Source organism: Desmodus rotundus, chromosome 8, assembly GCF_022682495.2.
Source record: "Desmodus rotundus isolate HL8 chromosome 8, HLdesRot8A.1, whole genome shotgun sequence".
NCBI lineage: Eukaryota > Metazoa > Chordata > Mammalia > Chiroptera > Phyllostomidae > Desmodus > Desmodus rotundus.
The window spans coordinates 123,096,846-123,346,998 of record NC_071394.1 but is presented as its reverse complement, the minus strand read 5'-3'; the positions used below and the strand labels follow the sequence as shown (position 1 = coordinate 123,346,998).

General features: G+C 42.3%; 1 protein-coding gene and 1 pseudogene across 1 annotated transcript; one reads left to right on the top strand and one right to left on the bottom strand.

Moving 5' to 3' along the window:
* Positions 1 to 73,210: 73,210 nt before the first annotated feature.
* STAC (SH3 and cysteine rich domain) lies at positions 73,211 to 195,245 on the bottom strand. The gene is made up of 11 exons (XM_024566002.4): positions 194,660 to 195,245; positions 150,862 to 151,138; positions 127,836 to 127,936; positions 126,180 to 126,261; positions 124,937 to 125,052; positions 115,356 to 115,434; positions 105,712 to 105,776; positions 104,156 to 104,244; positions 89,141 to 89,192; positions 88,906 to 89,043; positions 73,211 to 78,114 (listed from the first exon to the last, which is right to left on the bottom strand). The coding sequence occupies exons 1-11, from the start codon at positions 194,768 to 194,770 to the stop codon at positions 78,016 to 78,018; spliced, it is 1,209 nt and encodes a 402-aa protein (XP_024421770.1). The 5' UTR covers positions 194,771 to 195,245; the 3' UTR covers positions 73,211 to 78,015.
* On the top strand, positions 106,893 to 108,735 carry LOC112309658 (transmembrane protein 183A-like; annotated as a pseudogene).
* Positions 195,246 to 250,153: the final 54,908 nt, after the last annotated feature.

Here is a 250,153-nt window from a genome sequence, read left to right as displayed (position 1 = left end):
CCCCACCCCACCCCACCCTGGAACTTGGAACTGCTGGAAGGGATACCAGCTGGTGCTTTAACCTTCTAGCTGGGGCTGGAAAGAGGGGCCTGTAGAGCTGGAACCCAGCAGGCAGTGCAATGGTGCTTATTCTGAACATGCAGAAAGAGGCTGGAAGCCGGAATTGCTACTGGACCACCTTTTGGTAAAGCCACCAAAGGCTGAAATCCAAAAGGGCATCTGCAGTCTTCACATTAGCATCATTCGATCCTTTCACCACTGCCTTTTTGAAGCATTTCTCCTGTTGACTTCTGGGATGCCACGTTTTTTTTCTGCTTTTCTTCCTGCATCCCTGTGCACCCCTTTGGGTCTCCTGTACAGATTTCGCCTTCTTCCACTGGCTAAAAGTTGCAGTTCCATCATTAGTCACTAGGGAAAGGCAAATCAAAACCACAACGAAATAGCACCATTCACCTATTAGAACGGCTAAGATGAAATGGCTGTGATGAAAACTATGACCACACCAAGTACTGGCGAGGATTAGGAGCAACTGGAACTCTTGCACCCGGCTGCTGGGGACCTAAAATGGTCTTCCCCCTTTGGAGAACGATTGGGCAGTTCCTGTAAAAGTTAAACATCTACCTACCCCATTATCTAGCCATTGTACCAGACATTTCCAAGAGAAATTAAAGCACATGGCCTTAAAAATACTTGGATGCAAATATTCACAATCGTAAATGTCCATAAATTGGTGAGTGTGTAAACAATGAATACTATTTGGAATAAAAAGGAGTGAACTCTTGACACAGGCGACAACATGGACAAAACTCAAAATTAATTAGGCTGAATATAAGGTGCCAGAGCAAGAAGTCTCTGTTCTGTATGATTCCATTTATATACGATTCTAGGAAGTGAACACCAAGTATAGTGACAGAAAGCAGGTCAGGGTTTGCCTGAAGTGAGGCAGGTGGGAAGGGTTACAAAGCAACACCAGGTAACTTTGGAAGTGACAGACGTCCTCATTGCCTTGAACGTACCAATGGATCTGTGGGTGTGTCTGTGTAAACCTATCAGAGTGGCCCTTTCAATGTGTGCAGTCTATTGCGTGTTGATTACACCTCAGTAAAGCTGTTAAAAATACTACACTTGTAGCACCGTCAGGGCCAGTGCTCGCCTTCCAGACCAGTCTTCCTCTGTCACTCAAGAGAGTGACAGAGAGCTTCACTCTCTCTTTCGGCAGTTTCTCTGCACTCACGGTCTAATTGCAGATGATTCTCTTCCTCCGGCCTTTCCCCTCCACCATTTACGTCTCCAGTCCAGCCTTCTCCTTTGCTCAGACCATCTGTCCGACTGGCCTTGTGACACATCTACGCGACACATCCACATGTAGCAACCGAATTTCCTCCAGGGCAGAGCTTGCGATTGTCACCCAAACCCAGTCCTCCTCCCCGGCTCCCCAGCTCAGGGGATGGCTCTGCTGAGTAAACCTAAGACACGGGCATCATCCTTGATAGCTCCGTCCCCCACCCCGAGTCCAGTCCACCTCCATTGGTTTTCCTTCCTCACTGGTTGCCTGACTCTATGCACTTAGCGTCCTAGGTTTCCACCTGATGGGCATGTAGGTTGTTTCTCACTAATTCTCCATTGTTACAAGCACACTGCACTTGCCATCAGATGCCCTCCTCCTTGTGCACAGGTGGGGGACTTTTCTCTTCCTAGACCTAGAAAAGCTTGGATTTGACCAGATACACCAACTTGATTTTGTACTAATTTACCTTCTCACAAAAAAACAATGAAAATGTCCTCTTTTCCCTCCCTGTTTCCCATGTATTCTTTTTTTTTTTTTTCTGTTTCCTCCGTGGCAAACAGTAAATGCTGAGTTGCTGTGTTTGAATCTTCATAGCTGTTTTTTTTTTTTTGTAATACCTGGATATAATTGAGAAGTAATAACACAGAAGCTGCTTCTTAAACTTTGACACTTGCGTGACACATTATAGGTCTTGGAGTGAATTCCTGTGTCTCATTTCTACCTTAAAACCATGGGATCGGGAGGTAGGATTCACAGCCCCACTTAACAGTTAGGGAGACTGAGCTCCAGGAAGTGACCTGACTCAGAAAAGTGACCTGTCTTGCCCATTGTCACGTGGATTATCAAAGACACCAGCTGCCAGTCGTGAGCCCTCCAAATACGATGAGGGCTGTGGCCGTCAGGAAGCACCCAGGCGGGGAAATAGCTCTGCAGCTGATTACCGAATGCACTGTAGTTGCCGGAATGAAGGCGCTGTGCACAGAGGTTCGTGTATGTTATAGTTAATAGTGGCCATTTCGGAGCACACGCGAGGGCCGGGCACTGTGCCAGCTCCTGGAGATTTTCTCAGCGAATCCCCAGACAACCTCAGGGTCTAGGCATTATTATCTCATGCCAGCATCTCTCGTGTGAAAGACCATAGCCAGGGTGAATTTTTAAAACAAAATGTCATCACGTCCGCCCCCTCAGTTTAACATGACTTCCCATGACATTAGAACATAACCCAAGTGCATACAGCTGCTGCGCCACCCGGCCCTCCCCACCTCCGGGATTCCATCCCCGCCCCTCTCGCGTCTGCTGCCTCTGCTGTTGTCTCGAGAGTACCCTTCTGCAACATCTCAAGCACGTCAACTCCTCCTTTGCGCGCCTTTGTACTGGCTGTTTCCTGCCTCTGGGATAATTTTCTTCAAGTTCTTGGAGGTCTGAGCTCAAATGCTGCCTCTTTGGAGAAGCTGCCTCCCTGAGATGCTGTCCCCTCCCCCTGTCCCATTTCTGTCCTTGCACTTCTCTCTGGAATGATCTTATTCCTTCGGTCCATGCCCAGCCTGTCCCTCTGCTGGAGGGCAGGGACCTTCTCTGCCTTGTTCCCTTAGGTGGTATCAGTGTCTAGGGCTGCACCTGGAAAGTTTTAGACTCATAATGAAAGTTTGTTGCAGGAATGAAGACAATATGGTTTACTGATGAGAAAACTGAGGTCGTGGATGTAGCCACCACGGAATTGAGATCTGAGCCCTGGGTAATGAAAAGCCGTGGCTCCGCCCTCCACGTGACCTTACCCCGGGGAATGGAAAAACACACCGCTCCCCTTTTCTGCGTCTCAATCCCACGTTTTATGGTCTTGCCCTTCGGCCCAGGGTGGGATCACTGTGGCCATTCCTCCGTGGCAAACAGTAAACGCTGAGTTGCTGTGTTTGAGTCTTCGTAGATGGTTTTTTTTGTTTTTTGTTTTTTTTTTAAAATTCATTTGCAGCATTTCTTCAATTGGAGTGCATTTTACAATTGACAAGTACTTAATAGAGTTTCCTTTTCCCCTTGAAAGCTCTTATTAAACCTGAGGTGTCTCTTACAGGAATGGTGCCCTAGAATCTGGAAATAAATTACAGTGAAAACTCTGTAATTATTTTCCAGAAAGCAATAGTACTTGGAATAAATAGTGGAAATTTCTCTTTTTCCCCTGGGTTGTATTCTTTCTGTTTTATACAGATACTGTACAGAGAAGCTTCACATATGTATTTTATTGTTAATGGTATATTGCTTTTCTCCTTGTCCATTTTCCTGATAGGATTTGGGAATTGAATAATACGAGAATATAAAGGTGTATCGAGATTTGTTCTGACAAGTTTCATATCACTGACTATACCGGCAGAAGAAAATTTGACCTTAAGAGAAATTACACCGGGAAATGCAGCTGCTATTATAAATACTGTGCAGCACAGAGAAAATGATGCTGCATCTAGTGAGATACCTGTGTAATTTATGTCAACAGAACGCCAATAACTTCATCATGGCCTGAAAGGAAATTTTACCTGAGAGATCTCGGTCTCTTTCCTGATCTGACAGCAGGAAGCATGCTGTGTAAATTCTCAGCTCCAACTTCCCAAAAGAACTTGGTGGGAGGTGGGGCTGGGGGACCACCTACGGCTCTGTGATGGCTCTCCACTAGTGCCTCTCCTCGGTCTCGTCAGTCTTCATCCCGGGCTCCTGGGCATTTGACAGAGAGAGAGATTTATGCAGGAGCATCACAGAGATAACTCAGGTAACGGAAAAATGTGATTTTAATGAGCATTCTTCCCAAGACCCAGGATGTGATTAGAAATTGACATGTGGAAACTGATACATTTTCCCATCACATGTAGATTTATCCAGTCTTCTTCTTTAAAAAAAAAAAATCAATCATAATGCAAGTTGCCTAATTAACCTTTGGCTTCGGTTTCTGTACCTGGATATGGCAGGTATTTTTATTTGTCTGAAATCACAGGTGTGCAACCATTATTGCATAATTTTATTTTCTGTCAAATGAATTATATTTTGACGGTATACTCTCAGTGCCACTGTCTTGTGAAATGCCACATCTGGGGGGCAACCCTTGGTGATCCATTCCCACGGGGTTACTGTTGATACCTCCACAGTCCCCGCCCACTTCTCTCCTGCTTCCTCGCCACCCCAGAGCCTGGAGTCATGTGTACAACTGCCCATGTCTTGTCTTCGTGGTCACACTGATGTTCTTCTTTGAGGTTCTGAGCCCTCACTGGGTCTCCACTTGGATCTCGTGGCTCCCAGAGCCTACAGAATTCTGTCTCTCTTCCCTCAAGCACAGAAGAAGCTCTCTGTATGGTTGAGGGGAGAACTCTTTCTTCCTCTATTTCTCTCTGTAAACTTCTTTCCCCTCCTTACATCCTCCATAGGCCCTCCAAATTCACCTCTGGGCAGGGCTGGGATTATGGGGTGGTGAATGAGGAATTCCCCCTTAGACACCTTAAAAATCGTGGATTTTTTAATTATTATTTTTTTAAACTGTTGCATCAAAATATTATTTAATCTTGATTGCTGAGGGGTTATTATTATTTTTTGGTGGCCCCTTAAATTTTGTGGCCAAGGATCGTGATACACCTTAATCCCAGGCATGGTTTTAGAAGAACGAACCAGAAGATTCTATGTGCCCTGAAACCAGCTTGAATTAAGAGAAAAAAGGGGTAATGCAGGGAGGACAAACCCTTAGTTATATTCCAGGACATATGTAGCCACTGGAAGTGGAGGGCTGGGCTCTCAGGTCTGTGCTTCTGAGACCTGGAGAGGAGGAGACTGCGGGTGACGGATAAAAGGACCAAAGGAAGGTGTCTGCTCCCACATCCACCTTTGCATCAGCAGCGATTAAAATGACTTTTCAGCTCAGATTCTGGCTGTGGCGACGTGGCTGATGGACAAAGCCGCACAATCTGGGAAAATCGAAGCAGAAATTATGGTGGCCTGTGACTTGCTGGGCGTCTCTTAGTTTCATCTTATTTCTTTGAGGTGTAAGCACCCACTTTCTGGATGTGGCCCTGGGCTGCTCTGCACATTTGCACTCATTAAAAAACAAAAGCCTAAACATTTTTTTCAGAAAGAGTCTCCATTCTCCAAAATGGGATCAGCAAAGTTTGATTCTGTTTTTATAAAAGACCCAATGTTTGCCCAGTGGCACCAACAGAAGACTCTTATTAAGGAAGGGGAGCTGAGCCTTCCATTTGGAGGGTGATTGCATTTCGTTTTCCAAACTTGCCCTCAGGGGTAAATCTCCAGCTGGGGAAACAATGTAAGGTCATAAAAAGTCTGCAGGGCTGGTCCCCTGCTTGGAACAGAGGGGCTGGGCCTTTGTACCCAGAGGCAGCTGCTTTCCTGCTGCCTGGGGTACCTTTTTCAGCCCCTTTGAAACTCCTGCAAGGGCTGAACGACACTGTTTTCTCCACTCCTCTGACTCTCTTGGTGTGAATAAGCCAGTCAGACAAAGACAAATGCCATACGATTTCACTTATATGTGGAATCTCGTGAACAAAATAGACAAACAAAATAGAAACAGACTCACAGATACCGAGAACAGACTGACAGCTGCCAGACAGGAGGGTGGTTGAGGGGCTGGGTGAAAAACGTGAAGGGATTAGGGAACAAAACAAAACAAAACAAAACAAAAAAACCAACTCATGGACACAGATGACAGTGTGGTGGTTACCAGAGGGGAAGGGGGTGGGGGAGGTAGAAGAGAGTAAAGCGGGGATAAATGGGGATGGAAGGAGGGAGACGTGACTTCGGGTAGTGAACACACAATACAACATACGGATGATGTACTGTAGAATTGTACACCCGAAACCTATATAATTTTATTAACCAATGTCACTACAATACATTCAATAAAAATTAAAAAAAAGAAAAAGAAAATGACAGAAGCGCCCCAGGACATTTACCCCACCTTTGCTGCTTCTGCGCTGTGCTCGCAGGCTCCCCCCCTGCACGTTGTTTTCCCAGGTTGTGCCTCCCTCGCTCCCTGACATCAGTCTCAAGCAGAAAGAGCAGCAGTGGCTCCTCCTACACACACGGCCCCTCCCCTCCGCTTTGCTCCTTCCTTCTTAAGGCACTTTCCGGGACACGTGTATACAAATAAGCTGTGTCTTGACAAAGAATATGAGCTGCCTAAACTATGCAGGTAGTGAGGGGACTTATTGCAAGGCCATGGCGGGGGTGGGGGGTGGGGGGGGGCGTCTCCTGGAGAAGCCCACCTGCGCTGATTCTCCAGGCTCGCCATCCCTCTGGGGCCCACTGGGCTCTCAGCGAGGTCTTGAACCGGGTTCCTTTTCTTTTCGCCCCCTGCCCATAAGCTTGCTTCACATCAGCTTCTTGGGTCTTGTTCCCTCACATTTACGGGTGTCCTGATGCGCAGTCCGGATCCTCAGAGCTAACTGGCTCTCCCAGGGATGTATTTCCAGATTCCTGGGAAAGATACTCTGATTGGCTCAGCTTGGGTCATGTGTCCACCTCTAGCCCAATCAGCTGTGTCTGATTGTCTGGTGTTGGGGGAGGTCCTGTGGCACGTGGGCTGCCCCTTTCGGAGGACAGTGAATTGGGGTAGATTTTCTCAGATGGGGAGGGCGGGGCTGAGCAGGAGACCTCTGGCATCTGTAGAGCACCGGTAAGTGCCGCTTTCTGTTTGCTATCCATGGCTCTGGGGACACAATCCTTCCAGGAAACCTGGTCCTCTTCCGATGGTCTGACTCTTTGGGCTTCGCTGCCTTGGGTTCTGATGTCAACATATTGCGTAGAGAGGCCTTCCCCATACCGAGATTAAATATTAACTACTTTCCTTTGTATATCTATCTTAAAGATTTAAACATCAACTATTTCATGCATGCAGAATTTATTTTGGTGCAAGGCGTTAGTTAGGGAATTCAGTTTTATTTTCCCCTGCTGCTTTTTTAAAATAAAGACTTTATTTATTCATTTTTAGACAGAGGGAAAGGGAGGGAGAAAGAGAGGGAGAGAAACATTTATCCGTTGCCTCTTGTATCCCGACTGGGCAACCCCGGCATGTGCCCAGACCAGGAATCAAACCAGAGACCTTTAGGTTTGCAGGACGGTGCCCAGCCAACTGAGCCACACCAGTCAGGACGAGGCTGCTTCTTTAAAGCTGCGGAGTCATTCTGCACATCCTGTGATTATTCTGACTGCTCTTCCCTATAGACCAGACTGGCCACGTTTGTATAATATTGGCCCCTGGGGCAGGTCCCGTGAGAGTCAGTGGAGGTCTTCCCGTCCGTAGAGGGAGGCACCTTACCCTGGGGGCCTCCTTGTGTTGGGCGTTTTCCCCTGCATGTCTACTTCAGTAGACCAAAGCTTCCAGGAGACCAAGGTCCCCTCCCCAACCAGCCCAGCCACCCACAGCCGGGGGCACTCTCAGCAGGGCCCAGGTGCCACGCAGCTCACTACCCACATGCACGGTGCACGGGTGGGCTCTGAGGAGAAGTGAGGTCACCCTGCTGAGGACCCCATTCCATCGGGCCTTGGTGGCAGCTTAAGGGCCATTCCTGTAGGATTTTGCTGTTGGCTGGCTGCAACACCCCCACCCCCACCTCCAGCCACTTTGGTTTAGAGCTGAGGGGATCCTGGAATCTGATTACTTACTTTCCAGTTGGGCCCTTCTTAGGAGTTCAGCCCACAGTGAAAAGGCGGGCACTTCTTCCAGGGTGCCCTTTGTTTGCCGTTTCAATTTGAAAACTTCGGGGCGTATGGTCTCTACCCTCTCTGGTTTCCTATTATGACTTAGAATTTGTGACCCCAGGGTCATTTAGCTATTTTGGTGGAGATTTCAGAAATAAGAGACGAGAGTAAAATGTAGACTCAATTACCCCGTGGATTGGAGGTTCTTTATTTTTTAAGGGAGTAATAGGACTATAAAGGACCCCTTTCCTTAAAGGCAGTGTTTCTAATGTGTGGTCTATAACAGATCGTATGATTTGTCCACAACTCCACCTTCTCTCCTTGCCCATGTTCTGGCTGCAGGCAACCTCCATGAGAGGACTGTACTTCCTTACTCCGTTGATGTTGACCATGTGACTGGCTTTGGCCAATAGAACGTGAGCAAATACGATGGGCGCAGTGGTTTTAATGTGTTTGCCTGTTTGGCTGGGCATCTTGCACTCTACCACCTGCCACATAAAGAGCACGCATGCCCTGGCTCGGAGATGAGGGGCCACGTGGAGCACACCGGACCCTGGCCTGCAGGTGGAGTCAGAACAACCCTAACTGACCTATGCACCTGCAGGTGAGAAGAACTTGTGGCTGTAAGCCATTGACATTTTGGGGTTGTTTTTTGTACACAGCCCACCACGACTGAAGCCAACACCTGACTGTTACTGAGTTTTAAATATAGGACCCCTTCTAGAGGAAGAAAATTCTAGCAAATCCTCTGTGTTGAAATAAGTTATTCATCTATTCCACAAATTAACACTAGGTGTGTATGGGGTGGGATAGAAATAGGGAGACAGGTTAAAAGAAGTTAGAAGTAAATTATGTTATGATGTGATTTAAGTATTTCAAACCATGCTAGGTATATATCTCTTATCCTTATAATTCATACTGAACCATTAAATAAAACAAAATGGCAAATGAATTCAAAAAAAGCTGCATCAATAATCTATACCAGCTCCATGGAGGGACGATGTTTTGCCTCTACTACAGGGTCTTTGCAGTGAACATATGCTCCCTATAGTTCGGTCTTCGATGTCACTGTGTTTGGTGTGCTGATGCCACGGGTGAGCTCTGTGATTACTAAATTCTCTACACTTTTCTGCAATCACTGTGGAACTCATCACTGAGTCCTTTGGCTCCGACACAGCATAAAGGCTTCCCCGATAACTTAGTTCACCCCTGCTGTTTCAGTAGCACGCCACCATTCAAATCGCAGCCCCTGACTCCACCTCCTAGTCATATCCTAACAAACGCAAAATTAAAGGCAGGCCCGGAACCTAGTTTGAGGGATGTCCTTCCCTTCATCATCCGGATGATCTGGCATCTGTTAGTATTAAGTTTGTTAGGTTATCATAAAAATGAAAACACATGCAAAGAGCTCAAGTCTTGGAGAGCACTTCGGATCCTCAGCAGGCTCACCTGGTGTGAGACCCACCAGATTAAAGCACTGTGTGTTGATGGTGTTGAAGAGAAGGAAACGAGCCAGACTTTTCATGGTCTGGGCAGCAGGTGGTGCTGTTGGCACTTGGAATCACAATGGGTCCCGGCCGTAAGTACTAGGCGCGGCGGTCAGCTTGGGATATTATTTGCTGGTGTTGCATTGCGGTGTGTTTACTGTTTTTTTAAATCCTTTAAGAACATCCCCCTCTGCAACGACCTTATCTGGGTCGAGTCAGCCAAGTTTAGCCCAATGCAGCACAGGCAGGTGACTGGGCTGAGGTTTTAATCCCTGGGCCACATCCTGGTTTTTTTTTTCCCCTTGGGCTGTGAAAGCGTTTGTGGCCGCAGCCTAGCAGCTGATGGTTTGCTGGGAGATGTTCATACCCGCCTCCGAGGTGCAGGCCGTTGGCTTTTCCAAGCTGGTGTACTCCAGAGCTCACACCTGCTGGCTGGAGGGTTAATTCTCGAGCTACGACAGGGGTGTGAGACCTTCGTGCTCTGGTCCTAGATCAGTCATTCTAAGGAGTCTCCAAAAGTGCAAGTGTGGTGATTTTACCCTTAGTAACAGGGACACCGAGCATGCATCTCTCTTCAGTGGTGTGGAGGTTCTAAGGCAGTTCGTGTTCGTTTTGCTGAGTGGTCTTGGTTGTCTATCTAGCAACTCGGAATAGCAGCATCTTCCTATGGATGCCTCGCTTCTGTGAGTTACAGTCACCTGAGCACTCTGGGATAGCGAAACTACAGAATGAATCACAACAGTTCAGATATAGATCTTGTATATCGTCCTCCTCTTACAGTGGAACACCTACTGCCCAGGGAGGGCGCCAAACTTGCCTCAGGAAGCACGGTGGGTGGTAATAAAGCTTAGATCTTTTCTTTCCCAATCTGGTTTAAAAGAAAAAAAAACATAAAGAAAATTTCCCCCACCACCGAGCCAATTCTGTTTGCTGCCATTCTAGCCCCGTGTTGGGGGCTGCCCACCTGGGTCCGTCTCATCCAGGTAACTCCTCGTGGTGGTAATGTTTGAGCCCACACTCCGTAGAATGGGAATATTATACTGTATGTTCGGTCTTCATGAACCTAACCCAAATCTGGGGTGTCCCACAGTGTGGAAATAACACTTTTTACAAATCGAAGATGTCTTGGATGACATGTATATTTGCCTTTGTTTTCAGATTTTATGAACACCTATACAAGTATTGCTTTTTTTTTTTTTTTAAGTTGAGGGCTGCTTAGCATACAATCAAATGCACTGCTCTTAAGTGTTCAGCTTGATGAGTTTTGACAATCAAGTAATTGCTTTTTGAGAGCTGACCTGACTACAGATTTGAGTCTTAAGGGGGATGGAGTAACATAATTTGTATCCGAAGGAAAGAGAATCACCCTGTTGAGGCCTGTCTGGAGAGGGAGAGAAACGGGCATCTCAGAGGCCTGGTCAGTTCTGGGAGGGGTTGCTGCTCTCCCTGGTTTCCTGTGATGGTCTCCCACAGAGGGGGAAGCCCTGACTGTGCCTCCCCGGGAATTGGGGGCTTCCTGCAGCTTCTGGGAGAGGATGCTCAGGTGACTCTTACTGAGATCTTAAGTGGCCAGGAGACTGACCACTCAAGAGCTGTAGTTGTGAGTCACAGGCTCTGATTTGTGCTTCCAGGGCATCCTCACTAAGGATCTGGGAGTCACATTTCACCAACGTGGTCAGACACCCGGCCGTCTACAGAGACTGTGTGCGGCGCCAGGCTTTAAATGGTTGGGATTTCACTCCGTAATTCTGGCTCTTTGTCTTCACTCTCCATTTTGTAATTCCTCCTGGGTCCCTCCAATTCTAGTGTCACGTGTCTGCAAAGCCTGCAGATCTGGCTGCTTGGCTGTCCAATGCCCCCCTGCAAAGGAGTAAATTGCTTTATTCCAAATTGACCTGAAGTTTGGCGAATTTCTCCTCATCATGCTCATTTTGGGGGGGGGACCAGAAAAATCTTTACCATGAAACAAGAGTGAGCAGTTGGAAGAAAGAATTAAAGGCAAAGAGAAACTGTAACTTTTCTGAACCCTTTTGGTTGAGATTTTACTGGTGCCTTTCAGCTCCACAGGCTGGCACATCCTCAAGGAGCCACCAGATGGCGCAGTTAGCAACGTACTCAGCAGCCTCTCGGGCGAGACAGAGACTTTCAGGGAATCTGTCCTTGTTTCCAGGGCGTTGTGGCCGGGCCTGCAGGGGGCTTAGCTTTCTGATGAGGGAGTGACCTGAGTTTCACAAGGCCTGGCTCCTGCTTCCTTATCCTGTACCCGAGGGATGCGAGTTGTACTGGCTTCTGATAAAAAGCTTTCCTTGACAATCTGGGTTTGGAATCTTTCTCATTTTCTGCCCTGCTAGGTTCAGTCTCTCAAAATGGGATATTGCTGTCTGACAAGATAAGGATTGTGTCACTGCAACAGGATGTTCTTGCTCATGGCAATGAGAGCTCCATGGACAAGCTCTAGAGAGGGCAGCCCTGCCCCCCGGGCCTCACCAGTTTCCCCGACGTAGCTACACCCCATCCCCGAGGTCAGGGTGAGGCCCAGCGATGGGCTGGATCTTGGACCAAGGATGGGGACAGGGATGAGCTGAGCTGAGGCTGTTAAGTGGTCAGAGGATGGGTTGTTGTGGGAAAAAGCTCAGATGCCAAGTGATGCTAAAAGATAGGGTGAGGCTGTGGGAGGAGCTTGTGCACATCCTTCATAAAAAGATTTTATTTATTTTTAGAGAGATGGGAAGGGAGTGAGACAGAGAGACAAAGAAACACTGGTGTTAGAGAGAAACATTAATCAGTTGCCTCTTGCATGCACCCTAACCGAGGACTGAACCTGCAACCCAGGAATGTGTCCTGACTGGGAACCTCTTTGCAGGATGATGCCCAACCAACTGAGCCACGCCAGTCAGGGCCACACTTTTATGATGGCTAAAAGGGGTGCTTTTACACTTTGATAAGATCCATGTTGCTGTCGATGCTCTAAAAGACTGGAGAAAATGCCCTAAAGATTAGAAGCGCCGTATCGCTGCTTGAAGCATCCTGATTCATCAGATGGGTGGCTCCAGCAGGGGGAGCATGTCTTCAGGGTAAACCAGGACACAGGCTGGGCAGCATTGGCTGGACCCCAATCTCTGAGGGATGGTGGGCTGGGGCATGGGGCCAGGTGTGGGCACAGGTAAGGCTGCCAAGCAGTCTGAGTCCATTTCTGCCTGAATTTTGGTCTGTGAGAAAGAGAACATTTGTTAGAATTTGAATATCAGTTTTGGGGACAACTAACTGTCTCTCTTTCAACGGCTACCAGCCCTAATTCCTGGCTCAGGGAAGCAATAAACGTTTAGAGCTTGCTTAGCCCAAGCTTGCTGGGACCAGCCGTCACAAAGAGGAGATAAGATCTTGGACTGAAATGTTCAAATGGCACAATTTTTTTTCTAATAACAGAGTCGCTGACAGTTGTGAGCTCTGTACCATGGTAACCTTTTAACATTGTTAAGGGTCAGCCAACATTTTAAAATCAGAGAACTAAGTGGCATTGCACACGCCCAAGCCACAGTGGTTATGGCTTCAGAAATGTAAGTTTTTATATGTTGAAGGTCAATTTGTTTTACAAAGCAGTCCTCTTTCTAGGATGAGAATGTGTTTTTATCTCTTCACAATGCAACATCTTAAAATATTTAGCTTTGGAGGTTTGTGTGTGTGTGTGTGTGTGAGAGAGAGAGAGAGAGTCTAAAGTTTTGGGACTTTTAATGTCTCCTTTTCTAAAGTAGTTTGCTTGCCAACTCCACGGGATTGGCTAAAAGTTTCCCAGGACCCTCTAGAATATCCTTTACTTCTAGGGAAAAGTATTGTTTCTCCTGGAAGGTTAGGAAGACATACACAGGAGGAATGAGTGCGTATTATCTTATCCAGAACCCTGCCTTTTCTGTAGTTGTTTCCAGTACTGTCCTGCCCTTTGTTCCATGAGAGGAAGAGAGAAATACTCTCTAGCTTTAGCTTCACAGGTAGCCTGGATTGCCCGTGAATTGATTAGCTTCCTTGTCAAAATTCCCTGATTTTTTTTTTTGAGAGAAATATGATGAGTGTATTAGTCAGCTATTGCTATGTAACAAGTAAGCACACAAAAAATCTCGGTGGCACACAACAGAAAGCGTTCATTTAGCTCATGCATCTGCAGGTCAGCTATATGCATCTGTTGACCTCAGGGGGACTGTTCATGCATAGGAGTTGGCAGGAGGTGGACCACTCTAAGTAGCGTCTGGTTGAGTGGTTCTGCTTTGACCGCGATGTCTGGGACACTCCACTTCTCACTGAGAGTCTGGGCCTCTCTCAAGCACTGTGTCTTGTCTTTCCTGGACCAGTCTCCTCCCCAGGGTACGTCTGTGTTTAGACAATGGGAGAGGGCCGAGAGGCAGTCCCCACTGCAAATGCTGGCTTCATGCCACATCTGCTAAGATCCCGTTGGCTAACACAAGTTTTATAGCTGATCCTGAAGTCAAAGGATGGGAATTATATGGGGGAACTGCAAAATCACATGGGAAAGGGTAGAGTAAAAAACCGTCCCCCTCAAATGTAATCCGCCACAATGTGTATGGACACATTCTGCCTTGTTCAGAAAGCATCAGTGGCTCCCAAGTCTAGCACTCAAGTCTAAGGGACTCTTTCCTTCACCTTCCTCTGTAACTTCTTATAGCCATCCCCTACCCACTCCCCACACCCACTCCTCCCAGTCAAACCCATCTTAAACATGTCCTCTTTGCCTGAGTAGTCCTCTGAGTTTTCATTTGCCTAAGCCCCACTCTGCTTCATGGTGGAATGTACACTCAGCTTCCTCTGAGCAGCCCCCCCCCCAGGCAGACCTCTCCCTCTGAACTTAGATGGTCCCCCACCTTTCTTGGATGCTGGGCATGGAGCCCTTGGAGGTCTGTCGGATCTACTGCACCTCTGAAGCTCCACGTCCAGTCTGCACGATGCCCAGCATGCAGTGGGTGTGCTCAGTAAATTTTTTTTTGTGGGGGCCTGGAGCTGGGAGCGAAAAAGGAAGAAGGAAAGTTAAATTTTCCAAAATCTGTCTGGAGAGAGAGCTTCTGCTGATTCTGCTGTCTGGGTTCCCCCTCCCCTTTATTCCCACCTTGGAATCAGGACATGGCAGAGACAGAGCAAGTCCCTGGTGGGTTTCTAGTCTTCATCACCCCCGACACCTCAGATGGATCAGCCCTCTATTTCAATACCTGATCGTCAGTCTAACCATCTTTATTAGTTCACTCAGGGTTGATTAGGTGATGAGACAATCATATTAACGGGATAATAAAACACATTTTATGAGTTGCAAAACCATTTCCTCATAGTGTTGGTCCCATCCTGGAGGACTTAGAAGGTTTGTTCCTGTTGCTGGAATGGCTTTGCCTCCCTGAGAAGTCAAGGTCAAATCCAGCTGGACCTCTTCCCAAGGCCTTTCTTCAGGTCAGAGAGCTCTGGGAACTCCTGGCTCCAGCCCTCTTTGGGTAAATACTTCATTACTTTGACATGTAGATTCTTCACCTGTAAAATGAATCAGCTTTTTAAAAGGTTTACCATGATAATGTGCCAAGTGTTGAAGATGGGTGTGACCCATAATGTGCTTAAAAACCTAGCGCTGCCCTTCTCTAACGGGACACTTTACACATAGGACATTTCAGAGGAGAAGTGCACTTCCAGGTACCCAGACCCAGGTTTAAATTAGCAATGTTTTGCCAACTTGTTTCATCTGTCCTCCCACTTTGCTTCTGTCAGAGAAATTGAAAGCAAATCCCAGATGACGCATCATTTCACCCTTTAATACACATAGCAGCTTGGTGATGGGTTCCCCTGTCCTTTATCTTTTCTTTCCATCTTTCTCCCCTCCCCACCCCTCCCCTTCTTCCTTCCTTCCTTCCTTCCTTTTCTTTCTCCATCACCCTTCCTTCCTTCCTTCCTTCCTCCCTTCCTTCCTTCCTCCCCCTTTTCCATCCTCCATGGATCTCTGGGCTCCTAAAACCCTCTCGTTTCTGTTCTGTATAGTGACACCCAATCACAGAGCTCCGCATGCTGGCTTTCTTTTTTGTTCCCAAGGGAGACTGCAAACAAGAGCTAGGGGATTTGGTTTTGCCTTGTCTCTCTGTTTAGCTGTATAACTATTGTGATGATAGTTGTGGGGCATGAGATACGAGGTTTCAACACCTGAATAATAAAGGAGGGTGGGTGCCACAGCGGGCCATCAAGGCATGGTGAGGATCAGCCAGTTGACTTTGTACTTGGAGAATGAATGAGGTCAGTTGTGAATGATGTCAGCAGGGTTGGCTGTTTAGCAGCCCACTTAGCCCTCAGCCGTTGGCTGGTAAATGGGGTAGCCCTGTCATATAAGAGAGAAGCCGGAATCTCAGGGCCAAGGCACGTGACATGAATAACTCTGCATAGCAAGTCGATGGAGGCCAGGTTGGTGCAGGCACTCAAGTCTCTAGCATTCTATCTTTCATTTGGATTTACTCCTGTGCTCTTTAGAGTTTGGGCACTCATGGAGAAGCCTCAGAAGCCGACTGAGGCCATAAAGTTTGTCCCAAGTAGGGGAGGCTCTGAGCCTCTGCTCCAGGTTCTCCATCAGATCTCATAAGAAGGACGAGTTCCACAACTAGGAGTTTGCAAACCACTGCTCCCCAGGATCCCACACATTCCTCCCGATGGTCTGTAGGTGCGGATAATCTCCAAGCCCTATTTTGCCATTTGATACAATGAGCAATAGAACTTGATAAATTTTCTTTTGTTTATGAGATCATAGAAATACATCCAGAAAACGATGTAAACACTGTTGTTTTTTAACATTGAGAAAATGGCTATGTGACCCCAGTTCAGCCTTTCTAACCTCTTTGAGTCTCCGTTCCTGCCTCTGTAAGAAGAGGATTGTCTTGAGTAGCACAGTGTGCGATGCACCGCCCCCCTTGGACCACCTGGTGCCCACATGTCTCTGGTGGACAGTTCCACATACTTCCCCAGAGCCCCGCAATGAGCACAGTGGGGAGCACAACCCCAGGTGTCTCTCTCTGCTGTCCCTGAGATCCCGCTGAAGCTGTGGAAGGTTGGTCGCCCTCGTCCATGTGCAGTCCAACAATGTGGAGGACTTCATGCCCAAGGCGTGATTGTTGAGTTTGGAGGAATGGGGCTCCACTGGTAGTTCTCTAGTCTCCATCCTCTGGTGGTATAGTTCTGAGATGCATGCTCTGCCGTTCCGTGGTGTCCACAGTGGGACTGAGTCCCCGTCACCTGCCATGCTAATGAACTCATGGGTACACCTCTGATTGGTGTCAATTCCATCAGCCAAGGCCCACAGCACCTTACCTGAAGTCAAACAAAATGAGGTCGATTTGTTCGCTGCAACAGGACAACACAACCGTGGGCTCTTTTAGCTTGTGCTGCGTGATTTTTAAAGGACTGTAGGAAGTCTTTTTTTTATTCTTCCCCACCCTGAATTGGGTGCTGAATTGAAGGCAATTTGATGACTGGGTATTTTAATAATTTCTATCTAAATGGACTCACTGTGTCAGAAAGAAATGGATGTCAGGCTATTTTTGTGTTCTTACAATGTCTTTATCTTTGTGTTCAGTCGTGACTATGCAGTGGCCCAGCTTTTGTCTTGTTCACCCGTAGGTGGCCTTGTCCCATTACTTTTGATATTTTGCAGAGAGTTTTGGTTGTCATCTGCCAGTTGCCAGCTCTCAAGCCCTTTTATACAAGTCCTTTTATTCTGACTAAGTTGTTCTTTTCCTCCCTGGCCTGCCTCTCCTCACCCCCTCACTTCTGCCTCCTGGGGTCGCCCCTCTAATAAACTCCCTGCGCCTGAGCCTCTGTCTCCTGAGAACCCAAGGTAACCCAACACCCTTGAGTAACCCGACTTCTCGGGTTTCTGGAATATCTTACAAAACCCAGAGGCAGTTCCGGCTGTCAGAATCGTAAGGTTTTTTCCTACTACGACAATAATTGTTATATTATGGGAGTGTGGATGCACTTATCTGCTCCCTACCTCAGACACATCGCTCGTGAATGCAGCTCCTATAAATTAAACAACAAAACCGAACGTGACCACAGGCGCATCTCATAGCTCTTCCTGATTTCTGTCACCTGCTACGAGTATTACCAGGAAGCATCTCCTGCCACTGTGACCTTCATCCTTTATTCTCGGATGATTAACCAGGTTTCCTTCCCTCTTTTCCTGCTGAGCTCTTAGTGTCCTGGGACACCTAGTTGCAGCTGGACACTTAGCCCTGGGCCATCTCCTATGACCAGCATATGCAGACCAGCCTAATAGTCCCAGTTTCAAAACTGCCTATACAGTCACCCCTCGGTATCTGCAAGGGATCGGGTCCAGGTACCATGCGATTCCAAAACCCGAGGATGCTCAGGTCTCTTAGGCAGCCCTCCATGTCCTCAGGTTCCTCATTCTCGGATTCGACCGACTATGGATTGATTGATTGATTGGTTGAATCTGCAGATAAGGAACCGGTAGATACAAAGGGCCAGCTGTACCCCCATTGTGAAAAAGATGCACTCTAAAGCAAGAGGAAGGGGAGGTGCTCAGTGAGTGAGACTATTATTATAATTTTTAATAATTAATAGGCTTTACTTTTTTAGTACAGTTCTAGATTTATAGAATAATTGAGAAGATTATTCTCTCTATATAGAAGTTCTATATACCCATTCGTCAACACCCCATCCTCACTGCAAACACAGTTTCCCTATTATTATCTTGCATTCATATGGTACATTTGTTACAACCAATGACTCCATATCGGTCCATTACTATTAACTATAATCAGTGATTTACATTACATTTTACTCCTTGTGTTGCTGTATGGGTTTTGACAAATGCATAAAGGCGTACACCCAACTTCATGGTTTCCTACAGAATAGTTTCACCCCATTCAGCATCTGCGTTTCACCTGTTTATGCCTCCACCCCAACCCCCACCAACTCCCCTTCCTCTGCTTTTTTTTCCCCTTTGCTCTGTTTTGATAAATGGGTTACAAAAGGCAGAATAATATTCTATGATCCTGGACTATTAATTAGAGTGGCTTTGTCTCTTGACTTGTTTCCTCGGGAAGGTTCCCTCCACCTATAGCCGACCTGCAGGGTTATGTGGAAGTCATCCCAAATGAAACAAAGTGTGCAAAGTGCCCAGCACATGGCAGGAGGCTCCGCACGGGTCATGGGTCTTCCCTTCCTCCAGTGCAGTTTAGCCGACGAGGCTTGGCTGTTGGAGAAAAGGGGGAGGCAGTCCTGGATACCCAGGTCATTGTATTTTCTCAAGATCACTCTTTTCCCAGCCTGCATCCTGAGGGATAAACAACAAGCTCCTCTGGTCCCAGTCAGAGCAGAGATCTGGTAGAAAATTTAATTTTCTTTGTGAGTTTAAGGAAGTCAGAGGCCAAGACTTTTCATTAATCACCATGCGAATCCTCTGCTGCCCCATTGCTTGTGTGCATCACCCGTCCTGAACCATATTTTCTTGGGGTCGGCCATTCAGAACAACCCAAATTAACCCCTCACAATTGCTTCTGACCCCCTGACGCCACGTGCTGAAGGCTGGCTGCCTCCAGCAAGGCTGCCTCCCATGTCTGCCACCTTGTTCTTCTTCCCTGATGCAGGCTCAGTCCTCTGTGGCAGGATTTCACAACACAGACATTTCTCTTTAGCACAAGCTTTCACGATGCTGGTTGGAGGTGATGGGATAGATTAATTAGGAAGCTCCATTTGCCATGTGGAGACATGTTGGTTCTAGCATGCTGCTCGTTCCATGAACGTAGGAAAAAAGTTGCTGCTTACAACTCAAAATCTTTGCTGGGGTGGCTCAGTGCTCTGCATATGCTAACAGTGGAAGATCGGTCAGGGTCTTGTAGCAAATGGACGGTGTGTGCAGATGTAGTTTCAGAGACCTTAATGAGGATTGGTGGGGCACTGTGGCACCCAAATCAGCAGGAAGCCACTGCCTCTCACGATGGGCAAGGGTTGGGAATGGGAACTTGGCAGGGGTTGTCGCTGTCACGGAGGGGCTGTCTGAAAGGAGCTGTGCGCTTGGGTAGGAAACACGGACACTGTCAAAGTGTTGTGTAGCAGGGAGGGAGCCAGAGAGTAAACATGTAGCTTCTCGCCCCTCCCCTTCAGTTGCTTAATGGTACCTCTATTGGCCAAACCCAACAAAAAGCCAGAGGGCCTAAGAGGCTGGGTGATGCATTCCACCAAGGTCAGCCTTCTGGGGTTCAGGGTGGGGCAGGGAAGTGTGGACAAGTGCTGGGGAATGGCAAGTGGAGAGTACCCATATGGATTACAAACGGGACAAAGGTGACAAGAAAGTGGGAAGCAACCAGGGCTAATAAATGTGCTGGCGGTGAAAGGGAGACATGGTATTAGGGCTGCACACCAGCCACGTGAAGTAAAATCCTACATGTGCTCAATGACTGATTGTGCAACGACTGGATAAATGCTACAGAAAACCTCTTAGTAAAATGCCTACAGGAAACAGAACCCATGAATCTATAATTCTTAAAGCCCTACTGCTTTTCCACCTCCGTGCTTATTCCCACCAACATAGTCGTTACTTTTTGTGCTAAAAATCAGTAACACAGAGTTACCCACGTCACAGTTTTAAGTGTGCACGACAGTAATGCTAACTATTTGCACATCGTTGTACTACACATCTTTAGTTATTTCCCTCTTGTGTGACTGGAACTCTATGCGCATCGAACTGCAACTCCCCATTCCACCCCTCCCCTGACTCTTGCCAACCGCCAGTCTGCTTTTTCTCTCTGTGAGTTTGACTATTCTAGATGTCTCATGTAGGTGAAATCATTAATATGTGTCTGTCTCTGTGTGATTGGCTTAGATCCCTTAGCATAATGTCCTTGAGGTTCATCCCTGATACAGGATATTTTTTCTAAGAACAGAGATTCTATTCTTCTATTCCAGTTTGGAATTCCAGTTTGGGTGCCTTTTACTTCTTTTTCTTACTGAATTGCTCTTGCTAGGGTTTCCAGTATTAGGTGGAGTAAAACGGGCAAGAGTAGGCATCCTTGTTTTGTTCCTGATCTTAGAGGAAAAACTTTCAATTTTTCATCATCAAGTATGATGTTAACTATGGGCTTTTCATATATGCCCTTTGTTATGTTGAGGTAATTTTCTTCTATTCCTAGTTTGTTGAGTGTTTTGATCATGAAAAGGTGTTGAATTTTGGCAAATACTTTTTTTTCCTGCATAATTGAGAAAACCAAGTGATTTTTGTCCTTTGTCTTGTTGATGTAGTATATTTCACTTACTGACTTGCATATGTCGAACCATCCTTGCCTTCCAGGGATAAATCTCCCTGGGTCATGGTGAATGATCCTTTTACTGTGCTGTTGAATTCAGTTTGCTATTATTTTTGAGGATTTTTCCACAAATAGTCATCAGGGATATTGGGATGTGTTTTTCTTGTATCTTTGGATTTGGTATCAGGGTAATGCTAGTCTTATAAAATGAGTTTGGAAGTGTTCTCTCTTTTTCAATTTTTTAAAAGAGAGTTTGAGAAGAATTGATGTCAATTCTTCTTTAAATGTTTGATAGAAATCTCCAGTGAAGTCATCTGGTCCTCAACTTTTCATTGTTGGGAGATTTTTGATTACTGATTTGATCTCCTTACTACTTACAGATCTGTTCAGATATTCCAGTTCTTTTTGATCCAGTCTTGGTAGGTTGTATCTTTCTAAGAATTTATCCAGTTCTTCTAGGTTGTCTACTTTTTTTGGCTTATACTTGTCCATAGCAGTTTCTTATAATCCTTTTTATTTCTGTGGTATCAGTTGTAACGTCTCCTCTCTCATCTGAGTCTTCTCTGTTTGACTAGTTGGTCTAGGTAAGGGCTTGTCAGTTTTGTTATTCCTTATCAGAAAAACACAACTCTTGTTTTATTGGTATTTTTCTACTGTTTTTTGTAGTCTCTATTTTTTTAAATTTATGCTTTAATTTTTATTATTTGCCTCTTTATGATAACTTTGGTTTCAGTTTGTTCTCCTTTGTTTCTACTTCTGTGAGGTATGAAGTTAGGTTGGGTTGAGATCTTTCTTCCTTGTCAGTATAGATATTTACCAGCATAAATTTCCCTCCTGGACCCACTTTTGCTGTATGTATCTTTGTTTTCATTTCTCAGATATTTTCTCATTTCTGTGTGATTTCTTTTTTGACCCATTGGTTGTTCAGGAATGCATTGTTAACATGTATGAATTTCTAGTTATAAAAATAGTCAGGGGGATGTAAAGGATAGCATAGGAAACATAGTCAGTAATATTATAATAACAACATATGGTGTCAGATGAATATTAGACTTATTGAGGTGATCACTTTGTAAGTTATTGAAATGTCTAACCGTGATGTTGTACACCTGAAACTGATGTAATATTAAATGCTAACTGTAATTGGAAAAATAAATTTTTAAAAGAATGTGTTGTTTAATTTCCACATATTTGTGAAATTAACCAGTTGTCCTACAGCTATTGATTTCTAGTTTCTTTCCATTGTGGTTGAAAAGATATTTGGTATGATTTTTTGTTTTGTTAATATAATTTTTTTATTGTTGTTCAAGTACCATTGTCTCCATTTTCCCCACCCCGCCCACTCCCACCCTCCACCCTATCCTACCCCCCTTTGGCTCTGTTCATGAACCTTCTTCAATTTCTCAAGTCTTGTTTTGTGACCTGACATGTGATCTACCTGCAGCCTGTTCTGTGTACGCTTGAGAGTATTCTGCTAACCAGTGAGAAGATCCAGGGCGTCTGGGCAGAGCACCGACAGCAATGTCCCCTTAGGGTCGTGCAGTGAGAGTGTTTGGTGGTCAGACGCAGGAATAGCAGGATTCAACATTGTGCTGGTTCTGTCCATTTTCATTTCTCTGACCTGATCTGAGGCTGTGCCCATAGTCCCTCTCCTCACCATACTCAATATAGGGAAGACACATTTACTTCATAATGCTTTGCATGTTTCCTCCGGCAAGAGACCATCAGTCTACTCCTCCCTTTTATTTACAAGGCCACAGGGCTGCTCATTTCACCTCTCACTGTGTTAGAGCCCAAGCTTGTAGCCAATGAACATGTTTCTTATTTCAAGAAATATATTTTTACTGGAACTAGACACAAAATATATTTACAAATAATATCTTTTTACCAGAAGGTGATGAATTAATTTTTTGATCATCCATGCAGTTTGATACCATTTTACTTTTAGTTATCACATCTATCAGGGGACTGGGAGGTAAAAACAGAGAAGCGAAAACTCAAATGGACTGAAAATTCAATGACCTTGGTTTGTAAGGGGCCCCTTATTATTAAATGTCAATCCCTTCTGCATGGTGTTTACCTTATGTGACTCATTTAAATAGGATACATTTTCCTAGAAGTAGTCATAATTTGCAGTGATGTCATTGCTAAGTTTCTTATTGATTTCGGGTGATGAGATCAAAGGCATATTATCAATCCATTCTGGAAGCTAAATTTAGTAGCTGAAGTCAGTGGACACGTGGCTTCTGTCTGGAGTGAGGTAAGGAGGAGGCAGGGCCTCAGGTGTTCTACCATTCTTACCTTCCTTCTGCTCGTCCTGCATGTAGGCAGGACATTGACAGGGCAGCTGGGCTGGTCCATCCATCCCACGCTCCCCTCCTGCTCAGCATGGTTCACGTCAGCGGTGGGTTTGCGGCAGCTGCCTTTGTGGTGTTACGGCTTACGGGTCCCAGCATTCCGAATGTTTCAGGCGTCCTGTGGCAGCTGAAGCAAACATACATGGACATTTCTGTATGTTATCCTTGCGTAATTATAATGCAAAGAATGATTGTTTTTCTTAAGTGGAAAGGACTTGTCCAGGACAATATGGGTCAGTTTCAGAGTTTTATTTATTTAATAAATAAATACTTTAAGAAATCAGACAGACCTCATGCCAAAATTCTGCCTGTAAGCAATTCTCAAAAGGCAGCTTAATGAGTGTCTGTTGAGAACTGCTAAGCTTCTGTGTTCCCTTGAAGATAAGGTTTGCTGTGCTCCGTTATTGTAATCTGTATTAAATGGCTATCTAATCCAATTAAAATGTTCTGTTTCACATTTACTACTATACTTATAATGAATGATTGGAAACTGATACAGAGATAGCATTCATACAGAACTGAGGGGTTTCCTGAGACATCAGCCTTTCAGTGCTAAAACCCAGAAAACTCCCAGACAAATTGGGACTGGTTGGTCAAGCTGGACCACTCAACGTATTGACCCGCAATGCAAGCTGGGCACCAATCCTAATCCTCAAATGTGGGTTTCTGAGTTCACTCTGACTCTGCTGCTGTGGGCCATTGGATGACTCAATTCTTCTTCCACTGTGTCTGTTCAAACTACTGTATGAGAGGGTTCCAAATTGACTCACACAATGTTCAGGAGTGGAAATCAAAGTCACCTTCTTTATTTCTCTTATTACAGTTTCAGCTTGGCTCCAGAGCCTTCTCACCTGCTAAGTGTGGGTCTTCCAGAGCCGCCAGGGTGGGTTTCCTTCTCTCTTGTGGGGCACGGATGCCCCTCCATTTTATCCTTCTATCGGCAGAAACAGCATCTTCCCTGCTCTCTTTCCAGGCCAAATAGACTGGGTGCAGGCAGAGGAAACAGCTTCCTGATAAGGGGACATGAATCGGGAAATATTTAGAAAAGTTTAACTCATTATATTGATTCAATGTGCCATGAAATATTTATCATATTCATTCAATGGACCGCGATAAATTTTTGCTCATTACTTGCACCAAATTCAAATATAACAATGTGGTATAAAAACATAGATTGCTTGTATTTTATAACTGGGCAGCTCTCGTAGAAGCAGGTTAAGACCAAGGAGGATTAGAATGAAGGTTTTGGAAGATTCTTTAATCTCACAGTTGCAGCTGTCTGCCTATTGTCGCCACGTTTCTGGATCTGGGAAGCCGGCATGGGGTCCTTCTTTGCAGCGTCTGTTGTGAACGCATCTTGACCCTAGCAGCATATCTGTTATCATTGATAAAGAACCTCCGTCTGTCATTATCTGTGAACTGGTAATGTATGAGTGGTTTTAAATTCTCCTCTGATGGAATGAGTGTATGAAGTCTCGCATTTCCCAGAGGATAATTTCACAAAGCCGTTTCTGTAAGAGGCACATTTTTACAGTTAGTTGAACTTATCATCCCAGCAGTGACAGTTAAAAATAGTTTTCAGGATGGTCAGCTGGTGTTCTTTTAAACTGTTCTTTGGAGAAATAGAATCAAAATATTCTAGCCTACCGTTGCATCCCAAATTGAGATGGGAGTCATAGGTGCTCTATTACCATGCTTATTTGAATTGAAAAATAATGTTAGATTCTTTGGATAGAAAGGAGTCTGATTTGGTGATTGCTTTGATATTAAGCCTGGCATTGTCATTAGCCTAGATGCAAATAGTTACCATAATTTATTTGCTACTCTAAGTTTAATTACAAATGAAAAGGGTTGCCCCCTCTCCCACTGAAAATATTGCCTTAGCACAGTTGAGTTAAAATTTACGATATTATATTTTCCCATCCTTTCCTCAAAGTTCCCTAATGGGTACTGCTGAAGGGCACTTTGTAATCAAACTAAGAACCACAAAAGGGTCCGTCCGGTGGTAACTCTGGTTTAGAAAGGAGATGTCCGTAGGAAGCCCACTGGCGCCCAGGTGAGTGCCCCCAGGCACTTCTAGCAGGTAGCGTCCCTCTGCACAGACTAAGACCAGCACAGAAGAGACAGGCGTTGCACTACGTCCTTGCCACTGCTAGGACGTCACTAGGCAACAGGAGTTTTCCAACTCCATTATGATCTTACTGGATACTGTGGTATATGCCGTCCGTCTCTGACAGAAACATTGCCAGGGGGCGCGTGCCTGTGTATATAAAAGTACAATTATCTATATCTTTGCCCCATGATCGATGAACAGTAATATAAAGACAACGATTCTTACGAAATCTGGCAAGAATACAGGGGAAGGCTTAGTTTATTGGACCTAAGGAAGGAGGCATTTAGAATATTCTGTAACTGCAGACTATGTGCAATCTTATCAATTTCCCCATTCTTGAGATGAAATGAGACTGGCTCCATTCAGAAAACTCTCTAAGGCTGAGGATCTTAACCTGGGATGTGTGGCCCCCTGGGGTTTTGTGTGGGTGGCCACAGCCTACTTGGCATCCAGAATCACTCTGGGGGTTCCACTTCCTGGAATATCAATTTCACTTGATCCGAAGCTTCTTAAATACTAAAGTCAAGTCTGGTTATATTGTGGAACGGGATGTAAGATGTATAATATAAGTTTAAAGATACCACACAAGGCTTCCAGGAAATTTTGGTACGATAGGATCCAACAGCCATACCTTCAGAAACGCTGGGTATTGAGCTCGCCATTCTCTGCTCTCAGGGAGTCTTTAATAAAGTGTTTGAGAAATGTGCTCTAAAGGCCCCACCTGCTTAAGGCGGCCCTTGTCGTCACGGGGAGGGAAAGGACCCCAGGCATCATCAATGCCTCCATTTCACACTGTGCAGATGTGGCCCTGCTGGCGTGGTCACGCCCCTGGCCCGTTTGCCGAGGCCGTTCCTGATTTGGTGTTGAGAGGGCTTTTCAGAGTCTGCAGAAGTTCTGGAGGGTTTTCCTCTTGGCTGACATTCAACAGGGAACTTTTTTTGCTTGGGTTACAAGGAGGTCGATATCTCATTAACAGTGATGACAGATTGTAGGGGCTCGAAGACAGCCTCATGCCCAATGTGGAATAACCAATATGTTTATGAAATCATTTACTCCATAATCGCAACACATAATGAAAGGGGCTGGTCGCTTGGTGTGGGCATTTACAAGGTTGACACCATGATATGTTTCTGTAAAATACAGATTCAATGAACTGTGTAATTTATGAGACATGCGGGGAAAAAGATCCATCCAGGGAGGTTTTTGAAGCTTGTTGAGGCAGGTAACGTCTTTAATCAACCCGAATATAAAAATCACACTTACTTGAGTTATTTTGCTGTTCTGTGTGATATTGTGTTCCCCTGGTCCTTAGCATTTTATGAGGGGTTTGGGAAGCAGAGTGGGTAACACTCTGTTCGGTTTCACTGATTGTAGATTTTTTATTTTTCCAAAGATGCTATAGATGTGCTACAATTATTTTCTGTTGCCATTCAGGGGCAACAGAGCTGTGACTTTCCGTGTGCTTCTTGTATTGACCTTGACAAATTACTTGAGTTACCTTTCATCAGATAAACTGAGAGCCATAATTTGGCCCTAAACAAGGCTTCCGACAGAGCATCTGTGAGATTTCTGTGGACTCTGGGGTTTCTCATCATTTTCCATAGTGGAATGCAACCCCTCTCTGAACTCTGGCTGCACCGATCTCTATTTCAACGGGTCATTAACTGTGTTCACAGCCATTTATTCCTTTATGACGCTCTTAGAAAGGCCACATATATCAGCCTCCGCAATCGTATAGCGGTGTTGTGGTTGGGACTGCAGATCATACTGCATATATATTCAACAAATCCATGCCTAACATGACCTTTCGTGTCTTTATCTGGAATTGATGCTAATACTATTCGTTTTTAAGGCGGTCATGAGGATGAAGTGGTTAGCAAGCATCAAGCACCAGCTCACTGGTGTTAATTGTCAGTCAATGCCCCCCCCCCCCCGCCCCGCCCCCAAATATACACATACAGCAGGTTGTCCCAGGTGGGGAAAGGGTACTGCGGTGTTAACTATATAATCTCAGTCTCTCAGTTTTTATGAATGTGGGGTGATGCCCAGAGCTAATTAAACGAAGGGTGTAAACTTATAGTATGAGCCTCAAAAGAAGCAGACGAGTGGCGGCTGCGTATCCTTGTTGTGTGGGTTACATACTCGTTTTCTCCTGCTGTTCATATTCTTTACAACCCACATTTCGAGGAAGAAAGGTATACGTTTGTCTGTTAAATTTCAGTAGCTCTCCTGGCCCTCAAGTTCATTGCTGTCTGCAGTAGCATTTATCTGTACAATCCTGTGGGGTGTTAGTGTTAAAGGTAAGATATGTGTCCTGCAACGCTTTCTGCGAGGAGCTACAATTCTCAGGGATAATAGGCTTAGTAGAATCCAGTTCTTGGTCTTACTAAGTCTGCCTCCTCTCACTTTTGTGATTTGTTATATTTAGGATGTTTGAGTGACTTGGGCTGTGGTCAGATGTGGCCAGGGGACCTTGAAGGTGACACTTTGCACACCTTACTATGACCTTGGTATTCACAGATACCCCTCTTTCTGCCACCAGAGGATTGTGTCCTACCCGTGACCTAGTCCCGGGGTTTATAAAAATAGAAATGTTAGGCCAATGTATACATTTTTTAGAAAGAGATGCCTCTCCTGTTATCTCTAGAGAAATAATTAATGATGTATATGCACATCCAATGAGAGCGCTCATTGCAGCTCAGTTTATAATAGCAAATGAATGAAAAGGGAAATTATCCATAATGAGCACTGAAATATCAATTTCTTTGTAACTCCCACAAAAACAAGTCCACTTCAGATGTCAATGCAGAAGAAAAGTCTCTGAAGCCACATCAGTCCTGCTAGCTTTTCTCAAGCACAACACCTGGAATGGCCTCATGTGAGTGGTCAGTGGTGGGGCCACAGGGAGAATGGCCACCTCTGTAAAACAGGAAGTGTACTCCCGCCAACAGGAGTCACCTGAAATAGTGGGAAATAATGGGAAGCAATCACAGAGCCAGGTCTCGCCCATGCCTGGAATCATGCTAGGATTTTCCATCTGTATTTCAAAATGACCTAGAAGTCTTGGGTTTTATTTTTAAAAGCTACTCACATTCTATATTTTACTCCCAAAGAATCTACCCTTTGTTTGAATATTTAAGAAATTTTAAGTTATTGCTACTATGTAAAATTGATGTTGCAAGAAACTTCGAGGAGCCACAGCTTTCTGCCAAGGGCCAGTTACCCCAGTGTAAAGCCTGAAGTTGGGTGCAAACTCTCATTATTAGACATGTTCTCTGACACCCTAGCTTAGAAATAGCTGTGCTGATGGTTCCCGAGGCAGTGGTATCTCTTAGTGAGGTGGTAACACCAGCTGCGCAGAAAGTCAGGAGCAAAGGGGAGTCCCTGAGGGCCGATGAAGAGGGTGCATGGTGGGGTGTTCTCAGGAGAAGTGTGGAAACAATGTGGCACCCAGAAGTGACTGGGGTCCTGGAGAGGGTCAGCCTACTCAGCTTTGTCTCAGCAAGGTCATGGTCAATCTCCTTATAGTCAGGCCTAGACAGAGGAAGAGAGTCTGACTCTGGGGGTGGAGACAGGTGACGGCACAGATAAAACGTGAGGATCAGGTAGTCATTCAGCTGTCATCGTCATGGGAATGAGGAGAAATAGGGCCTGGTCCATGCACTGGGCCGTCTTGAAGAAAGTGAGAAGGCAGGGCTGCCTGTCAGTCACTTGGGGCCAGAGTAGAATTTCCTTCTTCGTTCCAGACATCTTGATGGGACAGAGAAAACTCAGGTCATCAAGAGATGCTTGCAAAGGGGGCAGATGGGGATTCCATTCAGCCTTTGCCTAAAGTCAAGGGCTTTCTGATTTTCAACAATGAGCTTCAAAAGATGGTCTTCTCCCAACTCCCTTGGCGACCCCTGGACTTGTCTGGTTTTAGGAGAAGTCATCAAGAACGGCAGTAGGATTGAGACGACAGACAAATTCCAAGTGCAGGGGCTAGGAAGGGCCAGCGGAAAGGGGACAATGGGGAGTGAAGAATGCATTCTTAATGCAAGAGCATAGTCCCAAAGGCAGAGGAGTTTGAGACTAATCACTAGCCAAGGAGTGATAAAAGGATTACGCAGAAGTGACTACATCGCTGGCAGTGTGTTGTCAGAGGAAAGCGAGAGGTTGGCTGAACTTTCAGTGTAGTTTCAGCCTGGAGATAATGAGGCAGCATTTGGTTAAGAATCAAAAGGTTCAGGCATAGATTTACTGTGAATGAGTCACACGTGGATGATCAGCTTGAGGTTGAAAAGGGCTTCGGGATGTCTCAGAGCTTCATAATTCATTAGAATGACTTGGTCTCCCAGGGAGATAGATAATTCCATTTTTTTTTTTTTAACGGGGAGAACAATATGTGTTTGTTTTTGTATAAGAGGCCTGGTTCCCTTCTCTTGTATTTCTTTTAATATAAAACATAATTAGGTGACTAATGGTCAGAAAAAAATGGGATGCACGAGATAGATAAATGGAGGCTGAGGAATTTATGACTTTATGGAATTTCTTTGACGTTGCATTGCTGTATGTTAATTTTACATGATAATACTGACTCTACAAAACAACTCTTTTTGGATGTAAAATATAGTCAAAAATTACGCATAATGGTATGTGAAAAGGACTATGTTCTGCTCCTAAAAAATGGGACATTTTTGAGACACATATAAAAAATATTTGTATGTAACTAGGTTCCTTAATTGCTCACTCACTGAATGTCTAAGTGACTAATTCATTATTGTTTTTCATTCACTGGAAATCTGGCAGCCGATTCCAGGATGAACGCTGTGGCCTTTATGGGGCCTGGGAGCGGCAAGATTTGATAGTCCTGAAGCAGAGCTTGCGCTCTACACTCTGTAAGAGATGTCTGTTGGCGATACAGACCTTCCACCTCAGCTCTTTCTGGGATGGCTGAAGTTTGGGGAAAAAGAAGCACTCTTCCTGAAGCAAGTCCCTATTGTAGAGTTTCCCATGTTTGCTTTCTGCAGGAAGCTGGTTAAAGAATTTATTATGCTCTGCCATTGTGGAAGGAGATGTTTTTGTCGTCGTCGTCATCATCATCATCACTGCCAACTGTCATAATTTTGAAGACCTGACAGATTTGTTCACTCGTGTATTTCTATATTGACACAGCACTCTGTGAGACTTTGGACAGCCGTGGAATCAGCTGTAAGTAGCTGCCATCCCTGTGGGAAGAGGAAAGTGTTAAGTAGAAAGCAGAGTATACAGTAGTTGGCCCAAGGCACGTGCCTTGAGCCAGCTCGAGTGCTTTCTAAACATAAGCTGATATTATTAAAAAAAAAAAAAAAAAAAAGAGGACAACTGCCTGGCTGGTGTGGCTCAGTGGACTGAGCGCCAGCTGGCTAAAGTAAAGGTCCCTGGGTTGATTCCCAGTCAGGGCACATGCCTGGGTTGTAGACCAGGTCCCCAGCTGGGGATGTGCAAGAGGCAACTAATCGATGTTTCTCTCACCCTGATGTTTCTCTCCCTCTCTTTCTCCTTTCCTTCTCTTCTCTCTAAAACTAAATAAAAATAAAATTAAAAAAATTATAGTAGCAAAAGATGTACAAACATTCTGGAGGTTTTAAGGTAGAAAAGATTACAGGGTTATGATGTTATCTGGGAGGAAAATCAACTCTTAAAGCTTGGGCTAAGTGATGATTGATATCAGATTTTAGAAACCCAAGGGAGAATTCTGCCTGAGATTGTTACTTGTATTGTCATTATGTCAACATTGTGCTATTTTTATGCTCAAAGAAAAACAATTTTGCAATAAACCCGGGATATTTCTCACGCTTTAATCTCCTTTATATTTGCCCTGTTATATATAAAGTTGTGACCTGATTCTAGAAGTAGAGCTGATTAAGGACCATAGCCAGTGCTAAAGATGAGTGCACCAGAGTATCACCAGCAGTGAGTTTGAGCTGGAATTGAGCTTTAGCTGAATCATTTGCTGGGTAAATTTGCACAAGTTAAACTTTATAAGAGTCAGTTTCTTCCCCTGTATAATGCCGGTTTGATGTATAAGCTTTATTATATGGGTCAAATGAAATAATAAATGTAAGTGCATTCAGAAAGTTGTCAGTGTTCACATATGAATTGGTGTGATTATGTCTTGTCTATTCTTTCAGTTTCATAGATATCATTAACATCTTTCATTTTTCTACTTTAAACATAATGTTCTTGAATATTCTCCAGATTTACTTTGAATTATTTGGTAAAGTTTTCAAAAAAATTTGTTGCTGTTTTAGTTTTGATAGTATTAAATTTATACAGGGGTTGGCAAAAGTAGGTTTACAGTTATAACACAAGTAAACAATACAATAATAAATAATAATAAAAGAATAAACTCTGTGATTCATGTACTCACAACTGTAAGCCTACTTTTACCCACCCCTGTACATTAATTTAGGAAGAATTGGCATCTTGACCACAATAAGTATTTTCTTAGAAAAATTTTTTTTATTAAATCATTTTTAAAATTGTTATTTTATTACAGTTGTCCCAATTTTTCTCCCTTTGCCCTCCTCTGCCTGGCCCACCCCCACTCCCACAGTCAATCCCCACACTGTTGTCCCTGTCCGTGGGTCATTCATACATGTTCTTTGTCTAGTCCGTTCCCCTTCTTTCCACCATTATCCCTCTTCCCCCTGGTCACTTTCAGTCTGTTCCATGTTTCCGTGCCTCTGGTTCTATTTTGTTCATTAGTTTATTTTCTTCATTAGATTCCTCTTACAGGTGAGATCATATGGTATTTGTCTTTCACTGACTAGCTTATTTCACTTAGCATAATAGTCTTATAGGTGGAAGTTCCATGGATAGAAGTAAACCGTTTCCATCCATGCTGTTGCAAAAGGTAGGAGCTCCTTTCTTTCTGCTGCTTAGTATTGCATTGTGTAAAATGTACCACAGTTTTTTGATCCACTCATTGATTGCTGGGCACTTAGGCTGTTTTCAGCTCTTGGCTATTGTAAATAGAACTGCTATGAACATTGGGGTACATAAGTTCTTTTGAATTGGTGATTTGGGGTTCTTAGGGTATATTCCCAGAGGCAGAATCACTAGGTCGAAAGGCAGTTCCATTTTTAGTTTTTTGAGGAAATCCCATACTGTTTTCCACCAATCTGCATTCCCACCAGCAGTGCACTAGGGTTCCTTTTTTCTGCATCTTCGTCAGCACTTGTTGTTTGTGGATTTATTAGTGATGGCCATTCTGACACATGTGAGGTGATATCTCTTTGTGGTTTTAATTTGTATCTCTCTGATGACTGGTGATGTTGAACATCTTTTCATATATCTATGGGCCATCTGTATGTCCTCCTTGGAGAAGTGTCTGTTTAGATCCTTTGCCCATCTTTTAATTGGATTGTTTATCTTCCTGGTATTGAGTTCTATGAGTTCATTTTTGCTGATATATCTCCTAGAGCAAGAGAAATAATGGAAAAAATAAACAAATGGGACACCATCAAACTAAAAAGCTTCTGCATGGCTAAAGAAACCATTACCAAAATGAAAAGGGGACCAACTGTATGGGAGAACATATTTGCCAATAATACAGTGGACAAGGGTTTGATCTCCAAAATATATGAAGAACTCATACAATAGGTGGTTTAATTTCATAACATGATATGCTGATCCCTTTAACAAATCTTGGTTTCGTATCCCATGGTGAAATTTTACTATTTATGTATTTTGGTCTTCAGTTTGATAATCTTTATTTTTGACCTGGAAATTTAATCTATTTATATTTAATATAAATACAAATGTATATGAGTTTAAAGGCAACATTTTATTTTGTGCTTTTTTCTGTTATATTCTATAATCCTTTCTTCCACTTTATTTTTTATTTAAGTATTTTTAAAATTTAATTTTCCCTTATTTGTCACTTATAGTTAATGGTTATATTCTTTTAGTGGTTACCCTAGAAATTAGAAATCAAAGTCTAAAGAATGCCTTTATCTCTTTCCAGAAAAGACAAGCACCTAAAAACACTTTAACTCTGTCTACATATTGAACATTTCTGATCTTCCATCTCGCATTTTCCTAACCCTCTCACCTCTTGTCTGCATGAACCCGCTCAGCACTCGTGCATCCATAGCCTGGAAGTGCAACTAGGATGATGGCCAAATGGGGACAGAAGCTAGTGAATAAGTACTCCTCTCTTTTGCCCTTCAGGTGGAAAATTTTACTTGGCTTCTCAAGAGGCCCTGGTGAGATTGAGCTCCAGCTGTGCACAGAAGAGACTTGCTCAGTAATAAAGCCTCTTGATTGTCTTTTTCTCATTTCCTGTTTTGCTGTTCCAATTCTTCCTGGGGTTGTGCCTGCTTTGTCCCAGGATCTGCTATCTAGGGAATCATAGGCTAAGATGCTGTCTTTTAGTTATATAGCTTAACCTCGTATATTTATGTCTTTGTTCGTTCTTCATTTCTTTCTGTACACCTAACATTTCACACGAAATAATTTTCATTCTGCTCAAAGTAGCTTCTTCAAACCTAGTATGAAGCTCTTGGCAATACAGTCCCTGAGCTTTGCCTGAAAATACCTTTATTTTACATTCATTCTTAAAGAATTTTTTTTCTTGGGTATGAAATTCTGGGTTGAGACTTATTTTCTCTAAACACATTGACGGTATCATTCTATTTCTGTTTTTTGTTGTTGCTGGTAAGTCATCTGCCAATGAGTGTCAGGTCTTTTTTTCCTTTCTCTGTTTGCTGTTATATAACTTCTTTTTTCGTCTATGTTTTTCTGCAGTGTTGCTGTAACGTGCCCATGTATGAGCGTCTTTTTAATTTATTCTGTTTGGGATTCATTCAGCTTCTTGAAATCTGTGGTTGATATTTTTAGTCAGGTCTAGAATATTCTTAGCCATTTCTTTCATATATTGTTTCTGTTCTGCACCTTCTCTCTCTTGCTTTTCCTCCTTGGTTTCTAAGTAGATGTATAGTCAACTTTCTTACTGTACCTTGTATGTATTGTGCTCACTTCTGTTATTTTTCCATCTTGTTGTCTCCATGTGCTGTATTTTATGTATCTTCCCTATAAACTAAATTTCTATTCCCTGTTTGGTAAAGTCAAATCTGCCATAATAATGTTTGTTTTTTGCATTTTTTAAATTCTTAATTTATATTGGGTTCTTTAAAACCCTTCTTTGTCACTTTTCATAGTTTTTTGTTATTTTTCAAAACTTAAACTTGGCTTTTATGTCTTTGAAAAATTAAGCTAGTAGCTTGGTCTGATAATAACAATACTATAACATCTTTGCGAATCTGTGGGTTTTCTTTCTGCTAGTTTTTGGTCATAATCACTGTTTCCGGCGTGCCTCGTTTGCTTGGGTTGTGTGGTACATTGCATCTTGATTTTTCAAGGAATAATTTGCTGCCTAGTATGCCAGCTCTCTTCCTCGCAGGGGGTTTTCTTTTTTTTCTTCTTGTTTTTGGTTTGATAATTCCTGTTTTCTTAAAAAATGTTTTACCTGGAGTTTTAGACAGCTGTAGCAGTAGAGTTGCTCTAAATCACTCACACTTGCATTACAGGAAGTGGAAATCCCATTCAAGATTTTTAGTCAGGGGCTGATATAATTTGGTATCAAATTTAAAAAGATCAGATTGGCTGCTCTGTGGTTGTTGCAAACAGGGCGCAAGTGGTGGCCGGGCGACCAGTAGGAGGTCTTGCAGTTGACCAGGTGACAGATAAAGATGATATGGACTAGGATGGATGAAATGGGGGGAGGTAGACAGATTTATTTCTGAGCTAAAAGTGATAGGACTTTATATTAGACTATAAATGAGTAATAAGGAAAAGAGCAGATTCAAGGAAGAATTCTATACCTTGGCTCTAGTAATGTAGTTGGAATTGTGCCATTTACCAGGAAAGGAGAGAGTAGTCACTTCCTGTTTGCCCACATATCCTTTTCCCATCCTATCCATGTTATGCTTTATGTCATAAGACCCCTAATTTTCCCAGCCTCATGCTCAACTAACTGGCTTTTCGTAGGTTTGGTCCATGGAGGCAACAGCAGAAGACTGATTAGCAGGAGGAAGGGAGAAGCCAGGGTTGTCTCTCTCTCTCTCTCATTCTGGAACAGGTATCTCTAGCAGAGGTCTTGTCTTTTCCATGACTCTAGCTTCTGTCAGCCTTTCTGGTCCTAACTCTCCCTGGGTGGCACTGGGTTTTAATGTCTGATGACACCTCACCTCTCTTTCTTTCCAGCCCTTCCGGCGATGGTGTCTTTCAGCTGTGGCTAATGTATGGGTTGCTCTACCATCTCTTGTTTCCATCGCCTGTGTTACCAATTCCTGATGTTAATTAAATCCTCTCTGTTGGAAAGAGCTAGAGTGATTTCCTGACTGGACTTTGACACACTCAGGTTAGGACTAAGTTGGCTAGAAGGAGAGGCGCAAATAAAGCTTTTCCTGACATCTGAGGTATATCTTTTAGATATCCAATGTGGAGACATCAGAAGGTGGCTTGACACGAACCCAGAATTCCAGGAAGAGGTGAAGAGATACAAACTTGGGATTCATTAGCATAGAGATGACACTTAAAGCTAGGGATGGATTTTGTGACCCAGGAAGAAAACATGGAGAAGAAATGAGGAAGCATCTAGCACTGCCCTGGGGAATTTTCACATTCAAAATTCAGGTGGGAGAAGAGGAATCTACAAAAGGAAGTTTGAAAGAATTGTCCAGGAAGGAAAAAAGGAAAACTAACGAAGTGTGGAGTGCTGAAAAGAAGAGGGGAGTATAACAAGAAGGAGAGGATGAGAGGTCAAGTAATATGAGAAGAGAAAAATACCCACTGGATTGTTCAGCATAGAGCTCTCTGATGACCATGGCAACAGCAGCTTTATGGGAGGGCTGTGGATTGGAGTGGGTTGAAATATAATGAAAACAACTCTTGTGAATGTTTGCTGCAAAGGACACGGAGGATTTACTTCTCTGGTTGCCAGTTACTTGTCTGGCTTGGTACTCGATGTCCTTGGACTTGATACAAGAGAACCTGGGGGTGCTTCTCTTTGGCTCTGAGATATCTGCAATGCTCAAAATTGGGGCAATACATGAGCTTCTCAGTTCAAAAAATGAAGTCCTTGGCTTTATTTTTAATCACTACAATGACTGCATGGGGCTGTCCTGGCGGGGCTGGGGCAGTGACGGTTACAGCTCTGTGATAATGGGTGTGCCTGAGTCTGGGGGAAAGCCTTTCACCTTGGCCATGAAGAGGAAGCCTGGAAACACTGGACTCCTCACACATGAAGCCATTTCCCCCACTGGCTTAGCTGTTGTTTAGCATAGTGTTTCTCTGATTCTTTACTGTCCCGTAAAGAGCCTATTTAGGCATTTTTTTCCTACTTGCTCCTCCCTTATGAGATTTCTCCAAGCACAGCTATGCTGTGTGTCTGTTTATGTACTATCCATATATCTTTGTTTATACATAAAATGAATCATTTTTATTGTGATATCACTCCTGTGAGCATGCATGGTCTTAGCATAATAATTTTTTATCATCTATAGTGGTGCTTGGCCATTTTTTTCTATAAAGGGCTAGATAATAAATATTCTAGGCTTTGCAGGCCTCACATGGTGTCTGGTCTTTGTCACCTGTTCTTTTCTTTCTTTTTTAAAAAATGACTCTTTAAAAATATAAAAATTATTCCTAGCTTGCTGGCTGTGCAAAAACAGGCTGTGGGCCGGATTTGACTCACACGTCAGTTTGCCAACTCCCTGATTTGTAACAATAAAAAAGCTTAAATTTCAGAGTTTAAATAAGATTTTTTTTTTTTTGCTGGTTTATGGCATGGTGGTTTGAAATGCATGATTGTGTTATAGATTTAAAAGTCTACACAGAATTCATTCATTTATATACCAAATAATGATTGACAACTCTTGTGTACAAAAGGTAAGAATAATTTTTATATTACGGTGTAACAACCAAGTGAGTAAGTATTGCAATGAGTCAAAGCAAGCAGCCGTGCGCAGAACATGCTGTGGGTGAAATTGGGGGAAGCCTAGAGTGGTATAGAGGGACTTGCTCCGAGACTAGGATCAGACAGACGTGGGTTTGTATCTGCACTGATCTTGGCCTCGCTGCATGACCTCGGACAAGTCACTTAACCTCTTAGTGTCTCAGTGTCTCTAAGTGACAATGTAGGTGATAGAGAGCCACCATTACAGGGTTTTTGGGAGGAGTAACCTCAAGAAGAATACAAGGTGCCTGATCCCCGATAGCAGCTCTGGAGGGATAACTTCATGTTTTCCCCTTTGCTCTTAACATGACTCAACTGAAGAAGTTCCTATGAGCATTGTTATGAATTATGTCAGAAGAGTAAATATGTACCCATTTCAGAGACAAAGACGATGGTGGCAAGCTGTTTCTATAACTAGGATGCTAATGGACTTTAGTAAATATGTACAGAGCACCTTAAGGAAAATGACCACCTGAGCAGTCTGGATTGGGAGTTCTCAGGGGCACCTGTTCATGTTTAGAGCATCCAGGTGATTCTGACGTAGGTGGTACATGAGCGGCACTTCAAGAGACCCGGCTCTGTTGTTAAACAGAAAGGCTTGGTTGAGTTTCCAAGACCCCCCAAATATGTAGTTTTTCTACCAGGTTTCCTGAGACTACAGAAGCAGCAAAAGGGAGAAAATGCCAGGGCCCAGGACTTGGCTATGTAACTGGACTCTCTGCTTGGATGACCAGTTTAAACAGGCTCCAAACAGGCTCCAAAATGAAACAAAGTCTAGCGTGATCTGGACCAGGTCGACATCCTAGGTGCCTGGTCAGGTGAGTGGGCCCAGCAGAGAGAGGGCCCCCAGTGGGATTCTGGGTATTCTGTCTGGTTTGGGCCAGGGCATTGGACAGCTGGGGATTCAGGAAATGGGATCAAGGTCAGGAAGAAGGCGATAACAGGAGCTAGATGGGGTTCCCAGTCCCCAGCCCTAAGTCTAATTTTGAATGTTGGGGGTAAGACAACCAGTCTTACTGTTCACAAGCTGTATGATAACTTTTCAGGTCTTCATTTTCCAAATATGTAAAATGAGATAATAATTCCTACGTTAGAGTGATGCTGTGAGGACGACAGGATATAAGCTATTTAAAGGACCCAGTACGGCATCTACATACTGTAGGCCCTTAACATGCAGGCATTATGGGATGGAGTTCTTGTTCCAGCTGAACCTTGAAGAGCTCACCAGGAAATCAGGCTCAGGGGTATCTGGCAAGAGCTGGGGGAAGGGTCGGCTCCCGAGCTGTGTAGGCAGCCAGGTAGATTCCAAACGTCCCTAATAGGAGTGTGTGGCATTGTGCAATGGCCCCCACCACCTTGGACAGGAGAGACCCAGGGTCCAGGCAGCTGAGCTTGTAGGTGGACGGGCTTACTGGGGCATGGCAGAGCAGCTGTCCAGAGCTGGGCTTTGGGATCCAGGCCAGCAGGGGTGGCCTGCCTCACTTGAGACTGAAATTTTTCTCTCTGTTATAGCCAGAACCACCCATTTTTTGGGAGAGTCACCCTCAGACACTCTGATGTTCCTGGGGAACTAACTTCCACCTCTGGTTTCCTCCCACTGTCTTGGGAGGTAGGAAGAGAGATGAATGAAGCAGGGTTCTCGCATTCTTGTGTTTGACTATTTGGCGGTACACTCTGAGGGATCATAGGAATCAGTCTGGCACAAGCAAGCCAACAACCACTCCAGCATAATCCCCACTTTAAAGGACCTGTCACCCCACTAGTCCTGGTTGGCTTCTCATGCTGCTGTTTGAGCTCAACTGTTCCTACTCTGACCACAACCTCGAATATACCCAGGGGGAAACTTCTCACATTTCTCCTTTACTTACTCTTTGGCTTTTTGCTGTGTCTCTTACCTCTTACTCTCAGCAAATTTTGTTCCCCTCTATGTCGCTGTCCAGTGTAGCACAGAATGTTAGCTGATGGACCCGAATATATCCCCTGTTGTAGGAAGACTGGGTTTTCCACAGGGATCAACAGTTGCAGGCATACTTGTGTGGCAACCATTTTCTGCCACAGAGATTGAGAGCCATTGGCATAAAGTGAGGGGGAAGAGAGAGACATTCAGAGTCCAAAGTCGGAGCTGAACCAGACAGAGACAAATAGGGCATCATTCAGTGCCTATTTCCATGAAAGCCTTTTTCACAAGGCTCAGTGGTTGCAAACAATTTCCAAACCATGTTGAGGTCTACACTTCTTGCTTCCCTTACATCATATGGGGAAGGAGGATATGTCCCATGTATGGACTGACTCCACACACCCATTGGTTAACTAGGTTGTCACAGCAATGCTGGAGCTTTCTGCCAGTGTGTCTGGCTTCAGTAGTTAGGACATGAATTGAAACGAGCCTCTAGAACCCACTTCTGTCTTGCCTTTGGAGTACCAGAGTTTGTCGCTGTGATTTCTGTCTCTTATGTTTGCTGGTGAAGGCCCCATGTGCTCGTGTACATAGGCTTTGTCTGGCTGAGACTATTTTCTGCTGTCATTGTGAATGTCAAATGATAATTACTATTTATAAGAATTTCAAACAAAAACATACTCCTTACAAAAGAATGCAAAGGTAATGTTGCATGAAGATGGCATAATTTTAAAACTGAAGACCCGGATGTCTGCCAGGTAGTTCTTTTACAATCTGCATGGCGTTGGAGGCATTAAGCAGTTAAATGCATTGCCCCAAATGTGCTAATTTGTCACGGGCCTTTGAGTGAATCTCTGGGGTTGAAGGAGGCTGTGCCCATTTGCCTTGAGTTTTTGCAGAATGAAGTCCCGACTTTCCAGGTCCTCCAGGTCAGTGTTGTTCGAAGTGTGTTCTGAGGACCGTGGTAGTCAGCCACCTGTGTGTGCCTGGCCCACGAGGAGGTTAGTATGGAGGGGTGTATTTAGAATTTTGATAGCAATTTGACCTTGCTGCCACATCCAAGCAACAATCAAGTCCTTTGTTTTTGAATTGAAATACAGACCAGCTCTGGTGGTAAACTTCCAGGTAAGTCACATGTGACATGAGCTGCAAAGGAGTCATGCCTGGTACGGCCATGCTAAAAGTTAGGAAAGGGGGTATCCTGAGCTTGCTGAAATAGCTTTAAACTCTCTTCTTCCATTTTTGTCAGCATACTATCTACAATGAGTCTGTGAGTGTTATGGAAAGAAAACGCAGAAATCATTTAGATATTATATCTGGTTATTCCCTGGGAGTAGCACTGTTAATCCAATTCAGCGTACCAATTGTGTTTGTTTCAGTAAAGCCTTTACATGCTGATATACATGGTGTTCGCTCCAGATGTGCTCATAGGTCTTAATGGGGGGGGGCTTGCTACCTCATAATTTTTAGTTTAGTTATGAGTGTGAAATATCAAAAAGTTATGACTATAATCATAATGTTTATTGTCTCTAGGAACACTTTCAATGACTAATGTGCACAGATTGATTTTGTTCTTTGCCTGTAGCGTATTTGTTCAGATTATATTTATTGATGAATTGATGTATTTATTGATATGTAATTTTTTTAGACCTGCTGAATCTAATAATGAAAAACTTGGATTTATATTTGTATTTAAGTTTTTGATTTTATTTCATTTTTTATAGTAACTCATTTTTGTTATGCTTATAAAACTATAAGTCTGTGAGGGATTAGAACTTGAAAAAGTGGTTCTTCACCGCACATATGGAGAGAAGCAATTGTATGGTCGTATTTCTCAAAATGAGAAATGAGAGGTCTATGGAAACACGTGCATCCAAATAACTTTGGGGGGATTTATGCAGACTCCCTGAAGCAGAATCTGTGGGGTCAGGCTTGAAACTCAGCATTTAAACAGGCTCCCCAGGATGTTCTGAGTCTTACCTAAGTTTCAGAGAGACCTGACTATAACACCAGTATCTACTATGTGATAAGCACTGCACTAGGTACTTTTGCATTTTAGGATTCTTGGAAGGTTGGAGTAGAGAGCACAGTAGAAATACCTTGTAAGCACCACATCCATCTCTAATTGCTTTATTCAGAACTCATCATAACATCATTTTCAAACTCCAGAAAAGAACAGAATCCTGGTACCCTGCAAAAGGACATTGAACCGAACCATAATCTTTCAGTTTTATTTTTGTGACTGTGGACAATTCTCCATGCCCATCACAATGATCTGTTGTCAGGCTAATTGACAAGTAATAGATAAGAATGCACATGCTAATGTCATGTGATTATTAGCACGATTTGCTCTTTGCCTTGACAATCCCAATGACTGAATCAAATCCATATCATGGGTCTCTTGGGGCTTTTTTTTTTTTTTGACAGTTGAGAAATAAGGAAATACATCTGAAACTGAATTTAATCCTACCCCCTTCCCACCCCAAACTGGGTCATCTCAATCCTCTCATTTTTATATTGAAAAATCGTTATGCCATCCTTAGGTCAGTGCAGCGGCCTCCTGTTTCACTAGTTTTCAGGATTTTATTTTCGGAGTGAACCTCAAACTATGTTTAACCCAAGAGTGGCTTAATGTCCCGTGTGTATGTCCTAGTGGGAATCAGGTGGGTAAATTGTACTCTACTGGGAAAATACACAGTTTACCCAGTTTTTCGTAGTCTTGAGTAAGGCAGTCTAGTGTAAACCTTTACATTTTCTCTCTTTTTAAAAGTTATTTACCCTTAACTTTTTCATAGATTTTTATCTGTGAAAACATTTTTTTATAATAAAGCTTTAAAAAAGGGTTTTAAATTATTTTTTAGAAAAGATTTCTCTCTTGAGGGTACAAGAGCAGTATGTATCAGTAAGGTCTTCTATTGCTCTGTTTGCCTTAGGTCCAGCAGATTTCTGGTGGGTGATATGAATATAGAAGGACCAGAGCAGGGTCTTCTATAGCTTATGTATGGCCTAGATTCCATTCCACTCTTGCCTGGGTCTAGGACACCTCTATTATTGTATACACATCAGGAGAGTCAGTAATAAAAAGATGGACAATACCAAGTATGAGTGAGAAAGAAGGCTTCCACTACTCTTAAACACTGCTGGTAGTAAGTGGTAAATTAATATACATATTTTGGAAAATTGTTTGGTGGCATTTGCTAAAGTCCATAACAGAAAGTCTACTCTAGGTATATACCCAACAGAAATGTACACATACATACACCAAAAATCAGTGCAAAAATATCTACAACAGCTTTGTTCATAGTAACTCCGAGCTGCAAACAACTCAAAAGTCCATCAGCGTCAGAATGGACACATGAATTATGGTGTATTCATTTGTCCAATAGAATACTATGCAGAAATGAGAATAAATCATTTATACGCAACAATAGAGATAAATCTCACAAACAAAAATTGTTGAGCTAAAGAGGCCAGATGCAAAAGAATATGTTTGGTGTAATTCCATTTATATAAAATTCAAACACAGGCAAACTAATGTCTAGGGACAGAAATCACGACTTCTGTTGGTTCTTTTGAGGAGGAAAAGAGGGGTTTCTGAGGTGTATTCTTTTGTGATGAGCCATCAACCTGTACATGTATGATTTTCAACTTTTATATACATTATAGTTCAATTGAAAAGATTATTAAGAAAATAATTGGCAGTCATATCTGTTGGGTTTTCCCTCACCTGGGATAATTAGGGTTCTTTGTCAACTTCTCTGACTCTTACCCTTCTGTGTTTTCTTGCTTAAAGAACTAGGAGAGGGAGGGGCCTGTGTCCATACCTCAGGAGAGTTGAACATGGATGCCGCAGTCACATATAAAGTAAACTGCCATGTCTCTCCTTCTGGTAGGTCTAGAAGGACCACATAACCCAGGCAGAGAGGGTCGGGTTGTGATCAGTGGCCTCTTTGAAAACTGGGTGGACCTACAGAGCAAATGCAAGACTTTGTCCCGGGAAGACCAACAAGTTTAAATGGGAGTGGCTGAAGGTCTAGTCTAGGAGGTGAGGGCTAATCTGGAATGGGAGATAAGCCAGAAGTTTGGAGCTAGGCTGAGCAGATTTAGAGCTGGGCAGGGCGGAGGTGAAGCCTAAGGGTGAAGCATACACTGCCTCCTTGAAGGTGTCTGGTTCATTAATGGAGAAGAGCTGGCAATAGGGAGCATGGGACCAGATCCTGATCCAGTGATACCTGCCGTATTTTAATCCTGCAAATGGATTCAGCAGTGTTTGTTCCCAGCTCAGGCTTGATGGATAAAAACAATGGATAAAAACAAGTACTTAAGCATTGCAGCCTGCAAGTTACCCATTGAATGGAACACCTGGAGCCATTGAATGGTACACCTGGGGGTTAGCTGTCTTTAAGGAATGAAAATAAAGGTTTTCTGGCAAGGTCCTTATATCAACTGCTACCTGTGGTGTAGTAAGAGCTTAAAATAGCACAAGACACTGTAGGGTGCGGGAGAGGGTGCTGTATTGAAGTTTATTTATCTTTGAATTATTGTTAAAGCCACAATAAAACACAAGGAGGGAATGTTTTGCAGAAACCAGAAAGTTATAAAGCATTTTTATTTCAGAACAATTCAGTTGCGCTAAATGTCAATTAAATCAGCAGATGGTTAGCTATTCTTCTTTACAAGTTCGATGATGTAATTTCAGAATTAAAAAGACTGCCATATCCTACATACATTTATTCTATTTCTTTACTTAAGGATATAAGGTCAATTTTATAAATGTTTTTCTACTGTCCCCCCACCCCCCACTCCCAAGCCTGGCAATGAAATAGCCAAGGGGTCTTGGGTACTGGCACGACTTCCTCTACTTTCTTTTGGTTCATCTGGATTATTTAAGCTTTTCAAACTCATGGATGGTGTATTTTTTAAATAGCTTTGAAAGTGAAAGTTAAGAGAACAGTAACCCTGCCTACATTCTCTCAGGTAGGTATTGGCTGAGCTAGAGCCGGGACCCAGGCATTCTTGTGGTAGCCGCCGAAAGCTAATTCACTGGGTGGGATCGGCAGCGTCCCACTCAGATATACTTGCTTAGCGCTTAAGCCATCAAATCATAGAAAATCATTTAACAGTCACTAGGCAAGTCAGATAATGACAGGACACACTGACAGAGCCAGTGTGACTTCTTTATTGGTGTTCAGACCTCATCTGGAGACAGCAGGGAAGCAATAGGATCCCTTATCTCTAAGACAGAGGCAGGGCAGGGTGGGCCAACACATTATGATAAAGATAGAAACAACCAGGGGCCCTGGTCTGTCTGGTTCTCTTTTTATTTATTCTTGACAAATGTGATTTATGAATCCTGGTTCTTGTGTCCCATTATACAACGAAGCTATCGGCTTTGTGCCCTGACACAATAATTTTGTTCTAAGCTGTTCTATTTGTATGCATTTCCTGGCCACATTTGTGCACCTGCTTGTCAGTTCCATAAATCATTATAGAGAAGCAAATCCTTCTCTTAACCTTTCGGAAAGATAACAAACAAGACCAATATTTTCTGAGCATAGTTTTGCCAGGCTTGCTGTGGGGAGATAAATGTGGCCTGCCTTTGCTGGTGCATCACTGAACAATAGCCTGATTTATGAGGGGGAGTGGGTCTTGTTTGTGGTAGTTTACCCAAAAGGACTTTTCAGATGTCTTCTTCTTGGAAGAGCCTTGATGAGTTGTGAGAAGACATAGTAAAGGTTTTTGAAAAAACCCGATTTCTGCAGCAATGTCTACACACCAAGGTGAAGCACAATGTGCCAGTTTTAATACAGTCACTTGAATTATCTAGACATTCTTTTTGAAGGTTGTGAACTTCATTTACATTTTTTCTTTTTTTAAAGATTTTATTTATAAGAGAGAGGGGAAGGGAGGGAGAAGGAGAGGGAGAAAGGCATCAATGTGCGAGAGAAACATTGATCGGTTGCTTCTCACATGCCCTCAACGGGGGACCTGGCCCCACAACCCAGACATGTACCCCATCTGGGAATTGAACTGGTGACCTTTTGGTCCACAGGCTGGCACTCAATCCGCTGAGCCACACCAGCCAGGGCACATTTTTTTCTGTATGTTTACATAGAATCCACCAACAAAGTCTCAACCAAGGAGCCTCCATTCAGCTTCCAAAGAAACTCTAGAATGAAGGGAATTAAAAAAACCCCTCACCCAAAGATATATTTATTGATTTTAGAGAGAGAGGAAGGGGGAGAGAAAGAGAGAGAGAAAGGGAGAAAAACATCGACTGGTTGCCCTGGGCATGCACCCAGACTGAGGATCGAACCCACATCCTAGATCTGTGCCCACCAGGAATCGAACCCACAACCTTTTGGTGTATGGGATGATGCTCTAATCAACTGAGCCAGGGCTAGAATGAAGGGAACTGAAAGTACAGAGAAGAAATGGAATGCATATGACATGTGGGAAAAGCCCTTTACTGTAGCATAACCAGGATACTGCGCATCTAAAGAAAGGACCTATCAGTAGAAAATCACGTCCCACGTGAAGGTCAAGGGAGATTGTGTTGTGGTTGAGTTAGCCTGTGGAGTTAAGCAGGGGTGGGTTTTAATCCCTGTTTGTCAATGAAGTGAACTTGGGCACTATTGGGAACCTATCTTAGGTCCAGCTGTTTGGCTGCCTTGTACAATGAGGACTATGTGTGCCTTGGAGAGCTGTGAGGATTAAAAGAGACATTATCCTGGTCTTCAATGACGCTCTTTGTTTCCTCTTTCATATGGAGAATTGGAATGATCTTACCCGCTCCTCAGTGTATAGAACATGATTATCCATACTTCCTGCATAGTCTCTCTTTTATTACTTCACCTATTGTCCCTTTTACTTCCCCATCCCAACCCTGTTTCCTGCTCCCAACCTGCTCCCACTGCAGGGGGAAATCTGAGGGGTCTGTCTCATGGTGTTCAAATCACCCGACCCACTGCCTGTGAGCTGGGAAGCTGAGCTTCAGCTCCCAGGGCTGTCTTTGTAATTTAGTTCAGTCTCTAGAATCTGCAGAATGCCTGTATTATATCCTTTTCCTTTTCTGGGGACATTCTGGGATTTTGTTTTTGTTCCTGGGAAGCATTCATTTACTCCGTTTATGTAGACCTGTAGTATTTTTTTTAATAGTGCCTTTTTTTTTTTCTGTTGAAATAAGGGGAGCCCTCTTCCCTGACAAACATAGCCTGCTTCTGTGTAAGTCCAAGTAAGCCAAGGTCTCTAGGAGCACTGGAGGGGAGTCTGGAGACTGTAACTGTCGTGGGCGCACTGCAGCCTCACAGAAGTCACCTGGGTCACCTGGGACTGAACCAACAGGAGAACTCCCCAGCCAGCCCCCAACCCAACAAGATACACTGGGAAGGGTGAGCATTGGTGGGCACCCTGCTTGCTTTAGCTTCTCTTTCTGTAAAGGGAGAAAGATGGTGTGTTTGCAGAGTCCTTTTCTTCCTTGGTGCGGACTGCTCTTTCTCATCCCAACTAAAAACACAGTTGGGATGTGAAGTGCAAGACTCCTTTACCTTAAAGCCCAGAACACCCCAGTGTTTGTTCTGGAATCTCTTCCTTTGAACAACTGGAGTGATGTCTGGGAGGTCCCAGCACTTCTCATTGGGATTAGACTTATTTTGTTGAAAACAAAGTGAACACAGCACCCAGGTTGGCTGGAAGAAGCTGCTCATGGAGGTGAAAAAGTCTCTTACACTCCTGGGATGACTTGTCAGAAACCTGGTGCCTGGTTATCCCCTGTGGGGTCCCAGGTCTGCCTGAGGGTCCTTCTCCCAGCCCTGAGGACCGATCAGCTTTGCTCTGGCCTCTGTATTCTTCCTTCAGATTTAGCTTCACCCCATGGAAGAATTTAGGTGGCTCTTAAAGTTTTGGGTCAAGACCATATTTGAACTGGAAGACTTGGCTCTAAACCACTTCAACTCCAACCTGTTCTATCTGGACCTATCTCTTCAAGCTGCTGAACATCAGCCATCAAATGGCTCATGGTAAATCCTTCCTGTCTAGACAGAGGACCTCTCTGCTTCCTGTCTCTGTGTGTGGTCATCCCGGCCCCACCTTTTCTTGCCAGGAATTCTTTCCTGGGCACTAACATTAGCAATAGAAACAAACCAACCTCATTCTTTTGTGTGTATGATTACATCATACTGTTTTCCTACTGTAGATGGGGTCAGATCCTAATTGGTGACCAGGGGAGCCGACAGTTACAAACATGGCGATATGCAGGGGAATCATGGATAGAGTGGTGGGTGAGGGGAGAGAGAGTTCGATGAAGAAGGAGGGGGGTGATCCTTGGTATGTCATCTCCCATTGGTATTATAGTGGGAATACTTAGGTACTCAGTACAGTTGCTAGCTAGGTATTAGTCAGCTTTTGCTGTAGTAACAATCAACCCAATTCTCAACAGAATAAAACCAAACATGTATTTCTTTCTGACATTACCAAACACACATTTCTTTCTGACATTAAATGAAGGCTGAGATTGGCTGTGGTTCTGGAGGGCTTTCCTGGGTTCAAGGCATCTCATTCCAGGACTCAGGCTGAAGAAGTAGCTTCTATTCTCCATATTGTTCTCCTGGAGGAAGGCAAGAAAGCATGAGGCCAAAATGAAGGGAGTGAGCACATTTAAAGTTTCTGCTCACATGCGGAAAATATGTTTGTCTACATTCTACTGACCCACTTCAGTCATGTGGCTAGCAGGTCAGTGGGGTAGCCTGGGAAACACTCAAAGTCACATGGCAAAGACTGGTGATGAGTGACTCTCATCATTTATTGTGGGGGAGGGAGCAAGGAAGTGAGAAAGAATGGGAGTGAGGGTAGGACCACATATGCGGACTTTTCTTTCAAGGAACTTGGCATTTAAGGAAATGGAGGTGTGATAAATTATGAGAGCCAGTGGTAGATTGTTTTTCCTTCTTCTTGTTTGTCTCCTTCTCCTCCTTGCCCTGCTCTTCCTCCTTCCTCTCTTCTCCTTCCTCTTCCCCCTTCTCTTCCTCCTCCACTTTCTCTTTCTCTTCCCCCTCCCTCTACTCCTCTTCCTCTTCCGTCTTCTAAATGAAGGAGACTTTTCTGCATTGAAGCCAGAAAGAAAATAAAGGAGAATATGATAAAATAATTAACACTTTTAGCTTACATTTTTTGAGAGATTATTCTGTGTGGCCACTTTACATTTGTCATTTTATCAGTCTTCAATAGTTTCTGAGTCATGTACTAGTAATTATGTTTGTGTTAGCAATGAGGGCAGTGAGGCTGATGTTATATAATTTGCATAGTCTCAGAGCAGACAGAGTTGGTACTTCAGCAAGGTAGATGGGCTATAAAGTCCTGACTGTTTCTCATTTAATAAATGGAGAGAAAAGAAATGTGTCCATCTCCACTGCTCTCCCCCAACCATCCAAGTAACCCAATATGCTTGTAGGTGGTTCTTTGCATGTCCTGGAGCAGATGGCAAATGTCTGAGGTCACTGAGAGGCACAGGGTGAGATCATCCTGCTCACAGGGACACATCACCCTCCTAACTGATTCCAGGTGTGCTGTAAGCATCGGGCAGCTTTGCGATGAAAACACTAAGCCTTTGGTAAGGCTTTCTGCCTCTGCTAGATGAGGCCCAAGCAGACAGAACTCTTGCATGCAGATGTTGCCTTTAGCTGGAAAACAAGCAGAGTCTACCTCAGCCTCCCTCCAGATCCAACAGAAGATGTTTTGGGTTTAGTGTACTTTTTGGTGGATTTGCTGACATACTTCTTTTAACTTAGGGCCAAATGTTAGGAAAGCAGAGCCTGCATTATATTTGACAAACATGCATAAACACAAACAAAGCTCATGTTTGCAAGCCCCAAATAAGGGCTTCTTATGCCTTAAGTGCCTTTTGGAAACCATCCAGTGCCCCAGTATTCAAGTTTTCTGAACAATTCTCTGAAGTTACGTACGGAAAGGATGTATATTCACAATTGTGTGAATGTCTTTAATTGCCTTTGATTACATGGCACACTCTGTTCTACCCTCTTGAAATGAGGGTTCTTTACATACCAATGGCTTTCTAAATTTAATATATTTTCCTGTGGAGTGGAATTTTGTAACCATGAAATTTTCTAAGCAGAGCTGGGGTTAAAGGAGAGGGAGGAGAAATGGAAGGGGACACCAAATTCTGAACAAATAAAAGAAAAATCCAAGTGCAAATTCTTACATCCCACTGCTCTTTTCCCAAACAACTCTGTGGGCAGAATAGCATTAGCACCTTTGCCAAGTTCCTGCTGGGTTGTGGACAGCCTTTCACAGCTGCTGGTGCTTCTTAGAGTCTTGTTAGGTAAATGTAGAGTTCAAAAGGGCCGACCGTAGGCAAGACAGGAGAACAGGTGGGGGAATGTATTTTATATTTTCCACTCATGCCTACCTGGTCTCCAATATTCATCCTCACCATCCATACTGGGGATGGGGGTGAACAAGACTTGTGAGGGACCCTGGTCCTCAGGCGGTGGTTGTCCATATGGGATTATTTGGAGGGAGGCTTTCCAGGATCAGACATGTGTTATTCCACACTATGTGACAAGGAGATGGGTTGGCTGCTGGCAATTTGTGATCCTTATCAGAAGATAATGCGAAGGACAATAACTTAGCACCATCTTGGTTTACTCAAAACGTCATTCAATGCTGATATTAAAAGGCTGAGCTGATTCAACCTCAGACTCTGGTATGCAAATTCTATATTTTAATTTCTCTATTCCATTAAGGTTGTCCCTCTTCCCCCTTTCCCCAATGCTGAGTGTCTTTTATTTTCTTATCTTAATCTTTAATTTTTCAAGTGCAGTTTACATTAGTTTCAGGTGTACAACCCAGTGATTAGGCACTTATATAACTTACAAAATAGTCACCCCGATAAATCTAATACCCATCAGACACTATACATAGTTATTACAATATTATTGACTATATCCCCTATGATGTACTTGACATCCCTATGGTTATTCTGTAACTACCAACTTGTACTTCTTAATCCCTTCACCTTTTTCACCCATCACCCCAACTCCCCTCCCAGGTAGTAACCATAAAAATCTTGTTTGTATCTATGAGTCTGTTTCTGTTCTGTTTTAGATTCTACATATATGTGGAATGGTGTGGGACCAGGCTGTTCCACCTCTCTGCCCCTCCTACCAATTTTGATGTGGCTCCTTATTTATAACCTTCATTATAGGACTTCTATTCAGCTAGATTTCAGGCAGTTCTGAAGGATGGTTGTTCTAGTTTAGTTGTAATTTTGATGTTGTGGGAGGTTCCAAGTACCATGTTTACCTATGCTACCACCTTGACCAGAAGCCCTTGTTTTTTTTTAATATTATCTTTCAGACAAAGAAATTTTCTGTGCAAGAACACAACTCTACTTTTATGATCTGTGCTCTGGCCCATGACTTTTTTAAGGGTACTGTTGGACTGTTTTGGTTTTTTGTGTGGGTTCTTCAGTGGATACATTTAATCCAGATGTTTGGACTTGGGGAATGACGTTCAGTGGTTGGGAATGGAGGGCACAGACACGTGCCATTTTTTGAGATATGCGCACAGTGAGCCAAATACTGCATTTGGGGTTTTCTAAAACATTTTCTCCTCCAACAGGTTTATGCAAGGCACCTAGTGTTATTCCACTTTACCCAGTGGAGAGACTAGGGATCTGGGGGTACCAGTAACTTCCAGACCTCAGAATGCAATGGGCTATGTGCGACTCAAAAGATGCGATTTTTCTGATTACAGCCTGACTCCTTCTGGAATTGCCAGGGTCTGCCTTCCGGTCCCATTTCTTCTTAGATCCCCTTTCCCTGATCCTCTAGCATATCAAAGGCTGATATAAAAGCAAAAATGTTTATTGCGGCTATTGTTTCTCCTTCTGAATACATTTCAGAAATGGGGTTTTGAAGGTTAGTTCCATGGGAGGCTAGATTCCTAAAGGGCCTTACTGAAGCCTGAAGGTGCTGGAATAAGGTTTTCTGGTATTGCTGCTTAAAGAGTTTTTCTACACAAAAAGGAGGCCCAGTAAGATAACACTCTATAAAGGGTCTGTGGCACCTCTCCAAGGTCCTCTGTCTTGGGCTGGTGCACCCATGCTTCCAGCTTCTGTGAATGTCAGCTGCTATCGCTTCACAGATGAAAAACTCTCTGGAGCTGAGGGAAGCTGCCTGGCCTGAAGAACTATGGAAGTGTCTAATATGGGAGTATAAGCTCTTTTACTCCTCTGGGGTGTGGGTTTTACTCCGTAGCCCTGCTGTAGCTCAGGACGAGGCCAGACTATATCTGAGAGCATATCCTTGCTAGTCTTCTCCCCTTGCCCCACCTTGCTAGCCTTCTTCCTTCACAGAGTTTTCCTCAGAGTGCTTTTCCAGGAAAATGTGCACCCAAATCCTTGGCTCTGCTTCTAGGGTCATTGATCTAAATAGGTTGCTTACCTGTTTGGTCCACCCTGAGCACGGAATCTTGACTGCAATAGCCCAGCAAGGCTTATCTTAGTCGACCAGGCATTCCTAATAGTATTAGAAGGAGTTATTTAGTGGATTTTAGACCAGGAAGACAAACAATCTAATTAAAAAAATAAGCAAGGGATCTGAATACATAATTCTCTAAGGAGGACATACAGATGGCCCATAGACATGTGAAAAGGTGTTCAGCATCACTAGCCATTGGTGAGATGCAAATTAAAACCACAGTGAGCTATCACTTTACATCTGCCAGAATGGCCATCATTAATAAATCAACAAACAAGTGCTGGCAAGGATGCAGAGAAAAGGGAACCCTAGTGCTCTGGTGCATTGTTGGTGGGAATGCAGACTGTTACAGCCACTGTGGAAAACAGTATGGAATTTCCTTAAAAAACTAAAAATGGAACTGCTTTTTGACTCAGTGATTCCACTGCTGGGATTATACACTAAGAATCCTAAATCACCAATTCAAAAGAACTTACACACCTCTATGTTCATAGCGGTGCTATTTACAATAGCCAAGTGCTGGAAACAGCCTAAGTGCCCATCAGTAAATGCGTGGATCAAAAAACCTTGGTACATTTACACAATGGAATACTACACAGCAGAAAGAAAGAAGGAACTCCTACCTTTTGCAACAGCATGGATGGAACTGGAGAGTATTATGCTAAGTGAAATAAACCAGTCAGTGAATGACAAATACCATATGATCTCACCTATAAGAGGAATCTAATGAACAAAATAAACTAATGAACAAAATAGAACCAGAGACATGGAAACATGGAACAGGCTGAAAGTGACCAGAGAGGAGGAGGAGGGGGGTAATCATGGAAAGAAGGGAGAGTGACTAGACAAGAACATCTATGAATGACCCGTGGACATGGACAACAGTGTGGGAATGGACTGTGGAAGCTGGGGGTGGGCCAGGCAGAGGAGGGCAAAGGGGAGAAAAATGGGACAACTCTAATAGAATAACAATAAAAATGATTTAATATAAAAATAAATAAAAAAGATAAAAAAGAAAATATTATAAAGACTATTTGAGAACAATCGAAACTACATATAGAATAACAACCATATAGACTTCTCAAAGAAGTTAATTTATACATAAGTACATGCAACAACTGCGGATGCTTTGCAAAGGGGCTCATATACTAATTTCTATTTTCACTTAAATTTTGGTTAGAATCCTTGACTAGGTAGATTTTCTCAAAGACAAATACTGTATGATTTCATTTAAATGTGGAATCTTAAAAAAAAAACAAACCCCAAAGCAAAAGGGCATATTCTCTCCTATTGTCCAGTCTGCACTTTTTTTTTCATTCTTGGTCCATGTTCTGCTGAGTGTTAATTGCTCCTCTTGGCCCACAGCATCTTTGCTTTTGCAGGTAGGGGGAGCAGGGTTTTCATACCAGAATGCTGAGTCTCAGTTTCTTTTTATATACTTGTTTGAAATTGATTTTAAATATTTGTTAAACAATCGGAAACATGCTTAGTGCCAAATCCTCATTGTTGGGAGAAGTTTTTCTCTGCCTTGGGGGCTTTGCCAGTTTGTTCTGCATTATACTTGCCTTTTATTCTAAAATAATCCTAACTGGAGTCTGACCTGAAAACTGATCCCTTTTGGGGTTGAATCAGGGCACCAGGACAATTCCCGTATAACATCACTAAACATCATTCTCGTTGCCGATTAGAGGGTCCAACTGTTGAATTCCTTTATGTCTGATATACTGAAATGATTTCATCTGGTATATACTGAAGTTTTCAGGTTTCTGAGAATGTTGTCCTTTTATGTTTTAAGTTACTTGTCCTTCTGGATGTGTCTTTTCAATTCTTAAAATCCTTGAAGGAGGAGAAGACAGGAGGATAGGAAATTAATAGCCATATGTATATTTTCTATTCACTTTCCTGTTATAGGAAAGCAATCACTGAGCTAGGCAATGGGCTGGTAAAGTTGTTCCGCTTATTTGCAAGGTCTCTTCATTATCCCAAACCCATTTTTGCAGACATGCCTTTGCTCTCGCCAGTCCCTCTGCTTGAGTGCTTTAAGCTCTACCTTCCACTAAACTGCATCTCATTCATTTTTCAAACTCACATCTCACTCTCCTCAAGAAAGTTTCTCTAATTGTTCCATTCTTATATCATTTCATCCTGTTTTGAACTCCTAGAGCATCATCTATATAAAAATAGCAAACAGATGTCATTGCATACACACACACTGACTGATTGGTGTGGCTCCCATGTCTACTGTGTTGAGAAGATGTTGAAATGAGGCTTCCTCCAGGCTCACGGGGCATAGGAGTATATTAACAACACCAGCCATGGATATTAGTGACGGGATGGGTCCTTTGTTTTCCATACTCATTCTATACCATTATATGAAAATGTTATACTTCCTGCTTTGTTTTTTAGTTCTCTTTCAGAAACATTATCTCTCCTTCCAGCAAGATTTTATACTCACAGAGGAAGAGGACTGCATACTTGCTGTAGCCATGGAGTTTGGTTTCTGGCACATGGAAGGTTTCAATCATAATGAACCATTAGTGGTCTGTGCTAGATAAATAATATCTATAGACTCCTAAGTCTTCACTGTTCCCCAGATAGATGAGAGCTACTCTTGGAGGTTCTCTTGACTATTTAACCCGCAAGCAGGCAGGAAATTTCAATTCAAGAAGTACAGGCATGAAACACGGTCTTACAAAGTTGAGAGAAGAAAGGTGAGACTCCATTTGACCCAGAAACATTAGACATGTACTCATTTGCCAGTGGCAATGTGAAAAAAACTTTTTCCACTGCAAACAATGATTTGCAAAAGGAAATGGTTAATTGAAGTGAACATTAAACTCAAACTGGATCCCTTCATGGAAAACCAATTACATCTTTATTAAATACATGTCCACAAACACTTACCAGATGAGAAACATATTTCCCCCATTAAATGTAAATCCTAGGAGAGTTTGCATCATTGTTTCAGAGGAAAGACAAAGAATATGTTCAAAATCCAAACTTATTAAATAACATAGGATAAAGGTCAATAGATGAATGAACAATTTCCTTACTTAATATTTTAATTCCTGAAGTTTATGATGTAACATATGGGTGGCTGTTTCTTTGGGGGTGAAAAAGTAGAGCAGATCATTACCACCAAGGCTCGGGCATTAAAACTTGGTTTGATCATCTAGTGGAAAGTATAGAAATTACCTGAGGATAATTTTCAAATTCAGCAGTCAAGAAGCTCAAGAAATCATAAAGATAAAAACGATACTCTCCAGGGAAGGAACTAACACTAGAGTTTGGTATAGTCTAAAACACACGCACATTAGGTGTCTAATGCCAGACACTGCATACCTTACAACAGTGGGTCCCTGCGAAGTAATTAGAAAGAGGATGCGTTTCACACTTACATAATTATGCTGCGTGGCTGTCACTGTAACTAACTGCAGGAGCCTGAGGAGGTCGCTGACCTTTTCTGAGCTTCAGCATCGTCGTCTAGTGACCCTGACTTCAAGTGCTGTTGTGTGACCGAGGTGAGATGAGATGACATAGACCTTAAGAGAGCTGGGGAGAAAGAGAAGCTGCTTGAACAAGCCTTGGATGGGAGGCTGTTCAGTGTGGGAAGCTAAAGGACTGCAGGATGCGGTATGGCTATCCATGGGTAGGCTTCCTGATGTTAGTCAGGTATCTTTAGGGAAAACAAGCCAAAAGGAGATCTATGTACCTATCTACCTACCTACCTACCTACCTACCAACCTATCGTCTTTCTGTCTCACACCCATATGCCAGCATGTACATACATACATACATACATACATATATTCTTACATACACACATCCATACGACCTTAGTAAACTTTATCTATGGATAGTTTGTTAAGGGTAGGATTGAAAAGAGGACTTGATCTGTCTTCCCTTTCTTCCTAGTAATCTTCTTCTTCTCCAACAAACCAGATTGTTCTCCCTTCTGGCTTGAATATTCCGTCATCTTAGCTCAAAGTTGAAACAAATTAAAAAATGTGCTATATTTCTGTTTGTAGTAATATGGGAAAAGAAGTAACTTCTGTTTCAGGAGCTCCAACTGAAGGCAAATACATACAAATAAGAATGATTGGTCATCTATGGACACAGCCATTTTTAAAGGCAGGAGAAGAGAAATCACCAGTTATGGTGTAGAAAATGTTCTTACATTGTACATAATAGCTTTTAGGAAAGAAATTAAAAAATGTGATCTGTTTACTGGATCTTAGTTTCTACAGAGCTGTAAACTTCTTTGGGAAAATAAACTTCCAAAAGCCAATGGCAGGGAAAACATTCCTGGGCACTTACTACCTAGGTTATTATATGATTATACCTTTTGGAACAAACAGACTGTGTTATAAATGTGGGTAACTTTTACCTGACTTGCTGAAAATTGTCATAAAAATACCCAGTTTACCTTTTCTGAATACACATAATGTTGTCAGGTGGGTATTTTTACTGTCCACTTCACAGGTGAGGACATCAAGGTTCAGAGGACTTAAGTCACCGCCCAGGATCACACTTTTGTTAGGGGTAGAGCTGAGAGTTGACATCAGGCCTGTTAATCTCCAAAGTCTGAGCTCTTCACACAGCGAAGAGCACTTCTGGTAGTCTTGGTACTTACTCTGAGTTTTCATTGTAAAGTAATTATCCTAGTGTCTTTCTCAGTTGCTGGTGAGGTTGATTAGCCTGAGTAAGTCCAGGAGAGGCTGATCAACTTGGGACCAGGACACGGCTCTCTGGTCTAGACAGGTGACCAACCTATGCACCTGCTCCAGCCTCCATCTTTACCAGAAGAAACCCCAGCTCTGCCATCTCTCTGCAGCTCCAGCATCACACACCTGCAGAGGGGAAGAGTGGCAGACAAGGAAGAACATCACCGTGGGAGAGTGTTTGTCATTCCCCTAGAGCAAGTATCAAGAGATTTAGGGGAAGTTTTGTCTGGAAAAACATGTTCTTTGTCCTCAAATCTACAAAAACTCCAAGTTCATGGTGAAACTATTTCCTTTTAGAGATTTGACAATCTACATCACAAAGAATATTTTGCATGTGTGTGTATGTGTGTAATGTGATGCATGTCCTTGAGTGAGGTTCCTGATGTCTAGGCTCTCTGTATTCCATATGTATAAATACAATACAAGCGGTTTATTTTGAGTGGATAGAGCCCTGGCCAAAAGTGCTGGATTGTCAGGCTTCAGGTTCCAAAATACCCTGCGTGGGAGTTTGAATGGCATCTCCTCTGTCTGGGGTACATGGCTTCTGTTCTTACAGTAGGACTCCCTGGGAGTGTGGGCATCCTATCCTGCCTTGCACTTGACCAAGTATGGTGCCCTTGATGGTGAATAATCAGCCTAGCCAGTGGCTTTGTCTGAGGCTGAATTACTTTTTTTTTCACTGGGCAATATTTGGCACACAGAGGGCACCCAGTAAATACTGCTTGAAAGAATGTAAGAACCAGATGTTTCATAGAAAGTGGGGGAGAACGAATAATGTAAGAAATGAAAATAAAACAATTATGTGGCTCAAGAAAGGCACAAGTTTCAGACTGTAATTTTCTACCTGGTGCTAAGGAAGATAAATTTAATGTAGTCAGAGTCTGGTAAAATTTTAAACCTGTAAGGGGAAAGAGAAAAATCCTAAAACCTTTGAGAGAGAGAAAAAATAAATACTTCAAAAGGAAGTAAAAAAATTAGACAGGCCAGGCTTTGAACTTAGAACAGTAAGTGCTAAAAGGCAAATTGCTATAAAAGTCATTATTGGGACAAACAGGGAAATTTATGTAAGATCTGGTGTTAGATAATGGAATTATGTCAATGTTAAATTTCTCAGTCTTCATAATTGTACAGTGGTTATGTTAAAACATGGTCTTGTTTTCAGGAAATTTACATTGAAATATTTAGCAGTGAGGGAATGTCCTGTCTATAATGTATTCTCAAATGGATAAAAATAGGGACAAAATAAATAAACAAGGGTAGCAAAATATGAATTAGTGAATACGCATGAAGGCCATATAGGAGTTCTTTGTACCATCACTACAAATTTTGGGGAGTTTGAAATATTGTCAAAATTATTCTTTATTGACAGTGAGCAGAGGGGAGGGGAGAGGGGGATAACAGGGGAAAGAAGGGGAAGGGTCAAGTCAAGGAACATGTGTAAAGGACCCATGGACAAAGATAATAGGGGGGAGGATTGAAAGTGGAAGGTGGGGGGTGGGTAGGGCAGGAGAGAGTAATGGGCAGGGGAATGGGGACAACTGTAATTGAACAATAAAAAATATTGTCAAAATTAAAAGTCAAAAAATTATGATGAATGAAAGTAATTTAAATTCAAAATTTTGCACTATCATCAGAAACTAATGTTAATTAACTGTGAGAAAAAAATTAAGGTGTAGTTGCCTGTCCAAAAAGAAATAATAACATTTGCCATCCTCTGTGAAATACATAGTGATATTAGGTCAATGAAATGAAAAAGATATCCAAGATACAGGCTTGAAAACTCCACAACGCTGGTGAAAGAAGTCAAAGATGATCCGAATGAATGGAGACATCTTGTGTTCATGGACTGGCAGAATCAACATAGTAAACACGTTAATTCTCTTGACACTGATATATAGGTTTAATGAAATTCTTATCAAAATATCAGAAAGACTTTTTTTTGTATATATAAGCAAGATTTCCTAAAATTTATATGGGTAAAAACTAGAATAGTTAAGCAATTTTGAAAAAGCCAAATAAAGTAAGAGGGATTAGTCTACCCAATTCCATGTTCACTAAATAGCGACATTATTCAAGACAGTGTAGTATTAGCTGAGGGGGAGACATATAAATCAATGGAGCAGAATAAAGAAGTCAGAAGTGGAACCACAGGAGTATGCCCAACTGTTTGGTGTTTTTTTTTTTTTTTTTGACAAAGGTACAAAAGAAATTCAATGGAGGTAAGATAGTCTTTCCAACTAACAAAACTGGAGCTTCCATAAATGTGTATGCAAAACAACAGAACCTCGACTTTTCTTACATCTTATATAAACATTAACTGAAAATGGAATGTGTAAAATTATAAAACTGTTTAAAAATCATAAAACAAAATGACTTAGACCTTTTCAGGGTGTAAGGCTGGGCAAAGAGTTCTTAGACTTGATACATCAAAAGCAAGATCCAGAGAAAGAAAAATTGGTAAATTGGATGCCATCAAAATTTTTTAAAACCTTTGCTTGTGAAAAAGACTATGTTAAAAGGATGAAAAGACAATATACAGACTAGGAGAAAACATTTGCAAATCACATATCCAATAAAGGACAATTATCCAAAATTTATAAGAACTCTCAAGGCTCAAAAGTAAAAAATAGCAAGCGATTCAATTCGACTATGGGCAAAAGACATGAAGACACATTCCATCAAAGAGGACATACAGATGGCATATAAACCCAAGAAGATGTTCAATAGCATTATCTATTAGGGGGCTGACAATAAAAACCACCATGGAAATATCACTGACACCCATCAGAATGACTAAATTAAAGGTAGTGACCACACCAAATGCTGACAAGGATGCAGAGAAACTCTGACACTCATATGTTGTGAATGGGACTCTAAAATGACACAGCCACTCTGGAAAAACAAGCTGACAGTTTCTTAAAAAACTAAAATCGCAGCTACCATTTGACCCAGAGCTTGCACTTATGGCATTTACCTGAGAGAAATAAAAACTTACAGTCACGCAAAAGCCTATATGTGGATGTTTATAGCAGCGTTATTCACAACAGCCAAAAGGTGGAAACAGTCCAGATGTCTTTCAATGAATGAATAGTAAACAACCTGAGGTGCACCCTTCTCATAGAACACTACTCGGCAGTAAAAAGGAGCTACGGGTACACATAACAAATGGAACGAATCTCCAGAACACTGTGCCTATTGAAAAACACCCGTCCTAAAAGGTTACGTACTCTAGGATTCCATTTACATGATAGTATCTAGATGACAAATGATAGAAATGGACAACAGATTGGTCTTTGCTAGGGGTTAAGGTGGACATGGGGGCTGGAGGGAAGTGAGTGTGGGCCATGTGCGGGATCCTTGTCAGGACCGATGTTTGGGTATTTTCTATCTTGACTCTGTCAGCATCCTGGTTGTGACATTGTGCTATGTTTTTTGCAAGAGGTACCACCGGGGAAACTGAGTTAAGAATACATGGGAGTTTTCTGTATTATTTCTTATAACTGTTTGGGAATCTAATCTCAAAGTAAGAAAGTTTAATGGAAAAAACCCTCTAAAAAGTAATACTGGAAATTTTAGCAAGGCTAGTCTACATTGAAAGGATGTAAGCTCAAGGTAATGACTCAGAGAGGACAGAAGGTAATTTCTCATTCATGTAACGGTCCCCAGTGGGTTCTTCCCCACTGGGGAAGTTCAGGAACTTGGTTCTTTCTGTTTTGTGGCTCCACAATCCACGCAGGTCTTGTTATAAATAATTAAGGCTGGGTTGCCATACCCGGGTTAATGGTGGTGGAAGGTGAAAAAATGTGCGGCAGTGGCCCGCCATCTCTGAAAGGCCTTGACCTGGAAATAGTTCACGTATCTGCTAATATACTGTGGCAGACGTGACCGCACTTAGCTCCACGGAGGACTGGGCAATGTAGTTGTTTGTGGAGAAAGCTGCTTCTGAGATACAATGATAGATGATATGAACAAATTTTGTGGGACAGGTTTCTGCTTGAAATCTAAAATTATTCAGGCAATTTGAAGTGTACAAAAGAAGAAAATGAATGCCCTGGCATTGTTGTTCTATTCTTCTTATCCCCAGAGGTCACGATGTTAATGGTCTGTAATATTCCTTTCCAGACTTTTCCTAGGGATAGGTAATCATAGGTAAATACACCCTCACAGAGAGACTCACCAAAATGAATGCATGTCCTCCCTAACATCGTGTAACTCTCTTTCCACTTACCAGTATTTCTCTCTGTTGTTCTCTATCTCTGTCTCTCTTCCCACCCCTTTACACACACACATATACACTCTTTACATTTTTTAACACATGCATTATATTTCACTGTAGCAATGTGCTGTGTTGTTTTTTTTTATTTTTTATTGTCCTTGAACCAATCCCCTTTGCCCATGTATAGACTGTTTCCAATTTTATGCTATTATAAGTAATACTTAGTTAAACAAGTTTGGGGAAAAGCTGTTTCTCCATTTAGTATTTTTCCATTTATAAGATTCAGAAATAGAGTTTCTAGGTCTAAGATCATTGGGTTTAAGGCCTGCAAGTTTCCTTTTTGCACTTTTGCCTCTTTTTCGGATGCCTTTGTAAGTTTCTTGTCAGCTAAGTTTTCCTTTGCAAAGGTTTACCAAATACGCTGAGGCCAAAAAGTCAAGTTTTATTTCTGTATCTGGTTTGAATTTCATTGTTTACTTCCTGGTGTTTCTGATTGCCGTATTGGCATGTATGTGGAAAAAAAGGCCCAAGACCCTGTGTCACTCTTGGAAAATTGCAGGTTCCCGTTTCCAGGGGAACATGGGGTGGAGGGGGAGATTTTTCAGTAAAAGGCAGATTCCTGGACGCATCACCCCTGACTGTGTTCTCAGGAGTTATTGAGTTCATTCATACATGCAGCTCATGCTTCTTGACTTAGCCAAGTTTCAAAGAACTTAGCAATTCCTTCCAGGGTGACCACTTCCTTTGAGTTCGCAGGTCCAGACACTATATCTGCCCCTTGAGTTTCTGGCTCTGCCCAGCTCCAGATGCTGGTTTCAGGATGAGTAATGTCTCCTCTCTTAGTCCTGTCTCTGTTATTAGTTTCATATTAAAACTTCTTATTGCTCAATCCACTCCATGGACAACCCAGCTGTGGTCTTTCTGGCTCCTCTTTGGGAAATCTGTATTTTTTTCTCCCTTGTCTCCATGGTGTATGACCTGGCTCTTTCTTTATAAAAGTATCCTGGTCTTATGTTTTTTTCCCTGTGGGAGTTTATTTGTCTTAGAAGATTTCTTTGGGTTCTGCCGGTACCTTTTCTTTGGCTGATTTTCTCAGTTTCCTCTTTTCTCTTCCCCATCCCGTCTCTTTCTCATCTGGTCTCTGTCCTCCTGTGTACTTGAGGTTTGATTGCTTTTGTTACTACTAGAGGTAGCAGGAGGAGGGTTTCCGGCAGCCCCCAATGGGAGGTGGCAGAGGTCTGGGCTAGCAAAAGGAGCTGATGGGACCCTGTTGGGCAGATGGTCGGAGGAGATGGGCATGCAATTTGGAGGCAGAGTGGTAAGGTCACACCTGTTGTGGGTGCGTGTGTATATGTGCATATGTATGTGTGTGTGGTAGACAACAGCAGAGTTACTAAAGGAAACATAAGAGAAAACTTGGGATAAAGCACAGAAATAAAGAAAAGTATCACGGTCTTTAGAAAGGTCCAGAAAAAGAAGGATGGAGGAAAGTTTTCTAAAGATATTTTAAAAGTGTTGAGAACACTCTCTTTTCTTCAAAAAAAAAGTCGTGAGGACAGAAGCCAAACCGTATGGAATTAAAGGTGAAATAAGAAATGAGTTGAAACTCAGGCTCTGAAATCTGATGGTCTCTGTTCAAATCCAAGCATCGCCGTACACCAGCTAAGTGACAAAGGGCCATCTTCTTGTTTGTCAAATTCTTTACCTGTGAAACAGGGACAATAATAGTGTAGTGAAGTCTTCTAGGACTTCAGTGAGGATTAAATGAGACAGTACATGTGTATCACTCAGGATCTCATCAGAAGCAGAAGTACTCTCAGTCATACAAAAACAATATTATAAGGATTCGATTCTGCAATTGTAGAAACTGGTGGAGAAATCAATGCTGCTGTTGTCTCTTCATGTGCTGTTGAGTGTAAAGCCACGTGAGGTTGACCATGTTGGTAGTTGGATGAGAAAGCTGGGTATGGTGGGGAGCAAAGGTAAAGTGGAACCTTTGAGGGTGAACTGGAAACCACATTTGTCTTTCCCCACTCACAAACTCAGTCCATGGCTGACACACTGGAGAAGCTGGTGACCTTCACCAAGAGGCCATATATGCTCAAGACCGGGTGTGTAATAAGTGATAATAGATGTTAGCTAATGGTGTAGCTGAATTAAGGGGGCACTGGAGGTGCACGTTTGAAGTGCAGGTAATTACTCGTCAAGGTCTGCTTCCTCCTGTCATAGTCGTGGGCACCGTCTCAAGCTGGCTCTCACAGATGCGGAGCAGAGCACTTGCACTCTCCCTGTGCATGAAGTCTTCCCTTCTTAGCTCCTCTTGAGAAATTTTTTCCCTCTGAGAAAGGGCTCGCTATAACCACAGGCACCTCGCTTAAAATAGGAACTTTGTGTTTTTCACGACAGGTGCCATGACCACGCACCTCTGGAGTGCTAGCTTCTCTGCTTGTGCTGAATCACTGACTCTTTATCCAGTTAGGGCAGCCCCGCCCTTGGCAGTCTCCCCCACCAGGTCCCATAGCCCTCCCAGCCGTGTTAGCGGAATGGTAGGCTGTTTTTTCCAAGGAGCTGCAGCCACGCTGTCTCCGTGCATTCCCACGAAATGCTGGTCTTCATACATAAAATGAAAGTGTATTTAAGAAGTTAAGCATCTGTAACGAGATTTCTGATTTATCCTCTTCATGCCTCAGTTTATTTGTATGAAAGATAACGTTGTCAGCCACCTTCCTCAAAAGGACAGCCTGAGGTTTTGCATTGGAGACTTGACATTTATTAACCAGGATCTTATGAAAGCCCTGATTTAATCTCCGGAAAAATGCTTTGAGTGTTTCAGACATAAGGACCATATAAGCCTGAAGAATTTCGCCCATAGCTCTCGAAGGGAGGCAGCAGCCAGTCAATAGGGGTGTGGGCCAATCCTTGGTGTGTTCTGTTTACAGTTGTATCCGGACAAGTTTAAGTGGAGAATCAGAGGGGAACAGTATATACTAGTTTGGTTTATTAACTATTAACTATTCACCTATTGCACACAGGTATTCTGAAAATATTGATCAGATAATAGAATAAACTTTATGTCAACAGGTTATATAATAAGGCACCAGCCCCTCAATAGGATAATACCACTTTTGGAGGACGACAGCAAGATTTTACAGCCTTCTATGTGCCAATCACTTACATATATATATGTGTGTGTGTGTATATATATCTCCTTTGATTCTCTCAACAAGTTGTCCTGCAGGTATTAATATCTCTGAGGTTAAGCAATTTGTTGAAGGTGTAATCTACTGAGAAACTAAATCAGGGTTTCCAACCTAGGCTGTTTGTATTTAAAAAAATCCATGTTCTTCTCATTATATTATGAAAAAATAACTAGTAGTTGCCTTCTAGGTCAATAATTATATTATTAAGTATTTCCTATTTATGCTCTTTTTGTGGTGAGGCGGTAATATGAATAAAGGTAGGACAATTTTTCGCAGACTACAGCTGTTACATTTTAGAGTACACAGTTAGATTAGTGGCGCACTTAGATCTATAAGAGGACAAATAATGTCACTATTCTGCATTTGTGAAGCAGATTATGCTCCTTGCAGGAAGGATTGTGTAAGTGGGGCCAATCACAGCTAAAGTCTTGTGAAGGGAAGGGAAATACAAACAGTTCTGAAGGAAGTTTTCAGAACTGAAGAATGCAAATGTAGAGAAACCGGTATTGTTGTTATTATTATTATTATTATTATTATTATTATTATTTAAAAAACCCACTTGTGCAGTAAAATCATGGTGTTCCAGGCCATTGCATTTCTGCTATTTGGTTGGGGGCATAATTTCTATTTCTCCAACAGTGAACTATCACCAAGAATCCCTCATTGTTACTTGTGTGTGGTATGCCTGCCGGAGGGGTGACTTTCCAAACCTAGCTCTCTGCTGTAATTATCCAGACCTTAAGTCAGAAACCCCATAAAAGTCACTTTGTGTTTGGCATGAAAGGAAGATGTTCATAAACAAATGAGCATGCATTTCACTCACATCAACATTCAGCTGAGGAGCTGAAATAGTGAAGCTTCCAGAAGTAAGTGTTCAAATGATGGCATGAATACAGTGAAGAGAAATTCCAGTTGGCCTGGCCATGTAGCACAACTGAGAGTGTTTGAAGAAGTGCCCTTCTGAGGTGCTGAAGATGGAGGTTTTTCCTCTAGAAAGGTACCAGGGCCAGGGGCCTGGGGGAGAAACACTTAGAGCTACTCCAATGTATACTTCTACATGGAGGCTTTCCTTGGTAACGAAAGATGGTCTTTAAAAAAATATGTTATTGATTATGCTATTACAGTTGTCCCAATTTTCCCCCTTTGCCCCCCTCTTGCTGGTCCTCCCATTCCTTCCAGTAATCCCCTCCATTAGTTCATGTCCATGGGTCATGCATATAAGTTCTTTGTCTATTCCACTTCCTATACTATTCTTACCATCCCCTGTCGATTTTGTATCTACCAATTTGTACTTCTTAATTCCTGTATCTTTTCCCCCATTCTCTCCCTTCCCCCTCCCAGCTGATAACCCTCCAAATGATCTCCATATCTATTCTGTTCTGCTTGTTTGTTTAGTTTGTTTTCTAAATTCAGTTGTGAATTTGTTGACATTTTAATGTTCATAATTTTGGTCTTCTTTTTCTCATATAGTTTCCTTTAACATTTCATATAATAATGGCTTGGTGATGATGAACAATAGGTCTCCTTTAGTTTTACCTTGTCTGAGAAACACTTTATGTGCCCTTCAATTGTAAATGAAAGTTTTGCCGGACAGAGTAATCTAGGTTGTAGGTCCTTGCTTTTCATCACTTTGAATACTTCTTGCCAATGCCTTCTAACCTGCAAAGTATCTTTTGAGAAATCAGCTAATAGTCTTATGGGAACTCCTTTGTAGGTAACTCTCTGTCTTTCTCTTGCTGCTTATAAGATTCTCTCTTTATCTTTAATATTTGACATTTTAATGATGATGTGTCTTGGTGTGGTCCTCTTTGGGTCCAACTTGTTTGGGACTCTCTACTTCCTGGACTTGTATGTCTATTTGCTTCACCAGATTAGGGAAATTGTCTTTCATTGTTTTTTCAAATAAGTTTTCAATTTTTTGCTCTTCCTGTTCTCCTTCTGGCACCCCTATATTTCAGATATTGGTATGTTTGGAGATGTCCCAGAGGCTCTTTATTCTATCTTTATTTTTTTTTGAATTGTTTTTTCTTCTTGCTGTTCTAATTGAATGCTTTTTTCTTCCTTATATTCCAAATTATTGATTTGATTCTTGGCTTTATCCCCTCCACTGTTGGTTCCCAGTAGGTTTTTCTTTATTTTATTTAATTCAACATTCATTTCTGCTTGGATCTTTTTTCTGCTGTTGCTGTACCCAATGATTTCTTTGAGTATCCTGATAATCAGTGTTTTGAACTCTACATCTTATAGGTTGCTCATCCCCATTTCATTTAGTTCTTTTCCTGGAGTTTTGTTCTTTCGCCTGGGCCATATTTCTTTGTCTCCTCAATTTGGCAGCCTCCCATGTTTGTTTCTGTGTATTAGGTACAGCTGCTTTGTCTCCCTGTCTCAGTAGTGTGGCCCATTTGGATGAGTGTGGCTTTTTAAATCCTTGGTTGGTGGAGTTCCATACAGCTCAATTTTCTGATGAATCTGGGTGATACTTGTTTTGTAATCTAGTTGTAATTTTTGCTGTGGTTGTACATGGAGGTGAAGCGTGTTTACTTACACCTCCATCTTGACCAGAAGTCCAAGAAGGTACTTTTTATTTATAATTTTAATTGTCATCCAAATCCTTTACAGCCAGTAGATCTTATCAGAAGGAGGACCTCTTGCCCTGTTGAGCATTTTGGTATATTTAAACGTGAAAAGTGAATGAAGTAGCTGGAGAGAAATTGTTTGCTCTCTAGGCAAGTTTGAAGCTTCTGGGGCAAGGTGGGAGAAAACAGAGAGGAAGCAGGGAAGGGATTGGGGTGGACAGTGCATTGATGGAGACCCATATGCTAGGACTCCTCCTGGACTATTACTGACGTCATCAGGGCAGGTCTGCCAAACTCAGCACATGATTTATGGAAGTGAATTTCTTATAAACAATGGAGAGAAGACTGAATTTTGCAACCAGCTTGAAACAGGGAAAAAAAAAGAAACAGTTTTTAAGGCAATAGGAACAGGGAGGCAAAAGGGATCCATGGGAACACAAATCATTGGGAATTTCTAGAAATTGTGATAGAGACTTAATTAATTAATTAGTTAGAGATTAAATTTAAGTAGCTAAGATGATTAAAACATATAATAGCCAGGACTGAGAACATAATTTAAAAAAATTATTTTTCATCCTCAAAAAACTAAAAATAGAACTGTGTTTTGACACAGCAATTTCACTGGTGGGAATACACCATAAGAATCCTGAAACACCAGTTCAAAAGAACCTGTGCACCCCTATGTTCATAGCAGCACAATTGACAATAATCAAGTGCTGGAAACAGCCCAAGTGCCCATCAGTACACAAGTTATCAAAAAACTGTGGTACATTCACACAATGGGATACTACACAGCAGAGAGAAAGAAGGAGCTCCTATCTTTTGTGACAGCATGGATAGAACTGGAGAATATTATGCTAAGTGAAATAAACCAGGTGGTGAAAGACAAATGTGATCTCACCTATAAGTGGAACCCTATCAACAAAACAAACAAGCAAGCAAAATAAAACCAGAGACACTGAAATAAATAACAAACTGACAGTAACCAGAGAGGCGGGGAGAAAGGGATAATGGGGGAAAATAGGGGAAGGTTTGTCAAAGGAACATGTATAAACGACACATGGACAAAGCCAAAGTGGGTAGGATCGACGGTGGAAGGCAGGGAGGGATGGGGCAAGGGGGAGTGGTGGGATGGAATGGAGACAGCTGTACTTGAACAACAATTAAAAAACCATGTTAAAATGTGAATCACAGCAGAGAGGATAAAAATAATGTTTTATATATCATATAAAACTGATTATCTCATTTTTATTAAAAAAAAGAAAATAGATTCAGCAGAACAATCCACCAATATGTGTTGCTGAAACTATGTAAAAGATCAGCTCCTTCTTTAAGTTGCTTAAAATTAAGTAAGAGAGAGATAGACAAGCAAGCACCTAGCTTAAAAAGCAGAAGGAGTCCTGGATGGGCAGAGTCAGAGAACAGTCAGTTATAATGGACAGTAGGTTCAGGAAGTTATTCTCACCACAGGCAATGATGTATAATTATAGATATGTTTTTTTTTAAAGGAATTTATTTATTTGTTTATTTATTTATTTTAGAGTAAGGGGAAGGGAGGAAGCATTGATTGGTTGCCTCTCACACGCCCCCAAATGGGGACCTGGACTGCAACACAGGCATGTGAGCTGACTAGGACTCAAACTGACAGCCTTTTGGTTTGCCGGCTGATGCCCAACCCACTGAGCCACACTGGTCAAGTCTGTAGATACGTTTTATTGAGTAGTTACTATGTACCATAACTACACTAAGAATTTTCTATTCAATTCTCTAAACAATCCCATGAGTTGGGCATTAGTTGACTTTTAAAAATTTTCTAAAATAATTATTTATTGTTATTTATATTTTATTCTTTTATTTTTCAAGTACAGTTGACATTCAATATTAGTTTCAGGTGTACAGCATAGTGGTTATGCATTTGCATAACTTATGAAATGATATCCCGAGAAGTTTAGTACCCACCCTGATACCATACATAATTATTACAATATTCCCTATGCTGTAGTTTACATCCCTGTGATTGTTTTGTAACTGCCAATTTCTACTTCTTAATCCCTTCACCTTTTTCATCTGGCCTCCCAAACCCCCTCCCATCTTGCAGCATTATTTACAATAGCCAAGATATGGAGGTGACCCGTGTCCCTCAGCAGATGATTGGATAAAGAAGATGTGGTGCATATATACAATGTAATACTACTCAACCATAAAAAAGGATGAAACCTTACCAACTGCAACAACATGGGTGGACTGAGAGGGTATTATGCTACATGAACTAAGTCAAGACAGAAGAAGATGAATATCATATGATTTCACCTATATGTGGAATTTAAAAAACAAAATAAATGAGCAAACAGAGATAAACTCAGATAAAGAGAGCGAATTTATATTGGTATTTATTTTAAGGCTGAGGAAATGGGCTATAAGTTCACACAGTGACTGATCGGTGAGCCAGATGGGCACCCAGCTAGTGTGAATGCAGAGCTCACACCTGTCACTATGTTGCATGGGGACTGGAACAATTTGTCAGAATATCTGAGCAAAAGGCTCACAGTCCCTTCTTCTGGATGCTAAGGCAAGTCTTCCAGTTAATCTAAGACACAGGCTTACTCAATACACTTTACTTTTAACATCATTCATAGCTTGAGACTTAGAATCATAAAATGCAAACAATTTCTATTGTACTCCCCCACCCACTCCTGACCCGAGCTGTCTCTAACAGCAATCGAGAGGGAGCGGGGTAGATGCACAAAGGGGCCTTGTGGAGGCAGCCCTGCCATCAGACGCCCTTTAGGTTGTTTTTGGAGGTGGTGATGGATCTGTAACATCACACCCTCACCTTGTGACTGGAGCTGGGGCTGTATCTCTGCCAAGAACACAACAAAACCCAATCTCTAGTCCAGGTCTTGACCTTGGTTGCTATCTTGGTGGGCTTTGCTGATCAATTTAACCTGCTATAGGCAGAGGTCATGGTCATCTAGTGCCACAATCTGGACATGCAAGAGGTGGGAGAATGTGTTTGTCATGACCAACAGGGCTGGGGAGTTTTCCAGCGATGTCAATACTCCATGGCAATCTGAATTCATCACAAAAGATGGTGATATCCTTCTTCAAGGCAATCCAGCCTTGCATTGTGGCCTCAAGAGATTTAGAGGCTATTCACTGAAATAAATTTAAAAAATTACTTCCACTCAAACACAAAGTGGTAGAGTGGTTCTGGTCAGGACTGAGCCGTTTTCGAGAAGTTGAACTTGGCCTGGGCCATTGGAAAAGATCCCACTGCAGGAGCTGGGCTGGGTTCTTTAAATCTGGGGAACCACTGAAGGTTTTGAGCAGAGAGCCAACAGGAGCAAAGTGATGCTTTAGAAAGATGATTCTGGCTTTGAGATGCTCCCAAGAGCCACCACCAAAAAAGGCTTTGCAGTGGTGGAGGAGCTGTGAGCACACAGTGTGAAGGAGCAGGCTGCCAAGCAGGCTGGCTGACCTTGCTGGGTCCCTTGTTGTTGCCCTATATGGCTGTAGACTCTGCCACTCAGGCGTGGGCCTCCCGGGTTTCCAGCCTGCTCCCTCTCGTGTTCCTAAGAGTGTCTTCCCTTCAGTGTTGACTGTCCCAATACTAAGTCTGTCTCCACCCCAACCTCTATAGAATACTGAGTTTACCCAGATTCCATACCATCCCATAAGCCTCTTCTTGGGTTTTTTTCATCTCCCTGAATCGCCTGAGGCGTGTTACATTCTCTTTATTTCCCATAATCCTCTCTTGACTAGACATCTCTTTCATGCTTTGTAAATTACTTATTGTTGTGTAACAATTGACCTGTCTTGAGACACAGAGTGTATTTGAAGGTTGCGTCTGGTGGTGCAAATGCCCATCATCTAACCACCTCCTTGTCCTTTTGAACCAGAGCTCATCTTTGTCTCTGTTTCTTTACTACACAAAAACAGAAGCCACTGAGACCAAAATTCCCCCCTCCCCTCTAGGAGAAACAGAAATGGGGAGGAGGGAAAATTATTTACATGCATCTCTCGAGGCTATGAAGTTGACGAGATACAGGAGAAGCATTGTTTCCTTAAGGAGGCTGGATTATTGCTGTAGGAACTGAGTTGTACTCTTGGGTGATGGTGGCGGTGAGAGCATCGGTGGAGGAGGAAAAGGTTAAAGACAGAGGCAAGAAGAGAGAGTTCTATGGAGACCCCTTCCAGAGGCCAAGGCAAGGAGACTTTTGTGTAAAAAGCAAGAAAGGAATAGCTTTGAAATCAAAGACCAGAAAAACTGTGTAAATCTTTGTCAGGGCCCAGTGTAAATAAACTCCACCTGAGAACACGTGTGTACATACGTGTATGTGCACTTTGTACAGTCCCGCTGGCCAGACTGAGCCGCCTCTCCTCACTCCTCTCCTCCCCAGAGGCCAGCTCGGTCTATTACTTCCCAAGGAAGGAACAATACTTTCCACACTGGCTACATATCACTACCATGCTATTGGATTTTTTCCTATTCTCTTTGTGTGGCTTTTTTCTGAGTTTTGGGAGCTGTTTCTTTGGTCCTGATTCTGAGTTTTCAGGCTTTCATCCTCCCTGACACTATCCTTAAGGCACAACCAGGAGGTTTAGGTCGATTTCTCCCATCATCTCTCCACCTTCCCAGGTGACAGTGTGATGGTGTGTTTCCTGTTGGTGCTGTAACAAATGACTGCAGACTAAGTGACTTGGAGCAGTATGAGTTTATTATCTTAGTCACAGAGGCCAGAGTCCTAAGTGGATCTCGTTGGACTAGGGCCCAAGAGTTCTCTTCTAGGGTTCAAGGAGACTCAGGGAGGGTCCCAGTTGCAGCCTCTATCAACAAAACTGTAACTCTGCAGGTAACAGGACCTTCCTTTCCCAAATGTCAGGTTAGCATCAATGTCAACATGTTGTTACTTCAGCTGGTCCCGTGAGGGTCTCACATTCCAAACCAAGGGCTCCAAAGTGTTTTAGTTTTCAGTAGACACCTCCACAAGGGTTCTGAGAAATACAGCCTGCCCAGTCATGCTGCTGTGCCAGTGATTCCTTTTACCAGGTGCTGCTCCATCCCCAACCCAAGACTGCCGGGAATCTCATCTAGTCCAGGTCCACTTCCTGCTACTGCCATCCTGGCCGAGTTCTTGCACCCTCACTGTCGTCCCCTGCACCCCAGCCCCCGCTGCAAGATTGCATGCATGTGCTTCTGAGATGGCTGATCTTGTGAGTACAAGTAGCATTTCTTAGCCCCAAAGCCCACAGAGTTCTTTATTTGCAGCACCGGCTCAAGATTTGCTATATACTGCTGCATTTTATGGTCGTCATATCACATGTCTGCAAGGGTATGGATTCTACAAAACTGATTTCTGAATATTGAAGATTTGAACTTTTTTTCTCTATGGTTAAGAACAGGGAGAGCAACCTTTGCGGCTCTCGGGGTAGGCAGTTTCGTGTTTCTGACCTTTTTAGAGCAGAAAGGCTCTTGTGAGGTTAGTCATGAGTGTGACGGGAATCTGACCCAAATCACAGGATGTCTGTGGCTTTTTAAAACACTTGTTGTCCCTGTTGTGAAGAAGTCTGTATATTTGTTTACATTCTGTGGATGTTTTCACCTTTACTGATCTATGAATTATTTTTTTGGGGGGGAATCCTAAATGTCAGGATTGATGTGGGATGAATGAGGTCTCACCTGGGTGGCTCACTCTCCTTGGCTATTGCTCTGGAACTGAGCTATGAACCTAAATCTTTTCTGAAATGAAATAGAGCATAGAGAAGTAAGGAACATCCTCCTTCTACCCCCATGTTCTCACCCAACCCCATCCCCTTCTCATTTTCTCCTCTGTTCCCCACCCTGTCATCCACTCACTCTGCTGACATTGCTCAAATGCTCAGCACTGCAGCAGGGAGGGAGCACACTGTTGGAAACGCTCTATGAAAAAGTGAAAAGAATTGCTTTACCTCCACAAAATCTAACTCCACATCATCTCCACACAATAGCCTTCCTCACAAGCCATACATTCTAGTGAAACTAAAGCGCTTCAAGTGTTAAGTAACTTACAAGAGACAGAGAGAGCTGGAAAGCTTTCTGACTATTTCCAGCCTGAAATTGCCTTTTTGGAAAGTGAGAACATTTTTGGCAAGAGAGCTTTAAACTTTTTAGATCCCATTCCGAATGAGACCAGCCTAGTTCCAGCATATTCTTGTGGTTCACTGTTCTTTCTCTATTGTAGCACTAATTATACATTTTTTAGTGTTACTTGTTTGATTAGCCTTTCCCTGTAAGCTCCAACAAATATTGGTTGATTTTACTGCAAAAATAATAACCATCGTAATGACCAAAGGAAAATCCATGGCTTAAAACCAGCGACTTGTGATATACCATGTTCAGATTTAGGCCCTTAAGTGTGAATACATTTCATCAATTCATTATGGGACTTTTCTCGTTTACCATTAGAGCTGTAACGTGGTCCCCATCCACCAGTGAATGCTGATTTCATTGTATATTTTCTCTGTCACAGCTCCCTGACCCAATATTGAAGGTTTCCAAGAATATTTTTGGAATCTCCTCACTTAAACGTGGTTTCTTTACAGTTTACTCCAGGTAATTAAAGAGAGTGTGTTTACTTAGGAAATAATCTTAGCGATTCATCCTAAATGTGGAAGGGGAAGCTGCGGTGGAGGGCACTGGCTGGCATTTCCTTCCTGCAAGAGCTGGCACTAAAGAAGCGATTGCAGGTCCCTGTACGGCGTCTCTCATTTCAGTCCCACTGTGCCTTGGTCTTGCCATCCTTGTCTTTGAGAGAGCACATTGGCAAAAACAAGTGAGAACACAGGTGACCAGGACACGTTAAGCATTTATTTAGTAAATATTGAACTTTTTTTTCCATACTGAACTTTATACACAGCCAACATGACTTTTCTATCAGCATCCACTGGACATTTATAAAGATTACTCATATTAGAGCACAAAATAAAATGGCAATTAATGCTTCAAAGCAGAAACCAATATGAACCATATTTTCTGCCTGCACCATGTAATGATTTTAAATACACATACACTAAAATATCTAAGAGAAAATTCAAAACTGTAATTACAGAGTATTTAGAAATGAATGAAAATGGGAACACTTTAAGTGGTCAAAGCTGAACTCACAGGAAAAGCCATAACGTTGGATGATTCTTTTTCTACCTTAACAAAGAATGAAGGTAAATGAACTTAACACGTAATCTTCAAAAAGCTGGTTGGAAAGGAGAAGACAAAGAAAACTATTGCCGTGCACAGAAAGAATGGGAGGAGGGGAGTAACCAGAGAACTTGAGTAAATGAGGCCAGTGGAGGAAATCTGAAGATGATCTACCATTTTTCTTGGAAATAGGTAAAATAGGTATTATATTTTTCCAGGGCATATTTTCAGGACTTCAGCATATCCTGACTTCCAGGAAGGCATAGAGATATTCAATATCTGCTTAAACTTGACGACACCATGATAATATAAACCTGCCACTTTTTCATTTATTAAAAGGGAACTATAAAAGAAATTGGTATTATCTTGTTAAAATTTCAGAGTACAGTTAAAAGTTCCTACTATCCACAGAAAGATGGAAAACTATTCAAAACTCCTAATAAGGAAGCTGAGAAAAAAAATATATTCTAAGGGTCAAAAACACCAGGTGTGGGGGGGGAAATGGAGACAACTGTACTTGAACAACAATGAAAGAGAAACACCAGATGGTGTACAAAACACACAACAGAATCTAAGCGATCCTCCAGGATGTCATTAAACTAATTTCAATTCTTTGTCTGTGTTGTTTGTAAGGGTTTTGTTTTGTGGTGAGTCTGTGGAACACACCTACACACTCAGTTTCCTGAGGATGCTATTTTGGTCAATGCCGAATTTTCTTTTATTCTCAGATTTACACCGGCCTCTGTCTTGCTGGTCAGTATTTGCTAAAACTGTCAGAGCGTGGTAAAGCTACTGGCCTTCTGTGTTTTCCCCCCTTGGGGACACAGATCTCACTTTCCCCTGCTCCCTAGAGACTCAGATTCCAGGGTAGGTTGTCTTTTAGTCTTCATTTTTCACTGTGACTATATACTTTTGTCCTTTTCAATATTTCACAGGTAACTTGTGAGCTGTAGGAAGAGAAGGCTATTAGCGAGCACTGGAGCTCCCAGGCAGATGCAATATTATATGAGAATTCTCGGCTGTAGCATTTCCCAAACTGTATTCCTTGGAATGTTCTAGCCGATGTCGTTAGGTGTTCCATGATTCGAAATCCCCTTTTATAGGCTCTGAGAAGTCCTGAGGGGAGAAGCCTGGTTCACTTCACTTGAATCTAAGCTTCTATGTGAGCACACAGCACTCTTCCACAGCTGCCTGAGTCTAGCTCTAGGTTGGGGTCGGCCAGTAGGGTTCTTTCCTGGCTCTGTTCTCCTTGGAGCAACCAGTGACCTGGACCCACTTTTGGCCTTTCATGGTGTTTCTTTTTTCTTTTAGGAGGACTTGGCACAAGACTCTTTACATATCTTGTAATCTTTTCATGGATTTTATTTTCCTCTCTTTAATAGCAAACAGGACTAACTCTAATAAGCTCCTAGTATGTACCCCACCCCACCCCCACTTGCTGCTTTAAATATGGAACCCGGATGCTGGACTCTTCCTCTTGATGGAAGTGCATGGGCGTGCATGGGTTTGGTGTGTAGAGTTGGGGAGTTACAGTGATTTGTGCAATCGACCCTACTGGTAACCAGCTGGACACCCACCTGTGGATTCTCTTTGTAGCTTCACTGCCCACACTAAAGGGAACTCTGTCTGCTAGTGATGGGGGTGAAAGAAATTCTATTCTTCTCCTTCTAGAGCCCTGAGGAAGGATCAATCAGCTCTTTATTTCAAATTCACCGTGACCGAATCCACGTCTACACTGTTGGTACAGTGTTGCACATGGCTCCCCTGGGTTGGGTACGGTGTGCCCACTCTTTAGCTGGAGGCAGAGGCGGGAGGTGATGGGGTTCAAGCCCGTTCCCTCACATTGTGGACAATAACCCCCCTCCCGGCCCTTTGTTCTTCTTTGTATTAGCACTTCCCTCTCCTCCCCTGTCTCCTCACCAGAGTCTTTCTCCTGAGGCCTTCATCTCATCCCCCTTCTGAAGCTGTGGCCCTTCTTCTTTTCTTAGGCCATGGAAAACTTCCGGACTTTGGTCGGTCATAGCTGTCCTTGTTCTCGCTATTTCTGCAGACAGGCAGGAGAGAAAAATGCTCTGGCTCCCAGAATCGCTGTGTGTGTGTGCAACCATCTGTGGCAATCTGTGCTGTGAGGAACACCTGTCTTTTCCTCTGATACCTGGATGGCCAGATTGCTAAGGCACACTGGGTGTCTTGCATTGGGAGGGTCACTTGACGTTGGCAAAAATTTTTGGCCTCATTGTGCAGAAAGCGTATGTTTCCTCCTTCCCAACATTGGCTCAAATTACAAAGTCCCTCTTCCAGTTATCTATTTCTGTATTTAAAAACTCACTCTAAAACTTAGTGACTTAAAAAAACCTAACCATATTTATCTTGCTCATCAACCCATAACCTGGGCAAGGCTCAGCAGGGCCGACTGCTGCCCCGTGATGTTAACTGCAGACACGTGTGGTCTCTCCACTGGACCTCTCCTGCATGGTGGCCTCAGAGGGGACAAATTTACGTGATGGCTTAGGGAGCCCAAGGTGAGTGTTCCACGAAATCAAGGCAGAAACTGCAATGACTTTTTGACCTAGCCTCAGATGTCATGCAATGTCACTTCTGCTCTATTCTACTGGTCACATAAGCCCAGCCCTGATTCTGTGTGGCAGGGGCTCCACAAAGGCGAGAATATCCGGAGACAGAGATCATGGGGGGACCACTTTGGAAGCTGGCTGTCACAACCTTCTATTCAACTTCAAAAGACAAACTGATTTTTTGGTGCAAATTCAGTTTGCATAGGATGTGACACCACCTTACCAAAGAGTTTCAGCGGACATCCCACTGGAAAGAAGAGATCAGGACACACGTTGTCTATGCTCCTTCCAGCCACTGTGTTAGTTTTATTAAATGGAATATTGCATTTGAGGCAAAGAACGTTGGTACTCCAGCATTCCATGTTACAGAATGGCAGCCACATTACCCACCCTGGCTCTCAAAGAATCCATCTGTCTCTGTACACGCAGTTTTGCATGTTGTATCAGAGAATGAGGACATTCTGGAGGCTGGCTTTAAAATGAGAGTAAGGCATCCAAACGACCGCGAAACCATCAGCCTTCTGACTTCAGCTCCCATCTTCATGCTGAGCAGTAACCAAAGAACTAAATGGAGACGAGCGATGCTTTGGTTTCCCAATGATGCGTACATGCACAGGATGCAACCATTTAAGTCTTTTAAAAACCAATTGTTCTAATGGTTTTATTGCTCTGCAACAAAATAAATCAAACTGACATTGATTCCAAGGTCACTGTGAATTGAAGTTTAACCATATTGAAGAGGAACGGGATGCAGGTTTGAAGGAGAAAGGCATCACAGTATGTTGCATTCTTGTAAACATTAGTACAAGTACAGAGTAGCAAGACTCCTCTAGTTGATGCTAAATGGGCCCCACGTTTCTCTGCTCTCTGAGGCTGAATCATTAAGGATTCTTTTTCCATTTTACATCTGCTAGGGTATAACATACTGCCCTAAAGTAGAATGGGTTCCAATTTGGCTACTTTTCTCCTAAGTTGCTCTTGGAGCTTCTCCATATTTCTGGCCCTTTGTAAGGTGGACTCAGCCTCCAAGCGGGAGCCTTAGCAAATGGCATGATGGGAAAATGTTCCCCTAACACAGACGATATAAGATGAAAGTGAAGCTCATTTTTCAGGCTTTTTTCCACATTCTCTTCCCCAGCTCCATCTCCTCGGGGAAAGAACTTCATGACTGAAAGGGCTACATAATCTTCAATAAATAAGGGCCCTTTGCCCTACCTTATCCCTACTTTGCCCTTTGTATCTATGCCTCCTGTCCTTCTCTGTCACCTGTCGGTCACTAAAGCAGCTGAGGGGGCTGCGTGTCAGCCATCTTTGGGCAGATCAGGTCTTTGAAGTTGGTCCACATCAGCTGAGCTCTCACATGTAACGCACACCCGTAGGGCTTACTCGGAGGACAGAAGACACAGCACAATCACAAAGTGTGGCAAAGTGAGGGGGCAGCCCGGGGAGCCCTAGAATGCTGGGGGCTAGGAAGCAGGACTTCCTGATGCTCTGCAGAGGGACTGCCTGGGGTCTCAAATGTGATGATGCTCATTGGTTGGTATTGAGGACACAGGTCTGGAACCAGAATCACACTTGGCTACATGGATCTGAACCTCGCACTGGGGCCACACCGCAGACTGGAATACATTCCAGCGGGTTAACGCAGACCACGTGGACAGGGCGGGAGTTGAGTCCTGAGGAACAGCTGTGGTTGCTGCCCTACTTCTGTCACTAGGTGGGGTCCTCAGCTCTGCCAGTGACTCTCTCAGCCTCATCCCTACCTCAGGCAGCTTGGATTTGCTGTGCGATGGACCCCTGTCTTGTGGCTGTCACTCCACAGTCTCAGATCCTTGAGTCTTGTCTCACTGTTTCCTGGGTGGCAGGTCAGTGTGACAGCTCCTCGGGGTTGACACAGTGTGAGATGAGGCATCGCAGCAGGACTTGCCTACTGCAAAAGGAGGAGGGGCCAGCAATCAGACATTTTCTAGGACATCCAGGGGGACTAGGCCTCTCTTCTTTCCACTGAGGACTCTGATAAAGCCGTCTTGTTCTTCTTCAGAAGTCAGGCAGATCTGAATGCCAAGGAAATAAAAAACCAAGTGTCAACAAAAAAAGAAGCTAAATCTGCAGAAGCTAGAATCGCTGCTGATTGAGATCAGCGGGGCATCAAATTAGAAAAGGGAGAGCAGTGTCAGGGTGGGAAGTTGTGGCTCTGTGAGAAAAAGCTTGATAAAAAAGTAGGCAGAGCCCTGGGTTTGGAACTAGGTCCCGGCATTGAGTGTTTTCTGAGTTTCAGCGTGATGAATGAGGATCAAGAACAGCTTGAGAACCTACCATTTTAGGAAGCAGTGGCAGAGCTGGAAATAATTCCTTTCTTTTAGAGGTGGGATGGAAAGACCAGCTCAGAAGAGTAATTACAAGTAGAAGAGGGTAGGAGCTGAGGAAGAACCGGAGGAAGTTCTTTGGGATGAAAAGTCACGAGTAGGGTGACCAACTTGTTTAAGTTTGCCTGGGACTTTCTCGATTTTAGCACTGGAAGTTCCATGTCCTAGAAAATTCCTCAGTTTCAGATGAATTGGATGGTTTATTATCCTAGCAAATATTTAACTCATCAGGCCAAGTCAAGACACCTCAGTTGTCTAAGCACCCTTAATTCCCTGCTTTCTTCATTTATTCAAAACGTTTTTATTTGGTGTCTACTGTGCACTAGATACCATTCCAGAGGGTGAGAAACTAGTGAGAACAGATGGATTTCTGCTCTTATATTGCTTATTGAGCAGAATTGGGAAGAAAGACATTTCACTGAGTACTTTCATGTATGCTGAGGGCAAGGGCCTCGCCTGGTTTAATCACTGATCATCCAGTGAACAGCACTTAGTAAACTGACTGGCAATGTGGACATTTAATATTTTAAGTAATTAATATTTTCTGGATGAATTAATGAGTAAAGAAAAAGGTTCCAAAGTGAATACATGGCAATCTGATCTAGCCTCGCAGGTAACTTTGTGGCACTTTGGAATGACTAGCTAGAACAATGTGAATAGAGATGGAGGTGGGGAACGGTGAGAAGAAAGGCTGCCAGGGACAAGAACGGGGGGACAGGCAAGCCCTGCTGAGTCCCTTAGCTGACCTTCTGACCTATCTCAATGACTGGAAGTGGGTCACAAGCCAACACTAAAATACCACCAGGAAGGAGAATAGGACCCGTTCCATCAATTCAGTGAGCATTTACCTCAGTCATGGAAGAGACAGCTGGACAAGAGAACAAAAATCAGGACTCTGCAGTACGGGAAAAGGGCAAAAATGAATGTTGCCATCAGTCAACAGCTGGGTGTTTAAGGATTTTAAGTGGAGGAAGGGGAGGGTCAGATTTACTTAAAGTAGTTCTTTCCTCCTCCTCTCCTCTTCTTCCCTCTCTTTCTTTGTTACATGCTGTCATCCTTCTCTCTTTCCTTCTTCCTTCTCTCCCTTATTTTCTATCTCCCTTCCCCTCTCTTTACCACCAAAAGGCCTCCAAAGGCTGAACCAACTTTCTTCCCACTGCCGACCAATAGGCCTGTACACCCAGCTCACTGACAGTGGTGTGAACCTGACTTTGACACATCATGTATGTGGTGGTGATGAGCTGGGCCTTTCAGTACCAAGGTGGGTGCGGCATATCCAGAGCAGAGCTACCCTACAGGCTCAGCACACCCCGTCCAACCAACCCAGTGTTTACCAAACTATCAAACCCAGCTACAGCCGGCCTCTTAGTATCATTCAGAGACTTTGTATTCTTAATATGACACACTTAACAATTTATGGTTTTCCATCTTCAAAGAATTACCCCATTTCTTCCCCATTTCATGCCCAAAGTCTGAACTCTGCGGGGTTGCAAGTTCAGCTTGGTAGTTAAACTTTAAAATAGCGTTCAACCTTTGGGTCTCTTAGTCTATTGTATTATCGTTATTACTACTACTACTTTAATACCACTCATCCATGTTTCAGCTCCAGTTTCTGCATTTGTACCTCTACCACCCTCCTGCTCTCACTCCCCTAGTTTTTATGGACTGGATCTTACACACTCTGTCTCTATTTAATATCTGCTTATTGGCCCACACCATGGCCTTCTGCCTCTTCTCCTGTGTTGCTCCAAATTCTGCTGCCTAACAGTCAAGTGCCCCTATTGGTTCAGTCCCATTTAGTCCTACCTGACTAAAGTTCTAATAACCCATTTCTGGGAGCACACATACTAATATCATGTAAGTTGTCCCCTGCATAACCTCTATACTCATTAATATTCAAATGTGCTACCAGTGATATTAGATGAGCAATGATTTTATTAAAAAAATTTTTTTTTTGCCTAGCACTCTTGGACTGAGTCTTCCCCTCAAAATATCTATGAAAAACACAGGGTTGGACATAATGGAGAACTGTCATAACACTAAATAGCAAGGCTATTTGCCGTTTTAGAAGTTGAATGGAATTTCTATAAGACTTTTAGTGCTGAACTCAGGTAATGACTGAAGGAAGCTGTGATGCCGTATCAAGGATGAATCTACCAGCCTAAGAGAGATTTTCTCCTCCAAGGTCTGTCCCAGCCTCAGAGATGCAGCAGCTGCCCAGAGCTGAAAACTGGGTGGCCATTTCTCTGTTACTATGGGCTTTGCCTTCTGATGTAGCTAAAATATACTTTTTCCTTCCCACATGACCCTCCTCCCAACCAACACCTTTCTTTCTGCATTTATTAGAATGTGTGGTCTTCCTAGAAGAGGAACTGACAGGAGGTAGGGAAAATGAGAGGTGGCACAAGTGTCTCCTGGGGATCGAGGTCCCAACTAGTAAGACACAGTGGGCGGGAATGGAGCCAGAAAGACTATGGGGTCTGACAAAAAGTAGGAAGTAGTTTTTCATGTACTCCAAAAGTTTAGAATGTTAGGGGGTGAGGAAAGCAATTGTGAAAGAAGCAAATCCTAACACAACCCAGCAGACCAACATCGGATAAATGCCTCTTAGGTACCAGAAGTTAGTAAGACTCATGCATAATTACCTGCTCCTCTGACTGAGTAGACCTGAATACACCCTGAGCTGGACCCACACTGAGCTAGACCTGAATGGACACTGAGCTGAGCCCACACTGATCCACTCATCTTTTCATCTGGGAAACCTCAGATTTTTTGTCCCTCCAACATTCCAAACTCCCGGAGTACATGAAAAACTACTTTTGAGGTTGACTCAACTTGAGTTTTGTAACTCGAGATGCGTATTTGCTAATGTTGTTGTTATAAATTACCACAAACTTAGTGGTTTTAAACAACACAAGTGATCACATCAGTTTTGTAGGTCTGATGTGTGGTCATCTTGGCTAGTTTTCTCTGCTCTGGGTTTCACAAGACCAAAATCAAGAAGTCAGTGGGGCTCCATTCTTTTCTTTTCTTTCTATTTCTCTGGGAGAGCATTGAATTCCAGGCTCATTTAGGTTGTTGCCAAATTCACTTCTTTGTTGTTGTAGGACTGAGGTGCCTGTTTCCTTGCTGGCTATCAGCCAGGGGTCATTCTCTACTTCAAATGCCACCTGCATTCCCTGACTTGTGGCTCCTTCCCACATCTTCAAACCCAGCAAGGGTGGGTTAAATGCTTCTCACACTTAATCTCTGATCTCAGGTGTCTTCTTCCCTCTTCTCTGAAATCTCTCTGACTCCAGCCAGATACAGTCACTGCTATTAGGTGCACAAGTGATTAGATCTGGCCAAAAACAATCTAAGATGTCTCCCATCATGGGGTTCGTGATCTTAATCTATCGCAGATACCCTTTGCATTTGTTTCCTATGGCTGCTGTAAAAAATCACCACAAATTTGGTGGTTTGAGACAACACAAATTCATCTTCTTGCAATTCTGGAGATCAGAAGTCCTAAAATCGAGCTGTTGATAGGGCTGCATTCCTTCTGGAGGCTGTAAGAAAGAATCTATTTCCTTGCCTTTAGCTTTCAGAGGCCCATATTCCTTGGCTCCTGGCCCCTTCCTCCATCCACAAGGCCAGCAGCATAACTTCTTCAAATTTTGCTCTCCGACTTCTGCTCCCAACGCCACACCTACTTATCTGACTGACTCTTATAAGGATTCCTGTGATTACACTGGACTCTCCTGGATAATCCAGGATAATCTCCCATCTCAAGGTGCTAAAGTTAACCACATCTGCAGAGTCCTTCTTGTGTTAAGGTAACATATTCAAAGTTTTTGGGATTGAGACATGAGGCTGTTATTCTGCCTACCACAAGATAAAGGGGTCAAGGTTGTTACTATAAAACATTAAGGAACATTGCAGAAAATATGCACATATGTCAGAAAGGACACATTCTTTCATTCAATACGTTCATTTATGTTGAATGCGGTAGGCTGAAGGAAGACTTGGCCTGTATGTTTTAAGCAGAGAATCTCTTCAGGTTAAGAGTGATGTAATGAGGTGTAAAGAGAACATGTTGCAGAGGGGAGGGGGCTAACTGAGAAGAAGACACTGCAAGGAAACAATCACTAAATTAAAATCCATATGAGAAGCAATGAAGGACTGAATTGAAACTTCAGAAAATTGAAGTGGAGTGGGTGTCTTGAAATGTTCTCTTAGGAAGAAGTGGAGAGCAACAAAGTGGAAGGCAATAAAGAGGTTAACACTCTGAGGAAAATAAGATAAAACGGAGAGGGTTCAATCAAAGAATTACTACATTTCTGAAGGGAAAATCATTAAGATTAAAAGCCAAAGGTAACTGGGAAAATGCTGGCCACAGGTGGTAGACCAGTTGTAAACATTATTCAAAGATAGAAAACTAATTCAATAGTGTAAGGACATAGGCAAAGTACTCAAATAGATTATTATATAAAAGAAATATAATGCCTAATACATGCGTGATGAGATTTCAACATCTCTAACCATCCTGGTAATGCAGATTAACAGGAAATATTATTCATCTACCCAGTATATAGACAATGTGGTGGCCCAAATGTTCTCATAGAGAGTTGATGTGGGCATAAATCAGCCCGACCTTTTTAGAGGCAGTTTTGTCATATATTATCAAGAATTATAAAAGTCTTTTACCTGTTTTCCTATAAACTCTAAAGGATAGACTAAGGAAGCAATCAGAGTTATGGAAAAAAGATTTAGGTTTAAAAATAGTCATTGCAGTTATCAATAATAGGTAAAGAAATAAAAACTCTGAATATCCAACAATAGGGGAATGCTTATATACATTCTTGTTCTTCTAGATAAGGGGTTGGCAAACTTTTTCCGTAAAAGACCAAATAGTAAATATTTTAGGCTTTCACGTCATATTATCTCTGTGGCAATAACACAACTCAGCCAAAGCAGTGTGAGAACAGCCACAGGCTATATGTATGTATGAGTCTGTGTTCTATGTTCTCATAAACTTTGTTCTAATAAAGTTTATTTAAAAATCAGGCCAGATTTGATCCATGGGTCATAGTTTGTCAACCTGTGATTTATATGACATGTTTGTTATACAGCTGTTAAAAACCGTTTTCATCACCATTTAGTGACTATGCTAAAAAATAAATTGGGAAAGTAAATAGAATATGATATCAAAATATGAATTAGAAGAAACGTTTGGTAGGAAATATATCAAAGTGTTTATGTTAATAATAGGTTGACGGTTGAATTACCTGTGATCTTTTTCTTCCTTATCCTTTTTTAGGGGGGTCTTTTCCAAATTTTGTCTATAATAAATGCAGGTTAGTTTTATAATCCAGAATAGTATTTTTTTCTTTAAAACTTGATAGGATACAAAGAATCAGTGAAAACAGTTCTATAGGGATGACAGAACTATGGAATGAATATGGAAACAATACTTTTATGGTGTTTAAAGTTGATTTAATAAGGATATTTTTAAAATTTCAGAGTAAAACGTAGTCATGTCAATGAAGACTCTAGTTGTGTTCACAACGAAAGCGTAACTTAATTCTATTTGGAAACAGGGGCTCTCTGAAAAAATCATATAACAACCCCAGAGGCAGAAATATGATTTAATTAGAGATGCATTGGATTTATTTTCAGAATCAGATTTCTTCTTTTTCCCCTGCTAATGACCATTTGTCTCTTTATATTTTTAGGGTTATAAATATCATGCTGGCTATTTTCTGATGCTTAGTAGGTAATTTTAGATGGCACTGGCCACTGCAGATGAACTCCCCATTTAGGCTGAACTCTGAATACGATGGTGGCAAGGAAATAACCTCCCATCACGGCCAGACACTGTGCCGGGGCTTCACACGGGGCATAACATCTAACCCTCACCTCCAAGTCACGAGGGAGAGGCTACTATACCGATTTTGCAGATGAGAATGTTGACGTTCCCAGGTGGCTTTGCCAAACCACATAGGACATGCACCCATTCCCGTGTGGCACCGGAACCCATGTTCTTGTTACCACGTTATACTCCCCCTTACTTAACAAGCATGCTTTGAAATTTTATACCTAAAATAATTCAGGATACTAAAGTAGAGACACATTAAAGTTTTTCTCAGTAACGGGTTGTTAAAATGTAAATTTCTTTCAAGTGGCCGCCACTGAAATTGGTTGCCGCATTGACAAAGATGGAGAACAGAAAGTTTGTGTAGCGGTAAAGAGACCTCAGTGGTTTCTGCTGACCGATATGTACTTGCAAATAAAAATGCCTTCAGTTCTCACAGAACAACTGGAGGACTCAAAGTGAGGTGATGAAAATGAAGGTCTTTCTCAACCCCTAACATTGGTCACAACGCCTGGGGAGACTGCAAAAGAGACTGATTCTCTGCCTTTTACCCTGAAAGGTTGTTTCATCAGGTCTAGAGTGGAGTCAGGAATCTGCATATTCAGCAAGCTCCCAGGTGGTCCTGAGTCAGATGGTCCGAAGACCACACAATTCAGGAACACCGGGCTGGACAAATATCAGGGGTTATGTCACCTTCCTAAATAATGATGGGCAGGTCTATGAGTTCCAGGTTCAGGCCGAAATCCTATGTTGTGCCTTAAACACAGCTAAGTGAAGAGACATGACTGCGGGTTTGGCCATGAGAGTGGAGAATGCAGGTGTGAGCCCACTCCCAGAAAATATTCACAGGTGGGGGGTGGGGGTGGGAGGATTGGGCCAAGGAATTTGTCCAAGTCATTGAGCAGAGGTTCTGCTTCTGGAAATCGATCAATTTGAGCAAATTTTACTTTGTCTTCTGGTTTTACCGATTTGTATATTAATAACATGAAAACAATGTTTAATCTCAAGTGGGGAAGCATAAGATTATTCTGAGAAGAAAATCAAACATGCTGGCAGAATGATTTCATAGTACTTTGCTAACCAAGATGAACATCATTCCTGAATTTATTTCATTCAAAAGAATTTCCAAATTTTTGGAACAGGAAGGATACCGCTGGGTAAACTTGGAGAAGTTTGAAGTGTTGGCATGGAATCCAGTGGGGGAATGTGCTTGTTTTGTTGGTGGGATGTGTGTAGCATGAAGGTTCCAGGCTGATGAGGACAATTCCATTGCCTGGAATCAAGAATGACTCGGTAGGGTGTTTGAATGAGCAAGAATTTGTCTTCAAGGAGTCTTTATGACACTTGCCTTCCCTGAGAACGAAACTAAGTGAATAGTGCCTCACTGTTCAGTTTGTTCCACATTGTCCAGGGTGCGTGGCTCCGTGGAAGGCATTGACTTGGAGCTTGGAGACGAGGTTTAAGTTCCAGCCTGGCTACTTACCAGGTTTTTGTGCCCTTGAGCAAGACAGGTGGCCTCTCTGAGCCTTTGTTTCTTCATTTACAAAATATAAATAGTGAATAATTACTCTGTAAAATTCACAGGGCATGTGTGGAACCTCAAACAAAATGTTGTAGGTATATTTAAGCTTTAAAATGCCATATGCAACAGTAAAAATGACAGCAAACTCACAGTTATTAACAACCACACCTAAAACCAAAACAAAAGAAAACTAAGCAAACAGCTAAAACAGAAACAGAACCACAGAAATGGAGATCACATGGAGGGTTATCAATAGGGGATTGGGAGGGGGAGAGAGGGGGGAAAGGTACAGAGAATAAATAGCATAAATGATAGGTGGAAAATAGACAGGGGGAGGGTAAGAATAGTGTAGGAAATGTAGAAGCCAAAGAACTTATAAGTATGACCCATGGACATGAACTATAGGGTGGGAATGTGGGAGGGAGGGGGTGGGCAGGATGGAGTTGAGTGAAGGGGCGGAAATGGGACAACTGTAATAGCATAATCAATAAATATATAAAAAAATGCCATATGCGTGGCATTTTAAAATAATGACTAATAATAGTGATGATACTTATAACAATTGTTATTGTGACTATGTCTAGGAGAGCATTAGTTTGTTCTTGCCTTCTCTGTGAACCAGAGACTGGAGATAAAAGGTTCTCTCTCATGAAATAGGCCTCAAGACAGGTTATCATAATCCAAAAAGAAATGCCCCAAGCATTGTGTATATATTTTATGGGAGGCAGAGTGGTTAATGCAGTTGGCCAGGGGTGGGGGAGGTGGTGGGGTTGCCCAGGGGTGCTGTTGTAAAGGGGAATCTGTCAGAAGCCACTGGTCTTACAGGCAGATGATGCCTTCTGCTACTTCTAGGGAGCACGTGGGCTAGCAATGGGTTTGGTAGACACCATCTTCAGGGAGAATGAGCAAGTTTGGGCAGAAAATGAAGGCAGAAGATTTTAAGTGAGGTGCATTTCATGCTGGCACATTGATGGCTTTTGATCTCTTTAAATATATATTATATATTTTACAAGGGACCAGGTAAAGGAGAGGTTGTGTGACTTACCAAATGCAGTCTGTCCCAAAGTGGGCATACCTTATAGGCAATTTTTATAAGTGGGATGAATGCCAATTTTAAGTAAAACCATATAGCCCTGTGACCCAGTTTCCTAAGGACATTAGAAATCTTAATAATCAAAAACCACCTGATGGAGGCGCTTGCATTTCTACAAACAATGGCAATTAGATGCAGTAAATGTGCAAGACTGAGGCCCAGGAAAATCACAGCGACCCTGTGTATTTTCTATTAGTAGATCCAAATGATAAGATCGAGTATTTTTAACCTCGATTTTTTAAAATTTTAGCTCAAAAAAATTTACACCATGATCCCTGGCTAGTGTGGCTCAATGGACTGAGCACCAGCCTGTGAACTGAGACATCACAAGTTTGATTCCCAGCCAGGGCACATGCCTGGGTTGCAGGCCAGGTCTCCAGTTGGGGGTGAGCGCGAGGCAACAGATCCATGTACCTCTCCCACATCAATGTTTCTCTTCCTCTCTTTCTCACTCCCTTCCCTCTCTTTAAAAGTAAATAAATAATATTTTAAAATAATATGTACCATGAAAGTAATTTAAATGGAAAGAGAAAAGCCCTTAAACAAACTTTCCTATTTTTCTCTTTTCCCCTATGTTTGTACAATCTTTCACTACCATTGTACCATTAATACTTAACTTATCCCTTCACTGTTTATAAAACCATCATTTAAGATGGTGACAGAATATAGGAAGATTTCTGTCCTCTCTCTTAAGTCTGTCCTCACTCTGCAAAGGGAGGAGGTCTGGTTGGAAATGTCCCAGGGGTTTATCATCATCTGTGAAGGCTTCTCCTTTCTGGCTCCTCCTGGGAGGTCACCAGGCCATCTTATCTCCTGTGCCAGTTCTATCACATGTCCTCCTGACCCACTGTTCTCCTATGGGCCACCTGGAGCTGTAGGACCCTGAGATTTAGACAGGCCTGTGTGGCAGTGTTCTGGGGCAGAGCTGAGGAGGACCTTCAGTCCCGAGGCCCCAGCTGGTTCACTCTGTTTCCAATAATGAAAACACAGCATCAGGCCCCATTTTCTCCTCTCCCTTTGTGTTCACCTTGGGGGAGTGGTGAGCGGGATCTGGGGCTGGATTCCAAGGAGACTTTGTTCAGAGAGAAAACAGATATCCAATGTCTAGTTTCCAAAAGGATCCCCAGATATATCAAGGGCAGACTTGGAGGTCTGAGAATCCTGTTTTAGCCTATAGTGAGGATACAGGACATGACACGAAGGGAATTGCAGTCAGAGAAGAAGGGGCAGGAGGAAAACCTGTCTCCACTGGACGAAGAGCTAAGTTATGTGTGTGTGTCTTGTCTCTTTGTCTCTGTCAACATTCCAGGAGTGAGATGGGGGAGCATGAAGCAAGGATGATGAAGACATATAGGTACAGGGGATTCATGCCTCACATCCCAGGAAATCAACGTCACCATAGTGAATGCCACATTCAATATGGTGCTGGAGCAAGATGGCGCCAGACACCTCTGGATTAGCTGTGGAGAGCTATCCAGGGCATGGGCCTGGGGTAGTTCCTGGTTGTGGAGTGTCATGGTTTCCAGAGAGCAGGCAGAAGCTTGGAATCTGAACAGGGAGATGGAAGAGGGGACTTTGTGGCTGAAAGCAAATGCAGTGAACTATGGAATCCAGCAGCAGCAGGTAACAACAAAATATTCCCAAGAGACAAAGAAAAATGAACCACACATTAGTGGAGACCAGTATGGAGCCCAAAGTGGAGCATCTGCCCACATCAGAGACTGGTGACCCTCAGAGAAAAGCATGGAGACCAGATGTCCTCACCTTGCTGCTATGACATCATGGACATTTCCTCTTGTGGACAGATACCACCAAGTGAGCTCCCGAGCAGTCTGGTTCTGCATGTTTAGATCCTACTACACTAATATTATTGGGGTAAGTGTATCTTTTCTCAGAGTGAATGCTTGCACGTGTCCCTACTCATTCAGATTTGTAGATATTGCTGTGCTTGTTAAAATGATCATTACTCTGTTTTGGTGATATTGATATATGTTTGAGTGCTTTACTCACCTGATTCTCTTTCAGGGTTATCTGCCCCTGTTCCTTACACCCGATGAAGGTTCTAACGCATCTAAAAATCTTCTCATTTTGTTGTACTCTCTGAACAAAGTTGGCTGGGAAGAAGCCAATCCTGTCTTGAATTTTCCCCTGAAAGGAAAAAGCAGACATGAACCCATAATTCATTGAATTATAGCATTCATTATAATTATAGTAATCAAATGATTGTTTTTATAGAAAGACTTACTTTCCACCAGTCTTCATTGGAGTCTTCTAGAAGAGTAATCATGTCTCCTGGCCTAAAATGGAGAGTGAACGAGTTGAGGAAGCAGAGGGGGATAAAACAACAAAACAATTGACACTTAAACGTTGGAAGTAACAGTTATTCATTCATAGAAAGAACCCTAAAATAAATAGAAAGAAAATACACATGATTTTTACCAGTTCTACCCACCCATGAAACAGTTTTGTTAAATACTGAAAGCAAGTATAATATCTATGCTATATTAATAAATAATCCTTAGCTTTATTTTTATACAGGGTTTGGCACAAATAACACTCCTTTTTATTACAAAATCTTTTATTAAAAAATCACAAGCATGTCATTCTGTAACATAACAGTATCACACTGAAATACACCATATGTCATGTTAGGTGAAACGTTCAAATTAAAACAAAAATTACTACACTGATATTATTACCCTACCAACCACACTCAAGCAGGCCTTACTTCTGCTGGGCCCTGTACATAGACGATCATATTTACATTATTGAAAAACTCCAAAATTTGGACGTTGCTAAGTTTCAAGGACAGGTTGCCCTTCACATTCTGCCCCACGATCCTCCTCTCATGGCCCAGAGGGGGCCACTGTCAGTGGCTTCCTGTGTTCCCTCCATCCACTTACGTTTATATGCAGATGTGTTTATGTATTTTGATTTTTCTTTAGTTTCCTATTGCATCTAAAATTACTCATTATCTTTAACATTATCTATATTTTCTCAGTACCTTCTTAAAACCTATTATACTTGTTTGCTTAGCTCTACTTTCCTGGCCTGCCACCTTTTATCTTGGTATAATTTGGAATTTTCTTCTAGACTTGCACGTGTGTTACATCATTCATCAGGAATTCCTTCAGTTTAACTGAAGACTTACATGTTTTTGTTGATGTGCTGGTGATCTGCCACTTTTTTGTTTGATTTTCACATCTGCATGTGTGCTTGAGTGTGTGGCTATGTGTTTTAGTACCTTCTCCCCATTGTCATTTCTGCCTCATTTTATTGGGCAATGCAAGTCACGAAGCCAGTACAGACTCAAGGGATGGGGTAACAGGCATCACCTCTGTGGTGAGAATTGCAGTCTTCTGGCAAAGAGCATGAATACAGGTTGGGGTGAAGAATTTGGGCCATTAACACAATCAAACCATCAGAGAACCTCATGGCCTTTGGTGAATTTTCTGTGAGTTCAGTGTCTCTTTGTGCTCCTACACCTAAAGTTGTTTTTTCCCGAGCATTCTTTGGTGTCTGGTCATCTTCATTGTTCTCGACTCAATTCTATTCCAGGTTGCCCAGAAACTCCCAAGATTTTGGGGTCTCTGATAGCAGTATTTCTCATTTTCTAGTACTGTTATGGATGTATTCTTTAAAAAAAATATTTTTTCTGACATTTTAAAGGATTATAGAAAGAGGGGAAGTAGATTTGTGTGCTCATTTTGCTCTTCTGATTCAATCTCTTCTGTCATTTTCAATTCTCAGTTAATATCTATCTTCGTACGGGATTCCAAATATAACAGACTTGTTGCACCTGAAACATTAAACACATCTGGCATTTTGGTATTTCAGCAGTCACAGTTTCATGCTGATGCCACGGAAAGAAAGCAAGGTGGCTGAAAATTGCTCTTTTCCCAGGTGAGGGATTTAATTAAGCAGCAAGAATGAAAGTCGACGTAGAAAAATCTTTCTAGCTCTAGCAGATTTTATTTAACCTAATAACCTGAGAAACCATGTGTTAGTATCAACTACAAAGACTTTGCTGATGGCTTGATAGAAATTTTACATAGAAAATAAAACTGGAGATTGAGGGAGGCACCTTTTCCTAAAGGTGTAAGAAGATGCTGCCTAAATCCAACCTCTATTTTTCTTGTCTAGGTGCAGGGGACTCACTCTTTGCTGTGCCCAGAGGTGAAGTGTTCCTGTGTGCATGACCCCTGTTAACTAAGCCACACATTAGAATAAGACACTCCCTGGAATACAAGCTACGATTCTATGGAAAATGCCAGACATACTCCTGATGTTGTGATGGGGATTCTGTCTTTTCCTGAAAATAGAGCTCCACCAGAATCAGAAGAATGGGTTGGTGAGTGAGGAAAGTTCCATTCATCCAGTTATTCTTTGGGTGTGTTTTTTATCCTCACCCGAGGACATGCTTATTTATTTTAGTGAGAGGGGAAGAGAGGGAGGAAGAGATGGAGAGAAACATTGATGTGAGAGAGAAACATTGATTGGTTGCCTCCCATATGCACCCTGACCAAGGACAGAACCCGCAACCTAGGTATGTGCTCTGACCGGGGATTGAGCCTACAGTCTTTTGGTTGTTGGACGATGCTCAACCAACTGAGCCACTCTGGCCAGGGCTATTCTCTCTCTCTCTCTCTCTTTTTTTTTAATTCACCCCCTCAGTTAACAAATATTCTAGAATGCTGACTCTGAAAGAGCCAGTTTAGTAGACCCTGGTTATACTCTGGTGAATAAAGTCCCTACTGGAGCTAATATTCGAATGAGAAGATGGATAATAAGCAAATAGATAGTGAAACACTTCATAAACATATAAATAATAAGTATATAATGTGTATATATAATTGCAAATTATCTTAAGGGCAACGAAGGAAATAAAGAGGATGCTGTCATAAAGACCGAGAGTATACTCCTGATATTAGTCTGTGCTTCAGCCATCTGGTGGAGGCAGCCAATGCCTCTTTTTCCCTCTAGGGAGGATCTTGCTCTAGGGCAGCCCTTGAATCCAAGACGCAGCTCTCTAACATCGGGGTCAGGTGTGGGAATTGTGCTGCCCCATATACCTCTGCCTGGCATCACCCATCTGTCTCAGCCTGCTCCCTGCTGAGCCTGCGTCAGAATCCCTTTCAACACTGGGTTCTAGGCGGTGGACCTGAGTAGGCATGCAAATAAAACCACTCTGTGCAGCATAGTGTTTTTAGTTTTTTTTTTTTTAAATGTGTCTTGACTCAGTTTTGAAACTCTGGGTAGAGACTGGAGAGTTTCCTTTAAGGAGTTGATTAAGTCAACACCCCAACTATCTCTCTGGGCTCTCAAACTCTAGCCAGGGTGCACCGCCCCAGCCCTAATTGCGCAGGATAGGGGGGTGCAGACACTAGACAAGTAGGGACAGCCCTTCTGCCTTGGAACCTGTGAAATTATTCAAATTAGCAAATTCACAGGGATCCTGGCAAACCTAGCTAACCCCAGCGGCTGGCCGTACCTAAGCTGCCCCGACAGCTCCAGCTTGCTGTTTACCTGACTCTCAGGTGCAGGCCCGTGTGGCCCTGGTGGCAGCCCTGTACTCCCAGCTGGGAGTTCTCTTCTCAAACCAGTTCTCAACTTAGTTCTCTTCTCCTTCCTGTGGTGTTGGGGTGCTCTGCCCTCCCATCAAAGAGCTCAATCCAAACACTCTGCCCACCTGCTCTACATAAGGAGAGCCTTCCTGTTGTTTCCAGAAGAGTGGAGGTCTCATGCCTAAAATTCTCCCTGCCCTGGTCGGTCCTAGGAGGGACACTGGCCAGCGCATGACTCTCTGTCCCCACTTGTTTCATGCTTCTGTGGTGGACCAGGCCCTATTCCATGGAACAATTCTTCTTTATTTCAGGTTATCATATTCCAAGCATGTTCGAAGAAAATCCAGCTCAGGTCTAACAACCATTCTCTTTCTTTCAGGTGACTTGATGTTCCTGATCTATTCTTATAGGTAGATTTTAACCCTGTTTCTATTTCTAAATCCTTGGGGACAAATTTGTCAGGCCCCCAATTACTTAAAGAGGTTACTTTTACTTAATTTAATCAGAACATCCTAAATTTATGTACAGATTCTGCTTGTACTATAAGCCAGAAGTGAGTGTGTATTTATGTGTGTGTGTGTGTATGGCAAGATACAAGTATAACACAATTCATAAACAACGAAAGCATCCGTTTCCTACTTCACGCACATAGATCAGAGCACCATAGCTGGCCTCTTCTTTTTGTTTGCTCAGGAAAATTTGGCTTAGGCCCAGGGGAAGAGTTTCGGGTTGGTTATGTCATGATTTATAGGAGGCCTTAAAATGATGAGGGAACTGTGAACTGTCAACAAGAGCAGGAATGAGAGAAGAAAATCTAACTATAGCATTATGGTTTAATGGCAAAAACACAGAGTTTCTTTGTGAGTGTATCTGTGTGTTCACGTGTATTTGCATGTGAGCTTGATGGTTGCTTATCTGGGTTCATTCTCACAGCCCTTGCTGAGCCCAGCCAGCTAGAGGGAACTCTTCTGCAGGGTGTTGTGAAGATGCTGTGGTCTTCTATGGGTGGGAGTGGCTGGAGGGTGGAGTGTAAGATGTCCCGTGACCCTCCTGTGCAGCCTCTCTCCATCCCTCATGTAGAGCACAGATTCCTAGGAGTGGAGATGCTGACACCCCCATGTTGAGGACACTGATTCTGAGAGCCACCGTCCGCTGTCTGGGACAACCTAAGCCCTCACACTGGCCCTCCTTTGGAAGCACGTGGACCAGGCAGGCTGCTCTGGGCCTTCTCTGCTTTCATAATGTTTTGGATATACTGGATATTGTGGACACAAAGGACATATGTCTGTCTTTATCCTGCCATCTCTGCCTATTGAGCTGGAGGAAATTATATGACACGAATTTCTTGAATGACAGGTTAGATTTTGGGCATGCACAGAGTGCACGGAGATGAAAAGATTTTTCTTAGCATCAGTGTTTTTTATTTAATCTGTCAGGTGAAGATAATAATAGAACCCATCTCATCAATATGTTTGAGGACGAAGTGAGATAATACTTGTAAAGCCCATTTAGACAAGCCCACAGTAGATGGTGGCTATTATTGTTATTAAGACACAGCCATTGCTCTTAAGATGTTCGTGATCTTAAAGGGGAAAGATCTGGAAACCGGTAATTTATAGTCAGTGTGATCGCTGAATGAGAAACATGCTGGGGGCACAGACAAGTGTGAAATTGACCCCATATAAAACCCCAAACGTATGTGCCTTTTTAAGACTCGGCTACCTCCGTCATATTCATGTAGTTACATACTATGCACAACAAATAGATAATGACTCTTTTTACTTTGCAAAGTTGCCGTGTGGATTAAATAAGAATGTGTAAGTGGAAGTCTTTAACACTGTGACTGATATACACTAAGGATTTACAAATTCTAATTTCCTCATAATTTCTCACTTGGAAATTAGAAGATCTAATGATTATTACTTTTTAATGGAGCATTCTTTTAGGTTTTGGGCAGAGATCGTTGGTTAATGAAATAGCCTTTGAACTCTTGGCTTAAGTGGCTTCAGATGCTAATCTTTGGTGTGATTCAGAGCTTTGGAAAAGTTTTTCCTTCCCTTACATTCTCTATACCTCTTGTCCCTCCACGTCAGGTAGTGACCACAAAGGTTGGCAAGGCTGGGGAGCTGGAGGTAGTATTCCGCCACCCAGGGGCTGATTGCAATAAAGAGGCTGAAAATTTTGAAGAGGACAGCCAAGTTGCAGAGGGGACAGCAATGTTCACTGAGTTAAGTGAAAATGACATGTATTTTCACATGAGAAAGAAGGTTCAGAGAGACTTCACCACTAATAGACAGGGTTTGAATCCATTACTAAAACCGCTAGATCAAGCTGCTTCTTGTACCACCCAAGCTTTGTGAGAACCCATCAGAACCACCCATTTTTCTCTGCAAGTACTTTGAGATATCTTTAATATTTCTCACCCTTTCCCATTCATTATGTAAAAAGAATTCCAAATGAAGCTTACAGCAACCACAGTCACTCAGCCAAAACAGATGTCCAGGAAAATCAGCCTAGGGGGAACAGAAAAAAGGAGGCTGCCAAACTCCTCCATTAATCTTAGATCTACAGCTTATTTTTTCCCGAGACCCAGTTCTCGATTTCCATAATCCTGGTCCAGAGCCTTTTACAATCTGAGAACTTGGGTAGGTAACAAGGAACTCTGGAATGGTGCAATTTGATTTTGCCTTAAGCCTGGTATCCAGAAGATTGCCTGCACGTTCCCAAGTTCAGAGACCAGCTCAGAGAAAAGGCATTTGGCTAAAGGGCTGGTTGGATGGGACTGGGTGAATGTTCCTGAACTGTCATGGATCACGCTCTCCAGAACCTAATTGAAAGAGGCGTTTGAGTGAGATGGAGGATGCTAAACACATTAGTGACATTTGGGAAGATCTGGGTTTCTTGACACAGAGCAGCATCCCAACATAATATGCATCAGAGACTTGCCTCAAATAGCCTTAATTGCATTTTGATGTCCTGGTGACTGTGAAGATTATTTTTAAATCAAATTGGTGCATTAGAATTACATTTAGTTTTAATTAACTTGATGCATTTGCCAAGCAGTAATGTACTTAGAGAATGGAAACGAGACACCAAGGGAGTCTTATTGTCTTATTCTGTCTCAAGGGCTCTCCTCACATTATGGCAGGTGTATAAAGCATTACAGAGTGCAGGGCGTCATCACAAAGTTACAGGCCAAAAATCCAATGAAGACCAGTGTACTGAGCCTCAGGACTGAGAATCAGGAAACCTGCCTTCTGGGTTTGAGTCTGCCACTGGCCCATTATGTATTTTTTGATAAGTCACAGTTGTTCTCAAATCTGGAAGATAACCAGAATCTAGGGAAACATCCAACATACATATTTCCGAATGGGATTTGACTCTCTAGGCTTGTGTGGAGTCCAGGAATCTCTATTTAAATTTTCTCCAGGAGATTCTTTGGCTTATTAACAAGCACGAACCATCCTAGCCACAGTTTTCTCCTCTGTAAAATACTACTTGCTTGGGTAGCCCAGCAGATTTGCTAAAAGAACACAAAAGAATGTCAGGGAAAACTGTGAAAGACTTTGAAATGGGCAAAAAAGACTCCTGATCTGGGTATCTGTAGCCCACCCTCCCAGGACATGCCCCCTTTCAATGTCTTTGAGCTTTTATTTTTCATATCCACAAGTTGTAGAAAATTGATGATAACACAAATGATTCTTGTGCATAGAAATGCAAGTGAATCATGTCTTGTGAAATGTGATCAATTATTACCTTGTGAATATTGACCAGTTTTGCATGTATTTGTGAATTCACATCAACACCTCGGATTGCCTACATATGTGTCATGCTTGAATTCTCCTTCGAACCAGATGTGACACGTTACTGGTTCTCTCATTAATTAATGAGTCTAATAAAAATTTTGACAGGATGTGTTCATTTGATATTTGTATGGGAGTCATGATTTTATCTTAATTAAAAAAAATTATCCCTGAAGAGGAGTGACTTTTCATGAACACATTCCATAGCGCATAAGCATCCTGGTCTTATATATGAGCTTCACAATCCTAACAGACTTGTAAGAAGTGATGTGAATGATTGCAACATAGGATAAATTAATGCACTGTTTGAATCTGCTGATTTAAATGTAATTGTCAACCTTATCAGAGAGGATAACTACCACAGTCAATGTAGGATGGAAAGCTTGGGGTAAGAGAAAGACAAGTGGACTCGGAGCCTGTCTCCCTGGTTTGTAGCCTCGATCTCTACTTCCTACCTGTGAGTTCAGGGTCCTGGTAGAACCCAGATAGAACTCCCACCTTATCCCCCGAAATGTAAAGAACCACAAGTCATCTCATTTGAATATGAACTAAACAGCTGATTGCCCATTCGCCACACTTTACCGAATTTTAAGGCAGTCTTTTCAGGATGAAGACTGGAATGAATGTAGTTATGTACACATGCCCCTGCTCCTGCAATGGGTATGCACCACCTCTTTTTGTAATGGAGTTTGCTCTGCCCTCCCCTTCCCATTTGGGACCTCTTAATGTAATCCTCTTGTTCTGCTATTTGACCCGTTCTTCTCTCATCCTTTCCTCACTGTAAAGAGAGAATGACTGCTCACTAACAGGTGGCACAGGCCCTGTGTCCTCTTTCCTGTAAGTCCTGGTGTGGCTATAATGCTGCCTCCTTGCAAAGCCTTCCTTGATTTGACAAGGCTGCTGGGATGCTGCCCCCTGGAGGTGCTGTGGCAGCATCCTGGACTGCCTCCCCACCCCGAGTCCTCATGCTGAAGTGTACCATCTTGTTTAGACTTCAGACCCCCCACCTCCACACCCCCAGCCCTATGTCCACATGAGCTTTTCGAGGATGGGGCCTGGTTAGGGAGCAGGCATTCACTCACGACGTGATGGACAGATGAAACAAATCCTGGAAACAGCCATGCGAGGGTTAAAATCGGTTTTAACTCGATCAAATGGTGCTTTGAAAGAGATCAGAATGAGATGAACTCAGGCCGTCCCATCTTTAGAGGTTCTTAACGAACATTAGCTAATGAGACAAAGAGTTGCCCGGTTTCATTCAGACTTCGCCCATGGGAAAATCTGAGGCTCCCTGTTTCGAGGGAAGAGTCTAGTGATTCAAGAATTTAAATCCTCATTCAGGGTTACAAAATAGAATAGATATTTCTTTGAAACCCTCCAAATTTAGGTGACACATATTGAAGTAGCAATTAATTTGTGTCTTTCTTAGAATTTAATAATATTGACAAAGCAGTTCCTGCTTTCACTCTCTTGACTCATAAACTTTTTTTCCTCCTTTTATTTTTTCCCCCTTTATGAAACATGGCCATTATCATATAAATCTTTTTTTGGGAAAACTAATAAAAATGAAAATGAGTTAGATGTGGGAAGCCAAAATGGATTCTTTGGAATAGGCATTATATGGTGCCTTTGAACCGTTGAGTCTTTTATTTACTCTGGGTCTTTTATTTCAGAGTTCTTAAGATGTTTAAGGGTTTGTATTTACTTGGAGTTATTTACATCTGCTGGTTACTTATGTGATAATATCAACTTGGCAAAGTCAAAATAGTAATTCTTATTGAATTTGAAAAGATATGTTGGTGTGAATAGTAAGCAATGGCTCTAAGACTCTGTTTGCAGACCTCTGAATCCAAAAGCAGTGAGGATAACGGGGCTGGTTACATTGTACCTATGGAGGGCAGGCTTTACTTTCTTTAGAAAGCTAACTATCAACAACTGAACCTAAAAAACAAAAACAAACTAAGCAAACAACTAGAACAGGAACGGAATCACAGAAATGGAGATCACAGGGAAGGCTATCAGCAGGGAGGGAGGGGGGAGAGTAGGGGAAAAGGTACAGGGAATAAGAAGCATAAATGGTAGGTAAAAAATAGACAGGGGGAGGTTAAGAATAGTATAGGAAATGGAGAAGCCAAAGAATTTATAGATACGACCATGGACATGAACTAAGGGGAGGGAATGCGGTTGGGAGAGGTGGTACAGGGCAGAGGGGGAGAAAGGGGAGAAAAAAATGGAACAACTGTAATAGCATAATCAATAAAATGTACTAAAAATAAAGAAAAGCTAAGCTTGTATTATCAAGCTCACGCTAATGATACGTGTGTATGAGTGTGTGCGAATGAATGTGTATCTGAGTTTGCATGAGTGTGTGAATGTGTGCACATGAATGTGTGTGACTGTGTTCGTGCAGCTCTGACTGTGTATATGTGGGAATGTGTGTGCACATTGTGCACATGTAAGTATATCACACACACATGCTCACCCACTTAGCCAAGAGGATGATTTGACACACGGCCGATGGGGCTGTAGGAGGCAGTATATCAATACTGATTATAATGGTGTTCTCCTGTTTGTCTTTCAAGTAGCATTTTAGAGAATTTTGCTCATGAATTAAGCTGGCAGCCCATAAAGAGTAATTTTCTGAGCTCTTTAAAAAAATTTAATAATAAGGGTTATTGGTGGAAATTGTTAAGACCCTTCATTACAGAAGGTCATCTGTATGAGCTCATTCCACTCAGAGGAACCTGGGTGGCTCCTTAATGTTCTGAGACCACCAATCATCAGCAATGAACTAGAGATCTCACACGTGAGGGCATCCTACCTCTCACGTCAGTAGTGAAATACCATACCTGTGGCATGTCATTTCAGCAACTGGAAAACCTACTCAGAATATGAGGGGTAGGATATCACAGCCTCCTTGTCGCTGGGCCAATTAGACAAAGTCTCATCGGATGTACTCAATGGCCAGAGACAGGCACTGACTGTGGGTTTTTTTGGTTTTTGTACTATATATCCTCAGGGTTGTGTTGATGAGCTTGTTTAGAAGACTAGGAAATAAAACATATTGTGGAAAGATGCAAATCATGAACAGAAGGTATCTAAAATATATTATGCACCTTGCTTTGTATTTGGAATGGAATCCTAGCTTTTATTTTAAATAGCTCATTAAATACTCAGTTGTCCTAGGAAGGGGAGAACTGAGGCTCCCAGAGAACAAACAGTGTCCTCAAATTGCTGCGGCTAGTGAGGATCAGAGCTGGACGGTAGATGAGGTCAATGTGACTCCCAGGTATTGCTCTTTGCTGCCCTCTCACCAGTTTTCTCCGACTCCCTGCCCATGATGGTGGGAAGGTAGAGCATCATCAGGGTATGTGAGCTCTGGGGATTTGGGAAGGTAATGGTAAATGAATTTAGGAAGGAAGTTTATGCTGCACTGAAACTGTAGCAAAGCAGATTGTGTGAAGCCTGTCTTCAGACAGCCCTTAGAGACTAATGATGGGGCCACAATACTTCTGAGAGGAGTACTCACTGCCCTAAGAATAAGGGGTCAGCACCTGGCTTCTCTTCTCTGTGGATGCTCAGTAAAGGGCTTCTTCCAAACGGTCTTTAATCCTTTGCTCCTTGTGAACATGACCATGGGCTCCTTTTGGTTTTGCTTTCTATAGTTTCTCCTTGACAAACAGCATTCATCATGGGGTCAAGGCCCATCTCCTCCAAGAAACAGGTTCGGGCTAGCCTCTCTGAGCTTGGCTTGTTTCATCCTTCATATTTTCCATTATATTATCATGTACTCGTTGTGCCCGCTAATTGTAGATGCCAGGTACAACATTAGTTCATTTAATTTCCACAGTACTCATTCATTTATTCATCAAATATTTGCTAAGCATCTACTGTATTTCAAGGACTGTATGGTGCTACAGGGATAGAAAAGACCACAGTTACGTGTTTGTTCTCATAGAGTTTATAAGGGCCATAGAGGTTAACCACATAGTACTGGAAATATTTAAATCCAAGTGTTGAGATAAGTGCTTTAAAGGGAAGTGTGGTGTCATAAAAATACATAAAAGAGGAAACTCACACAGATGGGGGATATCAGGAAAATCTGCGCCAAGAAAGCACAGTCTGAACTGCGATCTAGTGGGTGCATGGTTGTCAACTGGAATAGTGTGTGTGCATGCATACATGTGTGTGTGCATACGTGTGTGTGGTGTGATGGTGGTGGGAGGTGGATAGGAGGATGGGTGGGGGGGTGACAGATTGCAGGAAGATAAATCCCTTGGCAGGTGGTCGCATGGACCTTCTAGGAAGTGAAAAAAGGCCATTGTGGGTGGAGCAGAGAAGTGAGGGGAACGCAAAGCAGAGATGTCACCAGGGATGAGATGTCGCCAGGTTCTGGATGTCCCTGTAAGTATTCTGGTTTTTACACAAGGGAAATAGGAGGACACTGGATAGTTTTACACAAAGATATATGTGTCGTGAGCAGATCTGAGGCAGGTATCTGGGGTGACACAGTTAGGGAGCGGCTTCGCTGGGACTTAACCCATGTCAAGTACATGCCCACACATTTCATTCTTAAACATTCAGGAAATCCATGTTGAGATACTCCTTCTCTTTCTCTCATGTCTTAAGTCTGAAAGAAAGCATCTACTTTTAGGGTATGAATAGAACTGATTATCTAACATTATTAAGCTCCCACTCTGTACCAGATACTGCCTTATTCAATCACAGCCATCCTATAAGGGCAGCTTTGTGTCCCTATTTTCAAGATGAGAAAAACAGAGGTTCAGAAAGGTAGGTAAAATGATCTATTGTAAGAGTAGCTGGGATTTGAACCCATTCTCTCTGACTCCAAATTCAGACAACCTCCATCCAAAACACAGCACTGTCCCCTTTGGGTACTGTCCTCCCAAAATGGATGGGAAGGTAGGAGTGGGAGGCAAGCCTAGAAACCCAGAGACCAGGTAGGGCCTGCTACACCAATCCAGGAGAGAGGTGAAGGTGGGGATGGAGACAGTAGACTTTAGACAAAGAGAACCAGTAGAATTTGAATATTAAATACATTTTGGGCACAGGGTAAAGGGACGTCTCTGGTGGCTGGCTTGAAGTCGGGGCAGATGGTGACACTGTTCACCCTAAGGAGCAGGTGTGTGGGAGGGAGGGTGGAGCTGCCTGTGCTATCCGTTCCTAGGATAGGCGGGCCTAGATGTGCCAGCGGAAGTCAGTGGACAGATCTGTACTGTTTGTTGGGTGCTGGCAGAAAAAGCTTTCCTTATTCTTGTGCAGACATATAATAAATGTCTGCCGAAGTGAATTTTCATCTGCTCTGATCTATGACCACTGGCTTTGCCAGTCAGGCCTTCTTTGCCTCCAAGCTCACACTCCTAACATTCCCCGGATCCTCACCTCTTTTGTTCTCTTGCCTGAGGACGATACCCAGTATGCTCCCCTCTGACAGAACACAGGTGGGTAAGAGTAGTCTTTTGTTAAAAGGGATTTTCCTCCCTACTTTATGGTTTAAGGAGAAAATGATAATTCACTAAGCCCCAGTTCATTCACGGAATTATACCAACTCCCCAAGCATTGCCTTACACATTCTAAATCAAGCAGCTGGCTTTTAAAATGGGAACCTAGAATGTCTTGGCAAAAGAAAAAAAATGTAAGTATGATTTATTGTTCCAATCTTGCAGCCTGTGTAATGCAGACATTTCACTCCAGGGAATGAACTGTATGCCTCGAAGCAGACTGTAAATGTTGGATTTGTGAGCAGACAATTTGAGTTTTAATGGCCTGCGGCCGACTAAATAAGCACCAAATGTTATGACCACCACCAGGCAGCTAGACATCATTCCTCAGTAACATTCTGTATTTATCAGGAATTGTTTTTATCTGATGACTTCAGATAATTTTCTAATATAAAATGGTAGAACACACACAATAGGAAGTTGGTAAATTTTAAATTTTAGATACCCCGATGACAATCTCAAGGAGAAGAAAATACACTGTACCTATTGACAAGTAAACACGTGTCATCCTTGTCTTCATCAGCACAAAGGTCATTGTGGACTGTTGGCTGAAGGGCAGGCGCCACCCCAGTGATGAATCCTAGGCAGGCTCTAACCTTCAGGGCTTGGTCTATCTCTGATAGAATAGGGCTTCACTTGACAAATGCCATCTTCCTTCTCCTGCACCAATGCCGGACTGTTCCGGTGGTGTTTACAACTCCAGCCAGGGACTTCAGCATGGCCCCTCTTACTCAGTGATGGAGAAAACTCAGACATACGAGAGCCTAGAGGTCTGCAGAAATCTAAGGAGCTGGGACCCAGGCCCGGCACTCTGCTCCGCAAAGTCCCAAGAATCACTTGGAAGCAGACCACAGGAGTTCTGAAACGAAGCTGACCTCGCGTGAGAGCCAGGAGGAGTTACCAGACTCTGCAGCACACACATATTGTGGAGTTGAGCTAATACTGCGCTTTGAGGCCCAGCAGAAGTTGACCCAATGGCACATGGAGCCAGCAAGTAGGGTCTAACTGGAGTCTTTTGGGCAGCTCTCTCCTTTTAAGGGGCTTTGGGGAAAGTGGAAAAGAAGAGGCAGATTTCACTGAGGTGGGAAACTGTATTCAGGCAAGTGCCAGAGGGACTCCGTCTGGGAAATGGCATGAGTTTGAGGATGTGGAGAAGCCCGCACGGCCCTAGGGCGGGGAGACAGGCCCCTCTGGGAGCCATTGGCAGGGGATGACTGTCAGTGGCTCTAACTTGGACTGTGTGGCATTCACACAAGGGGAGTCCACCCCCAAAATGGAGGCTGTTTCACCGATGCTCTGGCATTCCAGTAGTTTTCAGTGTTAATTTCTCCATTCTCTTTAGACTTGGAAAGAACCAATCTCCAAGGGCCCATTTGACTAGAAAAGCAGCCCTTACTATCCTGCTGGGGGCCTGGAAAACACCAAAGCCTTCTCCCCAGATGACTTAGGTTTTAGGGTCAGGAATGGAGGAGAGGGAGTAAAGCCTTTTCTTGGAGACAGGCCAGTGAACACACCTTATTATAAAAGTTGTAACTACCAGTTACTGAGTGTTTATGATGGCTAGGCACTGGGCTATATGCTTTACAAACATGACATATTTCATCCTCACAAATACCTTTGGGAAGAGGTCATTCTTATTCTTTTACACAGGAGGAAGCCAGAGCAATCAGAGGTTTATAAGTTGCTTAAGGTCACACAATAAGGAAAATGTGAACACAGGATTGACCCCAGCTTAGCTACCCCTGAAATACAAGGACCGCAAACTGTGGTCAGGAGAAAGCTTCAGATTTCATGAGGGTCCCCAAACCTCACCTTCCCGTCCCCGTGGGTCAGTGACCATAAGTGGGATGGATCCTGAAACTAAAGCCTATCGCAGGGTGCGAGCCAGGGGAAGATGCCGGATGCCAGCAGGAGAAACAAGTTGTTTTAGCTTAATTCTTTAATCAATGTTAATTTGGGGATCAAATACATTTTTTTTTGATTCCCTACTAGTCCCCGTAGGATGCCAAGGGCATCTGATGGTCAATGTTCATGAAAACTCCCATTAGCAGCTCTGTTGCCAATGTGCTAAAACCGTGCTTCTGCCAAGTGTGGTCCTGGATCAACAGCATCGGCACTGCCTGCAGACCAGTTAGAAATACAGCTCCTCCAGCCCAGCCCTGGACCCACGGAATCAGAAACTGCAGGGAGTGGCCCAGCCATCTGTGTGGGAACGAGCCCCTCCGCTCATTACATGCACAGTAAAATTTGAGAATTGTTCTAAATTTCCCGGAGGTGGCACAAATTCAATGATTTTTTTTTTTTGCATAGAATTACTTTTTTTTTTTCTTTCACTCTTGCTTTTTTCTTTCCCTTTAAAACATGTTTTTACCTCATTTCCAAATCTTCATTCTCCTGTGGTACAAATTTGTACAAGGCAACATAGGTGTTCATCTGTAATGGGTCTTTGGAAAGAGGTCCCTGAAAGGGAAAATATAGGAAGAATTAGAGAAGGAAGGAGTAAGAAATGGAGAGAAAAAAAAATTGGTGAAGTTAACGAAATGTAATCAAGTATATGGAGCTTAAGTAATAAAATGTCTAACCATTATTAAAGACCATTGGTTTATTTTTTATTTTTTGTTTCAACCATTGGTTTTATTTTTTCTTTTTAATTTCTTAGATGAGATTGATTTTACTGCAAACCATTTGAAAACAGTTATGTGGAGGTCTTTGTCAGAAATGCTACAATTTTCTTCAAATAATATTTTGTATTTAGTCATTCATGAAAGGTGATACAGGCTTGGCCCTAGGAACGAGAATATTCTCCCTGTAGGAAGAGGGACATGTGACTAGGAATAAACAGTTCCTCAAATTGACTTTTTAAAAAACTTTTTATTTTTCAATTACAGTTGACATTCAATATTATATTAGTTTCAGGTGTGCAGCATAGTGGTTAGACATTTATATAATTTACAAAGTGATCCATAAAATTGACTTTTTAAAAAAATATTTTATTTATTTTTAGAGAGAAGGGAAGGGAGGGAGAAAGAGAGGGAGAGAAACATCAATGTGTGGTTGCCTCTTGTGTGCCCCTTACTGGGGACCTGGCCCACAACCCAGGCATGTGCCCTGACTGGGAATTGAACTGGTGACCCTTTGCTTCACAGTCCGGTGCTCAATCCACTGAGCCACACCAGCCAGGGCTAAAATTGACTTTTTATCACTTGAAAAAAGCATAGATTTTGACATCAGACATATTTAGTTTATGTTATGGAATCACCATCTACCGGCTATGAAACCTTGCAATAATGATAATAAAAACTACTATTTTGATAGCTCATTGTGTGTCAGGCAGCCTGTTTCATTTATTAGCGTACTGGAAACTCACAGCAGCCCTGTGAGGGAGATTTTATTGTTATCCCCAATTTGTAGACTAAAAAGAGAACTATAAGTGTTATATAAATATTAGTTACTATTATTAACCAATTAAATGTAAATGCTAAACATGTTTACACTTTAAATTACTTCTAATAAATTAAAATTACATAATATATAACAATTGTATAAGTCTACATACATATATATTATATAAGTTGTAATAATATATAATTATGTGCTATATTTAAATACATAATAATGTAATAAATATGTGCTGTACATAAGACAAAAAGAATACACAACTGTATCCTTTTTATTAGATTTATTAGGCTATCCAAAGCTAAAGTATGTTTTATTTTATTCTCTTGATTCTATCAATTTATTCTATCCTACGGACTCTATTCTAATGATATATCAATGAACATAAAAATGTAAATATATACTTATATACTATAAAATATATTCAATATATTATGCCACTATATAATTTGCACACTATAGAGAATGTATTTACGGGCATGTAACCTACACATGGAAACGAAAACTGCCTTCAGTGGCATCCATTAATACCTGGTGGTTTATGTTCTTTGCTTGGTCTCGGACATCGTCAGTGCCATTTTCTGCATACGAAAACACTGAAGGAGACAGAGAAAGCAGGAGCGTTATGAATCCAGTCACCAACCATGCTTTGGAAACATGCTTAAAAGGTGTGGCTTTATTACTCCCCATCCCATAGACTGCACTGTGCTCTGGTCCACGGCCGTTTCCTTGCTCTTAGTGACCCAGCTTTCATGCCATCGTCCATGAGACGATTCCCTGACTCCCCATGCTACTGCCGTCTCTGCATGCTCACGCCCTGTATATGCCTCTGGCTGGCACTCGTCCTCTTGATTGCCCGGCAGTTGTGTGTTTACAACGGCCTCATTTGACAGTGCTATTCTCATGAACAGAAAGCATGTCATTTATCTTTCTGAAACATATCAAATCGTTGGTTATGGAGTGGAGGGTGATGTATAGCCGTATCGGATGATATTTGAATTAACTTTTCTAAATACTGGATTCTCTTATCTATATCAGTATCTTGATTCTAGTTTCTTAATGGTGTCTGTATTCTATTTTGCAGATTAAAGCTTTAGCTTTAAATTTCATAATAGTTCCTTGATCTCTTATCGTCAACGCATTGAGGCAATTATTTGGATTAAAAAATAAAATCATGGTTTCTCATTTAGTTTGTTCTTGGGCTGTATAATGTTCTCGCTTTTGCATTTAAGCAGCCACTTTGTGGCCTTGGATAAAGAACAAGGCTCCTCAAAATGGGCTGGAGGCTTCCTGTCCATTACACAGCTGCGGGGGGTTCCTGATGGGTGTGAAGGCCCTGCCTTGGCGAGTTCCATCAGCCAACTGTGCCCTGGTGACCAAAGTCATGGCCTTATTCCCACTGCATGTCCCCTCCTTAAACACAAATGTGGCAAATGTCTCCAAGCTTATACAATACAGTTATGGTGTCTAAATTAACCTACCATTTAGATGACTTGATATTTAAAAATCACACTTTGCTGTTTATTCTTCCCTTTGGCCACCCTTCTGATTATCGAGGAAATATCAGTAGAGGAAGAGAGAGCTCTACCCACCACAAGAAGCTCCATCACCAATTTCAGTAGTGCATTGACAACCTCCACTGTCCTTAAAATGGGCTCAATGACTGTAGGCAGAAAACACGCTTCAGAACAAGAGCCCCTGTAAATGTGCCCATGTGTGGTAAACAGCTGTTCTCCAGTTTGCAGTGCCGGAGCCTGTGGACGCAATCCCATTACCCCCAGGGGGCCAATTTGCAGTCGTTGGAAAAGCTTGGGTTTGGAGGTGAGTGGAAAATGAAGGTCCCATACCATGGCCCTCCTCTGCCTCAATATTTGTCCACTCAACTTAGTTTAAAATCAGGAGAAGCCAGCAATACTTTTTGCTGGTATAATGTGATTACCTAAAATCCTGGTGGAAATACTTGATTCCGTAAGCAGAAAAGTGGATACTTCTAAAAGAATATTCAATATTTGAATGAAAACCCACGAAGAGAATCTTCCTAGAAAACTGCTGATTGGCGCTAAAAGGGGAACTGCATAAGGAGCATACGCCATGAGTGGTTTGGACTGGGTTTACAATTTTGTAATTTCACCTCAGGTTAGCTTTATAGTGAGTATCCATTAAACATCTGGTATCATTTTTGTGAACTACACTAAACGTCATTTGAAGTGACCCCAAATGTGTTTTCAACTATGTGGTTGCAAGCAGAAGTGAACGGTGCCAAAATGCTTTTTAAAGCCCATTCCCTCCAGAAAAAAGTCTAAGACTTGGATTTCAGGGAAAAGGAATAAGAAAGGTAACTATTTTACCAAGATATATATCATACACCTTTTATATTTGGTTCTTTAAATGTATTTTATTAAAAATAATTTGAGGAGCATGATGACCACTCAGCTCCTGGAGCTGGCTCTGGGGCCCAGGACATGGTCTGGGGTCCTGGCCCACGAGCTGGTCCCGCCCTCACACCGCTGCCACACCCAAGCAAGGGAAGTGACTCAAGTTCTGAGCCCACGATGTCTGCTCTGGACAAGTGACTGTGGTGGGCTATTCCAACTTGGACCTGGCTGTTGTGAGGTCTGTCCGGGTCAAGAAAGCCATCGCCAACACCAACGCCATTCAGCAAGAAGTAAAATCTCTTGGTGGCTTGGAAGGCTCTCAGGTTCCTGCAGTGGAAGCTCTTTCTGGGGCTGTGGGAGCCCTGTGATGACATCAACAGCAGTAATGAGGATGCCCAGGAGGGAGAGAACCATCTCCAGAAAAAAGAAAACCAGGAGGCACAGAGACCTGGACGCTGCTGGAGGAGGAGATACCTCATGGACATTTGGCTGCTGCTGGCCTCCTACAATCCATCCTGAGGACATTGTGAATTTCTCCCTGATTCGTACGAGTGCCTGGACTGCCTCTTGCACTGCGGCGTTTTGGACCAGGTTATGCGGAACGCACTCATTACACGGTGGGCGCCTCTCTCTCTGCCTTTGAGCCTGCGACCAGAGTCCAAGGAGAAGCTGCACTGCCTCTGGGCACGTGTGACCCGATCTCTGTACCATAGACAAGAGCCCTTTGCTGCTCAATTCTCCAAAATCCCCGCTGTTCCGGACAGCGTGCCCAGCACATTAAAGAATTCCAAAACAGATTGTTGGGAACAGACAGGAGCCAATGTGGAACTTCGACTTCGAGTTCAAAACCAGTTCCCTAGATTAAAGAGCAAGTGCATTGGGGCGCTGCAGCCTCCTGTTCAGTACAAACCTGTTCACACCAGCGCCGACCAGGACTGCTGCGCCTGCACGTCACCACCTCAGTTTCATCTTTATTCCTTTGTGCGAGTGATAGTCACGCTCTTTACGAGCAGCACAGAAATGCGGCATCATCGATGAGACTGGTGTTCCAAGTCTCTCCCGTCCTCAATGGTGGGAAACTGCCCAGTGAGCAGGGTGCCCAAGTCATCTTGGTCCTGGTGCACAACATCTGACTCTTGACTGGTGGCATCCTCAGTACCTGTTCTCCCTGAAAGCATAGGCACTGCGTCCTGTCCCCACGGGCAGGCTGAGCTAGGCCAGCCCCTCTGATCATCAGAGTCCCGTGTGGTACCGGCAGCTGGATTGTATATCTGGTTAACGACGCACATGCTTGTGTTGGGGGGACATGGGGGGGCTTGAACCCCACATTCTCTGAACGTAAGAGGAAAAACAACTATGACTTCTAAACACGTTTTAGTGTAAAAACTTCATGTGAAAGGAGAAACCAGGCCGTATTTTCTGTGTTAAACCCCATGTGGTGCTATTGAGTTTGTTGTTCTTTTATCCAATGATCTTGCTCCGGGGAAAAGTTAGACTCTTGAATCTCCAGTCAAGGAAGTTTGAGCATTCCCTATGGATCAGAAGAAACTTAGGGGCATAGAATTGTTGCTTCTGTTGCTTCCAGTTCAGCTGCCCCCTCAAATCCAAGTGAATACTTTCTCCCTTTCTCCTTCTCCAGAAATAAAGCAGGTGACAGGGTTTTCAGAATCTTATTAAAAAATAACTTGTTTGTGAATTTCATCCATGGCAAGTATTCAAAGAATATGTCCCTTATTCAGGCATATTTTCTTTTTTAAATTAAATTTATCGAGGTAGCCTTGGTGAATAAGATTATATAAGTTTCAAATGTACAATTCTATATTTCATCTGTATATTGCATTGCGTGCTCACCACCCAAAGCCTAGTCTCCTTCCACCAGTATGTATTCGACCCCCTGTAACTTCTTCATCCTCCCGCCTCCCTTCTCTAGTAACCACCCTACTGTTGTCTGCGACTGTGAGTTTGTTTGTTCATCTGCTGCTTTCTGTTTCATATCCCACATGTGGGTGAAATCATATGGCTCTTATCTTTTTCCATATGATTTATTTCATTCAGCAATATTTTCTGTTATAGACTCAAAATGAATCCTTAGTTTTTACCACATCCCCACAGGACTTTTGTCTTCCTTTTTTGTATTCTTTCTTTTTTGCTTTGTAGTCCCGTGAGGCCCATGTCCACCACTGTTTTCTAATGAGATGATTATTATTACTTTTTTATCTGTATCCTGGTAGTGCAGCCAGTTACATATTTGGCTTATCTGACATTGACCCAGATATGCATCCCTGAAATGTCCAACTTGGTAATTACGCATTGCCTTTTACAAATATATTATCAGATTCAGTTTACTAAGCTCTTGTTTCAGATTTCTGTTTCCATGTTCAAGTGGGAGGCCTGTGATTTTCCTTTCTCACACTGTCTTTGTTTGGTTTTGAGGTCAGTATTATACTAGCCGAATAAACTAAGTTAGATGATGCTACTGTTTATCCGCTTTGCCACTTTTTGTTGTCCAGGAAGACCTTAAGTAATATTGAACCTGTCTGTTCCTTAAATGTTCGGTAGCATTTACTTAGGAAGTTGACTGGACTTTGTATTTTCATTGTGCAGAAAATGAAAGTATTGACTCCATTTCTATCACTATTAGAGGCCAAGTCAAGTTTTCTATTTCTATTACTTCTTGAGTCCGACTTTGGTCATTGATATTTTTCTTGGTATCTGCCCATTTAAAAAAGTTTTAAGATTTATTGATTTCTGTTATATTCATTCTTTTTATTATTGCTTTTAGTTTGGGATCTCTATTTTATTCTTAAAATTGCCAAATGTTATAAATTTAATTTTTGAAGAACTCTTAGGGTTTATGACCTGTCTTTGTAATTTAATCATTTCTGTTCTTATCTTTATTTACCTGGCTACTGCTTTACCTGGCTTTATTCTATTTATTTTTTCTGACTTCTTAAATATGATGCTTAGATGATTACTTTTCAGCATTTCTTACTTTTTAAATAAAATAGTTTTAAACCTAAATACTCTAGTCACAACTTTAGCTGCATTCCACAAGTTTTGATGTGTAGGGTTTTCCCTATTACTTAGTCTTAAATATATTCCAATTTTCATCATGAATTCTTTTTTTAACACACAAGCTTTTTAAAAGTGTATTCTAATTTCCCAAATTATGGGTGTTCCTACTTATCCTTTAACTATTGATTTCTATGGTAGTCTGAAAGATGTGTTCTATATAATGTTAATTTATGAAGCTTACTTGTGCCCTAGCAGGTGATCAATTTTTATAATTGTTCCAAGAGGTCTTAAAAAGAATGCAAATTATCCATTTGTTAGAGGGAGTATCCTTTTTAAGTCAATTAGAATTTTCAAATGGGTCCTTAGTTCCTCTGTGTTTGTATTGAGTCTTTTTGTCTATCCAACTTGCCAGTGACTGAAAGCCGTGTTAAAATCCCTCACTAGGAAGGGGGATGTCAATTTTCCTAATAGTTCTATCAATTCCTCTTTGAGTTTCTGTTATTTAAAGGCTACCTATTAGGTGGGTGGCAGTTTAGAATTTATATCTTCTGGTAAAGTGAATGTGGCTATGTAATGATGGTATTCTCTAGTAATGCTTTTTTTTTTTTTGGTCTTCAAGTCCGTTTTTCCCATACGTTAACATAGCTATATAATTTTTCTTTTGCTTAACATTTGCCTATAGTAACTTAAAGTTTTGTTACGTTATTTTCAATTACAGTTGATATACAATATTATGTTAGTTTCAGGTGTAAAACACAGGGATTAGACATTGATGTAACTTTCGAAGTGATCACCCAGTAAGTCTAGCACCCATCTGACTCCATACACAGTTATTGCAGTATTATTGGCTATATCCCCTGTGCTCTGCTCTATAGTCCTGTGACTGCTTTTATAACTACCAATTGGTACATCTCAATGCCTTCACCCGGGCAACCACCAATTTGTTCTCTATAACTATGAGTTTGTTTCCATTTTGTTTGTTTTAGATTCCACATATAAGTATACTCAGATGGTATTTGTCTTTCTCTGTCTGACTTATTTCACTGATTCTAATACTCTCTGGGCCCATCCATGTTGTTGTAAATGGTCTAGATTCTAATTCTGTGTTGTAAAAACACACCATAATATTTGAATCTGTAATTTGGGAATTGTCCACTGGAGGGGGACCAGACCCAGGAGCATCTGCCAAGAGAGCCATTAAAATATTTGCTCCCTTTTTTTTTTGGTGACAACTCAAAATTTGAGATATAGAACCAGCGCATGCTAAAGGCAAGAATAAATTTTACAAATATGTGCTTGCCATTTTTCTTTCTGGGCAAAATTCCTTGGCTTTAGTGCAACCTAAGATTCTATTGGGCTGTGTAATATTCTCAAGCGAATGTGAATAACCCAGTCCTTTTAAAAGACTATTTCTAGGAATCTGTCTTGCTTATGTACTTTTCCCTGTACTTTTCTTCCAGGAAAGTTAGATCACATACAATCAGACTGAAATACAATTATTGAAGGCAGCCAGTGACATCATTATTTGGCATTTTGAGCCTAAATAGGCAGCCTCAATTTTTCTTCTCCCTTTGTTCATCACCTTGCTTCCAGTGCAGTGTCTGGAAGTTAAAGCAAAGGTGAGGACCAGCACCTCTCCCCATCTATATTTCTGATGCATCCAGGAATGGTATTGAAAACAGCAACCAAACACTCAGACCTGCCCAAGAGCTTCTAGAAAGAGAAAGCAGAGACTGCGCTCTTAACAGTAAAGACATGAGCATGAATTGTACCCTCTTCTAAGGTGGCTTTGGAACTATTCCTCCAGGACGACATACCACCTGGCGGGCGGAAATAATACCTGTGTGTACTGTGCCTGCTTCAGAACATAAAGGAACCATGTAGTGCAGAACTGTTTGAGCCTGGAAACCAAGTGCTGCTTCTGAAAAGCCAGCACCATCCTTGCCATGATGCTGAGAAGACTAGTGGGAACTGGGGCTCCAGAGCAGGGTGTTCTCCCTATGCTGTTTCTTAAACTGCATGGACAGGGGATTGAATCTAATCAAAGAAAATGTTTTGAAACAAACTGCTGTATTATTATTCTCTTTTGCTTCCAAGGGTGCGTTATAAAGAAAGCAACTGCTGATCAAAGGAATAGCTAATAGATCTGCAAAGCTTGTTGGAGATTTATTGCTTACTAGGTTCTTTTAACAGATTTCTTTGAATAAGTGTGTAAAAATGTCCTTAACATAAAAGAGATGGTGAATAATCAACTTTGAGTCTTGAGTGTATTACTAAGTGCCTTAGTTTCCTTATCTAACAGTATGTGGTACGTGTATATCTGTGTGTGTATGGATTGGAAAGGAGGAGTTTGGCTCCGTGACTTCTGATCCTGCTTCTCCAGCTGTACCAGGATTCCTATCACAGATTCATATATGAATTCTGATTCTAGAATTCAGGTGTTCTAGAACAGCCTGAGATTCTACATGTCTAACAGGCTCTGAAGTGGTGGCCAGGCTGCTGGTCGATGGACCACCCTTGGAGTAGTGAGGCTCTATGCGGCATCTCTGACACTTTATGTCTTTATGATGACTTAATTAACAGCAACTGTGCTTCATATTGATGATTCCTATAGGGATGATGATTCCTTCACAGTATAAAGTCCTATGAAGACCCCTCTTTGAGAAAAGAAACCCCCAGGGCCAATAAAGACCTTAACCACTAAGGGGATGGTGGGTGAACAATGGCATCAGTAGAGCTGGACCAGGATGGCTGAAGCAAGTGGAAGGCACAGGCTGGGCAAGGTTTTGAAGAGCAGCAGATAAGATCTGTTGACAGATTACATGTGAGGCGTGAGAAGAAGGGAGAGTCAAGGCTGATGCCACAATTTTTGGCCTGATCAACTAGCAGAATGGAGTTCTTATTTACTGAGCAGGGACAAGGTGGGAAGAGCTGGTGTGGGTAGGTAGGTGGGTGAAGTAATCAGGAATCCAGTGTTAACTTAAAGATGCCCATTCCACATTCAGGTGGCCATATCCCGGAGGATGTATGTGTCTGGAGGCAACAGAGAAGCCTGGTCCTGGAAATGGGGTTTCAGTCATTATTGTATTCATGGTACTTACATTCATTATCTCATTTAAAGATCACAACGTCCTATAGATTTGGTGATACAATTATCCTCATTTTACAGATGAGTCAACAGAAGCAGAGAGAGGCTAAGTCACTGCTCCAGAGCCACATGATCACCAAGTGCAGTCCAGCAGTCTGCCTCCAGAGGCCGGAGGGGCCAAGGACCAAAGATGTCCAGCGTGGTCAGTGATGAGGAGGCCCTCATATTGGTGAGAAGGGTCAGGTGAGGAGTGCAAGCAGAAGTCAGACTCAGGGGCAGAGCAGCTGACCAGACCCAGAAGCATTACATCGCAGGCATGTTTGGTTTAGGTACCAGCCTCTTGTGAGCTTGCTCTTCAGATGCTGAAGAACTTCGAGGTTGCTGACCAAATTCAGCTGTTGGACCTGCAGTGCTGGAGAGACATGGGCTGGGACGGTCCTGCCGTGTTACTGCTTGTTGCGAGCGTCCCCTGACCACCGGTACTCTTTAGTTTGTCTCCCTGATGGCACTGCTAAGTGCTCAGTGCGTGCTTGCATTGACTCAGAGTGCAGTTTCCCCATGTGATGCAAAGACTCCAACCTCTCGCAGCATGTTTTAGCAGATGTGTGCCGCTTGGCAAGGGGGGTTGTGCAAACACTGATGCTTGTTTAGCAAGAAGCGTCATGGGGGAAGCTAAGCGCGTAGTGCCTTGTGGGACTCATAGCGGCACAGTCTTAACTAGAGAAGAGACGAACATGGGTTCCTGGAACTGAGGAAGCGAAAGGGATGCTCTGTAAGATAGTTGCTGACAAAGCAGCTATGGGCTATTGCTTCCAGTCTGGAAAAGGCAGGGCAAACTGCCAAGTGGAAAACCTACCCAAGGGGTACATTCCCACGCTTCCCACGCAGGCATGAGGGTTGGGAGGAGCAACCTCTGCCTTGAGGACAGAAGTCAGGACATGCAGCCTCACTAGGTTATGCACGGCCTGTGGACAGTGTCTGTGACCCAGGTACCTTTGCTGGGGATAGTAAATGCTTCATAAATGTCTTCTGAATAAATGCACGGAGATCAAGTAGTTGTTCATGTTATAGAGGCTCAGCAGGATGCATTTATAAGAGGCTGGTTATGTTTCTTTAAGCTCTGGTTTAAGAGGTGGTTCTTTCTTAATGTTAGCAAGCAATTGTATGTAGTTACCATTTAACAACTATTTTAGAAATTATTGTAGCAGGGTTTAAGCTGTTAGAAAATTAAATGATATGAATAAGGAATGTTGGGCTAGATTGCACATATCAGAGACTTAGTTATCCCTGCTGGGAGGGAGCCATGTGTGAGGCTGCTACTACCCTCCCTGGCCTGCCAGCCCCCTGGGCCGAGGTCCTTCCGGTGGAGCATGGAGTAGCTTCTCTGTGGCTTTGCTGATCTTAGGTAGGTTAGTGGGGGAAATGACACATTAACAAAAAGGTCTGGAAGTGACTCCTAAACCCCATTATAGTTAAGTCCGTAAGGCATGAGAACCCAGGGATCATTGTACTCAAATCACTGAAATCCACCAGTAATGATGGCCAGTTGCTTTCCAGAATGTTGAGCACTTGCCCAGACTGAATTCCTGAGCTAGCAGAGGGAGTGAGGGGACTGGAAATCCACTTTCCTGACTGCTGACTTGGACTAATGTGATTTGCATTTGTGCTGGGGCCCCGTTCCCCATTCCCTCACTCACCGCTGTTGCTGCGTTTCCGTAGGTCGTACCCGTCTCCCGGCCCATCAGCTTCCTCAGGAACCTCCACAAGATCTGATGTCTTGGAGAAAAGAGGGGACAGCATGGAATGAGCAATGTCCTATCAGTGGGTCGACTGAACAGAGATTTCCATGTCAGTAGGACAACTGAGGTAGAATTTGCATGACACCATCCTAAGAATCCAATCACTGCTTTCTTGTCCATTTGACTAACTTCAGAGAGGCTGTGTTTTCCCTCATGGGCACTGTCCCATTTTTCAGGTGTTTGTGGCAGGCTCAGGGGTTTGGCACATGGTAGGTGTTCAGTGCGTGTTGGACAAGATGCCTAATAGGTCACAGTTAGGCCTCTTCCCAGGAAAAGACAACAGAGAGAAATCAGAATTCCTGCCCATATCCTGTCAATGAAAACTTTCGATAGAACTATAGCTCTCTCTATAGGTGAGTTTTAAATATTAATTACAGAGAAGGAGATGCAGTACTGAGGGATGCATTACTTGGGTATGAGTTAAAAACTCTTTCCATTGCTGCAAAAATCTATTGTTTTTGCAATACTTACTTTGCCCTTTTTTTTTTTTAAATAAGAGAAGTCATAGTAATTCTTCCATTTAGGATATAGAACAACAACAATAGCAATAATAATAGTGCTCTAAGTAGTAATGGTTTTTGATCATTTATCCTATAAGTTCTTTATATTTATCATCTCATTTTTTCTTCACAATAATCCTAGATAGACCTATTTTTCAGATAGGTACCTGAAGCCCAGCAAGAATTAGTAACTCTGCCTGATGTCCCACAGATGATAAGGTGGATCTGGGGTTCAAGCCCCAGGGGTTGTCTCCAGAGCTTGAGCTCGTGAGCACAGCACTCTATTCCTGGCTGTGCTGGAGCAATGCACGTGGGCTGGGGAGAGCCGTCAGAGTCCTCACTGCTGGTTGCTTAAACTTGATTGTGGGAGGAGTATTTACACCATGGAAACTGGCAGGTGCTATGCATTTAGGGTCCAGCCTCAGCTGGTGGTTAAACACTTACTAGCACATCTCTGATTTCAGATTGCCTCCTTCAAAGGGTCAGATGCCCCCACTTCGATCTGCCTGGCTCCATAAAAGAAGAATTTAGGGGGCCTCAAAGGAGAGTCACATTTTTAAAACATTTTATTTATATTCTCTTATCAGAGAAGAACAAGTTTCCCTTCCTACCTCTCCTAGTTAGCTCTAGAGCACTTTAGCAGAACTCTTCAAGACTAATTTATATTACAAAAAATTTAACTGTAAGATTTTTTTCAGCCATTCTTATTTTCAAGATATATCAGAGATAAGAAGAACAATAAATGTCACCAGGCCTCTAAGTCACTTGCATTCTGTTCCTTTGAAGCTCACTATTGCTGAACAAAAGTTGCCATTATATTAATTTAACCTTATGACATTGAGGATAATTCATAAACTAGTCAACCAACTCCCAGAAAGTTTTCGAATTTGGTTTCGGCAGGCTGTCTCAAAGCCATAAAGCCTTTCACGTTCTAGAGCATTTGAAAGACCATTAAAGGAAACATAACAATTTAGAAACAGCCAGGCGGTGATTTCCCGACAACGTAAAGCAAATGCCTCTCCGGCCCTGGAAGAAAATCAACCCACGGGACCGAGCTTTGCTATGTGGGAATATGTTAGCTTTAGGACATAGTATTGCAAGAATGGCAAGAGACTGGTTTTCATTATCATTCGCCCCTGTGGGAAGGAAGCGAAATCATTTTAAAGTACCAATCAATTGTTTCTGTGTTTTTCCATTGAGGCAAGTTGGACTCCGGGGAAGGAGTGAAGTGACAGATATTTCAGCACAATTTGATTTGTCCTCGTCTCCCTGCAGGTCTCAGAACAATGCTGTCACAGAGCAAAATTCCAGGAAACCTTTACTGATGGAACCAGTGCCAGGAAGCCTAAGTGGACTGTGACAAATGGACACCTTCATGACATTCAGAAAACTATGCTTTTTGCCCATAAAATCGGCCTGTAGGGTCTAGAGAGTGCTAGAAATGAAGTTATTTTAGACATGAAAGCAAACTGGACAAATTGTCTCTCTGACAGTCTTGCTGCTTCTCAGCAGGAGCCAAAAACGTGGAGGCTAAAAGGGTCATTGGCTGCTGTGAGTGTTTCTGAGGCTGTCTCCCCCCCCCCCGCCCAGCAGTTCTGCAGAGCTCTTACAGGAGTGGCCACCTGAGGCCAATGTGGACAGGTCACGCCAACCCTGGAGAAGCCTCCTGTCTGCTCTTGCCTGCCTGACCAGCTTTGCGTCTGCCTTCCACCAATGCCTGCCTCAGGGGAGCCTGGCGGACGCTCGGGCTGCGCGAGGGATGAGCGTATACTGGCTCACACGAGACAGGCGTTCAGGATGCAGGTCAGAGTGCACAGAGGTCTCCCCGCTCTGGCCAGTGCTGTTTGTGCTTATCTTTTGGATTGTTGAGTAGTATCTACAAAAAGTCTTGACTTGCAAAGAAGGGGTGGCTGCAGGCCAAGAGCCAGCTCCACGTGGCTTTGGGGGAAATGACTTGCTCGTCCTCCTCACTCTCCTGAGGAAGGATGCAACATGGTCCGTGGTGTTAGGGACATGATTGGCATTTTGGAACCTCCAGAGCTCAGATCCAGCATGAATGTGTGATTCAAGAGCTGGTCACACAGAGAGGGAGTAAGAACAAGTGGGAACAAGAATGAGGGAATATGAAGAAGAAAGAGGAGGGGCTGGCAGGGCTGGTTTCTTGGAAATAAACTTACATCCTTTATTTAATTCAATGATTCTCTAACGTTAATGTGCATCAGAGTCACCTGGAGTGTTTGTTAAAACACAGATTATTGGGCCCCACCCTCAGATTTTCTGATTCTGTAGGTCTGAGAGGAAAATGCATGTTTGCCTTTGTAACAAGTTCCCAGGCAATGCTGCTGCTGATCCAGATACCACACATTGAGAACCACTGTTTGAACTCACTGCTGGTTTTAGGTTCATCTTAGAAGTTTAGAGAGTTTGATTTAGGGCGGTATTCATTCATTCATTAACTCATTCGTTCATCCACCACATACTTAGGCTATACAAAGACTGGGACTGTACAGGTCAGAGGCTGTCAAACTTTGGAGGATATCAGAATCACCTATCACCTGAAGAGCTAATAATACACACAGAGGTCCAGGCTTGTTGAAGTAGAACATCGCCTTGGCCTTCATATTTTTACAAAGCTCTTCAGTGAATTCTGATACCCACAGAAGTTTGAGTTTCACTGGCATAAAGCAATGGGAGTAAGTGAATAAGAGTCCTTATATTGAAGCAGCTTAGTCTAGTTGAGGAAGGCACTGCAGAAGAAAGAGAAAAATAAACCAAAACATGAAAATTTCCAAGCAATATGCAAAACATTATGAATAAATTGGTTGCTATGGGAACCCAGGGAAGGGATGCCCAACTCATACCAGGAAGAGAGCTGCTATCTGCACAGAGGCAGAGACAGGGTGTAGGCAAGGCTCAACGGCTGGAGAGGCTCTGCTATCCAGAGAGTGGCAAACTGTGCCTGGTGCTGAGGGCATGAGAAGGAGGTGCAGTGTGAATCCCTGAGGGCTCTGTGTCAGTCTTCAAGGATTTCTTGTTAATTCTTCCTTGTTCATCAAGCATTTCTCCTGTGCCCACTAAGTGCCCGGTGCTGGTGTAATGAAATGAATAAGGAATGGGGCCCTGATGTGTAGAGATTCAGCGTTTAGTTCAGAAAAGAGATGCAAAAGCAGAGAATTACAGTGCAGTGCTCTAGATGCTGTAAGAAAGAAAGTTTTGAAGGCTTGTGGGAGGCACAATTCACCATGCTTGGGGAGTCTGAGAGCTCTTCACAGTTTGTGTAAAAACCAACCTGGGTCTTAAAGAATTCCAAGTGGGGGGACCAGCATGCTCTAAGGTGTGCAGATGCTAAAAAGCTTGGTGAGTTCAGGTGAAGGAGGACCTTTAGGGTAGTGTCAGGCCTTGTTTGTCTTGCTAAAGAGTTGGGGCATAAGGGAGTCCATAGAGTGTTTTAATTGCACCAAGGCTTTCTTTGAAAGATGATACATCTGGAGGTATTGCTAAGAGTAGACTCAAAAGGAAGAGGACCTTTGTAATAATCTTCATGAGAGATGATGGGGTTCAAACCTGGGGCATAGAGAGAAGGGATCCTGAGTTCTGAATTACAGGAGCTACTCACCAGTGGAGGGTGAGTGTTGTGTGGACATGCTGATTTTGAGAGATCTGTAGGATGGGTCTGGCACTTGGAAAAGATGTCAGGACAGGAAATACCTAAGGGAGGCATCAGCTTAGAGACAGATGATGGTTGGGCAAGAGGAATGTTAAAAAAGTTCACTGGAAGAGCACATAGAACACAAAGCCCAAGCCAAAGCGGACCCCTGGGGACACTCCAACACAGGAGTGGCTGGAGGACACGTCAGAAGTACAGGCTGAGCAGAACAGAGTGGAACCCTGGAGTGATTGATACAGGGGTTTCCTGCAGAGCTAAGAATAGACCTTGTTAAAGGTAGCTCTGGGAAACGCTCTTCTCAGAACATATTGACCTTTTGAGTAGATTACAACCTTGTTTCACTTAATCAGTCCAGTTTGGAGAAAACCCAGCTGGCCTAGATGCTTAATGAAAAAAACAGCAACTTCTACTTACTTACTGAGTGCCAATTATGCCAGGCCCTGTGCTAGGAACTCTACTTACACTATTACTACTATCCAACCTACTCAGCCATAATGTGTTTGTATATAATATATATCCTATCCATATGCTACTTTGTATATTTCCGTTGCATGGAGCACTGTTTCTATCCTCCTTTCAGTAAGTGAATTAACATTATCATTGGGACTACTGATTTGATTTATAGCCCCCCAGGGAGTTCATCAGGATCAGGCATCTTAAAATGTTACAAATTATACCCTCACTGTTTTGAGGCAATGCCTACTGAAGCTAAACATTTTCCATCTTTACTATGAAATCTTTAGCACTTAACATGACATAGTTATTATAATGCTTAACACATACACAATATGTTCTTCTTCTGCATAAAGATAGGATAAGACATATAAAGATGCTAAATAAACTACTATTATCAGCTTTCTTCTCTCAGTTTGTTCTTCAGAAATAAGTTGTGATTTCTAAGGCTAAAGAGTCATGCCCTCGACTTCTTCTTTTTTGTCTGATTCCTTCCTTTTGTTTATTGTTTATTTCTTGATTACAGTTGACATATCAAATTATATTAGTTTCAGGTATACAACCAGTGATTAGAAATTTATATAATTTACTAAGTGATCATTTCAGTAAATCTCTCGCCCATCTGACACCGTACATAGTTATTACAGTGTTATTGACTGTATTCCTCATGTTGTATTTTGCATCCCTATGACTATTTTGTAACTACCAATTTATACTTCTTAATCCCTTCAACTTTTTCACCCACCTCCCCAAGCCCCTCCCCTCTGGCAAGTGTCAAAAAGTTCTCTGTAACTACGAATATCTTTCCTCTTTGCTTGTTCATTTTTGTTTTTGTTTTTTTTGGATTCCACACATAAGTGAAATCTTATGGCATTTGTCTTTCTCTGTCTGATTTATTTCACTCAGCACAATAGCCTCTAGGTCCATCAGGCTGTTGCAGATGGCAAGATTTCATTTTTTTAAATAGCCAAATCATATTCCATTTTATATACGCACCACCCTTTATTATTTCATCTGTCGATGCGCACTTAGGTTGTTTCCGTATCTTGGCTATTCTAAACAATGCTGCAGTGAACATAGGGATATATAAGTCTTTTTGACTTAGTGTTTTGGGTTTCTTTGGATAAATAACCAGAAGTGGAATTGCTGGACCCTTCTTTGTCTCTTGTTACAAAGCCTTTGTTTTAAAGTCTGTTTTGTCTGGTGTAAGTATTGCTATCCCAGATTTTTTTGTTTGCTTGCTTGTTTCCATTTTAATGAAATATTTCTTTCATCCCTTTACTTCCAGTCTGCATGTGTCTTTCAATCTGAAATGAGTCTCTTGTAGACAGCATATGTAAGGGTCTTGTTTTGTTATCCATTCATCCTCCATATGTCTTTTGATTGGAGCATTTAAACCATTTGCATTTAATGGTATTGTTGGTAGGTATATATTTATTGCAATTTTATTATTCATAGTTTTGATCCTCTCATTTCTTTTCTTCTTTTTCTTAAAGAAGACCCTTTAACACTTCTTGTAATGTTGGTTTGGTGGTGATAAACTCCTTTAGCTTTTTCTTATCTGAGAGGCTCTTTATCTGTCCTTCAATTCTAGAGTAATCTTGGTTGTAGGTCCTTGTTCTGCATCACTTTGAATACTTCTTGCCAGTCCCTTCTGGACAGAAATGTTTCTGTTTGGAAATCACTTGACAGTCTCATGGGAGCTCCCTTGTAAGTAACTAACTGCTTTATTCTTGCTGCTTTTAAGATTCTCTGTCTTTAATCATTGGCATTTTAATTATGATGTGTCTTGAAGTGGGCCTCTTTGGGTTCATCTTGTTTGGTACTCTTTGCACTTCCTGGATTTATATGCCTATTTCCTTCACCAAAGTAGAAAAATAAATTTTTTTTACATAGGTTTTCAATTCCTTGCCCCCTCTTCTTCTTCTGGTAAACCCATGATGCGAATGTTGGTATGTTGAAGCTGTTCCAGACACTTATACTATCATCATTTTTTTTAATTCTTTTTTTTTTTTTGCTGTTCTGATCGGATGTTTTCTGCTTCCTTATCTTCCAAATCTCTGATTTGATCCTGTTTTATCTACTATAATGTATTCTTCATTTCTGACTGGTTCTTTTTTATGCTTTCTATTTCTTTGTTGAGGTCCTCACTAAGTTCACCTACTTTCCTCCTAAATTCAAAGAGCATCCTTATTACCAGTGTTTTGAACTCTGCATTTGGTTGATTGCATGTCTCCATTTAGTTCTTTTTCTGGAGTTTTGTTCTATTTTTACATTTGGGACATGTTTTTTTTTTTTTCTCCTTATTTTGGCAGCCTCTCTATGTTTGGTTCTACATCTCTTGAGCTTGGTAGAGTGGTCTTATGTAGTAGGTGTCCCATGAGGCTCAGCAGCACAGCCTCCCTAATCACCCAAGCTGGGCACTCCAGATGCACCCTGCCCCTGACTCCCATTGTGTGGGCTGTGTGTACCTCCTGTTGTAGTTGAGCTTTGATTGTTGCTGGCACATCAGTGGGAGGGACTTACCCTCAGGCCAATCAACTGTGAGGACTGGCTGTCACTACTGTGAAGAATCAGCTATGCAGGGGCCCACCCCACAGAGCAGGACTTAACTTTTGTGGGGCTCTGGTGCCTGATGAGTCTGACCCTTGAGTGTGTTGCTTGTGAACCCTTGAGGGTGGTGCTTCAGTATGGCCTGAAGCTGTCCACTGGGTGTGCTGGCTCTGGGGCTTCCTAGGAGGTACAGGCCAAGGTCAGCTACCACCTGAGTCCTGCCCATCCTGCATGAGCTACAAGGTGATTTGCAGATGGCCAGTACTTGTGTTGGGCTTGGAGGTGCCTAGGAGATGCAAAGCAATGAACCAAGTCCAGCTGCTGCTAATGCTGGGCATGGGTCCACTCAGTGAGAGATACAGGGCATACCAAGACCAGATGCTGCTTGTTTGAGAGATTGTAGGATGGTTTGAAGCCTAAGCCAATCAGGCCATTTGTATAGAAAAACCACTGCAAATGACTTGGGTTGGCCCATAATTGAGTGGGGTGGGGTTTCAGGCAATCACTAGGATGGGACAAACTGTGTTAGCCAGGTTGATGGACACTCAGATATGACACCCACCTGCTGGCTCTGTGGGGGGAGGGCTCAGCAAAGGAGCAGTGGCACAGCCAATACTTCTGTCTTGGAGAAAGCTGTCCCATTCAGCCCTCATCCTTATGCCAGATAATTCATTTCCTCCGTGGGTGTCCCTGGTGCCTTTTCAGCTGTTGCCCCAGTGCTGGAGCTTAAAGCAAGTGAGTTCAGGTAAGTCCATGTGTAGGCCCTTTAAGAGGAATGCCTGGGACTTCTGCAGCCCTCTGTCTCATTCAGCCATAATCCTGCTGGTTTTCATAACCATAAGTTATGGACACTTCTCTTCCCAGGCCTGGCACCCTGGGCTGGGGGCCCTGGTGTGTGGCGGGACCTCTGGCTTCTCAGGTGGGCCCTCTGCATCTGAGATATCCCTCCTTATTTTTAACAGTCCTACGTGGGTATGGAACCAGCTCTTTCAACCTCTTTGCTCCTCCTACCAGTTTCAACGTGGCTTCTTCTTTATATCCTTAGTTATAGGACTTCTGTTCAGCTATATTTCAGGTGGTTCTGAAAGATGGTTGTTCTGTAGTTCAGATGTAATTTTAATATGGTTGTGGGACATTCCAGTACTGCATTTACCTACACTGCCAACTTGACTGGAACCTTCCATTTGTCCTTCATTTCTTTTTTTGTCCCCTACATTGCTGGTAATTATAAGCACTTAATTCATCTTCACTGAGTAGTAAAAGAAAGAACTAATTAATATCAATTATATGTTCAGCAAGGAAAAAGAGTAAGAATCATTTTCATTTCCTCTTTGAAGTAAGTGGGATATATGAAGAACAGGGCTTTCTGTAAGTTTAAAGATGGCTTCTAGGATACCCATGTGGCATTGGTCAGGAGACGTACAAACCTACCTACTTACCCATTAGACTTGCATACCTACTACAGAGGTAAGATAATCTGTTATCTTTCTGATTGACCCACACCTAGTGAAGGAGATGCTTCAACTCAGCTCCTGAGAACCCCTCTCAGGGGTTGGCCTGCCCTCCTCCCACAACCCATCCTAATCGCTGCATGTTGAGAGGGCCCTGGGGGGCCAACCATTTGAAGGCTTCCCTCTGTCTTTCCTGGAATTCCCCCGTTCAGCAGAGGCTGCAACAACGAAACTGATCATTGTGTGCAAGCTATCCTAATTGGAAATGTGAATGGGAAATTCCATGTCTCTTTGCAGAAGAGATGGTGGCCTTGAGCTGTAGAGTTGTATGGCACTTGGAGCATTTTTAGAAATTCTGGCTGGGGCACCCAGAGGCAGGATGATGATAGCAGGTCATAGAGATGCATGGGGCACTCCCTTTAGGTCAGGTAAAACACTGGAGAGGTGCTTGGGAGGGGTAAGTGTCTCATGGAGAGAAGCCTCACTAAGTCGCAGGTCAAGCACCTCTGGGGAGGGCAGTTTTTGTGTGAAACCAAGGGTATACCTTGCCTTAGAGAGAAAGGACTGAGCAGATGTGAGAAATGGCTGTATTGCTGAACTGGGATGTAGGTGGAGGGAGAACTGGGCACAGCTGGGACTCCCTGCTTCTGCCATTGTCTGAGTAAGCTTTCTGTGCTGACTGACATGTTATCTAACACTGGTGAGAGGGTGATGGAGAGTGTTTCCTTTTGGAGGCTGCCTGACTCCCAACAGACCTGCCCTCATGACCCATTTAGGTGGAACCCCTCTGCAGTGCCTGAGCCCCACCCTGCCCAAGAAGACCATGGTGGACCAAGGGAGGAAGAGGGCAATTACAGAGGTTCTGTGAGGTGAGTCAGAGCCACTGCCAGAGCTGCTCTTCTTTGTCCTCTGAGCCAGGGAAGTGCCGAAGCGGAGGGTCTCGTAGACGGGGTCCACCTTATTGCCACAGGCTGCAATGGAAGAGAAAGCTCATCTGAGAGAAAGGTTTCCTCACCTCACTGTCAGGAATGCATCCAATCACCTATCACATATCCTGGGTTGCATCATGCATCACCTTTCAAATGCACTGAAAAGCAGGGTCTGAGAGGCAGACCCACTAAGCCCTGGGAAAATGGGCCTTTTGTGGTCAAACTTTCCTCCCATATGTGACCCCCATGATGTAGGCCCATTTGCCAGGTCCCTCCACTGCACCCAGCACCCTCTGCTCCCAAACACTTCCTGATGGATTGATTTTTCCTGTTATTATCTGTCCCCGGGACTCTAATCTCAAGGTTCTCCCCAGAGACCAGCTTTACTTCCTCTAGTGCAAGGCTCAGCTCTCCCAGGTATGAAGCCTTGAGACAAAAAGTTTGCCGTAGGAAGCAACTGTTTTTGAAAGAATTTGACACTCCCAGGTTTCATGAATTCTAATGCCAAACTTTTTAGTTTATAAATTTTTAGTTTAAAACTTGCCCTCTTACTCCCGCCAAGAGGCAAACATCAGTGTAGAGAATTTGAGAGAGAAAAAAACATAGAAGTACACTGAACGATATCGTTAAAGAATAAATTCAAACCAGAAACATCTATATGTGTAAGGCATTGTTTGTTCTCATTAAAGAATAACTGATATGCACTGAGTGCCCTCCCAGCATTGGTCTATAATTTAAATTTATTTTTTACAACAATTGTGAAAAGCAGCCATTACTGTTCTCATTTGATAGGGGTTGACGGGTTGGGTAGCTTGTTCAGACACACATTGGTCAGTGGGGAAGCTGGGCTTTGAACCAGGTCTGTGGGGTGCCACACCCCATGCTCTCTCCACTCCAACATGCTGCCTATGGGTGGGATAGCACATCAGCAGCCTTAGGGACTTGGGTGTAGTTCAAGATTCATCAGGGAGAAGATGAACATTCCTGAAGAATTTGGTCTACCTTACATCTCCCTTTCAGCAAAATACACAGGCAATCATAACCCCATCAGTCACCAAAACAAATGCACAAACACACCTCACGTTTTTCACAGGCCTGGGAGATCAGCAGCCATTAACTCTGACATCGCTGCTCCAAACCCAGCTCAGCCCACCAATGTCCCAACTCACCAATAGGCATAACTTCTTTAATGCATCCAAACTGTTCATGAATGAGCAAGGGGGAGCTGTAGTAACGCCGAAACCCCTTGGGCTGGAGAGAGAATGAGAAAGAGAAGGGCTTAATGCCTCTGATGAGATGGAGAAAATCACATAAGAACTCTAAAAATTAAACCAGTTGGTTTTTCTAGGGGCACCTGCTTTTCTGCCTTTAAGATGCTGACTTGTCCTAAGCCACACTCCATCCAGAAAGCAAGCCCTAGCCCTGCCCTTCCCTGTCCTGCTTCTCCCCTCTCTGCAGCCCACGGCAGCCTCCCTTGTGTCTGGGATCCTCATTATCTCCCAGAATACAAATGGATCATGATGCCTCATTTCAGCACAGCTTATTATTGTGGTTTGTTAAAATCATAAAAGGCCTGGGAATGGGAAAGCAGATCAGAGGTCAGCCTAAAGATCTTTGCCTGTCTGATGAGCTCTACCCAGAACCATTTGCTTTGTGTTCTAGATTATATTCTGTTTTTCTGACCTCTCACTCACGGTCTTTGCCTTGGCATGCAGGAATCACCATTGGAGGAGGAGGAGGGGAACAGGTAGGTCGGGTTTTAGAGAAGAGGACATTGTCAATCAGAGTAAGATGATGAACTCTTTAAGAGCCTTGACTTACTATATCCCACAATTGAAAGAAAACTTAGTGGCCCAGGTTCTGTTGGAATCCCACAATCCTCTCCAATAGTCCTGGCATTGCTGTTCTCCTTTGTTTGCACATTGCCAGTGATGGAGGGTGGGTGGGTGGGTGGGGGAGCTCGCACTAACCTTGGAGGTAGGTCTTTGTTGACTTTATCTCTGATTATTAAGACTTGGTACCTACTAGGTCCTTTCTCCTGGAGCCACAGAGGACAATACTTCTTTTGTGTAACAGGTATTATTATTATTATTATTATTATTATTATTATTACTGAAGACAGCTATCATGCTGTAAGTATCTCTAGGGTAGAAATTCTTGGTTCCTTCTACAATTCTTTGGCTATCCTAGTTTTGAAATATCCTCCGGGTTGCTTTTTAACTATGTGTGGCTCCAGTAATGAATGAAGACCATACTCCTGAGATGATAAGATCAGTCCAGACAGGGCCAGGGTTACCCAACCTCCCTTGGTTTGGCCACCATGATTCTATTACTGTGCTGCAGATTTTTATTACTCTCTCCACTTTGGGGAGGGTCGCTGATCTCTGCCCCATTCATGATACCCATTGAGCAGTCAGCCAATCGAGTACTAGAATAACCAACCACCCTAGTTTGCCTGGGTCTAAGGCAATGTTCCTGGGGTGCTTAGGTTTCACTTTTATAACCTAGACAGTCCAGGATGTGGGACTTCCAATGCTAAAACTGAGAAAGTCCCAATCTGGGACAAGTTGGTCATCCTATTAAGGATACCAAGTCCATTTTCCACGTGGAGTATTCATCTCTTATGCTGACGAAGCTCCTCCTCTGCTCTATCATTTTGCCAACTAGGAAGCCAAGTCAGCAGGCCAGGGATTCCGGGGCTGCCTTCCAGGTGTCAGTTCTCAGGGGGTGCTGCAGGGAAGGAGTTTGAATGGAGTGATCTCATAGGGGCAGGCAAGTGCCTGTGCAAGGCGTTCTTGGGGCTCTCTCCTGGCACGAGCCCTTACCAGCTTGCCCATGCACCGCTGGGGTGCCAGGCCGTCCAAGCACTTGTGGTGGATGCTCATCTTACAGGCTTTGCAGCGCAGTCCGTGCTTAGCATTTGTTCCTGTCAGACACACGGTGAGCTTTGGTTAGGATACACCCTACCCTTTGCTGGTGACTAGTATGAACTCACTGGAAAGGCGATCACTTCCACAACCCAGGGAATTCTTCTCTTCTGCGACTTGTGCATGAACCTTTCAAAGGGGGCAAAATATTATGGTAGAGTCTCTTACCTTCTCCCACACTTCCTACCTAAGGTGTCAGGTTTGGTTCTTCCCACTCCATTTCTATCCATTACCCCAGAAAATCTTAGCTGCCTTCACTTTCATTGTTCTCTCAATTCCAGCTGGCAAATTCCACTTTCTTTCTCTTTATATAGGTCACCTGTTTCTGCTCTTCTGCATGTACTGCTGAGTACTGGGAGTCCAGAAATTTTGTGCATCTTTACCTGAATTCTTATCACTGACTCTGAGTTATTGGGTAACTCTCAGAAAAGTGACCAATACTGGTGGAACAGATATCCCACTGTGTATCACAGCTGACTACAGATGCAAAAGGAGGATATGTACAATTCACCTTCTCCTCCACCATAGCTTCCTCCTCTCCAAACCACCATTAGCCCTTATCTGAACTAATTCTCCATTGACCTGGCTTTATCTGTTTTTGCCTTCCTCCAATCTGAGTAGTGACCAGAGTAGTCTTTTAAAAAGATACTTGAATCAAGCCCTTTTCTTGTTTAACCATCTTTCAGTAGGTTCTCCCTGTCTTTCTGGTGTTATATAAAATGCTCCTCATGGTGGTGAGGCTTTATATGATTTGATGGGAACCCCCTTCGAACTTTGTCACAGGCCAACCCCTCTTGTTCACTATGCTCTAACCACATGATCTTCTTCAAGTTCCTTGAATGCCCAAATCTTTAATGCCTCGGGATCTTTGCACATGCTGCCCTATATGCCTAGAATGCTGTTTCTATCATTTTTCACTTGTCTTACTATTCCTCATCCTTTGAATCACTTGTCATTTCTTCAATGAAGCTTTCTTGGAAACCTTCCCCTCCCACTGTCTAAATTATGTTTTTCCTGTTATTCCTTGTCAAAAATACTCTCTCAAGGTATTTTTTTTAATCATAATTATTTATTGGAGAGTTTGATTATGTCTGCCTTTTCCTCTGGACTATGAACGCAATGACGCTAAGTTCATTTGTCATTGTATAACCAGCTCTGAGTATGACGGCCGATGTATGAAATAAATTAATAAAGAAAGTCTTTCATAGTCACACAGGTATTGAAACAGTGGTGGCTGATTTAGATAATAAATTGAAGCCATGATTCACTGATGGTTTAGAAACGACATTCCAGAGCTGAAAGAGGACTTGGAGATCATTTATCTGTATGATCTCCTTCTACAGATAAGCAGCCTGGGGGTCTAAGCAGCAGAATGATTTGCCCCAGGTCAGAGAAGGGCCTGCCTAGGGTCACTCTTACTGCTTGACCTAAACATTTCCTCCCTTTCCTTGGGTTGCTTAACCTACAGGAAAATGTACTTGGGTATAATAAGATGGTAAAATAATGGATGCAAAAACCTGACATTCAGCTGAAACAAAACAAAACAAAACAAAAAAACCCCAAAGCCCCAAAACAACTGGAAAACTTTTGCCTTGACAAGGGCCTGGAAACCCTTTGGGAGGTAGTACCTGAAAACCCCTTCAGGAAGGATTCATTTAACACAAAGCATGTCCGCTGCTATAACCACAGAAAATCATAGTGATCTGTAAACACACCATAAATTACTGGGTTTGTCTGCATGTTCACCAATACCAGCTGGAAAGTCTTTTTTCACTTTTGAGAGGAACAACTTAGCTGAAAGACTGCAATGCCTTCAAAAGACAGGACTTTGAAAGGAACCACTTATTTTTTTTGTTTTTTGGATTACAGAAGGCTCTTTGTGCCCTTTGTGAAAATGTAAGTAAAAGCTTCAAAGAATAAAGTTATTTTATTGTGTGCTGGACTCTGAAAGGGCACCGTTATATATTAAAGGCTGTTTTCCTTCCTTCAGACCTGAACACCATAATTTTAGTTTTCTTTGTCTGTTCTAATATAATCTACTGTTTTGTATGAGTCATCAACAATTATTTGGTTTTAGGTGTTCCAATTTCTGCTCTGGAGTAATAAGAATGATTGAAGAGTAAAACTTGTATGCTGTGGTTCAGAGGATAGTTCGAAGGAATAACTCATATCAAGCAGTGGTATTAGTTTACTGCAGCAAGACAGGGGAAAGCTGTGGATTGACATGTGTTATTAATACAGCGACCTCGATCACAAAGACATCACTGCACGTGACCCTGATGCTTCAAGGAGAGTGAGAAACACATGAATTTAAATTCACATCTGTCTCATGCTAGCTATTTAAACTTAAGAAGACTATTAACATTCTTAGAGCCTCAGCTGTTTCTTTATCAAATAGGAATAGTACTAGCTACTCTCAGGGTGTCTAATAGTTACAGTGTCAAAACATATGCAAAGTGGATTGTATGGGCTGAAACATAAAGGGTTACATTGTATATACTTGGAAACATAAAGATGTCACTGGACTTTGAGTAAACATGATAGACTGGCTACATGATTTCCCTTACTCATACAAAAACCCCAATGAAATTACAGTCCAAGAATTAACAAATTGTATAAATCTCAACAAGGTTACTGGGAAGAGCAGTGAGACTAGAAGAGAGTTCAACATATATTTGGAATATAGAGAGCAACTGGAGGAATGGTAATAAATTGAGTAGAAAAGAGGAAGACTGAATTTCCCAATAGCAACTTGGAAACGAGAAGACCATGGACCTTCAAAATATGTGGAATTTCAAAATTCTGGGAGACAATAATTTTTGACCTAGAATCTTATATCCAGTCAAATTACCAACAGGTATGAAGACAGAATAAACACCTCTTCAGATCTTCAGGGGTTCAAAATATTAACTTTACCCATACCCTTTCTTAGAAAACTAATGAAGGATGTGCGCTAGAAAGATGAGGGAACAAATCAAGGAAGAGGAAATGGGCAGATCCAGCGCACAGCAGAACTGATACAGCGTTTTCCGTATGAAAACTCTGCAATAGCCCTAGACAGGTGCTGCAAGATGGAAATGGAACTTTAAAGTTTGCTGACGTTTTTGAGGTTTGGATATCATAATAGATGTGACATTTGACACATACATGGAGCATTTGAAAAAAAGCAATTTTATGTGCATGAAAGTCAAGAAAATGAAAAGGGTAATTTCTAATTTGAGGAAATATAAAACCTGTATAAGGAAAGAAATATAATCACAGGAAAATGCTTGAATCAGAAGTGTGCAATAGTCACAACAGTGTGTAAATGGGCTATTTGTTCACACAAAATTGTGATAAAACTACTTGGGAAGATGAAAGCAAGGGAGCGAAGATGGTGATGTGACTCTTTTTGGGCCGGTGAGAGTGAGAAGGAAACACGCAGGAGAGCGTTGGAGGGCTGAGAGCTGAATTCTCATCTCCTATTGCAGAAAGCCAATAAATGTTTGATTAATCAATAAATAGTAGTAGAAGCACAGCAATATAGAAATATTGAAATAAATCCCAGAAAATACAAAGAGGTTGAAAGCAGTTGCTGTTTTGGAAGTTAGTCTGGGTTATGCAATGAGGCAGTTTTCATCGTAGAGTTTGCAGTGCCACCAGTAACATGTTTAAACTCATCTCATGTGCTACTGTGACAAAAAGTAAATAAGTGAAGTTGCTGGGATCTGAGTCAAGTCACCCCCTCGGGATAATGTGGTCCTCAGTATATGAAGATGTAGGGTTACAGGCTCCAGTGCTCTAGAGCCCAGCACAGGCCCTTGTGAACATGCGGGAGGAAAGTGCAGGAAATAGAGAGTTCTTCCCACAGCAGACTTCATTGCCAAGCCCTCTAAGCTGGTGATTACTCACACGCTCAGTAATGCATTAGGAGTCAAGGCCACAAATGCACATGCTGATAAAAGGGTACACTGCTGTTTCTAGTTTTGATATGCACTAATTCAGGGACTTATTTTTTGTTTTGAAAATGGCATCAATGTCATAAATGCCCTTAATAAAAACAATGTTCTCATCTTGGTTGATTCTCTTAAAAGGAGGAGTGGACCCAGAGACGTGCAAATGGAAGAATATAAAAGTACAAAAGCAGGGCCGCTGTTTTACAGCTTATTAAAACGTCCAGGCCGAAATCGTATTGTATTAGTATGTTCATACTTACATATGTGTGTGTACTTGCATATATGATATATAAAGATGTCGTGGCGGGGTGGAAGAAGTCAGGCCTCAGGCATCAAAAGGTTTTGATATTAGTCCTCAGCTCTGAGATGTTGGACAAGGTACTCAATCTCTGAGCCTCATTCTTCCCATCTGAGAAAGGGGTCATGGGCACAGAATGGGAAAATCAAGGGTCCTACCGTCTTTGGTAAGCATAACTCACCTTGCAAAGGTGAGCACAGCTGGAAGGCGTGTCATAGGCATTTCTGAATGGTGACTTTCCATGAGGGCACAATTTCCAGATTCCTTAAGGCTTACCTGGATGTTTGAAACTCAGGACTGGATCAGGCACGACCTGGAGAGAGCTCCATCCTACCTGGCTGTGTGCCTCACATCCAAATCCCTCCTTACGACTCAATTTACAAATAAGTAAATTGATCCTTATTGTGTAAAATGTTCCTTCAAATACCTTTGGAACTCAAATATGGCATAATATGTTAAAGAAATATTTCATTTATGTAATGGAATAATTCACTCCATCGTTCTTTCATAAATAAGATTGATATTAATCTACTATATTATTATGCAAATACTATTTAAATATATATGATAATGTACAATAACTATATTTTATTTATGTACTAATGTGAGAAGTTGACGGTTTAAGGGCCTTTAACAACCTGAGGTGGACCGAAATGCCACGTTTTCAGAGCCATGGCTAAACGAAGAGAGAACTATCGAGCACCGGTGCTACGTTAAAGCCCCAGTGAGCTGTCAGTGTGCCCAGCGCTGGCCCCCCGGCTCTCCAGGCACGTGGATGTCTACAGTGCATGGTCCGGCCTTTGGCTGGAGAGATCCTCCAGGGAGCTGTATCAAAAAGCTACCCTGGGGCAGGTTTGAGAATGAGAAGAAAAGACTTTTTTTAAAAAAAGCAGGACAAAAATGAATGGGTGCAAACTCTCATTTGCGCTGTAGAAAAACACAGCTGAAACATCAAAATTTAGGTTTCAGATCAGACTAGGATTTGGGAAGCTCGGGCAAGGGTTGTGGAGAAGCTGTCAGAACTGAGAATGCCACATCTGCTGACATTGGTGGACCCACCCCCCTCCCCACCCTTGCCCTCATTTACCATTTTGATTCTAAGAAAATGGGGGAGAAAGAAGAGGCTGAGGGCTAGAGGGGGCAGTGCAGGTTAGCCTTCTCTGCAGCTCCTCCCACCCCCAGAGGGAGAGGGGATGGAATTACTCTCCTGCCTCTCTGGTACTCATCTCTCCCGCACTGAGCGCACCACCAGTGTGACATTCACCACAGCATTAGAAATACTTTCTCACTGTCTAGTACAGTCTTTTCAAAATGCAGTTTGCAGGATAATCAAGTGAAGACATAGTTACCAGGAGAAAAACAGATACCTCCTGATTTTTTCTTTGAAAACCACCTACATTCCAAGAATGTAGAGATTTTGGCAGCAGAATGAAGGATCTCTCCAGAAGAAAACCTTTCAACAATGCCAAGCTTGGACCCAAATTTAGGAGGTGTTTTTGTTTGTTTGTCTGTTTGTTTTTTCCTTCTGAGGAGTTAGCTTAGAAGCCAGAAAAATTTCTCTGTAAAGGGCAAGAAAGTAAATATTTTAGGTTTTGCAGGCCACATGGTTTCTATTGCATCTATTTAACTCTGCTGTTGTGGCACGAAAACAGACCTAACTACAGGAATCCAAAGAGGATTTTCACTTTTACAAAGAAGTCTGCCACCATACAAACGTAGGACTTTCTGGCACAAAGCAAACTTTTGGAAAGCATGAGATGCTCTGCTTTATGCCATTTCGGCTTAACAAAAGGTTTCATGGGATCGAAACTACTCAGCCTACAATTTCCCCATCTCAGTTGATGGCAAATGATTCTTCCAGTTACCAGGGCCAGAAACCTCAGAAGCATCCCTGTTTCCTATTTTCCCCAGGCAGCCCACATGCAGAAAATCCTGCTGGGTACTTCCTCCAAAATATATCATGAATCTGGACCATTCTCAATTCTTCCTGCTCTACCTTGATCTATTACCTGAATTACTGCAGTAGTAGTCTCCTGTCTTCTCTGCTTCAATCCTTGTCCTCGTCCCAGCAAACTCTGTTCTTCCTATAGCAGCCAGAGCGACACTTTCAAGTACAATTCAAGTGCTGTAGTTACTTTACAGAGTAAAAGCCAGAGTCCTCACCATGGCCAGCAGAGTTGCACCAGATCCCTGCCCTCCTTTCCTCTTTGCTCTTCATTAATTCTGCTGCACCCCACGCTGGCTACCTGGCCGGTGCTTAAACACAGCATGTTCCTGCTTTGCTCTAGTTGTTTCCTTCACTTGGATGCTCCTTCCTCAGAGTTTTCTCACCTTCGAGTCTTGCTCAGATCTGATCGACTCTGACCATCTCATGCGGTACAGCAACCTTCCCCTTGCCCCGGGACTTCCGATCTTTCTCACCCTGCTTAACATTGTTCTTTCCACCACATTACCTATCACCTTAGAAAACTCCATCCATCCATCTCTCCATCCATCGTCTCTTCAAATACAATGTCAGCTCTACAAAGGCAAAGATATTTGCCTGGTTCGTTCACTGATGCAAACTAAGTGCTCGGAGCAAAACCTGGCACAGAGGAGATACCCCACAAGCATTTTTTGAATGAATTCCTATTTAAGTTGGAAAGAAGACAAAGATGCCTGATGTTACTAATACTCAGCGTGCTATTATTAAATAAGAAAAAAGAAATGCATTGAAGGGATGCCAATTTTCTCCAAATAGTTCTGCAAATATACCAGACTTCTAGCTGAAATCTCAATGGGATTTGGGTGGAAGCCTTCACAAAATGATTCTAAAATTAATGTTGAAGAATAAATGCTTGAGAACAGCAAAATATTTTTGAAAAAGAGCTATTGTAAACCACAATAATAATTAAACCAGAGCACTACTGGTGCTGAACACAAGATATACTTAAACATCTTTAAGAATTTAATGTTTGAAAAAAATGACTTTCAAGTCAGCAGTGAAAAGAGGAATTATTTAACAGATGTTGAGTCGCCTGGTAAATTATTTTGGGGAAACACTAGATACTTAGTTCATAGCATATTCTGAACAAAAGTTTGGATGGGTTAAGAAATTAAGTAAAAGTTGAAACAATTATATTAATTGAAGAAAATATAAATACCAGCATATTTATTCTTGATTTAGGAAGATCTTTCTAAGTAAGATTTTCATGAGAGAAAACAATATACGAAAAGGTTGGTAAATTTGATTACATAAAAATATACCCACTAGTACAAAACTGAAGGGCAGATAAATTGGGAACATGTTTGCCTTATAAAATTGAGGGTACGATTAAGGGGTTACAAAAGATTTATGAGCATTTCTTACAAATTAAAAGGAAAAGATGAATAAACCAAAAATATATGGTCCAAGACATAAACTGACAGCTTATAAAAGAAATGAAATTGAAAGTTAAGCCATTTAATGAATGGCAGATTGAATTAGTGATCAAAGAACTAGAAATAAAAATAGCAAGATATGCATTTTTTCTATCAAATGTGCAAAGATGAAAAATAATAAAAAGATAACCACAAGTAGGCAACCCTCTCATTTTACAGGTAAAAAAAACTAAGGCTCAAAGAAGCAAAGTGCTTGGACAAGCACTATACTGTTCCTTCACGGCACAGCTGATACTAGAAAACTATGTCCAGCCTTTTGGGCTAATAATGGTCTTCTCATTGCCCCATGCTGGGAAGTTAAGCAGACATAGCTCAAACAAGGGCTTACAATGACCCGTTTCTCACGATCCCAAAAGGAGTCCTAGATTACTTGTCACTGCCCTCTTAGTGGTGTACTACAAAGAGCTGGAGCTTTGGAATCAGAGCAATACCCCTTAAACTGCTCCCAAACTTTAGACATCACTTAATAGTTAGAAAATTTCCTTCTAAAGGGGAAAAGGGGGGGACATGTTTTATATCACACTTGAACTCTAGTCATAAGACCTTGATTAAAAATAGCCCAGCCTATGTCTTTCCCACTATGAGTTCAATTGAACAAGAGGGTTTCTAAGTTTTCCAAGAAAGTCAGTGACATAGTAATTCACCAGTGACTTGAAATGCCATCAAGCAAGCAGAAAAGACCATTAAAAATTGTGCAGACCCCCGGGCCATCTTTCTCTGCATACATTCCCCACTCCTTGCTACACTACAACTTTTCCAACCCCCTTCTTAGCTTGAAAAAATTAATGGCATTCATTGTTTATAAATGCCTCTGTTGATCTTTCCTATTTCGGTTCCTGACTACTAGTGGAAAAACTCTCCCTACTTCCCCCGCCCCTTACCCGCACTGAACTTTAAAAATAGCAACAGGAGTTGGGTTGGCTCAGAGCTTTGAGCTTGGAGTCCATAGCCTTTACCCCCTGGGTCATCACTTCACATTGTAATATCATGGCCACCAAGCTTTCCTTCTGTCATGGGTGTTTGGCTTAAAATTCTGAGAGGAGATGTCCTCCAGGATGATCACTTTCTCATGACCATCTGGGAGATATCTGGACTTGACACCCCTGACCCCGGTATTAATAATCTCTGCTGTTCCTTCTCCTCTTCTCCGAGGTCTGCAGTGTTCACAGTCTCATTTGCTTTCCTCACAATTATTCTTCTAGCTTCGGGCTCAAGCATTTGTATTTATCCTGAGACCTCCCAAGAATGGATTAGCCAGTCTATGCACTACCCCTTCTTGCCATCCCCAAAATGCTTTCCTAGGAAGTTGGCAGACTACCAACATCAACCTTTCATACAGAAAGGTAGCTTTACTAATAGTGAACCATTGTTAAGTGTTATAGTTCACAAAGAACATTATTTATGTCACGTTGTCAGAAATTCCATGAATTAGGTATTATTTTCGATGTCATTTGAAAGACACTGGGATTGAGAGGAGGTAAATTAAGTTGTCCAAGGTCAGTTGATCTATGAAGTGCAGAGTCAGAATGCAAGTACCCACCTATGACCCCCCTGCGCCGCTCTGCCTCTCTCCCGGCTCCCTCTTGCAGCTCTGTATTTTGAGTTTGTAACGATGATCTGCTCATAGATGCTCACCAGTGCTATTGATGACGGATGTCCAGAGTAGTGAACGAAGCTTCACCTTCTACAAATGAGATGGGACAAAGCCCTTCTTCACCTTTGTCAGCGACTAGAGGTTTTAGAATAAGCATCAAGCAGATCTTTAGGCAATGGGGTAGTACAACCATTCCTGAGGAGAGCAGTAATTCAGTGTCTGCTTGCTCTCAAAAGCGGTTTGGCAGCATGTGTAAAGTGAATGAGGACGTAGAGATGGACAAAAAGAACATCATTTCAAAAGTTCTTAAAACAGCTCATGTGAGATGTGTTGAAGCCTGGACTGGGATGGGAGCAGTGGAGAAGGGAGGAGTAGCCTGGCTGCAGGGAACTCACAGAAGGAGAATTGACAGTGTGCTTGTGGGTGGGATTTTTGGACAGGGCAGGAAGGGAGGAGTCCAAGGTGGCCTTGAGTCCTGGCCAGGTAGCTGAGAGCACGCAGGTGCCATCTGCCCCAACGGGAAAGGACATCAGGGAAGGGGCAGGTTGTATGAGAGAAGAAGATGCTTTGTTCCACTGTGGGCACATTTAAGTATTTTGGCATTGACAAGACATCTGGGAAGCAAGGTTCTGGTAGCTGAAGTGAGAAGCTAGACCCTGGAAAGGAGGGCAGGCCAGCAGCAGCACAGCAAGACAGGGAGAAGCCAAGAGCCCTGTTACCACTACCTGTAAACCACTGCTTTTGGCTACAGTCTCATGTGATCTTCATACCACCTCTATCAAATAGGTGTTTTTCATTTCTCTTTCTAAAACCAGAAAACAGATTCTCTGAAAATGTTCCCCGAAATCTCCTTTTATCAACAGGGACATCAGGCTGATCTCATGCAAAGTGATAGAGTCCTTCTGGGCCAAACCGAGTCAGGCTGGTTCATTGTCCCTCTTTGTGACCTCTCTTTATGATATTATGAACAGGATGAAGATGGTGCTTGGATTTTAGATCGTAAGGGCTCAGGCACAGGCTGAAGTGGGTGTGAATTCTTTAAACCATGATCCTGCTATGCCAATGGAAACACACGTTTCCTGTGTCAATTCTCCTGTGTAGTGGAAGGTGGGGGTGTGAGAGTGTGTGTATGGTGTGTATGGACTGCACACACCTGTAAGCATCTGCACTCATGAACTTGTTTCTTGTCTTGTTGTTGGGGTGGGGAGTGCAGGGCAGCTGTAGGCTTTTATATTTTCCTCTCAGGTAGGCTTAGCATGTGAAAAAAATAATCTGTGCTTTGTTTTCTGGTTGTACAACCAGCCAGTATTGATAAGCTACAAAGAAAGTGCTTCGGTAGGAAATAACCATGTATTTCCCTTGCCCCCATCCTCTTTCTTTAATGGCTGGGTCATAGTGTGCAGGTGTCTCCCCTAGAAACACAGACACATGCAGACACACACACCTGCCTGATGCTTTGAGTCTCAGATACACAGGGAGGATGTCCCACTTTTGACGATGGGCCCAGTTCTGTCATTTCATGATGTGGCATCCACGGTGGCTGCACAACCAAGACGACCAGTCTAAAGTCAGTCAGTGGAGCCTTCCTTGTCACGGCAGCTGAAGGGAAGCTCAGGGTACCCATTTCCCAACAGGCCCTTATCTCCCTGTGTTTACAGCAGTAGATGGCCTAGTCCCCTAGATCCCTAGCTTCCACACACACAGAACTGCTCATGGGTCCAAGGGCAGGAAGCCTGTCTACATTTGTCTGTCATGGTTTGGTCTGACACCCAGCAGGAAGACGAGAGCCAGCAACAGCACAGGCACAAAAAGGCTTTGCAGCTTCAGGTTTAGAAAACTCTCAAAGTGTATCCAGCATTCACAGTACTGTCTACTTCTGTCCACCCAAGCCCAGCTTTGATTGATTCCTCCTGCTTTCCTTCTGCCCTGGCACCATTTTTATTTCTTGGTGGATAGGACAAGGGGAGAATATATGAAGCACAGTAGGTCAGAAGAACATGGAAATATATATAATCAGTGTATATTTGCTATGATATTACTAAATAGCATCTAGCTGGTGACAGATAGGGAATGACTAAAAATTTAACAAAAGATCACCTTAACTGTCATTCTCTCCACTCTGGTTGGTTATATACGCAGTGAAGATACTTTCTAGTATTATCATTTCTTTCTGCTAAGGTTTGGTGTTAAAAGGTCCTAAAATACAAAGCTCAGGAAATCACCAAAGCACTTGCAAGCGTCATCATCTCTCACTGAAGAGGGCCCATCTCTTTCCTTTGGCTGACTTTTTAAAAATGGTGTTTTCCCCCAAACTTGACCATTTAAGTCTTTCTTCAATCACTAGTAAAATAAACAATTCACAGGAATGAAGTTCCGCATTTTCTTTCCTACATTGATAAGATAACGGCAGTGTCTGCCAGCTTGGGAAATTTTTATTTTTTGGGAAGTTGGACACAGATAAAGATTCTCTTTTCACCACGTGGTCCCTTTCTTATTCTCAATAGTCATGAGGTGTTGTAAATGAAGGGGTGGAGGAGAGAGGCAGTGTCCCTGTCTTCCTAATATTAGCGCATGTGTACATTGAGAAAAACAGAATCAGGAACATATGTAGAAATATGACCAACGTCATCGAGATTAACTAGACTAACAGTTCTTTATGCTTCCTGACTCTCCCAAACTGGTCCCCAAGTGTGGTTCAGAGATCCTCCCATCGGTAACCTGGCTTCAGGATGTCCTAGCCTGATCACCTACCTGAGTGGGGGTGGGGATCGGATAGCTCTGGAAGAAGACCAGTGAGAGCAGCACGAGGCTGGTTAAACCCACCTTGTTCTCTGAACACTGCAGAGTCTGTCGTGAGGGGAGGCCCAACAGGTCTCAGCTTAAAGTGACCGCAGCCCCCTGTCGCTTCTTGGTTTCTAGATTACTTCTATTCCCCTTTCCTTTGTGACCTCTTGGCCTCCTCACTTGAATTTATGAAGATGGCAGGTACAGCACAGGGCCAGGCACAGAGCTGGTGCCAGTGTTTGATGGATAATTGGTTATCGAGGTTATCTAGAGTTCTACCTTCTTAATTCTGAGTATGTTGCTTTGTGTTTAACAAAAATAATCATAATCATAATTCTGACAATAGTTCTCATTGGTCGAGCAGTCATTTATCTACTCATTCACTTAGTTAAAAATTCATACTGAACAACAGTTACAGAATTGTGCCAGGCTTAGCACTACGGCTACTACAGAGAACACAGCGCGACACACCACCGCCTCCGCCCTCTGGAGTTGATGCTGTCACCCTCGCCATTTGCCTAGCCTGTGTGACTGCATGACATACCCACCTCCCTTGCTCCTGTCAGCAATGCCATAAGAGAAGACATATCTTGTGTCATTATGTTAAACAAAAGACACTTATATACAGCATCTAGTTTTTGTTGACAAAAAAAATACAAGAGAACTGGATATTACAATAAAGGAGTCAAAGGAAGAGATTAAAAAGAAAAGACCTGAAATAGTGTGTGGGGACTGTAAGGAAGCAAAAAATAAAATTTTATAATCAAAATCCTTATTAGACGTATGAAGGCAGGCAGTGACCCTACAGGTGATTTAAATACTGTCGTAAAGCCACACGTCCCAGATCTTTGGATTTCGTGGACTAATTTTGAAAAGGAGAATGGGCTACTAGCTTCAGTAAAGGCGGAGTGGGCAGGAACAGGAAGCCATAGAATATGGCCAAGGGACATTGAGAAGAGACTGCAAGAAGATCCAGGTTGAACTCATCACCAATCAGCCCCGATCTGCAAGAGAGGCACGAGCCAAGCAAGTGGGGGCCATGGCAATTTACTCACTCATGCCTTCGGTGCTCAGGAACAACTGGGAAACAAAACAAAGGGAAGAGCTTAAGATTGGAGATGTTATGTCATTAGAGAACTGGTGGTAAATGTCGAAATCAGTTAAAACTAGAAATGTTTAAAGAGATGTACAAGTCCTGTTATAAAATGTCCATGTACCTTGAGATTTATTCTCAAAGGCCTGACCTGCAAAACACTGGAATAACAATACAAATCTGGGTTGATAAGAATGCTGTACTCAGTGTGCAAAAGCAAGACGGAGAAATGCTACTGCTGGTGGGATGGAAGTTGGGATTAAAAGTTTGGTGAGCGCATCTCAAATAACTGAGGAATCAAAATACCATCTTCACTTTTACTTTTAATAACTTGAGAAATGGAGAATAAAGATTGTATTTTGGAAATCTTAGAGGTAATCATTAGGAGAAACATATATGTCTTTCAAAACATGAAAGGTCATGAAAAGAAAACACATAAACCACACACAGCTAACGCACAAGTGCACACACAATGGAAGGACATGGGAAATACAAAAAAGAGTAACAGACAGAAGAAAGGCCAAATATGTAGGTCATAACAATGAATGCAAATCGACAAACCTCTTCTGTTTAAGAATAAAAATTCAGGCTGAGGAGAAAACATAATCTAAAATCCAATTAAGTATATTTTCAAAAGAAGCAATTAGATAACACACTGAAAAGGTTTGAAGTTAAAGGGTAGATAAAGGCATAGCAGGCAATTAGAAAAAAAAGTACGGTGGAAGGGTTACTGCAACAGTGGAATTTTTGGCAAAAGAATTAAACAAGATAGGACATCATTTTATTTGGATATGGCCATAGTTCACAATGGAGGTATTTCTGTAATGGCCCTCTGTGCGCCGAGGAACTTGGCGTGAAAATAGGCAAAGGAGAAATAAAGAGAAAGATGACAGATGAGAAAATAGGACTTCCGTGTCCAGCTTCCTTGTGGGCAGGCTGGAGTCTTGATGTACCTGACTGGGTTTCAGAAAGGTCAGAGATTTTCCCATGTTTTTCTTCTGTGTTGTTTTAAATTCGCTTTGATTTGTGTCAGTGAGTATTTGAAGGCAGACGATTTTTCCCCCACTCACTAATTACTCTTTTATAAAATATTGAGTGCCAGGTATGTGCTGCTGTGGGAATAGGCACATACATTAGACCTGGCCACGTCTTCAAGGAGCTTACCAAAGTCAAGTTTGTCTGGAAAACGACATGCAAATTCAGAGAAAATAAGTGGTCAGCCAAGACCTGGTGTCCAGAACATTTTCATTGGGTCTTGATTGATTTGAAATGAGGGTACAGGGAGAGATGGAGTAGAAAGGAGTGATGATGAGAAATATGGTACCATGGGAAGTCCTCTCCACCTCCCCTCATCCTGTCTTCGCTTTTGGTGGCAGGTCGAGGATTTTTACATTTTCAAAGCAATGACCTGCATGTCCCATTGGTGCCCCAGAGGATAACACTAGCCCCTAACAGCTGTTGCTTCCATTTCTGTGTGAGACTCTAAGATACCTCCTTCCTTACAGCCAGCTAAAAGCCACTTCTGCTCCATCTTTGCTGCAAGGAATGTGGTTTACTTTTTCATTTAGGTAATTTGCAGTGAGAGATTTCTTAAAACAAACAGCGCTTGGCAGCAGGCATAAAATTTCAGGAAACTAATAGAAGAGGCTGGCTTAAAAGTATTTTGTGCCCCTTTAGTTGAACGGGGCCGGGTACGATGTTTTCTGAGAACACTGGGCCGGGATTGAAGTCTCAATAACTTGTTAATGAATTTGCTTTTACAGGCATTGGAAGGGCTCTCTGAATTGTGCACATTAACGAGATAGACGCCAAGAAGGGTTGAACAGCAGTCAAGAAGAATTAGAGAAAAGTGGATATTAGGAGGGAGACTCTTCAGTTACAATCCATTTGCTCCACTCCCTCTGTTCTCCATCCATAAAGCTAGGCCGTTCTCAGGATAGAAGGACTCGGCAATGCTAAAGAGTGCTGTGAAGGGCTAAAGGGAGGATAGCATACAGCATTTCTAAACATATCGTATATTTTACTGTGGAAGGTCTCCTCTCCCCAACTTTATGGTGTCTATTTCTAAAATTACCTTTAGAAGCTCTTCCTTTTTGTGTTGAACTCTGCCTCACTGTATCATCCATCACTGTGTGCTTGGGACCCTGGGTGAGTCTCATCTCTCTTCCAAATGAGATCTCTTCAGCTCTCTGGAGACAGTGATCAGGTTTCCCCATGTCTTCTCCTGGCCAGACAGGGCCAGCTCCTGCAAACCTGGTCGGGTCACCATCTCCTTAGCCTGACTGGGCTCCTGTTTTTCTTACTCTCACTTAAAATTCAGGCTCCAGACTCAGCATGATTCTCTCAAGGGGACCACATGAGCAAAGAATACAAAGAGATCACTTCGGTTGGACGGGGCATCACACGGCATTTTTGCCCCTTAGTAAAAAGAGTAGCAGTGAAAACACGAGGTTAACAATCCCATTGGCCAAACCACTGAGGTCTGGCCACTGCGTTTTAAGATGGACACATACTGTGGCTGAAAGGAAAGTATCTATTTGAAATCAAAGGAAATGGTTCTAGAGGGTGTCGGTATTTTCTTATTTAAGCTGTACAGCTCCTAAAACGACTGTCCAGTTCAATGATTGATGGCACCTCAGGGTTTTAATTCCATTCTGAGAATACACGGATTTGACCTTTGCTTTTTAATATTCCCCTTGATTTCTGTTTGGCCTTTCCTGCTAAGAGATAACTTAATTGGTGACTGAACACTGCTTTGTCTTTCTAGTTGTGTGTGTGTGTATGTGTGTGTGTGTGTGTTTTCCATTCAGGGTTTGGTCGATCTGGCTTTTTGGAGCAATCGGACGAGGTCAGAATAGGTCAGGAAATAATTAAACTAATGACCAAACAAGGGCAGAGCAGAAAGGTCCTGGACTCAGTGTGATGTAATATTTCCTCATGTTATATTATTTATTATAATGGTGACACAATGTTAATGGTACACAATGCCAAGGGTCCATCTGCATTTTAAATTCATTCCTAGTGGAGGGTGTTTTTACATTGCATCTTGTGGCACTAGAGGATGTTTACAGTGGCGACGCTGTTGGTGCCTTGTTCGGATCTTATTTATCATGCTGACGCATTGAGTGTTGGCTGCTAATGGCTCACGGGTGCCTTTTTCTCAGAGGATTGCTCTCATCCAAACAAGGTCCTCCTTGCTTGGGGATGTCATGTCCCCACTGCCTCCTGGGGGCAGGCATGGCCAATGACTGAGTGACAGAAATATACAAAGGCCATCCCCTTTGGCACCACTGGGTGATAGAGTCTGTGTTCCAGCGCTCCCCATGGGTGGGACCAGCCTGAAGCCAAGTCCCTCTGAGACCACATCCTTGCTTAGCTCCTTCACCTGACCCTCCAGCTGCTCTGATTCCCCTTCTCCTGCGGGCACATCCCACAACAAACCACGTTCACAAGAACCTCTATGTCAGGCCCTGCTTTAGGGATTTTTACCTAGGACAAAGCCATTATTATTTTCTCCAGTGGTTGCTACGTGGACAGTTTGAAAGTGAATGATTTGCGGAGTCTGCATTGAGTGTATAAGGAAACTTAAAATTTTAGGCAATGAAATCTAGTCACTTTGCTAAATATTTGTATAGAAAACATGAACTCCTTTAATATGCTATGACTTCTAATTGAACACCAACAAAAAATATTTAGTTAATTTAAAAATAGTTTTGGAAACAAGGTATCTGTTGGTAAATAGAAGAAGGGAGTTCCTTGGAAAAACCTCCTTAATTTATGGAGTAGACTCATGCATTGAGTTAGTTATGTTAATAGTGCACGTTGACTTGTTCAAGTCTTGAAATTTCAATGAGATGCAGATTACCACAAGGATATCCCTATACTCTCTTGAAATGAGTAATCGTAGGTAGTTAATTCAATGTAAAGACAGAGTGTCATAGATGGGATACATTTAGTTGATGCCCAATGAAGATGAGCCCCCCACCCCCAACTCCCATTGCCATGGCCTAAGGATGGCACGAGTGAATGTGTTGGGTGGAGAAAGTATGTTCATCTAACCAAGTACAAGAGGAATCTCCTAGTCTAAGACTGAGCCTTGAGTCCTGTGGACTCAGAGACCTGGACATCCAGCACTGGGGCAGACAAGTACATCTGACTGCCTATTTCTCTCAAGTCTCCCAGAAAGCTTGGGTTGATCACCTTTGGCTTGCATACGTGACCAACTTTTATGATAAGGGATAGTCTAAGGAGGATCATAAAGGGCAGCAATGTCCTGGAGGCAAGATTCAATTAGTAGGTGTGCATGCCGCAGTGTCTGCTTAGTCCAAGAGGCACGGGAGCCAGGTCAGTCGGGGAGGAACAGTCTGAAGTGTCAAGTCCGAGGACAAGGGCAAAGCTGGCCATAGGGAATGAGTTACAGAGTGAAGGAGCTAAGGACATTCTAAACAGATGGGCAGGGACTGAGGCTGGGGTCCAGGTCTACTTTTATTGGTCACTTGCTTATGGCAAATGTGTAGCCTTTCCAGCTTCAAGGCACAGGCAGTCAGGCAAGGCCCAATGGGAGGCTTTGCAGACCCAACGCTGAGTGTCCATTCCAGCTTAGAAGTCCTAGATGGTGAGAATGCCAGGTCGGTCGATCTATCTATCTATCTATCTATCTATCTATCTATATCTATCTATCACCCAAGGATTTTTTTTTTCCATTGCTTTTAGAGAGAGGAAGGGAGAGAGAAAAGCATAGATGTGAGAGAGAAACATCAGTTGGCCACCTCCCACCTGTGCCTGGGCTGGGGTTCCACCCTGACACTTAGGCACGTGCCCTGACTGGGAATCAAACCCTCAACCTTTCAGCCACAGGATGACATTCCAACCAACTGAGCCACACTGGCCAGGGCCAGACGCCTTTTATTTTTAAACAAATATCCATCATCCAGAAACTGCAGAAATGAGATTTGATTGTTCTTGGCCATGATTATATAACCTTTGGTTTTCACTGAGAGGAAAGAGAGGATCTGTTTTAACACAGTTTCCAAAATGTCATGCTAAGAGGATAACAGCAGGTGGTCCTTCCTTAGAACATAGAATATGAAAATGAACCTGTGGCTTGAAAAAACCAATCTTTGGGTGATACATGGAGAGACAAGAGGCCAGGTTTGAGGAGTGAAGAAAGAAAAGGGGCAGAACCACTGTGCTCCATTGTCCCAGATTACGAAGCCTAGGCACAGTCTCAGGGAGCTAAAACCCTTATCAGCCTCAACTACACCTCACTTCTTTTCCTCTCTGTACCTCCTTCCTCCTGCCTTTTCTCACTCCCCCTTCCCTCCTGCCTCTCTCATCCCCTTTCTTCTTTCCTACAAAGAGCCTACTATTTGGTTTACTTTGTTTTTGTCTTTGAAAAGAGCAGCATGCCTTGTGGACTATTCTTTTCCTCTTTCTTTCTTAGGATAAAAAGCCAGCTACAATATAAATTCAATTCTGATAAGAAAAAAGTATAGCACAATTGTCTTTGGCACAGGGCATGTTTTTTTTTGTGATTTTTCAAAATAAAGTCTTGCAGAGTTGTTGCTGTACTTGAGGTGTACCTGGAATCCTCTGTAGGGTAATGACTGTGACATTCCTTGGAGGTGAACTCACTTCCCTTGTGCATTTTAGAAACATGTGTTCTGGTTGTCATTTCACACTGGTCACATTGAAATTTAAAATAGTGATGCATAGTCACCTACTTAAGAGTTATGAATACTGCTGCTTTGAAAAGGCCTGGTGGAAAGGTGTACGGAAATTGAAAGTGATGCATCAGACTCAGAAGCTAGGGAGGCAGACACAAAAAACTAAGTTGGAGGCCACACTGCCTAAGTATTCTGAGAATGGACCATGTGAGACCCCCCCCCTCCCTGACATGCTCACAGTCAGGTGCCAGGCATCACTTCCAGATGGAGAAGTGAATTTGAAGGGTGGTATGGCTCCAAGACTTTGCAGAATCTGCCAAACAAAATTAGTAAGCCAGAGGCCATCCTCAGCACCATGGCAGGTTGAATTATTAACCCCATCCTTCATACCTGTGCCCTTTGCCAGGTGGCTTTGAAATCCCTGCACTTGAGACAGAGTGCACTTCTCCATCCTTTGACTTGGGCTTGGCTCCCATTCCGGTGGAATGCCAGTGGAAGGGACAGTGTCACTTCTAATCCACAGCCTTAAGAAGCTTTGTATGCTTCCACATGTCCTTGCCACGAGAAGAACATGATATGGCTAGCGCACTGACCCATGGAAAGAGTGAGAAATAAGGACTAGAGAGAAGATAAGTAACCGAGTTTAGTCTGGATTGGTCAAGTCCCAGTTGGTCTGAAGATGCCTGAGTGAGCACAAAAGAAAGCTACTTAAAAAGCACTGGAGCTTGAGAGTATCTGCTATACAGCATTACTGTGGAAATCCTTGACTGACACAAACACCAATCCAAACTGTGGCCTGTTTGAAGGAAGCACATGAATAATAGTGATGGGAAAATAAGAATGTGGGTAAATAATGGTTTTCTGAAGATGAGGATAGCCCTGTGTCTACGGTCACAAGGAGGGGCTGACATTGCTCCCATTTTGAACATCCTACCCCTTAACTGCGTCTTGGTCAAGGCTGAAGGGAGTTGCAGAACTCTGCCTTCTTGGTCATATTGGACACCATAAGTTCAAGTTCAGTGATGACAGACCTTGTCCTCTTTGGGAGGCAACAAACAGTCCAAGTCTCATTTCAAAGAAAATCAGTTATTTAAGTAAGAGAAGGCCTTTGAGATGACCCTATGAGTGACAGAAGTTAAACCATATGCTACTCACAAGGCAAGCCATTCAATGACAGGTCAAGTGCATCAGTTAAAAGGTTAGATTCTTACTGACTGAAATTCGTCTTTTAACTTTACCCTTTGTTCTCAACCCTTCCATCTAAAGCCACATAGAATGAGCCTCTTCACTCTTCAAACCTGTTATTGTGAAACACAGCTATACATCTTAAGTTTTTTCTGCACCAAACTCCCAGGGTTTCCTCACAATTTTATGTTGACACACTGCTCACCCTTCTGATCACTTGTCTAGACACCCACTTGCTTGTCCCTACCCTCAGAAAATACGCAATGGAGAATTGGAGATAATCCTTAAGGTGTATGTGAAACATTGCTATGCAGATGAGAGACTAATTACTTGTTATCTGGACATTATATTCTCAATTATTTATGCCTATTAAGTTAAAAAAAATTTTTTTCTGTGAAACTAATTTGTTTTACCCTCCAAATATCTTTCTTTGATCCAAGGAGAGTCATGACAAAATCCAAGCCATCTGATTCCATGACTGTGGCCTTTCTACCACCCCCACTCCTCCTCTCATTTTGTCTGGGAAGGGAAAGGACTCATTATGTCATCAGAATAGCCAGGAGCAAACCATGAGTCATTGTTCTCCCATTCTGTGCACCAAACAGAAAGGTACCTCTATGCCCACTTTGAATGAAAATGGCCCCTTATTATGTGACATTACAAAGCCATCAACTGGAATACAACAGTCTCATGATTGGCATCAGAGCCAGGAAGGAAAGGAATCAACAGAGGCCAGTCCTGAGATCAGCCAAGGTTTTCTCCTATTGTCGTGGCGAATACTGCCCGTGCCCTGCCCAGACACCCTTTCCTGGGTGGGCACAGGCAGAGAATGCCCTCCCACAGATGTTCACATCCTAACCCCAGACCTGGTGAACTTGCTATGTTACACGGCAAGGGACAGTCACGGTTGCAGGTGAATCAGGTGACCTTATCCTGGTTTATCCAGGTGGTTCTACTACAATCACAAGGGTCCTTGTGAGAGAGGGCAGTGTGAGAGATGTGACCTGCCGTTGCTGACTTTGAATGTGGCAAGGGGCCACAAGCCAAGGTGTGGCTGCCTCTAGAAGCTGGAAAAGGCAAGAACACGGATTCTCCTCTGGAGTCTCCAGAAAGGAAGTCAGCCCTCCTGACACCTTGATTTTAGACCCAGCAAGGACGTTCGGCCACCAGAACTGTAAGGTAATACATTTGTGCTGTTTTAAGCCACTAAGCGTATGGTCATTTGTTACCATAGCAAAAACCCACTAATACACTGGCGGGAAATGGATGTGCTTGTTGCTACCCCTTTCTTCTGGAAATTTCCTTCAGCAGAACATGAGCCACCTCCAGAGCCCCCTGACACTTGGTGCAATTCCCAGGCCAGAGCTCCCTGCAGATCGAAAGTGAGACTCCAGCTGAGACCACCTCCTTGTGTAGCTCCTTCCCCACCCCACCACTTCCCTCCCTCTCCCTTCTCCTGACAGCACCCCCTCAATAACTTGGGTGCACTTGAATCCCGTCTCAGGCTCTGCTTCTAGGGAATCAGACCTGAGACAACTGTCATCCTCGGAAGAGATGCCAGGGCCACAGGAAAAGAGTATGAGGGGAAATGCGGGGCTGGGAGGAGGGCTGTGTGTCAGTATGGAGAAGCTAGATGGTGAGAAGGAATGATATATGTGTTAACTTTTTGCCCAGGGTCATGCCAAGCCCTGGCCCCCAGCTGGACCATCTAGGCTCTTGGTCTAAGTGTTTCTCCCTAAAGCATCCTTGCCAAGCCCCTGGCTGCAGTGTCCAGGCTGTAAGTGAGCAGGAGCAATAGTGCGGGCCTGGCATGGGGACCACAGCGGGGGCAAGGCCTGTCTCCCACACCCACCTTCCTCTCGGTATTCTCTCGGGTACTCTGGGGATTTGAATGGTTACATGACTGGAATATCAGTGCCATCTCATTTTCTTCTCCTGCCTCTGCCCTTCAACTTCTCCTAATAAGGAGCTACTGGGGGTGGGGGAGGTGCTTCACCACACCCCCAAGAGCAGACATGCACCTGTCTCCTTTTCCCTTTTCTTTTGTTCAGTTTCCAGGATATACTGCTGTTCTTGAAACCACTGGTTTAAATTCACTGAGTCCCACCCACCTTTCCTTTGTTTGCCTCCGTCTGTTTGGTCTCCGGGTTTCTGACCCCAGGGAGGCAGAAGTGCGGAATCCCTGCACCCATGGCCCTGAATGGCACACGTTTTTCTTCCAGCTGGGGCATTGTAGACGTCATTCTCGTCATCTGTGTACAACCCCTAAGACTCTCAGGCCACCACCATTTCTCTGAGTGATCACAAGTGAGTTCTCTCTGGGTCCAGAGTTGTCATGTAATGGTGGCTGAACCATATTTGCTGCCTGGTTCAGTACCTCCCCAAGGTCCCCTATTCCAGAATGGTCCCTCACACACTTCCCTGTCTGGGTCATTCACCTGTAAGTCACCATGAAATAGCCCCTTCTGCAGGCTGCCCCAGACAGACATCCCACGCACACTGTAGGAGATGCTGGGATGCTCACTTAGGTGCTCCTGCCAAAGTGCAGCATCCTCAAATATTATTTTGGTTGCCTCCTACTAATTCCCCCTCTGCTAATTGCCCTTGGCTAAGAAGAGCTACTTTGCTCACAGTTATGTCCCCCGCAGGGGTACAAAGTCCCAGGCCTCCAGCCTCAATGGAAGTTGGACTCTAAAGGGCTAGAGGTCCCCGGAGGATCAGCCAAAGGCGTTGTTACAACTATATCACAGCCTGACTTCTCCACAGCCTGGTCCTGCTTCCCGTACCTTTCCACAAATACTGTCCCCCAAAATGCTCCCAAACAATCCTCCTGTGTGCACACTTCTGAGGTCCAGAGTCTGTCTGCGGGGACCTGGACCCCTGCTACACCACTCTTCCTGGGCTTTGCAGTGGGGACCGACCGGGAGGGAGGGGCAGCAAAGGCCTTACCCACGATCATGTGGTTGCAGACGTCACAGAAAGTGGGCTTCTTGAAGATGTGTTCCTGAAAGGCATGGGCCTTGCCGCTGCCTGGGTGCAGGCCAGCCCTGGTGGGTGTGGACGTCAGGCTGGCTGGGGCAGGGAGCGGGCTGGAGCTGGGGCTGACCTCAGCCAGCACGTCCCCTTGCAGCTTCACGTCACTGTTGGTTTGCTGGAAGAAGTTGTCGGCACTTTTGCTCCGTAGACTCTTGGTCTTGAAAGAAAGTGATCGTTTTAGTTTCTGGAGCTGCAATGCAATGACAGAACAGACTCTCTTACGATCAATGGTGCAGACGCGTGCGGTGGGGGTGGTGTCTGCTCCATGCACTGCGCTGTTCCCGTGGACGCCCTCACCCCCCAGGAGGCTCTTAGATGCCCTTCTGTGGGTGGGGGGGGTGCCTAGAGGGAGTTCGACCGCCCACCCCCCTGCCAACCCAGACGACAAAAGAGGTTCCATGTTGCCTTAGCTTCTGCCCCCTCTCCACCTCCCTTCCCTGCCTTCTTGAGGTCCCACCAATGTGCTGTGAAAATATCCCATAACACTGGGTTTGGACACCACTTGCGTTTTGAATTGGAATTGCAGAAATATTACATGTACAAACTCTTGGGCTCAAAGGCTGGTTCTATAATGCTGAGGCCTCTGCTGGCCTTTGTTGCTCATGGTCACTTAGCAGCTATTTGTCTCTTTACACAGCAAAGCAGGGGAGGCTGTTGCCCAACTCAGAATCAATCTGGCTAAAGTATCCAGAGAACACAAACTCAAGCCTGCCTGGATCTGAAGAATATGGATAAGTAATCTTTGTGCATGCGTGTGTGTGTTTGGGGGGGCACAATGTGGAATTGCCTACTTGACATTCTCTGCTCTCCCCATGCTTCTTGTCCTGCTGCTTGTTTTTGTCCATTTGGCAAACTGGACCATCTCTCCTTTGCCTTTGGGACTCATGAAGAAGCTTGGAAAAGTTCTAACTTCCAAAAGTGTTGGTTTGGGCCAGTTTGAACCTCCAATCCAGGCCTCACATTGGAGCTAGAAGAATCTTTTGGAAACACAGATGTCAGCATGTGCTAAGAATCCTTCATGAAGTTTCCTTTGTTCTTAAATTTAAAAAAAAGTACAGCATCATGGGCTCCAGTGACTGGCAAATCCTGGATCCCAATGACCGCTTACACCCCATTCGCCTTGCTCTGTCCCTCCCAGCCACAGTGGCCTTTTACAAGTTTCTGGTTTTTACTATGCACTTTTATCACCAGCCCTTACTACACAGCTTTCCCTCTGCCTGGATAAAAGAAATAAACCACGTAGTAGCTGCCTGACCTGCAGTTAGTCACTTTGCCTTTAAGATAGTTCCTTTTGTAATTGAATACCATGGGGACTTGGCCTATTGCCTGGAATAAATGTCCCTGGCCTAAACTGGCAGAGAAAAAGAAGCTAAGCACATTACTCTAATGAAGGCCTGTGTTGAGTGTGATCAAGCCCCCAACAGGACACATAAGGTGGTTGATCTGGCCCTGCCGAGCCTAGCCACCTCTGCATCACCGCCACCAACTCCTCCCTGAGAAGATCGGAAAGATGTGATATCCATTAGTACTGGGGCATAGACTCCAATCATGCCATGATTTTCTGCCTTTCCCCTTTCCCACTCCCCTTTACAATGTGCCTTTACAGCTCCTCCTACCAAAGGTGGAGCGTATTTCCCCACTCCTTGAATCTTGTTGGTTTGGGGAATTGGATCAATAGAAAGTGGCAGAAGAGACTTTAAGCCAGTCCCAAGCCCAGACCTCAAGATGCCTCACTTGCTTCTGTCCTCCCTCCTGGAACTGTGCCAAACTGCCATATGAACAAAACCTACTTAGCCTGAAGGATGATGGGAGACACATGGTCCAGTCACTTCCCATCACTCAAGTGAGACCCCAGAAGCAGAGCCACCTGCTTCCCTGCAAGGAATGAAGGTGTCTAGATGAGACCAGCTGAGTCCTGTTCAAATGGTCAACACACAGAACCATCAACTAAAGAGATGGCTAGTCCTTTAAACCAGTAAGTTGGGAATCTATTGTGTATATATAACACAGTGCTGTTCTCCCCAATTTCCTGGCATGTGGTGGGACTGTACTTTGTAGTTCATTTGAAGTTGACTCTGGCCATGTGAGGCCGACTCTCTCCTTCAGGTAGCTGTACAGAGGGGAAGCCCTGCAGGACCCTCTGGAGAAGCCCCACTGGGTCCAGCAATAGGGCATCATCAGCCAGGGAAGCAGCAACATCACACATAGAAAGGTCAGAAACAGTGGGCCAGCCAAGACTTTTCTCTTGTCCCTTTCCTTCTGCTCTTCAGCCCAAACCTGCCAGAGGAGTTGGGGCTGTTGCAGAAGCAGGAAGAAGGAGGTGCTCCTGAGTTATTTTGCAGTTTGTTACTGGGCCATAAAATAGCAAGCATATCCTGACAGATATAGGAGAATGGAGTCATGGGCCCCAGGGAGCTCAGCACTTATTGGGAAGTGGACCCTCCACCTGCAGCAAAGGTAAGTGAGAGGGAGGTATAAGACCCTCACTCTTTGAGACTGAGCCACGCCAAGGCGAGGACCTGGAAGCAGCAAAGTCGCAGAACAGACCTTCTACACTTCAGGTCCTTCCAGCTACATGCTGGCCTGGTGCTGGAGAAAGGGGGACTTAAATAGGAGGTGAGATTGGAGTTTTATTTTAGAGAGATTTGAATAAATTAAAGTAACCAGGAAGTTAAGGAATCTGCCAAAATTTTGTCATGGACTGTGAAAACCAAGGAGAGGGAGGTTTATCAAAGCAAATGTCACAGCAAAATAAAGTCATTTTCTATTTTTCCCCCATGCAGTTCAAATGGTTCAATACATTGGCTACCCTTGTCTCAGAAATAGAACATAACAACTATCCTAATTATATCGGTGCACAGTTGTGAAGGTAGCAGAGGAGAGCCTATGAGAAAGCTGGAGACTCTTTTTTTTTTTTTAATGCTTACTTTGATTTCATTTTTCAGTTATAGTTTACATTAAATATTATTTTGTATTAGCTTCAGGTGTCCATCGTAGTGGTTACACATCATATATTTCACAAAGTATTTCCACCTATTTTTCCAGTACCCACTTGTTACCAGATGTGGTCATTACAGAATTATCGACTCTCTTCCCTGTGCTGTACTTTACATCCCCATGACTATTCATAACTTCCAATCTGTACTTCTCAGTCCCTTCACCTTTCTCACCCAGCCCCCTGAGCTGCCTCCCCTCTGGCCACCATCAGTCTGTACTCTGTTTCTATGAGTCTGTTTCTGTGTTGTTTATTTTGCTCTTAGGTTCCACATATAAGTGAAATCACATGGTGTTTGTCTTTGAGAGAGCTGAGAGTTCTACACGATACAAATGGAAGGAGGGGGGTGGGCAGAGCAGGGGAGGGTGGAGCCAGGAGCATGGGACTAGCCTAAGTGCCTCAGGTGATGCCTCTTCATCTTCTCAACCACTCAGTGAAGACTTTCTTATTTTCCCCTACAGAAATGGAGGCTGAGAGAGGTTAAGAAACTTGTCCAAGGTCACACAGCTTAGGTAAGTAAAGACCTAAATCTGTCTTCCTCTAAATCCCATGCTGGTGACTTAACCAAGGGTAGATGGGGGTGTGGAGGAGAAACACCTCTCATCGCCAGGGGGATGGAAGTACTGGTGGTCCGTGAGTGTGGGAAGGGATGTGGAGTGGGAAAGCAAATCTGCTTTTTGGGAGCTCCTTCCTTTATTTTATATATTTCAAGTTTCTTAAAAATAATAAAGGGACATGCATTGTTGATCAAAGCAGAGCAACAGACATGCCTGTGTGGTCTTCTGCTGCCGATACAAGGGCGGCGGTGGGGTAACACCTACCTATGTGCAGTCTGGTCTCCCTCCTGTGCTCATGTGCTTCCTTTCTCCATTCAAACCCTTCCGTCCCTGTGGCATTCTGTGTTCCCTGGAAGTTTAGGATGATGCCAAGAAACCTGTAGCATTTTCCTTGCCCCGAGAGATGTGGCTGAAAATTCGGTCAGACCTTCGGAGCCTGTCTGCCTCTAGAGCTGGAGAATTTGCTTTGGGGGCCCATGTGACATTTTTTATTCAAGTGGACAGCTTAAGAGAAATGCCTACAAGCTAAACAAAGTCTGAGCAGCAAGCTCAAAGGAACACGCTTTCTCCAATTATCCCTACCAAGAGCAGGGGCCAGATGGGAACATATGAGATGCAGAAATAGAAGCAAACTCTGATAATAGCAGATGTCACAAAATGATTAGCTTCTATACACCATTGCCACAGCCCATCCATTCTATTTATAATAATCATGGTAAAAGGAACAGATAGTCTTGAGTACTTTACCATGTGCTAGAAACTGCTCTAAATATACTTTATTTCATGTAACCATCCCAGAAACCCTGTGACTAAGAGGATCATTCATTCACTCACTCATTCATTCATTTATTAAAATAATTCACTGAATAAATACTCATTGGGCTACTACTATGAGTCAGACATTGCCTGTGACTTTGGGGATATACCTAGTGGGTAAAGATAGAAAATAAGCAAATATTCAAAGATATATAATAATATAAATTTGGGTAGGTATAGAGGCCAGAGCCAGGCTTTAGAAGGTGACAAGCAGGTCTTGTCAAAATTGGACAGGTGACATTGGAGCAGAGACATGAAGGAAGTGAATGTAGGAACTACTTTGGAGAAGAGCATTCTGGGTAGCAGGGAAACCAAAGGCAAAAGCCCCTAGAAGAGAGCAAGATGGGTGTGTCTGAGGAACTCTAAGAGGTCAATGTGTCTGGAACACAGCAATGAGGGAGAGAAAGTGCAGAGAGGTCAAGGGCCAGCTTCATGCCAGGAATTTGCAGGTCACGGCAAAGGCTTTGGAGTTTATCCTAAGGGTGATGGCTTGGAACAGAGAAGTGACAGGCCTGACCCTTATTTTAAAAAAGTTCCTCTGGCTGCTGTGTGGAAAACTGACCAGAGGAGGCCGTGGTGGGAGGTGGGAGACCATTGGGAGACTCTTGCAGGCATCCTTGTGAGAAGTACTTGTGGCTTGTCCTTATACAGTCATAGTGAGACGTGGTTGAATTAAGGGCACAATTTGAAGGCAGAACCAATGAGGTCTGTTGAGAAACTGGATGTGGAATATGAGGAAAAGAGAGGAGTCAATAATAATTTCAAGAGATTTGGCTTGAGCAACTGGGTGAATGGGGGACCACTTGCGGAAGGAAGGACCCTGGAGAAGAAGCAAGTTGGTGTAGGGTGTGGGGTTGGGATCAGAGACGAGTTTGAGTAAGTTAAGTTTGAAATGCTTGCTTTGGATTCAAGTGTTGCCGCCAAGTAGGCAGTTAAATATATGGCTCTGGGGTTCAGAGGACAGGGCCCAACTGCAGTAAAACACAGGGGAGTCACGAGCGTAGAGATGGCATTTGCAGCCACAAGACTGGGTGAGGCCACTACCTAGGGCGTGCAGACACTGAGGAGAAGTGATGTGAGGACAGAGCCCAGGACACAGAGAAGATTAACAACAAACAATTTCAACGTCAAGAGGATTAAGGGCAAAGGAAGAAACCTGAGAAGGAGGGGCTGGTGAGGAAGGAGAAGGATGAAAGAGAGGGATGTTTTAGACTCTAAGGGAAGAAAATGATTCAAGGAGGAGAGAACACCCAGCAGCATCAAATGGAGCTCGGATGTCAAGTTGTACGAGGTGTGAGAGCTGGCAGTTATGCTTGGCAAAGGGAATGTCTCTAGGAGACCTTGGTAGTAGCCTGTTAACAGGACCTTAATGCATTCAGCGAAGTGGTGGTGGTGGGGGGTCCTGAGGGGGGGTGATGACAACCTAACTGGAAAGATTTCAAGAAAGAATGGCTGGAGGGGAAGTGTGTGGGAGTGGGGCAGGGGCAGTTTTGCTATAAAGGGGGTTAGTAAAAAGCAGTCATGGAGGGGGGTGTAGCATCAGGAGAAATTTCCTGTTTTGTACTGTTTAAAGATGGAAGATTATTTCGGCATGTTTTTAAGGACTCAGGAGAGCAGGGGAGAAACGCTGGAGTGATGTCCTTGAGTAGATGGGCCGTGACGAGGTGCAGCGGGATGGGAGGAAGGGTTGACTTTATGGATTGCGGCAGAGCATCCGTCAGGAGAGAGATGCATAAGCAGACAGTGGGTGTTGGTTGGATCTTCTCTTCTGACTGCATCTGTTTCTATCAATGAAAACAGAAAGCAGTCTATTTCCTGAGTGAGCACAAGGGGGAAGAGGAGGGAGGAGATGTTAGAAGTTGGGAGAGAAGATACAGAAGAGCTGTTTCAGAGAGCAGAGAGAGAACAGACTAGAGCATCGCCCAGTAGAAGGCTGGGGGCAGGGGTGGCACAGAGGGTCCGTTTCAGGTTATCACCTCATTTTACAGATGAGTTAACCGCAACCCAGTTAAATGGCTAGTAATTTGCAGAATGAGTCCCACATACAGATCTCTTGAGGGTTCTCAAGCCCCCTAAGCCAAACTGACTATCAAGAGAAGGTTCTCCACCCTGACCTCTTCTTCGTAAAATTCCTCCACTTAGTGTGCTTCAGAGCCAGCTAGAATTGTAGCAATAATCCATGTGGTTGCCATGTTGAGAAGCACTTCTACGGCAATTAATTGGGGGAGAGCAGAAATCAGGCATCATTAGAGCAATGGAACACAGAATACTGCCTGCAGGTGACTGTAGTGGTGTGCCTATTGATCTACCAGTCAGTTCTGCAGTGGCCCATAAAGTTAATTAACCAGCACGTGTTAGATCTCTACAGCCAGCATCTAAAGTCTGTACTATGTGGGGGAGGGGAGAAGTCCGGGAGCAAATGAGCCTCTGCCCACCCACACAGGCATAACTCAGGAGGCACAGTCACCAAGTCACTTCAGTCTCCTGCCTGTTGACATTTAACCATGAAGTCACCCCTAAGGACGTTTCCTTTGCTATTGAAAGAGCACACGAGTAATGCGCTGGCTTGCTTCTGAATTGAAATGAGGTCATCAGAGAACATTCGATGAGCAAATGTCGAAATGTCTCATCCTGGAGGCCCGTATGTGATCTACATCTTTGATTTTAGTGTGAACATTTTGTTTTTTTCACATTTAAAATTTTCTAAAATAGGGTGATGCCGTCTATGGAAATGCTCATCCTTTTCTTTGTTTTTCCCAACAAGTTATTATTAAATCCATTGATGGCAAGGAAAGAGGTTATCTGTCATGCTGCAGCAAGCAGAACAGTCCCTGCGACGAGAGTCTGAAGCCCAGCCCCCTTCATACCCCATCGGCCACGCAGATTCCCCTATTCCATTCCAAGTCAGGCTCTGGTTTGTCGGGGCTCTTCCCACACTCTCCCCGAATATTTTACCCCTGACTCTGTAGGCAAAGGGTGAGTGCTGGGGTCTTCAGAAACAGAATGCCTGTGATGAGGACTAATTTTCTTACCAACATTTTTACCCATCCACAGACTCATTTCTTTTAAGGCAAGTACAATCTCTTCCAGGTCCTGATTTGATTCAGTTTGGATGGAGACTTCAAGTTGGAAATTGTCTTACTGCATCTACCTGGCTCTGTCATAACCAGCTGTAAAAACCAGCTGTTAATGAGTATGTCAGTAAAGCAATAGTTAGTGAATATGGCCAATCGCCTGCTCTGCCACCAAGGAGCTGTGTGGCTCGGACAGGTCCCTCAAGCTCCTTGGCTTGGGTTTCATCAGTGAATAGGAAGGATGAGCTCAGGGGCTGCTAAGTTTCCTTCCAGCTCTGGCAATTCAGCACAGTGAGGGAATACAAAAACTTTCAACTGTCTCTACTTACAGGAAGTTGAAGATCTAATTCAGGAGACAAGAAGCAATGCTGAAAACTATGCAAAGGTGACAAAAGACCCTATATTTGTATTATCAAGTGATAGGGGAGTGTTCTGATTGCTGTCTGATCTAAGATGTCAGAACAGAGAGCTGTCAATGTGGGCTGGAACAGTCAGAGACCTCCTCTCAAACCCTGAAGGAAGACTCAACTTTAAAACATGTAATTCAACTCTTCAAGTGCTTTGATAGCCCCCTCACTTCTAGTTATATCCAGGCTCCTTACTGAGGGGGATATAAAACCCTTCCTGATGGGTGGGGGACCCACCTGCCCACCATTATGTCTAGTCACCCCTCCTTTACCCCCAGGCACAGGGACACACTAAGAGCAGCCCCCCGGATTCTCAATTCTTTTCAAAGGCCTTCAGTGTCTCTGTTCTGTCTGGGAGTGAATCTACCTGGAAAGTGCTTGATTCCAATGCAGGTTCTCAGCCCAAGGGTTAGTTAGGCTTGACCTGGGGTGTGTGTGGATCAAGGCAAGGAGGAAGTTGATGGTGGGGAGAGGAGAATGGCAGTGAATTTACTCTCAGGCTGACAGTTTGCTTCAGATGAACTGAAGTTTTAATACCTGAAAACGATGTTCTTATGATCCATAACGAAAGCTATGGCATATGCCCGAATTCGTGTTCAGAGGTGATGAACAGAATGCTAACTGGACATGTTAGAAGAGTGTGAGAGGAGAAAAATAAGGCGGATAGCTGAGTTCAGGCCCTTAATAAACTGGTTTCCTTATCTCTATTTGAGGATTATTTTCATGTACATTAGATAATTAATGGCAGGAGCAGAACTTGGACCCAAGTTTCCGAGTTCACATCTGGAGACCTTTCCCATAGCCTGGTTCTGAGATTTTGTATTGTAGTAACTCATAATATTTGTGTCTTGAAAAAAAGTGGCTAGTAAAGTCAATTTATATGATGAATCCTTTGTGTATCTCCTACCCTGCCTATGGTCCTTGACTTTTTGTTTTCACTGCACTGCAGAACCCTCTAAATCTCAGATTTACAGGAACCTAGTAAAAGGTTTTCCATTAGACAGCTTGCAGCTTTAAAGGCCAGTTTGGAGAATCAGAGCAGCAAGTGGAATCCCAGCTCTGTTTAGAGCCTCATCATTGGGCCTTGCACTGGTTTTAACTATCTATCTAGCTAAAGATAAGATACGGGCAGTTTTCTTTGCTAAAGGAATGACAAAAACTCTGCTTCTTCTAGATAGTCAAGAAAGCAAGCCCAGGGCTTCTTGAATACCAAATGAAGGGGGGGAAAAACCTACAGATTTTAAACATTAGCTATTAGGTGTTGCAGAGTTATTCTGAACTTTCAATTTAGTAGGCTCTGGATTGTTTATCTATGAAAGAGCAACCCAGTGATACATCGCACCATTTATTTCCTTTTTTCCCAAATTTTCATTTTAATATAAAGTTACACAGAAAAGTTGTCAAATGCCTTCCGCCTTCTTTTCCCTGATGCTGACATCTTACATAACCATAGTAAATTAGTTGCAACCAGGACATTAACACTGATATGAAACTATTAACTAATCTATAGGCTTGATCAGAATTTTGCCAGTTGTCCCATAATGTCTTTTTTTTTCTGGTCCAGGATCCAGTCCAGGATTCCATATTGCATTTAGTTATGTTTCAATCTGTAACAGGTCCTCAGTCTTTGTCTTTCATAACCTTGACCCTTTGGGAGACTACTAGTATTTTTTCTTTTGATTGCATAGATTTTTATTTTTAAATTTTTAAATTGTAGTTGATGTACAATATTTTACTAGTTTCAGGTGTACAACCCAGTGATTCGTCATTTATGTAACTTCAAAAGTGATCGCCCTGATAAGTTGAGTAGCCAATCTGGCGCCATACATAGTTATCACAGTGTTACTGACCGTATTCCCTGTCCTGTACTTCACACCCCCGTGACTGTTCTATAACCACCAATCTGTACTTCTTTATCCCTTCACCTTTTTCACTCTTCCTCCCTCAACACTCTCCCATCTGGCAGCCATCAAAATCTTCTCTGTATCTATGAGTCTGTTTCTGTTCTGCTTGCTTGTTTATTGACTTATTTTTTTTAGATTCCACATTTAAGTGAAATCATCTGACATTTGCCTTTCTCTGTCTGACTTAGTGCACTTGGCACAATACCTTCTAAGTTGCTGAAGATGGCAGGGTTTTGTTCTTTTTATGGCTGAATCATACTGCATTGTATATATTCACTGCTTCTTTATCCTTTCATTTACTGATGGACACTTAGGGCGTTTCCATATCTTGGCTATTGTAAGTAATGCTGCAATGAATATATAGGTGTGTATGTTTTTTAGATTTAGCATTTTGGGTTTCTTCAGGTAAGTACCAGAGGTGGAATTGCTGGATCTTTCTTTGTTGTTATAGCCTTTATTTTCAAGTTTATTTTGTCTGGTATAAGTATAATTACTCTAGTTTTGTTGTGTTTTTTTTTTTTTGTTTCCATTTTAATAAAATATTTTATTCTATCCCTGTACTTTCATTCTGTATGTGTCTTTCAATCTGAAGTGAGTCTCTTGTAGACAGCATATGTAAGGGTCTTGTTCTGTTACTTATTCAGCCACCAGATGTCTTAACTGGAGCATTTAATCTGGGCTGGGACCACTTACAAGATGTAGGGGAATGTGGAGGCCAGATGCAGCTTATTTAACATTTGTGAACCTTTGAGCGATTATGGAAATTAGGAAGCATGAAACCAAGATGGGCCATTTGTATGGAAAAGCCACTAGAAAGAGCATGGGTTTGGCCCACAAGCTGGGTGGGGCAGGGTCTCAGGTAATCTCTAGGGTGGGGCAAACAGTGTTAGCCTGGTTGATGGAGACTCAGATAAAGTGCCTGCCTGCTGGTTCTGTGTGGGGAGAGCTCAGCAAAGAAACAATGCCCTCTGCTAGCACTTCTGCCTAGAAAAAGCTGCCCCTTCAGCCCTCATCCTGATGCCAGATGATTCAGCTCCTTCCAGGATGTCCCTGGTGCCGTTCCAGCTGCTGAACCAGTACTAGAGGTCAGAGGGAGTGAGTTCAGGTAAGTCCATGCATGGGCGCTTTAAGAGAAATGCCTGGGACTCTAGAAGCCCTCTGTCTAACTCAGCCACCATCCTGAAGGTTTTCACAGTCGTAAACTATGTGGACTTCTCTTCCTCGCCCTAGAACCATGGGCTGGGACCTCTGGCTCTTCAAGGAGGAACCTTCACAGCTGAGATCTCTCTCCCAATGTTTATTTGCCACACGTGGGTGTGGGACCAGTCTGTTCTGCTTGTCTCTCCTGCCAGTGTATATGTGGCTTCTTTATATCCTTAGTTGTAGGATTTCTGTTCAACTAGATTGCAGGTGGTTCTAAATGATAGTTGTTCTGTAACGTAGTTGTAATTCTGATATGGTTTTGGGAGGCTCTGAGTACTACGTTTACCTGTGCTGCCATCTTGACTAGAAGCTCTACTAGCCAGTATTTTGCAGAATGTTCTAAAATTTGGGTTTGTCTGATGTTTTCCCACTATTAAATTGAAGTTAAATATTTTTGATAAGAATAGGACAAAAGTGATGCATTCTTCTCAGTGCAGCCTATTAGGACTTACCTGATGTCAATGTGTCCCATTACAGGTAATATTAACTTTGGTCCCTGGGTTTAGGCGATATTTTGCCAGGTTGTCCCACTGTAAAATTAATAGTTTTCTCTTTGTAATGAACAAGTTTTATGTAGTGGAAATACTTTGAGGCTATGCTAATATCCTGTTTGTCATCAAACATTTGCCTTCTAGTTTCAACATACATTGACAATTCTTGCCTGAAAACCTTATTACTTGGTGTTTGCCTAATGGTGATGTCCTATTTCCATTAGTGTTTCCATTAGTCTAGTCTACATTTATTTGTTTATTTATTTTTTTTGTTTCCCTTGCCTTCAGAGTCAAATCCACAAAAACATCTCTAAGACCAGAATCTAGAAGCTTGGCACCGAAGTTTTCATCTGTGCGTTATTTGGTTTCAGTCTTGTATTCAAATCTTTAGTCCATTTTGAGTTACTTTTTGTGTGTGGTGTAAGGTAGTGGCCTAGTTTCATTCTTTTGCATGTGGCTGTCCAGTTTTCCCAACACTGTTAATTGAAGAAACTTTCCTTTCTCTTTGGCTCCTTTGTCATAAATTAGTTTTCCATATATATATATGCTTTTAAGTCTGTTCCATTGGTCTGTGTGTCTGGTTTTTTTGGTTATTTATTTATTTATTTATTTTGCCAGCACAATACTATTTTGAAGACTGTAGCTTTGTAGTATAGTTTGAAACTGGGGAGTGTTATACCTCTGGTGAAAGAAAGAATAAAATACATAGGAATAAATCTAACAAAGGAAGGGAAAGACCTACATACTGAAAACTACAAGACATTGTTGACATCAGTTAAAGAAGATACAAAAAATGGAAAGATACACTGTGCTCATAGATTGAAAAGATTAATATTGTTAAAATGCCTATATCACTTGAAAAAACTATAGATTCAGTACAAATCCCTATCAAAATCCCAATGGCTTTTTTCACTGAAATAGGACAAAAAAATCCTTAAATTTCTTTGGGATCCTAAAAGACCCTGAATAGCCAAAGTAATCCTGAGAAAAAAAGAACAAAGCCAGAGGTATTCTTCTATATTTTAATTAGCATCCTACCACAGACTTTTCCATTTAATTATTCAATCATTCAGTTATTCATTTCTATTAGCATGTCCTGATGGCTATTTGCTTTATTCTATAATTTACAATGTACTAGTATCATTATTTATATTGTTCAAATTATCCAAAGTTTGGTCATTAGCATCTCCTTTAGGTTAGTATACGTGTCCTTTTGGACGTATTGCAAATATTTTTGAACACTGTCTTACCTTCTAACAGTACAGGATTCTCCAGGCTTATCTTGTATTTCCCCTGTTCCCACCTTACAGCCAGCCGTTTCCCCAAGGAGCCCTCATTAGTTTCCCTGGAGAACGGTACCTGCAAACTGAGGTGTGAGCACTCGACATGCTCATGGCCACTCAGGTGTCATTGACTTTAGGCTCTCTCAGGAGGCAGCAATAGAAGACCTATGAATGTGTACTCCTACACGCCTACACACATACCTATATTTATTGTTGTGTCAATCTATATGCATAACATTGAAAACCATGAGTTCATACCAATATACTCCCTAATGTGTTAAAACATGTTTCATTGTTTGCTGGTCGACATGTATGTAGCTGGACTCTGAAGCTCGTATCATTTAAATGACACCAGAGGAAGAGGGGACAGAAATTAGTTGGTAGCAAATACACAGGAAGAAACAGAGAAACTGGAAAAAAATATAAGGAGTGAAGAAGCTACTTAAGAGAGGCAGGATGCAGTCACTTAATAAATGTTGTTTAAATTACGTAGGTGGGAGGACCAATAAATATTCAACAAATATTTATTGACTACCTGTCATGTGTCATCCACTCTGCTAGGGATGAGGAGGGGCAACAACCTGCCCCTTGTCCTTAGGTCTTCATCTCACTCGGGGAAAATATGGATAGATCTATGATGTTAATTTTATGGCACTGAACTCATTCTGCAAGCTCCACCCTCTCACCCCAAAGAGAAAGAAAGAAAGGGAGAAAGAGAGAAAGAGAGACAAAGAGAGAAAGAGAGAGAAAAAGAGAAAGAAAGAAAGAGAAAGAAAGAAAGAGAGAAAGAAAGAAAGAAAAATACTGGGTGGCAAGGTTTTTGGAGGAGTATTTGAGGTGAATAGACTATTTATAAGCAAAGGAAGGAAAATGAGGAACAGTACAGGTAGGGAGCTTCAAGTTCAAGGCACAAGAGGGTAGACAGGAACCTAAGAGGAAGGGTGCTTGGGAAACGTGTGAATAAGCTTTGACACTATCTACAGAAACAGATTATTGCTGAAGAGTATTAAGCAAGGAAGTACTTATTCATATTTATATATTCACATTTTGCAATATTAGTCATGGTACATATGTATATATATGGTTAATATAATACAAAAAGAGAACTTATGGAAAAGTAAGTTTTCTTCTCACATCAGACCCCTAGTTCAACTTGGATTTAGACCGCAACTAGTAGCTTCTTCCAGAAATGCTCTGGGCATATAAGTGCACCTAAGTGGATAGAATATCTTCTTTATAAAAATACAAATGTATGTTAGGCATATTTTTCTGTATCTTTCCTTTTCATTTTATAATCCATTGGGATCTTTCTATTATCTGGATCTAACAGAATGGAAGATTTAACTCATTCTTTAATTGAGGTCCAATATTCCACCAAATATAGGTAACACATTAACTAATTGTTCCTCTTTCGATGGACATTTGATTGTTTCTGGTGTTTCCTGAGGCAGAGTCATGCAGTTGTACACCAAAATCCATCATCATTTTCTTCCTGGGTATATGGTCAGATTACATTTCCCGAAGCTTCTGGCACATAAATGCAGAAATGAGACTGCATAGTTGCTAATGGAATATAATCAAGCAAAATGTACCACTTCTGAAACCAGGCCAAAGGCTGCGTGCTGCTTGCTCCATTCTCCCTTCCCTTCCACACCAGCTGCAATGGATGTGGGGTGGGTCCCCTTCAACCACACAATTACGACAATGCCCTTGGGGATGGCAGGATAATAGCTTAGAAGGAAATGGGCCCACAGAGAGTACGGCTGCCCCACTCACCCAAACAGTTCACCTGGAAACCCGTGTGAGAGAAAAGAAAATGTCCGTGTTTTTGATCCACTGAATATTTGTTCGGTTTCTTTTTTATAGCAGTATATCTTTTTTTCCTTACTAATATGTATTCTCTTACAAACAATACTAGCACAAACATTTTGTCCATACATCTTTGCGTACACATGCAAAGATACTGAAAATCTATAGTGCTGGATGTGAAGTTTCTTGGCCAAATAAGTATTTTTAAATTCAGTTCCATTGGTGTGTATAATGGAATGCCTTTTTCTCTTCACCTTGGGCAATATTTGTTACACAGGGTGGGGCAAAGGCAGGTTTACAGGTGTGAGTAGGCGAAACACAGAGTTTAGTTTTGTATTTTTATTTATGAATGATTGTATTATTTTCCATCTGAACAACTGTAAATCTACTTTTGCTCCACCCTGTCATTAATTTTAAGCAATAGGTAAAAAAAAATGGTTTATAAATTTTTAAAACTTTCAATATCTTATTTATCAATAGGGTCAAATTTATGTGGCTGATGGGAAGAACCTAAAGAGTCTATACTTAATCAGTATATCTAGTAAATTATAGATTTTTTATTGATATATAAATGTTTATAGATTATAAAAACTCTGCCGTTTGTGTGACAAAATTTTCTTCTCAGTTTGGATTCATCTCTGACTTTATCCACTGACTATGTTTACAGTGGATGGCTTTAAATTTTTATTGAGTCGAATTTATCAACGATGCTGCTGCTGCTAATCAGGGCCAACATTTATTGAGGATTTATTATTTGCTTATTTTATGTGTTTGCTGAGGTTACTGTATCACTCCGCTCTTATAAACGTACTCTGATCTCCCGTCTAGCTTTAGAGGTAGTACAAGAACCCCAACAGCATCCACATGAATACTAAAATGATCACAGGAGACTTTCCTCACTATATTCAGGCACAAATTCCAGACCTGGAAACCCTCTTTTCATTTAGAAATGACGGGACATCAAACACACACCAGTAACACAGGGCCTGTGAAAACTTCCACAACATAAAATGAGGGAAGATCGGAACACTCCGGTAGTAAAGGAAGAACATGGTTATAAAAATATTGCCTATTGGAATAAAAAGTAAATTTTATATGCTCACCACTTTGTGTTTTCAATAAATCTGAAGAAATATGATTTTATTATAAAAAGTATAAAGTAAGATAAGAAAGCTGAGATAGTCAAAGTAGGTTAGAAAGGGAGGGATTGGGAAAGGAAGACTTTGGAGCATGTAATAAGGGGGATAAATGGTAATGGAAAAAAATACAGTAACAAATAAACTGTTAAAATAAATGAAGTTTCTACAAAGTTAAAAAAAACAATAGGGAGAGGTAAAAGCAAGAAAAACTAGTTCTGCAGAACGGCTGTTATTCAGCGACGTGGAGGGAGTGTTGGAGAAGCTCTCACGGAATACCAAAAATACAGGAAGTTGAAAATCACTAGAGAAGATGTAAAAAGAGAATTGGATCCTGAAGAGACATTCAAAGATAAGAGAGTTCTTTGGCTAAATGAGGAAAGAAGACCCATCTGTCAAGGAGGGAATCACCATGTGTCAGCTCAGTCTGGTGAAAAGAAACATCTCTTTTCCTGCCAGCACGCTCATGTACCCGTCAGAAACGTCAAGTGTCCACCGTGCAGAAAGACAGCCAAGCGCACAGGCCAGAAAATGGGTCATCCGCAGAGAAAGAAACAGACGCATTTCAGAGTTCTCTTCTGTACTACGAAACAATGGAACACAGAGTTATGACCCAAGTGTTCTTCACCCAGACAAATTCCCATTCGTGAGCAGAGAAAACAAAAGGTTGGAAACTATGGAAAACATGAAGCATACAAGGACTTGTGCTTGAAATTATTTAAACATGGTTAAATTAAAAATGACTGCTATAAACAGTTCATGACGAAAATTCACCTGTTATAAATACTTAATGAAACAGATGACACATAATTTAGAAGTGTTTTAACAGTAATAAAAATACCACAACTCGTAGTAACAAGACACAAGCAGTGGAATAGGGGGTGGGGGGTGAGACAGGGTGGGGGGTGGGAGTTAAGAGGGATGGGGGTGGGGGGATGGAGGAAGAGGGGGAGGAGGAGGTCAGGATGTGCTAATTTCCACATTTTATATGGAGGCCAAGTGACAAGGACAACGACAATGTTAGTTATAACTGACATTTGAGTCCTTTAGATGGGTGACATACAGTTTAGAACTTTAAATGCGTCATCTCTTAACCCGCCAATCCACCCTATCAAGCAGGTCCTATTACCACTACCCTCATTTTAAGATATAAGAGGGGACAGATGTGCTATTACATTCTCAATATTAATAACTAGAAGCACATAGTTGCAATAAGTGTTAGTAAAATTTTGTAAGTAGCCAGTTGTATATTAACAAAATTGGATTGTCTTCAACTTGTTAAAAAAAAAAAGTTCAGATATCAAAGAATAGTTTTAAAAAGAAAAAGAAAAAAGTAAGGAGGATAAAAACCTCCAGAAACAGAAATAAAATGACAGAGATAAAATCAAACACACGACAATAAATGTTAATGATTATGTTCCTCATTAAATACATTTAAAACATAGTTTAGAAGATCTGCACTAAAATCAAAATAACTCATAGAGATTAAATAAGAGAATGAGCAAAAAGTGACACATGCTGGCAAAGGAGAAGGGTTTGCAATATTACTATTATACAGAATTGAATTTAAGTTAAAAGAAGTTAGTGGGGCAGAGTGGGAAGTTAGTCAATGGTGAAAGGTGCAATAATGAAGTTTCAACAGTGGTGAACTGTTATGCACCAAATAACAGGACACTAATAATTTATGAGATAAAACTTTTAAACTGTAAAAATGAAAAAGAAAGAAATGAATCAGTAATGAAATAACTTGAACTGGTTACCTTCCATCCATGATCACTTTAACATCGTAAAAGAAAGTATAAAATATCTGAACAGTTGAATTTACAATGCATTTTTAATCATGAGTATCAAGCTCTTTACACTTCAGGAAATACATATTCTTTTCAAGAGCCTAGGAGACACCCACCCAAAACTACTTTATAAGCAACCATGAAGGAATCCGCAATGAGTTCCACAAAACAGACGATTAGACAGGCTGTATACAATGAGCACAGAACTATAAAACAAGAATTTAATAACCAAAAAGCAAATAACATAAAAACACCTAAGCAATTGGAAATTAGCCCCTGCCTTCTCGTTAGCTACACACACACACACCCCTGCTTCTGTTCTGGAATACTCAGAAATAATGATGGGAATAGTAATAAAATTTGAGAGATATATAATCACAGTTGTATTCAGGATTACAAAGCCATAAAAGCTTTCATTGTTACAAGTAACAGGGTGAAAGTTGGTGAACTGAGAATGTAACTTAAAAAAATTATAAAAAGAACAACAAAGCAAGTACAAGGAAATCAGGAGGCAGCACTTAATAAATAAAAGCAGAAATTAAAGAAGATCTAAGAATAGGAAAATCCAAGAACTAATTTATTGAAAAAATATTAAAATGAAAAAAATTAGTGTAATTGAGAAGATGAAAAATATCCCCACTAACTACACAAAGTTTTGAATGAAAAAGGAGGTATAACCACAAATGCAAGTGATTTGAGATCATGCACTGATACACTTGAAAATTTGGCTTAAAAGGATAATTTTCAAGAAAATTAATTTGTTAAGATTAATTTAGAAATAGTAGGAGAGTTGCTTAGCTCAATTACAATAAAGATGAGAAATTATTTAAAAATAATTATCTGCAAAAAGGTGGCTGGACCCAATGTTTAGGAGGCAAATTCCCCCCAAATTTTAAGGAACACATAAATTCTATGCTTTATGAGATGTTGCACAGCATCGATACATTAGCTGATGTTCCAAATTCATGCTTTTGTTCAATCTGAAACAGACACCAATGCTAGAAGTCAATAAAGAGAATGTGCCCCAAAGTATACAAATATCCACATTCTACAACCCATTTCATTTTTGAACGTGGAGAAAGACATTCTAAATACAATACTAGGTAATCAAATAAATCTATGTATTGAATATTTATGTTCCTTGGCCAAGGGGGTTTATTCTAGGAACAAACACTGTTATTTACATGGTTCTTTCTTTCCCCATGGCAGGCTGTTCACTGTGTACCTAACTTCCAGCCCCCGCTTCTCTTCTTCTTACAAAACCTCCATTTCGTTTGGAATAGCCCTGTGTCCAACTTTCCCTACAGCTGAAACTGACTGCATGCCACAGTTCTGGCCAGTGAAATGTACATGCAATGTAGATATCTCCGGGGAGTGGATTTCTTGATCAAAGCGAGAAGACTTAGTTGGTCCTGCCTTTCCCTTTGTCCTTCTTTTCTCGAACATACACAGAGTGTCTAAAACTACTCTTGCCAACTCAAGACAATAAACAGGAGGACGTAACCCAGCAGGCCAAGGAGCCCAAGAAGAGAAAAGAAATATTCAAATGGCTTTGCTGACTAGTGAGCCAAAGCCAAGAACTTCCTACCTCCAGACCTCCTGCTACCTGAGAACAACAAACCCATGCTTGTTTAAATTACTGTAAGTTGGCTTTTCGGTTACTTTTAGCCAAAATTATCTTTTAACTCATACAGCTGATGTCTTTAACTGGGACAGCACATATATCCTACACTCCCATGGGTATATGCAGATTTTTGACAAAGCCAAAATATTATTGCAGGAAAGTAAGTTGCTGTAAAATTTTGAAACCTGAAGAGACTGAGACTCGGAGAGGCTGTTTGTGCACGGTCATGCTAATAGTAAGTGGCCAAGTCAGGAGTCAAATCCAGGTCTTTCAAGATTCCATAATTCATGCTTGGGCCCTATTCTTGGGGCCGCATCACAGGGTACACATGCTGACCGCTGTCACATCCCTTGGCCTGGTGGGGATTTGGGGATCTCTCACCACTGCCCTTCAGGGAGCACTTTCTCCTGGACTGGGTTGCCATGGTCTCACTTCCTATCAAAGTTGCACCCCCATGAACTTTGTTGGCAAAATATTGCCTGTCTTACTTGGAGGCTTCTATAAGAGCCACTTTGTAACATCTCCTATCAGCACTCTTCAATCCTGGTCATTCTCCCAACCAGAGATGGGACTGTGTTCTGTGTGTTTGAGGAGCGTGGCTGTTCAATGATTGGAACACACTGAGAGAAGAGGAAGCAAAGGAGAAAGATAAGGTTACACATGCAGAAGCTGGGTCCTGTAGGACCTCTGAGGCCTTGGTAAGGACATGGGATTCGTTCCTAGTGTGTTGTAAAGTCATTGCCCAATTTTGAGTGAGCTGTTTATTAATGAAGGATTGTGCTGGCTTATGTGTGGAGGAAGGGCGAGCACTCTGTAGATGGATGATGGCTTGAGCCAGGCCATGGCAATGCAAATGGTAAGAAGAGGCATGTTTTGAACGTGCTATGAAGTAGAGTCAACAAGATTTCTTAGTGGGTTGGATGTTGGGTGTGAGAAGAGAGTAACCAAGGATGAGTCCAAGGCTTTTGGTCTGAGCAGTAGGCACTGGAGAAGTGGCCATTTACTGAGATGGTGGGCAGTGGGGAAGAAGTGGGTTTGATGGAAGGAGGGGATGAATATTGGGTAACTGTTTTTGAGGGGTTACCATCGTGTTGACTTTATATATCCATGTGGAGATGTGGTGTAGAGGCTTGAAATCTCCTAAATATACAGCCCTGAGCACCACATCGAACTGTAAGCCAGAGGCCAGATGGCAAGGCACAGAATGAACTGTATGAATAGGGTTGAAGATGAAGACAAAATCAATCAGGAATTAAAAACACCCTGAAATTCTAGCTTTTCAATCTCAGTTTACTGGTGTTCCCAATGAATTTACTGATGTTACTTCTTGGTAGCATATTGCTGTTACTTAGCAATATGTTACCAAGAAGATGAGTATGTTTATTTGTTTGGTTAATTGTCTTAGCCTGAAATATGTATTGATTCTATTTTAATGCAGACAATAGACAGAACTGCTCCCCTTCAAGATTTTCTCCAAAACAAACAAAAAATACAGAAATACATATAAACAATGTTGTTATGCAGCATGGTAATGTAACCAGTGGCAAAGGGCTCTGGGGAGCTCACTGCCCCAGCTGGTCACGCTGCCTGGGCTTGAATCCTGGTTTTGATTCCTAATAGCTCTTTTAACCTCTTCATGAATGGAAAACATCGGCTGTTGAGATAATTCAAGCAGCCAATCTCTACAGAGCTCTAGCACAGAGTCTTGGACATAGTTTCCATCTAATACGTATTAGCTGTTATTTCTTAAATCCACAAAAGCATGCAATACAGACACGTATAACCCACTGACCCTGTATCCTTACACCCATACACTGATACACAGAGAATATAATAGTAAATCTACGCCTATGGTCCATGCACACATACGCTACAGCAAATGCCTTAAATTTTCTCATTCCCTCACTGCCTGTCTTGCCTACCTTTGACTTCATAACATTCCTTTTCAATGCTTTTCAAGAATGGAAAGATTATTTTCTTTTTCTTCCAAGAGCTGGCTGTTACTACAGATGCCTGCCATGGTTCACAGCTGGCTGTCCTCCTGAATGAGTGACAAATACTCTTAGTAAATCACTTTCTCTAAAAATAGACCACCCTGATGATCTTTAATTCTCATTTCCATACACCTTAAAAGAAAATAAAAATTCCATTCCTTTTAGAGACTTACTGCTAATCTATCCCAAGCAACGTGATTCGGTGGGATGAAAAAATCTCTCCCATTTTGCAAAATGCCCTAGTTTTGCTCATCTGTTTGTTGGATTTGTATAAAATAGAAATGTAAGGCTGACAGATTTCTCCTGATTCTGCCAGTTGAATGTTCATTCTGTTTGGCTTTAGGGAGCCTTTTACATGGAGTATTTTACCTTGATAATTTTAGTGTGTGACTTGCCTTCTTGATTTCTTCCTCCAGATGCATGTGAATGAATTGAATGGGTACAAGATACCTCCCAAGTCATAGTCACCGTGTAGAAGCAGGTGAATTGCTCTCAATACTGTAAGCCAACTAAACTTTTTTTTTTAATTCTCACCTGAGGATACATTTATTGATTTTATTTTTATGAGAGAGAGAGAGAGAGAGAGAGAGAGAGAGAGAGACAAACATTGATGTGAAGGAGAAACGTTGATCAGTTGCCTTCCATAAGCTCCCTGACTGGGTATCGAACCCTCAACCCTTAGATATGTGCACTGACTGAGGATTGAACCCGTGATCGTTTGGTGTATGGGATGAAGCTCCAACCAACTCAGCTACCCAGCCAGGGCTATAAGCTAACTAAACTTTTGATGGACACTATTCCCCAAGAGTGCACTTGACTTTCTGGGTCAAGATCCCCTCAGGTCACATCATTTATACTGCTGCAATGCATGGTTGTGGCAATAAGTAAATACTAAATAAAATAAAAAATAAAAACACAACGCTTGGAATGCACTGTATATTGGAAAAATTGACACTGTTGGCCCAATGCTAATGGAGCCTGAGCAAGAATTCTATTTATCTCCTTACAACCTTAATATCCATAAACCAACTAAATTCTGATTTGGACCACCCTGCTTCCACGATTTGGATTGAAAAGAAGCAGCCAATCAAGATCTTAATGCCAAATTGTTAACAGCTCCTCTAAAGTTTGTCTTGGCGCACTTACTCTGGATCTTCCCACAGGGGAGCCCTGAATCTGGAAGACTACAGGAAATATGTCAAATCTATATTTATATCCTGGATGCCATTCAGTAAAATCAGGGGCAATGAATTTTACAAATCTCTTACTGGTGATTTTGGTATCACTCCCTGGACAGAGGTAGTTCCTCTCTACATTAGTGTTGTCATTGTCTTTATTGTCATCATCATCATCATCATTATTATTATTTCCAACCATAGTGTGCAAAGTAAGGAAATCACAATATTTTGCACTGATACACACACACACACACACAATCACTTGGGCACCTACAATTACAAGTATTGGAAAACCCAGAGTCACCCTGGCTGAAACAATAAGGATATCACTTGATATAACAAGAGGTGTAGTGCAGGGAGACACTAGAGATGGATAATTCAGCAGCAGAATGGCATCACAAGAGTCAAGTTCTTTCTATCAATTTACTTGGTCTTCCTCACCCCAGCCTTAGAGCTGGCTTCCCTCACGCTCTACAATGGCCACCTGTTTGCAAATATCCAGCAGCAGAAGGCTGATGGCACCTTCCAGTGTGTCTGTTCTTATCAGCCTGAAAACCTTTCCCAGACTTCTCATCAGACATCCCTTCTCTCATTGGCCAAAACTGTAACACATGTTCTTCCGCAACCAATCACTGGTGAGAAAAATGAAGCCAGTATATTTAGCTTAAACCACCCAGGATTTACCTCTTTGGTACATCTGTTGAGAAATTGTCTCCTGAAGAGCATGACTATAAAGAGAAGGGTGGAGACCCCAGAGCAGTATCAGCATTTTATAAGAAAGAAGAAAGGAGTAATTGGCTCTGGGAATGGCAAGCAACAGTGTCTCCTAAACATACAGAGACCTTGGTGGAGAACAACTGGATGAATGGAGGTGAAGAGGCATTGGAAGAGGGAGAAGGGAAGACAACGTGAAAGAAGACAGGAAGGATGTAGGAAGCAAGAGTACGTGATTGCCTCCCCTAGAGCAGGGGGCAGAGCCTGTGACTATGGTGGGGTGGTCACTCCCCCAGTTAGGTTATATTGCATGAGAAGGTGAGGGAAAATCACTCCGGGGATTACCATGTTATATAAAACTCCATCTTAGCAGACCGAAGCGAGACCGTCCTACTGGCCTTCAAGATGTAAGCTTCCATGTTATGAGTGGAGGCTGGCCACGTGGTGAGGACTTGAGATGGCCTCTAGTTACTGAGTGCATCCATGGCAGTTAGCAAGACAGTGGGGACCTTAGCTACACAGCTGCAAAGAACTGAATTTTTCCAACAACCAGTGAGCTTGGAAGAGGACCCGAGCCTCCAATGAGATTGCAGGGTTGGCTGATACCTTAATTTCCTTCTGATAAAATCCTAAGTAAAGGGGCCCTCTGGCTTGTACCTAGACTCCTGACCCACAGAAACTATGGGATAATAAATATATGTTGTGTTAAGTTAGTGGCATTTTGTTATGCAGCCATAGAAACTAATACACCCACTATAGACTATTGGATGTGGGAAATAAACTTATTCTTTGTGTCAAGAGGTTTAACTTCGGTGGTTCAGAGCAGCTAGCGCTACCTTAACTAAATACAATAGCATTAACGAGGTGGCTCATCTAAAGGCAGTAAATGCCCCATCAAATGTGCAGGGACTGTAGCCTCTGGAGATCCTGTCCTAGACATGGTCTGGCATTGGCCCACAGCACAGTGACACCTGCTAATGAAATGGCATTCTGAACAGCAATGACATATCAGTTGTCACCTCCTAATTACAACGCTTTTCATTTATGGGATCTGGCTTGCTCCAATTCATTAGAATCTGGACCAGATACATAAAGCACGATACCTCTGAGACCATCAAGACTGTCTGTCACATCTATGCAGCACAAAAGGCCATACATTCCTGGCAGGACCTAAGAATTTTCTTCCTTCTTTCCTTCCTTTCTCTCTCTCTTTTTTTTTAACCAAAACAAACACACTAACATTCACTCTACTCAAATAGGGAAGTAGGATTCCAGTCTTTTTCAGCCTTAAATGTCATATAACTTTTTGAATAAAGCCACTGGCTCTCACATAAGTGAAAATATAGACAATTCCAGGTACTGTGAGTGTATATGCTTTCTCTTTTAATGTTTACTATACCCTGAAAAGAAGGTGTGAACAAAAAGGGGACTGGGTACAAGTTCAATGACCCATAACCACCAAGGGAACACATGATCTTGTTAACTACCCTGTAATCCAATCATAGAGATTTCCCCCACCTTGCCTTCTCCCACCTTCGAGGGTTCCCTCCCAAATTCCAAATGTATGAGAAGAAACTGCAAAACTGTCATTCTGCAGAGCATTTGAGATCTTGCTTCTCAACATGTCATCAATTTGGCTCAAATATACTCATAATTCTCTGCAGGTTTTGACATTCGTACATCGACCAAAGTAATATGTATCTCTCTTTATTGATGAGGAACTTGAGGCTTTTTAGTTTTTCAAAAATTCATTCCTATGCATTGATCGGCTCTTCTTCTTCAAAAAAATAGAAACCTGTTTTTGATATGATCAGTATACTTCTTGGATCATTCTGAAGATACCAATTCGAAAGTTTTAAAATTTACTCATAATCCTTGTGTAATCTCTCATTTCTCTGGGTTTGTTTATTTGGTTTGTGAACACTGGTCCTTTCTATTTATGCTTTAGTTGTCTGTTCATATTAAGGTGTGAAGAATTAGCTTGGTTCTATAGATGCTGGGGTGAGTCTTCTTTGCAGGCACAGCTCTGAGTCCAGCATTCCCTGAACCCATCTGAGTTAGAAGGCTGATGCGGGCAGGAGACAGAGAGGAAGGAGGTTCCCAGGTGCCTGTAGGCAGCACCTGGAATAATCAGCTGCCTGTGGCTGCAGCTCTCCTGAGTCATTTCTACCCGAGTTCTTGATGCAGCCAGTGCAGGCAACCCTTCCTTGGGTTTCCTGCAGCCGGTCTAACTGTAGCTCTAATGTGACACACTGGCTATTCTTCCCTCCAGGTCCTTCCAGGTAGCTCTCTGCAAAGTTCTGAAAGGGATGCAACTGATTGCCTTTTTGTTAATGACTTTCAAAGGAATGAGCCTTTTTTGAGCATAAGAAAATCTCTAGGAATATGCCGGAAAAGGCAGGCTCATTCTGTGCATGAACCAGCATGTGTCCTCAAATATGAAATCCCAAGGAAATGCATAGATAGGAGAGTCACTTGCCCCCATCATGGACTTCCATTGGCCATCTGCCCCTTTCTTTCTAGAGGAGACAGACTGGTTTTCACAAGCCAGTGTGGCTCTAATGGGCAGGCACAGCAACCTTTCCAGAGGCTTGACTTTAGCTGTTTCAAAGTGACCACTATAGAAGACCATTCTGGGTGGTGTAGGCCCAGCTCCCACTTGGAGAGGCCAGTGGAAAGTGAGGTCCGGTACACAGGATCCACGCCCACGGATAGGTTCGCCTGTGGGGAATCAGGCCTGCTTTGTACCTAGGCCGCTTTGAGACTTGCTTTTTGCCAAAACTCCCTCACTCTGAATTGAGGCAGCAAACTTTACTGCCTATCTTTAAAGTAACATCCTAAAATCTATGCTAAACCTTCCAAGGACAAGTGTAACCAGTTCAACCACTTTTCCCTTTACATTTGCAAATATCCTTCCTTTTCGACGTAATTAACAACATCTTCTCCTTTGTTTTCTGTAAAAACTAACCACCTAAAGCGGACCTCTGCATAGTAAATGAGGACCATCTTCAATGTAATGTGCCCAGAAAGGCAATAAATCCTGTCAAGGCAAGGGTCAGGGCGCTCTTCTCTTGAGAGAGTGGCAGTGATGTCCCTTTCCCTCCACAGGACTCGGTAGTCCGGTGAATTTGTCTTGTCTCAGCCACAATGCTGCGAACACTGCAAGCTGTGTCCACATCAGAACACAAAAGAGTGTTTGGCAGTTTGAGCAAGGTAATCTGAGCGGTGGGATGCCAATCTCCTTTGCCTTTTTTTATGCAAATCCACACCGGACAGGGGATTCGGGAAGGGGAGAGAGGCTGGACCAACCCAGCATGGTCCTGGCACATTCCTCCTTGCGGGCTGAATTCATTCTGGCCATCTGTGGGTTCATAGAGGCTACGGCCAGAGCCCTAACATACATGCAGACCACCCTGAGTCAAGAGAACACCTGTAAGTAATTATAGTTAATGCCATAAATTAAGAAGGTGGGTGCCGCATGCATGCAGAGTAGTAGCTACCTCAACGGCAGGGGTTCTCAGAGTGGTCTTAGTGCCCACAGTATCAGCATCATCTGAGCCTTTTTAGAACCACAAAATCTCATGCACCCCTGACCTACGAGGTCAGAAACTCATGGGGCAGGGCCCAGTAATCTGTGTAACACCCAGATTACAGGTTACACCCAGTAACAGGCCCCCTAGGTGATTCCGATGCACTCTCAAGTTTGCAGCCAGTTGCTCTATGGTAGTCTTTGAAGGTCATCGGGAGGCTTCCTAGCCCAACATAAATGCCCAAATGGTCCATCCTGCAGCTTAGAGTTGTAGTGCTCGTTGTGTAGTTGAGAGAACTTAAACTCTGGCCCTCAGTTTCTTCAACCCTAATGTCACTGGATTGTCTGTGATGATATCAAGTGTTCCTTTCACACTATATTTTGTATGCACTGGGATATTTTTTATTTATTTATTTTTTGGAGAGAGAGGAAGGGAGGGAAAAAGAGAGGGGAAAGCAACATTGATGTGCAAGAGAAACATTGATCAGTTGCCTCTCGCATGCCCCCAAACAGGGACCTGGCCCCTAACCCAGGTGCGTGCCCTGACTGGGAATCGAACCTGTGACGTTTCAGTTTGCAGGATGACACCCAACCCACTGAGCCACACCAGTCAGGGGAAATGTATATTTTACATGCACTCTCAAATAGTTACATAACATAGGAACAAATGAGCATTGGACAGCAGGTGAAAAGCTAGTACAATGTATCAACTTATATATCTCTGTTAAGCTATCTATCATCTGTCTGAATCTGCAGTAGGGTAGCTCAGGACTTGGAGTGAGATGACCTGAATATGACACTTACCTGCTACTTCACATCTGTCAAATTGGGAAAGTGCCTCCTTTGCAAGGGGTGATACAATGAAAGTCAAGTGTTCGGTGCTGAGTCTGGAACACAGAAGCTCCCAAAGGGCAGTCACTATCTGTTGCTTTCCTCCTTTGGACCGGAACATTATCCTCACCCTCTTTTTAAGTGCATTAACCCCTTCCCTTTCCCTGTCCATTCTCCCCAGTGTTCATCAAAGTGTTTGAGCATGAGTGCCCACATTTTGTGTGGGGCTGTGTAAGGCACAGAATTGTCTGTGGCTAGTCCAAAGCCAGGACACCTAGAGGCGTAATCCTGGCTGATTGACCCAGGCGCTGATTTCAGGTCTGGGCTTTGGCTTGTCCGTGATGTGGGTTCAATACACGGCTCCTCCACCACCTGCGACAAGGGCTGGCCAGGGGGCTCCTGGCCAGAAGGAATGTGCATTGTTTTGGGAATGGATTGTAACTCCCTTCGTATCTCCTTTTGGGAGTGGCTTCTTGTCCTGTGGCTGCTTCTTGTCCTTTTCCTTCCACAGGTGCACACTGAGGTAATGTAGCTCTGGGTGACATGTAGGTTTGTGCAACCTGGACCCGTGCTGCCTTTGTCTGGGACCCCTTATGCCGAGCCTGAGACTGGAGAAGGCAGTCTCTCTTCTCTTGCACTGACCCGCCGCCATTGGTGCACTCCCCTGTCACGTGAGTAATAAACGGCATGTCCACATCTGCTGGTCTTCCGGGTGTTTTTTTTTTTAATTTTTTTATGGAACACGTTATCATGAACACTTAAGCAGCTCCCTGGTTTGGGGCTCCTGTGCTACACATGACCTCAAAGTCTGTTGGGGGAACTTTTGTAAACACTCGTGAATGCATATGAGTCAGTTTAGCTAAAATCTTTCCGAGGGTCCTGAGTTAGTCACCCCACAGCAGCAGGTTACTCAGGGGTCTTTATCCTAAGGTTAAAGAGTGGCCGTATTAGAGGACAAGGTCAGTAACATTGTCCTTGAAGGAGCAAGGCAGTTGGACCACGTGTCCTCCTGCTGTTTCTGCAAGTTAAATTGGCCAACCGAAACCCTACCAAGCGCTGTCCTTCTCCTTAAGTGTTGTGGTTTCTTTCGGTGGGGGTGGGAGAGTGGGTAGAAGAGGCCACTCCCTTCACCAGGATCCCTAGGTGGCTCTCCATCTGTTGCATGATGCAATGGTACATCAGGGGGTTCACAGCCAGTTCCCGTGGCCAACAACTCATATGTTTTCATCAGATGTCTATCACACTTTTTGCAAATGTAACTGTCTTGTTGACAAAAATTTTTAGCAAACTTCCTAACTGTAGAGCATGGAAGAGGGAGGCAACTGCTGTGGCTGAAGCAGGGTAGGTAGAAACCGAGGTGGTGGGTGCTGTGGGGTTCCTGGCACCCGTTGCCCAGATGCTTTGGTCTGCAGATCACTCTTTCTTCTAAGAATTGCCCTCAGCTAATGGGAACTACCTCCCCTGGGAGACTATGCAATCCACCCCTGCCCTTGCAAATAAAAATAACAACTTGGGTCCAAAGATCGATGCTGGGTGACACAGTCCTGCCATATTGCCTTGAGGCAGGGAGAGCCTCTGCAGTTGGAGGATGGGGCCGGGGACTTGACCTGAGGCCACTTTCTTGTTCAGCCCCATCTCCTGTCCTATCACCCTTCCCTTCCTCACTGTAGGTTTCTCCTGAGAGCACAGCCTCAGTGAGTTACATGCTCTGAACCTAAGGCCCTGTTTCTAGAGACCCCAACTTTTGGTGAAGGATAAAGGAATGATAATAAAAATGAACTCAGTACCTTTTGTAGCTACAGCAACTTTGTACGTGGGAAGAAGAATTTCTCAAAGTTGGACCTATGTGTTTTGATGAACATGACCCTGTTTCTCTCTCTTCCTACTTTCTTTTCTCTTTTTCATCTTCCTTCCTTCCTTCCTTCCTTCCTGACATATTTTCATAGATATTACTAGAATAGTCTTATTACAAAGCTTAAACTGTCAGGTGGTGTTTTAATCTGAACACTGGGAATGAGATCAACACTGATACTCCCTTCACAAGCCTCTGCCTGTCTCCCAGCTGCTGTCCAGAGCCTGGGAAGCAGGTACCTGGGCTCCAAGTGCTGGATGCAGGGTCTCTGTGCAGCCATCCAACCAGGCTGTGGACAAACTTACAAGTCAATTCCAATTAAGAACCGGAAATGGTCCTGCCACGAAGCTAGATGGCTTGGCATTTTGCTCTTGGCTCCTGAAGTACAAGTTTAAAATATCTCCCATCTTCAACCCCATGATATATTACAAATTAAGACTATCAGGTTTTTGACTTCCTGCTGTCTGCAAAAATCCTCTTATGGGCAGTCTATGATAGGAACTTGGCCAAAATAATTCTACCCACAAGAACAAACAAGCCAAGAACAGATGAAACAATGTGTATTGCTTTCTGAGACAAGTTCATAAAATCCCTAAAGTTTTAACTGGAATTAATAGAAGGAGGTTGAAGATCTTCCTTCTGGAAGAAAGTCCATCAGCAGGGATTAAGGATCTGCACATTTGGGAGGCTGCAGAGGGCTGAGTTATGGTTTGACACAAAGCTGCCTTCCTTTACATCATGTTCTTTCTTGTATTCATCAGAAGAACCATAAACTGCGTGTTTTACCGTATTTTGCTGTATATAATGCGCACCCACATTTTTGTGTGCTTTATACAAGGGATTATTATGCCCGTGGTATGTAATCATTATAGCTGTGTGTAATGTATACCCTTATTTTTCCCTAAAAAATTTGGGCAAAAAAAGTGTGCCCTATACATGGCAAAATATAGTAATTTTGTAAGCTGGATGTTTGTTTCCTTTTGCACACCCCCACACCCCTTATTGCATCGTCCAACTTATTTGTGGACATGTCACGTACAGGCTACACACTATCCACCTAGAAGAGATAGAAAAAAATTCACTCCATAAAAATGTTATTTGGAAAGTTATCTCCATTGGGGATGATCACCAGCAAGCTGATCAACATATTAAGCATCCAGTAAAAATGCATTAATGAAACAAATGAAATCAGCAACTTCAGCTTAATCAATTTGCCTTTTAAATAAGAATTAAGGAATAGCAAACCTATCAGGAAAACTCAGCAACTACCTTATAAAAAATGCAGCCAAGAACTAGGAAATGTAAACAAAAAGTCTTGTAAATCACTAGCGGACAAATCACTATGTAAAATCAAAACAAAAACAAAACAAAAAACACTAAGAAAACAAATATCTTCTATTTACTTCCCTGATATTAGATTCAGTTTCTATTTCATTTTAAGGAACATGAAACTCCAACTAGTTTGATGATAGTTTTTCTAATACAAAAGCAAATTACAAATAGTAAATTAGAAGTCTCGAAGTACCTGCAGAGAGGGAGGGTCTTCGTGTAGGGTGGGTTAGAAACATTTTGGCATCATCTAGCAGTATGAAGTCAACAGTACAAGGGAAAAAAACTACAACATGCAAGAAGTTCAACAACTGGTGTTTAAAACGGTGATCCTGGGTAATCAGAAAAAGAAAATTACAAAACAATGTAATTGCTTTGAAATTTACAAAGCATTTGCAGTTCTGTTATATATGAATGAAATTCCACGTGGCATATTCTGCGTTTGAAAGCAGGGAAATATAAACCAGATTATGGGAAAATTTGCAAGCATAATTCCCAACAGGGAAATAAATGCTTGGAACATAAAAAGACATTGTTCTCGTTATCAGAAGAGCTTGACTCCCCAGGCTGACTCCTTTCTTGGGCATCCTCGTCTGACAAGGTTTCCCTGGACTTTTTTTTGTGATGAAAAGAACTCATTTCCCCGAAAATATGGAACTCCAAGGAAGTATTTCTGGAAGAAAAGTAGCGACTAACTTTGCATAGTAATAATAATGTATTATCAGAAAATTATTTTAGCACTTTTCAATCATGAATCTCATTTAAAAGATTCATTACATTTGTACCATGTGATTTTTGCCATTTTTGCCAAGAAACTTCATTTCAAATTTCTGATTGAAACTCAGTAGGAAAATATTGTTCAATGAACAGAGATCCAAGTTATAACTGACTATTTTATATGTACATCCAAGTCATATATACCCACTTAATGAAACTTTGGTTCACTGTCTGCTGAAAAGATATAGTTAATCAGTTTAAAAATCTCATTAAGCTTATTAAACTCCAGGGTGGGGACTCTCACTGTACTTTTAGAAAAAAATCAGGGGAGGAGGAAATAGATCTCTGCCAGAACTATGAGCAGAGAGCTTTTTCTATTATAGAAATAATAACTATCGTTTACCAGAAAGACTCCCTGACTGAAGGAAATTATTCCAGTCCAAGGTCTTTCTCCTTGACCCTCACCTGGTTTCAAATTTGGGGGAGAGATGGCTTATGCTAATGAAAGCCAAAAACCAAAGTATCCTCTTGATGGATGAGTCTGGTCCTTGTTGCCATGTCCTTGCCCCCTAAGGAGATCCGAATGTACACTACCGGGACTCATGACCAATCCTGCTCACTACGGGTTGCTTATCCGACAAGCTGCATGGGCCAAACAACACAGCAGAGAACAGCTTCAGTAAAGCCTGATGGTCACAGTCTGAATTCGTGATGACTTGGTTTCTGCCTCACTCCATCCTGCTTCTTATTTTCTTTACTGCTAACATTGGCTCTTATGTGCTCTTGCCTTCTTCCCCCACCCTTTGAGAACGCCCTGTCTCCTTGTTTCTCTCATCTTCCTATTCAATTATTCTGGCCATTGACTCTAACTTTATGGGTCTCTGGCCAGGTAAGGGCCCTCGTAGTTGAACCCAGCATCCGCCCCTATGCAATCTCTGAGAAGCAGGCTCTCTGAGGAAGAACCGGGCACTCCTACACGTCTTTGAAAGTCCTCTCATGCACACTTTTCTTCTCTTCCTTCCCATTTCCCCTCTGTCATTTTCTTATGGCTGATTTGTTCCCCTCCCCCGCTTTAGGCTCTCTCTATAACAATCCATTCTTCACTTAACGATGACAGTGTTAATGGCTCCTCCTACCCTCACCCTCCAAAGTGGAAATGTCAAGCACTGCTGTTTAACTCTCCTGATTGCGAATCCAAATCTAAGGAACTAATGTTATGTAAACACAGAGAACTACATGCAGGGTGTTTGCAGGGTGGAAGCACCCAGGATGCCCAGCAGTGAGAGCGATGGTGAGATGAGGTGGGAGGAATGTCCCAGGGCTGTCCTTCAATCGCTCATCCAGAGAAGTTACAAAGATGTAAATGAAAGGGATAATTTTCTGGCAAAATACAAGTTAACCAACCTGATTTCAGCAAACTTATACATAATAGAATAAAAAAGTGGAAAATTTTCAAAAATTTATTTTAAACTAGGTGCTAGGATTAGTTACTATTGACATTTTTTAAACATTCCAAGAAGAGATATGGGTTTTATAAACTGTTCCATGAAAAAAAAAAAAGCATCCATGGAATATTCCCAAATCATTTTTTAAAACTGGCATATCCTTAAAAATAAAATCTGACCAAGGACACAAAGTTACAGTGATAGAACAATCTCCTTATGTATATAGATGTAAAAATAATAAAGTATTGGCAATCAAAACCCAGCAGTTTATTAAAAGAAAATCCCCATGGCCAAGTAGGACCTGTTCCAGGAATGTAAGAAGAGTTTAATATTAGGCTATCTATTAATATAATCCATCACATCAAGAGGCCAAAGCACACCCCCCAAATCACATGATTGCCTTAATCCTTGCCAAAAAGTCATTTGAAACAATTCCATACCCATTCCTGATGGAAGTTCTTAGTAAGCTAAGAACATTACCCATCTTTCACACAAGAAGGACGGTCTCAATTTAATTGTAGCATGAGTGGGAAGTCTGGATTTTGTGTGAGAGGGGGACTTAATGAATGATTTCACTGGAAATGGATTTGTCTTGAAGTTAAATTTTCAAAGCACCACCTTGTCTCTCGGGCTGAATGTCTAAATCTGCAGAGTGGCTTGAAACGTAGCGGAGCCGAGGCCACTCCTTAGCACCGGCAGTGTAACACGAGCGCTCACCGCGAAACATCGGTGGCGTTTAAACTGAGTCAGGCGCCAGCTCAAGGCCTCCGCTAATACTTGACCATATTTTGGAAATTCTAATATAATATACCTTTGTCCCTACCTACCCTGTGCTTCCCCTGACCCCCCTAAAGGGGAGAGAATGAGAGAAGCAAAATTATGATTGTGGATTGTATGATAATTTAGTCTAATAGCTAACATCTACTTGTTGTGTACCAGGCGCTATGGTAAGCACTTAGCGCACGTTAATGAACTTAACCCTAATGACAATGCTTCAGAAGGCATTCTTGTGCTCACGTTCCTGAATGAGCAGGGATGCCCAGGCAAGTAAAGGACAGAGGACTTGTTCAGCGGCAGCCCAAAGTGGGGTTTAGGTACGGCTTTGTCAGACTCCAGAGCCACTGCTCTGAACCAGAAGGCAACACTGTATTTCTTTACTAATGAACAAGAAATGTCATCTAACATATCTTAGATTACAAAATTAATATAGAGCAAATTTCCTATGTCAGCTACAACCAGCTAGAAAATATAAGAGATAGTTCTTAGGAGTAGTAACCCAGAATATAAAACACCCTGGAAGGAGCTAACAGAGACTTGGGCAGGAGTTATTTGAAGAAAATTCTGAAGCATTTATGAATGGCACAAGAGACATTTCAGGAACTAACTAAAGATATGTACTATGGTCTTGGATGGGAAATCTCATTATTTGTAAAGAGCTCACTAAAATTATCTTAAAAGTTTGATGCAATTTCTTTCAAAATATTATTTTTATAACTTGATGGAGAAACAAAAAGATGAGTGCAGCTAGATAAATAAATAATAAAGCTCCCAGGAGGGTACTTGTATTATGAATTATGTCTATTATAAAGTTATAATAATTAAACCATTATAATAGTAATGCAAAGGTACAATGCAGTAATAAAGGTAAAATCATTAGAAAGTAACAGATGACTCTAAAAGAGAACCTAGTACATATTATCATTTATTACATGATAAATGTCACATTTCAAGTAAGTGAAAAAAGAATAAAGTATTCAACAAATGATTTTAGAAATATTATTTCAAAAAAAGTAGATTTTTTCATACCACATATCAACATAAATTCCAGATGGATTAAAGTGATAAAAGTAAAAAATATATATTACAGATCTAAAAAAAACATATTGGTTAATATTTAATCTGCTCCTAGGGTGGGGAAGCCCTTTCTAAATATAAATCGAAAGAAGTCATAGCTGAATACATGTGACATTTAACAATATAAAAAAGAAACCTTTTATGTTGAAAATGTAATAAAATTGAAAACAATTTGGGGAAATGTTAGCAACATATGTGAAAGATCATGGTTTTAATATTTATAAAGAATTCTTAAAAAATCAGTAGGAAACAGATGAATGCTCTATTAAAATGTACAAGGACATGAATAGATAATTCACAAAAGAAAAAGGACAAATAATTTGAAAAATATGACAAACAATTCTCTTTAGTGAATAAATATAATTAAAACAATAAGAAAATTCAATACATCTTTGTCCTTCAAATTTGCTGACTGAAATGGCTATCATATTTCCACTCAATAAAAAACAAAACAAAACAAAATAAAAAAACAATTAAAAATGGGCAAAGGCCTTGGATGGACATGTCTCCAAAGAAGACACACAAATGGCCGATAAACACGTGGAAGGATGCTCAACATCACTAATCATTAGGGGAATGCAACTCAAATCTAAGTGAGATGTCATATCATGCTCATCAGGATGTAAAAACGAGAAAACAGTAAATGTCGGTGAGGAGGCAGAGAAACTGGAAGACTTTTGAAAGGCTGGTGGGAACCTACAATGGGGCCACCACTGTGAAAACCAGGATGATGAGTCCTGAAAAAATTCAACATCGACTTACCATAGAGCCCAGTAATCCCACTTCCTGCGATATATCTCCCCCCCCCAAATGAAAGCAGAGACTTGAACAGATACTTGTACACCCAAGTTCACAGCAGTATTATTCGCAATAGCCAAAAGGTGGAAGCGACCCAAGTGTCCACTGACAGGTGAATGGACAAACTAAAGGTGGTATGTGTCAATACATACAGTCAAGTATTATTCAGCCTTAAGAGAGAAGGAAATCTGAACACATCACACCACATGGATGGACCTGGGAGATGTATGCTAAGTGAAATAGGCCAGGGGCAAAGGGTCAAAGGTGACGCGATTCCTCTCATGCGAGGCAGTGAGAGCAGTCAGATTCACAGAGATGGAAAGTGCAATGGCGGGGACCCGGGGCTGGAGGGAGAGGAGGGTAGAGGGCTACCTTTTAATGGGGACAGAGTTCCAGTCTGGGAAGGAGCTCTGGAGACGGACGGTGGTGACGACTGCATACAGTGTGAACTTCAAAATGGTTAAAATGGCGTGTCTCAGGTTACCACAAATAAAAATAAACGTAGGGGGATTGGAATTGGATGCCTGCATGGACTGGAGATCTGAAAAAGAGTGAACTAGAAAAAATTTCTCACCAACTCGGGCAGGTAATAAAGAAATCTTAGCGTAGGAAGAAAATAAATAAATAAAAATAAATAAATAAATTCCCTGGGAATTCACAATCACAGACCTGCTTTCTCATAGATTTGGGGCTCAATTTTGATATGGGAAGCCCCCCATATGCAAAAGTAAGAAAATTAGGTTCTCAGCTAAGAGAGACACTTGGCAGAAGAAAACACTCTGGAGTGGAACATATTATTGGACGAACTTACAGTATAAACATGTCCATTCGCTCCAAATGGGTTTATAGATTTATTGCAACACCAATCAAAATCCTAGCGGGTATTTTTGTGGAAATGGATTAGCTGATTCTAAAATACACATAGAAATGCCAAGGGTACAATATAACCAAAACAGTTTTGAAAAAGCAGAGCAAAACTGGAAGACTTAATCTGCCAGCTATCAAAAAGACTTTTTCATAAAGCCTTTGCATTTAACACCGTGGTACAGGGACAGACAAACAGACCAGTGGGGCCTTATAGAAACCACCACATAAGTCGGGTATCTAGTCTCCTGATTTATGGCAAAGTTGGTGGTGCGGTGCAATATGAATCTTGACCCCTACCTAACACCATACCAAGAGAGCAATTCCCAGTGGATTATAGAACTGTGTGTGAAAGGCAAAACAAAAACATTTCTAAGGAATAATATAGGAGAACACCTTCATGTCTTTGGGGTAGGCAAATATTTCATAAGCAGAACACACAAGCATGGATGACTCTAAGGGAGGGCGTTACGAAACTGACTCTGTTAAATTAAAATTTAGGTTGGGAAGAGAGAGGTCAGCCACAGAGTAGAAGACATTTGCCATACATTTATCTGTCACAGTAGCTGTATTCAGAATACGTAAAGAATTCTTACAAATTAAAAAGAAAAACAGATCACATAATAGAAAAATAGACAAAAGACCTAAACAACTACTTCACAAAAGAGGATGTTAAAGTGATAATAAACACTAAAACTGCTAAGCTCATTAGTCATCGGCGAACTACAAATTAAAAGCCCAGTGTCCTACAACTAATCACCCGTGAGACTGGCTAAAATGAGAAAGACAGACAATGCCAAATGTTGGTAGGATGGAGAGAAGATGGAACTCTTATACATTGCTGGTGGCCCTATGAGTTGGTAGAGCTATTTCAGAAAGTGGACAGTGTCTACTAAGGCTGAGTATATGTATGCCTTATAACCCAGCAATGTTGCTCCGGGGTTTACACTCAAATGAAGTGCTTTACATGTGCCACAAAAATGTATGTACAAGGATGTTCACAGCAGTACTCTGTATAGCAGCCAAGACCAAGAAAAAGTCCAACTAACATCACTATAGTAGATAAATCAATTCTGGTCTATTCATACAGTGGAATACTATGTAGCAATGAAAATGAAGACTATTGGTACATGCAATATCATAGATGAATCTCACAACATAACACTAAGTGAAAGAAGCCAGGCATAAAAGTATACATGCTGTAGGATTCCATTTCTATAAAGTTGAAAAATAAGCAAAATTAACTGATATTGTTAGAATTCAGGATGTTGTTACCTTTGGAAGGTAGTGACAGAAGGGGATATAACGGAGATTTGGGAGCATTGGTAACATTCTATTTCTTTTAATTAAATCTTATTTTTGTTGCTATTCTATTACAGTTGTCTCAATTTTTCCCCCTTTGCCCTCCTCCGCACCCCCCCCCAGTCAATCCCCACACTGTTGTCCATGTCCGTGGGTCATTCATGCATGCTCTTTGTCTAGTCCCTTCCCCTTCTTTCTGCCACTATCCCTCTCCCCCCTCCCCTCTGGTCACTTTCAGCCTGTTCCATGTTTCCATGTCTGTGATTCTATTTTGTTCATTAGTTTATTTTGTTCATTAGATTCCTCTTATAGGTGAGATCATTGGGTATTTCTTGATTTATGTGTTGGTTATACATAGCAGGAGTTTTTTTTTTTTTTTAAACTCATTAAGCTCTAATATATAATGTATGGAACTTCTGCAATGATGTCATACTTCCATAAAAGGTTTATTGAGGAAAAAAAAACTATGGTAAATTTTTCTTGAGGGCACTGTGTGAATGAGAATGAAAGACCTTACAGGTCTTTCTTAGTATAAACACTTAGAGGTTTATATCTAAACCTAGTAATTCTACTTCCCATGAAAGTAAGCATAAAAATGTTGAATGTACATTTTAATATTTTTCAGTGCATGAAAGCTGAGAAAGAACCTAAATATGCAATCAAAGAGATTGATGAAATAGATGTCGTGTAACAATGAAATCGCCTATTATGTCATCTTTAATATTCATGTTACTGAGTATTAAGAGTACAGGAAAATGGTTTATGTGTAACACGAGGTGAAAAAAGCACATTGCACATTTGTGTATACACTACTCTAATTCTGTTACAAGTGTGTGTGCGGGTAAAAGTAGAAATGTATACAAAGGAAATCCGGCAAAAACTTTAACACTATTATGTTTGGTGGTTATGTGATAAATAATTTTTTCTTTACATTTTAATGTGCTTTCCAGTTTTCTACATTGAGCACTTATTACTTTTATAATCATGAAGATATCTTGGTAACACACAGTCATCCTTGTAAATGCAACTGCATCTGAATAACACCTAAGATTCTTTGGCAATGTGGACGGCAACAGCAGGTCACGCTTACCAGAGCCATTTCTTTGGATTGAGGTATAAATGGAAAATAAAGAAGAGACAGTAAGTACAAATGATTCCTACAAGTACCTAGGTCGGAGGGGAAAGGATCTTGCTTTCTTTGACATTCTACAATCTTCATAGTCTAGACTAGTGTTTCTCAAACTTGGCTACACAATGAAATCACTAAGGAAGTTTTAAAAAAATACTGATGCCTGAGACTCTCATTCAGCAATTTCAATTTAGCAGGTCAGGCCTATGGCCTGGACTCCCCAGGTGATGTGAATGCAAAGCCAAGGTTACATTTTATTTCACCTTCTTTCCTGAGTAGAAGTTAAATTTCTTATAAATAGTGTGTGTATATATATACACATACATATATACATGTAGGTGTATGTATGTATGTGTGTGTATGTATATATATATATATATTTTATTATTTTTTACTTTTTATTTTTTGCACTGGACACAAAATAGACAAATAGTTTGATGTCACAGAAACCTTTCTGGGAGATGCAGGGGATGCCTTCATGCTTAGGGATTTCTTCTCGCTAGCTTGAACAGTGGTCCAGGTTCAGAGAAGACCATCCTGGAATGAGGGGGCACCTTGGTCCATGGCTCCAATGGGGCATTGGATGGCTTCTATCACCCTTTCAAAATTGAAGTCACATGTTGGTGAGTCTATGGCTCATCTTCTTGGGCATGCAAAATAGCTAAGGCAAACTCTCACTGCAATCAACGGCATAACTAAAACTCCAAAGGGAGGTAAACTCAGTATATTATTGAAATACCAGTTTTGATTACTGAAATTCTTCCAATGATGACATTTGGGGTTGGCTAGTGACAGAAGTTATTTAATTAGAAGCAGGAAGAGAATGTAAACAACGTTTTAAGTTTACACATGCTGGTAACACATTAGCTGCTTTACATAAGCTCAGGCTTTGCAAAAAAAAATCATGCCAATTTAGCATTAGCATCCCCATTCTAGAGATTAGGAAGCTGAGGCTCAGCAAGGTTAGGCAACTTGCCCATGGCCACAAAGGTGCCAACTGATGAGCAGAGATTTGAATTCTTGTCTGTTTGACCTCAAAACCTATAATCCCTTCATATTACCACAATGTGACCTTGGGTCATATAAGCATGGGCAAAATGCTTATATGACCCAAGTTTTGCTGTGACTTGAGTAAGTCACAGCAAAACTTCATATTAGACACTGGTGAGATTTCTATGTTGTCAATAAATCAGTAGGAGAAAAGACATTTATTGAATTAAGGGATGCTGAAATAGGAATTTTTCCTTAGTGTTCAATATTCTCTGTGAAGCCCTTAGAAGATAAATTAGGCTGTGGTTTTTCTGGAATAGTTAGTGGAAAGACAGAGGGCTGAGGCGCATCAATAGCTTTCAAACTCTTTCAACTCAACTGATTTTATGACAAAGAAAATCATATAAACTACATTACCACTTGTGTTTACAGGAATTTGCTCTGCGGAAATTGTACTGGGGTATCCAAAGTTCAAGACAGGGTTCGTAGGCAGGGAATTGCCAGAAAGTAGCTGTGTAACCCTAGGCAAGCCACCGCCTCCCTCTGGGCCTGGATTTATGCGAGAAAGAATAATGGGGAATGTTTAAATAAGCTTTGAAGGCTGTAGAACTTTTTCTGACATAAGCTAATGCTCCATCCCCCAGATGATGCACATATGCATGTACCTGCACAATTTGGAATGTTTTGGTTGTTCGTGGATCTTCCAAGGGCCATTCACGAACCCCCAAAGAATATACTAACCCTTGATTTGAACGCCTGGAATATGTGATAATGGGATTGTACTCCTGTTTACAAAATGATCCCCTACCTCTTAGAGATGAGACCTGAACTAGTTATGGGTGAAATAATTTGATGTCTGGAATTTGCTTTAAAATGATCCAGTGTGAGTGGGGAGGGGTGATGGATGAAGCACGATGGTCTGTGAATTGATCATTGATGAGCCCAGGTGAGTAGGTACAGGATGCTTCTCCCTACTGTGTTCTCTACTTTCGTTTATGTTGGAATTCTTCACCGTAAAATAAATTTACACAGTAAAAATGACCTATAACTTAAAAGTACCTGGAATAGGTGATCTTTACCATTTCCAATTATGATATTCCATGATTTAGCATTCCAAAGAATTTGCAAATAAAGGTACTTTTGGAGACATTTGATGCACTCAGGGCATTAAATCAGTGTCGTTTTTCTTTGAATGAACCCTCTGGACTAAAGGTTTTGTGTGGCCCGTTTTCCAAATGATTCTGTGATATTCCATTCAATTGCTTCCATAAATATATTTTCGGGGAAAGGGCAGCAAAACCCAAAGCAAAGAAGTTGGACAAGAATTGGTCTTTAATTATTTCATATGATAATGTGGCTCAGTTCATTTTCAAATATTTCCTAAGAAGAGAAGACCAAACTAACTGTTGTAAATACCTTCTGGTGCACATAAAATACTTGGTTAGAATGTTGGGTGAAACAGGGCATGTAAAACAATTACAGGAGCCAAGGAGAGACAGTTGTGCTGTGGTTGAGAACTCACACTCCAGAACAACACCATCTGCGTCCCTGTCCTCACTGTGCCACTCAAGTAACTCTGTGCTCTTGGGAAAGTCACCTAACCTTTCTGAGCTCCACTTCCCAACCCATAAAATGGAACGCACCAGCACCATGGCCCTCAGAAGGTAATTGTGAAGAGTCAAGATGTGCCTGCTAGTAGCCAGCATTGAGCAGATGCTAACCATTGTTCTCACAGTTGTAAAAAGAGAAAACAGACAGAAAAAAGACCTAAGACATAAGTCAAAGATTGTCAGTGGTTGCCTGTGGATTGTGACCGATGGGCGATTTTCTTCTCTTCTTTATTGTTGTTTGGACTTTTCAAATTTTCACAAAAAGTGTTCGCTACTCTTCTAATCAGAGAAAAAAGGTATTATTAAGAAGGTATTTTTAAAGTGTTTCTTGAGAAAGTTTAGTGCCTGTGCTTGTCGCACTCGGTATTGGGACAAAGGGGCCACTCCAGAGGAGTAAGGTGGGGTGATCATGAATGTCTTGCTCACACGTTCCTCACCAGGCTCTCCTCTGGAGAAGGACTCTCATCAATGCCAATGAGCCTGCAAATGTGGCATTCATGGTGTAGAACGAACACAGCCTTCCTCTGCCCCCCTTTCTTGCCATCCTGCCTCCTTATTACACGTTCCTCCACACCAGAAGTTAGCCTGTGGGAGGGGCATGGACCCCCTGGAGAACATCACAAATGCTACGCCAAGAAAAATTCATTCAGGCACACTATTTTGTATTCAATTTCCTGGGGTTCATGTCATTCCCATCGCCCTCGCCCCTGACCTAATGCATAGCCCATCACTACTGATTAAGAGCACCTAAGCCATAACAGCAAATTTAGGAATGTATAAACACACTTCAGGCGTGTTTGAGAAAAATTGACGTGTGCAAATCTGAAACCATAAGCTAGATAAATTGGTGGGTAATTACGGGCATTACATAGGTAGTTTTTGCTTTGCCAAATAATTTACATTAGAATACCTATAAATAGCAAACCCATGCGGTGTGCTTGAATCATGCCGCTGTACAGCCAAATGCTAAACCTTTTCCAGAACACACCGACTGCAGAGCAACAGGCCCAGTTCAAAAAGTTTAATGCCAGCTTCCCTCTTGAGTTTGGCTACATTCATTTCTATAATAGCATTCTAGATGACCTTGGAAATGGCCGCTGACTCATGTCACTCAGGTGACTGACGGGGAAGGATGGACAGTGAGACACCCAGAAACTTCTGGTAGGAGGAAAGGTGGTCGGTGTGTGCAGGCTGTGAGGCTGCTTTGCAGCGGAACACTTGTGGTGAGACAGATGCCGACTCCTTTCTCGGGTAGGAAAAGGAGAAACACGGGTTCCTGAGACTATACCAGGGTGGGTCTTAGGCCACCTCACCCATTCCTCGCGAGGACTCAAAGTGAGGCTTTGGCCTCTGTTTCCAACTGAGTTTTAGCAAAGTTGACACACATGCCCTAGGTCAAACATTTATCAGAAAAAATTAAATTAAAATTAAAATAATGCAAAGCTCTCTGCCTTGGATAACCGTCTAACTTCTGGAGGCTGCTGAGTTTCTAGTGTCACTGAAACTGCAGGGCCCTTCGCTTCGATTTGGCTCCTGCTGATGTGTCAGTGGCTTCCGGGGTGTGTGGGGAGGGAGGGGACTTTTCTTTGCCCCATCTGACCTGCTTCCAAACTGGCACCCCTCTTTCCTTCACTCTTATGCAAGGACTCCCCCCCTCACCCCCCACCCAAAAGATGCTGGGGGTACTTACTGGCAGATCTGTATAAAGAGCCAGGAACCTAGTACTTTTTAAAAAAGCCATAAAACTACAAACTCCACCTTACAATTTTCACTCCAAATGGCATCCCACTGCCAGCAGCGGCATTTTACTTGATCCTCTTCCAAGCTTTCCAAGCATGTGCCTGGCACCCGCAAGAGTTTCAGAGTAACGGTGACAGGCGAGGTGCTGCGGGATCGGCTTTGTGTATGTAGGTTAGTGCAACTCTCATTTAAGCAAATGAAAGTTCTTGGAGCATGAACTTCCACCAGAGGGGCATCCACTTCCCCGCGATCGCGGCATTCCCCATCGCCTAGTTTTTCTAAAACAAGCAGTATCTCAAGTTAGGGGTGACCCTGCTAAGCAAAGGGTGTGTGAGACCCTTGGGGCACAGACCACTCTTTTCCGGCCCGTAAATGCCCCATACGCGTCCGGGCACTAACAGGCAAAGAGCAACCAAGCTACCACCACCCAAGGAATCGATCGATCTCTGAATCCAGAGTCCAGGTGAATTGCGTGTGCTCGCGGGGTGGAAGCCCAGCGCAGCCTTGGGTGTGTGGGGGCGAGAAGGCTGGGTCCCTTCACAGGGATGTGGTCCAGCACCGTTAGCAGAGAGTCCAGCCGGACATTCAAGTCCCAAGGGAGGAACGGTTCTTGAACCCTGGGCCACTTAGGGGCACGTCTCAGCCTCCCGCGCCAGCGCCAGGTCAGAGGAAACAAAGGTGGACAGAGAGAGAGAGAGAGAGAGAGAGAGAGTTTTGTGTTCTCCTGGGGCAAGTGTGCGCGGTACCTTGGATTCCTGGCTGCTGGTGGACGCAGGAGAGGGTGGCTGCTCGGCGCTCGCTGCCTCTTTGGGCAGCCCGTCCACGCCGTCCTCGCGGGCGCAGCTTGGAGGGATCATCGTGGCGGCGCGGGAACGGTGTTGGGCTCCCAGAGGAACAGCCAGGCTCGCCTTCCCCTGGCGCTCCCTCTCCGCCGTACGCTGGGTCTCTCAGCTGCTGGTCCCGGGGACTCCCATCCCAGCCGAGGAACCTTCCGCAGCCTTTACCCCCCGCCCTGGCCCTGCCCGCCGCCCGAACTCAGGCGGGTAAAGGAGAGCGCGCCCCGCCCCGCCGCGCACGCCGCCACCTCGCTGGCAACCAAACAGTCGTGACTGCCACCCGGCAGGGGGTGAGCGGGCTCAGGCTCCGGCTCGTACCCGGAGAAGCGGGAGGCGGGGTGGCAGCTCCGGGCGGGGCTGCGCGGCCAATGCCAGGGTGGCGAGGGCAGGCAGAGGCCGCGCGGGAGAGAGCCAATGCTGGGGGCTGGGCGCACACTGCACCGCACCAGGTCGGGGTGAATCTTTACAAGGAGTAGTGAAAATTCAGCCCCAACCCCAGGTGAATAGAAAACCCGTGCATGATTCAGCCAGGAGCAACCACCTGCAACAACTCCCTCCTTCCACACCCTAAGCAACAGCGGCTCCACGGGAGGCAGTGACTTAGCTAAGTTATTTATAGGGTTCAGTGACGAAGATCAGGAATCAGAGCTGGGGTTCCCCCTATTCATCTTTGGACTGAAACAGAGAGACAATGCGATGCGCTGTGTCCTTACTTTGCTGTGCATTTCCGTGCTAACCCCCTTAACGTGTTTCATCTTACTGAGTCCTCAGGACCACACACTCCTGGACTAGGTGCTATTCCGTTTTATCAGAGACAACTGAGGCTTTAGGGAAGCTAAGTAATTTGCTTCAAGTCACTGAACTGTAAATGGTGGGGCTGGAATCGGAACCCATTTTGGCTTTAAAATCCATGCTTTTAGGACCGTGGGGCTTCCAATCTAGGCGGGATCTTCAGAGTTGTGGAGCAACTGGGTGTTGCTGCACAGGTGTGAGTCCAGGACTGTTCGCAGAGAGACAAGCCGTTCTGCCTCAATAGCTCTTTTGGAAACATAGACATTGTCCCATTGCATAAAGGGCAGGAGGTCCAGTATTTTTTAAAATACAACCTCTACCTAAAGAAAGGATATACACCTGGATATTTAAGAGACTTAAAAAAAAATTAAATCTCTCTCCTTAACTTTCTAACGGATAATTGTAAACTTAAGTTCATATTTTCTTATTAGCTGTAAATGTTTGCAAGACCAGCCTCATGGGTTTGCGACCTGTGACATGATGCACTTGGCTTAATGCTCTTCTTTTGCTGTCTTGAAATTTTAAATAATTTTTCCACAAGGGCCCCTGCATTTTTATTTTGCACTGGGCCCTGTGAATTATGTATCTGGTCCTGTGTGTTTGCTGTAGGTCATGTCCTTTGGAAAGAGCCTATTACCTTTTCCACCCTGGACATCAATTGAAAACTCCTGTTGTGATTGACAGCCTCTTTCTTCCTGGACAGTTGGTTCTCAGAGTGCTCTGAATACCATAGCGACCTGGAGCCTCCCATTGGACCAGGCTGGAATGGCTAACTCAATGGCCATGGCTTTTCCTCCTCAAAACCCAATTCCTTATTGTTCAACAGAGACCACATTCTAACACCCAAAGTCACAACAGTAGTGAACAGACCACACAATGATAGGAGCAGCAATCTCAACTCATGGTTAGCAAGCATCTCTCCTGTACCAGGCATTGTGCTAGAAACTAATGATACAACAGAGAGAAAACGTAGATTAAACCATTCTCCTGGAACCTTAGAGCCTAGGGAGAGAGACAATGATTAATTAAATGACACAGGCACAGGCACACACACACAGGCGTTTCTCATGAACTGGGACAGGGAAATGTACAGGCCTCTAAGGAGTGTGTACAGATATGAAACCTAATCTAATGTGAGGTCAGAGAAGGGTTTTCTGAGGAAGTGAAACCCCCAGGGACTACGGGCAATTCCAGTCTTGGTGGGCAAGCTCCTCGTGAAATTTTTCATCCTTGGATTTGGTTTTCTTTAAGAACTCCAGAGTAGCTATACGGTGCCACCCTTCATTTTAGTAAATGCTTAGCTCTGATAAACAGTAGCCAATAAATTTAAATGTTGTCCCCCTGAAGGAAATTTTACAGAAGCTAGTATGTCTTTTCTCCTCACATCTCCCCCGCCCCCCGCCCCATAACAGAAATTCTTGGCCTGGTAAAGAATAGCTACCTGTCTTAGGAAACTGTGGAATTACCTACAGTTTCCAAAACTGATCCAGACTTCGCTCACGTGTTTCTTTCTCATAAATCCCTTTCCATCACATTTCTTTTTTGTTATCTAGCTAACATGTCTTATTCTTCAAAACAGATCTCCAAACAATTATTATGCTTGAAATCTCCTTCCCTAACCCCCTTAGTCTGATTTAAATTCCCAAATCATGTTCTCATGGCAACCTCTCCTCAGTGATCAATGACGAAGCTGCACGGCCTGCTGCTGGACTATGAGCTGCCCTGAGGTAGGGACCATGTCGTGTTCGTCTCGTTCCCTTGGCCCCTGGCGCGATGTTTGCTCCCTCGGTGGTGAAAAGGGACTGCCCTTGTAGCCCCCCTGAGCATTGAAGTAGTCTTGGCATTAGTCACTCCCAGTGCCCGCCGTCCACGGACTAGAGAAAGACACTGGGTATTTCTAGAAAGCAGTGGGATTTCAAATTACACATGGATTTTGTCTTTGTGAACTGAGAGGACCTGAAACTGAGAGTCATGGCCGTCTGTGCACGTGGCCTTCACTGGTTTGCATGAAGGTGAAAAGTCGGTGGTAAGGACACGAGGTTTGCAGCTCCTCTCTGGGAATAGGAGTGGAAACGGACAGGGTGCCGCTTTGTCTGAGTCTGTGGGGGAAGGGCTGCTGGCAGAGGTGGGTGGCACTACGTTACAGTGGTATGCCTTGAGGCTTGGGTCACACGCACCGCTGTTTTGGGACTAGATGACCGTGCTGATTCTAAGCTCTAGAGGGATGAGAGTCCTCTCGCATTGTCCTGAAAGCCAGCCCTGACCTGGCACTAAAGGACTATTGATATATCAATAGTGGTGCCCAGAGGACTGATGTTCTTCATGTACTGGAGGTCGGTGGATGGTAGAACAGCAACGCGATTCCCAGGGGGCTTGTGATAAAGCATGGACATCCCTGAGAAGAAGTGTACTTTGTCCATGGCCCCGTGTAGGGTATCCCCTCAGGGCTCCCAGTTAAACTGTGGGTGAGACCTCACAGAAGACTGGAGGTCCTGCATTAGCAGCTGCGGTAATATTTTAGCTATGGCGGTCAAGGTGACTTCATTTCTACTGGGGGCTGGTGAAACCTGCGGAAAATTCAAGTTGCAAATAATTATCCTAAGTCTCGAGTTTGCATCAGGACCCTGTGACTTTCGTAACTTCCTTTTGCGGTCTGTGTCACTCTGGTTGCTGGTTAAATATCAAGGCAGCAGAAGGGTGAGGGGTGCAACATGTTGTCTTTCTAGTCTTGAACTGGAAGCTCCCACTCCTGGTTCATTTACTCATTCACTGATCTGTAAGAAGGGCAAAGCCCTTCTCCTGATCCCATACGACTGCCCTTTGCTGTAATGCTGCCCAGCGGAAGAGTGTATAATGCTTTCATCGCCCTCTCATCACTTCCTTCCAAATCCAGATAACAGACTGGACTCTTATCCTGTGGACTTTCCGCTTCTTCTAGAGCCATTTGGTAAAAAAGATAGCAAGATTACTTCACTAAAATGGCCACACTTATGGAGGATGCAAAAAGACCACCAAGGAAAGGGAAGACAAAAAATCATGAGAATGTCCAGGGGAGGGAGAATTGGCAAGGCTAAAGGAGAGAGGGTCTCGGTAGAGGAATGGTCCTCAAAGTCAGGTGCATCAGAGTCGTCCTGGTAATGGAGCATGAGAAGGTCATAGGGTTTGGCAATGAAATTGTTGATAATAATGATAGCTTACATGTATTGGGCTTCTCCTGTGCTATAGTATATTTTTAATATACTATTTACTTTAATCTCTGCAAAATCTTAACAAGATTAAATTATCGGAGCCTCCACAGTGAGCATGGAAACAAGGATTTGAACCCAGATATATTCTGTTTCGGGATCAAGTTTTAGCCACTCTGCTCTGCTGCCTGCATCCCCCCGCCCCACCCGCCCCTTCGCCGCCACTCGCCCCCTGGACAATGGCAGAACCCAGAGCTGGTAAGGAGGTGGCAGACCTTAAAGGGAAGAGCTAGAGCCCTCATAGAAGATACAGAGAGAGTCCTCAAAGAATGTAGGGGTGGCTGATCCATCCTTTCATTTAAGAGTAAATCTAACTTTGAAGGTTATTGCCAAGAAGTCAAGACAAACTAAGCAGGAGGCGCCAGCCAATGCCATCCAGCCTGTAAAAAACGGTAGGTGGGGGAAAGTGGGGTGGAGGGGGTGCATTCCAGCCTTAGTTGTCACCCTCTGGCAACCTTGCCTCGTAGACCTGCTTTCAGACCCTGACAAACTGAGTGCTTTGCCCACAATCTTGAGCTAACAACAACTATGACACAGTAACGACAACAAAACAACAGCCTCTATTTTGACCAACCCTTAATACCAGACTGCAGTCCTCACAGCAACTCAGGACTGGCCTCTCCTCAGCCCCAAAGCTAACAATTTAATTCGGGGACTGATATTGTCAGGATGTGAGATCCCGCTTAAGCATCCTTAACTTGTTTTTCTAAGTACCAATCAATAGTAATAACGGCAAGAATAATAGAAAAGCATATTTGAGCAGCACTGTTTCACTGCATGGAATTACCTCCCACTGGAAATGCCTAGAAAAGGGCAGCAGGACCCAAACCTCAAGTAGCTGCTTTGTGGGTAAGATCTGGCTCTTTCCTCTAAAGGAAAAGTGCATGGACTTGCTCCAGTTGCAAGATAGAGGGGACTTGATCTTTAATCTGAATTTAGTGAAAAGGCTGTGAACCTAAACCCTAAATCCCAGCTCTTCATTTAAAAGCAACAAGATTTTAGACAATTGATTTATTTTTAGTTTTTTTAAAAGATTTTATTTTTATTTATTTTTAGAGAGAGGGGAAGGGAAGAAGAAAGAGAGGGAGAGAAACATCAATGTGTGGATGGCTCTCACGTGGCCCCCACTGGGGACCTGGCCTACAACCCAGGCATGTGCCCTGACTGGGAATCGAACTGGCAACCCTTTGGTTCAGAGGCAGGCCCTCAATCTACTGAGCCACACCAGCCAGGGCTAGACAATTGATTTGCTCTCTCTCAGCCTCGGTTTCAAGTCCAAAATAGGATAATAATTCCTACTTCATAGAATTTCTATAAGGATTAGAGGATGAAATGCCCAGGCCTGATATTATTATTGCTATCATCATTAATCATATGATTTTGGTCAAACATATTTGGTTTAAATTGGATTTTCTGATCATTATAGCCAAATTCCTATATAATATCTACATTTCCAAAACTGTTAATAGCTCCTATCTGGAGAGTTCAGAAGCAGCAAATACCAAATTTCTCATAAAGTTTGGACCTTTGACTAGTAATTAGCATTTAACTTTATATACCCTCCTCTATGAGTTCAAGGGGCACCAGAGCAGCCCACTCTGGCACTTTTGCTCCTCAAAAATGCCTGGTCTGTTCCCTCTCCCAGCTTTGGTACTCGCAGCTGGTGTCTGCATCTGAGCATCCCACCATTATCCCCCATGGCCAGCTCTCCTCCAGTTTTGGATCTCAGTGCCTAGCCTCTGAAAATGTCCTGTTTCTTTCTTTTCTTATTTGGTGTCTTTCAAAGTACAAGCTCCACAAGGTTGAGGGCCTTCTCTTTCCTCTTCATCATCTACCTTGGATGCTTAAGTGCTCATATAATTGGTGTCCTCAGTGAATATTTGTTAAATGAATGAAAGATAAAATGTCAGTGCTGGAGAGGAACTTACAGGTCTAATATAAAACTACTTTGTAGAGGTAAAATTGAAACTGATACAGGTTTGCAATTGGGATTGCAAAGTCAATTGATAAATGGCACAATGAACCATGTTTATTCACTCGCTCAGCAATCCCATAGGTCATTGCTTTATTCCATAGCTTCGGAATACATGGCTAACTTACCAGCTGCACAAGTTTCTTTTCTGAGCTTTCAAATTTATTATGATATTATGCATAGTATTTCTAGATACTCTTTTCCAAAACAATCGCTTTCTCATTATTCAAGCAGTATTCAAAAAGAATGCTAAGAAATTGAAAACCTCCCAAAATTCCATAACCTCTAGGCAATAGCTACTAGCTTTTTGGTGAGCTGTCTTTTAGAAGCACATGCATATATGAGTATATTTTAAATTATATATATTGACATAAAAATGATCTCAGGATACTAGGTGTTTTGTAACTTCCTTTCCCTTCAATAGTATGTCATAGAGGTAGTTCTGTATCAGTAAATGTAAGTGTTGCCAGGTGGCTCAGTTGGCTGAGTGTCATCCCATACACCAAACTGCAGTAGGTTCAATTCCTGGTCAAACATGTACCTAGTTGCAGGTTCGATCCCCGGTCGGGGCAACACGGGAGTCAACTGATCGATGTTTCTCTCTCACATTGATGTTTCTGTCTCTCCCTTCCTCTCTTTGACATCAAAAAACATATCCTCAGGCAAGGATTAAATAAATAAATAAAGTATACATGATCTTTTTTTGAGTGTGTTTTCCGCCATATAGATGCTCCATAATTTATTTATGTATTATTGTTTATGCTTTTTGCTAGGAACTGTTAGAGAACAAATAAGAACTCATTATCTCTTTTATTCCTAAACATCAACCTGGCAAGGTATCATCCTATTAGACCCATTTTGTAGATGAGGTCACCGGAAGCTTGAGAAGTGTTATGGCCTCCCTAGTGGGATATGGTAAGTGCGGAGTGGAGGGTCCAGCCCACACTCTCAGGCTCTATACCTCAAGCTCCTCACAGTGGAAGCAGACAGTGAAACTCTGGTCACTGCTGTATCAGAAGCCTGCACAGCAGGGTCTGAGAGCAGGGGAAGGATGAGGTCCACCAAGTAGAGAGGATGTTGGAGGAGGTATCAGTGGCCTTGGAAAGGGGAGTACAGCTGTCTCTGGAAGGAATCTTGAGCAGAATATATGGTGTCAATACAGACATAGACATGTGCTCATGCAGGAGATGTTCAGGTTTGGTTCTTACAGCACCACGGTCTCTTTTCTTTACTGACGCATGGACAATGCTTACAAAAAAAGGGAAAGGCTGGAGCTGGAGAAATCCTCTGAGTGGTAGTTTTAAGTACTTTTACAAGTGATCGTTCAGAAAAGCTGGATCTCTGTCAGCCTGGGAGGGACAGTTTTAGTTAGTAACAGAGGGAAGAATAAAAAGCATCATACAGATTTCTGCATATTTAAATGAGTCACAGATTAAGAAAGGACCAGCGTGCAGAGTTCTGACAGACACACAGAATCTTCACACCTGGCAGGCAGACACAGAGCGCTCCCATTCCCTGAGGGGCAGGACCCCATTCTGCATTGAGGGTCCTAAAAATCAAACACACACGTGTCGCTTGCACATTTAAAATCCCTAAAAGGTTATGAACATTTAACTTGTTCATCAGTATGTATCTTAAGTGACATCCCTAGAAGTGAGTAGTAGGACTGACTTTCAAAACAGAGAACAGGAACTCGAGCCAACACGGGTTAAGAGTTTCTGCTCTCTATCTGTAAATCTTTGCACTTACTTTGAAATAAATGTGCTCCAGAACCTTGTAGATTTATGCTGGGGGCAAACGCATCTCAAGACTTCTCTGTACAGTGTTTTCCAGGGAGGGGTTATGTCATTGCTTTATCCTTCTGCCTTCTGTAGTCCTCTGTGTTGCTCCAATAACTTACTTGGCAGTGCGGAGCCATCCGTCAGGCACTTGACAAGTGGCCTGGAAAAGATGACTCAGGCCTTAAGCCTCAAATGCCATTGTCTTCCCTCCACAGCTGAGAAAAACTTACCCATAAATCATGGACTTAGGAAACATACAGGGTATAGTGGGAGACAGTGTCCATGGGGTTGCGATGAAGACAGACCAGAGGTGGCTGTCCGCTGCATCTCCGCCCCATTAGCTCCCGGAAATGGAAGCTGCCACAGCGCGCAAGTCTACCAAGCAACGGTCTAATGCTTTAAGGAAGCCATCTACTGAGTCTCCATGGCTTGTTGCTTCTACCCCTTGTGTGGTGGTGGTGGGGAGGAGTTATTATTCAGCTTAAGATATTTGAGGACATTATAAAATAAGGTAGAGATGTCTGACTAAACAAAGTCCTTATTTTATTTGCTGATTTACCTATTGACAGTTGCTGACACCTGCTGCGTACCAGACACTTTATTAGTTCTAGGCATGTAGAGACCTATATGCAGAGTCTCTGAACCAAAGGAAAATTCAACTTAGCAAGGAAGGCAGAACTGGGGACAAAATAATGACCATAAGTTTGAAGAGAGGGCTGTAGTAACCAGGGGAGGAAAGAGCTCATTTTACCCAGGAGTTAGGGGAAGATTCACCAAAGGAAAAGATTTAATATTGACAGGTAAGTAGCAGTTTTCCAGGAGAAGAAAAAGGCCATTCTCTGCATCTTAAGATGAATATATGTCTCTGCCTTTATTATCTGTGTTTATTTATTTTATTGTTGTTTGGTGTAGTAAAGGGACCTAGATATGTCATCATTATTTCTTTTGATTCCCCTTGATCATTTTAATTCATTTTACTAATTGCCCCAAATATAACCTGATTCTCCCTCAAAATTTCCTTTCTTCAATGACACCCACTATAGTGTCTTAAATATCTTAGATATGTATGGATATTTGTATGGATATATGGAAAGCATGTGGAGTACATTTGTGTGCATAAGTGTTTTAAATTGCATGAAACATTGTGCTGTAGCATATTTCCTCTTTCTCACTTATTTTAGGAAAACGGTTTGATTTTTTAAAACTACATTAAAAGTAAAATATGCAAAGGTCATTTAAAGTGGATGAAGACCCATGCTGTTGAATGAATTACCTTTCATTGCCGCACAGAATTTGACTGCATGAATCTGCCGGAGTTTGTTGAATCTGTTGTATGTGGATGGACTGTGAGGTTGTTCTCATTTTTTGCGTACAAGGACCAGTGCTGCATTGACTCTTCTTGGGCGTGACTGTGGGTGCTAATGCCGAAGCAGGAGTTAGGCTGCCACTCGTTTTCTCCATCGTGGATACTCCATTATTTCTAACTTTGTCCCTCTGCCTTTATTTGCATTTCCCTGATGACTCACAAAGTTGAGCACCTTCAGGCGATTTAACTCCTAGTAGAAAAAAAAAAAGAAATCTGATTTTTCAGATAATCTGACTGGGTAACCTATTTCTAAGTACATGAAGAACTTCCACTACATTTGCTTTCTTGTGATACAGAAAACTTCCAGATTCCTGTATCTTTCCTAAAAATCCTTAGGAACCTGGAGAAGCCATTCTTCTGTTTGCATAATCTTTTTTCTATTTTCCACTGTTTCTTCTTTCTTCTTGGGACTTACTTTGCCCCGGTTCCATATCACATAGTCCCAAAGGTTTGGGGTTAGAAGTGATCGCAGAAAGGTAATCAGTCCATGAGAAAACTGGGTGGGTGATTCATGTCTCTCCAAGGTCATCCAACCCTCTAATCCCAGTTATTCCACTAAGTGACAATCCTGCCTTTTTAAAAAAACATTCTCTTCGTAGTAGCCAGCCTTGAACTCCTCAACCACATAGCGTTCTTCTTTTTTAAACATTGCTTTTCTTTTTCTTAAAGATTTTATTTATTTATTTTTTCAGGGAGGGGAAGGGAGAGATAGAGGGAGAGAAACATCAATATGTGGTTGCCTCTTGTGCACCCCCTACTGGGGACCTGTCCCAAAACCCAGGCACGTGCCCTGATTGGAAATTGGATCAGCGACCCTTTGGTTCGCAGGCTGGCACTCAATCCACTGAGCCACACCAGCCAGGGCCCGCCTTGGCTTCTATTATAGGAAACAAAGGAAAGAAGGACCATGAACCTAAGCACTTGTTTAGAAATGGAAAATTAAGAATTAAGAAAGACTGTTTCTTTGGTTTTTGGAGAACATTTTTTTTAAACTACATATGCTATTTGCTTCATAAGATTCCCACTTAAAGGCTACATTGTTATTTTTTTGCATGTTGACCACACACATTCTTCATGGGATGTCCTCTTGGGAGTGCTCAGCCACTCACATTACATTTGGGGGGAGATGTAAATGACTGGCTGGATCATTCTTAATTGTTATGATATGTAACAAAGGAATTAAAAGAGAAATTAGTATACAGAAACAAACTTTTAAAGGAAAATTTAAAATTAAAGTTATTTTTGTTGAGCATCCTTTTAATGTGGACCAAGTCACAATCCCCAGATTCGGGAAATCAGGCTAATTATAAAATGATCACTGACCATGGACCACGACAAACCTGGAAAATCAAAGTTGATTTCATCACAGCATCTAAGGGAAGGACACTAAAACCTCCTGCACTTCCTTCCTCAGCACGCACTGCCAGGAAGGTTGCCTAGGGGTGTTGTGACTGGGAGAGTCAAGTGGCCACTCCTCTTTTCTAGGAAGAAAACCCTTAGAAAGAGGATCATTGTGAAAAGTCAATGAGAGAAAAGCACTCTCACACAAAGAACATAACAGTTGTGGAAAATGATGGGCAATGTGAAAAAAGCATTTTATATGTGAGGAATGTTTGACTAAAGCCACAGATGTGACTACCTAAAGAAAAAGCAGGTGCCTCAGAAAAGAGGGGTAATTTATAAACCTCACTCATTGGAAATTATAATAGGTTAGTAGCATGAAATGAACACACACTAAGAGATGCCTCCATTGTTTAAACATCCACGTGGCCATTAACCACAATAGCAGCGACTTGCTATAGTTTTTCCAGAATGTTCTAACGTAATTCCTTAATGCCTTTCTTTCCTTTTTTATATTACTCTGTCTGATGAATGGCTTCCACTCAATATAATCCCACCTTTTATATGCATTTTTCTAAGTTATTTTTTCCTCCAAAAGTATTAGTTTTCCCCTATTAGAAACACATGTCTAATATTACTTAACCCTTTCAACAGAACACTGATAGAGTAACAATGTCTCATATTACAATTCCCCATCCTAAACCACACAAAATATGGATTAGCCAAGCCTTATTTTCTATCAGTGACCATCTCGAAACAGCACCTAATTGCCGACAATGGATGCACTATATTTTGACCTATTCCTTGGTTCCATTCATCTAAGTGTTTTTACAACCTCCCCACGACTTCCTAATATGGATTTAAAAGTGCTGAGGCATTTGTTCTAATTTAAAATTGTATTGAATCTTAACCTATGTAGGGGTTGAATGGCTTATTTCCTTATTTCCATTTTATTTCAGTGTGCTCTGGACTGTAATGAGTAAACTCTGACTAGGATCATTACAAACAGTCCAGACTGCTAGGTAGGAACAGAAACAACCAGTGATTTAGACAGTCTGTGACTCACTGGTTTCTCTACTCATAGTGTCATCTTGTTCCCGCTGTAGGCACTACCACACTCTAATTCCCACATTTGCAATGCTCCTTCCATCACCCGTCACTCTTACTTTTCATTGGTTATCAGATCTGGGGTTGACCCATGCAAAGAACATCACTCTAGGTAGATGATGCTTGCATGTTGCATTCTGCAGGTGTGTCCAGGCATATGAATCAATCACATTTCTCTGGTAATTGTACTCAAATCCAGGATGCATCTCAACTTAGCTCCTCTTTTCTTTTGGGGACGGTTCTTTTTATTTTCCCTGATTCCACATCACACAGTCCCAGACTATATGTAATATCATATAATAAAATTTGGTTCTATACAAGTTGACAGGAGATCCCTCAGACTGTCAACCTCTGTCTTAGATGAGGGTCCTACTACCCTGCCTATCGTGGCCTGTCCATGAAGAGTGGTCTGAGCCATACCATCTCAATCACAGGACACAGTCATCCAGGGTCAAATGCACCACCCAACTTCAACAAGCATGTACTGAGTGCTGATTATGCTCCAGCCACCGCTTTAAGTAGTTTCGTGTGCATTATCTCTCCTAAGTCTGGGAGGTAATACTATACTTTGCAGATGAGGAACCTGTGGCCCAGAGAGGTGACACATCTCACTCAAGAGCACAGAGGTATTAAGTGAAGGCATTCTGATTACAGAATCATACTCCTATATGTTATGCTGTCACCAAATTGAGCACCCTACTAGGATTCCAAATGCAAGTGGGCGACTCAGAAGTCCTCTTGTGACTGAAGTACCTTATCTTTTATTTACAGGCACATATAATTAGAACCTATGGTATAAATCAGGTTGGGCAAATGGAGGAACAGATGCTCTGAACATAAGCAATGCTCTTACTGAAATCTCCCTCATTGTCTCTGTGGCTGGACGTCTGGTTGTGTAGCCCTTCTGAGCATTCTTACACACATCCATGTTTAGGTTCAGATGGAACTTAAACTAAGGGTATAGTACTGCTGTTGCCTACCAGGAAACTGTTATTTGTAAATGCATTACTGAAGTTTCCTTTGATAATTCTATCTGAAGGATAAATGTGTTATCTTGGGCAAGGTTTTGCATTTCAGGATTACTACAATTGAGGGTCAGGTGGAGCCCAGTTCAAAGGTATGAAATATTAGCTTGTAACTAATTTTAAAAAATGCAAAATATAAGTATTACTAATTTGCAGCTACTTTAAATTTACATCAATTTCTAACTTCAGTTAGAACATAAACATTCATGTCTATTAGATGTTACTTGAAGTTACTTAAAAGAAATTAAATCTACATTATTGAAAAGGGAGCGTTCACATAGTTTCCTAATTGTGTTCCATTAGGACAGAATTTTAATTTTTAGCAAATTAATTCTGTTAGCTTTGACGTTTAAGACAGAGAAGTGGAAAGAATCGAAACACTTAGCATTTAATTTTTTCAGAAGACCATTAGCAAACCCACATTCCTTCCTGTGATGTAGTCAAGTATTATTTTCCTCCCCATGCTTCCCATGGGAGATGAATCAGGAAGACATTATGTTCCACCGAAGTCACAGAAAACAGAAAATTCAGCTGCTCTGACTTTGCTGTGCAGAGGCAATGGTTAAAAAAAAAAGAGAAAAAGTTTAATTTAGGAAAAAGAAAACCCACAAAAACATAGCACTTCACCAAATAGCAGTTTAATACCCAGTAACTAGTATATGAAACATCCAAAAAATCCCCATTGTTTACTTTTATAACGTGTCCCAGGAACTTAATGGCTCATATAGTTATAGAGTAGACAGCATCCCATAGGGCCACTCCTGAATCTCTGGAAAAATTAAATTCTGGGCATAAGCCTTCAGTTATGCTTTTAGTCACTATCTAGTGCTAGGCACTATAAGTATCTTCCATGCATTATCTTATTTGATACTCTCAGCAACCCAGGAAACAATTACTATCATTATTTGCACATAATAGACGAGGAGACCCAAGTTTAAAGAGGTGAAGTAAATTATCCAGAGCCACTGAGTGTACCAGTTACATTTTGTTCTATAACAAACCACACCCAACCAGGGCTCAGGAGAGTGATTGCTCTTCCTCTTTGAAGTCGGTAGGTAAGCAGTCGGGGTGAGCTTGGCTGGATAGCGTTTGCTCGCCTCATTGACGTGATCGAGGTCACCTGCCAGCTCTTGTAGACCCTTATCCAACACAGGCTATTGGGCTGTGTGCATTGTGGTCACCATGTTCCCAGCACCCAAAGAGAGGACAAGGCACAATGTTCCAGTGCTTGACAAGCTCTACTTGTGTCACAAAGCAAGTCACATGGTAAAGCCAGGTGCAGTGGATAAGCTTGATTGGAGAAGCAGCAATTCACATGGTGAAGGGCAGTAGAAAGATCTGGGTTGCTTTTTGAAGACCAGAGAGAGTAACAGGCCAGAGCCAGGCTTGGAACACTGATTTCAGAGCCCTTGTCCCCAATACTGACCCTACAGTTCCTCGCAAAAATGGATCCCTATAGTTTTCAACAATACTGTCCCTTTTTTTTTTTGGAGGGATCTTTGCCTTCTCCTTATTTTATAAGCTCCTGCTGTCCTTCAGCTCCGAACAAAAATTAGTTCTTTCTGTGCATTCCTGTTGTGTGAATTCATCTGCCAAAACATTTATCCCATTATAATGAAGTATTTATCATAATACAGTGTTCACTCTCTAGACTAGGCAGGGATTATTATCTATAGCCCCGATGACTGGCCATCTTTGGTACACGGTTTACGCTCAAAAACGACTTGCCAAAGAAAGTCATGATAATTTACCCACTTGTAATAAACTGTTCCAGTCATATGGACAATGCCATTGAATAGTTAGTGATGCTTACTATCACCTTCAGTTAAACATCATCAAATCTTTTGCAAAAAGCAACAATAAACATTTTATTTTTGATTCCCAAATTCTAGAAAAGTACTCTATTTTTTTTTGTTATTTTAGGTAGGTCCTATAATATCAGCAACATTAATAAAAAAATTAAATTAGATGCACAGAGTAAGTAAGGGCTTTAGAACCACCTTCACATCCAGTTTTGCAACATCAAGGATGGGGTGCAGCTAGGTTCCCCAGACTGTTTATACTTTTGAAGGAGGGAACTTCCCCCCCCACCCCCACCCCAGAGAAACAGGTTCTTGGAAGCAGCAGCCTCCTCCCTCCTTCCTGGACAAGCAGCAGTGTTCTGTGAATCCTGCCTGGTGGGTCCTATGTCTGAATTTGGAACCATTGCTTTACCTGAGTTCTTCTTTGGTAGCTGATGTAGGCTCCTGGATACCTCCATGGTCATTTTGGTTCTTTGCTCCCCCTAAATGTGGTGAACTCCTCCACATCTCTCTGGGCATTACTTCTCATCTGTAGGCTACTGTTTGAATCACCCTTGCACACACTACATGCACGCACGGGCAACTGGGTGAGGATCCCGGCAAGCATGAAGGGATGGGAAGTTGGTGCCATTCACACAGGGCAAGAGTGAATGAAACCTAAGTAAACATATTCATAGATCATAGACTTAACTTTTTCTTTAATGTTCCCACTACCACCAAAAAACTGGCGTGATGCCCACCCATCTATTTTTCCCAGATTAAATGGAACGATATCTACACTGGATGGTTACACGCAAAGCACTTGTATAATTCTGCACTCACCAGCCAGGAGACCTGGTTTCTTCATTTGTACCTTATTGTGGGGAAGATTAGCCAGCTCTGTGTATGTAAAGTACTCAGCACAGTGCCTAACCCGCAGCAAGAGCTCAATAAAATGAACTGCTGTTACTACCATTATTAGTCTTATACAGGGCACCAATAGTCCCTGATGGAAATCCCAATGCTTAGCTTAACATTCTGTACCTTATGATTTTAAATTAAAGCTATTTTAATATGAAAAGCAGATTAAAACCATAGAAATAAAAAAGAATAACCCCTATTTCTACTACCACTAGCAAATACAATTATGTTCATTTTTCCATGTTCCCTTCCAGTCCTTATCCATATACACAGGTAGTTTCTTTCCTAGTTGCAATCATTGTCAAGAAAACTAATTTCATGTATATTTTTAAAATTTTTACTTAGTGTTATGTCTTGAAAAATATTTCAGTCATCTGAATTTTATTTATTTAAAAAATTTTAATTATTTTTTTCCATGACCATTTAAGTCCCTTATGCCCTCCTCCCCCCTGCAATCACCACACTGTTGTCCATGTCTGTGAGTCCTTTTTCCTTTTTGCTTGATCCCTCCACCCCCTGCTCTCCCCCTGCCTCCAATAGCTGTCATCCTGAACTTTCAAGTTTCAAGTAACAAGAGTAAGGGAGGATACCGGTGTTGTCATCTGCAGTGAGTTACACAGTTCCTTATATTTGCATAATGGTTTACAATTTTTCATACATGCATTTTTGATTAACACAGTAATCTTGGAAGATTATAATGATGAAATACGAATTATTATAAATAACACTTCTGAGTTCTTACTACGTTGTCAAGCTTGTTCCCACCATTATTTTCTCTATTTGACTCTCGTGGAAACCGAGTGTCTTACTCAATCTCACAAATCCAGTAAAATGCTGACATAAGTCTAAAACTCCAGATCTTCCAGCTGTTGCTCCAGTCTCTTTTCCACTTTATTACTCCCTCCCAGCAAACCACGACTGGGTTCCGGTCCCTTTGGGGCATACATTTTCACTGGGCGCATGTGTGCTGCCATGTAGTTTTCTGATCCATTGACTCATGTGCATGCTCTAAAGCTTGCTTTGGCCACTTGTCTTGGGCACAACCTGTCATGTTGTGCAGGATCAGCTGGTATAACCTGTTGGCATTTATTGTCTTGAATCTTCCATGTAAGCTTGACTCGGGCGATTAAACCAAGAGCAGGAAAAACAAGCATGTCAGCAGGAAATCCAAGAGGAACCTTCTACCCTTAACTTTATAGATGAATGCTTTTTATATGAGTGCCATTTAAGTACATATTTCTTTTTCCTAGAGCACACGGAGTCCAAGTATTGGGAGGTTAAATGTTTGTTTTTCACATGCAGTCGTTTCCTCTGGCATTATTAAAACCTCACAAATCAGAGCATTTGTCATTCTTGATTAAAAGGTTCTAGATAGGGAGTAGAGTTGAGCTGACCATTCCCCCAAAGCCAAAGATAATTGGCACGGCATGGTAAATGTTACGTGGCAAATCTTTCTACTGCCGTAGGTCTGTTTCCTTTTTGGTCAAATCAGGAACTTCAGCTGAGATGTTCTTTACTATTCTACCTATATCCTTTCTCTGCTCTGATTCTTTTCTGTTTCCCAATGTATCCACCCACCTATACCTACCTACTTTGTTAATTGTGTAGTTGAAATTTTAAAAATTCCGTAAGTATCATTATGAAGATATTTCCATGTGAACATCCTATGTATCCATTTTCTTATTAATATAACTACATTAAAGTACTATTGGAATTTTTAAAACTTTCTGTGTGGGTGCCTGAATTCTGTTAATTATTCACTGAACACATAAATATTAGCATTGCTAAAATTATAAACACGAGGACTAATGCCTAGAGGAAGATATATAAAATAGTATAAATGCAAAAAGTAGACAAAGCTTCTAAAACTGAAATGAAAATGCTGACAAGCATTGGCCTTGTAATTCCTGGTTTATGATCCTTGGAGACTGGCAATTTTAGAATTTACCTTTTATTTGTATGATCAGGAGATCAAGAGTGATTGTACTGTTAAATTCATCAGACTTTTTAAGTTTATGAATTAAAAAAAATACATGTGGTATGACACATTTTTAGGTAAGAATGCTCTTAATATTGTTAATAAACAATTATTTTATGTTTCAAAACTGTGTTAGTTTTTATATATTCCTTGTCTCTAAACTCACCAAAAATTCTGCAATCCAGGTACTAGGAATTCCATTCTAAAGTTTAGAAAGTTGAGATTTAGTGAGTGACTGAAACATCATTCTCAGAGTCGATATCAAAGAGTATTTGTTTTTCCACCACTAATTAGTATACAAAAAACAACCACTTGCTTAATTAACTGATTGTATTTTATTTTCTTGGGTATATTTTTCATGTTTTCCTCTCTCCCTCCCTCCTCCGCTACCTCCCTCTCTCCTTGTTTCCCTCCTTCCATCTGTCCTTCTTGTTTGCATAAATACAAATAAGACATATACCAAATTGATATCATAAATAAACATTAATTACAAACACATATATACAAATGTTTCCGTTAAAAATAGAACACCATCAACACATTCACTGTCTTCCCCTTAACGCACAGTTATGGTTTCACCAGGAGTTTGCTAGGACCAATTAACGGAGAAGAAAAATGATGGTGTCTTATTCTATTTGGGATGCTATAAAAATACCTCAGACTGAGTCACTTTAAAACAACAGAAATTTACTTCGCACGGTTCTGGAGGTGGTTTCAGAGAGGACCCTGACCTAACTGACATTACTCAGTGATGATGGAACAGCTCTTGTGATCTCATGTGGTCCCCATGTTGGGATTTCGAACTCTTCTAGATAAGAGAAAATACCGTGTGTGTTGGGGCAAAGAGGAGAGCTAATGTTTGTGTCAGGCTGTTTTGCATTTGCCTCTCGACCTCCACTGCCCATCTCTCTTTTGGACTTTCCATCTGCTTAGGGAGGCTGACCTGCACAGAATCCACCAACGATCTCTCATCTAGGAGTGTCTGACAAGATGCAGGGTGCAGAGTCAGAATTTGAATGTCAGAAAAATAATGAATACATTTATAGTGTAAGTATGTCCTATGAAATATTTGGGATTTACTTGTACTAAACACTTATTATCTGAAATTAGAATTTACCTATGTGTTTCACATTTTTAATTTGCTTAATCTGGCAACCCTACTTTCTTCCCATCTGGATTCTGGCTGAGATCCACCACCAGGAACTCCAGTAGGAATCTAATGGGAGATAGGGGAGGGAGTTCAAAATATTTACTTTTCTGCCTCCCTTTGTGTGAGGTCACTTCGGGATGGCTGGCTTTTTTGCTTGACCAAATCCTTGCGAAGAAACTTTTTTATGAATCTCTCTTTCCAGGTTCCTGGTACCAGTCCTTCCCCTTGACTTTGACCCTGTAGAGGCCGAGGGGTGAAAACAGCTCGACTGTTGTTACCAGCTCTGTGTTACTGTACTACCTGGTGATCACCTCCAATCTCATTACAGCTTTGTAAATAGTCTCTTTGTAAATTAACCCTCCTTAAATTATCCTACTGAAGGACCAAAGTCAAAGTACTTCCAAAAATTGACTCTGTGCCAAGGGAAAGAGGAATGAAATTTAATCTCACAGTTTCTTATTTAGTCCAATATCTTTCTTTTTGGGGGGGTCTATTTGAGTCCCTGATGGGTTTAGGCATAGGAACTTATGGAACTGGTGATCTAATACAGACATTGAATGGAAAGGAAACCAAGTTTATTTCATCACTATTTTAGCTGTTTTATATACATTTGCTCAAATAATTCTAATGATTCAATGAAGAAGGTGTTCTGACATCCACAGACCAAAGAAGTGAGGCTCAGAAAGGTTAATTGGAAATTTTAGCATCTTTCCCAAAGTCTTACCACCAGAGGACACCAGAACCCTAGTACTAACGAGGCTCACTTGCCAGGCAGCAGTCTAGTCAAGATTTATTGAGCACATACTATTGTATAAGCCAGGCATTGTTCTCAGAACTTTACATGTATTTACTAATTTATTCCTCCCCAAAGCCCCGAGGTAGGTACACATAATATCCTCTTATAGCTATAGAAATTAGGCACAGAGAAATTTTCCCAAGTGGTCTTATAGAAAGTGGTAGGGCCAGGGTTTGTGTCCATTCAGATGAAGTCCAGAGCTCCCATGTCTATCCGTCATGCCACAGGGTCATGTCTTGCCCCAGGTGAGGGCTGATCTTGATCTTGTGTGTCAACCCAGATGAGATAAGCCAACTGATGTGGTCATCTGGAGTGGTCTGTGTGGTGCTGGGTTGTTCTGAGAGTTTGTCTGCATAGGGGATGGATGTTCTCTGGTTCTAGAGGGAGCAGCAACCGCTGAGGTCCTCACTTTCCTTGCACAGAATAGGCCACTGCCTCCAGCTCTCCCAGAAAGACCTTACCCTCTAAGTTTATTTTTCAGAATATGGGTAGAGCAGATTTTGTGCCTTCCCTCCACCCCTGAAAGCCACTGAGATATGGAAATGTTGAATTTTCCTCTTAACCTCAACTACCCTCATTCTAACATAAAGGCAGCATCTTAATACAGCAATATGAGACAGTTCTTTTAAGAAAGGTAGTTACAGCAGAGAAAAGGAGATGGATGTAAGAGAGAGGAATGTAGGAAAATTTTAAAATTAATAGTATCATTATTTTCAGATGGTATAGTTGTCTACCCGAAAAGCACAAGGGAACTAACTTAAAGACTGTTAAAACTCATTAGAGAGTGCAATTGGGTGGTTGGTTAGGAAATTAAAGTGGAAATGGCAATAGCTTTCCTTTCTACCTGTAATAATTGAGAAATAAAATGCAAACAAGGCCTCATTCAAACAACAAGGATACTTTTTTAAAATCTTAAGAAATAGACTTTGTAAAATTATGCAGAACTGCCCTGGCTGGTGTGACTCAGTGGATTGAGTGCTGGCCTGTGAACTGAAAGGTTGCTGTTTGATTCCAGGTCAGGGCACAAGCCTGGGCTCTGGGTCAGGTCCCTGGTTGGAGATGTGCATGAGGCAAGGCAACCCACCAATGTATCTCTCACACTTTGATGTTTTTCTCCCTCTCTTTCTCCCTCCCTTCCCCTCTCTCTAAAAATAAATAAATAAAATCTTTAAAATTATGCATAACATATATATAATAAATGAAATAAAACAAAAATAATAACAATAAAAGCCACTACATGCTTGGGGCACACACTGGGCTCCTAGTCTGTAATTGTTGAACTGGTGAATGGAGGGCCACACTTGAGATTTTAATAGACGGTGAGAGGTGTCTTATTTCTGGATGGGAAGACATATTACCAAATAGATGTTGAGTGTCACTAAGATAATTATCAATTTTATTTCCATTCGCTCAAGATTTGGGCAAGTTTGAACTCGGACAAGTCAATTAGTTCTCCTGAGTTCTTATTTCCTCCTCTTTAGAATTTGACATTTCCTTCTCTTTAGAATGTAAGTCAACATGGCTAAATGATAAATCGCTTTTGAAAGGTATGTTTATAACGTGACGGGTTATGCACAAGCCCTTTGGTAATAGAAGTCAGACCTGTCAGCAGAGTCACACTACTGAAAGGGGTCGCTTGCACAGGGTCAACACTGACAGCTTATTATTTAACGACGGGGACTCAGGCACTTCTTGGGCATGGCATTGAGGTTCCGCGGCCAAGGAGACAACGCTGAGGCCAGGTGTCAGGCTCAGGCTCTCTGACATTGCTCCGAATGACCTGAATATGCCAGGCCACTCAGTTGGAGGCCTGCCTCCCGGATCTTTGTGCTCGGATGTAAGTGCTCTTTCAGCCTCTAGAGCAACAACTGCAGCATGCTCTCCAGCCGACTCGTTACCCCATATACGTTAAAAGGTGTTTGACAGAATACTTAGGGGAGTATAATTATGTGGGCATATATTTTTCACCTTAAAATAGGAGAAAAATGGACAGACGAATTTGATAGGCTGGTGCAGAGATTCCAACTGGGGTTTACATGCTACCTAAACTATGTGAGCCCCACCCTCCACCTTCTGTCCTAATTCTTGGCCCAAGATTTGAGATGGCTGTGGTGAGCACTTCCTGGCAATCTGTTGTGAAAAAGCAGCCACCCCTGAAAACAAAACTGGAGCACATCAAATGCAGGAGTGTTCCAAATTAGTCCTGAAGCTCAGAGCTGTTAATATAAATTGCCTTGGTGGGACCACCTAAAGGGAGCTTTCTTTGGAAAGTCTATTTTTAGCTCGGAGCGTGAGAGCAGCAAAGACCCAGCAAAAAGACTGCTCCTGCTTGACAAATGATGGAATGCACGCACCCTGGAGTGGGCTTTCCTTCCCTCTTCTCCAGTGCCATGCTCACGACGATTAAGGTGGAGCCTAAGGACTAAAGGACGCCAGGAAAAGAAAGGTACAGCCTCATGTCTTTCATGCTTGTGAGCCCCATTTTTCTTCGTTTTGCTGGCAGATTTCTCTATTTTAAGGGATTGGAAAGGAGTGGGGACCTTGTTAGCAGATGCACCTTCTAAGCACAGCACACCAATCCCCTGGCATTTATCTGCACAGCAGCTGCCCCCTCCTGTGCTTTACCTGCTTTCCTCTCCAGCAGGTGACGGACAATTGCTTTCCTCTTTCAGTAGGTGAGCTTCTCCACCCCCTAATCCTTCCAATTACTACCTCTCTTCCCACCTCCTCTCCCCATAAAAGGAAAGAAAGGAAGAAAAATAAAATAATATAGGACACCATCTCTTGCTTGGACTATTAAAATCAACTCCCAGATGGTTTTTATTTCTATTCTTCTGCAAACTGCTCAGGGGATATTTCCAAAACAAACTGATCAACAGTCCCTTGCAAGTTTATAGGCTCCTCAAAGGAAGCAATCATCTTTGTGACCTTGGCCCTGGACCTAGTCCCCGGCACACAGTAGATGCTGAACAAATGTTTGCTTAATTGGGCTAGAACCTAAGGCCTGTCATTCATTAAACTGCATGACAAAGCTTTCTCTTAGGAGTAAGTGGAACTCTTTGTGTGAGTACCCTCCTCATCCCCCCAAATTTCCACAGGCTGTGTGACTTTGCAGTTAGTTCATAAAACACTTTGCTTTGCAAATATTTCCCTGGCAAGGAGTTTAATTACATATCAAGGCTTAAAACAAGTGGAAAGAAGCAAGCCGCAAAACTGTTGAGTTCTGTGTAATAGCTTGTCACCAACCTGTGAAAGATGCTCTGCGAAACAACTCATTCGTCAAAGGTGTGCCTTTAAAAGCTGTTCTTACATTGCTGATAGCAGACATTTTATCACAAATAAAACAGCTGTTTCACAGAGTTCAGTGTAATATTTACTGAGAACCTACTACTTGCCAGGCTTGCAATGAGTATAGTGCGGCACAGGCAGACTCCACCCCTGCCTTTACAGACTTTTATGCCTCACACATCATGTGTGCATTGGGCTTTGCGATGGAGAAATGTCAGGCGCTATGGAAATATATAATGGAGTGGCAGAGAAGGGAGCCTTGTGGCAGAATCTGCTACCTTTTTGCCAAAACCCCAATTCTCCTCTTTCTCCTGGGAATGCAGCTGGAGTGTATCTCCCTGTCTCCCTTGCAGGTGGGCATGGCCGTGTGACTGATAACTAGACAATAGAACATGAGCTGTGATATGTGCCAATTTCAGGTTTGGCCATAAAATCTCCCACATGTGCTCTTCCCTTATCATACCAGCTGACTGAGAAGGAAATAATCATGGTCATCTTAAAAGCAACATGCTGGAGATGTCGGAGACATCAGTCTTTGTCCTTGAATTATCCTGCCTTGGACTGCTACATGAGTGAGACACACACTTCTCTTCCATCTGAGCCATTTTTCTGTTGCAACCTACTTGTTTCAGCATATAGAAGCCAGCTGCCAGCGTATAGTACACCCTAGAGCAACAGCTAAGGAATAGATAAAAAATAGCTAAAAATCATTAAATAAATTTAAATACTGCATTAGAAAACATCCACTTAATGTTAAAGACACCAGTAAAGGAGGACTAGAATAATAAAAAATACGTAGGAAACAAATGGCAGACGTGAATCCTACTATATCAGTAACGACACCAAATGTGTGTGCAAGTCTCCATCTCGGGGTTTGCTCCCAGGGAACCCAGCGTGGGACAGCTACACTGTGGGCTCTGACCAGCGCAGACACACCTGACTACACATTTCATGCGTGGCTTCTTGCTGGAGGTCCCTCGCTCCCTGGTTGCTGTGGGGACATAACACTCACTGGATCCCAGGTGGCAAGCACAGATAACATGACCTGGGTATGCTTGGGAGTTAAAGCCCTAAGGATTAAACCTTTTATCAAGGGGAGATGGGGAGATGAGGACTGGGAGGTAAATTGTTCTCTGCTCTCTCACGGCCCATTGTGAGTTACAGTAATCACACGATCTCTCTAAAGAGGGGCCTTTGAACCTGAGCAATTGGTTGGGCTTGATAATAAATGGAATAACCTCTATAACTATTTTCTCCCCTTTCCTCCATTTCCCTATTTCAACTTTCACTGGTACCACTATTAACTTTAAAATAACTTATTGAAGACTGCTGTTGAATTTTAATTTCTTTGATGCCATGAGATACAAACAGTCACCATTACTTAAGATTTAACTATGCCAAATCCTCCAAATTTGAACATATCAGAAAATAAAACTACAGTATTATTATTCCACTGTCAGAGAAATGTAGCCTGTATTATAATTAGAAGCATTTGACCGGGAATATCTTTTAAAAAATTTATTTTTATTTATTTTTGATTCCAGAGAGACAGAGGGGGAGAGAGAGGTCAGTGTGAGAAACATTGATTGGCTGCCTCCCATATGTGCCCTGACTGGGAACTGAACCCACAACCCAGACACGTGCCCCAACTGGCAATCCAACCCGGACCTTTCGGTTTATGGGATGACACTTCAACCAACTGAGCCATACCCACAGGGCATGACTGAGAATGTCTTTGTGATACGCCTTACGTGTCTTTGTGACTTTGATGATGTTGAATGTGCAGTGTTCCATCAAAAACATCACTAAAGTTGCAAATACAAGCGGGTTGCAGCATATTTCAGTTCCATTTTTACATTTGCCTAATATCCAGATATACCCCAGTACCATTACACGTGCTTTCCAGCCATTGTTAGTATGTTTCAGAAGGTTTTTTTCCCTCCTCCTCACCTGTGATGTATAATTTTATGTGTTCAACTTGGCTGAGCCACAATATTGGGATATTTGGTCAATTATCATTCTTTTTAATTTGGTCAATTATTATTATTATGCACTTTTATATATGAGATTAACATTTAAATCAGTAGATTCTGAGTAAAGCGATTGTCCTCCATCATGTGGATTGTCTTCATCCAGACAGCGGAAGGCTTAACAGAAAGAGTGGCTCTTCTGAGCAAAAATAATTTCTGTCAGTAGCTCCTGTTTGGACTTGAACTGCAACTATTTCCTGAGCCTCCAGCCTGCGGTTGTACCCTGAACATTTTGGACTTGCCAAGTCTCTACAGTTGCCTGAGCCAGACAAACATGTACTACCTAAGAACAAAATAATTTCAAGTTAAAAATCACATAAATTTTAGGGCACTCCAATTTAATATTCTGCAGTAACTTTAACAGATTCATGCTGCAAATATTGACAACATGCCCAGAAATATTTTTCCCATTCCAATTTAGAACATATGATAAAGAATTGCTTAATATTAGCTCTCCATGTTTTATTATACACATTTTCTAACACCTTTTAATTTGCTTGTCTCTATGAAAAGATTTTAACATTAAGTCTCCAAATAGAAGTATTCCCAATTTGCGTTTGTAAATCTTTTTCATTTTTAAAAATCACCTTTTCCTAGAGAAGCTTCAGAATCTGTGACCACCATATGAGCTTCTAAAAGGGGCCAAAACATGGAAAAATTGCCACACAAAATTTAGGTAGGGGAAAATCACGTTGACAACCATTGTTCTAAATCTATTTATCATTGCCTGATCTCTGCCCCCTTTCCATCTCTCTTAGCTTTGGTCCAACAAATGTTCTCTTTCCAAAACAAATTTATACCTGGAAAACAAGAAAATAATTATGGAAAAGCACACTGAGCTCATTATTTTAAAAATACTATGTGAATAATAATGATGCTGTTGTTAATTCCATTGTGCCCCCTGCGATTCAGTACACTTGAGAACTGCAAGCCGTCTGGAAATAATAAAATCATCTGGTAAATCTCGTCCAAACACTGCAACCTATTTTTCCAGCCAGCTCACATTTATACACTTGTTTCCCAATGAAGTCTCAGAGTAAAGTAGCTTATTAAGAAAATGGAAATGGCACATTTTCAGCCAACTCTGATATCTTTGAAAATCATCTCTTTAAACTCTATTATCTATCAGTGCAATTCACATAATTCTGTAGTTTCGAGACCAAGATTCAACCTATACTGTAACTTACTAGTTGCTTAAAATTTTAGGTAAAATAACCTTTTATTATCACGCAATCATTATATATTTATTACATAAACTCAGTTTCCATTGCGATATAGTCCCTCTGTGTTTCATAGAAATATCTCCCACTTGTCTTTGAAGGCATAATTCCTTTTGTTATGACAGACTATTTTCTTAGCTTTTCTTTCATCCTCTTTAAACTTCCTCTTCTCCCTGCCTGCTTGATCAGCCATAAGCACTGACGCAAAACCCATTTCATCTGGCAGAAAGTCTGCCTTCAGACTTACCAATTACCTTGGCAGACCAGGTGACCACTGCCCTCCTGACACCCTCGATGAGACTGGTGCTCGGGTGCACACAGCACTGACACAATGACCTCTTAGCTACCTCCCAGTCACGGTGGTCTCCACGCTGTCCCCCATCACCCTCCCCCAGTGAAGGGAGAGGGGAGGAGAAAGCCCTCTCCTGTTTGTTGTCTTAAGCTTCCTGTGGCCTTGGTTCTCAGCTCCCTCATTAATCAGGTGAGTGCTGTACTTCGGGTCCAGCAGTGTCATGGTTAACCATGGGCTAAGAGAGAAATCTCTGTAATCATCCATCTCCTCCCAGAACGGTTTTAAATTTCATGCTGTCCTGGCCCTCTTTGTGGCCTAACCTTGCCAAAGGGCCATGTTTTCCTTTGTGCTCTTCAAGTCATTCCCACCCCATCAGGCTTTAAGTCCAAGATTATACTGTCATTGAATAATCTTTGAATTGCTTCCCCGGAGGCTCCCTTGTTTTTCCTCACCCCCACCCAAATCTAAATGTGGCCCGGTAATCAATCAAATGTGCACTGACTGTTGACTAAAGCAATCCTCTGAGACACTTCATCTCGGGTGGGGGTGGAGCCCCTCTTGCTGGTCCTGGCCAAGGGCATTCTTTGAGGCCTGCTCTCAGGCAGTGCAGCCAGCTTCCCTGGAGAGGGGGGCTCACACCCTGCTTCCAGGCTCCTCTCTTGGGCCTTTCCTCAGGTTGGGTTGGTCGAGCTGTCACCTCCATTAGGATAACTGGTGGCCATGGTTAATTTGATGGAGCAGGAACCTGGCTGTTCAGACGTGGTACAGTCCTGTGCTCTTCGGGTGACTCGAGGTGTTGTAGGTTGAGCTTCTTAGAAGCAGAGAACAAGACAGGGATTTGTGACTTAATGAGGGAGTGCTTTTCACAACAGAAGTCTGGTAGGGACATACAAAAGCAGTGAGATAGGAAAGGGGAATGAGCCGAGCAAGGATGTAGTGTCAGGAGAAATCTGTCCTTGGCCTGATCCCCTGGGGGTGATGGGAGGTCCCCCTGGAGCACAGATGGAGCAGTTGTCATGTCTGGAGGCAAAGGAGAGGCCTTTTGCTTCCCTGCCCCAGTTATTCATCAGGGCTATTCCTGAGCAAGAAGAATAGGACACACCCCAAGGTTTCAGCCAAGGGCACTTCTGAGCAGGGGCGTCCCTCACAGACATTTGGGAAGGGGCACATCAGCCTGCCGCAGAGAGTCTGGGGGTAGCATCGCAGCCTCCAGCACACTTAGGTGTTCGGACCCTGCAGATATACAGCCGTGAAGAACACGACTGGGTGAGACATGAGAACACTTGAGCTGAGTGAGCAGGCAAAGCCTGCCTGCTGTGTTCATTGGGTTGTCAGCACCGAGCAGTTGGGGCAGGGACAGGGGCTCATCTCATCATCCGGCTTGATTAAGCAGTTAGAAGGCCGACTCCCGAGCTGCGCCCTGCCTTTCACCTCTTTCCCACCTGTGGGGGTGCTGTGCCCATGTTCTCCAGGGTTCCTCCTCCGAGCTGGGTGGGTGGAGGTCAAGCTGGAGGTCTAGCATGTGGACACATTTCCAGTGAGAAGCACAGGCAACTAGGTGATTGTTTACAGGAAGGAAAAGCTAAATCAAATGATCTGTTTGAAATATATTTTTTCAGTCAGCTAGTTGTGAAAAGTATTGTAAGCAAGCTGCCGGAAGCAGGCTGGGTGCTGGTCTGCTCCTTACTTTTCAGTGGTTTTGTGGTCTAGACTACAAGACGAATCGCTGGAGTCCATTTGTGATGCATTCCCCGTGGGCCTTGCCAGACTCTGAGACAGGAAACTTACATCTATCAGGAGATTGCCTGGTGGTAGGCACCCGGCTAAGTTCATGAGTCTGATTTGATAGATAAGAAAACTGAGAATGAGCGTGTTCAAACGGCTTATCCTAGGACTGACAGTTAAGAAAACCAAAGTCAAGGTTCACACCCAGGTCCGAAGCCCCGAGATTCCTACCAAGTCATACTGCCTTCTATTATAAATTAAGTAAAGTTAAAAAAACGAAATAAGCTTATTCCGCAGATGTCCATTGAAGAGAATATATTTTTCAGCCAAAACACATTGTAGAGAAAGCCTGAGCATAAGGCAGAAGTTGGCAAACTTTTTTGTAAAGGGCCAAATAGTGAATATTTTGGGCTTTGCAAACCTTACGGTCTCTGCTCAAACTCCTCAACTCGGCTGTGAAGGCATGAAAGCGGCCACGCTGCAGATAATATGCAAATAAATGGTGCGGCTCTATTCCGAAGAAACTGAAGGACACGGAAACTTGAATTTTATGTATTTTTCACTTGTCACAACATATTTCTTGTTTCTCTTCTCAAACATTAAAAAAAAAAGTAAGAACTATTCTTAGCTCCGGGATGTACAAAAACAGCAGGAGGGCAGGATTTAGTTTGGCCTCTGGGCCATAGGATGTACACACACACACACACACACACACGCACAGACCCCGAGTGATGGGACTTGGACATTAACCTCCTTGAATCTAGAGAGGAAACTACCCCATGCTGAATTTTTCATCTCAATGTATCACTCAGTCGTGAAACAGCAGTGTGTTAGAATATGCAGAGAAGATATGAAACATGATAACAGTAGGAAAAAACACAACTTAGGAGCGCATACATACCCTTGGATAACAGTTAAGATTGGGTAAAATACCTAAACCTTTCTAAATGCCTATGTCCTTGTCTTTAAAAAAGAATGATAGTAATAGCTTTTTCATAGGGAGATCGCACGGGATCGATGAGTTGATGCACTTAGCCCAGCGTCTGCTATAGGTAATTGCTTAATTGTATGTAATTGCTGAATTATACATGATTGTTTGACAGTCACAATATATAACAAGCACAGCACTGGCAAATCCAAGCTTTTCAAAGATGAAGAAACCATTCAGGGAAGTGTTACGATTTTCTCAGAGTCACGTGTTCGGCAAAAGAACTGGAACAAAGATTTAGGTCTTTGAAGCCCAGGGACAGAATTTTATTGATCAAACCAGAAAAATGAAACCAGATAATCTATTTTGATGCCAAGGTCTGAATGAAAACTGGAAGGTTGTGGTCCTTCCCTAGACTTTTTAGAGATAAAGTAAGCATCCGAATATTTGGCAAGAGGAGGATGACTGGATAGTATTTTTGCTTATCTTCAGTCTGAGGGATGCTGTCCTCCTGGATGAAATTGATTTGTAACTCCCTGCATGGCTAAACCGCTGATCTCAATTCAGCTATACAATTTTGGGAGAGTTGGAGCCGTTCCATTTCGCCAGAAAGCGATTAAGACAAACTCTGAGAATATTGTGAACTTTATCAGGAAAATCAATTTCTCTAACAAGGAAGTAGATCACTATTGATTTTTTTTTTCCTTTCTTAATTGGACTTGGAGCCCTGATAGCTTTTCATAAATGGTGGCAGTTTGCTTTCAGCAAATGCATTTTTCACTTTGCAGCGGCGTGTAACATACTCTCAAAAGCCTACAGCACTTTCTTTTTCTCATTTGTCCCCACTGTTGAAGGTTAACATGGGAGCTTTTAGACATCTGCTAGTCACAGTGACATGATGCCCATTAGACTTTTTGTTTCCCGAAATGGAAAATCTCTGCTCCTGTAACATGTAGATACATGGGGGTGGAGGGAGGTCGGACTTACAGAACAGATGATATGCAATGAGAAAATGGCTAAGATGAGGCTAAGGTGATTAGTGAAGCAGCCAGCTATACGCTTTCAATCCAAGATGCCTACATGAATGTGCTCCATAGTGTATGAGTATGATAGAGCCAATGATAGAGAAAGAAGGGCAACTGAACACAGGAAAGGACAGAAGCCTCGGCTGTTGATTGGTGCCTGAAGCCTCTGGATGGGTAGGTTCTCTAACCAGGTGGGACCCATCGTGGTAGGTGCTGGAAGAATTTAGGACACTGCTGGGCATGTGAAGTTGGGAGAGAGGTGGAGGCTGGGCAGCCTCTCTGATTCTTTCTTCTTCAACACCAGCCCCTCAGCTGGGAGCCTTTTGTTTTCTTGCCTACAACTAATTTCCTTCACTTCTTTCCCTTCTTTTGTTTCCCTGTATTATTCTTTCAACTGAGAATCTTGGCTTTGATTTAATAGATTTAGTTACTGAGATTTATCGTATTTATTTATCATTTAATTCTTCTTCTAGCTCTTAGACTTTTAGTGTTTCTTCTTCATTCTCATTTTCCTTTTTTTTCTTCCATGTCATTATGCAGGACAAGGTTAACTCAACAGGCTTGGGTTGTTTCAACCTTGCACATGCCCAAGAAGCACCTGTTTTCAGGACTGGCAGGTGGCTGGCTCCTGGGGGAATGAGCTCTGAACTCTTGGGACATTCTGCCTGATAAAACTATTGTTGTATGCCTGAGGCCTTGGCCCACAGGATACTAGTACTACCAATATAATTTATGGTGGGTGCCTGGTTTTGTGAGCCAGAGCCCCTGGTACTCACTGAGTAGCTAAGGCCAGTCATGCAGGTGCTTATTATAAGCTGAACCCCCCTAAAAACCCTAGATACCGAGGCTCTAGCAAGCTTCTCTGGTTGGCAAACCTTTGCGTGTGTTGTCATATATAGCTGCTGGGAGAATTAAGCCCATCCATGTGATTCCACTGGGAGAGGGCAATGGAAGACAGTTCCTGGTTTTTCCTGGACTTTACTCCATCTACATTTCCCTTTGTTAATTTTAATAAATTTCCTTTCAATATAATAAAACAGTTTCAGCTTTTCTGAGTTCTGTGAGTTGTTCTAGTGAATCATTAAACCTGAGGATAATTTTGGGGTTCCTTGACATACCTGTATTCTCATTTTAACTTTTAAAATTTTCCTTTGATTTTTATTTTTAAAGTTTAATCTTCTATTTCTTAACTATTATCTGGTATCTCATTTTACATGTTTTTTCCACTTTTTATCTTTTATTGATTTAATTTTCATATTATATTTTATCTGATTAGCTTTTTATCCTTTCTTCTAAAGTTGTTTTTATGTTATTTTTGATATCAGGTTTATAAATATGTTGCTTTTTAATTCTCTTATAATTATTTTATTTTTTTATTTTAAGTTATAGTTTTATGTCTTCTTCATTTTTACCTTATGGTTATTATTTTATTGTATGTGTTCCCCCTCTCATATTACCCATATCTTATAATACTTAAGACTCGTTTTCATACTGAATACCAAAAAGAGCGTGGCTGTACGTGGCTTTGAGAAAACAAGACAAAATCACATAGATGGCTCTGGAGACTTTCTCTTTGGTTGTCCCTGGAGTCATCCTTCTATCTTCCTGTTTTGTAGTCAACCTTCTTTTTAAAGATGTCTTTCAAAATTCCTTATTATGAAAAACTCGTGAGGTCAAGTTTAATAGGACCTAAAAATATTTCACATTGACTTTAGAGCAAATTGAGAAGATACAGCCTCTATGAAACAAATCAGATTGAGCTAGTATGAAAATGGAGATAAGTGATTGCAGAAGTTAAAAAGAAACTCAAAAGAAAGGCTAACTGGATAAGATGGAAAACTGAGTTATAGACCTAAAAAAGGATGTTTCTTAAACCGTCTGGATATGCTTTTGGTATACCAGGTATATTTTTAGCTTAAGAGACAAATAATTATTACTCAAGTTTTAGAAACACTATCTGAGAATATAGAGCCAAACAACAAAAAGGTGGGACATGAGAGACAAATAAGGAGACTTGGAGGACAAATACACAGGGTCTAGTATTTATGAAAACAGACATACAGGAGCAGAGACCTGTAATGAGGGGATGAAAATAAAAAGCAAGAGGAATAAGAAGAGGAAGTAGAAAAGGGAGAGGAAGAGAAAGAGAAGATGTTGCCATTAAGCTGAAGGAAGACTTAGGGTTGTTTTTTTTCCAGATAAAAAAGCCCACCAAGCACCCATTAGGAAATGTGCCAAAATCATGTTCAAAATATGTGCTTAATGCATTCTCTAGAAAGTAAAATAAAAGAAAATTACTAAAAGGCATGGTAAAGAATAATGAGCAAATGTAAAAAAATAGGAAGAGGAAATTAACAAATATAAAGCACCAAGTCAATGAAGTAAAACACACAAAATGGGTCAATAAAGCCAAAATACATTATTTTAGGAAAACTTCAAAATAAAATGTTGGCAGTCTGCTTAGGGAATGAAAAAATACATACCAACTATATAAGGAACAAAAAATGAACTAAGTATATACCAAAGTAAATGAAAAGTTAAAACAGAATAATATCTACACATATAGAAAGTTTAGAATTATATATATGGCTTATTTTTGTTACTCATAGTATATTTCTATTGGATAGTGGTGGAGAAGTAGTTGTTATCCCTAGAAAACAGACAAACAATCAAATGAAAAACTCATAATATATATATATATATATGTCTATGTCATACAATTCACATTCAAATTATATTTTAATTTCTTTACCAAAATGCAAAAGGAAAATTTTCAAGTTGAAGTAAAAGGAAGCTGACTGACATCATAAAAACATAAATGTGTGAAACTCACTGATCATAGTTAAAAGTATAGCTAAAATTAGGTGCACTAGTATTGTAATATGGTGTATAAATTCACTTACGACTCTAGTTTAACAGTTAAAAAATAAAAAATAAATAAATGGGTTTGGCTGGGGTGGGGGGAAAATGCAAACAATTATAATTGAACAACAATAAAATAATTTAAAAAAATGATCTCACCTGAAAATTTTCATTCTTTGTTGTTCTTCACTTATGAGCATATTGAATGACTTTGCTACTTATGGTATAATGGTCATTTCATTTTCATTTGACTTATTAATCTGATGACATAGTAATAGACTACCTAATATTTAACCATCTTTACATTAATGGGAACAAGTATTATTGAATTAAAGTGCTACTGGATTTTGTTTGCTAATATATTAATGAATAACTTTGTACAAAGTATTCATTAATTTCATTGGATTTCTACATTTCTATGGTATATTCAACCTGTATATTCTACAGGTAGGTATTTATATTAAATTGGTATATTTTTTACATTCAATATTATTTTGTGTTAGTTTCAGGTGTACAACATAGGAATTAATATTAAGTTGGTTTTAATAATATTTTGGAAATGTTTCTTCTTCTTTTACACTGAAAAAAATTGTTTGCATTATCTTTTCCTTTAAGGGTTGAATGTATTTAAATCCCTAAATTCTCTGTGCCTGGTAAATGTTGGCAGTAGGTCTTTCAAATGATTTCATAATTTTTATTATGGTGAAATTTTAGATAATAATAAAATGAACATCTATTATCACTCCCCAGATTGAGAAATAGAATGTTGTTTTATTCTAGAAACTGTGTTTGTCCAAAGGGGAGCGTCAATACTGTTTTGTGAATGCGTGCACATTCACACTTCTCAACAAAAATGAGAATTGCCCCGGTTCCGTATCCTTACCAACATTTGCTGTCATACTTTACATTTTCCCCACTGACACAGAGTGAGATTGTATCCTGTGGTTTTAATTTATAGTTCCTTAATAAACAATGAAGTTGAAACTTTACTATATGTATATTGGCTGCTTAAATTTCCCCATCTGTTCATATCTTTTGCACAGTTTTCCTTTTGAGTTTTTTCTTACATTTCTAAAATTCCGATATCAATCCCTTACCAATTTTTGAATCTGCAAATGCATTCTGATTTTTGTTGTTGTTGTTGGAGGAAGTCATCAACCGGATGTGACCAGCCGTTGGCCCATAGCTGGACCTGGGCAATTGGAGGTTCCTTCTCCGCTCCCCTGCCCTTAGCGTGTAGTTCAGTCCGTCCGTCTCACTAGGAACCGTTTTCAAGGTCGGAACCTTGAGAGAGTACTTGTTGTGGAGACCCTCAGGAAGAAATACGGGACCGAACCTCATTTAGGCCTCGAAATAAACTTGGAAGATTCCCGCAGGCCGGCGGGGCGGAGATCTCGTCTGGCAGCTGCGGGAGACCCTCTTCCTAGGAAAGTGTCCTTGCTCGTTCAACCTGCCACCGGCTCTCTGTTTGGAACTCCTCGCCCTCCGTGTACGGGGCCGCCAAGTACGTAGAAATTCTTTTTTTGAAGTAGTTGATTTTATCTTTTCTTAAAAAATTGTGGTTTGCTGTTTTGCTTTTTTAAATCTTAAATCCTTTTCTACCCAGAGACCTATGTAAGTTTAACACATTTTACTTTCATATTCATATATTTAAGCCACTTGGGATTGTGTGTTTGACTACGGTATGTGGTTAAGTTCCATTTTCTAATCTGACCTACATATCTAATGATTCAGGGCCGTTGATAAGTAATCAATGTGTTCCGTTGGTCAGAAATGTCCACACTATAATAATGGGGGCTTCCACGTCTGTGAGAGTCTGTGAATGGGCTCTTAATTCTTTCTTTCTTTTCTTTTCTGTTACTTTGTTGTATTTGTCCATTTTTGCACTTTTATCATATTGTGTTCGTTATTGTAGCTTTAAAAATCTGTCGCGGTATTTAATATGGCAAGTGTTCCTTTTGTTCTTCTGCAGACTGTTGGCGGTTCTTGCTCTTTGTTTTTCCTTATAAATATTAGAATAGCTTATTGAGTACCTGGGGGTAGGGGGGCCTTTGGGATTTTGATCACAATTGCATCAACTCTTGTTACTCGGTTTGGAGAATCGACATCTTTATGGCATTGGCTTTTCTTATCCAGAAACTAGGTGTATCTTGCTGCTTATTGAGGCTTCTTTAATGACTTTCATTAAAGCTTTATAATTTTCTTTGAAAATTATTTAAATGACTTTAATAGTATTTTCCCTATGCATATTTATAATTATATTTTTGATGTATTTGTAAATGTTTTAAAATTCCATTTTCTAAGTGTTAATTGCATAAAAAATAATATTGTTTTCAGAGGTTACAGTCTTGCTAAAATCTCTTGTTTATCCTCATAACTTATTTGAGTTTGAGTTTTTTTAAACATATACCTCTTATGTCATCTGTAAGAATGGCAGGGTTGTGTCTTTCCTTCTGATCATTACTCATTTTGCTTATTTTCCTTCCTTATGACATTGAGCAGGACTTTAAATAGAATACTAAGTATGGGAGGTGATGGCATTATTCTTGTCCTGTTCCTAATCTCAGTGGAAGTGCTTTTGATATTTCAACATAAAATTAGGTATTTGCTGTATGAAAAAAAAGGGGTGGGGGCTGCCATGACAAATGATTGCAGACTGTGTGGCTTCAACAGTGGAGATTTATTTTCTCTTAGGCTAGGAGTCTAAGATCAAGGTGTTAGCAGGGATTTTTTTTTTCCCTGAGCCTTTCTCCTTGGCTGCCTTCTCACTGTGTCCCCTATGTGGTTTTTCTCTGTGGGCATGTGTCCTTTTGTGTCGTATTTCCTCTTCTTAGAAGGATACCAATCATATTAAATTAGACCCACTATAAGGGCCTCATTATAATTTCATCACCTCTTTAAAGGCCCTATTTCCAAACAGCTGCATTCTGAGGTATTGGGGGTCAGGACTTCAACGTGTACTTTGGGGGACACAAAAATTTAAGTCACGAATATATGTTTAATTTCAGAAATGCTTTTCCTGCATTTGCTGAGATGGTCTGTATTTTCTTTATTCTCAAATACATTGTTAATTACACCAGTAAATTTCTAATTTTCATGCTTCTTTTCTAAAGCAAGCTTTTATTCTCGAGTCTATTCCTAACTGAAATACATTATGTATATATTAGAAGACCGTACACAACTGTTCAATAACCCCAAAATAGTAAGTACCCAAATGCCAATCAACTGTTAACAGTGGTGACCTAGTCACACAGTGGGATATTATGCAGTGAAAGTGGGGGAGCTACAACAATATGCAACAATACTAACAATTCTTGCAAACAAAATGGTGTGAAAGAAGATAGACTTAAAAACTATGTGAGGTGTGGCTCAATTTATTAAAGTCCCAAAACAGCCGATACTAACGGTGCTGTTAGGAATCAGGAGAGTGTTACACTTGACAGGCGTGGAGTATTGCCTGGGAAAGAGGCACAGGAGGGGTTCCTGGGCGCTGGCAATATTCTGTTCCTTGATCTGGTTGCTAGCTGGATGGAGATGTTCATTTTATGAAAATTGGATAAGTTGTATGTTTATGATACATACTTTTTTTGGTATTCATGTTTATGTTCAATAAAAAGTTTTAAAATGGTAGAATATGCAAATTGTTTTTCAGTTTCAGATTTTCTCAGTTGAATTGTGACTACATTTTTTTCTAATATAAAGCAACAGATTTTTATATCATTCAGGCTAGATGGATTGTGAGTCTTTATTGAAAAAGGCAACATTCCCCTATAATCTGTAATTAGATGATCTCTCCCTCTACAAGTAACTCTCAGGAAATACTGTAACTTTAATACGATATATTTGTTTTTAGTTTTATGGAGAGTTTATTTTTGCTTAGGCTCTGCAAGAACTTGCTGCCACACAGCTGTGCTAAGTCAAAGAGAACGTGCCTTATCTGCTCTGTAAACACAGACAAAGTCAACACAGCTGATGTCCAAGTGTTACAGAGGGTGTTGCAAGAAATTTAAATCTAAAAATATGAAAAAATGGTTCTGCACATCAGTCCTTTCGTATGGCTAACTGAGGACCAAAAAGGAAGTGATTTTGTTTTCCAACAAATTTTTAAATGAGGCCAAACATATTTTGACTAGCTTATTTTGGATTTGGGAAGTGGTTTTGACGAAGAAGTGTTTTGGTCTTTTGCTGACTCTCAGCTGCCCCCAGGGATTCACCCCAGTTGTCCTACTGTGGCTCCCCCAGCGAACCACTGTGGTCACATCCGCCCTGCTGCCCGCACAGTCCCGAGTTGCATGTATCTTCTCTTCAGCACAGAGGAGACTGAGAAAATGCAGACGATAAAGCAAGTTCAATGTATATAACTAGGTGGGCTTTCACATTTAGACCTGTTTTTCAGTATGAATTTCTTTTGAGTGTGGGTGCGGTGTAAGAAGAGGTCCAAATGGTATTTTTTGTTTTGTATGGATATTGAAAGTGATATAACACCATTTATAGAAAGGTCCACCTTCCCAATTTCTCTGGAGTGTCATCTCTTACATGAATTAAGTGACTATAGGTTTGGGCCTCTTTATGGACTCTGATTTTAATTTTATTTGTCAGTTATTATCCTTGTGTCAATACTGTGCTGTCCTAATTATTACAGCTTCATAGTATGTTATTCTTTATTCTGTAATATTGTGATATACTCAGTCTTTAGCATTTCCATTTAAGTTATAGGAACTGTGTTAGTGTCAAAAACTGGCTTAGAATATGATTGGGATTGCATTGATGTGTTAGACCAATTTAGCGGACATTCAAAATATTTGAAATTTTGAGCCTTTTAATCCAGTTACATCAGAGAATACAGCTACCAAATACAGGGTGAGGCAAAAGTAGGTTTACAGCTGTGAGTCCATGAAACACAGAGTTTATTATTGTATTACTATTTATTTGTGTATTATTTCCGTGTGAATAACTGTAAACCTACTTTTACCCCACCCTCTATTTACACAATAAATTTGTGGTATGGTGAAAATTGTGCATCTTTAGTAACATATTAGATAACAACCTCTAGTAGTAGGTCTAACAACTACCATAATATCAAAATAGTGATGAGCACAGATGATATTTCTAGATCTCTGCAGCCATAATGTGATAGAAAATCTGTCATTTCTATCAAGAACAAATTATAAAGCTACCTGAGTCAAAGTTACACGTGCAGCTGTGTTTCTTTTGTCTGCGTTTGAACTTATGTGAAGTGGAAGGCTGCATTTCAGATTGATGTTAATGAATATTAAAATGTAATATTTTTCCCATTCAAGTTCATGAATTCTCTAAATTCTATTCATGGACGCGAGTATTAAGGACCTCTACACAGAAGTGTGCATTAGGATACAATTAGAATACTATTCCTACTATTTTACTCTTACTTACTGTTTCCTAGTCTTTCTGTTTTACTATTACAACATTGTTTGTAATAGTAAAAAATTGTAAGTATTGCCAATGTCATTAAAAGATGAAATAAGTGGGTGATAGTACATTCATACAATGGAATATTATTTAGCAACGGAACTAAGTCTTCAGTTTTACACAGCTACATAAAATAATCTAAATTACACACTTCGTGATTTTATGTATAAAATTCCAAAATAGGTAAGTTAAAATATGAGGTTTAGGTTGCCACTGTAAGACCTGAAATTATAAAGAAAAACAAGGAATGATTACCTGAAAGTCGTGTATTATCTCTGAGGGAAAGGGATGATGTTGAAATGGAAGGGTTATGCTGGGGGCTCAGGGTTTCTAGAAATGTCTGACTTATTGACTTGACTTCTGGTTACATAAGCCTTAACTGTATAATAAATCATGAAGTTATGCATTTATATTTCATGCCCCATTTACTTTTCTCTCTGAGTGTTATATTTTATAATTAAATGATTTATTAAATAGAAAAATTACATTAAAAAGTAGAAACATGGCAAAGCTAATATGTAAATGCAAAATTTGATATTTCTGGGAAAATAAGAAAATTGAGAACCAAAATTTTCAGAACCATAGCTAATTAAATTTAAAATAAAGAAGTGAGAGAAAATGCACAAAAATATCCAAGATTAACAACAATAATGGGGAAATCAACATAGATACAGGGGAAATAAATTAAGGGAACCATTGGAGACTATTCAGATATATACAATAAACTTGAGAGCTTAAAAGAAAAAGATGATTGTTTAGGAAAATAAAATTGCTAGAACTAAGCCCTGTAAAGACAGAACATTTTTAAGAAGTTTACTACCAGAGAAAAATAAAGGTGTTAAAGACCACCTCACTGTGAAGGTGCAGATGGTTGCAGAGGAGAATTATACGATACTTTTAAGGAAGAAATGAATCCAATAATACTTAAATTATTTCATGGCACAAAAAGGAAGGGATATTTCCAGGTTATTTTTATAACGTAGATATACATTGTTTAAAAAGTCTACCACGGAGAGCACAGAAGAAAAACTACAGATCAAACAGTTATAAATATCAATGCGAATGTCTTAAAGTATAGCCACTGTGTTCCATTGTGCTTGCTATGCTCCATGCTTCAGGAGATGTAGTGATCGACAAGGTCCATGCCTGCCCTCAAGTCGCCTAAATTTAGAAGAGGGGATCAAAGTAGAAATGTGACCTTCCAACACAGTAGGGTGAGATAAGGACTATCACAGATGACCCGTATATTGCTGTGGAGGCTCAAGGAAGGGCACAGGGATATATTTGCTTTGGGCATATGGGTACCAAAGTGGTAGCAGAGCTGCTCTTTGAGTTGAGTGGTGAGGAATCATGGTTAAGGACCTTGTTCTGCCCAAGTTGAAATCTCAAGTCTGGGATTCAATTATCATTAGCTGTTTAATTGGTTCAGCCTCGTTTCCAGGCTCATCTTTAGTGTCTGGGTGACCTGAAGAACATAGAGTCATATTAGGTTATTCCTGTTGCAACTGATTGCTTTCCTTGTACTCGTATACATGTAATAGATTGCAGACATGGCCACAATTCTTTGTAGCTCCTCCCATCAGGAAGCAGAGTCCATTTCCTTATCCCTTGCGTCCGGGCTGGCCTGTGATTTGCTTTGACTAACACAATGTGAAAGTGGCAGTGTACCGGCTCCATGCCTACACTTCAGGAGGTCCTGCAGCTTCCACTGTGTTTCGGGAACCAAGTGAACAAGCCTGGACTGTCCGGCCGGAGGATGAGAGACTGTGCAGAGAGAGGACCCACCCCAGCCCGATTCCACACATGTGTCACCCTACCAAGCCAAGCCTGGCCGATGCCAGGAATTTCCAAAACTTTCACCTTTTTATTTGTGACCAGTAATTGCACTTAAAAATTATTCTGTATTCTTTTAAGTGTCTAACTGTGTGTGAAACACAAAGTGGATGAACTTTTATGTGAGCAATTCTCCTTAAGACTGTGAAGCATGTGAAATCTACTCGAAAGTGAGTCAGAAAAACCCAGTTACTACACTAATGAACAGCAGTGTTCAGAGCAAGCTATTTGGCTTCTAGGGCTTTTGCTCCCTCACCATGAAATGAGGGAGAACAGCGGGGTCTCCAGGGTCACATTGGGTGTGATGTGCTCTAATTTCAGTACCTGCTGCTGAGCTGTCTTCCAGGTCCGCTGGGCACTAGAGTCAGTTGCAGTTCTCTGCTGTAATAGAAACTGGTTTCTATCTTTCAATTCATATTATTTTACTTAGTTTTAATTATGCTAGCTACTCATATACCAGTAATTCACCAGTATTCAGAGAAGAGTATTCAGATATCAAAAACATCAACACATTCCCATAATTCAGATATAAATGTTCACACTGTTCACAGTGCATCCTTATTCCTAATCATATATGTATTCAAAAATAGGGCTTTAATATACATACTGTCTTCCCAGTTGATTTTCCTGTGTTGGTGTATAGACAGCTCTGCGTTGAATGGCTGCGTTGTTATAGATAAACCACGTGTCTCGGGCTTCGCTTTTGGACTATTGCCAGTTTTTACTCTTATCAACAATGTTGCGACAAACAGGACTGAGTTTCCTATTCGGAAAATAAATATTTGTAAAGCAAAGCACCAAGTGGAGCTTTAGTAATGCTATTGTCCAAGTGATGAAAAATAAATCTGTATTATTATATGTTTCATTCTGGACTCATGTGTTAGCCACTGTCTCCTCATTTCATGGCTGAAGTGGGACTCCGAAAAATTCTAATGACAATAAAAGTGTCTGGACCCCCTACTGAATCTAATTAAAGTGAGGGTCTCCAGGGCAATTTTTAGACGCACGGCCAGTGGAAGCTTGCAAAGATAGCATTTCTTTAGCATATTTGTTTATTGACCTAATTAGAAAAGTACAAGAGAACAAACCACTTTTAAAACCTTGTCCCTATTAACTGTAGATGATATGTCCCCAAACTCTTAAAACTCATTTGGAGATCAATGAAATGAGCATCGAGAGAAATCACTTCCTACTTTATTTCTAGATAGGCAGCAGAATTTCATGTTAGCCACGAAGGAAGATTAAGAAGGCCGTCAGCAATGATGTAAGCAGGAGCTGTGCCCAAGGAGAGACGGTACAATCTGGCCGCGCGCAGACCGAGTGGCGCACTGCTTCACTCACTGCTGCAAGGACGCTTTGCCCTCTTCTGTTCTGTTCTTGGGTCCAAAGGCATTTTGGCCACCTCACACATACCAGGCCAGATAAATACCCTGAGTCAGAGCTAACTTAAAATACACAGACACATCTCTTTTCCTCCTGTCTTTCTTCACCTGAGTGCCAGGCCATTGAGAGCAAGATCCCTGTGTTATTTTGCTTGGACTGCATCTAATACATAGGAATAATAATAGTTGTCACTATTTACTACGTATCAGGCATTGGGCTAAACGGTTTGTACGTCTATGGGCAGGCTAATTAGACAATCTTTCTTTTGTGGTTTCCCTCCTTTGTTGGTTCTCTGGGTAAGCAGCTTGTGTGTCCTCTGCCTCCATCTCTGTGGGCCAGCAACCAGATGTCGCTGTCAGGTCTTCCTAATGGTTGTGACTACTGAGCTTGTACTTGGTGTCCTGGTTGGTGAGGTGAGGGAGTGGAGGGATTGTGAGGGCAGAAGAGAGTTACATCCCGCTCCCCCGCCCCACAGGGATGGAAGATAAGTTAGAGGTTCAAGTTCCCAGACTGCAGGACGTTCCGTTGTAGAACCACAGAAACCTCTGGCAAGCTCGGAGGGTTGGTCACCCTAGATGGAGTGATGGTGCCCTCAGAAAAGGCAAGGTTAGTAGTAGGCGAGCTTGTGATTTGTGATGTTCACCTGGAGGGAGAGGGTGAATGTCACAGGCTCTCCTAAATTTGCCAAAGATTCTCTTGCCCCAAGTGCAACCCAGAAATAACAGTCTAGACCAGCAGACACCACTGAGTCTGTGATAACAGGGATCTCAGTAGAGACTAATGTAGAATCATAGACTTATTTTAAGTATTGTGAAGTAGTTATGGAGCTCCTGTGCCAGGTATGAGGTGATGGACTGGGGGTACAGAGATGGCTAACAAGTCACCACTGTTGAAAGACCGAGGGATGCAAAATAAAATTTACAGTATGGCAAAAGCTGCAGCAACGAAAGAGGGAAGCACGCTAGGGCATATTTCATAGGAGAAGGGGGTACTGGGATGTCACTGTAGATATGACGATGACATTGGGTGGATGGTCAACGACTAACTCTGCAAGTTTATGGGTGAGGGAGTAAAGGAAACAAGGGTACCTTCAAGGATTCCTTAAGGAGCTTGTGACTTAATGTGGATTATGCTACCCATACGTATCAATGACTCAGATAAGTCCAAGACAGCAGATGTAGGTAGGACACGTCGACATAACAGAGGAATGGAAGTCCTTGGGGACCCCAGGCAGAACCACTGAAGTGAAGTAGAATGAATGTGTCTCCATGAAATGAAGTTTTGAGTCTGGGGGTCATGCATGGATAGCGAGAGACTGGAAGTAAAGTGAAAATAGATTAAATGTTCTAACTTTAAAGGTGAAAGTAAGTGGAAGGGACAGCTCTCATGTGGTGCGGAGCCTTCCTTCTCGGGCGGTGTACTCGGACAGAACAGACACCGTCTGAAGGACGGGTTGTAGGGGGTCGCCATGCTGTGGGCTCTTCAAATTTTCTTCCAAAATTCAGGCAACATCTTTACTCTCACTTACCAGACCTTTTTCCTCCAAATTTTGCTTCAAAGAGGGCGACTCCAGGTCTTACTCCCTTGCTTCAATGAGAACCATTATTCTTTATGTTTTATAGATTTTAATCACTTTTATTGACGTTCCAAGTTAGATGTTTGAAATCTACTAAAGATGAAAGCCACCACACTGGACAATGACCGTGTGGTCCCTGAGGGCAGGAGTAGCTTCCGGCCACCAGGAAAGATTCACAGCTTCCATCCCAGGAGTGAACGGAGCAGGTCTAGGCACAATGAACTCTGTCATGTGAGTAGAAAGACATAGAGATCACATCAATCCCTTTAAAAACACTGGTCACACTCCTCAAAATGCTTGAAGTAGTGAGAGCCGTACTGTCCGCAGTCATGGGGAGAGAGCTCCTCGTAAACAAGGCTGCCACTTATGAATGCATTTCTTCCTCATGAATTACCCGCTGAGTTGGCTTCCTGTGGGGCAGCTCCCAGGGTCTGAGAGGGACCGACGTGTCAGCAAAGCTCTTCCTCTAATAATAAGCTACTTTAATCATGTTATGTTCGTTCGAAGAAAATATGCCAAGACTCACTGAACTGAGTCATGTAAAAACTCTCTACAAGTCTTAGAACTGCAGCCTTTTCCTCCCTTTCCCAAAACTCTTTCTCAAACCCAAAGAGATCATTAGTACATGGGTATGATAGTTTAGGGAAATAGAAAGAAAAATATGTAACCAAACACACACCTGGCTGCCCTCCTGGCACTGCCCTGGGCAGCATAAGTTGCTCCCATATCGGAGTTCCCATCACTGTGGTCAAACTTCCGAGTTGCACTTCTCACGCTGCGGGTGATTGTTTGGTCAGCTTTGTCTCCCACATTAGTGTGTGGGTCCTTCCCGGGCCAGAGCAGGGGGAAAACGTTTAATAATTACCTGTGGTGGCAGGTGCTTTCCTACGTTGTCTTGTTTAACTTAATCCATTCAAGTACCTAGCAGGTCAGCATTGTCCATGACTATTCTACAGTTCTAGGTTGCAAAGCAGCTGGAGCAGGGCATGCAGCAGAGCGGAGACTCAACCCAGGCCGATTCCACTGCAAGACCCCACCTCCATCTGCACACCCAAGGTCCTGTTTCCTTCTTTTTATTCTCAGTGCCCAGCTCAGTGCCTGCCTATGTTCCTAGGTAGTTTGGCAGAATGTTAAAGTGCCTCGTGTCTGAATTTCTATGGGAAGGAGGTGGATAGTGAGAAGGTAGGTACTGGGGTAGATTTGGCAGTGGAAAAAGGTAGGGGAGCTGCCATGGAGAAGAGGATATGAAGTGGAGCAGGGAATCGTGGAAAGTGGGGCTGGCATCCTTGACATTGGGAACCTGAGTTTAGAAACCCCAGTCTGAGTGGCCGAGTGATTTTCTGTTCCAGCAGTGAAGTGGAGACAAGGACTGTGTTGGGAGATGTGACCAAAGGGCAGGGGCTGAGGGGGCCAATGGTACATGGAAGGTGATGGTTAAAGTGGTGGCACCTGAAAGCCAGTCTTGATAGGGAAGTGAAGGCAGAAAGGGCTTAAGAAAGAGGGAGAAAGTTCTAAAAATGATCAGTGCTGTGGGAATAGTAGAGAGGAGGAGGTCACAACAAGCCTGAGAGATCATACAGGGAGAGGGTTTGTGCCCAGTTGGGTGTGAGGAGAAGCAAAGGGTGATAGGTGTTAACTGGGAAGAGTGTTGGTATTTCCTAAGGGCAGGGGAGGCGGAGGAGCAGGCTGGAATCGGTGTGTCCTTCAGGGTTTGGTCAGGAATAGAGAGCCACTGTAAGTACCGCAGGAAGAAGGCACCTCATAGGACTTATGTGAATTAGGACGTATATGAATCTGGCAGGCGTAAGTGAAGGTAGGAAGCGGGGGTGGTAAGATGAGAGAGGCAGGCACAAGTCAGCTGAAGCTCTAGCGCATATAGACCAGAGTTTGCTGGGAATTTCAAGAAACCGCGTGCTTGCGGAGAAGTTTGTGGAAGTCTGCTTATGGAAACAGCTGCCTCTGAGGGAAGTATCACCTCTGTGGGCCTGAAGTCCAGGATGCTGTGATGGGCTTGGGGCCACTGAGTGTTTGTAGGACCCATTAGGAAGATGAGCTGGACACAGGGAAGGTGGAGAGCAAGACGGAGTGACCCACCAGAACCCTCAGTTGTCACCACCTTGTCTGACCACCACGACCTTCTCAGAGTGGTACGCTCAGCTTTGGACAATTCGATAAATGTATTGAGAGCCAGAAAGAAATTGGCACTAGAAGAACAGATGGCTTGAATCAGCAACAGTTGATTCAGGACAAATCATGAAAGGGCGAGGAAGAGAAAGCTGAGGATAGGACAGAGGAAACGAAGTTTCGAGAAAGGTGAGAGGAATCTTCTCAGGACAGCACCAGGAGCCAAGGAGGCAGCTTCAAAGAGGGCCCGTGTTCAGCAGGGCCAGGCTGAGAGGTTTACTGTGGTCAGGCTCGGGCAGGGTCTGAGAGGAAAAAATCACCAGGCCACACCTCTGCCCGGAGCTACCTGACGGCTGGGTTCTGCATCTGGTGTTCTCAGCAGACCCCTTCTGGAGTTCAAGATGCAGCTTGGCCTTGCTAAGAAGACAGTGGAATGAGATGTTTGGGTCTCACCCCCTGACTTTCACTGTAAAGCTCTGCTACTGATACACCAGTTGAAAACATGGCCTTCTGTCTCCTTCTGGGTACGTCAGCCCGTTGCTGTGCTAACCCTCCACGTACAGTCTCTGATCCCCCGTTGCTGAGACTTTTCTCAGAAAGGCCGAGTTTCTTGCACTCAGAAACTCACTTATTGGTTCTTATACTCTATGCAGACAAACATAACACCAGTGCGTAATTGTTCTGCCTGTTACTTTCTAATCCTTGTATCTCTGTGTTCTGAATTCTAATTTAAATTAAATACACACATATGTACAGATACATATATCTATATACACACATGTACACCATGTATATATACATAGAAAATATACATATATTTTCTAAAATAAGAAAGCACTAAGTAGTATCGTGGCGGTTTTCATAGACTGAAAATCGCTATCTCGTTTAGGGCATATTTTCAGAAGCACTCAATCATGTAACTGCCTCCACAAATGACCTCTTTTCCTACTCGATTCAGAGGGAACTTTTATGTTACTATGTCTGTTATTCCATAAAAAAAATCACATTCAGGCTCTGCAACTCAGTTTATCTAGTTGTTTAAAAATCTTATAAATAAAAAAGACCTTCAGGTAAAAAGCAGGCCTGACGCTTATGGCTGCAAACTGCTCTTTTGGGCTTTATCTGAAGATATGACAAAGGCTTGTGCCTAATTCTCTAGGACAGGGTTTCTTAATGCGAAGGACACCCTTCGAAACGTTAGGCTCTGCCCTCCTCGGCCTCCCGCCTCCCAGCTGCCAGGAAACTTCCTGTTCCTGGTCAGAGCGGAGTCCCAGGAAGAAAGTAAGTTCTACATCTCATTTATTTGTTTCTTGCCTTTCTCCTTTAACAAAGAGAGATTTGGAGTGCAAATATTAACTTTTTTCTTTATAAAATTTTATTGCTTTTAAAAAATTAGTTTTCAGTTACAATTTACATTCAATATTATTGTGTATTAATTTCAGGCATACAGCATAGTGGTGACACAATCATACGCTCGACGAAGCCATCTCCCCGATGTTTCAAGTCCCCACTGGGCACCACGCATAGCCATTACGGTACTACGGGCTGCATTTCCTATGCTGTCCTTTATATCCTTGTACTGTTCTGTAACTTCTGAATCCCTCCACCTTTTCACCCAGTCCCTCAACGCCCCCTCTCCTCTGGCAACCACGAGTCTGTTCAGATATTTTTATTTGAAAAAATTAAATATATGATATATCTCTATACCTATCTTAGAATATAAAAATCAAGTTTTCTGTTATATTGTGCTTATTTTAAAATATAAGGCATAGAACATGACGAATGAAATGAAAGTCCTCCTTGCACCCCTTCAGGCGCCTGCCCCCATGTACGGTTTGCCTATCGTACGCCGCATTCCCATAGTACTTACTCGGTTACTGTGTTCTCAGTTTGATCTCCTGAGCCAGATCCATCGGACTGCTTTTACATCTGGGCAGTAATGCTTTAGTTCTCTACCTTTATTGTTAATTTTGGTAGTCAGATGTTCCTGCTTTTTGATACGTTTCCTAGCATTGTATTGCTATTGCTGGACCTTTTGTCTTACGACTTTCAGTACCAGTGATGTGGAGTAAATAGATGAATTCGGGGAGAATTTATATCTTTACAGTATTGAGTCATTCCATTCATGAACACAGCATGCCTCTTTATTCATGTATCTCCATGTATCCTTTATCTCCTACACAACACAGGGCGATTCCCCATGAAGGTCATGTTTATCTTTTATTAGATACGTTTCCAAGTATCTTATGCTTCTTGTTCTTACTGTGAACAGAAACTTTTAAAAAGTTTACATTTGGTTATCATTGGGAGATAGACATGCAATATTTTTGTGACTTGTCTTGCACCTGGAAACTCACTTACCGCTTCTTATAACCTGTGTAAACACACCCAACATCTACACATGATCTTTCTCTTTCTTTCCAACCTTTGTACTTCCCACTGCACACTTCCCATCTCCATCTTCCTGAGCTGAGTAGTGTCCTTTCCAACTGTACTCTTTTCTAATCTCTCAGGACGTTGCCTGCTGTGTTGGTGCATCTAACGGTTATTGCTCATGCACAGTATTGTCCTTGGTTGTGAGCTCGTTTTCAACAGGAACCCTCTCCTGTGCAGGTCTCACATGGTTGCAGCTTGTGGAGGCACTCTCACTGGAAGGTTCTGAGTTATTTCTCCTCTGGCTTCTGTGGTTCACAGGTTCTGGACCCATTTTTGCTTCAGTTTCCTGCTTTGGGTTTCCACATCATAGAGGTACTGGAGATTTTCAGTCCCCACTATCTGAGACCACAGACTGGAAATGTTGAGCTGTTTTTTTTTTTTTTTTTTTTGCCATGTCCCAGGGCCCTCGCCAGCCCCTCGGTCCTATCCTTGGGGTGGTCATGTGAGCTCTTTATGAATGGGACCATACGGCCCTTGTTCCCAGATTTACTTACGCAGGACACTCAGGTGGTCAGGGCCTTGATTTTCGTAGCCCACTGCCTCCCTGAAGATTTTTGTTTGTTTAAATAAAAACCCAACCTCTAAAACCTATTTCTGGTTTGGTTACTCTGACAGACCACGCAATTTTAGTTTCGCTCATGACTAAAGTTTTCCCTCTAATTTTCTGGCCCTAGCAAAATGTCTTCATGTTAAACTTGGCTTTGTACTTTGAGTTTTAAAAATGCGTTTCATTACATATCAGTTTCTTTCAGAAAAGAAAGTAATCCAGTGCAAGGGAATAGAGGTCCAATGGCAGAAACTCAGGTACTTCCTAAGAGCCTCATAGTCTTTCTCCTGGGGTGGAGGTGGGGCAGGAAAAGAAAAAGACCAGATATTTAAAGACCTGATGCATAATTTATGTGTAGGGCTATTTTTGCAGGCTGTTGTAATAGTGAGGAGGTTGGGAAGGCATTAGCAAAAGTCAGATGAAAATGGAGCTCTGATTAGTCTCAAAATAAGTCCTTAAAAGAGAAGCCCTGTGAGTTCCCTGGTTCCTCACCTCCATGGTTATGGGAAGATATGGCTATGTAAAAGCCTCACAGAATTGGTGAGAAAAAAATCAGGCAAAACCCACTTCCCCTTCAGATGAGGTCATTGCAAATGTCAGCATTCTCTCTCCGGCATCAGAGTGGGAGCATCTTGAAAGAAATCTGGAGAGCATTGTTCCAATAGCGAAAGTTTGACCGTGTTGTATGTTTATTATATGCAGTGCCATATGTAATTTGTTGGTGATTAATAAAAGCATTATTCAACCAAGTTGAGAAATAGCCAACATTTTTTGTTCCTCGTGGTGCAATACCTGAGCCACAGCTGGGCTCCCAAGCACCAAATCCCCGCGGAGTTCCTGCCTGTGCCTGGCACCGCTTCAAGCCCTGGGCATTGCTCAGGAAACACAGACTCTGCCCTCTGGAGCTCGTATCCAGCTGAGGAGGACAGATGATCGGCTAGTAGACAACACTATGAGTAACATGATTCTGAGACATGGTAAGTTTCACAAAAACATTAAAATCGGGTAACTAGATGGCAAGTGCCTAGATGGGGAGACCCGGTTAGACGGGGAAGCCTGTTGAGAGGAGGTGACATTTGACATCAGTGTTGCATTATGAGAAGAAGGGAGGTGAGGAGTAGGAGGTATTTTATCAGAAGTGTAGGTAAAGACAAATATATACAAATCTGGATTATAAGGGTGAAGCCTGGAGTTTATTTACTAAATAACTGGGGGTAGGGTGGTAGGCAATTAAAAGACTTTATATATGACTCCTTTAAATTGTAGCATTTCCTACCCAAGTAGAAGGGAGGATTATAATTAGTTGTAGGTCTATTTGCTAATAATTTTTTGTTTGATTTCCCCCCATCACCTCTATTTTCCAGGGTCTGGTATTGAGACTCAATGAGGTTAAAGGACACTCAGGGTCGTAAAGCCAGGGCTGTGTCGCACAACTCTGCACAGCTGGTCAGAGGTGGTGGCTGTGGCCCCGGGAACAGTGTCCCCAGTACCCCATGCATGGATGGTAGAGCCACTCCACTAGCGTGCCTGCCTGGCCCTTCCGTGTTTTGTACAGGGAGGCATATTCGCCCTCTGTGTGTCAAGCAGAAATACACCAGCGGGCCCCGTGACATTTGAAAGAGCCTCACATTTCCAGTGCATGTTGTCCTTAAAACAGGATCATTTCAAAAAATGGGAAGTATGAAAATAGTAGTTGTCCCAACAAGTAATGCACAGAATGTCAGGCTAAGGACAAAGACAGTGTGTCTCCGTAAAAATTCACCCACAAAAAATAAGCACTCTGGTGCTAGCCGACATGGCCCCACAATGTTTGAGAACCAGAACAGTGTTAGAAAGCAACTTGACAATCCATTTCAACACTTTAAAGATACACATTCCTTTGGCCTAAGAATTTTTCTCCTGGGAACCTAAATTTTTTTTAAAACTGTAAGAATGTTACTTACACATAAGTATATTACTTGTGACACCATTTATAATGCATGACAATAAAACAAAATTGAATATCCCCAAACAAGGGCAAATGGTAAATTACTCATGGAACAGACTCTTGATGAAATATTGTGTTGACATTTAATTTAATCCTTATAATGATGTTGTAGCTTAATGAAAAATTGCCTAAAATGTAATATTTAACCAAATAATGCAGAATAGGAAAGATGAGCTAACCTTAATAGCACTCTAAAAATGGTGTCGGCACACTTAGGAGGACTAAAAATGAGTGAGAAATTGTGAAAACTGGCAGCCTGTACCTATGTTACCATTCCAAGGATTTTCTTTCCATGCTTTGCCTTTATTTTATTTATATAGTAAATAAAGCACATTCTAGCAAACCATTTGTCTGGAGACCTGCTTTTGTCTTTGATATTGGAAATGGCTTTCTCCCCCATCAGTCCTACTGCTGTCTGGCACTCATCCTCACTATGGGCTGTGGGTACAGAGATGAGCAGATAGCTGACAAGGGAATTGGGTGGGAGCATGGCCTGCTCTTGCTCAGAATCATGGATGGATGCTGATGCAGAAGAACTTGAACTCCCACCCGTGTCTGGAGAAACATCTCTCCCTGAAGTATACAAGCAAGATGCTTTCAAGACAATGGGTTGCAGATGTCCTGAAGTGGAAAACCATCCATTGTAGCATTTGGACAAATAAAACCTAACGCCAGAAGAATTGCCAGAGAAGATTCAAGGAACCAATAGAAAGGCCATGGAGAGGTTCATTTCCTAGCATAGAGGCACCAGAGATAATTGCACTTCCTCTTTTTATCCAGCTCATATTTATTGGCCCCCAGTGTGGTAAACCATAAAGAACATAGAGTCCCTGAAGCTCCAAATGCTTCACTTGAAATCTCTAGCAGATTCAGTTTCCTAATGATCTTCCCATTGAGATGCCTGTGAAAACACACACACACACACACACACACCGACAAAGCGCTGCCTGGCACTGGTAATACAGGCGATTGTTTCACGACGGGCCAATTTCTCGTAAAAGTTTCCTAAAGGGACTGAGAAATGCTGGAAGTTCACTCCCTCCTAAATATCTCTGAATGAGTGCATGTCAAGGCAGGAGAGAACAAGCCAGGGCTTCCACCCTCAGTCCCTGGCGTATCCTTGCGTTAGAAACTCAGCGCCAGTGCTGCTGCGAAGCAGATGTCCTGGCTGAATGTCCTCCCGCTTCCCGAGCAGCTTTTGGTCCTTCCCGGTACTGCTCCCCAGGCCCAGCAGTGCCCCTCTTTTCTTCGTCTTCCAGAGACGACGGCTCTCAGCACTGCCATGCAGCTGAGGGTGAAAAGAAGATGGAGACTGACCAGTGTGGCTAGGAAGCCAGCAGCTCTGTGTGTGTGTGTGTGTGTGTGTGTGTGTGAGAGAGAACAGGAAGCCAGTCACTGGGAACATTGTGAAAAGGGGGCATCATATTTCCCTATACTGCTTTTTGCATATGATTTAAAAAATTAAAGCACCTTTGAAATAATTCCATGTAAGAGAAGACGTGGCCCAGTAGAGCTGCCCTAGGTATGGGTCAACTTGATGTTGAGTGTTTGTCTGCAGCTGTGCACAGGACATGCTCTCAGCCCTTCGTATGAGATTCGAATTCTGGTGACGCCTGGAAGATGGTGGTAGGAACCCCAGGAAGCACCGGCTGACAGCGTGTTGGAAGATGCAGGGCCTACCGAGGGCTCTCTAACTGACGGCACGGATGTACAGGGTTCACATGGTGAGACTTGGGGAGTGATCCCGTAACAGGAGGGAGTGTGTTCCCTGAATATGAAGAGGAAAAAGGGGACCTGTGAAAATTACTAAAAGTCCCAAAGGAAAAATTTGGATAATTACTTTTTGTCCTGAATAATGTATGAGATAGCATGGCTTATGAAATTAGAGATGAGGAGGAGAGAGTCACAAATAAAAGTTGAAGAATCAGAATGACTCTGCCTTTGTGTTAGCATGACTGGGAGGGATTATAATGCAACAATGCCTTTAACATAGAGAGAAAAAAGGATTTCCTGCATAGAATTCTATGTCCAGTCATAAAGGCATTTTTACTCATCCAGGGTCTCGGAAAATGAACTTCCCACACACCATTTTTGAGTGATACTCTGAAGGGAGAACCTTGAAAATCTAATCTTCTGGATGCCTTACCGGGTGTGTGGGGCTTGTTGCGGGGGGCGGGGTGGGGCGCTGTCTCTTCCTGCCTCTGTCTCCCATTTTTCATCTTTAAAGTTTGTATCCATCAGATGCAGGACGCTATGGCCACTTTCATTGCACTGTTTCCTAAACTATAGCTAAGAGTCTCAGTCTCTAAAAAGAGGATGCAGGAAAACATTGTAGTTTCTTTAAAAAGCAGCGGCTCCTTGGCTCAGCAATTCCGTGCAGAGAGACGTAGCCCACAAACGTCATACCAGTATGTAGACAGAGGGTTGAGACGGCAGCATTGTTGGAGCTGGTGAAAAACTGGAACCCAGTGTCCATCCCCGAGTGACTGCTGGCATAAGTCCACCTACTGGAATTCCATGTAATGACGAAAAGAGATTGAGGGGAATTCATAGGACTGATAGGGCAAAATGCCCACTGTTTGTCAACCACTGAGAAACAGGGGTTGCAGAACCCTGAATCAAATATGGTAGATCTCTTCCATTGGCCCCGCCCTCTCCACCCTGCTCCAGTGCCTCAGCTTTCACCCTTGCCCTCTGGTTCTGGCTGGAGCTCAGAGGGGACTGGAGGGAAGGAGCAGAGGGCAGAGTTTTATTTCCCTGACTCCCTCGCCTAAAGCTGACTTGAGCGGGTGACCAGGCTCCTGTGGGGCCCACTCCACGTACCCTCTCTGTCTTCAGTCTGGAGCCACTCCTCCGTTCTAACTGGGCGATGGCACTGCCGTTCAAGCCCCAGAGTACGGAATTCTCTCTGTATTCAGACTGCCACAACTTTCTGTCTGATCCGACCACTAAGCTCTCCTCACTTTAATTTGAGGGTGCTGTTTCATGCTGTGACGCTAACTGGTACATATATAACAATCCCATTTTTACAGAAGTGATTTCCGTATGTGGTCAGTTGTTTGGAAACATAAAACCAAACTGTAAATAGTGGTAAACTCTAGAAAGTGGATCTGGCAGAAAAAAAACAAGGGACTGTAACTTTCACATTATCTACTTCTGTCCTATTTGGATATTTGTGATGAGTATATGTTACATGTATAATATAGATTATAAATTTACTATAATAAACTACTGATTTAAATAGCACAAAAGTACCCCAAAACCAAAAGGCAAATGCAAAATCTGTACCTAAATTTCTGATCAATAGACCTGATATTTCCGAAGCAGAATCTAGTTACAGAGAAAGAACGTATTTATCCCAGCTTATTTCATGTTATCTGGTTTATGTATATGGAGAATCGGGCTCTGATTTTATTAAAGTGTGTGTTTCAAAGCATTCATGGATATCTCAGGATATAATGTGGCTAACTTTCAAATTTTTATAATTACAAAAATTTATTCAAAATTCTCCAAGAGGGTTGAATAGGACTATTGTATCTTATGATTTAAGTTTAGTACTTACATTACGTATCAGCTTCTTTAAGATTTTAGTAACTAATACTTGTGTTTCACTTTCTGGAATTTTTTTTAGCATATTCCATTACAGCATGGTATCTGAGACTTAAAAGTTATTTTTATGCTGTGCCTGTACTTAATTGGGGGTTTGATTTCTCTACATGGAAATTTCATTTTCTGTCAGGACTTTGGAATCGGAGGTTTTGCTACATCAAAATATAGCACTTCCTTGGGGAGTTGGGGCCATGATGATAAAGCCAAGTAGGATACAAGTTCAAGTTATTTTCCAGAAAAACCGAAATATGCAAGAATGTTTTTGACTTTCAGAATTTTACTCCCATGAAATCAATACATATGGAAAATTAGAGCTTATAATTAGTAAGTTTTCCATTTAAGACAAAGTCAACTGATAATAAGGCTATATAACACTTTCCTGGTATTTTCTTCTGAATTTTGTCTCACCTCCACATTTGCTAAGACAGGCGCATACGTACCTACTGGTGGAACATGATGGGACGGTGTGATATTCCGAGGGGTATTGCTTTGGGTCCAGGAGCAGCATTTGGTGCCCAAGAACATAAAACAACAATGTTTTAAGAACATGTCTCATTCATTCCTTGGTAATTCAGTAAGTACGTACACAACTTTTAATTTGGGGGATGTTGAGGCAGGGATAAGGACCTGTTCCTGAGAAGCTCACAATCTAATTGAAGTAACAAGGCACACCTTGAGGAGCAGGACACCTAAACCTGACAAGTGCCAGAGACCCCTTTGCAGGAAAAAAAAAATGTATTTCAGACCCCTCAGGTTGATTTAAAATGGTTGTATGGTGTTATGTCCCTGTGTATACACAAGCATGAATTTCAGTTTACAAGGCTTCAATATTTCTCATTTCTCTTCCTCACCTGTAAGAAATTAGGTTGCTATTTCCTTTGGGCCACAGCAGGTCTTGGAGGCCACTGGGTAAAACTCATTAAGGTTCAGGAACAAAATGCTTATAGTTTCTTGTTTTTTAATTGCCAGTTGCAACCTCTTTATTGCCAGTTACCTGGAGCCCATTTTATTTCTGGAATGGTCCTTCGAGTCACTTGTTTTCCAAACACTGGGACATCCCTGAGCAAGAAATGCTGTGTTGTAAAGAACTAGCAAATACGATCTGACAAATGACTCGTGCAGCGTAGCACAAAAAATCTGCTGTTCCCTCATTGCGCCTGCCTGAAATAACCACAGCAGCTGGCTGCTGCAGACTTCCGAGCGTGAAAGAAGGAACCTGGCGCTGGCTCAGGGTGTACATTTATGGCCTGGTATCATACATGTCTATATGCACATACCTGTATATTTATAAAATGCTGATGCCAACATGCAACAGCAAGTTGGGAAAATTAACTTTTGACAGAATTTATGCTGATTGGTGATTTGGATTCTTCTATTTTATAAATTATTCACCTTTTCAGGCGAAACATGACTGAAATGAGGAGCAACATTTAAGTTTGACGAACAGGGTATATTATAAAAGTGTTCAGTGAAAAACTGAAGTAAAATGGAAAGTCATACTGCATACCAAAGTTTAAATGATCAATTACCTACATTAATGTCCACACAGAAAAAAACTGTAAAATTCATACTACGCCGCTGTGGGTTGTGCATGGAACTGTGCTTGCGAGGTGCCTGTGACCTACTCTGCCCTCACAGCTGGCTTCCTGCTTGCCTGAAGCTCAGGGCTCATCACTTTCCCTTCTGCTCTCGCACCTCAGGCACAGTGGGTCTCCTGCAGTTACCCAGACGCTGTGTTTCACTCATGGGGAAGGGCGACGAGAAGGGGAAGGAGAGAGGAAAGGAAGAGAAGGATACTTCTATATTTTTCTTCTATTACTTTTATTATTTATTTAT

Bases quoted from the DNA above. Each gene is read 5' to 3' on its own strand.
- STAC (XM_024566002.4), bottom strand. From the start codon at position 194,770: ATGATCCCTCCAAGCTGCGCCCGCGAGGACGGCGTGGACGGGCTGCCC. The intron at 125,053-126,179 runs GTGAGTTGGGAC...CTTCCATTGCAG, and splicing joins TAAAGAAGTTATGCCTATTG to CCTGTGGCAATAAGGTGGAC. The intron at 78,115-88,905 runs GTGAGTAAAGCA...CTTGGCATTCAG, and splicing joins TAACCCTGAAAGAGAATCAG to ATCTGCCTGACTTCTGAAGA.